At 41.5% G+C, this 243,793-nt stretch overlaps 1 protein-coding gene across 1 annotated transcript; it reads right to left on the reverse strand.

Annotated features, from left to right (window-relative positions):
• Positions 1 to 24,353: 24,353 nt before the first annotated feature.
• On the reverse strand, positions 24,354 to 230,745 carry ahdc1 (AT hook, DNA binding motif, containing 1). Its single transcript, XM_060847518.1, has 7 exons — positions 230,721 to 230,745; positions 230,009 to 230,100; positions 180,588 to 180,655; positions 70,017 to 70,054; positions 52,957 to 56,819; positions 32,645 to 32,996; positions 24,354 to 24,847 (listed from the first exon to the last, which is right to left on the reverse strand). Exons 1-5 carry the CDS (start codon positions 230,743 to 230,745, stop codon positions 52,993 to 52,995), a joined length of 4,050 nt encoding a protein of 1,349 aa, XP_060703501.1. The 3' UTR covers positions 24,354 to 24,847; positions 32,645 to 32,996; positions 52,957 to 52,992.
• Positions 230,746 to 243,793: the final 13,048 nt, after the last annotated feature.

The following is a 243,793-nucleotide window of genomic DNA, read 5'->3' on the forward strand; positions in this document are numbered from 1 at the left end:
TTATTGCTGTATAACTATGGAGATAATGTAATTTAAGCTTAGAACCCAAACCATTGTAAATGTGAAATTTTGTATGAGTATACATAAGACCAGAAATTGGGCCATTTGGCCCATTGAATCTGCTGTGCCATTTGATCATTGCTGATAGGTTTTTCAACCCCATTTGTGGTTAGTTATGAGTTAGCTTCCAGCTATCTGACTCAATATAAATGTAAGTCTCTGTATATTTACATGTAGAAAACCACATGACATCAGTTATCAGTCTTAACTGTTTGTGGATAGTTGATAATCTCATTAAGATATTTGAATGTAGTTGTATTTTATGCTCCAAATTCCAAAAAAGTAAGATGTTTATTGCCAGGATTACTTGGATAATAATACAATTCTGAATTTTGGCAAATGAGTAAAAATGTGTAACTATCCTTTTCTACAACGTCATCTTGAGTTATTGGAATCCTACATACAAAGACCACAAAGAATAACTGGGTTTGATGGTGGAACAGGGAACAAAGTTAACTAAAATATGATAGAACTGCAGAATTAGGTAGAAGTGTGTAAGGATGAATCTGTTTGTTTGGATTGAGAATAAATAGAATGCACTGCCTGAGAATGTTCATAAGTTCACAAGATATAGGAGCAGAATTAGGCCATTCGGCCCATCAAGTCTGCTCCACCATTCCATCATGGCCGATATGCTCCTCACCCCCATTTTCCTGCCTTCTCCCCATATCCCTTCAATCCATCACCAATTAAAAATGTCTAACTCCTCCTTAAATTTACTCACCGTCCCAGCATCCACTGCACTTTGGGAGTAGCAAATTCCACCAACTCACAACCCTTTGGGAGAAGTAGTTTCTCAACTCTGTTTTAAATTTGCTACCTCTTTTCCTCAGACTATGACCTCTCAAACGTGATGGAGGTAGGTTCAATTGAGACATTAAACAGTGAGTTAGACAGTTGCTTGAAAAGGAACAATGTGCAAAAATTGGCAAGAAGTGATTTGCTTTCCCAGTCAGGAACAATGGGCTGAATGGCCTCTTCTTGCACTGTAACAATTCTGTGATTAAAAAACCTGTAACTGAGAGCTTTAATGTTTACTACAATTGTGAACATAATTTGAAATTTATTTTGCAACATTAATTTGTCACTCTTAGATTGTGTGACTTTGCTGATCAATGCAGAGTGTGTGCCCAAAGGTTCAGAGAGTACTTTCACTGGGTTGAAGGGTGTTTGGAACATGTGCTGCAGGTGCAGCACACTCTGTTTTGATGAAAGCTAATGTTCCAGACTGACTTTTAATGACTTTCACAAAGATCATTTAGCTCTCACTTTAAGGATAAGTGTCAAACGCTGGTAAATGGGACAAGATGTATTTAGAATATCTGGTCGGTATGTAAGGCTCTATTTCCATGCTGTACATCTCTCTGACTCTTAAATGGCTGAGCTTCACTTTTTAGTACATGCTGGAACTGTGAGATGTTACAATGTCAAATGGAAATCGCTGGAGATTATTCAGTGCATAGAAATTGGATTTTGAAAAGATTTGGGCACAGGAAAAATTTACAAACGTCACTGGTGAGGCTAGCATTTACTATGCATTCCTAATTACAACCACATAGGGTCTGAAGCCACATACATGTAGGTCAGACTAGATTAGGGACATTAATGAATCAGGGGATATTTTTCACAATTGGCTGTGGTTCCTTTGGGCAAGCTTTTCATTCCAGACTTTTCTTGAGTTGAAATTTCACCACCTGCCCTGGTGGGATTTGAACTCTGTGCCCAGAGTGTTAATCTTGGCTTCTGGATTATTCAGTCAATGGTATTATACCCTTCTATGTGGAATTAATGACTGCTGGTCAGCCAATTTGATAACCCTTTATTATTGAAGTTTCCATTCGGTTTTCATGCTGATCATTTTCTCATTTTGGGCACTTTGACCTTAGAGAGCCATCACAATGACAAATTCCAGAATGGACTCAGTGCAATAGTCAGAATTTCACCAAACTCACTAAGGCCACTCACAAACTCTTGAGAAACAAATAAATGAATAAAAGTTTGGAGTCACATTTCTGGTCAATTCAGACTACAGCAAGAAAAAAGTATGTGGAGTGACTTAGTTGAGAAAAATGCCTCTTGTTTTTAAATCATACATAGACCATTCCTGATGAAGGGCTTCCCTCTGAAATGCCGATTCTCCTGCTCCTCAGAAACTGTCTGACCTGTGTTGCTTTTCCACCACGACACTCTCAACATAGACCATTGAAAGGTGGTACAGCACAGTACAGGCCCTTTGGCCCTCAATGTTGTGCCAGCCTTTCATCTTACTCTAAGATCAGACTAAACTACATACCCTTCATTTTATTATTATGCATGTGTCTATCCAAGAGTCGCTTAAATGTCCCTAATGTATCTGTCTCTACTACAACAGCTGACAGTGCATTCCACACACCCACTACTCTCTGCTTAAAGAACCTACCTTTGACATCTCCCCTAAACCTTCCTCCAATAACCTTAAAATTATGTCCCCTCGTGATAGACTGGATAGCAAGGAAATGGCTATCAAGTCATCTCTCATCTTTCTTCATTCCAATGAGAAAAGCCCTAGCTACCTCAACCTTTTTAAGACATGCCCTCCAGTCCAGGCAGCTTCCTGGTAAATCTCCTCTGCACCTTGTCTAAAGCTTCCACCTCCTTCCTATAATGAGGCGGCCAGAACTGAACACAATATTCCAATATTCTTAGTCTACCTAGGGCTGTACAGAGCTGCAGCATTAGCTTGTGGCTCTTAAACCCAATCCCTCTGCTAATGAAAGCCATTCACCATACACCTTCTTAACAACCCATCAATTTGGGTGGCAACTTTGAAGGATCTATAGATGTGGACCCCAAGATCCATGTGTTCCTCCACACTGGCAAGAATCCTGCCTTTAACCCTGTAATCTGCATTCAAATTCAACATTCCAAAATGAATCACTTCACACTTTTCCAGGTTGAACTCCACCTGCCATTTCTCAGCCCAGCTCTGCATCCTGTCAATGTCCCATTACAACTTACAACAGCCCTCCAGTGTATCCATAACTCCTCCAATCTTTGTGACATTTGCAAACTGACTAACCCACCCTTCCAGTTCGTCATGCAAGTCATTTATAAATTCACAAAGAGCAGAGGTCCCAGAACAGATCCCTGCAGAACATCACTGGTCATCCAACTCCAAGATGAATATTTTGCATCTACTACAACCCTCTGTTTTCTATAGGCCAGCCAATTCTGTATCCAGACAGCCAAGTTTCCCTGTATCCCATGCCTCCTTACTTTCTGAATCAGCCTACCATGGGGAACCTCATCAAATGCCTTGCTAAAATCCAAAACACCACATCCACTGCTCTATTTTCATCACTGTGTTTCGTCACATCCTTTAATAATTAAATAAGGTTTGTGAGGCATAACCTACTCCTGACAAAGCCATGTTGACGATCTCTAATCAAACTATGGTTATCCAAGTAATCATAAATACTGTCTCTCAGAGTCCTCTACAATAATTTGCCCATCACTGATCTAAGACTGACTGAACTGTAATTCTCAGGATTATCCCTATTCCCTTTCTTGAACAAGGGACTAACATCTGCCACCCTTCAATCATCTGGCACTACTCCAGTGGACAGTGAAGGCACAAAGATCATTGCCAAAGGTGCAGCAATCTCTTTCCTCACTTCCTGTACTAACCTTGGGTATATCCCATCTGGCCCTATATTATACTTTTCCCTATAATCAAATTTGGCAAAACGCTCTACAGTTAATGCAATACTTTTGAAATACAGTTACTGTTTAAAGAAATTATTTGACTACCACCTGATGAAGAGCGTCGCTCCAAAAGCTAATGTGCTTCCAATTAAACCTGTTGGACTATAACCTGGTGTTGTGTGATTTTTAACTGTGTTTCAAGAAAGGTGGTAGTTAATTTGCTAGCAAGCTTCTGCAATGCGATAATATCTGTATAATCCATTATTTCTGATGTTATTTGTGAGAGACAATTGTGGAGAACTCTCTGACTGGCTTCAAATAATGCCTGGAAACTTTCACATCCACCTGAGAGAGCAGAGGAGACTCAATTTAGTGTCTTATCTGAGAGACAGCACTTCTGGCAGTGCAGCATTCTCTCAGTACTACGCTGAATATCAGTCTTGATCGTCATGCTCAGGTCCTGAAGCAGGACTTGACGGTACCATGTCCAACATAGGGCAAGAGCTGGTACACCTGAAAGGTGCTGGGGAATTAAAGTCTTGGTCACAGTCCAGCCTTTGGCAGGTACTTGAAAGAGAGAAGGCAACAAGGCTGAGATGCTGCAGAAAAGGCATAATTGGTTGAAGCAGCAGCTGCCCATTGGAGAGATTTGGGAATATTCTGTAATCACATATCAGAGGATGGGGTGTAGGGCTGGTGCTGATCACTGCAAATGAATTGAGAAAAGCCATGGAAAGATTTGAAATTTTCTTCAAAGATCTCAAAGCTGTAGAGATGAAGGATAGATGTAACACAAATCAGATTCTACCATCATTAACCAATCGATATGTGATATAATGGCTGGGCTAATCAGACCATTATCCAGAAACTCTAGTCTCAACACTGCATCATCAGCATTACAGTAATAAACTATAAATACTGTGTAAAAGAAAGATCAATTAAAAATGCCCTCAAGATATTTCAACGCAAGAATAACATGCTATTAACTCCAAGTGCATATTCTATACAACAGAGAGATACAGAAATTACATGTTAAACTTTCATGTTGCTCCTCCTCCTCCTCTTTGCCACATTCCTCTACTGTCTCTCCCTCTCTCCCAGATTCCGTCTCTCTGCCCTCTCCCCATATTCCCTCTATCCCACATGAAATATTCCTTTATTTTCCAACTTGTGCAACACTGATGATCCATCCAACCATCTGTCTTTTCCAGGAAGTCAAGATCTTGTTAAAGTTTGTTTTGTATTAGTTTATTTCATAAAGGATTCGAAAAATAGAAACAGACAAAATTGATCTGCCCATTTAGATAAAAATCGCTTGTGTAAAGTATCGGTGTATTATGAAAAGAGTATTGTGCCTGAAGCAGCAGTCCATCCTTACAGCCGGCCTGCTCAGTAGGAGGCATTCTGCTCTGATTCCTGAAGAAGGGCTTATGCCCGAAACATCGATTCTCTTGTTCCTTTGATGCTGCCTGACCTGCTGCGCTTTTCCAGCAACACATTTTTAAGCTCTAATCTCCAGCATCTGCAGTCCTCACTTTCTCCTAGGCATTTTGCGCCGGACAGACACATTAGTTTGTACATGATGTCATCAATGAACCTCTGGAGACTGAAACAAAAATCCCAGTCAGCAAAAACGCAGCAATCCGGGCACACTGTGAACCTTCAGCATTATCGGTGCTAATTTTGACTCCCAGCCAGCATTCCTGTTTAAGTAGTGCAATCATTTTGTTTGCAGCAGTTGTGACCAAATTCACTTTGACAAGCTGCTGACGCTTTCTCTGATGCGGTTTCACCTATTACATAATTGTAAGAAAATGTGGACTACAATTTCTTGATTGTGTTATTTAATTTGCAGTAAAAAGTCCAATTGGCATGTATAATAACTCTGGAAGCCTGGCTGGGAAGGAATATGATTTAATATTGAACACTAAGTGGGGCACAGTGGCTCAGTGGTTAGCACTGCTGCCTCACAGTGCCAGGGACCTGGGTTCAGTTCCACCCTCAGGCAACTCTCTGTGTGGAGTTTGCACATTCTTCCCATGTCTGTGCGAGTCACCTCCAGGTGCTCTGGTTTCCTCCCGTGATCCGAAGATGTACAGGTTAGGTGAATTGGCCAAGTTAAATTGCCATAGTGTTCAGCGATATGTAGGTTAGGTGCATTAGTCAGGCATTAGTCAGGGGTAAGTTTAGGGGAATGAGTTTGGCGGGAGACTCTCCGGAGGGTTGGTGTGGACTTGTAGGGCTGAAGAGCTTGTTTCCACACTGCAAGGATTATGAAACCAAAATAGAGCCACCAGTCGGGGACAGCTGCTTAGACCCATCTGCAGGTCTGCTTTATAAATTGTAGCATTTTGCCTTATTTCATGAGGCTTTGGAAAAATAGAAACAGAAGTAGGGTCGCTTGACCTGAAAATGATAACTCTGCTTTCTCTCCACAGATGCTGCCAGACTGTTGAGTTTCTCCAACAATTTCTGTTTTTGTTTTACCTTTCACCTGGTTAGACTGCAGAGCACCTTCTCCATGGTTAATGATCTGCAGCTTGAATTACATGCAATTATCAGGGAGGAAGTTTGTGCCTGGATTGTGGCCCTTGGTGGGAGACACACCCAGAAAATCCTAACCCACAGGCTGCTCTTGAACAAGATGAAAGCCAAGGCTGGGAGTTTGTGAATCCCCCAGAACCGTCACAAGCTTTTAAACTCAGGTCCATTCTCAATGTCATGTCAGATTACAGCTGAACCACTTGATGCTGCTGCTTTGGGATGAGTGTGTGACTATATTTGGCTGAGAAGGGATATTCAGAAGGAGAGTGGGGCTGAGGATCAATGGGGGAACAATGAGAATCCCGATGTATTGGTGTATATCGGCCTGCACTCGAATCAGCTTCCACTGTCCTGACCAAAAACAAACAAACAGCCAAAGAATAATTCAATAATCTGGCACATTAATTCAGTGTCCAGTGGGTGAACCAATCACAGAGCAAATACATTTCTGTAACGTTGTATTGGACTTTGCTTCCAAAATGATGTTCTTCCCTTTTACTCAGAAGCAGTTTTATTAATGACTGTTGCAATTCAGAGGTTGAAAAGTGAATTTTAAATACGCAAACTGCAACAGTAAGCAGATGAATTAATAGAAACAATTATTTCAGAAAGAAAGAGTACATTCCTGATTTGGCAAAGAAAAATAAATTAATAATTAAGATATGTAGTTTAATAATTAATGCATTAAATAATGAAACAATTTATTGTTTTAAAGGCTTCAGAAGATTTCATTTTATGGATATTTGATTTTTTTTAACAGTTCATGCCTCTAAATATTCCATTTAGTTTCAAATGTAAGAAATGTAGCTTTTACAATTATAATTAGCAAGAAGATGATGATTTAAGATAACTTGTGTAATTATGTCTGGGGTAAAAGTTCTTTATCCAAGCCCTTCAATTCTGCAGGGCATTCAAATTTGTCAAGATAAAAAACATTAGATTCTAAAACTTTGTGCACCAATAAGAAAGATGGATATTCAGTTTATCCACAATCACTATGAAATTTATGAAGACACTTCATGACTGTATTTTTTTGAATGGAACATTTCAGGACGTTAGGTTTATACGTCACATGTCAAATTTATTCTGGTTTTTAAAAAGTTGTTTTTATACGTTACCATAACTTTGATTAGTTTTTTGTGATGAAGTTTAAAAACATGTCATTCTCCTTTTCATAGAAATTGACTTTTTTCTCACAAAGAATCTCTGATCAGTCAATGCTTTGACACGAACTGGACGATAAGTAACTTGGAACAATTGATATTAAACAGCCACTTCAGGACAGTCATCCAAATTCTTGAATGAATCTACATTCTACAAATGTACAAGCTGCCCAGAGTCAAATGAAAAAAGAAATCCATGATACTTACGTTTCTCCAATGACAGAGGTGCTGCCTGCGATCTTTCTTTCCTTGCAGTGTAATAGTTCAACTTCTCTGGCACAGAACAGCAGGAATCCTATTGGAAAAAGAAACCTCCAGAACACAGACACATTGTCATATAAACAAAACTAAATGTCATTTTCACTTTAAAAATGGAATTCCTATATTTTGAAAGGTGGCACATTTCCAAGATGAGGAACTCAAATCCTACAATCTCTGAAGCTAACAGGCTAAGAGCAATACATGTATTTGAAAAAAAAACACATATCTAAAGATGTGCAATTCATCATTTCTTTTGTATTCAATAAAACATGGGTAGCTGATATAAATGATTGTTTCTGGTGGAAAATCTGGACCAGTTTGACTTGACTTTGAATGATGAGGTAATGTTAGTACTGCAATGCCAAATTGTTGAACAATGAAGTTGTAACAACAATTCTGAATGAATGTGTGCAAATTGATGCATATTGTCAACACAGATACTCATTGCATCTTTGATGGTGCCCCAAAAGAATGATTTCTGACTTTATTGGGCAACATAATCCATTAACTCATGTGTCTAACTGCCTGTTTCAAAATGTGAGGGGCTGAGAGCTTGGGAGAAATCATACAATTATCCATCAGTTTAATAGTCAGTGACGTCCGAATCACCCACTCATTGTTGTTATGAAACTTATCAAAAGTGTCCTTAAAATCCACGTGTATAATATCGGTGCTATTATTGTCTTCTTTTCGTGATATTTTTGAAAAAATAATACCTCTGGGCAAGTTAGCCATTGCTGATTCCTTCCAGAACCAAAAACAGACTTTTTTTTAAAATAAAGAATTTGGAGAGGGTTTTGTCCACTAGAATGGCCAAAATCAGGTGATACAAAATAAAAGAAAGTACACAATTAGCGGCTAAGTGATATCTGTTTTAAGACAGTCATATTTCAACTTAAAGGGAATGGAAACGAGAAACCAGTAATTTATTGCAACAGGCTGCAGTGTGATTTTTTTCTGTTTATTCATCAAACTAATTAGACCTCTGTACGTCGTGAACTGCTGTCACAAAAGGGGAGGAAATCGAGAGAAAGGAGATAGGGAGAAAGAGGGATAACAAAATAAGGAGGAAGAGAACTGTCAGACATGATTTATTCCATGCAGACTTTGTGGATGATTTTCTTTTGCTTTTGTGAGTCAGGCAACATCACACAGGGGACTGCAGTGCTCATAGCAACAGCAGGAAGGCTGGTTTCCTTGGCAGGGCACAACACAATTCACTGCATTCTTACAAGTCAGACAGGGTTGGAGGTCATTTCACTGCCTGTACTATTTAATGCAGTCTCAAAAAGATGTAACGTTCAACCATTCTGCATTGCATCATAAGAATCTTTAATTAAAGTGCTGGTAAAAGACAGAAGAGTAACATGACCTGTGTGTTTGCACATTGCAAAGGAACCACAGCTTGAACAGCCATTATCAAACTGGATTGTACTGAATCACTAAAATTGAAGTTATAGATTTGTGCCAATGATATATTGTGGATCTAATATCAACAAACCCCTCAGCACTGGTTCTGTACATTTTTTGCAACAACACAACAGGTGCTGCTCATGCCATTGTATCTCCACCGATTCCAGAGCACTTGACCTCAATGCACCAGTTGCACCCTGTCCACAGTTAGGCCTGAACTTAGTGCAGAGAAACAAAGAACTGCAGATACTGGAATTCTGAAACAAAGACAGAAAATGCTGGAGAAACTCAGCAGGTCTGGCAGCATCTGTGGTGAAAGAAACAGTTAACATTTCTGGTCCAGTGACCCTTCTTTCACCAGACCTGAAACATTAACTCTGTTTCTCTCTCCACAGAGGCAGTCAGACCTGCTGAGTTTCTCCAGCACTTTCAGTCTTCGCTTTTGAATTTAATACAGCCTCATATGACAGGACGTATGGTGGCCAGGCCCATGTCATCATGGGAAGATTCCACATTGGTCAGCCAAGGGCACTGGAGCCCCCTCTGATTACTGTCAGGTGGAAGGGACTGGTGAGCGACTCCCAGTCTCTGCCTCAATGGAGACCTACCAGCCTTGAGCCCACTTCAAATTGGTGCTCAGGGATTAAATGGGGGGCTTCTCACACTCTCAGAAACCCACCCAGCAAACCAATCCCCAGCAGGGTGGAGGAATCTCTCATGGGCAGGAAATCTGAAACTGGACTGGGGGTCGGGGGCTGGTACATGAAGGCGGGCAACTGTCCTCTTGCCTCCACGCTCAGTACCCGACCCCTGCCTTCACATCTCTAGCCCGTTGTCCAAGATCCTGGGTCTCTAGTGGACACAGGCTAGCTCACACGGTCAGCTCTCAGCATCTCGACCTCTATTGGCTGGGGCACCAATCAGAGGGAAGGAGATGATTTTGTCAGGGTTTCCCCACAGGCTGGGGGTGAACTGACTGTGATTTTCCAAGTTGCTCCCTGATGGGTATGATTGCTATCATCCTAACAGACTCGAGCTTCAGTGTCTCCCTGTGATGTCCATTGGACTGGGGTTTTGGACGAGTTGCTAGGTGTAGATCGGAACAGAGAGAGACCGAGGCAGGTCACTAAATTCACAGGAATGAACTGTAAGGAAAAGTTTGAAAAACTTTGGGTTATCAACTTGATCTCATAAACCTTTTATGAGGTAATAAATGTTATGGAAAGGTAAATCTAGGGCAATAATCAAATGGCACTCGCTGCAGCATAACCTCACATTAACAACACAAATCTGGAAATGTGCAGCAGAGAGGCGGCCATTCAGCCCACCATGCCTGTGCCAACCTTCTGGCAGAGCTTTCCAATTCATGTCCTACACTTCACCACAGCCCTGGAGTAAGTTTCATTTTCAAATATTTACCCATTTTCTTTTGAAACTTTTAATTAAATCTACTCCCACTGCCTTTCCAAGCAACACACTTCTGACAGTAACGTCTCGCTGTGTAATCAAATGTTTCTGCAACCTCTGGGGTTGAGAAACATATCAGCCATGATTGATGGGCCAAATGGCCGAATTCTACTTCCAGATCTTATAGATAACCTTTGTTCCTTTTGCCAATTATCTTAAAGTTATTGCCTCTAATTACCAATCCTTCTGTCGGCTGAAACAGTTTTTCCTTGTTTACTCTTGAAATTCCACAAGATCTTTATCAGTTATCAAACCTCCCTTTCATCTTCTCCATTCAAAGGAGAACAAGCTAGTCATCATTCGTTCCGCCAAGTAACTTACCTGCTCGTCAAATTTCTCCCTTCCTTTCAATTCACTAAAATCTCCTCTTTCAAAACTCTGTATGTCCAAGGGGTGATGGGCATAAACATAACAAATTCAACCGGGCTAAACCAATGCTTCATGAAGATTTAGCTTAAATTTTCTGACTTTGTACGCTATTTAAAAAGTTAAAGGGCTTGCATGCTTTTTTAACAGGCAGGAGGCTGGAAGGACACAGCAAACCAGGCAGCACCAGGAGGTGCAGAAGTCAACGTTTCTGGTGTAGTCCTTCTTCAGGACCTGGAGTGGATGTAAGGGCAGCAGAAGATGAAGTGGAGATGTGGGGTTGGGTGATGAGGTGGGGCTAACCGCCTTCTCAACCAGTCCTGCACCTTCCCAAATTGTTTGATGTACAGCCCCAGGTTCCTGTTCTTACAACCTCCTTCAAAAATGCACTCATCAGATTATACTGCCACGCCCCAGCTTTTCCACTGAACTGAACGAGGTGGCACCTTACTTTCATCCTTAATTAATTTGCAGGATCTGACCCACAGAGTTAGTGGGTAAAGTGGGATGCAATCTTTCATTCAGGCTGTCCTTTTGGACTGGGGTGAGTAGCTCTGTACCTGAAACAGACATTGCTGGAAAAGCTCAACAGGTCTGGCAGCATCTTTAGATTAGATTAGATTACTTACAGTGTGGAAACAGGCCCATTGCGCAACAACTCCACACCGACCCGCCGAAGCACCGACCTGCACAACCCACCCATACCCCTACATTTGCCCCTTACCTAACACTACGGGCAATTTAGCATGGCCAATTCACCTGACCCGCACATCTTTGGACTGTGGGAGGAAACCAGAGCACCCGGAGCAGACACAGAGAGAACGTGCAAACTCCACACAGTCAGTCGCCTGAGTCGGGAATTGAACCCAGGTCTCAGGCGCTGTGAGGCAGCAGTGCTAACCACTGTGCCACCATGCTGCACATCTATAGAATCCCTACAGTGTGGAAATCCCTTCAGCCCAACAAGTCCACACTGACCCTCCAAACACTAACCCACCCATTCCCCTACCCTATTACTCTACATTTACTCTTGACTAATACACCTAACCTACACATCCCTGAACAGTATGGGCAAGTTAGCATGGCCAATTCACCTGACCTGCACATCTTTGTGATTGTGGGAGGAAACTGCAGCACCTGAAGGAAACCCCATGCAGACACTAGGAGAATGTGCAAACTCCACACAGACAATCACCCGAGGCTGGAATCGAACCTGGGACCCTGGCGCTGTGAGGCAGCAGTGCTAACCATTGAGCCACCATGCCCAGCTGTGGACAGAAATCAGAATGAATGTTTTGGGTTGAGTGACCCTTCCTCAGAACTGATGGTAGCTTGGAAAATGTCAATTTATATGCAGAAGATCAGGTGGGGCAGGGGGTTAAGGAGTAAACAATTGGTGGAGATAAAGCTCAAAGAGAGAGAAGAGCAGTTGGATTCTCTGCCTGACCTTGAAGGTTCCTCACAACTTCACTCACTGTAACAATAACTTGCCATTAATAAGACCGATCTGGAAATGTGCAGCAGAAAGGAGGCCCTTCAGCCCACCATGCCGGTGCCAGCTGTCTGGATCCAGAGGATAAAGGCAGTCACCTCCTGAAGTCGTTAACTAACGACAAATGTCACTAGATCTCACTTTATTCAAGATCAAAGGCAGTATTTCTCCACCAAATGCTTATCCCAACTGGATGGTTTTCTTTCACATTCTTATTTTGCTTGAAAAAAATTTCTGTTTTTATAAAAGCAAAATGCTGGCAATTTGAAATAAAAGCAGAAAGTATTGAAGACTCTCAACAGGTCCACAGTGTCTATGGGGAGAGGAACAGAGTTCTGAAGCAATAGTCATGTCAGGCTGTTTCTCTATCCAGAGGCTGCTAAACCTGAGCCGTTTCCCCAAGATGTTTGGATTTTATTTTAAACAGCTTTTCTTTTTGCAATTTCTCCTTTTTTTTCTGTGAGGCTCTAATTATAACTTATTTCTTGTTATATATCTTCATTTGGGACAACTGCAAGATGGTGAGATGGTGTGGTTGTGGTAATGTCGCTGGACCATTCATCCAGATCCTTAGAATCAGGCTCTGGGAAAATGGGCCTCAACCCATAGTCAATGGTAATATTTGAATTTCGTACAATCATTGTTGTAAAAACCAATCTGGTTCACTAATGTCTTTCAGAGAAGGAGACTGCCTTCTTCATGTGGGCTAACGTTTCCAGACGCAGTACAACATGGCCTTTACTTACTTGCTTGTCAATTTCTCTCTTCCTTTCAATTCACTGAAATCTCCTCTTTCAAAACTCTGCATGTCCAAGGTGTGATGGCCACAAACATACTAAGTTCAACTGGGCTTTTCATGAAGATTTAGCTTAAATTTACCCTTTACTGCCCCGTGAAATGATCTAGCAGGCCTCTCGAGGGCAATTAAGGATGGATAACAAATTCTGACCCTGGCACTGATATCCAGATTCCACGAAAGAATGTTAAAAAAAATCAGCCAGTTTGAGAAACATCAGTAATAGTGGAAGGTCTACATACTCCCCCAGGGCTTTGAAAACCAGACTGAAGGCTGGTAGGTTCCCAATGTAGACCCACACTGAGATTCACAGCTCCATTACCGTCTCTAAAGTCTCACCTCAGCTCCCTTGATCAACTGCAACCTCACCATCTTTGGGATTTATTCATGCCACGAATGGGTGGGTCAAAGGCAGGGACAGTCTGCACAACAGATTTCAAAGGATTTAACTCCTTGACTGATCCTAACCTCCCAACTTTATTTTAAAATCTTTCAAAATTCCTCTCAATTACTCTAAAAGTCTTCCCATCCACACTGCAAGCTTCCCCTCACAGTGATTGAGATGTAGAATGAACTTCAATGTCAGGGAAAGGAAGCAGAATTACTGGAATTATTTTTAAATACTAGTTAGAATTTGCAATGGGAAACTGAGAAAGATTTTCTTGCACTGAAATGGATGCAAAGAAGTTCCCTTTCTGTAAGTTGTGATTTGATTCATTGGGAAGATGGAGAAAAAACATCAAAGCTGCGTAATGAGGGAAAATTATATCTCAGGCATGAAGGCTTAGTCCATAGTTTTTAAAGTTTTGATAAGGCCATTCCTAGTTTTCCAATTCAGAAGACAATTGCAGATACAATAAATGTACATGAAAAAAAGGCTTTCAACACCCATAAAATAAAAGTGCATTCAGAAAAGGGGGCCTGTAAATTATACAACAAAATTATCTTAGGAATCAAAATCTCCAAATATCATCACCAATCCTACACCTTAAAAAAATTTGTGAATAAGGTAGGTGAATTTATTGACATAGATGTTGCAAGTCCATGTTAAATGGGCAATGGCCATTCCTGCTCTGTAGTACCTTTACCTACCAATAGATGTCACTAGGGCACATTTTAATCAAGATCAATAAACATCTCAATACAAATGCTGATCAGAAACAAATCCAAAGGGCTTCTTTCATATTGTAAATTTTAATTTTGCAAACAACCTCCCTTTACTCTTTTTACATTTCACATCCTCCTGTAATTGTCCCGGCCACACATTTTCAACAGGGCAGAGTACATGTTAACATCGTCCACTTGCAAAATGATCAACATTGGTTGGGAAAGGGAAGAAATTTTCGATTCCCCTAAGAGGAACCAAAGATATATAAAAACTTGCATTACCTCTGAATTTCAATCATGGCACCTCACCAAGAACTAATTAAACCCTGTGATTGAGTAGCAGGATCCCTATGGCAAACTGGTAACTGGGTAGCCCACATTCCAACACTTGAGCATTACTTCAGTTTAAACTTGATTTCTTAGATGACATTTTATATATTTGCTCATACAGCTGCTGTTTACATTATCCATAACTGTTCTGTGGAATGTATTGTTACACAGTTCAGCTGCTTGACCAGCCCTTTCAGATGACAAGTATTTTTGGCTTCCGTTTTTCCCGTTATACTTACAGGTAAACAATATTCCCAGAAAGGGTTCCATATTTTTACAACTAAGTAAATATTAAATCATTAACACTATTTACTCTCTCTCTCTCTGTCTTTCTCTCTCTCTATATGTATTAGGACAAGGAAAGTGAATGTACTATCACCAGGACTGCAGATAATCCAAAGGTAGATGGCAAGTGTTGAGTATGACACATCGAGTCTGCAGAGGGTAACAGACACCTTGAATGAGTAGGAAAAAATGGGGCAGATGAAATATAGTGAAAGAAAATCTGACAATGAGCACTTTGGCAGGGGTAGAAGAGCTGTATTTTAATTAAATTTAGAAATAAAGCAAAAAGCCACCGTACGTAGGTTTTGCAGCCCCTTGTGCATTAATTACTATTTGCTAGCATCCATGTTTTAGTGGTTGATAGGGAAGGCTAATGGAATACTGGTTTTTGTTTCAAAGGGAGTAGAGTGTAAAATCAATTGAAGATACTAGTTAGACCACAGCTGGAATACTGTGAACTGGAATACTGTCCCATTATGTAAGGAAAGATAACCTGGTATTGAAGGCAACTGAATTAAAGTTAATTAGATAGATCCTAGGTATGGAGGGATTGTCTTATGAGGAGAGGTTGAGGTGGCTGAGCCTGTACTTATTGAGTTGAGAAGAAGGAGAGGCGACCTTATTGGAATATATAGGATTTTCAGTGGACTTGACAAGGGAGATGTGGAAAGGTTCTGAAAGTGAGTCATTGGACCCAAAACGTTAACTCGGCTTTCTCTCCACAGATGCAGCCAGACCCACTGAGTTCTTCCAGCAATTTCTGTTTTGTTTGTGATTTCCAGCATCTGCAGGTCTTTGTTATATTTTGTTGTGGAAAGGTAGTTTCGTTTTGAAGGAGAGCTTAGGACCAGAATAAGGAGTTGCCCCATTAGGACAGAGATAAGGAGTTGCCCCATTAGGACAGAGATAAGGAGGAGTTTCTTCTCATGAGAGGATAGTGAATCTGTGGAATTCTTTACCGCAGAGAGCTGTCAGGACTGGGTCAGTAAGTATATGCAAAACTGAACTATCAGATTTTAATCAGTAAGGGAATCAGTGGTTATGGGGAGACTGCAGGTAAGTGGGATTGAGGATTCAGATCAGTCATGATCTCACTGAATAGCAGAAGACTCAATGGGCTTAATAACCTACTTTGAGTCATACATCGAGACCACAGAATCTGGACGAACCGATCTAGAGTCATACAGCATGGACACAGACCCTTTGTCCAACTTGTTTCTGCTGACCACATATCCTAAATTAATCTAGTCCCATTTGCCAGCATTTGGCCCATATCCTTCTAGACCCTTCCTATTCATATACCCATCAGGATGCCTTTTAAATGTCATAATTGTTCCCACCTCCACTACCTCCTCTATTCCATACATACACCAACCTCTGTGTAAAAACTGGCCCTCATTCCCTTTTTAAATCATTCCCTCCTCACCTTAAAACTTTGCACTTGAGGTTTGGACTCCCCTACCTTGGGAGAATGACCTTGGCTATTTGCCCTAGCCCCATGGCCCTCATGATTTTATAAACCTCTATAAGGTCACCGCTCAGCATTCAACGCTCCAGGGAAAACAGCTCCCTGCCTATTCAGCCTCTCCCTGTAGCTCAAACCCTCCGATCCTGGCAACATAGCATCATAGAAACAGATCCTTCGGTCCAACTTGTTCATGCCAACCAGATATCCCAAACTAATGTAGTTCCATTTGCCAGCACTGGCCCATATCCCTCTAAACCTTTCCTACTCATATACCCATCCAGATGCCTTTTAAATGTTGTAATTGTACCAATTGCCACCACTTCCTCTGGCAGCTCATTCCATGCGTGCATGAAAAAGTTGCCTCTTAGGTCCCTTTTAAATTTTTCCCGAAACCTGTGCCCTCTCGTTCTGGACTCCCCCACACCAGGGAAAATACCTTGTCTATTTATCCAATTAATGCCTCTATAAGGTCACCCCTCAGCTTCTGACACTCCAAGGAAAAAAAGCCCCAGTCTATTCACCCTCCCACTGTAGCTCAAATCTTCCAACCCTGGCAACATCATTGTAAAGCTTTTCTGAACCCTTTCAAGTTTCACAACATCCTTCCTTCGAGAGAGAGACCAGGATTGCACACAATATTCCAAACGTGGCCTAATCAATGTCCTGTACAGCCGCAACATGACCTCCCAACTCCTGTATTCAATACTCTGACCAATAAAGGAAAGCATACCAAACACCTTCTTCACTATCCTGTCTACCTGCGACTCCACTTTAAAGGAACTATGAACCTGCACTCCAAGGTCTCTTTGTTCAGCAACACTGGGTAAAAACAATGACTGCAGATGCTGGAAACTAGATTCTGGATTAGTGGTGCTAGAAGAGCACAGCAGTTCAGGCAGCATCCAAGGAACAGCGAAATCAACGTTTCGGACAAAAGCCCTTCATCAGGAATAAAGGCAGAGAGCCTGAAGCGTGGAGAGATAAGCTAGAGGAGGGTGGGGATGGGAGAAAGTAGCATAGAGTACAATAGGTGAGTGGGGGAGGGGATGAAGGTGATAGGTCAGGGAGGAGGGGGTGGAGTGGATAGGTAGAAAAGGAGCTAGGCAGGTAGGACAAGTCCGGACAAGTCATGGGGACAGTGCTGAGCTGGAAGTTTGGAACTAGGGTGAGGTGGGGGAAGGGGAAATGAGGAAACTGTTGAAGTCCACATTGATGCCCTGGGGTTGATGCGTTCGAGGTAGAAGATGAGGCGTTCTTCCTCCAGGCGTCTGGTGGTGAGGGAGCGGCAGTGAAGGAGGCCCAGGACCTCCATGTCCTCGGCAGAGTGGGAAGGGGAGTTGAAATGTTAGGCCACTGGGCGGTGTGGTTGATTGGTGCGGGTGTCTCGGAGATGTTCCCTAAAGCACTCTGCTAGGAGGCACCCAGTCTCCCCAATGTAGAGGAGACCGCATCGGGAGCAACGGATACAATAAATTATATTAGTGGATGTGCAGGTAAAACTTTGATGGATGTGGAAGGCTCCTTTAGGGCCTTGGATGGAGGTGAGGGAGGAGGTGTGGGCGCAGGTTTGACAGTTCCTGCGGTGGCAGGGGAAGGTGCCAGGATGGGAGGGTGGGTTGTAGGGGGGGGGCGTGGCCCTGACCAGGTAGTCACAGAGGGAACAGTTTTGCGGAAGGCAGAAAGGAGTGGGGAGGGAAATATATCCCTGGTGGTGGGGTCTTTTTGGAGGTGGCAGAAATGTCGGTGGATGATTTGGTTTATGCGAAGGTTGGTAGGGTGGAAGGTGAGCACCGGGGCGTTCTGTCCTTGTTACGGTTGGAGGGGTGGGGTCTGAGGGCAGAGGTGCGGGATGTGGACGAGATGCGTTGGAGGGCATCTTTAACCACGTGGGAAGGGAAATTGCGGTCTCTAAACAAGGAGGCCATCTGGTGTGTTCTGCGGTGGAACTAGTCCTCCTGGGAACAGATATGGCGGAGGTGGAGGATTTGGGAATGTGGGATGGCATTTTTGCAAGAGGTAGGGTGGGAAGAGGTGTAATCCAGGTAGCTGTGGGAGTTGGTGGGTTTGTAAAAAATGTCAGTGTCAAGTCGGTCGTCATTAATGGAGATGGAGAGGTCCAGGAAGGGGAGGGAGGTGTCAGAGATGGTCCAGGTAAATTTAAGATCAGGTTAGAATGTGTTGGTGAAGTTGATGAATTGCTCAACCTCCTCGCGGGAGCACGAGGTGGCGCCAATGCAGTCATCAACGTAGCGGAGGAAGAGGTGGGGAGTGGTGCCGGTGTAATTACGGAAGATCGACTGTTCTACGTAGCCAACAAAGAGACAGGCATAGCTGGGGCCCATACGTCTGCCCATGGCTACCCCTTTGGTCTGGAGGAAGTGGGAGGATTCGAAGGAGAAATTGTTAAGGGTGAGGACCAGTTTGGCCAAACGAATGAGAGTGTTGGTGGAAGGGTACTGTTGGGGACGTCTGGAGAGGAAAAACCAGAGGGCTTGGAGGCCCTGGTCATGGCGGATGGAGGTGTAGAGGGATTGTATATCCATGGTGAAAATGAGGCATTGGGGGCCAGGGAAACGGAAGTCTTGGAGGAGGTGGAGGGCATGGGTGATGTCTCGCACGTATGTGGGGAGTTCCTGGACTAGGGGGGATAGGACAGTGTCGAGGTAGGTAGAGATGAGTTCGGTGGGGTAAGAGCATGCTGAGACAATAGGTAGGCCAGGCTTGTGGATCTTGGGAAGGAGGTAGAACCGGGCAGTGCGGGGTTCCCGGACTATGAGGTTGGAAGCTGTGGGTGAGAGATTTCCTGAGGTGATGAGGTTCTGTATGGTCTGGGAGATGATGGTTTGGTGATGGGGAGTGGGACACTGCCCAGGACAGATCATTAAGTGTATAAGTCCTGCTCTGATTTGCCTTTCCAAAACACAGCACCTCACATTTATCTAAATTAAACTCCAACTCTCAGCCTTGGCCCATCTGATCAAGATCCTGTTGTGATCTGAGGTAACCTTCTATGCTGTCCACTACACCTCCATCTGCAAACTTACTAACCATATCTCTTATGTTCACATCAAAATTATTTATATAAATGATGAAAGGTAGTGGACCCAGCACCAATCCTTGTGGCACTCCACTGGTCACAGGCCTCCAGTCTGTAAAGCAATCTTCCACCACCACCCTTCTAGCCAGTTCTGTATCCAAACAGCTAGTTCTCTTTTTATTCCAGGAGATATAACCTTGCAAACCAGTCTCCCATGAGGAACTTTGTCAAACACCTTACTGAAGTCCATATAGACCACATCTACCACTCTGCCCTTATCTATCCTCTCTGTTACTTCATCAAAAAAATCAGTCAAGTTCCTGAGACATGATTTCCCACGCACAAAGCCATGTTGACTATCCCTAATCAGTCCTTGCCTTTCCAAATGCATGTACATCCTGTCCTTCAGGATTCCCTCCAGCAACTTGCCCACCACTGAGGTCAGTGTCATTGGTTATAGTTCCTTGGCTTTTCCTTACCACCTTTTTTAAACAGTGGCACCACGTTAGGGAACCTCCAGTCTTCCGCCACCTCACCTGTGACTATTGATGATACACATATCTTAGTAAGAGGCCCAGCAATCACTTCCCTAGCTACCCACAGAGTTCTAGGATACACCTGATCAGGTCCTGGGGACTTATCCACTTTTATGTGTTTCAAGACATCCAGTTCCTTCTCCTCTGTAATATTTTTCAAATGTCACCATCTATTACCCCACATTCTATATTTTCCATGTTCTTCTGCACAATATACACGAATGCAAAATACTTGTTTAGTATCTCCCCCATCTACTGTGGTTCCACACATAGGCTGCCTTGCTGATCTTTGAGGAGCCCTATTCTCTCCCTAGTTACCCTTTTGGATTCTTCTTAACCCTATTTGCTGATGTGTTGGCCATAGGAAATGCAATGTTCCAGGGAAAAGGGTAGGGGGATGGGTCTTGGTCAGATGCTGTTCAGTGTGGACTTATTGGGCTGAATGGCCTGTTTGCCCACTATAGGGATTTGATGGATCCCTCTGAGCTTCCTTGTGTCCTGTCAGTACTCTCTTGTCTCGTTACTTCTTCGAAAGTTGTCACCACATTCTTTTTAGGATTAACTTCTATGTGCCACTGATCTGTCCATCTGATTTGTGTCTTCCTGTAATTAAGAGCTTCTGTCTCACCCAGCAAATATTGCGTGGGTTTCCTCCGGGTGCTCCGGTTTCCTCCCACAGTCCAAAGATGTGCAGGTCAGGTGAATTGGCCATGCTAAATTGCCTGTACTGTTAGGTAAGGGGTAAATGTAGGGGTAGGGGTGGGTTGCGCTTCGGAGTGGACTTGTTGGGCCGAAGGGCCTGTTTCCACACTGTAAGTAATCTAAAAAAAAATTTGTGTCATCTGCAAAGTTACTCATCATCTCCCACATTCTCATCTATAAGGATAGGCACCAACACCTCCTCCACCATAATCCCCAACACCCGCCCCACTAGGCTGTGTACTCAGCACCCAACGGTACTCCTTATCCACCCGTGACTGAATTCCGATTTAACTCCAATCACGTTTGCTGACGACACCATTGTTGGAGGTCAGATTTCAAACAATGACGAAACAAAAAACAGGAAAGAGACTGAGTGCTTAACAGCCGGGTGTACAGACAACAATCTCTCCGTCAACGTTAGCAAAATGAAGGAGCTGGTCATTGACTTCAGGATGTGGAGTGGAGTGCACACCCCTGTTTGTATCAATGGAGCTGAGGGAGAGGTGGTTGAGAGTTTCAAGCTCTTGGGAGCTGGCAATCTGTCCTGGTTCACCCACATTGATGCTGTAGTCAAGGAAGCACAACAATGTCTCTCTTTCCTCAGGTAATTCAGCATGTCCACAAAGATACTTACCAATTTTTGTAGATGCATCACACAAAACATCCTACCTGGGTGCACCACAGCGTAGTTTGGCAACTGTTCCTCTCAAGCCTACAAGAAACTAAAGAGAGTTGTGAACACAGCCCAATCCATCACAGGAACCAGCCTTCCATCCATTGACTCTGTCTGTACTTGTTGCTGCCTCGGGAAAGCAGCCGACATCATCAAAGACCTCTCCCACCTCGGTTTGACTCTCTTCTACCCTCTTTCATCAGGCAGAAAATATACAAAGTTGAAAACAGGTAAAAATAATTTCAGGAGCAGCTTCGTCCCCATTAACAGACTTTTGACCAGATCTCTCAAATGTTAATTCTGATCTCTCTCTCTCTGCAGCTGTAATACTGTTTCCTGCACTCTGTTCTGTTATCCTGATGCACTTTGTATGGTATGATCTGCCTGTATAGCACACAAGACAACACCTTTCACTGTATGTTGATACATGTTACAACAATAAATCACTCATCATTTATATAGAATTATGAACCTTGTGGTATCCCACTGCACACAGGGTTTCAATCACAACTCCTTTGGTTACCTCCCTTTGTATCCTCCCACTAAAGTCAATTTTTGATCCAACTTGCGGAGTTATCTGGATCCCAGGTACTTTTACTTTTGTTGTCAGTCTCTTATGTGGGACCTTATCACATGATCTGCTGAAATCCATACTAACTACATGAACTACTTTATCCTTGACACACCCACTCAAATAATTATTTCAAATTTGTTAAACATGACCTCCTTCTGATAAAGACTTGCTGATCATTCCTGATCAAACCTTGCTCCTTCAAGTGGAGATTAATTCTCTCCTTCAGAATTTTCTTCAACAGTTTCCCTAGCACTGAAGTGAGACTCAGTAATCTGTAATTGTTTGGTCTATCTCTATCATCTTTCTTGAAAAGTGGAACCACGCTAGCTGGTTTCCAGTTCTCTGGCACCTCCCCTTTGGCCAGAGAGAAATTAAAACATTGCTTCTATGTCTTATGGTCTTTTGATGAAATCAATAGTTTGCCTCAGTAATGAACACACATCTTGATTCATATTATTTTAACCAATTGTTCCATCTGATGTGTTCAAGGTTCTGTTTATTCTTTTGTAGGTTGCAATATGACATTACACCAGATGTTGTATTAGGATTTAACAACCAAGCAAGTTCATTAAACAATTAAATAATAAGTAAATAGTAACAGTATTAAACCATGCACATTTACAGAAGCCTTTTTAAGCCTGTAATAGAAAATAATAGATTACAACCACACCATTAAACTGAAAGCAGTGTATTTCTTTGACATGGAATGTTTTCCTCTCTTGTAAGTACAGAATTTATCTAGCCTAAACAGGGTCTCTTCAGAGACTTCTGGTAGACTAGATGGTCTGAAAAAGACAGACTAATACATTAACTTAGGATAACAAATGGGACTGCCTGACGTTGAACAATATGGAAGGATCAGAAGCACATTTCAATTAATCACATCTAATGTTTATATTTGAATTACTTTACTTATCCATGGAAAACAGACTTCAGACCAACTGACAATACAAATGTATAAAGTTAAGCTCACTCAGAATTTGTGTTAAACTTGCTTTTAAATCCCCGATGCACCTTGTCAGAAGCCAATATTCCACTAAATTGTAAGATAAAAATCTTCATTTTGTCAGAGCAGATGCTTGCCAACTTGCTGATGAAATCACCTAACTGGTCCAAGGGACTATTTTAAGAGACATTACTAGCAGCGAAAATAATGTAACAAAAATTGCTGAAGGACTCAGAGGTGCTCAAAAATTCTAATGCAGTGAGATGTCACAATAACACAGTAACTAAAAAACAAGAATAGCCCAGATTCATTCAGCTCCTTTTGAACTATCAGACACTGACCCAAAACATGGAATCAATTCAAACATAGAGCTTTAAAGTGAAAAAAAAAGTCTGGTTTCTGCATTTTCATCTGATTCACCAGGCACAGAATAACTAGTTTATTAAGTAACTTATGCACATGCTGTAAAATAACCCCTTTTGATTCAGCACTCACAACAGTTAAATTATATCACATGCACGATAGTTCAGTTGTGTCCTTACTGCCAAGGATGCAAAGATTCTGACGGAAAATCGTGAACCAACTGCAGTGAACAATCAAACAATATCTTTCAGTCTGTTTTCAGATTTACCAGTCTTTCGTTATAACAAAAAAATGATGATTATGGAAGAGTTTATTGATTGTTGTGTGATGATAAAGCCTGTTGATGTAATCTTGCTGTAACAGGCAAGATAATTTAGTCATTTTCAGTTGGTTTAGCAATATGCAGAAGACAAAACATTCAGCAAACAGGTTTCTTTATTAGCATGGAGAACATAATAGACATAAGGTACATATATATGAAGGCTAAACTGAATGATTTTGACCAAGAACAACTTATTGCTGTTTTGAGTTTTTACTTGATTGTCAAAGCATGAAGACTTTTAGCCGAGAATTACTTTTTTCAACAGATCCTTATCCCATTTCTCTGATGGCTGGTAAAATGTGAGATTTGGATGGTGCTCATCTAAAACATCAATAATCCAAACTTCTTTGTCTCTAATAGCTAAGGGTTAAAAACAGCAGAGTAAAATGTTATCATTGACCTCTTGTGTCTCTTTCCTTGTTACTTTTTGTCTGATAAAAAGATATTCTGTTCTGTGCAAAATGGGATTCCAACCCCATAAATAAATAATATTTACAATTCCAAATCCCACAATGTTTGGCAACTTGCTGTAAGAACAATGATGCCATTTCAGAGATATTTTTAAATTTAGCTTAAAAAACGTTGTTAAATATGACTTGTTTCAATCATTTTACTCTGTATATGATTAACTGTTTAACTTCAAGTCCTGGATGGCTGTAGAATTTTTATTTATTTTATACAGTAAGAATGTAAACCATTTTGTTTTCAGAAAGAATACTTAGTAGCTTTACACTCAAAATTTCCCCACGTTTATTTTCATCGACACTAATCTTTTTATTATATGGGCTTCCCGTGAAATGTATTTTCCAATCCAAGGTATGATTTCTATTGCTGGAAAAGGCAATTCTTTTATCAAACAGAATTCAGCAAGTACAAACACAGAAAATCATTTAGCCATCTTTTCTTGGTGAGCCAGTGTTTTCACATAGAGATTTCTCTCATATCTGCCAATTAACGTACCTTTACTCCTTTTAAGAGGCTGTCCAAACATTCCATATTGATGTTCCTTGATGAAATGATGGTATATCTGGTTGAGATAGGGGTAAACTTTGCAGCAGTATCCACACAACATGTAACCAAGCCAATGGGTGACAGCATCTCCAAGAACTTTAAATCCAAAAAAAATTGTTATAACCCAGAGACCAACTTGTACTGTTGAATTTTCTATTCCTCTTGCCAGAAGCTGGAGTGGATTGAATGTTGGAACAGAACAGCAATTCCTCATTTAACTCTGCAGTTGCGTTCCTGGGAAATGCATCTTTAAGTGAAAAAATTTTAAGTGAATCAGATTTTCCCAGTAGAACCAGGGTAAAAGCTGTTAGATTAGTTCAGTAAGCTCTCTTGCTGGGAAAAAAATCAAAGCATCGTACCTTGCAGATCTAAGTTGAAATACTTCACATTCCTAAATACCTATGTGAGTAAACAAGATGACATTTAAAATAATTTTAAAAATATAAAACAAATATGCTAGTCCCTTCTACCTATACCTCACTCATGATGTCTGCTGGTCCCTGCCTCCGTCTCCTGAACTCTCGCTGGCTGAGGGCTCAGGGGGAGGAGCTGTGAGCATGTGGGTGGGGGAAGATGTGGTGTGGGACAGGAGACTGAGTTGGAAGATGGAACAGCAGTAGTGAACAGGTCATATGTCACTCTGTTGACACCAGACACAATCCACATTGAGGCAAAGGTACTGATGTTCAGTGCATGAACCAGCAAAGCTAGAGTGGAGGGCGGGTGAATGAGGTAACAACACACAACCGGGAGCAACTTTTGGAGCAGGTGTTGCAATGTAGTAATGTCGCTGTGCTAGTAATCCAGAGAGTCAAGTTAATGGGTCTGGTGACATTGGTTTACATTCAACCATGGCAGCAGGAATTTAAATTAAATCAATACAATTCCTTCCCTAAGGGCAGTGAGGGTTTACCTACAGCAGGTGGACTTCAGCGGTTCAAGAAAGCAGCTCACCCCCACCTTCCCAACAGGCAATAAATACTGGACCCAGCCAGCGACACCCCGATGCACGAGTGAATTCAAGAAAAAAATCTGGAATTAAGAGATTGTCTTGATTTTGTGAATATTGTCAATTGTTGTAAAAACCTAATTTGTTCACTGAAGCTCTTTAAAGAAGAAAATCTACCATCCTCACCCAGTCTGGCCTACATGTGACTCCAGACCCAAAGTACTGGCTTTGCAAACAGCTCAGTTCAAGTGATGGGTGACAATGCCAACAAGACCAGTGAAGCCTATAGGATATGAAAGAATACATGGAACCTACTGCATCTACATATAAAAGGAGCATTCTACTGCTGTCTAAGTAATCTTCAGAGAGAATACAAGAGAACTACAGATGGTAGTTAGTGTGTGACATACAGTTAATTGCACTGTATTATACCTTTGTTCAATGGATCATTTCACCGGCAGCAAAAATCAGGAACATGCTTCGTTGAAATAAACTAGTCTGGTGAGTAGACATTTCTCCCAAATGCTGTGATAGCAGCATGTGTGGGGGACAGTATTAGTATTCTGTAGTACATTATGTTTGAATTTTGTTAAACAATTTCAAGGGATTATAACTTGGATATGAATCAAAAGCTGGAACCCTAGAGCACTGGGTCTGGGAGATGCAGGCTCATAGCTCCTTGAAAGTGAAGTCGCAGGTAGATAGGATAGTGAAGAAGGCATTTGGTATGCTTTCCTTTATTGGTTAGAGTACTGAGTACAGGAGTTGGGAGGTCATGTTGCAGCTGTACAGGATATTTATTAGACCACTGTTGGAATATTGTGTGCAATTCTGGTCTCCTTCCTATCGGAAAGATGTTGTGAAACTTGAAAGGGTTCAGAAAAAATTTACAAGGATGTTGCCAGGGTTGGAGGATTTGAGCTATAGGGAGAGGGTGAATAGGCTGGGGCTGTTTTCCCTGGAGCAACAGGCCAAGGGGTGACCTTATAGAGGTTTATAAAATCATAAGGGTCATGGATGGGATAAATAGACAAAGTCTTTTCCCAGGGTTGGGGGAGTCCGGAACTAGAGGGTATAGGGTTAGGGTGAGAGGGGAAAAATATAAGAGAGATCTATGGGGCAACATTTTCACGCAGAGGGTGGTACGTGTGTGGAATGAGCTGCCAGAGGAAGTTGTGGAGGCTGGTACAATTACAACATTTAAAAGGCATCTGGATGGGTATATGAATAGGAAGGGTTTGGAGGGATATGGGCCGGATGCTGGCAGGTGGGATGAGATTGGCTTGGGATGTCATAAATAAGTTGGACCGAAGGATCTGTTTCGTGCTGTACACATCGATGACCCTAATGACGTGGGGAGAATGTGCAAGCTCCACACAGTCACTTTGGGTTACAATCGAACTCAGGTCCCTAGCGCTGAGAGGCAGGAGTGCTAACCACTGAGCTATCCTGCCTTACACAAGTTATAAAATCAGGAGGGGCACAGATACAGTGAGTAGCCAAGGTCTTTTTCCCAGGCTAAGGGAGTCCAAAGCTAACGGGCATAGCTTTAAGGCAAGAGGGGAAAGATTTAAAAAGGACCAGAGGGGCAACATTTTCTCACAGTGGGTGGTGTGTGTATGGAATGAGCTGCCAGAGGAAGTGGTGGAGGTGGGTATAATTACAACATTTAAAAGCATCTGAATGTTTACACGAACAAGAATGATGATAAATAGGACTAGGGCAGTTTAGGATATCTGGATGGCATGGAAGAGTTGGACCGAAGGTTCTGTTTGACTCTATATACACTCCACTCATGTGCAGGATTCATTCTCAATTAAATAAAAACGGGGGAGAATGATCAGTTCTTATCTTCACAGAATCACATTGTTATCAGCAAAGCGATTATGTACATTTTCCCTCGATCACATGTGAACCTTAAAATGATGGCTTTTAATTGCAAACAGGAGTAGAGGAAGTCACTTCATTGCATCCACAAAAAAAAAAGCAGTCTTCTCATTTAATAAGTTACTGACTGAATCATGATGTGAATTTTGATTGCTTCCCAACCGAAGGAAGATCTACGGGTAACAATCTGCATGTCTGAAACTTTACAATGAGTTTTAATAAGTTTCAGAAATGATTTTTAAAAAATTGTTAGCCAATTAATACCATGAATAAATTTATAATTGAAATTATTTTCCTCAATTGTGTAATTAAAGAAACTGATTGCGAAAGGGCCTTGGGGTGTTTTAGTACATTCAAGGAGCTGTGTAAGTGGCTTTTATTTTTCCTGTAAGTTGTTTTGCATCTGATGTAAAATTTTAAGAATAATTCTGTGCTCCTTTAATCATTAAAGGGAAAGCCATGTGCAGACAGATCCCATACAAATTAGCAATGAAACAAATCTCAACTTTAAAAGAATGTTTCGTAGGAATCATGCATCAAGATTGAAGGGAGGATCTTAGTGAATGAAAGGCTGACATTTCCCTAAGTGGGAAACTTAAAAAAAAATCAACGTTATATCCTACAGTAACCCCTGGTGAGCAATGGCCTAACTCGCTCACCAGTTGCCCACAATTCTCTTTGACCTGTGATGAGGGGACTTGAACACAGCTAAATCCATTCCCTTAACTACTTGGCCTTGACCAAATGCAAATACCTTTTGGGAAAGTAACTGGTTCCTATCCCTTTGAGGAAACCAACAAATTGGAGGTAAAAAGAAATCTGAAAGAAGTGGGATAATCACTGAAATTAATCAGTTCAGGAATTGTAACTTGTGCCAATTTGAAAGGGCAAGAAAGAACTTTGTTTGTGAAAGCTGAGAAAAAGACACATTGCAACTCCAAGTGATGTATATTTTACAATTCATCTGTTTATCATCATCACTTCTTCACTGCTGGCCCAAATGCAATTTGGATATAAGTTTTTGTGTCCTTAATGTCCAACATTCTTGGAAATCTGACAAGGTAACCAATGATTTTAATTTTCGGATCATGTATGCAGATAAGAAACAGAAGTCCAAACATTGATCCCTGTCAGATATCACTCAACAGTTATCATTTGTCAAAGAGTGTGGCGCTGGAGAAGCACAGCCAGTCAGCCAGCATCCAAAGCAGGAGAGCGGATGTTTGAACATAAGCTCTTCATCAGGAATGAGGCTTGTGGCCCAAGGGTGCTGAGTGATAAATGGGTGGGGTGAAGCTGGGGTGAAGGCAGCTGCAATGGGTAGATGAAGTTGGGGATGATGGTGATTGGTCGGACAGGAGGGAGGAGTGAATAGGTGGGAAGGAAGATGGACAGGTAGGGCAGGTCAAGAGGGCAGTGCCGAGTTGGAAGGTTGGATCTGGGATAAGGTGGGGGGAGGGGAAATGAGGAAACTGATGAAATCCAAATTAATCCATGTGGCTGAAGGGCCCCAAGGTGGAAGAAGAGGATTTCTTCCTCCAGGTGTCAGATGGTAGGGTTTGGTGGTGGAGAAGGCAGAGGAGTTGTATATCTCTGGGGAGTGGGAAGGGGGGATTAAAGTGTTCAGCCACAGGGTAGTGGGGTTGTTTCATGCACGTGTCCTGGAGATGTTCTCTGAAACGTTTCACAAATAAGCGTCCTGTCTCGGCAATGTAGAGGAGACCACATCGGGAGCAACAGACGCAGTAGATGACGAGTGTGGAAGATTCTGAAACATTCTGCAAATAGGTTCCACAAGTTATCATTTGTACCTAGTTTACAACTGTCTCAGACTTCTTTTCTGTACCAAGGATGTTATATAAATGAAAGTTGATAGTTTTGTTGCCATCACCAGTTCCCTGCTCCAGGCAAGTTAAAAGCCTTTCAAATGGAACTTTGTCAAATATCTTCTGAGTCTAAGTTTGCAGCTCCGAAGCATCATATCAGACAAGAATGTTAAGTTTCTCTCTCCACAGATGCTGCCAGACCTATTGAATTCCCATTTGTATTTCAGATTTCCAGCATCTGCGGTATTTTGCTTTTATAAAATTCCACCATCTGGAGTTCCAATAGCCACATTATTTGGAACATCTTCAAAAGATGTTGAATGAGTTTGCCTGGTGAGATGTATTTTTAAATCACATCAATTAGGTTTTCCTTCATAATTACTTCTCCAACTGAATCTTTGGAATGGTTTCCATTATTTTGTCTGGAAAGAACTGGCTTTTATATATTTCCATTCACAATCTCAGGATAAATGTTGGGACATTAAAGCAGCTAATTTGCCCCAATTATTACTTGGCTGAGGAATAAACATCAGTTTGGACAGAGAAATCTCTTTGTTTCAAATATTTTATATTCGTTGGAGATGGCAAATGGAACCTTGGTTTAATGTCTCATTCAAAGATGACATTTTTCACTGTGCAGCCTGCTCCTAGTAATAGACCATACAGTTAGCTTCAATTTTGTGTTCAAATCTCTGGCCTGGGTTTAAACCCAGTGCCTTCGGATTTGGAGGAAAAGGGACAACTATTAATCCAATGCTGACACATTAGTTATTGATTTAGGTCTAAAGCTCCTTCTTTAACAAATTTTTCACCTTTTTAAAAAATTGTCTGACAGGTTCAGAAGACAAGGTTCTTATGTTTTTAAAGCAGCTAATGTACCCTCTTTGAAAGTAGTTCAAATCAAAGAAAGTGATTTTGCTACAAGGGAGGTAAGGTACACTTCTCCCAACATTTGATTTTCTAAGAAACATCAGATCATTAGCAAGAGGTACACAGTGCATGGGGGAGAATGGCCAAGGTGTAACGTTTTGCAAACCAATGATTGACTGCCATGAAAAACACCTGCAGACTGCTCTATATCAGCACAAAATAACAAGACCACAGAACAGTTACCATCCTCTCAGTCTGTGAGATCTCATTCCCCATTAGACAGACAGAGTGGCATAGAGGTGCGATAATTTATAGTTCAGTAAAATGGAAGAAAACCAACCTCCAAAACATTCCAGCAGCTGAGTTTCTGCTGTCACAGGGCCAGGGTCTCCAGATTTTCACTTTAGAATCTCTCAATCTTGTAAAATTTAGAGTTCCATGGAGCAGAACCGACCAAGCCAATTGCAGAATTTCTGTCTGCAAACCACAAAAAGCCCTGAAAGTTTGACTCCTGTAGATGTCTGTGGAATACTGAGGAATATTTTGCACATCGAGTCAGTTTCAGCATATAACTAGAGCACAGCTGATCTTTAATCCTAACTTCATCTCTCCTGCACTACCTCTTATTTCTCGATACTTCCATTGCCTAGAAATTTACGGAAGATGGTACTGAATAACTGAGTCCTCTCAGACTCTGTGGGAGAGAACTCCAAAGACCCTCTAAACTCTGAGCGAAAACTTTCCTTTTCCTCTTGTTCCTAAATGGCCTGATCCACAGAGACTATATTCTCTGATTCTAACTAACCCAGCCGGGGGAAAACCCTCCATGTCTCCCCTGTTGAACCCAGAAAGAATTGTGTGGGCTTCAATGAAATCATCTCTCATTCCTATAAACTCTAGAGAGTATAGGCTTAGTCTTCATCCTCAGAGGACAGTGGTGCCATTCCAGGGATCAGTATAATTCTTGAGAATTTAGGCTTTTTTTCCCCCGGATTGCTGATATGTGGACACTGAATATAAGACTAATGATCAGACTTTATCTTAAGTAGGTCACAACAGCTGCAATGTTTTAATGATGAAGACTACTGCACAAGCTCAGTGACTGCAGCAAACACACAAGCCTCATATTCTACACCTGATGATCCTGACTTAGGTAAGTACATTATGTACTAATGTGAAAGCTGGAGAAAGGTGCGCTTCTCATCTTGGGTGCTGTTGGCAGTAGGCCACGAATGAAGGTTATTTATTGTGTGTGTAAGCAAAAACGTAAATCTGGAAAAGATGAGGGAAGAAGGGGGTGAAACAAGGAGAAAAGCTCATCTATGGTAATGCTGGTTCTGTATTTTATGTGGACTGAACTAAACACAATCAGGCAGTCACTGAGTACAACTTCAAGAACACGTAATGTGAAGACGATTTGTTTAAAAAATGGTTAAAAATGTTCATATTTTTCACACAAACCACTCAATAAACAGATCAAATCAGGCAAGTCAACAGAAATGACACCCTGAGCTTATTATCATCTGTACTCCAAAATTCATCGTATAATACTGCATCTTACAAATAAAAAGTCCATACGAAATTGTTTTACAAAGATATATCTTTGGGTGCACACTGCATGAAGGCAAAAAAATGTGCTAAAAACCAATCTTGCAACCTCACAACAATTACTACAGGTAGGTACAGAATACAATAAAAACACATCTTAAATAAAACATTATATACATTAAATACGTTATAACCTTTTCTGTCATTCCCCAGGCAAACATTTCAGTGCATATTTGAAGCACTAGCTATATCGATATAAAGAATTTACAGATACGTTTGTACAATAACATAAACTGCTGGTGCCCTGATGACACATCTACTCCATCCTTGGTTAAATACTGTTTATAAAAACTGTACATTTTAGTCTTTTTAAAAAAAACATATGTATTTATAATAACACAACATGTATTGTCACTGCATAATGAGGTGACAAAAAATGGATCAAGAGCTGTTGACAGCATTGCAATTTCAGCGATCTTAGCTGACTCCAAGCAATTATAGAGCTGCCAAAATACACACTGTATGGCATATCAGTACCATGTTTCTTGTGCGATTCTTGTACTCTGAAGAAAAAATGAGTGAAGAATTAGTGTGATTCTTTTCCCTAATTATCCCTAATTTTGCCACTGCTGTCATCGAAAATGTACAGTGCATTTTGTTTCCTCCATCCAATACCCCATGTTAAGTACAAACCTTTCAAGTGGCATTTAGAATTTCTAACTTAGAGACAGCAAGTTCACTGATGCTTCATGGTAAAAAGTTAGCTCTAGAGACAATGAACAATGGCATTTTAGCAAAAGAAAATTCAGTGACAATTTTACAGTATCTTAAATGGAATACATGTTAGAAAGCTTTATACAGTGCAGTTTTAAATTTCCAAAGAGGAACCATACTGTTTCGAAAGCAATAAAATGAAATCACAAAATCAGAAGTTATATTTACACTGTACAAACATTATACGTACCAGCTGAGTAAGTGCATCCTAGAACCTCATTTTTGTCGCTGTCTAAAAGATGGATTGTGTATGAGAGAAGAGTCAGCATTTTGCAGCCAGTTTTTCATATTTTTTTTCAAATGTGAATATAGCAACAGCTTCTTCACTGCAGTTTTCAAAGTGCAATTCCTCTGTCTGCATCCTTCTGCTCACCTTCCCACAACTCTTTGTGATTGTCTCTGCAGGAGTCCATCTTAATATTACTCTTTAAAGCCGAAATGCAGTTTTCCTGAATAAGTCAGTTCACAACAAAACTCTCCAATGAATTCATGCAGACTATGTGCGTTCCTAATTGCTCCACAAAACCCTTGATCCAATCATCCTGAAAAAATTAATGATTTTACTGTATAGCATGGTGTCCCATGACAGGAAAAGCAGCAAAGATTAATTTTCAACAATTGCATGCATCCAATGTTGCATGCTACTATCACAATAACAGGCAAAACAGAACAGTAAAGCCAGAATTGCATTTATGTCATTCATGACTACTGGTCTCAGAAGCAGTCTACTGAAGTGCTTCTGATATGCAGCACCCAAATTGAACACAGGGAGCTCCATAAACTACAACATTATATTAACCAGACAACCTGTTTTTATAATGTTAATAGAGAAATGAATATTGGCCAGGGTACAGGGAGAACTCGTCTATTCTTACATGAAGTAGTACCATGGAGTCTTTAAAGACCACTGGAGAATAAAGCCTGGGCCTTAGCTTAGCATCTCATCTGAAGGGCAACACCTCTGGCAGTGCAGCACTCACTCGGCAACGCAACAAAGAGTGAAACTTGGTTTTGATATTCAAATTCCTCAAATAGGACTTAAATCTGCACCTTTCTGACTGAGAAGTGAGAGTCTCATTAACTGAATCATAGCTGACACTTATTGCAACACACATATTGAACAGAAATACATTGACAGAAGTAACTTGAAATATTTAATGTTTCCTCTCTATATAGGATCCAACTAGACACCAACAGTTCAACCCAAATTGTCTGGAATCACTTCCGGGCTAAAGCTACAATTATTCAACATATATTTTTTTACATATTGAGTTAATTTGTGTCTCTCCTCCCATCAAGATTATAGAGATGTTAACTTAAAATCAGTTCAACCCAATAATTTTCCAATAACATTTCCTTGGTCCAAAAATATACTTTCAGCTCTATGGAGCTCAACCTCACGTCAACATCAAGTTAAATAGTTCCCCAAATGTCCAATTTTAACTGTCAGCAACAAAGCTGTACTTTATCATGGTTTAAACTAAAATTGCTACATTATTGATTTGAGAAGTTTGGAAATTTTGTTAAGATTGTTCTTGGCTCTACAGAGTGGAAAAAAGTTCATTCAAATAGTCCTAAAATGATGGCATAGCTAGTTACCATTTATTGAAAATATTCTTCTGCATTGGTTCTGAAATGAACTTGTCATTAAAAGAAAAATACATGGAAGCAGGAGGAAATAAGATGTCAGAATGGAAAAAATAGAAACACTAAATTTCCTTTTAGGATATAATTTTCTGCATAGTATCCTGATTTAGAATGTAGCCTCATTAATGTTGCTGCAATGGATGCAGAACTTATATTCTAATTATAGTTGCCAGAATTCACTTTGCTGCAATTAATAATGACCAATGTTGCCTTACTACAGGCAACTAAAATGCCTGTGGCATAATCTCTTGTCTTTAACAATACACAAATTATATCAGTCTCTTGTCTACAATAAATGCCCCTTCCTAAACACCCAGGAAAAGTTAGAGATTTACTGCATGGACAAATACAAGTTGTTATAGAAATGACTTGTCCCTTTTTGATTGTGAATTATGAACCAGTTTCAACTTTCCAGCCATGGAGGTATTACTTTAAGAACACATAATTTTCTACTAGGTGTTTCATATCACACAGAAACATGTTTCATTGCCACAGTAAAATTATATTGTCAGTCTTTCTTGAACAATTAAGCACTTTGATAACCGTACTACACCAAACAAAATCAAGTTTTTATTAGAAATCTTGCTGTGTTCAGACAGCATTATGGAAAATAGTATAATATTATATTTAAAAAGGAGTGTTTACTTGTTTATTGATTTAACTTTTGTGTTCAAGACAAATAGTCATATATCTTAATTTTAAAATGCTTAGTCTTTGAGAATTTGCTCAGAAAACTGTCAAGATAATTATTAGTGTAATAATAGACTAATTCTCTGTATCATGTACAATTTATGTTTTGTTGTCATTGCTAAAGTGAGTCTGTATTTTACCTTGAATCACGTATCAATCCAATTACAGCAGGGATTTAGTTATAAAGTTCTAAATAAATTAACTCTAACAGACAAGGGCTCTATAACATGTCAGCTTGAAAAAAAGAAAAATAGAAGATATTCAGGGACCATCTTTTGTAGTTACTTCGACACAACAAAACTGCAAGGTGTCACAGGGAAGGAGTTGGACAGATTGTATTTTCCACTGAATGAAGCTGAACAAGAAAATCTGGACAAGAGAAACAGAGCAGGTCTGATGCAGCAATGGGCCTTGCCTTGGTCTTGCTGCTAATTTTGGGTCTTGCTCCAATGCAAAAATGTATTTACAAAAATTACCTGAAATGAATGCCCACAGTTAAGAACGGAACCAAAGTTCTGTTCCAAAGTACAGCCACCTATAAGAAAATTCAGCAAGGACTAGCAGCAAGTTTACTACAGTACTCTCTACCACAAAGTGAACACTGCCACTATGTTTATGAATGTGAAAAAAGGTAAAGTCACCACAGACTTACCAGACCACAGGGCTGTCCTCTTATTAGAGGCAACTGGTGGTAGTTTAACCTGAAGGTCACCATGCCTCAGGCACAGAGAGAGATTGAGAAGGAGAGTCTTTCATGGTCACCTCAGCTGGTACAGGAACGGAACCCACACTGTTGTGCAACATTGCATTGCAAACCAGCTGTCCAGTCAATTGAGCTAACTGACCCTATACCCCTATGAATGCAGTCACTTATACACCAAACAGTTGTGCTGAATGCTTTAGTTTTATATATTATTCTGATATGCAAATCTGTGACCATTATCAGAAAAGGAATGCACATCAAAACACATTTCAGGGGGGTATATCTTTGTCCAGGAGCAAGTAAACGTGACTAACCCATCTTGGATAATGGCCTTGTTCCCTGGAAAATACAAGTTAGACAGTGCACCCAGAGGTGATACTGCTGTCACACAAAGCCCACTCTGATGCAATGGATAAGTGATGCAATGAGCAATGCATCAGATATCAGGACTGTCTTTGAGGATGGGAAATCTACAATCTGTTCCAGTGAAGCTGTGAAAAACTACAAGAGCATGGGCATACTTTACAACACAGTAGATGGACAGAGACCTCATCACATATTTGAGTATGGAAACAGAACCTTGCCAGTGAATGCTGGGAGGATGAAAATGTGCAGGTACGAGCAGATCTGGATGGATTGAGGTAGACAGCTGCAGAAGGAAATGGATATCATTTTGAAGGAGGTTGTGGGTTCCGACAGCTGCCACCATACTGGATATGTTGATAAACAGGAATCTGCTGGTTCATTTCCCTGTTCAATTTTGAAGAACTATATAATTGCAGTTTGGTCTATGTTTGGGAACAAAAAATAATTTCCTGTACAAGAGTTAGAGATGAGATATAACTTTATTCAGTGAAAAAGTGCACAAGCTGTTAACCTCACACGTGTTTTCGGCAATGTTTGCATCTTCTTGGCTGATAATACTTCTCTACACCATTTTTCGACATATTCTGCTGCTAACAGTGTAATTGTGGGAGATAGTTGTTCAGTCATTTGGTAAGTTGCCCGAGATTCAGAAAAGCCAGTACTTCTATCTTGGAATATCTCTTGACGAATCCACAAGAGTGTCGGGAGTCTCGATGTGAGTTCTCTGCTCTCTGAGACAATGCCTGGAGCTTTTTCTACAGCTGGTGGCCCAGGTCATTGTCAGTCTCACCCTGTACTTTTGTTCTCCACATACATCACTGAAGTATCCCAATTATTAACCACGGGCTCATGAAATCCCTCTTATATGATAATCGTTTGTCAAGACATTTATGGATGTTATCTCCACCCCAACATCTACCTCTCTCACCATTTGAGCTGTAAGATGAATAAAAATCAGTGTTTTCCCTGCTTACTGTCAGTGGAAATTCTTACAAAGACTGGACACTACACGGGCCACAAACTGGACACACTTCACAACGGGGTTTAGGAACTGTGCTGAAGGAAGAATCATCAATGAATGTCGATAAAGAGGAAAATAAAAGATGTGGGAGTTTCATTTTGTGGTGTGGATAAAGAGGAGTTCAAACATGAAAGGGGATACAGTGAATGTTGTGGATACGGAATGGAGGAAGTGTAGGCTTGATTTAAAGAAAGAGTAAGTGCCATCGAGCACTGAGCTGTCGAAGGCTATCAATCTAAATGACAGAAGTAGTGCAGCTTCAACTGGGGGAAGGTGAGGAGAGCCAACTGAACTAACAAACAATGAGTTTGAACAACGTTTTGAGGGAAAGAAGAGTTCCAGCTTGAATTGTGAGGGAGAGAAATTCCAGTGAACATTGGAAGGATTGGAGTAAGAGTGTTTCCTGTGGAAGGGGCAGGGTGTTACACTGGGTACTTGCTATCAGACTGCAGGAGGGTTGATTTTAATTCTAACATAAAGCAAAAAACTAGAAATCTGAAACAAAAACAGAAACTGCTGCAGGAACTCAGCAAGTCTGGCACCAACTGTGCAAAGAAAGCAGAGTAAACGTTTTGAGTCTGGTGACTTTGGACTGTGCTGAACTGTCACCAGATTCAAAATGTTAACTCTTGTTTCTCCTACAGATGCTGCCAAATCTGATGAGTTTCACCAGAAATTTCTGATTTTGTTTGATTTGAATCTGGCATATCCAAGGGAAAGTGGGCACTTGGGCAGGTTAAAAGAAAGAGCAGGTAGCTTGCCCATTCCGACCTGAAGTGTATGTGAAACACATTGGGTACAATAACAACTGATGTGATACCGAGGTAACTGTAACGGGGCAATCACTGCGACACTTTGATCTGTAACTTGGGGCAACTCATAACCAACTTTTTCCCCAGACTCCAGCCCTGTATGAGCTGACTCCTGAATGATTGATAACTCTCCCCTGCCTACAATGCCAGTGCCTATTGCATCACTCTATACAGCACCCTCATTGCTAAATAATGTCTTAAGATGCTGCTTGGTCCAAGCAGGGATAATGATGCTCAGTTCTGAAGCTGCAGAATTAGATTCTTCATGCTCTGCAAAGACAGCAGATGGGATATTATTAGTAGTCCATTTAATTAGGCATTTTCAATATGGAACACTTGTGCATAGTTTGTATGAACACACCTATGCAACAGCAGATGACAAGAGTAAGACACACATACCTTGGAACTAATGATCATCCAATTTCTTGCAAATCATCAGCTTCTGCAGCCTCCCTCCCTGATACTGCCATTTATGTGCAATTAAAGGCTGCGGATGCTGGAATTAGGATCGCCCCTTTGCTGCCCTTCTGTTGTGTAGAAATATTACCTTTAAACATAAGAGCAGTTTAATTCAGAAGTGTTGGGAACCACAGGTCATTTTTCCAGCAGTAAGTTCTCTGCCATTCCGATCGTGAAATGCAATTCACAAAATTCCATTTTTAATTGTACAAAACTCTCAACACGGTGAGATTACAGATCCTCCACCCCGCCAAAAAAAGTTAAACTGACGTATGTGCCACGAACCAAATTATGAGGTGTTTAATGTCAAGGTCATTGATTCTGAAGTTGCTAACAAATCATCAAAATTATAATTGAACAGCTTATTTAATAGTAAGTGACATCTTCGCTCAGGAACCAGTTTAGCTCTTGTAAAAGGATGTGTTGGCTTGTACTACCGCACGATACCAAAAATGGCAATCAGTGAAAAATAAACACATTGCCACGTAGGAAGGTGAGATATAGGTAGCTCTTCTATAACACAATGGTTGTGTTCATGGGCAATCCCACGTTATAGAAAAATCATGCTTTAGGAACAGCACTTAAAGTGTTGGTGATGTAATTGCGTTACATCCAACATGCGTTTTGAAAGGTCAAGCTTTCGAAATGGTGTCCCCAATTTGTCAATTGCGTTACAGCGAATTCTCGGCAACGAAATGTGCATTATAGCAGAACGACCTATAATGTAGTTTTTGTACTGTTTTTAGAATCGAGAAGAGTAAAAGTGAAAGGACAGGTTTTATTTACTTGTTCATGGGATGTGGGCATTGATGCTTAAACCAGCATTTATTTCCCATTCCTGCTTACCGGGGAGAAGGTGATAGTGTGCCCCTTTTTGAACTCTGGTAGCCCTTGGGGTGTAGGAATACCTGGAGTATTGACAGGGAGGAAATTCTCAGATTTTGACTCAGCAACACTGAAGGAACAATGATATATTTCCATGTCAAGATAGCGTGAGCCTTGGAAGTGAACCTTTAGGAGATGGGGTTCCCATGTATGTGCTGCTCTTGTCCTTTGAAATGCTAGAGGTCATGGAAGGGCCACTGGTGGGTTGCTACAGTGCATATGGCAGATGGCACACACAGGTAGTGATGGTGTAGTGGCATAATCTCCAGAATATTAATTCGGAGACCCAGGTTCAAATCCTGCCTTGACAGATGGTGCAATTTGAATTTAATAACTATCCGAAATTAAGAGTTTAATGATGACCATGAAATCATTATCATCTGTCAGGAAAAACCCATCTGGTTCACTAAAGTCTGTTAGGGAATGAAATCTGCCGTCCTTACCTGGTCTGGTCTACATGTGACTCCAGACCCACTGCAATTTGGTTGACATTTAACAGCCCTCTGGGCAATTACAGATGGGCAATAAATGCTGACCTAGCCAGTGATGCCCACATCTCGTGAGTGAATAAAATCAAAACAGAACTGTCAGCGATGAAGAAAGTGTATGTTGAAGGTGGCAGATGGGGCGCTCGTCAAGTGGGATGCCGTGTCCTGGTTGGCCATGAGCTTCTTCAGTGTTGCTGGGGATGGGAGACCCTCCTCCAAACACCTGACTTTGGTGTTTTGAGAAGACTTGTAGCTCAGGTTGAGGTTCTGGATATATGTTTGTTCCCTGAGCTGGAAGGTTCATTTCCAGATGTTTCATCAACCTACTAGGTAACATCTTCAGTGGGCCTCAGGTGAAGCACTGTACATGATTCCTGCTTTCTATTTAGATGTCTGGGTTTCTTTAGGTTGGTGTTGTCATTTCCTGTGGTGATGTCACTTCCTGTTCTTTTTCTCTGTGGGTGGTAGATGGGGTCTAACTCAATGTGTTTGTTGATAGAGTTCCGGTTGGAATGCCATGCTTCTAGGAATTCTCATGCATGTCTCTGTTTGGCTTGTCCTAAGATGGGTGTGTTGTCCCAGACAAAGTGGTGTCCTTCTTTATCTGTATGTCAGGATACTAGTGAGAGAGGGCCATATAGTTTTGTGGCTAGTTGGTGTTCATGTATCCTGGTGGCTAGTTTTCTTCCTGTTTATCCAATGTAGTGTTTGTTACAGTCCTTGCATGGTATTTTGTAAATGACATTAGTTTTGTTTGGTGTCTGTATAGGGTCTTTCAAGTTCATTAGCTGCTGTTTTAGTGTGTTGGTGGGTTTGTGGATTACTATGATGCCAAAGGGTCTGAGTAGTCTGGCAGTTATTTCCAAGATGTCTTTGATATATGGGATAGTGGCTAGGGTTTCTGGACGTGTTTTGTCTGCTTGTTGGGGTTTGTTGCTGAGAAATTGGTATTGTGTTCATTGGGTACCCATTCTTTTTGAATACATGATATAGGTGATTTTTCTCTGCTCTGCGTAGTTCCTCTGTGCTGCAGTGTGTGTTGGCTCACTGAAATAATGATCTGATGCAACTTCGTTTGTGGGTTTGGAATGATTGCTTCTGTAGCTCAATATTTGGTCTGTATGTGTTGTTTTCCTGTAGACACTGGTTTGAAGTTCCCCATTGGCTGTTTGCTCTACTGTGACATCTAGGAATGGCAGTTTGCTGTTGTTTTCCTACTCTTTAGTGAATTTTATGCCAGTAAGTGTATTATTAATGGTCTTGAAGGTTTCCTCTAATATGTTTCGCTTAGTGATGACAAAGGTGTCATCCACGTAGCGGACCCAAATCTTGGGTTGGATGGCTGGCAGGTTGGCAGAGCTGTTTGTTCAAGTCTCTGCATTAGTGCCTCTGCTAAGAACCCTGATAGCGGAGATCCCATGGGTGTTCCGTTGGTTTGTGTGAAGGTTTTGTTGTTAAAGATGAAGTGGGTGGTAAGGCATAGGTCCAGTAGCTTGATGATACTGTCCTTGCTGATGAAGTTAGTGGTGTTTGGTGTGTGTGCCGTTGGGTCTTCTAATAAATAGTCGGTGTTTCCTTGGCCAGGTTAATGTTGATTGATGTGAACAGGGCTGTTACGTCAAAGGAGACCATTATTTCATCCTCTTCTTAGCGTCTTTGATGGTCCTCAGGAATTCTTGGGTGGAGTGGATGGAGTGGTGTGAGTCTTCTACAGAGTGTTTTAGTCTTTGTTGTAGCTCCTTGGCTAATCTGTAAGTTGGTGTTCCAGGTAGCGAGACTATGATCTGAGGGGAATTCCTGGTTTGTGAATTTTGGGTAATCCGTAGAAGCGTGGTGTGTTGGATCTGTCTGGTTTCATTTTTTGGAAGCCTGTCTTATTTATTCCTCCAGGTTTCTGAAGTTTTTTGAGTAAGGCTCTGATTCGGTTCTCTAGTTGTAGGGTCAGGTCTACTGCCACTTGTTGGTAAGTGTTGATATCTGTACGTAGTGCGTTCACTTTATCAATGCAGTCTCTTCGATTTTAAATGACTGTCAAGCGTCCTCATTCTGCGGGTAGGATAACAATTTTTTTTAGTCTTTCCAGTGCTTTCCTTTCTTGTGTATTGAATGTGTTTCCTTCCTTTTTTTCTGCTTAATGTTGGTGTGACTACTTGTCTGATGGCTTGCTAGGTTTCTCCTGTGAGTTGGCTGTCTTTTAGTGTTGTTTCTAATGCTGCTAAGAGATCTTTCTTGTCCGCATCCTGGCAGTTGTAATTTAATCCTTTTCCTAAGACGGCTTTTTCAGTGTCTGCTAAGGGTAGGTCAGAAAAGTTTTTTATCCATGCTTCTGTGTTGCCAGTGTTGTTATTTTGTGTAAGTTTGTCTAATTTCTTCTGCAGGTCTAATTTTTTCATTTTCTGTGTTTGTCGCTCAAATATCTATGGCTCGTTGTACTGTGTCTGTACAACAGGAAATGACAACACCAACCCAAAGAAACCCAAACATCTAAATAGAAAGCAGGAATCATGTACAGTGCTTCGCCTGAGGCCCACTGAAGATGTTACCTAGTAGGGTGACAAAACATCTGGAAATGAACCTTCCAGCTCAGTGAGCAAACCTACATCCAGAGCCTGACTTTGATCTTGGAGATGATGGACAGCCTTTGGGGAGTCAGACATGATGAGCTTCTTTCTGTAGAATTTCCAGCCTCTGACCTGTTCTTGAAGCGATAATTTTTATATGGCTAGTCCAGTTCTGCCTCTGGTCAGTGGTAATCCCAGGATATTGACAGTAGGTATTTAGTGGTGGTTTTGCCATTGAATGTCAAGGAGACATGGTTAGATTGCCTCTTACAACATAGAGCAGTACTGCAGAAAAGCAGGACCATGTCTGTGCTGATCATGATGTCATTCTAAACCAATCCCAACTGCCTGCACATGGTCCCTATCCGTCTGTTCCCTGGCTGTTCATGTCCGTCTAAACGCCTCTTAAATGTTGCAATTGTGTTTGTTTTTACTACCTTCCCTGGCAGCGCATTCCAAGCACTTTCTGTATATATAAAAAAGTTTCCTCACACATCTCCTTTACGACATCCCCCTCTCAGCTCTTAGTATTTGACATTTCCACCCTCGGGAAAAGACTCTAACCACCCACCCTATCCATGCCTCGCATAATTTTATATACTGCTTCTGTCAGGTTGTCCCTGATTGTCTCCACCACAGAAGATGCTGCAGATTGGAGGCTATCATTACCTGGTACATGTGTAACGTGAACATTACTGTCACTTTGTGCCAGGTATAATTCCAACTGGGACAGAGTTTTCCTGATGATTCCCATTGACTCGAGGTTTGCAAGGGCTCAATGATACCACACTGGATTAAAAACTGCTTTGAAGGGTGGTCATTATCACATCACCTCTGCAATCCAGTTCCTTCAACCAGATTTGTACCAAGGCTGTAATGGCTATAAACAGTGTTGGGCAATTAAACACCGGGAGGAGAAGGTGCTGCAAATATCCCCTTTCTTAACTGTGTGGGCTCAGCATATTGTGCAAAAAACATGCCTGAAATTCCTGCAACAATCTTCAGCCAGAAATGCCGTGCGGATGGTCCAAGTTAGCCTCCTCCAAGATGCCAGTCTTCAACCACTTTACTTTGTTCCATGATATCAAGAAATGGCTTAAGGTACTGGATACTGAAAAAGGCTGTAAGTCCTGACAATATTCTGGCAAGAGTAGTAAAGATTTTTCTCAAGAGCTAGGTGTACCTCTCCCCAAGCTGTTCTAGTACAATATCAGCAACAGAGTCGACGTTTCGGGCATAAGCCCTTCTTCAGGAAGGAAGGGCTCATGCCCGAAACGTCGAATTTCTTGTTCCTCGGATGCTGCCTGACCTGCTGCACTTTTCCAGCAACACATTTTCAGCCCTGATCTCCAGCATCTGCAGTCCTCACTTTCTACTACAATATCAGCAACAGCCTGATAATGTGGAAATGGCCTGTCCATAAAAAGCACAAATCCAAATAGGCCAATTAATGTCTTACCAGTTTGCATTTGATCATCAGCAAAGTGTTGGCAGGAGTCATTGACAATGCTGTCAATCATGATTGGCAAAGGTATAACCTGCTGACCAGAGCTCTGTTTGGGTAGGTCATAGCTGGTGAACTCCTGATGTTATTTTTAGTTTTATTTTTTCGTGGGATATAGGCATTGCTGGCTGTGCCAACATTGTTTTATATCCTTTATTACCCTGGAGGTGGCGGTAGTGAGCAGTCTCCTTCATAACTGGAAACCTTGGGGTGCAGTGCTCACGGAGAGGGAGTTCCACATTCTGACCCAGTGACAGGGAAGGGACGGTAATATATTCCCAAGTCAGGATGGCGAGTGGCGTGGAGTAGAATTTAACAGTGGTGGTATTCCCTCTTGGCCGATCCTGTCCTCGTTCTTCTAGGAACCAGAGGCTGGAAGTTTGAAAGTTGTTGTTGGAGCAGCCTTGGTGAACTTCAGCCATGTACCATTTAGATGGTAAGGTAGTCCACACTGGAGGGAGTGAATGGTCAAGTAGCTGCATGACATTCTAATCAATTGGCCTACTCCATCACTGATGGTGTTGAGCTTCTTGAATGTTGCTGGACCTGCAGTGGAGAGTATTGGGTAGTATTTTTGTTCAGTGGTTAGTGTTGCTGCCTTACAGTGTCATGGACCTGGGTTCGATTCCACCCTCAGACGCAGACATCCAAGCAAATGGAGAGTATTGAGTGTACCGCTGCATCAGGGGAGCGCGTAGGATTCACAGTGGAAGGTGAGTGTTTAAATCACTAGCCATCACCACTTCAGTAGGATCTTGGGAACCAAAAAATGTGAAAATTCAGAGTTTACACAGTATAGCAGGTCGGAGCTGATCGAAATTATGTGCATTTCTCTGGAGTCATGGTCTGCTTTTCATAGGATACATTTGAAAAAGCTCAGGTGCCCTTTAGGGAGCCCAGGTTCTCTCTCCAATGGTTGAAAGTAGGCATGGTGAGCATAAAAATGCACCAACTCAGTGCTGTCAACATGGGTATGAAGGTGATGGCACAGCTACAAAGATCCAAGGGCATGCATGCACAAGCATCCCTTAGTTTAACCATTCTCAATGGGGGCCAAACAGTCCCCTCATGGGCCCTGGCACATTTGAAGGGGGCCACAGGGTGTTCAATAATAAATTATTTTCTGTCCACCTGTTCATGTTGAAAGGGAGGCCCTGGAACCTGATAAGAGTTCCTACGGGGACCATGGCCAAAAAACAATTGGGAATCTTTCAAGGGTATGAGGTGACATGGTTGGTGGAGACCATAGCTGGGCTTGTGGGAGAATGAGAGGCCATTAGGAGGAGTGGTGGAGGGGCATAGATGGGACATGGCAACTGGTAAGGGGACAAGGACTGACAGCTGAAGGGATATTCCATGTTTCTTTTATTTCTAAATTTCAGGTAAGGCGCTAGACCTCAGGGCATAGCCTTGCTTCCAGCCCTTCTCCACAACCAATAGCCCAATTTGGATTTTTCAGGATCTCCCAATCACAAAACCTGAAGTCTAAACAGGTATGTTTAAAGGTCCTGTTCATACAGTCAGAAATCTCCTGTCTCAGCACAGCCAACAGGATTGAAAATCCAGGCCAAACAGCTCAGAAGCCCTGGGGCTAGGAGCATGAATAAATGTGCTGGAGGAAGTCAGCAGCTCTGGCAGCATTGGAGGAGAAAAAAAAACAGGGCTATCGTTCCAAAGAAAGGCTATGCTAGTCTTGAATCATTACTATGTTTCTCTCTCCACAGATGCTGCCAGACCTGTTGAGTTTCTCCAGCACATTCTTTGCTTCATATCTCCAGCAGCTGTTGCATTTTGCTTTTACCTTCTAATTTAGAAGGGGTTGGATGGCTCCAGTTCAATTGCAAGGAGCGTTAAGTGACCCAACACTAGGAAGACAGGAAAGAAAGCTTTTGACAAATCCGACTCCCTGTACAACTCAAACCAACACTCCTGATGCTCTAGTTATCTGGTCTCCCACTAAAGCTGAGCCAACTCCCATTCCTCACATGTAAATAACTCCACTTGAGGTTGCTTTGTTTGTAGTTTGGTGTCACATTTGACCTTGGGGTGAGCATCCAATGACCTATCTGTGCTATCATTAAAACTGACTCGACTTACCCTTGTTAACATTTCCCAGCTTCAATCCCATTTCAGCTCATTGTTTGAAGATTTTTCTTGTCTCTATGGCCTTGACTACTGCAATTCACCTCCTAGCAACTCTTCTGTATTTTACCCTCCACAGAATTTTGCACGACTCAAGTTTATGTCTTCATTGGCAGGTAGTCCTGCCTCCTACATCTCCCTCTGTGCTTATCCACCCACATGGCTCTCAGTCAGGTAACAGCTTGATTATAAAATTCTTATCCTTTATTTCAAATCCCTCCATGGCTTTGCCCTTGCATTTTTGTCATCGCCTCCAGTCCTACAAACCTCTAAACCTCCTCTAATTCCAGCTTCCTGTGCATTCTCAATCATACACGCTTCACCACTGGTGATCCTGTCCTCAGGTGCCCTGATCCTAAGCTCTGGAATTGCCTATCTGACTTTCCACATCACTCTCCTCCATTAATATACTCTTTAAAACCTATATCTTGGATGGGCCAATCCGCCCAATATCTCATGAGCTTCAGCAGGACTTTTTCTGTAAAATGTCTCAAGATGCTTCAAGAAGTTAAAGACAGTGTCCAAGTACAAGCTATCTGTTTGGCAGGATGCTCAGGAGTTGCAGCAAATGGTGGTTCTTTAATCCAAGAAGTGGCGCAGTCTGAGGTTCTGAGGAGAGACTGGGAAATATGGAGTTCTGTGTCTCAGGGAGTATGGTAGCTCAGTTCGGAATTGCAATACGAGTTTCAAGATGCAAATACACACAGGAGGCCATTCTAAAGTTGGAACGTCTTTGTTAGAGGCTGTCATCGGCAAAATGGAAGGTGCTTTGGCCTAAAGTAGGACTGACTTGCAGTTAAAAACCAAAAGAACTGTAAATCAGAAACAAAAACAGAAATTGCTGGAAAAGCTCAGCAGGTCTGGCAGCATCTATGGAGAGGAAGCAGAGTTAATGTTTTGGGTCTGGTGACCCTTCCTCAGAACTCACCTGACCTGAAACGTTAACTTTGATTTCTCTTACCGGATGATGTCAGATCTGCTGAATTTTTCCAGTCAGTAAACTGACAAAGTATCCCTGAGATGGATGCATTGCAAGTCACAGCAACATAATGCATTTCACTCTCTCAGCTGCAGTCAGTGGAGATTGGGACTGTGGTAACATTGTCAGGGGCTCAAGATCTGCCAATATGGATGTTGTAGTGAGGGCTTGGGATTTGGGAACACAGTGGACATCTAGATAGAGCACACCCTCCCACTTTGTTCCTCATACCCTCCCTCCATCCTGGTTAACGCCTTCGACATGTACACATTCTCTTTCCAATCTCTGGCAGTGTCGTCCAGAGCAGAACGAGAGAATTGAGAATTTGTATTCACAGAGGAGACAGAAAAAGCTGGAGAGTGGATACCGAGTTTGGGAAGGCAACAGGGGAATATTCTAAAAGTGGTTGATTGTGGCAGGAGGTTTGGGGGGGCCACTGCAGTCTGATAGTCTCCTTCAACTTCCCTCTACTACACGGTTCAAACATGCTGAGCTGGGCAGCAAGGGTTTGGCTTTTCAGGGTGTACATTATATTGAGATTTTATACAGTTTTTAATGGGCCTTATTCTGAATCGTGTAGACAGAACTCAACAAATGGAAGCAATCTTTGTCCATTAAAAGAATCACAAAATGCGCTCCAGTGAACCAGATATTAGAATTAAGGAGTACATTTGAGCACTGGGCATGCTGACTGGAAAAGGGCAACTTCCAGATCATTACCAGCTGGGTCAACCCATGATGGCAGGTCAGATTACTGGTAATGAGTCCACACTGTGGAGGCTACCATTATATAATGTGCACCTGAACCCAAGGACTGAAGGGGAACATAACGTTGCAGATCAGAGAAACAGAGTTTATCTTTTTAGTGGCAGATGTGGATTGGGACTCACTCTGTGCCAGCCATACCAGAGCAATCAGAGAAGGTCACTGAGCGGGGGCTGAAAACAAAGGGAATTTTGCCTTTGAAAAAAGGTGCAAAGGCTGTACCTTGACAGATTTCTCTTCTACAGCAAACGTGAATTGAAAATGAGAAAGAATGGCAACTGGGAAGCACTTGTGACCTGAAGAGTCCACCTGTTGAAAATGTGTTGCTGGTTAAAGCACAGCAGGTTAGGCAGCATCCAAGGAATAGGAAATTCGACGTTTCGGGCAAAGCCCTTCATCAGGAAGGGCCTTGATGAAGTGTCCACCTACCTACCATTCTGTGTTCTGCAGCGTGTCTTATCCCATTTCTCAGGTGGGTGGAAAGTAGCCTGACGGGTAACAGCTAAGTGCATGAGATTTGTGAATAATATGCAGTTTAAAGATGGCATCTGTCCAGTCAGTCAACACATAGCAGAACTGCTTCTGTTGTCAAATTACCAACTTGAATGAAAAGTATTTGGAAGGGTCACATAAATTCCCTCCACAATCATATATCTTCAAATATAGATTTTACCCTAAATCAGGGCCCATTTTGCCCTTGGTTTGTTTTGCTGCCGGTCTTCTAGTCTTCATACTCAAATGTGTTTTCTGCCAAAATTTCCGTGCGGCAGAATTTGATTTGCCCCACTCAAAGTGGTGCTTTACCAAATTATCTGTGTCTCGCAAAACATTATGCGCGGCAAACCATCCACGTGTCAAATGGCTCCTGCTCTTTTTGAAGATGCTGTTATTCAGGTCTGTAAGAGTGCAGTGAAAGATGCAAATCCTCTGAAAAACAAGGTGCTGAACAAAACATGTCATCGACAATAATTCAGGAAGGAAACCTATGTAATACACAAGTGCAGCACCAATTTTCATTTATCAAAACTCGACAGACACAAATAACTCATTTTCGTAATGTTGGTAGGACATGACATGCTAAACTCTGCTGTGCTCTCCTACTTTGTAACCAATAGTGCCACAAATTCTAACACAATAGAGAGAATTGGTATGGACTTTGCTTTAACGTCTTGCCTGAAATGTATCAGCTCTAACCACACAGCACTCTCTCAACAACGCAGCTGTAGCAGTGGGCTAAATTACAAGCTCAGATTTCCAAATTGGGATTTTCAAACCCAGTTTGCTGACCTAGAGATGAACGTGCTACCACTAAGCAAATGTAAGCAGCTACACTGCTGGTGCAATTGAAAGCTAACATTATTTTTACACACCCATCCAGTGGGGAGGTTGCCTTTGTGACTGGAACAGTGTAAGAGTTAGTACAGGGCAGCATCATCCACAGCAAAATCATGTGCAAATGAAGATTTGATTTGATACACCGCAAGTTCAAACAGCTCACAAAAGAGGAAAATAAAGTCCCAAGTTTAATAAAGCCCCTCCCCATGTGGGATGAAAAGAAAGTACAAGTGTTGATTGCCAATTAATGGTCTTCCGTTGTCCGTTTTGACAAATGATATTCCTTATCTGTGTCTTTTAAAGTATTTGTTTCCACACAGCTTTAAAAAGGAAAGATTTCAATATTTGGCATAATGCTCTTCAGCCTAAATGGTTAAAATGAACAAACTAATACAGAGGAGGGCAGGGGGTTATATGAGGGTTGTTCCGGGGAAAGGAGAGAATTCCCAATGGCACACGACTTTAGAATTGTTTGTCCCAGTTAGAAGCAGACACTCCCCTCTTATTACTCTCATAGATTTTATTCCAGAGAACACACAATGAACATTATCTTGGGATCAACTTCTTCCCTTTATCCAGCAATAAAATGAAGAGTTGAAGAGAATTGCCATGACCAAGACATACTTGATCAATTTCAGCCAATTCGTTCACATAATTTACCAACTGATCATCTATCGATTATTTTGCAAACAAATCATCCTCCATTCGAAGGGTCCTGAAAATGTACCAAGAGCCTCAGAGAAACCTCCCCAAACCATCTGCCAGAGCTCCTTCACTTGTTCACGTAAATCTTCTGAGTTAATCTGTGCCACCTTCAATGGGAGTGCCACCAACACTCACTTCCCCGTGCCCCCCCCCCCAATGAATCCCACAGCTCCCCCAGCCCCACCTCCACAACCCTCCCACCCCCACCCCGCTACGCGTTGCTTTCTTCAAATAATTCTTCATCAGACAGGTGGCCTGGATCGGTCAGAACGTGATTTGACGAGATTATATCAAATACAACTATAATATTACATAGCACGTTTAATGTAACAACACGGCAAGGGAGTTTGCGGGGTTTGGTGTGAAGCGCATTACACAGGATGGTATCCGGGCAGATGACCAAAAGCTCAGTCAAAGCAAGGGTTATAAAGGAGTGTCTGGAAGGAAGAATGGCTGACAGGTGGAGGTGGCCAAGGACAGTATTCCAGAGCTTCTGGCCTCCCTCACTGACAGCCCATCACCAACTGGGCAGCAAGTAAAGTCAGGGACGCACACAGAGTTTCTCTACTGCAGAGGGCTGTCAAGGTTCAGTCAATACGTACACTCAAGGCCAAAATCCACTCTTCATCACGATGGAAATCAAGGGTTATGGGGTAAAGTTGGAAAATGGAGTTGAGGATGATCAGATCAGCCAATGATCTCATTGAATGACAGAAGAGACCTGATGGACTGAATGGCCTACACCTGTTCCTCTGTCTTATGTTGTAAAAGGCAAGGATTAGACAAGTACAGAGATCGCAGAAGTTGTGAAACTGATGAGGATTACAGAGGTGTGGAGGTCTAAGGCCATGAAATGGTCTGGAAACAAAACACTGGACGTTGGTGACCCAGCACAGGTTGACGAGGACAAGGGTGAAAGGGAAGGAAATCAAGATATGGGCACCCTACAGAGAGTAGAGTGAGATAGGCAGGGCAGGAGCACACTGCAATGGTCAGGCTTACAGGCAGCAGCATCTTGAGCTGAGACACTGATGAAGTTGGGTAACATTGAAGTATTCAGCTTTGGCCATGGCTTGAACATGCGTGTGGAATCGTGTCAAGGTCAACCTTGTGAAGAGTGTGAACAGACTGATGTCATCGCGGGTAGGTGAGCTACAGAGGTGGTCACTACAAAACAGAGTTCAACCTCAACTAGAGTATTCAGTCCAGTTGTTCAATTTATCATTTCAGCTGCATGACACAGAGATCTTTCTCTATAAATTTGGTGTCTTATGATCCTACTCCACAGCTACCTGAAGGAGTGGCACTCCAAAAGCTAGTGCTTCCAAATAACCTGTTGAGACTATAATCTGGTGGTGTGTGACTCCTAACAGTGCACACCCCTTCCAACACTGGCTCCTCCACATCAGTGTGTAAGGAAGTGGAGGGAGTGAGTGAGTGTTAAAGGGGACGGAGGGAGAGAGCATTTAAGGGAGCAGAGGGGGAGCGTTGAAGAGGGCGGAGGGAGTGAGTGCTAAAGGGGGCAGAGGGAGTGAGTGTTATAGGGGGCGGAAGGAGTGAGAGTTAAAGTGGGCGGAGGGAGTGAGTGAGTGTTAAAGGGACTGAGGGAGTGAGTGTTAAAGGGGCAGAGGGAGTGAGTGAGTGACCGTTAAAGGGGACGGAGGGAGTGAGTGATAAAGGGGACGGAGGGAGTGAGTGTTAAAGGGGACGGAGGGAGTGAGTGTTAAAGGGGACGGAGGGAGTGAGTGTTAAAGGGGACGGAGGGAGTGAGTGATAAAGGGGACGGAGGGAGTGAGTGTTAAAGGGGACGGAGGGAGTGAGTGATAAAGGGGACGGAGGGAGTGAGTGTTAAAGAGGACGGAGGGAGTGAGTATTAAAGGGGGTGGAGGGAGTGAGTGAGTGTTAAATGGGGATGGAGGGAGGGAACGTTAAAGGGGACGGAGGGAGGGAACGTTAAACGGGGCGGAGGGAGTGAGTGTTAAAGGGGACGGAGGGAGGGAGTGTTAAAGGGGGCGGAGGGAGAGAGTATAAAGGGGACGGAGGGAGAGAGTGTTAAGGGTGTGGAGGGAGTGAGTGTTAAAGGGGGCGGAGGGAGAGAGTATAAATGGGACGGAGGGAGAGAGTGTTAAAGGGGACGGAGGGAGAGAGTGTTAAAGGGTGTGGAGGGAGTGAGTGTCTACCATCCCCTCGGCCAATTCTTGATTCAATTCAACTTTACAACGACAACTGATGCCAAACATTGTGAAATGACAATTTAACGTCAAGGACAGTTTTTCAGATTGCACCGTTAAAATTCTGCTCTTTCTTTCCTCCCTCCACGTTTAACATATAAACATGATGTGGAGGTGCCGGTGTTGGACTGGGGTGGGCAAGGTCAGAATTCACACAATACCAGCCTGCAGTTCAACTGATTTATCTGAGAAGACAGACCTGACAAAGGGGCAGAGCTCCGACAGCTAGTGATTTCAAATAAACCTGGTGGACTATAACCTGGCGTCGTGTGACTTTGGACCCTAACTTATAACCAGTTATCTGTCAAATCAATGGAATCATTGGAGATGAAATTAATGGTAATTCAACTTATTTTCTTCTTTATTCTTCTTTTAGCATCTAAGATTTGTACCTAGATACTTTGTACTCCTCTACTTGAAATCGCACGAGAATAAACCTTATTCTATTCTAAGTTAAACATTGACATGTCAACAAAAGCTCAGCTTCCTCTCTTAACACAGAGGAAGAGGATTTTCATTGAAGTCCTTTTCTCTTGCACTTTCTTCTTCGGTGGGGAATGAGACAGCCTGTCTCTCCTTCCACGAAGATGGATGGGAGAATTAAAACAGGGATTCAATTTGGAATCTTCCTTGTAACTCAATTTCATGGTAAAAAAGACGACACTCACATGAACATTTGTTGTCAAGACTGAAAGTATCAGAGGTCTTCTTCCAGCTGACACTGAGTATTTAGCCAGAATACAGCTCAAGTTGCTGTTTTTGATGGAATATCAAGTTGGAGTCAGTATTTTCCCACTAACTTTCAGAGGCAAGAGGAACACGGCTGACAATGGAAGGCAAAATAATTAAAGTCGACAATTTTCTTTTGTTGACACTGAGTGAATGATTGGCGCTTTATCAGATTGAGATAATTTCATCCAGATTCCTAAAAGAATGCCATATATATAGGTGATGGGGAAGAGATAATGATTAGATTATAATTAAAACATACATACATATATTCACATTCTGTGCTTGGAAAACGAGAACTGAAATACAGAAGCATAATTCTTGAGGCATACAATAAATATAACCCCAATGCCAACCAGTAATACATTACATCATATATAAAATGTGCTGGCAGAACTGATAAACAAATAATACATGAGCATAATCAGAAATAATTATCATTATCATCACTGGCTGAAGCTAGAAGATCAATGTTCTTACCTAATTGCACTGAATGTTTTGCAATGTCATCAGAAGTCACTGTGAAGCATTTCCTGTGTACACCTCATCTTGATTTTGGTCCAGTAGTAAGCCCATTGGTGCCTGTCTACGGTTCCCTTGTTTGTCTGCGTAGGTATTGTCCACATGAATAGAAGAATCACTTGATGCAGGCGAAGCATTTGCTGTAGATAACATCGCATTAGCATATACCGAACTGCTGTAATCTATCGCCATCTTCTGTGTTTCTTTGTCCATTTGTGCTACCATATTTAGAGGGATCATTTGGGGCGCAGAACTGGGTGGATTATGTCTTCCCTGCATTACAAACAGGGACATGTCAGCTTCTTTCTTGTTCTCAACTAATGAACTGCAGCTGGTAGAATTCTGCAAATATCTGGTGCTCGTTTCCAGAGGTGGATTATCAGATTCAAACTGGAGCTGTGACACTGATAAATCTCTGTTGGCCGGTGTTGTCCTTGGAGCCACATTTGTTCCTGAGCTGCTTTCCAATGCATCGTAAAAAGCTGGATGTTTTTTCCCTTCACTTGACTCTAGATTGTCCACATACCCAGGGGTGCGCAAACTAAAAAAATCTTGGTTCTCAGACAGAAGCCCTTCATGATCAGGGTTGATTGAATGTTGCAGTGCTTGGGCAGATAGCTGCTGGTGAGGGCTTTGAAATGGTTCGGTTTCTAATGTAGACTGCTTTAGGTCTGAATACAGAGTCTCTTGAACATCATTACCGGAAAATATTGGGGAATAATTTTCATCAGGCATTGGTGTCGAACAGCCTGAAGAGTATAAGCTACAATATTCTTTCTGATCATTTTTTTGAACTTGAAAGTTTTGGGTGTTAGAAAGTGTTGGGGGCATACTGCTATCTGGACTGTAGCCATAATCTAAAGCACAGTCCACACTTTCAGAGAATATAGGATTGGTTCCTTGAGTTCTCTGTAACAGCTTTGATTTGCGAATAAATTGTTCTCTCTTATTTGAAGCACAAAGTCCCCGGGTGTTCCTCATCTGTCTTGGTAATGCACCTTTTCTAGAAGGAAATGAGGGTGAAGCTGGAAAAACCAACTGAGAAGGGTTGGACATATCAACTCGTTTCCGTCTTCCATACACAGCTCTTGAATCAGTGGGGAATGGGACATGATGGTTCCACTGACGTTTGGAACCAACTTTCGGTCCAGATCTTTCAACAGGTACTGTTTCGTCCCAGTCCATCATCAATTTTTCTAGACTTGACAGACTAGATTTCTCTTCACTTGCCATATTACCACAAATGTTCACACCTCCTTCAGAATTCTCAAAAGATGTGTTGAAGTGGGATGAGGATTCACTGTAAGTCTCTGGAAAGGACCTTAGCTTTACTTTCTGGGGTGTATAGTTTGAAATATCCAAGATGTCTTTTGACTCATTCAGGTTGTAATCCAATACTGGTGTGTAATGGTGATTAAAATACGCCATATTCCCATCGCAAAGATTAAAACTGGATTTGCAGCTCAGTTGAAGACCTCTGGAAAACGCCATCCTGGAGGTATCAGCTGATAACTGCAATGAATTTAAATATTTCTGAGATGCGTGGTCCATGGAACAGGCTGCATCAGATTGATTCTCAGGAGTTAAAGACGTTTGTAAAGTCAGAGGACTGTGATCTGGTTTAAAAGCGTTAAATGAAGACGTCTTATTAAAATGTAGATTTGATCCAATTACATGATGACTGTATGTCTCAGTTGAATTGGCTTGTGAAGAAGTAACATTATTGCTTGTATCATAGCCAAACGTGCAATCTCTGTTACCAAGAAAGTCAAGACCAGAATACTCTCGGGGTTGTGGCAGCACATCTGAATTACTGAAACTTTGAGCTTTCGGTCTGTAGTTACTATACTGAACAAAGCTATCTGCAGTCTGTTGGCAAGAGAGTCCAGTCGGTCTCGAAAGAGGTGGCTGAGCAGCAACTCTTTGGAAAGTTTCTGAATCAGAACGATGATACGAGGAGCCGAAATCAACACTATCTGAATTGTCTGCAATCATTTGTGGATAAGTCTGTCCTGTTTGATTTGTATGTTGCTGGCTGCCAATGCAACTAGGAGAATTAGTTTTATCAAATCCTTCCTGGTAATGAGTTAAGTGTCTTGATGGCTGTGCTGAATTGCTGACACCAAAGCTTCCACTCAGATTACACGATTCTTGCCCAGTCTGCGAAAATGATAAATCCATCAAGTCTGACGAATCATCTGAATCAAGTAAGGACCGGAAATAGCCAGCAATGCAGCCTGGACTTTGTTGAGCGACACTGCTTTGGTTGGAGGATAAACAACCCATCAAATAGCCATTCCTTGACATAGAACCGGACTCCCAAATAGTATTGGGAAATGATTGTGTAGACATACCAGGGTAAGATGGATACAAACCATTTCTGATTGGTTGCTTCGAAGGATAACCTTGGCTCACAGGCCAGAAGTTTTCATTTTGTCTTGCCCATTCTGAATTTTCAGCATTCATATTCCGAAAAATTCCATGTTCTGGAAATGGTAGTGCACGCTTATATGGTTTCCTCCTTTGAACAGGCTTCTCCTTCATTTCTGTGCCCCATTTGCATTTTCTGGCATACAGCTTGGTTTCACCCAAGAATATCCGCTTTCTCTTTCCAATGCCCTCAAAGAAATCACTGAAAGTAGAAGATGATTCTGCAAATTGCCCCAGTTGCCTTCCTCGTGAACACCCTGCTTTTCCACCTCTCCTTCGAGTACCTGCCAACGTACGGTAAAACTGAGACATGTCCTGATGCATAGAAGCTGATCTCTGAAATGATCCCGGATCACTAGGAGACCAACACCTGGGTGGTGAGCATCGACCCAGGATCAGACTCTGTTTAGTTAGAAAAGCCAGTTTGGACAAAACATCTGCATAGTCTGTTGTGTTGTCATTGGATCCAGCAATATAAGTAGGTTGCGGTGGAGAAAGTTTGTGATGCCTGGGCTTTCTCTTCACATGATTGGTAGCTTCACTGCTACCTTCAGGTAATACTTTCCTTGGCCTACCTCTTTTCCTTTTGATGACGACAGGAATGTCGCTTGTCGGTAACACCATCACCTTGCTTCTCCTCCCTTTCTTCACTGTTGGTAACGCAGCTGTGCTTTGCTCTGGCAGAGTAACGTGATGTGTTTTGACTCCTGCACTCACGTTATTGTGCAGTAAAAGCTTTTGGCACATTTTTGTTTTTCTTTCTGTGTACATCTGGTACTTCTGAGTATTGATTTTTGCTATTTTAACTAACATCTTCCGACTGCCTTTGCATTTAGTTTTTGGGTTCTTATTTAAAAGTGTCCTTTTAAGAGGCAAACGAGAGACTGCTCCATAATCTTGATACGCTTCTGCAGATGCTGAAGGAATGGAAAGGCTCTTGCAGTATTTTTCAAACTCGATTTGTTCCAAACTATTTTCTCGATTATACTGAATCATTGGTTTTTTCCTCAAAGCGTATTTTTTACATGTAGTTTCAGTTAAAAGCAGTCCAGCATTTATTTCCTCTTCATTCTGGCTGTTGTGTTTCAGAATCCCAGCTTTAGAACTTTCACACTTTACATGGTGTCTATGTTCCGGGACAGTGTACAATGATGACATATTTTCAAAAAAGCTATTGTTGTTCGGTGACACGGCAGATGAGATCAGAGCTTCGATTTTAGAATCTGGGTTGGCTGGATCAAATTTTTCAAATTCAACACGCCTGCATTCGCGATGGTCTGTATTTTCTTTCCTTTGCGTCCTATCCATTTCTTGCCTTCTGCTTGCCATCTGAGATTTAGATCCTATAGGCAGGCTTTCTTCTGGACTTCTAATACTGCTCGCAAGCACAACTGAAGAAAAGAAACTATACTGTAATCCTGTCTTTTCATTTTTTGCTATTTTGCTTCCATTACTTTGAAAGGTGCTGGAGTCAATTTTAAATGCACCACAACTGAGCTGGATGCCATTATTTTGCACGTCATTAGACAAGAGATTTAAGTCTTTCATGATATCTCTTAAAGTTACTACAGGGTATAAATTACTTTTGCCATTGCCACATTTGTTTTTCAGCAATGCCACAATGTTGTTAATATTTCTTTTCCCAGTTCCCATTGTAGCATTTGGAAAACTTCTATGGAGTGAATCAGAGGACATTTTTTCTTTTGTAACTTCATTGGTTTCAGCTTTACCAATGCTGGATTTGTCTGATCCTATGTCTGACTTAAGACTTTCCTCGTTATAACAGCTTTTTGTTTTCCTAGTCTGACAAATACCAACTGAATCCATTTGAATCAGAGTATCTGCTTCATTATAAGTGTATGCATTTGAATACTGACCATCTTTAACAGCTAGAGACCCATTGGCCAAAGGAACACCTTCGGTTTCTTCAGAGCCATTACAAAGTTCCTTAGAAGCTGACATTTTTATTATGGCTGGTGATTTGGTGATGTGTGTGTTCTCCTTTAGTACAGTTGAAATGGTTTACTCTCTGAATGTTAATGTTAGCAGCATTGGAATAGGTGTTGGGTTGTGAACTCCTACACTTTATAGAAGCACCTATAGTTAAAACAAATTTAAAAAGTAAAAACCATGGTGGTTTATTTTAAACTGCCTACATATGATCTTGCTATTTATATCTGTAAACAGGCTTACACATAATATATTGAAGATTATAGTGTCATATAAACATTTGAAATCGGAGAAATGAAAATATTTTGTCAGATTAGCCAAAATAAGAGCACATAGTTAAATTTAAAAAGAAAGCATACTGTTGTTCTACTGAATTTAAGACTTGACTTCTGAAATTAATTTATTTGTTAGGGTGAGGAAAATGTGTAGCATGTTTGATCAAATATGATATTTTAGTTAATATCAAAATAAACCTCTTGTGTTAATTTGATGTGATTAGAGCTTCCATCTGAAATGTTTAATTTAGTAGAACAATTTTAAATGAATATGATATGTCACAGGTTATCTACCCCAGGCACAGCAATGTTCATTCTCCAAATGATTGTCTCTTTTACATCATGGGTCTATTTTTGATTCTGCCAATAGGGAAGATATGTGTGCTTTACTTATCCATTTTAGTATGAATGGATTTTTTTTTGCAAGTTTGTAAAGCACCTAATTTAGTTGACATCATACTGTTTTATACAACTGCTTTACACTGATTTAAATTAGATCTAAAAGTCCTAAAATTTGGAAAATGGGGATTGAGAGACTATTATTCAAAGTAACATCACAATGCCTTAGGTAACCATTCTCGCTTTTTCCTTCACTTCAAGTTTCCTTCACAAAAGGTTGGTCGTCCTAGAGTTGTCCTAATAAGGAGGACTGGAGGATCATGGTTCAAGTCATGAATTTCATAAAAAAAAGCTTACAGTGGTCTAAGAGTGAAAGGAGAAACCAAAAATGTGTAAAGCAGGTTCTGACTTCATCTATCACCTTCCACTCAGAGATCTTGACCACTGACCCCAGAAATTGGGACATCAACATCATCCAACTCATGATGTCAAGATATGTAGCAAGATAATCCCACCTCCATGAGGTCACTTGTTTTTCAACCACACCACTGTGCACCAATCACTGCAAACCAACAGGTGCTTATTTAATTTAGGCTTCCTATTCTTTCAAAAGGACATTTCTCAAAACAGCAGTTGGAAGAGGAACTGGAAGAGGCATTTAAACAAAATATTGGTGTGCTTTTCTCTAAGTTCAGAAGAAAAATCCTTCACTCTTGGGTTTTGTAACTTTTGAAAATTTCTCTCTTGCCCAATTTCTGTATTTTCAATCTCTAACTAGCCATCGGATAAAAGCTGTAGATGTTCAGAATTTCAAGAGCAGTGTTTGAAGGGCAGAGAGACTTTGAAATCAGTCAGCGTCAAAATAAGGTCAATAGAAATGCAAAGAAACTGGGAAAGGGAAGAGACAGTCAAAATGATTCAAGATGGCACCCAGCAGGGAGCCTCAAAGGAACAGAAATTTGATGGGGAGTAGTGAGATTGCCAAAAAATTAAAAATCGACAGTGGGCATTCTGATCACAGAAATGTGTTGAAATTTATCACACATCTTTGCCTTCTGGGGAGAAATTATCCCTCACCAGATGTTAAAAATATTATAATTTTGCTTCCATTGGCACACAGGTCATATCGGAGTTCGGATCAATGTTTCCTACATCTGCATTTCCAGCTCAGCCAAACTTCTGCATTCAAGATGTTGTCTTTATTTACCTGTTCTTTTCTGGGTGACTTTCAACTCTGTTCAAAAAGGGAAGAGCATTCAAGAGGCATTTAATAAATGATCTAACTGGGTGATAAGGAATCTCTGTCCTGATTTGTCAGCACGTTAAAGTTCAAATAGACACACCATGCCAGATCAGAAATGCAGAATGGAACATAAATCTTTCAAAAGCTTACTGGGTTCCTAAGTATGCAAAATATAAAGAACAAACTCACTCTGCCTTTGTCAGGAGACCAGAAATGAAAGCTCTGCCTTGGCACATTGTTTGTTGTGAAAAATACAAGATCTTCCCATTACTCAGAAGAAGGTCACAGCACTGGCAGAAATTAGATAGCACAAAACAATAGTGACCCTCAAGTTACTTGGGAGTGCAATGTGGGGCATCCAAAATCAAATGACATTTTAACCATTGCTTCCCTCCATTTTTAATCGACTGTTTATCTCCTTCATGTTTGAAAACTAGCTGCTAATCTGTGGAGGGGGTGCTGTGAACAAACATTAGAAGAGGCATGACGTTAATTGATGTCATTTTCTCAGCAATCTTCTGTTCCAGGTGCAATTTCTCAGGTTTTGAATTTTAGACAATGCAGGAAGGGGATTAGAAGTGGGGAATTAAGGCATTTCCACTTTACAAATAATATCAATCTCTAAATAATCATAACCTCATGGCTGTGATGGTACGGTGGCCATGATTGAAGTGATGGTGGCTTGTTGAGTCTAGTCTGTCCCTTCTGGAGTAATGCCAGTGAAGCAATGGCTTTGGTAGTGACAATGCTGCCGGTACAGTCCGGAAATCCTTGCAATGTTAGCCCCAGGGGCAGCTTCAGCAACAGCATCCCATAACCACTCCATAAACCCAGCAGCCATGAAGGGAACAAAAGATGAACTTTGTCCTAACTTCATCTCAATAATTTATTTTAATAATTTCTCATTAAAACAATACCGAATTGTGGTGACCTATACTCTTCTTATCTTAAATACAAGGGACAATAAATTGCTATTCTATTCAATCAATTTTCGGGAAATGCTCAAGCCTCATCTGCAGATAAGTGCAGTAGTTCTGACTACTCAAAATTAGCTCAGAGCAGATACTAGACTGCAAGGATGTGCTACCAACTCAAAAATCAAGCAAGAGGTCCTGGGTTCAGATCCCGGACGAGCCCCCAAATTGTTACGACATGAGGTAAATCCTCCTGCTTAATTTAAACCAGCAACACAGAAAAGATTTACCCCATGCAAAAATCTGTGAAAATTCATAGGCCAAGAACTATTTAAAGTTAAAAATTAACAACTTTATTTCTTAAAGTATAAATAAAGTATAAGAATAATTAACAAACAACTATTTATGACTCCTTCTTCTAACCTACCTTTACTTTCCCTTCTATATACTAGTCTGATAAAATCCCTGATTAAGATTTACCTAAAAATTCAAATTTCAAAACCAGCCTGCAGTCGAATCTTCTCTTTGCAGGTCGGTGTTGATATTTTTCTCTGCGCAAACTCCTTCTCTAGATAGGTACCTCTCAGACAGTTCTGACTAGCAGTCTCCATCTTGTGGCAGTTCTCTTCCAACTGTTCAATTTTTCCCGTCTTATACCCCAAAGCATTAGACTTTTTCATTGGTTTTTAATATTGTCAATGTACTAAATTCAAACTTGATTGGAGGCTGGCATTTTTGGGGTATAATGTAAATTGATTGGCTAAATTGAAATCTGTTTTTGTCTCCAGGCAACCAGCTACACTAACTCCTGGATGACATATTACATTGTGTCTTGTTGAGAACATATGACACTGTCAGGCAAGTTCTGCTAGCTTTAAACTTTCTTAAAGGTCCCGTACACCCACACCTTCATAATACCAGCACATTCATTCTCTTATATGAGTCAAAACATCAAATATTATTTGCAACAATTTTCCCTGAATTATTTCAAGGAGTGACTAAACTCTCTATCTTAAAGAAGGATGGTCAGGTTAAAATAGACTACAAAATAATTGTGAGGCATTCTGATGCTGAATGATGATAATGGAGAGCAAAACTTTACAACTGGCTACGATTCACTTTTGTTGGAAAACCATACTGTGGACAAGATCAACAAACACATCGCCCTGGACCCAATATACCGACCACTGCAGCGGAAAGCTGGAACTGACAACCGGAAGCGGCAGATTCAAACCACTACGAATGCTGAAGGAAAGATCACAGAAGTGCTTCACAGGAGGCTCCCAAGCACTGAGGATGTCACCTAGACAGGGGACGAAACGTTTGCAACACAAATTCCCAGCTCGGCGAACAGAACCACAATGAGCACCCGAGCTACAAATCTTCTCCCAAACTTTGAGCAACATTCTGTTACAGGGTTAAGACAACTCCTGTACTTGCTAAAGAATCGGACTGATTTGCCAAGTCTTTTTAATATTTTTTGGTTTGATTTAGCTTTCCAGAATCACCTTTAACGTTTTTCTTCCTGCTTTCTCCTTAAAGAAATGCTGTCCCAGTACCAGGTAGAATTCCGAACAGTGGGAGGTGGTCTCCTGTTACATGCAGTATCCTGAAGGGACTTGATAATGTGGATCATGGGATGGTATCTCTTAAGGGGAGATTAGAATTAGGGACCACAGTTTGAGAAGTCATCTTTTTAAGATGAGGCTAAGAAAGTCTTCCTCTTGAAAGTTTTTTAGTCCTGAAGAACATAAGCCCATTTGACCCACTGTGTCTCCTATACCATCTATCCATGGGTGATATGTTTCTCCACCCTCCCATTCTCCTGCCTTCACCCTGTAACCCCTGATTCCCCTTATCCAACAAGAATCTCAGTCTTAAATATATGTATCCTCCATAACCCTCTGCATTAATGACTTCCACAGATTTACCACCCTCTGGCTGAAGAAATTTTGCCTTATCTCCATTCCAAAGAGTCGTCTGCTCATGCTAAGGCTGTATCTTCGGATCATCATCTCTCCTACCAGTGAAGGCATCTACACTGTACACAAGTACAGGTTCAGACTCCTCTTCTCATATGACAAGACCTTTATTCTCAAGATCTTTCTTGTAAACCTCCTCTGGACCCCTTCCATCGCCGGCACATCCTCCAATATGGGGTCCAAAACTGCTCACAATATTCAAAATGTGGTCTGACCAGAGCCTTATACAGCCACAGCAGTACACCCTAGCTCTCGTATTCTAGCCCTCTTGAAATGACATTGCATTTGCCTTCCTAACTGCCAAATGAACTGCATGTTAACCTGAAGAGAATCCTGAACCAGGACTCCCAAGTCTCTTTGTGCTTCAGATATCCAAAGTCTTTTACCATTTGTAAAGTAGTTTATACCTCTATTCTTCTGACCATAGTGCATAACCTCATACATTCCCACACTGTACTCCATTTGCCACTTCTTTGCTCACTGTCCTAGCTTGCCCAAGTCCTTCGGCTTTCTCAACACATCTGCAAACTTAGCAACAATGCTCTCGATTCTGTCGTCCAGATTGTTGATGTATAACGTGAATAGCTGTAGTCTCAATAGCTATCCAGATCCCTGCGGAGCTCCACTAGTCACCAGATGCCAGGGTGAAAAAGACCTCTTTATCCCTACTCTCTGCCTTCTGCCAGTCAGCCAATCCTCTTTCCGTGCCAGTACCTTGCCCCCTAACATCATGGGCTCTTTTCTTATTTAACAGCCTCCTGTGTGGCACCTTGTCAAAGTTCATCTGGAGATACAAATGGATCACGTCCATTGCTCTCCTTTGTCTAACTTGCTCATTACCTCCTCAAAGTATTCTAACAGACTTGATAGACATGACCTCCCTCTGATGAAGCTGCGCTGACTCAGCCCTATTTTACAATGCACTTCCAAGTACTCCGCAATTTTATCTTTAATAATGGACTCTAAAATCTTACTGATGACTAAGGTTGGATTAATTGACCTTGTCAACACATGGGCTGCTACCACCCCCATCCTATTGTCAATTACTAATAGCCCCATTAGCAGATAGTCATTCCCCAGACCAACCTGCAACCACTCCTTTATTTGTCCAACAGTTTTCCTTTCTCTTTGGGCTCTATCGCTATTTATTGTTGACTCTCCTATCTTCTGCATATATACCAAGTTTTCCCTACTACTATCGGTTCTGAGGAAGAGTCACTGGACCCAAAACTCTGACTCTTCTTCACAGATGCTGCTAGACCTGCCGAGCTTTTCTAGCAATTTCTGGTTTTGTTTTTGCTATAGTTTCCTGTCTTCTGCCTCCCTCCCTTTTTAAACAGGAGCATTACGTTAGTCATTTCCAATTCTCTGGGACTCTTCTCTGACTCTAGCAATTCCTGAAAAATCACAAATGCCTCTACAATCTTCTTAGCCACTTCCTTCACAATTCTGGGATGTAGTCCATCTGGTCTGGGTGATTTCCCGTTGCAGTTGACAATTCTAACCCCTCAGATTCTACACCTTCTAACCGTACATCACTTCTTGTTATATATAATGTAATTTAATTTCTTACATAACAAGGCAAACCCCACCTACTCCTCGATCTAACTGCCTGTTCTTCCGATAGGACATGTATCCTTGGATATTTTGTTCCCAGCCCTGATCCCCTATGCAGCCACGTCTCTGTAACACCGCCAACATTGTACCTGTCAATTTCAATCTGCACTACAAGCTCCTTTACCTTGTTTCATATACTGCATGCATTTAAGTACAACACCTTTAGTCTTGACTGCCTCCCTCTCATAGTTATCCCCTTATCTGCAGTGCCTGAAGTTAGATTCCTGACCTTTGCCACACTTTCTGCACCATTATTTGTTCTAGAAACCTTTATCACCTCTTCCCTGCTTGAAATTTCTCCATAATTTTCTAACCAACTGAATACCATCACCCAACTACCACCTCCCCTCAACCCTTGCCCCCAACCCACCCACCCAGAACTGGCGCCAATTGTCTCATGAATTCAAACCCATTTCTCCCACACCAATCTGTGAGCCACATGTCTACCTCTTTCACCTTGTTGACCATGTGCTGATTTGTTCATGGCTCACGCAGCAATCCAGAGACTATTCCCTTTTTTGGTTCTGTTGTTATTTAGCCTCTAAATACTCATCGTCCCTCAGCAGAACCTCCTTCTGCTTTCCACATTGTTGGTACCTGGTAAATGCACCAGTTCCTACACCATGCAGTTACAACAGGCCACTTATCTCAGCATACCCATCTTAATTACTTAGTTCATAATTTGAATTTTTTTAAATCAAACTGTACTAGTCTTTTAGTTTGCCTGTAAATATTTTCTCTATTAATCTTCAGTCTGAAAGTAACCTATAATAGTCATTTTGTAGTTATCATCATCCAATGAACTTAAGTTTACCTATGATGTTACACTATCGTGCTGGCCCCTGATCCTGGGTTTCAAATGATCCAGTTTCTTAAAAAAAACAAGCAAAAAGCACCTCTTCCCCTCTGCACAGAGTTCCCACACTGCCTCCAAATTCCCCAAACTTTATACTATCTACTCACTCAGGCTATGATTCACTCCTGAAGTGACCTTCCTGACCAAGTGAAGCTTATTTAGTCTGTGGTTTAAAGAGCCTACTCCTGTTCGTAAATCCTCTGTTCTCATGTTTTTGCCAAAACAATACAAAGGTAGTTCACCTATGGACATAAGACATTAGATATTTCAGTAAAGACACTGAAATCTATTTGTTAGGAAGAGCATTTCTGACTTTTTTTTTAAACTGAAGCACAGTATTCAAATTGATATTGCCCAATTTGCATATGGATTAGGATGACTGCAATCAACACAGGGTTAATGTTTGAATTCTGAAATATTTAGCATCCTGCAGAGCTTTACATTCATGACCCTTGTACAACTTCAAAGGTCAAAATGCTTCATATTTTACCATCAAATGTCCATCTCATGGCTAACCAACAGAAGTTGCTACAACTGCAACAGTTCAAGGCAAAAGCACTGTTTTGTTCATATTGTTTCTTAGTCTCAAGTCTGTCTTAGGGGAGGTGTTAGTCCACTGGTATTATTGTTAGTCTATTAATCCAGCGACCCAGTATTATTCTGGCGAAACAAATTCAAATCCCACCATAGTAAATGGTGGAATTTTAATTTTTTATTTAATTTGGAGTTAAGAGTCTGATGATGACCATGAAACCATTGTCAATTGTCAGAAAAACCCACCTGGTTCACTAATGTCCTGAATGAAGGAAATCTGCCATCCTTATCAAGTCTGATTTACATCCACCTCCACCGCAATGGGGTTGACTCTAACCGCTGTCTGGGCAATTAGGGATGGGCAATAAATGCTGGCCTAGCCAGCGGCACCCACATCCCATGAATGACTGACCAAATTAAAGCAACGCCTCTAATTAAAAGTTCTAATTACAGGTTAGTGATGAACAGCTGAAATTTTCTGAAAGTGAAAGATCAAAAGACCGTAGGCTGCTCTCTCACTGGAGACAGGTGATTAGTGGGAAGTTTAACCCAAAAGGTCAGTATGTCTCAGGTGGGCATTTCATGGTAACCTGTGGCATAGCAATTAACCCCTACTGTTGGTGTCACACGACATCACAAACCATTCTACTAGTCAATCCCCCTCCTGAAACTCACTTGAATTTAACAGACAAGCTAACGCATTCGACACACCACACAGTCAACTGGTGAGATAGTAAACAGATAAGACAACTTTAAGATCACTTCACATCTGCTGTCTTGGAAAGACATTTTTATATATATATAAAAAAACTCTGGGAGAAATCAAACAAAGACTGTTTAGAAAGACCCCAGCTCATACAAAATACTGAAAGGGGAGAGTTCTATGTCCTGTATAGAAGATTTCTGTGACTTAAAGTAAAAGTTCATAAGAAGGAGCTCAAATGATAGGATACCAATACATGGAGGAAACCTGAAGTGAAGGACAATAAATCTTCATTTTTATAATTACATTTATATCTTATAGTAAATAGGTATTTGTTGTTAATTTAGAATCATTAGATATTAAATAATAAACAGTTATTGGTCTAGTATAGTATATCTAATTCAAAATACTATTTAATTGTACTTTAGAAAGCTATGACTTGTAACAAAGGAAATCATATTTTAGTATAAAACAAATTAATTTAACCCCACACTACATTATAAAACTTGTGGCATTGTGGTAAGATATGTACTTATGCCCACATCCAGCCCAATCAGGTACCCATTCCTTGCTATGGTATTATTACCAAGTGCCTAGTCAAAACAAAGCACTTGCCCCTTCTCCAAAGTGGTGGTCTTTCAGTGGATTTGCTGTGTGGCTGCGGAACACTCTTCTGGTATAGGCCAAGCCTTCAACTCAAGTCCCACACAAGCCTCTGAAATGTCTGAGCAATTCAACGTTGCAAAAGTTACTTGAAGGAGACAGCAAACTTCCAGCTCCTCCAAGCAACTGGGGACATGCAATACAGGCATGTCCACTTTACTCTATAACTGTATTAGCTGGGAGTGTGCATTCTCCTAAAGACAGTAAGGAAGACATCCTCCATGCTCACGTTGCAATGATGATTACTGGCACAGGCAGATAGAGGCCTTCAGGTTCCTATATTCAAATGGACAATCAACACCCCTTACTCCGCTCTCCCATTGCTTTAGTTTACACCACTCTGACTGTTAATGGAAAGTTGAAAAATATTTGGATTATCATGGTGATAGAACAAGAATACACAGCTTGCCACTATGCAGTGTCACTTCAAAGAATAAAATATTAATTGGCCAAAATATTTAGTTATATATCATATCCTCCAAATTAGAATGACACAGGACACTTCCACTCATTTTAATCCACTAGGATTAGGGTTTCCAATTGCCTTCCAAGAAGAGGAAAAGATCATTTTTAGCATAAATATAAATGTTTATGAAACCATTATCTATCTCAGTTTACCTGTATTATCTGAAGGACACTGTAAACTATATGTTTGATCTTAAAGACAAAACTGAACTAATAATATGAGACAAGTATTGTTAAATTTGGTAAATACAGCAGAAATGAAAGTTGAAATGTTGAACATTTACTTTTTTTAGATCAAAACAGAGTAGTAAAAAACCATGGATGTTACTCGCGTGGCTTGGTTATTCTTACATCATCATCACACAACCCAAATATTACAATGTAGAGATGCCAGTGTTGGACTGGAGTGGAAAAGATCACAAACCATACAATACCAGGTCAACAGGTTTATTTGAAATCATAAACTTTTGGAGCACTGAGTCCACCTGATGAAGGAGCACCGCTCCAAAAGCTTGTGATTTTTAAAAAAAACCTTTTGGACTATAACCTGGTGTTGTGTGACCTTTGACCTTACATATGATAAAACCATAGGGATGTCAAAATGGGTTTGTAAATTAAACGCTTAATGATTTAAAGTGTTGATCCGCAATGCCAAAGTGTGAAATCATTGTGACTCTTACAGCTGCCACTTGAGTTTTAGTTGGAATTGGTTGAAGAAAGAACATACTTCAGAAGTGTAGAATTTGGCACATACAGATTGGACTAGTTCTGTTCGCAATGGTGTGAAGTCTCTGAATTATGATGTTCCTTTAAAATAAAACTTTTAATCCCTTTTCTGGTAAAATGCAAATTATGTCATGGTGACTACTTTCCCCAGCATGGCTGTCACTCATCAGGAAGATGGTGGGAGGGTAATGTTTGGGAGGAGACATTAGATAATCCCTCCCCATTGCAAAACTAGACTTTGAGCCCTCACTGTTGAAGACATCCTACCCTGGAGCTACTGGACAATCTGAAAGGCCAGCAGCACTAATTCTATAATGGGCTGCAGGGCAGGCCACTGATCTGAGATCAGCACGGTGGCTCAGTGGTTAGCACTGCTGCCCCACAGCACCAGGGACCCAGGTTCGATTCCTCCCTCTGGGTGACTGTGTGTGTAGAGTTTGCACATTCTCCCAGTGTTTGTGTGGTTTTCTCTGAGGATGTGCAAGTTAGGTGGATTGGCCATGCTAAATTGCCCACAGTGTCCAGGGATGTGTAGACTAGGTGGACTATGTTAAATGCAGGGACAGGATAGAAGGGTGGGTCTGGTTGGATGCTCTTCATAGAATCAGTGTGGACTCTATGAGCTGAGTGGCCTGCTTCCACACTGTATGGATTCTTTGATTCTGTTGAATGGCAGAACAGGTTTAAGGCATCTATCCCTTTTTTTTGGTCTTGTCCTGGATTGAGGGAAGTTGGGGCATTCGGAAAGGAGTGTTTGGTCAATTATTTTGTTTTTCGGGGGGAATGAGTTGGTCTTGGAAGGTTTTGGTGCTTGGGAAACAAAATGATTGTCTACCTCCCACCCAGATCAGCTGTTTCAGGGCACTGGGAAACGGGGACCCAGTAAACTGGGTCAACTGAGCTCTCAAGATACTCAACACAACCCAACAGGATGTATTTCTGCCTAGTATAAATCAAGGTCCCTCACATTCCCTTCTCCCTAACCCTGTCTGTATAACCACTTCCCATCAGCGGAACAGAAAGGAAAAGATCAGAATTACAATCCAGACTTGGGAGCATTTCAGCTGACAGGACAGTGAGGTCAGACTGAGGCTGGGAAACAAGCAGGGCAGCAGCACAAAGGCTAGTATCAGGAAGGAAGTTTGGCAAGTCAGTCAAAGCCAGACAGAGACCCTCAGTTGAGGGGGGATTGTGTAACTATCACACAGAGATGCTCACAGTGTCCTGATGCAGCTAACGGAGTCACGATTCCAGACCCAAGAGATGATTAGGATGTGCATGCCTGGTACAGCTCATGTTGGGGACCCCATATTAATTCTTTAATTACTTAATTTTGTTGTTCTCAACATGTGACTGAGTCTAAATGATGCATGCCAGGCTGAAAAGCTCCATTTTCTAGTCCTTCGCTCAAATTATCAACTTTCACTACAAAACCAGCATTTATTTTGCAGTTAGAAGGTTCTGCAACCGATTGAAGCCAATAACCACCTGCAATCCTAACCTGGTTACAATATTACTGTCAGAATAAAGAACCGATAATGAATAGATTTATTTCCTTGCATTGTTAACATTTCAGCCTTTTATTCACTTTCTTTTAACAGGAAGTCAATGGGGAACTCCAATAGTCTCCTTCCTTTTCCTTCTGGAAGTGTCAATACCTTTAATGTAAACACTCATAAACTGTAATTGTTTGAAAGCTTCTGGAATCAACTATTAATTGTAATGACATTTATGATTGAAAGAAAGTATCCCAATTTCACTCAATCTATATTTTGGTCTCTAACTTAATATCTTTCTAAATACAGTCAACTAAGTTAGGTTGTTGTATCTGTCAGAAACATTGCTTGTCTAAATTTACTATTAATATGTCACAAGCTTAGTACTTGACAAATGAAAGGAGTGTTAAGTATGTTCATTCGATCTGTCTAAGCACAATTTCAGTAATTGTTTCCATTCGAAAAAAAAATTTAAACAGCAAGCATGATTTGAGAATGTTCCTGGATTAAAATTCTTGGAAATGGCCTGTGAGTATTTATGTTTATTTTTTTCTTTGAAGTTATTTTACATATGTTGTCAGGTGTCAGGAGATTGCTGATGACAAACCTATAACCCAAATTGTTTTCCATATCATAATTTACCATATTTAATTCTGAACTGATTACATATCCAAATCACAATTTAAAATCAATTGGCATATGCAAATAAATGACTATTACAATCTATTTACCAAAATAAAGAAAACTCCAATGTGGCATTGGACAAATAAATTAAGAAAACTAGCAGTGTTTCAAGGCTTACATAAGTTGTAAAGAGACCCTTACCTTTAACTGTGACATTTCTGCTACTGGTCAGTAAGGTCCTATAAAACAGAAACAAAACAGAGTAGATAGTTTTAGTGCATTGAAGCTTAAAACGTCAAAAGACTATTCCATCAAAGGCTAAATTAACTTTTCCCAATTTACTTGGCCTCATCAGTGTTTTAGATCCGAATTAGATGCATTGTCTTTAGATTGGAAGATTGAAACTTTTCTGTCTCAGGGATGGACAAGTACAGAAATTCTCCAACTTAACTGCATACAATTTCAAATCTGGGCGATACATACACTTCAAAGATCCAAGTGACTAATCATGGCCCACAGTGAATGAAAGCAGAGAAGAGTAAGCAAGGAGGGAAGTAAAAAAGATTTCAGTTTAAAATAAATCTAGTATTTCATGAGGCACAGTGGCTCACACTGCTGCCTCACAGTGCCATGTACCTGGGTTCGATTCCAGCCTCAGGCAACTGTCTGTGTGAAATTTCTATGTTTTCCGTGTGTCTGCGTGGGTTTCCTCCGGGAGCTCTGGTTTCCTTCCATAGTCCAAAAATAAGCAGGTCTGGTGGATTGACCATTCTAAATTGCCCTGTACTGTCCAGAAATGTGTAGGCTAGATGGGTTAGCCATTTTTAATGTAGGGTTACAGGGATAGATCTGGGTGAGATATACTTCATAGTGTCAGTATGGACTCGACGGGCTGTATGGCCGGCTTCCGCACTTTGGGGATTCTATGATTCTAGGATTATCAATGTTATGATAAATAAATAAATTGAACAAAATAAAAGCTAGCCAGAACATCTAACCCCATCATCCTTTGTAACATGAATTTGCAATTTATGAGAATTTCTGTTTCTGACTACTCTTCTATTCAGCAAATGCCAGTAAAAGGAGACAACCTGACCTGCCATAAGTTCCTTTATTATTTATGGCATCAAGCAACACAGGAAATAAGGAACTGCAAACCCCCACAACCCTGCAAACTCCAGCTGTGAAATCACCTGGAAATGATTTCATTAATTTATAACACAGCAACTACATTATTAGATTCAACTGTCCATTTTCTGCCATATTGGAAAGAGTCTATTAGTAACTATTCCTATACATTTCCACATTGAATACACATTTCTGAGCTCAACAAGTTAACGTCAAAATTCATCAGCGTCAATTGTTTTACACACTCCACTCATATCATCTTTTTGTTAACAACCTTTCAACAAACATTCTACTAATGTGGTTGTCATTTTAATGTGCCATGTCTTCACAACAAGTATCGGTAATAACAATCACCTATTGGTGAGGTAAGACAAGTGTTCAATCAATGAGAAAAAGCCTTGATATTTGTTAGTCACACCCAGGTGTGGTTGCGACGTATACAAGAATTAGCCCATGTTCATTATGTTTTAAAGGAACCTCCTAACAAAAGTTTTCTTACATGCTACGACACAGAAACAACACATTACATCAGTGCACAGATAAACCTCTGAACTGCAAACAATTGAGACCCTAAATGACTGGCAGGTGATCTGCAAATCTGATAAAAACTGAATAGAATGGAGGAGGAGGAGAATGTGGTTGACAATTAGCAGTATTTGCTTACAAAACTTTTCAAATGAAACCTTCACTTAAATATCACATATAAAACAGTTTAATATCAGTGGGTATAAAGAAAGACCAACATTTATATAATACCTTTCAAACCACAGGTGGATCAAAGCACTTCACAGCCTATGAGGTGCTACATGAAGTGTATAGGTTATTCTGCTGTAACGTTCATTTCATCAATGCAAATTCGCGATTAACGAATTGGGGATGCTATTTTTAAAGTGCGAACTTTTAAAACATGCGTTGGATGTAACATGTTTACACAACAAACAGGAAGTGCTGTTTCTAAAGCATGATTTCTCCGTAATGCGGGGTTGACTAAGAATGCAACCATTGAGTTACAGAAGAACTGGCTGTACTCACTTTTATATTTGACGGAATGCAGCAGGCTGTAATCTCCAGCACACAGCAACGGGGTAACAACTTCATTAGCTAATTTGTACGATTGTTGAGGGATAAACATTGGCCCTGCGGATAATTCTTATCGTTTTTTTCTCAGGTCAATGCTGTGGGATATTTCACATACATGTGAGGGACTAGCTGGATCACTGGTTGAAAGATAGCGCCTCTGACAGTGCAGCACTCTGTCAGTACCACACAGGAGTGCCAGCCTTGGGCTTTGTGCTTGTATTGTGAAGGATGCCTTGCACCAAAACCTTGCAATTTTACTAGTGTTGACCCTCAAAATATTCAGTTTTGAGCTGCGCAGTTATTATGAATCAATAATAAACACTAATATTGGAAGTGAACAAAAAGTGATGGTTGCATGATTTCTTTTTTAAGGTGTGTCTACAATCTCTGAAAACTATTAGCAACAGAATCCTATCACAGAATTTAATCTCATGCTGTTCAGATTATGATGAAAATACTGCACTTTATGTTTGCTTCATATTCTTGGGGCAATAATATCCTGTCTTCCTCAAACTTCAGCCCATCAAAACATCTGCTAACCACATTCTAACATTAACCAATTCCCCTTCACACATTGTCCTCTGTGCTAAACTGCCTCCCTGTTTAAACAAAGCCTTCATGTTAAAAATTCAATACATTTTCAAATACCTCTATCTCCTCTGTGTTCCCACTTGAGTCTCAGCTATTTCTGGCAGTTTGAGGGCACTGATTTTAATTGCTCGATCATTGGCTGTTGTGCCTTTGGTGGCACAGGCCCTAACTTCTACTTCTTGCCTCAATCCTAGTTGACTCTCTACCTCTTTCTTCCTTTAGGGTACTCCATAGAATGCTGATAGGTGTGTTGAGAGATTGGCGCTGGAAAAGCACAGCAGGTCAGGTAGCATTCATGGATCAGGAGAGTCAACACTTTGGGCCTGATGAAGGGCTTATGCCCAAAATGTTGATTCTCCTGCTCCTTGAATGCTGCCTGACCTGCTGTGCTTTTCCAGCACCACTCTCTCGATCTGATCTCCAGCATCTGCAGTCCTCACTTTCTCCTAGCGTGGCACAGTGGTTACTACCGCTGCCTCATAGTACCAGGGACCTACATTCGATTCCAGTTTTGGGATCTTGTCTGCATGGAGTTTGCACATTCTCCCTGTGTCTGTGAAGGTTTCCTCCAAGTACTCTGGCTTCCTCCCACAGTCCAAAGATGTGCAGGTTAAGTGGATAGGCCAGCTAAATTGCCCACAGTGTGTAACGATGTACAAGCTAGGTGAATTAGCCATGAGAAATGCACAGGTACAGGGGTATGGTGCAGCAAGTGTGATGCTCTTTTGAGGGTCAGTATGGGCTGAATAGCCTGATTCCACACAGGAGGGATTCCATGAGTCAATAAAAACCCGCATCCTTGACCAAGGTTTTGCTGTAATGTTGCCTCAGACAGATTCAGAGAGTGTGTGCCTTGTATTTAAGAGAGCTCATCTTCAAAAGGACTCCATATGTTGTGTGCATACAACGCTGTGATTCTGCCTGCCAGTTAGACTGTAACGGGTCTGCAAGCTACAAACACACAAATCAGTGGGTTTGCTAAAACATCTGCTCCCAAACTTGCATTGTACTGTTTTAAATAAACTAACCCATGGAGTTAATCAGTCACTTATCATAGACTGAATATGAGAGCATTATCACGAGCAGAACATGGTGACCAGCTATGGAAAACAACATGCCGATGTGGCCAATCATAGAATCCCTACAAATCCACACCAACCCTCCGAAGAGTAACCCATCCCCCTACTACTTTACATTTACCCCGACTAATGTCCCTAACATACACAACCCTGAACACTGTGGATAATTTAGCATGGCCAATTCATCTCACCTGCACATTTTTGGACTGTAGGAGGAAACCAGAGCACGTGGAAGAAACCAACGCAGACGCGGGGAGAATATGCAAACCCCACACAGTCACCAGAGGCTGGCATTGAACCGGGTCCCTGGCGCTATGAGGCAGCAGTACTAACCACTGAGACACCATGGCTCATGTGCTTGAACAGTTAATTAACTGCGATCAAGTTAATCAATAGGTGAAGTATATGGATAACAATCTTAAATCATGCTAAAGTACATCAGGAAATCCTCAATATCTTTGTTCATTATGACATGAAGAGAGTGTTGAAGACACAGCTTTCTGCTAAGTCGACAGATCACTGAGCAGCCAGTTTAATGCACTTGGGCAAGTGATCCAGGCACAAGCCAGATAATAATATGCAACAGAAGGTCAAAAGCATGTTCTGAGAATATTCACAAAATTCCCTAGTTTAAATTGGTAAACAGAAAACCTCCTAACAAAATTTAAATTGTTTATGTAATATTCAGAGCAATACTTTGTCGATTTGGATATATATAACGCAGAAAAGCAAGGCATTCAGATTTGCTGAGCAATTGGGAATAAAGGTCTACACAAACCATAAAACCATAAGACACTGGAGCAGAATGAAGCCATTTAGCCCATCAGGTCTGGTCTAACGTTTAATCATACGTTTCTCAACCCCATTCTCCTGCCCTCCCTGTAATTTCCCCTTACCAATCAAGGACCTGTCAATCTCAGTCTTAACAATAATCAATCCCTTGGTCGCCACTGTGCTCTGAGACAATGGGTTAACCACAGATTAACCACTTTCTGGTTGAAGAAATTCCTCCTCACCTCAGTTCTAAATGGTCATGTCTTCACTCTGATGCTGGGTCCTTGGATCCAAACCTCTCCTGCTAGTGGAATCATCTTCTCCATGCCCATTCTATCCAGGCCTCTCAGTATTCTGCAAGATTCAATTAGATCCTTCCTCATGCTTCTAAACTCTGAGTACAGACACAGAGTCCTCAATTGCTCCTGACATGTGCGCATCACTGGCTTGACTAACATTTATTGCCCATCCTTAATTGCCCTTGAGATGGTGGTGAGCTGCCTTTTAAACCCCTTCAGTCCGTATGCTGTAAATAGACCCACAACGCCCACTTGGGGGGAATTACACGATTTTGACCCAGCAACAATGAAGGAACGGTGATATATTTCCAAGTCAGAATGGTGAGTGGCTTGGAGGGGAACCTGCAGGGGATGGCTTTCCCAAGTATCTGCTGCCCTTGTCCTTCTAGTTTGGTTTGGAAGTGGTTTGGAAGGTACTGTCTCAGGATATATAGTGAATTTCAGGATATATAGTGCACACTTCTGTCACTGAAGTAGAGGGTGTGGATGCTTGTGGATGTGTGCCAATCAAGCAGGTTAGTTTGTCCTGGATGGTGTCAAGTTTTTTCAGTGTTGTTGGTGCTACACCTCTCCAAGCAAGTGGGGCGTATTCCATCACACTCCTAAGTTGTACCATGTGGATGGCAGACAGTCTCTGGGGAGTGAGGAAATGAACTACTCACTGGAGAACTTCTAGTTTCTGATCTGCCCTTGTAACCAATGTGTACAACCAGTTGGGTTTCTGATCAGTGGTAACCCCAGGATGATGTTAGTGCAGGATTCAGTGATGGTAACGTCATTGAATGACAAGAGGTACTGGATAGATTATCTCCTATTGAAGATGGTCATAGCCTTGCATTTGTGTGGCACGAATGTTATTTGTCACTTGTCAGCCCAAACCTGGATATTGTCCAGATCTTGGTGCATTTGAGCATGGACCGATTCAGTATTTGAGAAGGTATGAATGGCGCTGATGTTGTGCAATCATCAGTAAACATCCCCACTACTGACCTTATCATGGAGGGAAGGTCATTGCTGAAACAGCTGAAGATGGTTGGGCCTAGGTCACTACCCTGAGCAACTCCTGCAGAGATATCCTGGAGCTGAGATGACTGACCTACAACAACCACAACCTCTCTGCCAGGTATGACTCCAACCCTATTCCCATGATTCCAATTTTTTCCAGGCTCCTTCATGCCACACTCCATCAATTGTGGCTTTGATGTCAATGGCTGTCACTCTCACTTTCCCTCTGGAATTCAGCTCTTCCACAATCAATGGGGAAAGCTTCCATGGGGAGGAGACAAAGAAATTGCCAGTCAAACTAAAGACTTAAAGCTGCAAAGGGGATTGAAGGAACAAACAGAAGTACATAGCAGGTAAGAACAATGACTGCAGATGCTGGAAAACGGATTCTGGATTAGTAGTGCTGGAAAAGCACAGCAGTTCAGGCAGCATCCGAGGAGCAGTAAAATCGACGTTTCGGGCTGATGAAGGGCTTTTGCCTGAAATGTCGATTTTATTGCTCCTCGGATGTTGCCTGAACTGCTGTGCTTTTCCAGCACCACTAATCCAGAAGTGCATAGCAGGTCAATAAAGCTTACAGCTCGCAGTACAAATAGAACATTTGACATAATCAATAGAACACTCAAACATGTGTGACCTTTTGCAAGCACTAAGGAAATGCCTAGACTTTGATCAATTTTGTGAGACACATGGCAGAAACAGCCATTGGCAAAGTCAGTGCATTGGAACAAAGGTGATTCTGTTACAACGAGCTATGCATTGACTTCGGGATACAACAAAGGCCATCTGCTATCCTGCCATGAAGTAATCAGAGTCGAATAGTGTGGCACGAGAAAAACATGGCTAGTCAGGAAGCATCCGAGCAGCAGGAGAATCAACGTTTCAGACATAAGCCCTTCATCATCAACAAACAGGAACTTGATGATGTACATGGATTAGACAGAGATTCACACTAACATCCTTCTGAAAAACATCACCATCATCAAACCATCCAAAATATTGATGAAACTGAAGTTATTTCTCCTCAGAAATTGGTGAAGTTATTAATTATTGACTAATATCAATTATTGACTAATATTAATTATTGACTAATATTGACACAAGGACATGGGCCAAAATACTACCCCTGCAAATTCTTAACAAAAATAGAAATGGGAAGTCACGATGAAACCATGAGTGTGATGTTTTCAAACGACAGTTTACCAATTCCACATGCAAGTCAATAGTATTGGAATGAAAGCACAGTCAATCCACTCCGACATTGCTGATGCTCTGCATCATAATCATTGCTGATCCAGCAATTCCAGGCATACAGCATGCTGTGAGCCAACACAAGTTCCAATCCATGGGATCAGTGAGGCATCAGCAAAACAACAGAAATTGCAGTAGACTGTTTAAGAATAATTCATTTCTGCAAGTCAGAGGTACTAATATCTCCACGTTCTGATGTGGAGGAAAAGAAATAAAAGTTGAAGCAGAGAAATTGAAAAACTAGCTCAGTATACATTCAGGTTTCAGAATACCATTGCTGAGATGAAGTCTTTCAGTGATACCTCTGTTCAGCTCACAAAAGAAATGAAGAGTTGAAAGATAAAGAAAGGAATTCAGATGAACTGTAACCTCTGTATCATCCATCTAATGAAAAGGCTGACTATTTACAGGAAGAGCTACAGATATTGCCTTTCTCCAAGCAATGCTGAAGAAAATGACAGTCCTGCAAAGGCAGCTAAAGATACACATCCAACATACCAAGGAGGTGCGAATTTTGAGAAGATTTATAGCTCAGGTTGAGGTTCTAGTTGTAGGTTTGCAGAAGAAAATTACCTACACAGCGTATTCAGGGTATTGGGTACCCAATAAACACAGTCCACCAATTTCTCAACAACAAACCCAAACAAGCAGACACAATACGCCCAGAAACTCTAGCCACATTACCATACATCAAAGAAATCTCGGAAATGACTTCCAGACTACTCAGACCCCTTGGCATCACGGTAGCCCACAAACCTACCACCAGTGGCTAATGAACTTAAAGGACCCTATACAAATGACCAGCGAAACAAATGTCATTTACAGAATACCATGCCAGGACTGTAACAAACACTATGTTGGACAAACAGGCAGAAACCGACCCGACAGGATACATGACCAAACGACATGACCCACTATCGCTAGTATCCTTACATGCAGACGAAAAAGGATACCACTCTGACTGGAACAACACATCAGTTGTAAAACAAGCTGAACAGAAACACACAAATGCATTCCAACCGGAACGCCATCAATAAACACATCGATTTGGACCCCATCGATCATCCTCTGAGAAAAAGAACAGGAAATGATATCACCCACCTGAAGAAACCAAGACACACAAATAAAAAAGTGGGACATAACATCAGCACTTCACTGGAGACTTACTACTGATGTTACCCAGTATGGTGATGCAATGTCTGAAATCAAACCTTCGAGCTCAGTGAGCAAACGTACAACCAGCTACCAAGGAGCTACAAATCATTCCCATAACTATTAGAAATAAACGCAAGCAATGATACCCCAATGGAAGAACTCAAACAAGGCACAGAGTAAACAAAACAACCGCTGAAACAGGAGGAGGGGTTCTGGCTTCAATTAAAATTTAAAAGCATTACATTGAAACACTGGAGCAGAACGTCAAGGAGAAGAATATACTTGACCAAAAGGCTAAAATGTTAATGGAAAATTTCATGGCGTAAACCCAGAAGCTTCAAAACGAGCGAAACACTCGACGTCAATGCTAAGAGATCTGAACCACTCAAAATAGTTTGAAGAATAAGGGAGTAAGTGGCTAAACTGGAACAAAAACCCTGGTTGCTGCACAAACAAGCAAAAACAAATGAAAACTGCAGTTGACAGCAGAAAATCTTGACAACGGCAACAGGAATGACAGACAATATCATTGATAACTGTGGGAAGTAACGGAACCTTCAAAGTCAAGCTCCTGAGATTTGGATGCATCTGCAAATTCCCTACAAATCAGATCACCTGCTTTTTTTAAAAAAAAAGTTAAATTATGTTTTGGAAAGGAAGAGGAATATTGTGTGTGCACGTTCCCTTTCAGAGAGAGTTCACCTATAAGACATAGGAGTGGAAGTAAGGCCATTCGGCCCATTGAGTCCACTCCACCATTCAATCATGACTGATGGGCATTTCAATTCCACTTACCCGCATTCTCCCCATAACCCTTAATTCCTTGTGACATCAAGAGTTTATCAATCTCTGCCTTGAAGACATTTAGCGTCCCGGCCTCCACTGCACTCTGCGGCAATGAATTCCACAGGCCCACCACTCTCTGGCTGAAGAAATGCCTCCGCATTTCTGTTCTGAATTGACCCCCTCTAATTCTAAGGCTGTCCCCACGGGTCCTAATCTCTTCACCTAACGGAAACAATTTCCTAGCGTCCACCCTTTCCAAGCCATGTATTATCTTGTAAGTTTCTATTAGATCTCCCCTTAATCTTCTAAACTCCAATGAATACAATCCCAGGATCCTCAGCTGTTCCTCGTATGTTAGGAAGGACGGGTTGCATCTGAACTGGAGAAGCTGGTGGGAGGTTTGCTCGAGCTCTTTGGGGGGGCAACCTGAGCTAATGATGATAGTAGGTAGGTAGTGAACAGCCAGACACAGCGTACAGAGAGTCTGTGAGGAAGGACAGACACTTGATAGGACAAAGGTGCAGTCAGTGTGATGGGTTGAAGTGTGACTATTTTCATGCAAGAAGTATTAGGAATAAGGGTGACAAACACGAAGTAAGGATCAGTACTTGGTCCTGTGGTGTTATGGCTATTTTGGAGACTTGGATATCACAGGGGCAGGGTGCCCCAGGGGTTGGATGTTCCACGGTTTAGATGTTTCAAAAGGAATGGAGGTGGTGGTGGGGGACTGGCATTGCTAATCAGGGATAGTATAACAGCTGCAGAAAGGGAGGTCGGCGAAGAGGGTCTGTCTACTGAGTCATTATGTGTGAAGTCAGGAACAGGAAATGAGCAGTCACACTTTATTGGGAGTTTTCTACAAGCCTCCCAACAGCACCAGAGACATGGAGGAGCAGACTGGGAGGCAGATTTTGGAAAGGTGCAGAAATAACAGGGTTGTTGTCATGGGTGACTTTAACTTCCCTAATATCGATTGGAACATTCTTAGTTCAAATAGTTTGGATGGAGCACTTTTTGTCAGGTATGTCCAGGGAGGGTTCCTGACAGAATATGTAGACAGGCCAACTAGAAAGGAGGCCATATTGGATTTGGTGCTTGGCAACAAACCATGCCAGGTGTCAGATGTCTCGGTGGGAGAGCATTTCAGTGACAGTAATCACAATTCCATGACCTTAACTATACTCATAGAGAGGGATAGGAGCAGACAGTATAGCAAAGTATTTAATTGAGGGAGGGGGAATTACAGTGTTATTAGGTAGGAACTGGGGAGCCTAGACTGGAAACAAATGTTCTCAGAGGAATGCACAACAGAAATATGAAGGTTTTTTTTAGGAAACATTTGCTGATAGTGCAAGACAGGTTTGTCCCACTGAGGTAAGAAAGGGATGTTGGGGGGAAGGAACCTTGGGTGACAAGGGATGTAGAACATCTAGTCAAGAGGAAGAAGGAAGTTTACTGAAGGTTGAGGAGACAATGATCAGACAGAGTTACAAGGTAGCCAGGAAGGAACTGAAGAATGGACTTAGGAGAGCTAGAAGGGGGCATGAAAAATCTTTAGCAGGTAGGATTAAGGAAATCCCTAAGGCATTCTACACTTATGTAAGGTACAAGAGGATGGTCCGAGTGAGGTTCGGGCTGATCAGGGATAGCGGAGGGAACTTGTGCCTGGAGTCAGAGGAAGTAGGGGAAGTCCTCAATGAATGCTTTGCTTCAGTATTCACTACTGCGAGGGACCTTGAAGCTTCTGGGGAAAGTGTGAAACAGGCTGATATGCTCGAACAGATTGATGTTAGGAAGGAGGATGTGCTGGAAATTTTCAAAAACATGAGGATAGGTAAGTCCCCCAGGCCAGACAGGATATACCCTCAGTTACTACAGGAAGTGAGGGAAGAGATTGCTGTGCCTTTGGCAATGATCTTTTCATCCTCACTGTCCACTGGAGTAGTGCCAGATGATTGGAGGGAGGCAAATATTATTCCCTTTTTCAAGAAAGGGAGTAGAGATAATCCTGGGAATTACAGACTCTTACGTCAGTCATAGGCAAAGTCGTGGAGAGGATTCTGAGAAAAAGGATTTATGATTACTCGGAAAACCATAGTTTGATTAAAGATAGTCAGTATGGCTTTGTGAGGGGCAAGTCATGCTCCACAAACCTTAATGAATTATTTGAGGGTGCGACAAAACACGTTGATGAAGCCATGATGTGGAGACGTCGGTGTTGGACTGGGGTAGGAATCACACAACACCAGGTTATAGTCCAACAGGTTTCTTTGGAAGCACTAGCTTTCAGAGCGCTGCTCCTTCATCAGGTGGCTCATCACAGTGCTCAAAAAGCTAGTGCTTCCAAATAAACCTGTTGGACTATAATCTGGTGTTGTGGGATTTTTCAGGTTGATGAAGATAGAACGGTGGATGTGGTGTACATGGATTTTAGCAAGGCATTTGATAAGGTTCCCCTTTAGAAAGTAAGGAGGCATGGGATACAGGGAAGCCTGGCTATCTGGGTACAGAATTGACTGACCCATCGAAGACAGAGGCTGATAGCAAATGGAAAGTATTCAGCCTGGAGCTTGGTGACCAGTGGTGTTCTGCAGGGATCAGTTCAGGGACCTTTGCTCTTTGTGACTTTTATAAATGACTCGGATGAGGAAGTGGAAGCGTGGGTTAGTAAGTTTGCCGATGACATGAAGGTTGGTGGAGTTGTGGGCAGTGTGGAGGGCTGTTGCAGGTTGCAATGGGACATGGACAGGTTGCAGAGCTGGACTGATAAGTGGCAGATGGAGTTTAACCTGGAAAAGTGTGAAGTGATTCACTTTGGATGGTCGAATTTGAATGCAGGCTTAAAGACAGGATTCTTGGCATGTGGAGGAAGAGAGAGATCTTGAGGTCCATCTCCACAGATCCTTTGAAGTTGCCATCTTGGTTAATAGAGTTGTTAAGAAGGCGGATGGGTGTTGGCTTTCACTGGCAGGGGGATTGAGTTTAAGAGCCGTGAAGTTATGCTGCAGCTCTACAGAGTCCTGGTGAGACCATACCTGGAATATTAGATGAGATTAGATTACTTACAGTGTGGAAACAGGCACTTTGGCCCAACAAGTCCACACCGACCCGCCGAAGCGCAACCCACCCATACCCCTACATCTACCCCTTACCTAACACTATGGGCAATTTAGCATGGCCAATTCACCTGACCCGCACATCTTTGGACTGTGGGAGGAAACCGGAGCACCCGGAGGAAACCCACGCAGACACGGGGAGAACATGCAAACTCCACACAGTCAGTCGCCTGAGTCGGGAATTGAACTCGGGTCTCAGGCACTGTGAGGCAGCAGTGCTAACCACTGTGCCACCGTGCCGCCCATTGTGTTCAGTTTTGGTCGCCTCATTATAGGAAGGACGTGGAAGTTTAGAGAGGAGATTTACTAGGATTAAGAAATGTTGAGGGAGCTATGGCTTTTCACATTGGAGCAAAGAAGGATGACAGGTGACTTGACAGAGGTGTACAAGATGCTGAGAGGTATAGACAGAGTGGATAGCCAAAGAGTTTTTCCCAGTGAGTAAATGGCTATCATGAGGGGGCATAATTTTAAGGTGATTGGAGGAAGGTTTAGGGGAGATGTCAGAGGTAGGTTCTTTACACAGAGAGTGGAATGCACTGCCAGCGGTGATAGTAGAGTCAGAGACATTAGTGATATATAAGCGACTCTTGGATAGGCACATGGAAGCGAGCACAATGAAGGATATGAAGCTGAGTCTGATTTTAGAGTAGGATAGAAGGCTAGCACAACACTGAGGACCAAAGGGCCTGTACTGTGCTGTACTGTTCTATGTTCCAATTCCATGTGTTTTGTCCATACAATGTTGTAACTCTCCCTCGCAGTAATTCTACTGAGAGTTTGTGAGCTACTCCGAGAAATCTGTTGGTTTGCAGCATTATGTGTTTCATACTTGAAATACATTTCACGGTTTTGAATAATCTTAACTCAAAGTTCATTAATTCCTGATGAATCATTAGATCAATAACGTAACATATTTGGTTTGGAATTCTGCTTTATGGTGCTCCCATGAAAACCTTGAGATGTTACAAAATTAGAAACTGCTGGAAAAACTCATCAGGTCAGGCAGCATCTGAGGAAAGAAGGCAGAGTAGTAAGATGTCATGTTGCATTAAAATGCTCTGAGTATGAATAGTTCTACAAATATGACAAATAATGTTTCCACAGTCAACTATGGACAGCAAGTCAAGCAGAAATGGCTACTTTTCCTTTTTCAGTTTTTAAAACATTAACTAAAAGTCTGAAATTGAGAGTGGTTTGAATCAAGGTGAAAGGGAGCTTTCTGAGTAAGTCTAAGATTTGCAAGGAGCCACATCAGGGACAGGTAATGTGGTCTTGAGAGTTACACTGAGTAACAAGTACTCCATAATTATATCACAGACATGAGAGGTTGCTACAGGAAACATGCAATAATAATGTTGAAAGATGTGTCATTTAACAGGCATTAATACACCCCAAAAGAGTGCCGGCAAGCTGCAAATTGATAACAGCAATGTTTGAAGGTATCAAATTCTCGATGCAGCATTTCCAACCAATACATTTCAATATTGTTCAAACTTCACAGTATAAACAGTGTAACAATAGGTATTGAAATGACAGTTGCCATGGTTATATGAACCTTTACAGACTACAATCCTGGGACAAAGCACTGCAATATTATTTATTTTAACAGTTGGATAATTTCAGTTACAAATATACGAAACAAAGCAATGAAAGCACTCAAGGTTAAATGAAGACTAGAGATGAATGAATTCCGTTTTGCTATTAAGCATTACTCAAAGAATGAATTCAACCAATTATGTGTAGTTTTGAGGGCGTATGGCCATAATCACCCGATAACATCGTCACTATTCCAAAATCTCTCAGAATTTCTTGTATTATTCGTTCAAGGGGTGTGGGTGCTGCTGGAAAGTCTAGCATTTGTCATCCATCCTTAAGTACCCTCTGAGATATCTTAGCAAGTCACTCGGCTGATTAAGAATCAACCACACTGTGGTGGTCCTTCAATCACATTTCAAACAGCCTGATAAAATGGCAGATTTGCTTCCTGAAAGGAATTGATTTTACAACAATCTGGTAGTTCTACGGCCAGCATTCTTAATATCAGCTTGTTATTTAAAGTTTTCCTATTTGCTATGGCGGGCTTAGATCTTATGACTTTAGACAATCTAGATTACAAGTCAAGTCACATAGCTACAACGCTACCATATCCATAATTCCGTCTCAAATCCCACCAAAAAAGAAGTGGTACTGTGAATAAAATCCCAAGGCACCCAAGTTATAGAACATGGAAACTGATGGTCATGTGATGAAACAGAGAAGAGGAGAAAGAGAGTTCAATGGAGGTCGGTTTATCTCAACAATGTTTAATGTTCTATGCTTCTGATATCTCTGTGTAAGCACTCTTTGAAACAGGTATCATTCTTCATGGCATTGTTGAAGTTCCATATACCATTAAATGCAAAACAAAAATCCCAGGAACATTTATGACCTTAATTTCAACTAATTTCAAATGATGCATGAACCTTTTGTTCAAAACTGTTTTGTTATCCACCTGCTCCAAACCAAACGTTTTTCCTGCAAGATCATTCTGTGAATTCTTACCATGGACTTTCATGTGTAATTAGATCGAAATATCTGTGAGAAGTGACCAAAATGCCTTCCTATTCCTAAAAGCATAAAATCTAAGCTTGTGAGCAATCTTGTACAAATTACAAAGAAGGGAGTCCCCTACACAGTAAACCAATCTCCCACTGAAGCACGCACAAAACATTAGGTTATTTTCAATGAATATTGCAAATATATATACTTCCCCCTTGTAATAATGATATACTAATGATGTACTGGAAGAACGGCCTGCTAACACAGGAATAAGCTGCATGTTTACACAGTTTTAAGGGAAATACATCAAAGGGTTAATGACCATACTTTCATAAACAGGTTAGTCAACATTTTCAAGTGTCTCGTGAAGGAAAGGATTCCAATTTCCAGCATGATGCTCTACACAGAATCAATTCTCAATAGAGATAAAAGATTAATTTGAAAAAAGGCAGCACTCTTTAAATAATATTTAGCTGTATGATTATATATACGTATACACACATGATATATCACATATAAAAACCTATAAAATAAGGCAAATCTCATTTTACTAACCTTCTCTTAGTTGATTACATTTAAAACCTACGAGGGAAAAAAAAATCTAAAAAGAAACCGTGGCATCATACAGCCCGGAGATGAAATTTTTCACTCTGTACTCGCAGTTACTTTAGCTTTTTGCCCATTTTATCCATTTATTAGAGGTTTTATGTAATTTCTCTTTGTCCTCTGGTGTACTGTAGGTGGTTCTTGTTATGTAAGTCTTGTCACTACACATTGCAGACATTTTCACAAAATGCAGACCCTATGGTCGAGCTTGCTTCAGTTGTTATTACCTTCTCCCGATCCATTTGTTATGCAAGTTAAAAATCCCAGCTCTGCAATATTTTGTGCCAGGGAACATCTTCTCCATCATCAGTACGATGCTGGCACACCACAGATCACAAACACTTTCCATCCCTCAGAGCCGATGAATGACACTTTCTTGACTGTTATTTCTTTAGGAACGGCACACCACAGAGCAGAGAAGCCTGGTAGGCTTTTTCCTTTGCAGGGAGTAATTTTCACTGAGCATAAAGATTAACAGGCAAACGTATTTGCGAAAATTTCCAGTGCCTACGCTCCTGGATGAGAAGGGTATAGAGGGACCCACTCGAGGGGACAAAAAAAAAACCAAATGAAAATTTGGGAGAAATAAAAGACCTCAGATTCTCACAGAGTTTGGTTTAACAAGGAAATTTGGGAGGAAAAGCATTAATTTCAAGCACATCAGTGTGACATCTGAGATCAATTTCCTGCATTGCCTCACTCACCAAATGTAGAGTAAAATCCATTATTTATCTGTAAGACTACAGTGGCCTGTTCTATTTATCCCCCCCTCCCCTTCTCACTTTTTGCCTCACAGCTTACACCATGTTTAAATGGCAAGATCCTCTTTACAGACACATCATGAGAATGTAATAATAATGAACTAGGCCCATTAACAAAGATATTGTAAAAATAAAGGTTTCATTACCTTCAGCCCCAGTACCATTTGTTCTCAAAACTGGCACAAAAAGATGCTCATTAAGCTTGAAGCCATCTGGCTGTAAGTGCTGTATTACGAAGGAGAATTCTGTAAAAAGAAGTATATATGATACAGATGGGAACGGCCACTTTTCTGTTTGTGGAGGACATTGTTAAAGCCCTTTCGGTGGAATAGAAAAACTTAAAACAGTGAATCGTTTGCATAAAAGACCAGTCTTTTGCAAATGTAAATTCTGAGTGTGGTGTAAACAAACGAAATCGCACTGCAGTCCTACATTTCAGCTGGAATATAACATTTATAGGTTCCCTTGCTTAGCATAAGCCGGGGGCGTGGAAGGGGGGTGCTCGTGGAGAGAGAGAGGGAGAGAGCAAGAGAGAGAGACGGAGAGAGAGATATGAACGTTTGTAATTTTTGTTGTGATCTATAGCCAGACACCAGGCAAAGACTGTACAATTAAGTTTGCCTCATCTTTCTCTCCTCCCCCCTCAGTCTCCCAGAGGTACCGCATGCTTTTAATTTAAGGCTCCGAGCTCTGCCAGCATTTTAAACACCACAATTTTCCTGTTATTGTCCTCAGACACAGGGCACTAAAATGCATACACGATTAAAACAGACCACACAAATACAGAAGCCTGTCTGTCAGTTTTCCTACATTGCAGTGGCACCTCAAGATTCCTCTTTCACTGTGGAGAGCTGGAATGGGGGAACTGGTTGGTGCTGATGGTGCTTTTTTTTGGGATCAAATGCCTTCTAAATAATAAAGCAACTATAACTTGTCATAAAATATTTATTAATAACAAAAGACTGACTGATGGAGTTATTTAAAAAATAGACACTTTGATTTACTTGCTGTTTTCAGTGATGAGGTGCTACAGTGTATATTCAGAGCAGCAAGACTGCAGGTCTCGACAAAAATAATTGGGTCAGGAGAGGTTGCACAATATGTCCCCCTAGCCAATTATTGGAAGAGCGTCACCACTTAAATTGAGCACAAGAAAAAAAATGGATGTAGTTAAGACAGACGCACTTAATTATTTGTTTTTCAATGACTGACTTAAACTACTGCAACTCCGAGCTCTTAAAGGAGTCTGCTCACCTCACATTGCAACGACACAGCATTCCAGCAGCCTACTCAAAGTAGAGAAGATTGCAACTGGTTGGGAAGCCTGTTGTAATTTTCAGAATGTTTGTGAATAATTTCAAGGTTATGGTTCACTTCCAAAACCTCAATGACAATTAGAGAAAATGTTAGCACCAGCACACCCGATGCCCCAAGAAATTTCTCTTGTGCAATGTTCCTTTTCTCTCAGGCAATTTAACTTTTAGGAAATCATACACAGTAGACAGGACAGCTGTCAGCACTGGCTCTGCTGCCAGCACTCTGACTTGAGCCAGAGGGATGAATCTCTTCAAAATCCCATCAACTCAAGTATTGAGGACAAACATCGAGGCTGACTAGTCTCCAGCAATGCAGTGTTGAGAGAGTGCTGCATTGTCAGAGCAGTACTCTTTCCAATGCAATGTTAAACTGAGATCCATCTCCACTCTCAGGGGGCTGTAGATGTTTTTGTGAGACTGGTTTGAAGAGCTGGAGAAGGGCTTCTCTCCCGATTCACGGCCAACATTTATCCTTCAGCCAATATCACTGAACAGATGGTCATTATTGCTTTGGTGTTGGTGGGAGATTGCTGTGCACAATTTAACCTATGCATTTCCAACATCCCAACAGTGACTGCACTCATTTCATCGATAACAACATACATCGGGATGTCTTGATGTCTTGAAAGGCATTGAATGAATTTGTGTTTTTTGTGCTTTCACGTAACTCATTAATTCCTGGTATTTAACAGCTAAGGTAATACAGAAATCTTTAGCTTCCAGTGTGCAAATGACATCTCTTCACTAATAAACCATTGGTCACAGGATGCTGAGATGAAACATCTTTCATTTATGTTAATAGAGGCTCAAAAGTTTTAGAAACAGAGAACAGGAGCAAGAATAGGCCATTCAGCACATTGTACCTGCTGCACCATTCGATATAATCATGACTGATTCTCCAACTCAATGTCATACACCCAGCGCTGTGCCTTTATTCTCTCGATACCTTTTGGTCAAATACAAATGAGTTGATCAAACAGGCTGAATTGCACAATACCATGACATCAACCAGCCAAACAAAGTTACAGAAAAATGTGACAAACTTAAGACCTGAATACAATCACTGAGGAACAAAACATCGAAAACTCCATGATCTTCAGCTGAAAGAAATGCTTTTCATCTCCTTTCAGGTATCTCTTTCTATTATGAATTATTCGTCCACTTTACTGAATAAGTTTCCCATGATCAATTCAATAATAGTTCAACAGAAAGAGTCAAAATGATGACAAGGCTTAATGGTGAAAGTTAAACTCAAACAGCAATTTATAAAGATTTATGATACTATGTACATAGTGAACAATCAATGCACCATCACAAACTTCTTTCATTAACAATCCTGTAATACAGAGGCAGGAGATGTTGACTACAGGTATCATAACAATACTGCTGAGATGCTCCCAAGTGCGGCAATCGCGCGATTCACACAACGCTTCTGCTTTTCACTGCGATAATTTAGATACCAAGTGCATCAATTTGTGGTCCCGATTTAGAATTCACTGCCTCGCAATCACATGTGAGGGCTCAAAGCAGTAATGATTGGTGGCCCCTCATCCTCCAAGCGATGGGAAAGACATGAAATGCCAGTAATGCGACACTACAGTCCAGCAGACAGCTCCAATCCCCACTACCTGGCTGAAAGCATGGCTGAATTGATGTCATTGAAAATGACACAGAGAGCACACTGAACACAAAAGCTCAGTTCTCTAGTTGGAAGTGGGAAACCACACATGTTTATGAGCAAACCAACATATTCATGCCTTAATATCTGTACACTATAAAAATAGCTGTGAATTAGGAACAGAAATAGCACATTTGACCCTTCCAACCTGCTTGAATTCCATATTCCTATCTCAAGTTAACTTTGGATTCTCTTACCTCTCAAGAATCTATTTACATCTGCCTTAAAAAAATATTCAATGACACTACATGAGGTGCAGAGTTCCAAAGTCCCTTAACCCCATGACAGAAAAATAATCTCCTTGTCCCTGTCCTGAAAGGTGCCTTCTAGACTCACCCATAAGAGGAATCATCATTTCCTAATCCATCTCGTCAAGATCATCCAGGGTCTTATACCCTTCAATCACTCATCCCTTCACCTTTTTCAAACTGCAGTGGATGCTTGCCCAGTCTGTCTAATCTTCCCTCATAAGTTACCTGAAATGAGTGGGTTATCAATCTGGTAAATCTCACCTGAACCACCATAAATACATTTATATCCTTTCTTCAATAAGGAGACCAGAACTGCAGAGTCTTAGAGATTTGGTTTCATCAAGCCCTCTACAACGAAAGCATAACATTCTTACTCTTCAGTTCAATTCCTCTCAATCATAAAGGATAGCATTTCAATGGCCGTCTTAGTCATGGGCTGTACCTACAAACTGAGTTTTTGTGACTCATACCAGATCATCTAGATCGCTCTGCACATCAGAATTCTGCAGTCATTCTCCGTTTAAGTCCTACTGTTCTTTATTTTCCTGCTAAAGTTAACTTCACATTTTCCCAAATTATACTCCATCTGCTAGATCTTTGCCCAATCATTCAACCTATTTAGATCAGTCTGCATGCTTGATATCTAATTCCAATCTGCTTTCCTATCTACCTTTGTGTCATCTGCTAATGTAGGTTCTAGCCTTTGCCCCACTCCAAGTAGTTGAAATAAATGGCAACTTGTTGATGGAGCAACATGAACCCCTATAGGATACCACACATCATATATTACCAATTTTAAAAAAGGCTCATTTGGACATATATTCTTTTTTCCACCAGCCAGCCATGCTCTTATGTTACCAGAAAAGCGCAGCAGGTCAGGCAGCATCCAAAGAACAGGAGATTCGACGTTTCGGGCATAAGCCCTTCTTCAGGAAGCCTTTCCTGAAGAAGGGCTTATGCCCGAAACGTCAAATCTCTTGTTCCTTGGATGCTGCCTGACCTGCTGCGCTTTTCCAGCAATACATTTTCAGCTCTGATCTCTAGCATCTGCAGACCTCACTTTCTCCTCTTATGTTACCAGACCAGATCATAAGTGGCTTTTTGGCACAATAACTTTAAGCACTGAACTTTGGCAAATACCTTCTGGAAATCCAAATTTAGTAGGTCAATGGGTCCCCTTTATCCTCAGAGCACATTACTCCTTCAGAGAGCACCAAAGACTGATTAAATCTAGTTTCCTTTCGGTAAATTTGCTATTCCATACACATTCCAGAATACAGTGCAGGGATTCTTTCTTCGCTGTTTCTTGAACAGGGAAAGGTGACTTTATTGCATACTTTTTTTGCAGTTTGTGGCAGAACAATTTGCTTTATTTGAAGGAAAACTTAAAAATTTAATCTAGGCCTTGAGGCTTCATTCATTGCTTTTGGGTTTGGAACGGGAAATTCAGCTTTTGACCCTCCTCTCATTCCCTCGACATGCCTCCCTGACTCTCACCCTTCCACCTCCAATAAACAGTTACAGTTTTGCCCTCCCCGCTTATTAAATCCTTAACAACCAAATTATGAGCCAAGATTTGGAGATGCTTCATTTCACATGCGCAGATTCAAGATAGCAGTGGAGTGGCAGGGCTGCATGTGGGCTCTTGCCTCCAGCTCATCCGTACCCCCTCTCCCCCCCACCATGCTTGCTTTCTTTTTAATCATGCTTTTTATTTCTGCCCTCTTTCTGTTGTTTTTCTTTCCTTTGGAGTCTTTTATGGTGGGTTGGTCAGCAAAGGCAGCATGGTGGCTGGAGCGGAATGGTGGCTCCTCCTGGTGGTCAGAGACAGAAGTGGACACAGCTTCTCATGGCCACTGGAGGTGTTGGCGATGAGGATGTCATCCCAGTGCTTGGGGAAGGTAACAACTGTGCCCAGGCCTCTCCACTGATCGGGCACTGGTGGCACTGGCAGAGTGGCTGGATCAGGATTCTTGGCAAGATGGCAGTTGTAGCCTGGACTGACAGCACAGCTAGTGACCCCCTGACTGCAATCGGTCCAGAGCCAGGACTCCAGGTATCATCAGAGCAGCAGTGGACTCTGGCTAAGGGGCAAGTGTGGCTTCTGCGTGGGACCCGGTGGCATTGTCGACGTGGGTTCAGCTGTGAAGTGATGGCGCTTGAACAGCTGTGACTCCCATGGTGTGGGCAATAACAAGGTGGTGGTGATGCAGGGTGAGCTAACTCAGCACTCTCTTTCAGTTTTATCTTTTATCCTTTTTATTCTTAAACTGTGCAAAATGGCGCCGGATTATGCTGACCGTTGAAGCTTTTTACTGTAATATTCACTGTAAAATGCAAGTGACAATAAATAAATAAATAATTTCAAAGTTGCTACCCAAGTAAAAACAACTGCGTATTACAGGCTCACTAGATGCAAGATTTTGTAATTGAAAAATACAAAACTGACAAATCAAGAAGATGCTAAAATTATGAACTCCTTACTAATAATGTTACATCCCCAGCTACCTTGCTGCTCCTTTCACAGGGCAATGTTTCACGTTCCTGTCCGTCACTGACACATAACGTTAAACAGAAAAGAGTCAGCTAAGAATTAAATGGAATTTTTTCAGAAACTTTCTCTGCTTCGTTTTATAAGAGACTTATGTTTCGCATGTTAATTAGTTATTGTGACATTAGTACATGCTTAATCCCCAAAGACCGGAAAGGTGCACAGACTGGTTACACCCAGACACAGCGAACCAATTATTTATTGGCACCGCATGGAGGTAGAGGCGCTTGGGCCTCACTGGAACCGTCCGGTGAGAGTCATCCTTGATGCAATGCAAAATTGGAGGGGAGGAATATGGAATCGCCATTTTCCTGGTCCTTTTATTCATGGTGCTGCACCCTCTCTTGGAAAATTAAATACAACATTTGTTGTATAACAAGGGTACAGAATATCTGGAGAAATAACTGCATACGCCAAGATGCTATTGGCTGAGTAACATTTTCAACTCAAGTACACACAGAGAACCCTCCAAGGCACTCACCATCCTGACCTGGATATATATGGGTGTTCCTTTACTGTGGAGAAAGTGAGGACTGCAGATGCTGGAGATCAGAGCTGAAAATGTGTTGCTGGAAAAGCGCAGCAGGTCAGGCAGCATCAAAGGAACAGGAGAATCGACGTTTCGGGCATAAGCCCCTCTTCCTGAAGAAGGACTTATGCCTGAAACGTCGATGCTCCTGCTCCTTGGATGCTGCCTGACCTGCTGCGCTTTTCCAGCAACACATTTTCAGCTCTGTCCCTTTACTGTTGCTAGGTCAAAACCCTGAATCTTCCTTCCAAACAGCACCATGGACGTGCCTAAACGAAACAAACTGCAACAGCTCTCCACCACCTTCTCAAAGTCAACTAGGGCTGGGCATCAAATATTGGTCCAGCTTGCAGTACCCACCTCCAGTGAATGAACAAAAACAATTGATCTATGTTAATTTTAGAATACCGCATATAATTGCGGTCACCCTTTTATAAGCAGAAGACATTTACAAGGACATTGCCAGGATCAGAGGGTTTGAGCTGCAGGGAGAGGCTCAACAGACTGGGGCTACTTTCCCTGGAGTTTCAGAGACTGAGGTGGGGGGACACCTTATGGACATTTATGAAATCATGAGAGGCATGGATAGGATGAACAGACAAGGTCTTTTTCCCAGGGTAGGGGAGTCCAAAACTAGACAGCATACATTTCAGGTAAGTGTGTGCATGGAATGAGCTACCAGAGGAAGTGGAGGAGGCTGGTACAATTACAACATTTAAAAGGCATCTGTACGGATATATGAATAGGAAGGGTTTAGAGGGATATGGGCAAAGTGGTGGCAAAGTGGTCGGGTTGGGATGCCTGGTCGGCATGGATAAGTCAGACCAAAGGCTCTGTTGCCCTGCTGTATGACTCTGTCTATACTTGCAAACACCGAATTGAGATAATAGTCTGTCTAAACCACAGAAAACACTAGTCTATCACAACTGCCAGTAACATTTCACAAAGGGTCCAGTGTAATTTTCCAAGTGATGGGAACAAAAACACAATACTTTCCATACTGACGAGGGTTCCTGGAATACCTGTACCCCATAAAGTGTAGGCCTACGTTTGAATAATTTGGATGTATAATTGACATTGAACAGTGATGGTCCACCCCTGAATGACAGGCTATGTTTGAAGCAGTGTATCCCCTACTCAGAATATTTTAGCAAAACATCCTTTCAGAGCTTTCAGGCCAAAAAGAATGGAGGATTTGCAGTTGCAGAAATTGGATTTAGTAAGAACTATGGTCAGGGATTGAGGAAACTGCAGTTCCCTTGCTGTCCATAACAGACAAAGCAACAAAACTAGTTTGATACATTGCCACCGGGTCAGGACAAAGCTGTAGGTCTCGCAACAAATGTGAGTCAACTGTGGCTAAAGCAAGGAAGTTAAAGATGGTACTAAATTTTTTTTTAGATTAGATTAGACTTACAGTGTGGAAACAGGCCCTTCGGCCCAACAAGTCCACACCGACCCGCCGAAGCGCAACCCACCCATACCCTTACATTTACCCCTTACCTAACACTACGGGCAATTTAGCATGGCCAATTCACCTGACCCACACATCTTTGTGACTGTGGGAGGAAACCAGAGCACCCGGAGGAAACCCACACAGACACGGGGAGAACGTGCAAACTCCACACAGTCAGTCGCCTGAGTCGGGAATTGAACCCAGGTCTCTGGTGCTGTGAGGCAGCAGTGCTAACCACTGTGCCACCGTGCCGCCCATAAATCTCAGGAGGAAGCTCAAAGTTACCACAAAAAAGTAAGCCCGAGGATTGAGTTCATTTTAAAATTCAGAGGAAGACTAAGAAACTGATGAAGATTGGAAGAGTTTCATATAAATGTGGAGCAAGATACATAAAAATGGGCTACAAAAGCTTTTACATGTATGCAAAAAGGAAAAGGTTAACAAAGCCAAACGTGCATCCATTACAGTTGAGACAGAAGAATTTATATATGGGAAATACAGAAAAAAAGTTAGATGATTATTTTCTGTGGTGAAGGTAGATACAATATAAAAAGTCCTTCAGAAATAATAGTCATCCAAGGAACTAGTGAGAAAGTGAAGCAGGAAGAAACATTAGCAGAACAGTAGTTTGGGAGAAATTAGTTGGACTGAAAGTTGACAAAGTCTCGGTCCAGATGACCTACATACCAGAATGCTGAAAGTGGTGTTTACATAGATGCATTGATGATTATCTTTCAAAATTCTATAGATTCTAAATTCTGTAGACTAAATTTTCGACTTGCATCATCTGATTACAATATTGGAGACATTCAGGAACTAAAATGGTTTGAAAGGGGAGAAAACATGGATCCAAAATGGTTGCAGTGCTCACCTGACCCAGACTGAGGCAAGTTCAATGAACTAATGTGGAATAATCAAAATAATCTGAACTGAAATGACCATTTATCTCAAGGCACTAAAACCATCAACGAATCAGGCATCAAAGAACTCTCATCTCCTGTTTGAATTTATACCTTGTGATAAGTTGCACATGCTGGACATAAAAGGTTACCTGCAACAATCTAGCTTGGAAAGACAATGAAGCCAGACTTGAGAATGCTTGGATCAACCATACTTCTGTAGCTGATTTGTTGAGAAGCGTGAGAAAAAAGGTGAATTGGTAAATAGCAAGGAATGGAACACACTCACACTCTCTTGCTCTCTGTGTTTTCCCTTTCAACATCTCAAGAATTTCACAAACATGTCAGAGAAATATCCAATTTTTGAGAACTCAAGGATTCTATAAATTTTGCTATTGCTGAGGAGACAAGACATCTTTACTTGGAATATTGTGTACAGTTCTAGTCCCCATATTACAGGAAGGATGTGGAAGCATTGAAAAAGGTGCAGAGGAGATTTACCAGGATGTTGCCTGGTCTGGAGAGAAGGTCTTATGAGGAAACGCTGAGAGACTTGGGTCTGTTCTCATTGGAAAGAAGAAGGCTAAGAGAGGATTTGATAGAGACATACAAGATGATCAGATGATCAGATAGGGTAGGCAGGTTCTTTATGCAGAGAATGGTAAGGGCATGGAATGCCCTACCTGCTAATGTAGTCAACTCAGCCACATTAGGGAGATTTAAACAATCCTTAGATAAGCACATGGATGATTTTGGGATAGTGGAGGGGGACAAGCTGAGAATAGTTCACAGGTCGGCGCAACATCGAGGGCCGAAGGATCTGTTCTGCGCTGTATTGTTCTATGTTCTGTGGTCTCTGGTTGAACTGCAATAGCTCAAGGACTCTGTAGCATTTTAAGCTGTACATTCTTCTGTACTTCTATTGTGCTGTACACTTTCCTTTTTTAAACTTTATTTTTATTTGTGCATTTGATGCCATGTTTTATTTGTGTTTTTTCTTGAGTTAAGTAACAGGATTCCTTTTTCTCTCACTCAATAAAACCTTGTGATTAGTTTTTTTAAGAAAATGACTAGTATGGTGTTTTGTTTGAAGTGGGATATAATTGGGTATTAGAAAGAAGTAAATTGCAGGTAACTGAGGTGGCTATAAAGAGGAGAGCCAATCTAATTCTTCTCATTTGATTATAATACAATGGTTTTAACAGGGGTTGTGGGAACCAAATGTAATATTCCCAAGTTTGTGCATGACACAAAACCAGGTGGCAATGTGTATTGTGAGGAGAAGATTTCAAGAGGGTTTGATCAGGATTACTGAGTGGGTAAGAACATCACAACTGGAGTAAATCAGAGGTTATTCACTTCAGTAGCAGGAACAGAGGTGCAGAGCATTTTTGAAAAGTAGAGTGGAATACTGAGGTCAAAAGGACCTTGGATGTCCTTGTACATAAACACTGAAAGGTAACATGAAGGTGCAGCTAGCAATTCGAAAAGTGAATAGTGTGTTGGCCTTAATCACACAAAATTCAATTCCAGAAATTAAGGCATCTTGCTTCAATCGTACAGAACTTCAGTGAAATAACATCTGGAATGCAGTTTTGGCCCTCTTAGCTAAGGGAGGATGTACATGCCATAGAGTGTGCGCAGTGGAACTTTCACCAGGATTCCTCCAATGACAGATTTATCCTACAAAGAGAGACTGAGGAAACTGAGCCTCAATTCTGCAAAGTTTAGAAGAACAAAATAGGATCTCATTGAAACTTACCAAATTTTTAAGAAGGCACAGTGTTGATGCAAAAAAAAAGGTCTCCCTAGCTGGGAGAGGATAGAGAACGAAGAAACCGAACCTCTGAATATGGGCAGGATGTTTGGGACAGAGATGAGGAGGAATTTCTTCACTCAGAAGACTGTGAATCTTTGGAATTCTCTACCCCAAAGGGATATGGAGGCTCAGCAATTTAGCATATTAAAGACAGAAATAGATAGGTTTCCAGATACTGATAACATTCAGAGAAATGGAAATTATACACAGAATGGCATGGAAGTAAATGACTAGTCACAATCTAGAATGTAGTCCAACAGGTATATGTGAAATCACAAGCTTTTGGAATGCTGTTCCTTTGTCACTTTACCTGAAGAACGAGCAGCACTTCAAAAGCTTGTGATTTCAAAAATACTTGTTGGACTATAATCTTGTGCCATGTGACTTCTGACTTTGTCCACCCGAGTCCAATACTGGCACCTCCACATCATGGTCTAGAATGGCATAGCATGCTCTGTGGGCTGAATGTTCTCCTCCTATTCCTAAGTCACTAAGAAGGCGACCTTGCTAAATCATATTTGAAATTCAAGACCAAACTGCAGTGGGAATCAAAAGTCTGAACAGTAAGTTATAAAAGAATATTCATATTTTCACCTGCTAAACAAAAATTCAATTCTTTCAGATTTTGAGTTCTTAAAAATATATTATCCAATTGCAAAGGCCATTGCAGGAGTTAGTATGAAGCAATGTGTAATAGTCATTGCAGGGGAATAGTGATGTGTTCTTTGTTGCAATAGCAACAGAAACCTTAGCAGATAGAGAGCAGCCTTTGGCAAGATGATTTTTTAAATCATACACCATTATCTAGAATGTCTGAAAAGCAAACAGGGAATAGCCCACATATTTCCAACGTTGCAGTGCACCCGAATGCAGTAGGCACACAGAATTAACAAGCTAATCAACATGCATAGCACTTTTAACTATAAACCATCTTCAAAGTCATTTTGTTAATATCCAAATATAGCTTTATGTCAGAATGGATTAAGCAGGTAATGTATAGAGCAGCTGTATGTATCCTGAAGGCATCACCTGTCATAATGCCAATGTTTTGAAGATTACAGAAAGAATAACAGATACCTAGAAGCAATTTAATGGTTGTAACCCAATCGAGACATTCAGATAATGTCATAAACTAGGACAGTGAAGGTCTAGCAGTTTATGAACAATATCTGAGGGGCAGAATATGGTCTGAGTATTTAGTTCATTGCTAGATTTTAAAATTAAAGAAATGACAAACGGAGGTGTGTCCATTGGCCTGAATGGAAGAAATGTCTGGTCCAGGACCAATAGGCACCTCCCATCAGGTGTTCAGCACATGATCCCCACCCCAAATGCCTACCAACCTTGCCTCTCCTCTCAAAGCATCCACATTTCTCATCATCAGAATCTTAAGCTGTCAGGAAAGTGGAGATTGTAGAGCTAGGTAGATATTTGAATTCAGTGTTAAGGGGCTGCAGGGTGCACAAGATGGATTGCCGCTCCTCACACCCAGTCAATCTAAGATTTGGCCTGATGAACAGTCACACCAGAAACCGAGAGTGATTTGATCTCTCTGTAAAGGCTGTCATGTGACTCCAGTACTCTTGGTGTTGCGTTTGATTTGCCAGATTTCATGATCTTGTCCTTCACCAACCCCCACCCCCACCAAGTCAACAGAACACTTTATTTTTAAGTCAAAAATCACACAGCACTGTTATAGTCCAGCAGGTTTATTTGAAACACAAGCTTTCGGAGCGCTGCTCCATCTTCAGGTGTTAAGGAGCGAGTTGGACTATAACCTGGTGTCGTATGATTTTTGACTTTGTCTACCCCAGTCCAACACCGACACCTTCATCACAAGACTTTTTTTTAGAAAAACACCGAGGATCATTCATTCTGTCACATTATGTTATGTTCTCGATCACATCTTCACAACTGTTTGACAATGTGAACAGCAGCAAGCCTTCTGCATGTCCGTGCAATCTACATCCGGGAAAGTGACAGAAAGAAAGCACGGTTGTCCTTGGCCAGCTTTCGGGAACACTCAGCTCAATGTTTCCCATTTCAGGATGCCCACTGGCACTGACGGTGGGATACACATCACAGGGCATAGGGAACAACACTGGCACTGATGGTGGGATACACAACACAGGGCGTAGGGAACAACAACACTGGCACTGACTGTGGGATACACATCACAGGGCATTGGGAACAACAACACTGGCACTGACTGTGGGATACACATCACAGGGCATAGGGAACAACAACACTGGCACTGATGGTGGGATACACATCACAGGGCGTAGGGAACAACACTGGCACTGACTGTGGGATACACAACACAGGGCGTAGGGAACAACAACACTGGCACTGACTGTGGGATACACATCACAGGGCGTAGGGAACAACAACACTGGCACTGACGGTGGGATACACAACACAGGGCGTAGGGAACAACAACACTGGCACTGACTGTGGGATACACATCACAGGGCATTGGGAACAACAACACTGGCACTGACTGTGGGATACACATCACAGGGCATAGGGAACAACAACACTGGCACTGATGGTGGGATACACATCACAGGGCGTAGGGAACAACACTGGCACTGACTGTGGGATACACATCACAGGGCATAGGGAACAACAACACTGGCACTGATGGTGGGATACACATCACAGGGCGTAGGGAACAACACTGGCACTGACTGTGGGATACACAACAAAGGGCGTAGGGAACAACAACACTGGCACTGATGGTGGGATACACATCACAGGGCGTAGGGAACAACAACACTGGCACTGACGGTGGGATACACATCACAGGGCATAGGGAACAACAACACTGGCACCGACTGTGGGATACACATCACAGGGCGTAGGGAACAATGGCTTTCCAACTGGGTTCATACCCAGTCTCCAGAAAAAGGTGTCATTAACACAACAAGTTCTCCTTCAGATATCTCTAATTAGATTCCAAAGTCACAAATATAAGACAACTGCATTTATGCAAATTCATAGTATGCAATGTATTTGGTACAAAGAATCACAGAATCCCTAAAATGTGGAAAGATCCATTTGGCCCATCGGGTGTACACTGATCCTCTGAAAAGCATCCCACCCAGACCTACCAACCCTGCAACCCTCCATCCACAACCCCACCCTAGCCCCTAACTCTGCATTTCCTATGGCTAATCAACCAAACATGCAACTCTCTGGACACTACGGGGCAATTTTGCACAGCCAATCCACCTAACCTGCACAGCTCTGGATTGTAGAAGGGTACCGAGCTCCTGCAGGAAACACATGCAGACATGGAGAGAATGTGCAAACTCCACACAGTCAACTAGAGGCTGGAATCGAACCCAGGTCCCTGGCGCTGTGAGGCTACAGAACATGAAGAAACAGCATAGAAGTACCATCCTCAGGAGTGAGCAGGAGCAGACAGATCTGTGTGCACACTATATAAGTCATTAAAGATGGCAGGACAAGTAAAAATAGTGCTTAACAATGCTTATTGTATTACACATTTTATTAATAGGGACACAGAGTACTATACCAGGCAAGTTATACAGGGCACTTGTCAGACACCAGCTGGAGTACCGTGTGGAGTTCTTGCCACCACACTTTAGGAAGGATGTGAACGCATTGGAGAAAGTGCATAAGAGATGTATGAGAATGCTTTCAAGTCAAAGTTATGATGACAGACTGAAGACGTTGGAACTGTTTCTCCTTGAGAAGAGAAGCCAAACAAAAGATCTGACAGATGCTTTCAAAATCATGAGGGGTATGGACAGATTGATTGGGAGAAACTGTTGCCATTCATAAATGGATGGAGAATCAGATGGACTGTTTGAAAGTGCTTTGCAAAAGAAGGGAATACAAGGTGAGAAACATTTTATTCACATAACGAGTAACTCAGGTCTGGAATGCACTGCAATTGTGCACTGAGGACACAACTGAGACATTCCAGAGAGCATTAGGTGGTGATATAAATGGAAACAATGTGCAAACGTTGAGGGCAAAGTCAGAAAATTGGCACTAAGTCATAATGTTCAGAGGGCCAGTGTGGCCATGATAGGCTGAATGTTCTCTTCTGCACCATAAGAATTTTTTGATTATTCCATTATTGCCATCTATTATCAAAATCTCATTATTAATGGGGAAAATCAAGGAATAACAAAGTATTTCTTTACTGACAAAGTAGTGTAAGTCTAACTCACTACCATGGTTTTGTAGGCCACCTTGCACATCATCACATCAGTGTTACACATTATTCCTGAGCTCACCTCCTGACCTTATTACCTGCCCTAACCAACCTGAGCTGGGCACTGGGATCCTCTTCTTACTATTGTATCATTTAACTGACAGCAGCTAGCTGCCCTGGAGCATCATGGGTCAAGTGTGATGAAACAAAAAGGACAACGGAAGAGAGTAACAAAGGTAAATCTCATGCTCGGAAACAACAATGACCAGAGAGAAACCAATGAAAACAGAAAGAAAGGCAAACCAAGAGTTGGTAGAAGGAAAAACAATATGTTTCAAATTAATAAAAGGGGTGCCTCACAAAACTGGAATTGGTCCAACCAACAACTTAGGTCAATTTTTGCATGGATTTAGGTGTAGACTATAACGTAGGAGACTCTTTCTTACAAAACCAGTGCATCACAATCACGCCTTTCATGTTAAACAGAGTAAGGTTAGGGCCAATCAAGGATAGTAGGCGGAGGTTGTGCATGGAATCACAGGAGATGGGGAAGTGCTAAATGAATATTTTTCCTCAGTATTCACACTAGAAAAGGACAATGTTGTCAGGGAGAAAATTGAGGTACAGGCAACTAGACTAGATGGGAGGTTGTGAGTTCACAAAGAGGAGATGTAAGCAATTCTGGAAAGTGTAGAAATTGATAAGTCCCCTGGGCCAGATGGGATTTATCCTAGGATTCTCTGCGAAGCCAGAAAGGAGATTGCCTAGTCTTTGGCTTTGATCTTTATGTCGACATTGTTTACAGGAATAGTTCCAAAGACTGGGGGATAGCAAATGTTGTTCCTTAGTTTAAGAAGGGAAGTAGAGACAACTCTGGTAATTATAGACCAGTGAGCCTTACTTCGGTTGTGGGTAAAGTGTTAGAAAAGCTTAGATAGTATTTGTAATTATCTAGAGAGGAATAAGTTGATTAGGGATAGTCAACATGGTTTTGTGAAGGGTAGGTCATGCCTCACAAACTGCATTGAGTTCTTTGAGAAGGTGATGAAACTGGTGGATAGGGGTAAAGCATTTGATGTGGCATGTATGGACTTCAGTAAGGTGTTTGGAAAGGTTCCCCATGATAGACTGTTGCACAAAATATGGAGGCAAGGGATTGAGGGTAATTTAGCAGTTTGAATCAGAAATTGGCTAGCTGAAAGACAACAGGGGGTGGTGGTTGATGGTAAATATTCATCCTGGAGTTCAGTTACCAGTGGTGTACCGCAAGTGTCTGTTTTGGGGCCACTGTTGTTTGTCATTTTTATAAACAACCTGGATGAGAGCGTAGAAGGATGGGTTAGTAATCTTGCGGATGATACTAAGGTCAGTAGTGTGGTCAACAATGTAGATGGATGCTCTAGGTTACAGAGAGACATAGATAAGCTGCAGAGCTGGGCTGAGAGGTGGCAAATGGAGTTTGATGTGGAAAAGTGTGAGGTGATTCACTTTGGAAGGAGTAACAGGAATGCAGAGTGCTGGGCTAAAGTTAAGATTCTTGGCAGTGTAGATGAACAGAAGGATCTCAATGTCCATGTACATAGATCCCTGAATGTTGCCACCCAGGTTTTTTAGATTAGATTAGATTACTTACAGTGTGGAAACAGGCCCTTCGGCCCAACAAGTCCACACCGACCCGCCGAAGCGCAACCCACCCATACCCCCCTACATTACCCCTTACCTAACACTACGGGTAATTTAGCATGGCCAATTCACCTGACCCGCACATCTTTGGACTGTGGGAGGAAACCGGAGCACCCGGAGGAAACCCACGCAGACACGGGGAGAACGTGCAAACTCCACACAGTCTGTCGCCTGAGTCGGGAGGTTGATAGGGTTGTTAAGAAGGCATACGGTGTGTTAGGTTTTATTGGTGGAGGGATTGAGTTTCAGAACCATGAGGTCATGCTGCAGTTGATATAGTTGCACTTGGAGTATTGCATACTGTTCTGGTCACCGCATTATAGGAAGGATGTGGAAGCATTGCAAAGGGTGCAGAGGAGATTTACTAAGATGATGTCTGGTATGGAGGGAAGGTTTTATAAAGGCTGAGGGACTTGAGGTTATTCTATTTGGAGAGAAGATGATTGAGAGGTGACTTAATTGAGACATACAAGGTGATCAGAGGATTAGATAGGGTGGACAGTGAGAGCCTTTTTCCTCAGATGGCGATGGCTAGCGCGAGGGGATAAAGCTTTAAATTGAGGGGTGATAGATAGATGTCAGAGAAACGACATTTCTTTACTCAGAGGGTAGGAGGGGTGTAGAACACACTTTAAGTGCATTTAAATGGTCATTGGATAGACATATGGATGAGAATGGAATAGTGTAGATTAGATGGGCTTCAGATTGGTTTCACAGGGCGGTGCCACATTGAGGGCCGAAGGACCTGTACTGCGCTGTAATGCTCTAGGTTCAATAACAATGGTCAGATGCTAAGAATCTGCTACCACGGGCTGGCCTTAATTTCGTCTTTAGGCCCCTCGGAAGCATGCCCGAAACCAGGAACTCCAATTCAGTCAGCATTCAATCCAAGAGCCCATTTAGATAAAAGCAACTGGAAAACTGAGAACCAAGGGATTGCCTGTTAAAAAGTAATTCATGGAGTATGTCCAGGACATACCCAGATCTGCTTACAGCATTATTTCAGTAGAATGAGATATAAAAATGAATTACTGACGAATTAATTGATAGAACTTGAAATAGACTTTCTCCTCAACATTTTCTGAAGGTGATTCCTAATGCTGTGGTACATGACATGTACAAATGCATTCGCTCAATCAAGCACCCATTCTTCTTATGTCAACCTTGCTGCAGCAAGCCAGAGGAATATTTGGCAGCAGGAGGTATCACAGCTGAGTATAATCCTGCCCATTTCACTCCACCAGAAACCTTGAAGGAGATCACCCATGTTTTTCTAATAAATCAGAGGATTCTGTTCATGGTGCTCTTAGTTATTCAGCAGAGACCAGTTACCACAGTCCAGTCTTACCTGTTCTGGCTGGTTAAGTACACACCAAAATGTGTTGCTACTCTCCTATCCTGCCATGCTTTTGTTTCCATTACGTCTTTGAACACACAATTTAGGATCACTAGCAATTTTATCAGGCAGCACCATTACAGCATGTCTGTAAATATTCACAGTTGCTATCAGTTGCAAATGTGTTCCTGTAAGGATTTGACTACCACCATTGCAATCTACAATCACTTCAGCACAGCATTCACCATAATTTTTTATCAATTCCAAAAGAGCATCTCGCAATAGAGACTGGGGAAAAATTCTCAAAACTGAAATATATTATTCTTCAAATTCAACTCATTTATTCTTACATTTTCAGGGAGTGGATAAATGAAAGTAGATCATTGTTAATATTTCATAAAACAATTAACCATCCTTAAACTAATCCGAAAGATGACTTTAGTAATCTAAGCAGCTTAGTCTTTTTACATATCATGATATTATTTTAATTCTAATCTTTCCATTATACTGGGGGCAAACTACATGCAGTAGAATGTTCAAGTGACATCTGTATCCTATTAAGACTTCAGCTTTAGCAGACTGAACCAGTTCCCTATTTTTTTCCCTCTATTCCACACTGCCTGCAATAAAATACAGTCAAACACGAATAAATAATTCAGCTTGCAGCTGATGCTTGCTCTGCCATATGTGCTGCCTGCCTACAGTCGTTTGCTGCAAAAATGTTGTAATGCATACCAAAAACTGCACACGCTCCCCTTTTTTTGCTCTGGGCACAGTACAGATTCACAGCTGCGTGATCAGTTTTTGCTGTCTTCACAATGTTTCTCCCTCCCACCTTCAAAAAAAAGGGTAATTTCAGCAAAGATGCACATTCGCCTCCTTCTCATCCTCTCCCCTTTTCCTTCATTCACTGACCTAACAGTAATGACACACACGGATGCATTCATGTGTGACAATGAGTTATGATGCATTAATGTGTATACACAGGCTCCTTTCTACACGAGCTGCTCTCTCTGGAATGCTGAGTCGAAGCTGAGCAGAATGACCCTTTCCTCATTACTTCAAAGAACTTACAATGTACATTTGGTTTAAATAAGGAAAGAAAGAAGTTTTTAAAAAAAAATTCCAAGACATGCGTTTCAACTGAGAGACAGATGTACTGGTAAGATGCATTATAACCGGTACAAACTCTTAAGGAGCGCAATTGGTTCAATGCACGACCAAACCTCAAATTCCTACAGCAGGTTTAGCTAGTTGACTGCATCAGTAAATAACTGTTGTGACAACTCATTAGTGAATAAGACTGCATAGGAAGAACATATTTCAAAAATAAGATGAAAATAAAACATATCCTTTCATGAGTTAACTTCAAAACCCTGTAAAACACCATTTCAAAAGGATTTTGAACCTCACGGTTGTGATGCATGGTGTGCGATTAATATATATTTAAGTTCACTTACTTTAAAGTTTGGGCTTTGAATTAGTGGTACATGCATTTTCATTTATGTGCATGAAGGTGCTTAATTGATTGAGGAGAAAGTGAGGTCTGCAGATGCTGGAGATCAGAGCTGAAAATGTGTTGCTGGAAAAGCGCACATAAGCCTGATGAAGGGCTTATGCCTGAAACGTCGAATTTCCTGTTCCTTGGATGCTGCCTGACCTGCTGCGCTTTTCCAGCAACACATTTTCAGTGCTTAATTGATTAACATGTCAGTACTTCTGAAGCCATGACTTTATTTTAAACCTGCATGAGGCGAACATATGGGTTGATAAATGGGAATTTGTTTGCATTGGGGTTTTATGAGTGGACAGAGTAAGCACTAAGGAGCATTATCTTGCCTTCTGTGTGGAAGGATGAGGAATCGTTTTCTTTTGCTTAATTGAAAAACCCAGAGCTTGAAAAGTTTTCGTTTTTCACTTTGCTGAAGTACTAGTTCAAGTTTGATGTAGGAAACAGCTTCTCTAAGAGAAATGTGTGTTTAGAACAGCTTATTAATAGATTACACCAGTGTAAGGATATTAGCTTAAAAGTTCCAGACCAGATGTGTTTAGTGAGAAACCAGAGGGGTTCATTTTAAGTTGAAAAAGGCCAAGCACAATTCTGTTTTTAATCAAGAATGAAACTACCAACTTCTCAAGACGTATGAGGAATGTTTGAGGACTCTTGGTCTGCACTCGATGGACATTAGAAGGATGAGGGCAGAATCTAATTGAAACACACAGAATACTGAATGACCTGAACACAGTTGATGTTAGGAAGATGTTTCCATTGCTAGGAGAGACTAGGACCTGAGGGCACAGCCTTAGTCTAAAGGGAAGAACTTTTAAAAAGATAAGGAGAAAGTCCTTCAGCCAGAGAGTGGGGAATCTATGGAATTAATTGTTACAGAAGTTGTGGTTCTGTTCGCCGAGCTGGGAATTTGTGTTGCAAACATTTCATCCCCTGTCTAGGTGACATCCCCAGTGCTTGGGAGCCTCCTGTGAAGCGCTTCTGTGATGTTTCCTCCGGCATTTATAGTGGTTTGTCTCTGTCGCTTCCGGTTGTCAGTTCCAGCTGTCCGCTGCAGTGGTCGGTATATTGGGTCCAGGTTGATGTGTTTGTTGATAGAATCTGTGGATGAGGGCAAGCCAAACAGAGAACAGCCAGGGAATTCCTAGAGGCATGGCACTCATCCACAGATTCAATCAATAAGCACATCGACCTGGACCCAATATACCGACCACTGCAGCGGACAGCTGGAACTGACATCCGGAAGCGGCAGAGACAAGCCACTATAAATGCCGGAAGAAACATTATAAAGCACTTCACAGGAGGCTCCCAAGCACTGAGGATGTCACCTAGACAGGGGACGAAACGTCTGCAACACAAATTCCCAGCTCGGCGAACAGAACCACAACAATGAGCACCCGAGCTACAAATCTTCTCCCAAACTTTGCTGCAGAAGGCTGTGGAGGCCAGGTCATTGAGTATATTTAAGACAGAGATAGATAGGTTCTTGAGTATCAAGAAGATCAAAGGTTACGGGGAGAAAGTGGGAGAATGGGGTTGAGAAACTCCTTAGGCATGGCTGAATGGTGGAACAGACTTGATGGGCTGAATGGCCGAATTTCTGCTCCTATGTCTTATGGTCTAAGACCAGAAATTGAAAGAAACAGCTAAGTTAAACATATAGATTGACAGATAAGCAAACACTCTCTAATGTTTGTGTACTGCAATGTGATGATGTTGAGAAGATGGGATTGCATTTTTGTTTTGTTTCAAAATCTTTCAAGTTGTGTTGTCTGCCAATAGCTGGGCGTACACTTTATGTAGGAGCAAATTCCTGCAGACGCTGGAACCTGTACTGAAAACAAAACTGCTGGAGATCCCAGCAGGTCAGGCAGCATCAGTGGACAGAAAGCAAGCTAACATTTTGAGTCAAGATAACTCTTCAGAGTGATGTGAAGCATGGAAGGGGCTTTATGTTTTATATTTTCTTTTGCATAAAAAACCTCTTTCATGCTTAAAGCAAAGCTGCAGAATTCTGCGTTTGTGTTTCAGGGAAAGACCACCTCTTTAAATCAAAGAAAGGTGACATATCAAGCCAAATTTCAGTCTTGAATCCAACCTGTCCAATCATAACATCAGCTGGGCTCATACTGCAGTGCAACATTCGGTAAACTTCAGTATGAAATCGAGCATGTGGTAGAATTGTATTCCTTTACTGAACTGGAGGAAGGTAGTAATGAATTAATGAGTATGGGAGTGCAAACATCCCTTGTTATTTGGTTGTCAAATAAAGGCCATCAGAATTGGTTAGGGTTAGGATATTGCTGCTAAGCACCTGCTAGGTATTGGTAAGTTATATTTTATTTTCCTACAGTCTGACTGTCAAATATAGTAGAGGTCAGATGCAATGCAAAACACACTGTTCTCTGCTCCAACAATGCATCTTTATCTCAATTCAGAACAGCAAGCTCCCCCAGTGCTCATTGTCACTGTTGCATTTCCCAACGAGCCATCACTCTGCAAAAGCTGTAAATTCGGGACCAAAGGCTGAGAAGTTTTGCACTTGAACTGATGTGCTCCCGAAAATACCTCTACTCAAAGCAATGAGAAGCACCTTGAAAGAACTTGGAGGAGGTCGAATCAAAGTCACACTGTAGAAAAACCAGCAGGTCAATCCTGTTGTCAGGCCAGGTCAGCTTTCACAGAATATGGTTATGATTTAAACTACACATCTACAAATGATAACGGTAAACTTTAAAACCTGTTCTCATGAGAAGTGGAAACTCTAGTCGATCAAAGTACGAGGAGTCCTGTCCCTACACTCAGGACTAGCTAATTGAAGCATTCATTATGATACAATATTAGTGCTTAGTACCGTACATGAGAATGAAGCAGGAAATATATAAATGTTAGTTGACAAGCTGAACCATTTGAGGAAAGCACGGTGGCTCAATGGTTAGCACCGCTGCCTCACAACTCCAGGGGCCCGGGTTTGATTCCCACCTCGGGTGACCGAGTGGAGTTTGCACATTCTCTGCGTGGGTTTCCTCCGGGTGCCAGTTTCCTCCCACAATCCAAAAGATGTGCAGTTAGGTGAATTGGTCATGCTAAATTGCCTGTAGTGATTGGTGCATTAGTCAGGGGTAAATACAGGGTAGGGGAATGGGTCTGGATCGGTTACTCTTTGGAGGGTCAGTGTGGACCGAACAGCCTGTTTCCATATTGTAGGTAATCTAATCTTCATTATACTTTTGATGCTTAAAAGTATTTCAAGAAATGTGAGCATTAAATATTTCTAGCCTATTACTTTAAAAAGGCCAGATTCTTCACTAAATAAAATAGCCCTTTAACACATGACCACATTCTAACAAAGCATAGCTGGCAATTAATTGTTTAAGTTCAAAACAATAACAAATTCTGTCAAAAGATGGTTTCTCAACTAATTATAGCAAAAATAAAGTGGTCTCCTTACCCTAAAAATCATGATGCTCTTTAACTGAAACCTTTAAAAGGTAAGGAAGGTTTACTGTCATCTCCACAAGCTAAGATCGTTGCACTAATTCTTGGTGAACTCATACTTTGAGATATTATCATTTTCTTCTCATGTCATGCCATACACACATATGCAGATATTATGAACCATGTTGCATATGCTACATGTTAAATGACCAAAACTCTCAAAGACTTCCAAGGATCGCCAGACATTTTGTGTGGTTTGAGGAAATACCTTATCAATAGAGAGAACAAAGAGGTTATTCTTCCAGAGGTATCTCATTGTGGAATAGGCCAAGTGGTAACTAAAACACATCACAACTTCATTGCCATAAACCTCAAAACTGCTGGGGAAATTCAGCAGGTTTTTGGAGAGAAAACAGGGTTAACTTCTCAGATTCAGTAAGTTACCTTCTTTACTGGACCCTGAACAGTTGACTCTGTTTTATCCCCTTAGAAATGTAGCAGCTCTGGCAGCATCTAAACAAGCAAAACAGAGTCAACATTTTAGGGTCCAGTAAAGAAGGTAGCTGACTGAACCTGAAAAGTTAGCTCTGCTTTCTCTCCCAAAGACCTGCTGAGATTCTCCAGCAATTTCTGATTTTGTTTCAGATTTCCAGCATCTGCAGCCTTTTTTTTGAGAGTGTAACAACTTGACTGTAACGGGTTAGTCTGTCTTTCAAAGAATGGACCAAAAGATGAGAAAAGCCCAAACCAGACAACTTAGTGGATTCTCCCAAGTCCTTATTTTGACAGAGACTCAATGCAAAGTCACATAGAACACAGAAATGTACAGCACACAACAGGCCCGGTGTTGTGCTGAGATTTAATCCTAATGTAAAATATATTAACAACCTACGCATCCCTCACTCATTGCTATCCATGTGCATGTCCAACAGTTGCTTAAATGTCCCCAATGACTCTGCTTCCACCACCACCGCTGGTAATGCATTCATAACTCTCTGTGTCAAAAAACCTACCTCTGACATCTCCTTTATACCTTCCTCCTAATATCTTCAAACTATGACTTCTCGTACTAGTCAATCCTGCCCTGGGGAAAAGACTCTATCTATTGACTCTATCTATTCTTCTCATTATTTTGTACACCTCGATTAGGTCTCCTCTCTTCCTCCTTAGATTAGATTAGACTAGATTAGACTTACAGTGTGGAAACAGGCCCTTCGGCCCAACAAGTCCACACCGACCCGCCGAAGCGCAACCCACCCATACCCCTACATTTACCCCTTACCTAACACTACGGGCAATTTAGCATGGCCAATTCACCTGACCCACACGTCTTTGGACTGTGGGAGGAAACCGGAGCACCCGGAGGAAACCCACGCAGACACAGGGAGAACGTGCAAACTCCACACAGTCAGTCGCCTGAGTCGGGAATTGAACCCAGGTCCCTGGCGCTGTGAGGCAGCAGTGCTAACCACTGTACCACCGTGCCGCCCCCAAAAGAGTTCCTTCTCTCCTGAAAGGTCCGAGTCTATTCAACCTTTCTTCATAAAGTAAACCCTCCAGTCCAGGCAGCATCCTGGTAAACCTTCTTTGCACCCTCTCCAAAGGCTCTGTATCTTTCCTATAGTAGGCGACCAAAACTGTACACAATATTCCAAGTGTGGCTTCACCAGGGACTTGTAGAGCTGCAGCAAAACCTCATGGCTCTTAAACTCTATCCTCCTGTTGATGTAAGCCAAAACACCATATGCTTCCTTAACAACCCTATCTACTTGGGTGGCAACTTTGAGGGATCTATATACTTTCACACCCAGATTCCTCTGTTCCTTCACACTGCCAAGAATCCTGTCTTTAAACCTATATTCAGCATTCGAGTTCGACCTTCCAAAATGAATCACTTCGCATTTATCCATCTTAAGATGGCCATCATTGCTGCCATCAAAAGAACTTAACAGCAGAATTAGCAGCTTTCAAGACAATTTCTATCAGTGAGTCCTCTGTTTTAACGCATCAGACAGCTGCATCACCTAAGCAGCCAAGGTATCTAACTGCGAAGTTTAAACAAGAACAGAGCCTCTCCCCTAATCTGTTCCACATTCAAATTCATGAGCAATTAATCTCATGGCAATCAATTACTCTGAATTTTCCTCCTTGAGACCTTCTCTCTAAACAAAGCATCAACTCAACTAAGAAGCATCTGGCCAGCACCAGGTAACATGCTTACAATTCTTGTCTTACCTTCACCTGTATCTAACTGTGCATGTGGACACTACCAGTCAAGAAATGAATTGTCAAATTTTTGTTAACCTCTGGGGAAAGTGTGTCAGAAATAAAATAATTTTCTTCATTTTTAAATTCACAAAAACTTGCTGCTGAGTTTTGTAAATTGATAGGTCAAATAGGTCAAAGGGTTTAAAAAAAAACACATCGAAGTAATAGAACTATATTGATTTTAGGCAAATGAAACTTCAGATGATGATAGGAGACTAGGGCAGACCATTGAAATTGAGATCAGTAGAAAGGATACCTATTTTGGAATAATACAGAATTACCTGCAAACCTCTTGAGTTATTATCATCATGTAACAAAGTTCCCCAACATGGCAAACTCCCAATATGCCACAGCACTCATTATTGATGCTTAAAACTGGATTAACAACAGAAGCTATTTTTTAAAAAAGTCACCTGACAAAGGTGCAGTACTCTGACAGCTGGTGATTTCAAATAAACCTGCTGGACTATAATCTGGTGAGGTGTGATTTTTGACTTTAAAAAAGTACAGCAATTAAACAGATTTCAAAATGATATTGACTCAGTTTTAGGAGAAATGGACAGAATATTTACGCAATAGTGTAAAGTGGCTTCATTACAATTCCAATGTTAAATCAGGTTGAAAATACCAGTGGTCTTAAACATTCTACAATCTGGCCAACGTTGACAGTCCTGCTACAATAAACATAGTAATGCTTTCTGTTTTGAATTAGGGAAATTAAGAATACAAAACATCAACATGTGCACAATTAAACATACACAGCATCAGTTTAAAACCGGAATTGGGTATGTCTCCCATTGAAAAACATTACAAATGCTTCTTCACATAACTGCTATTAATGTAACAACACAATTTCTATCACTTGAGCAAAATTCATTATCACAAATTTTTAAGAAGTGTTCAACTCCTAAGGTCAGGCATTTGCTTGATAGATTGGAATCTCCAGTCTGGAAACATTCTGAATCAGCGTACATGTTCAGGAAAACAGGCTTTGGCTGGCACAACTTTAAGCATGTGAGCATGTGCATATGTGCGTACAAGTGTCTGTGCATGCATACGCATACATGCGTGTATCTGTGTGTACATGTGCCCATGTCAGCATTCTGTGTCGGTGTGCGCACCCATGCATGTCAGTGTCTGTGTGTGCCGTTTGTGCATGTGAGCATGTATGTCCCTTTGGGTGGATAGTGGGGGGGATAGTCAGTGAAAATGGGGAGTGTGTGAGACAGAAAGAGAGAGAGAGAGAGAGAGAGAGAGAGAGAGACAAAAAAAAAGAAAAAATGTGACAGGATGGAGTCAGAACATTATGCCTTGGCACAGATTACAGGCAGCCACAGGGACTGAGTGTTTAAAAAGCAGAGCTTTTAAAAGCCTCAATTCTCAGTAACTTCATTCCAATTGTTTTGTTAAACATTAGGTCCTCTAGCCCTCACACCCAGTCACAATCCCACTCACTATCATGCCTATACCAGCTAATGCATGCCCCTAATCATCTTCCTGTCTGCTTATAGCATTATGTCAATCCATGCCCCTCCCACTACCTTTCAGTCTTTCCTAATCCATGTCAACTCACCTAGTATTAACCACACAAAGACTTCAAGAGCTATGAAAAATTGAAATATAAAATACAATTCTGTTCACAAAAGCCCATTCATATATTTTAAATCTCAAACATTTATAATCCCTTAAAAAATAAAACATCTGTGTTCATAGCCTACAAACACTGCTAATGCTTTAATAATCTCTTTACATTGTCAATCAAATTGTGAACTTATATTGCCCCCCCCCCCCACTATAATGATAGCTTGTGGAAACCAGCCAAACATTAATAATACTATCACTTAGGATTACATAAACAAACAGCTACTGAAATTAATAGAGATGTTTTTCAATTCTCAGAGTCGGATCATTACTTCTTAATTGGTTAAAGGGCTGACCATCTAAATAACTGGACACCTCGACAGCCATTATCTGCTCTTCAAGACATTTACAACCTTACTAAAGCTTCTCGACTCTCACCCTTGCAGAAGATGACCCTCGGTCCAGTGAGGAAAGGGTATGTGGAACTCAGCAGTGAACTCCAACAGCTTGCTGAACCTGGCTTCCCAATCAGCTATCAACACATCCACATTCTCAAAGTTCCACAACAAAAATAGCACGTGTTTTTTAAAGGATCCTTTTTAAAGGATTCCAGCATTTCCCCAGCTAGTCAAAAATCCAATTCCTATCATCTCACATTAAACAAAAGCTGCACAAGAGAAAGGACACAGGTGATTATATTCTCAATGTGAATTTCACACAAACATTTGCGAATATTTCTTTGAAACTCCACACATCAGAAATATCATTCACTTGTACTGGCTAAATGTATGATTAAAAGGACTCATCTACTTGCAAGTGGAATTAGCTCACTTGCAGAAAAATAGAAAACACTCACTGATAATCCAAGTAAACAAGAAGTCCCTGTAAACTATGGATTTTAAAACTGAGGACTCAATTATAGCGAGTGCATAGTGGGAGTGTTTACCCATCTTTAATTTCTCTATTTTCTTTCATCCACTGTCTTGGTACCATTTTATTTACATTGTTCCATGAGTAAAAAGGTTTTCTGCAATAATGGTACAATTTTTTCTGATGTATACATGCCTATTTTTGTCAAAAAACCAGGCAAGGTGGTCAAAGTGTAACGATGTTCACACAGAGTCCTCAAGCAGTAACTGCTGTGAAATCACAGCAACACAACGCTGTTGCAGATTTAAAAATTAATTTTAAAATATTTTGAAAATTTGGAATACCTGTTTTTGTTGTGAAATAAATGAAAACGAAACTACAACTGGTAAATCATCTGGCTTAGAAAAATACACTCGATGAAGTCTTTCAGACTGCAGTAGAAGTTTCTGTAGCATATGGCAGATTAAAACATGAATCAGCTTTCAAACAAAACAATTCTTACCATGTCTCTGTATCATTTAGGTGTTAGTACCATAAAGAGCAAAGAATTATGGTCACTTTACCTTCATTAAGCACACAATAGATTTGTTTGTTTTCTCAACATAATTTGTATAATATACCTGTCCAGCCCACAGACACAAGGCCCTTTTGAAAAACATACTTTGAACAGAATTTTCACTGATCACAGATTTAAGGATTCTTGTTTTTTTATAAATGGCGAGTTGTCAATACCAACTTTTAATCAGCATTTGTAATAGCACATATTTTACTGTCTCTTCAATAATCGCAATGTACTCCAAACCACAATGTAAATTTTTTGGTGATCGACATTAGCACAACAACCAGCTTATATTTAAATTGCTCCTGATTGGAAGAAACTTACTCAAAACAAACCCAGCCCCTGGTAGTGGGATCTTACCTAGTCAATATGTTTCTACATTACCAGCTGGTTTGAGGGAAATGACTTCTCACTGCACTATCGTTATCCAACAAAGCACCTCACAATATTTCACTACATTTGTAGATCCAGAGTACGTGTGCATGTGTTGCAACAGCCACAAGCATGCAATCCAAGCAGATCGGTAACTGCAGAGTTTAAACTGAAGAGAAGTCTCCGAAAAAGGCGCACATTATTACAAGTTGATGGTGCCATGGATTATAACGTCTGCAGCAGCGTGAACTTGCCCCAGCAGCCAAGAGGTTTGGGAGCACGCTGTTCCAGGAACACAGTCTACTCGAAAACTCCCTAATGTTGTGACCCATTATCATTGAAAACATGTGTTACATAAGGGCTCTTTTACCCATTTCAAGAGAAGGCAGATTAAATATGCACAAAGCATTTTGTAGCACATGGAGGTACATAACTGTAGCACGGTGAAAGATTTTAACAACGTTGTTTCAGTTTGCAGAGTATATTTTAATAGGCGCAACTGCTATATCAAAGCTACAATAAAAGAAATAGTTAGAAGCAATTCTTACAAATCAGTGGGTGCCGAAAGTACAAACCTGCAAATCCAACTGGAGTAACAAGTAAACCTTCAATAGCAACCGAAAATAATTCGTGTTTAGTGACTAAAGTCGAACTGAAAAACACCATCTCATACTGGACAGCAGTCACTGAGCATTCCAGACAGTAGGCACAATAAAAACCGAAAAAAACTGTGGATGCTATAACTGTGGACCCAAAACAGCCACTCTGATTTCTTTCCACAGATGCTGTCAGACCTGCTGCGCTTTTCCAGCAATAGCTGCTTTTGTATCAAATTACAATATTTGTATGGAAAAAGAACAGAAATAAACCATTTAATCCCACGATCTTACTCCATCACGGCACAGTGGCTCAGTGGTCAGCAATACTGCCTCAGAACACCAGGGACCCAGGTTCAATTCCACCCTTGGGTGTCTGTATTGAGTTTATACATTCTTCTCATGTGTGCGTGGGTTTCCCTCGGGTGCTCCGTTTCCTCTCACAGTCCAAACACATGCATGCTAGGTGGCCTGGCCATGCTAAATTGACCACAGAGTGTAGGAACGTGCAGGCTAGGTGGATTAACCATAAGAAATGTAAGGTTACAGGGATGGGGTGGGTCTGGTTGGGATGCTGTTTGCAGCATTGGTGTGAACTCAATAGCCCAAATGATCTGTTTCCACACTGTAGGGGTGCTATTCTATCAGTCAAAGGAAGAACCACTAAAACATGAAAATAGCAACTGCTAGTCCAACTTGTCTTGTGTACCTCAAAATGGAGCTCCAGTACCACCAGTATGTTCATTTCTGAGTATTATTAGCCTCTTCAATTGTCACTTTCTTAATTCCACTTTTCTACCTTTCCCTGTAGCCCGTGATTTCCTTCGAGTAAAAAATGAGGTCTGCAGATGCTGGAGATCACAGCTGCAAATGTGTTGCTGATGAAGGGCTTATGCTCGAAACGTCGAATTCTCTATTCCTGAGATGCTGCCTAACCTGCTGTGCTTTGACCAGCAACACATTTGCACCCGTGATTTCCTTGACAATCCTGGGTTACAGAATTCTTACAAAAATAACAACCCCCTCAGAGGAATTTCCACACATCTCTGCTGGAAATGGAAGCCTCCCCATCCCCATTCCATTCTGAAACTGCACTGACTTCTAGATTCCTCTTATGTTCAAATCAAGAAGACAGAAAGTTCCTTCTGAAAAAACGTCACTAATAATAAATATTGAATTGAAGAATATGTGAATCAGGCATATTTATTGCAAAATAATATTATTCTGATTACAGAGGCCTAAATGTATTTAATTATGAGATTGACCTTCATTGGAGGAATGTTGCAGAATCTACTTGGAACGTTACTCCATTTATTAGAAAAATGAGGTATAGGAATGCTGCATATAATTATGGCATTCATTTGTGAGATCACACTGAGGATAATGCAGTCTCTGCAACCGAAGAAATATTAAACTGTCTCATTGCAAAATGCTCTTGTTTATGGGGAAGGTGATGGGCTTCAATTCATACCACATCTCAGGTCATAAACATCTTTTCAATACAGAGAAAGTGTTTTACTGGTGGAGGTTAGGTCTGCCAAATGCAACATCACATTGAATTCCTTTGCATTGTGGTGCTACAAGTGAATGTTCATGTTCAGGATCACTATTCTCAGAGCAAGGACCTCTCCTGGTGGCTCAGCCAACCTTTCTTTCTCAAGGAATAGAATCAAACCAATTAACCAGCTAATCATTTCATTAAAGGTACTATTTTCAAGAGTGATGTAAACATTATTCTCATATCTATCTGCAAATTATGTTAGGTAAATGTAAAATTACTCATTATAGAAAAGCTTGTAATAATTTTGTGGGATAAGGAGTTATGCATTATCTGATATTTTACTGGAAAGGACATTGTTTGGTTAATGCTGAGACTGCAGAATAAATACTATTCTATTTGACACATGAAACATTTAATGTGTGGCATAATAATTAGATCAGAGAAAATGGAAGTTTATAAATTCTATTAAATTAATAAGCTTAGTAGAATAAAAGGAGTAGGTTTGCAAAATAACTAGCCATTAACAAAATGAAAGTGAGAAGGACATTCGACCTGCAAGCAGTTACTAACTTGTCTATAATCTTACTACAGAGAAATAAATACTGTAAGTGTTTATGGTGCTCTGTATTTAGTATAGGGAGTTTGAGTGGTTGACCTGGATAAAACTGGCCCCATTAAGTTCAGGAAAAACAATGGACAGAGCTCTCAGAAATGTCACTGATTGTAATTACTACTAGTTTTACAGTATACTGGATCTGCCAACTGCATCAACAGCTTAAATACAGAGTAATGATTGCTACTACACTCATGGCAGTTAATTTATTGAACTGCACATTTTTTAAAAATAGAAAACCCGGTCATTTACACATCTGGACCATCAAATTGCACAATTTGTTTTGCCAGGTTATATTGCTCTTTTTTTCTCATGGAATGATGCTGCAATTTGAAGTTTATTGCAAAGTTGTGCATACTTTTATTTACCAATTGCATCATTGTTGAAAGGGAAGATCCTGAACTACACCGGCACTTCACTCTCAGCCATTTTCACGTCTTGATTGTGACTGCTGATCGATCAGTGCAAAGAAGCCTCAGACACCTCCTGTAAGAAATATCTGAAGCTTTCATGAGCTTGCAGACACGGAGCTGTACAACGCACAGCAGGCAGTGAGGCCACCCTGCTGATATTCAGATGATCCTGCGTAATTGCTGAGTTCACAATGCAATTCAGGCCCTTATCCTGTGTTTGCAATTTCACACCAACAGGTTTTTGAACAAGCCAGCAACAATGATCATCCAAAAATAAGGGGCAGCTCATACAGACTTAATGAAAAGATCAGACTGTTTCAGTAAGATGCAAACAGATTGTGTTCAGTCGACTATCATGAAATATTACCAGGTGAGGTCAGTCGTTCCAACCCTTAGAAGAAAAGCTTGATAATTTGCAAACACTGTCGAAAAGTTTAGGAATTATTTTCTATCTCATTTCTCTTGGCTTTAAAGATTCCTTGAATGAACACATGTATTTAACACATATTTAAAAGAAATATACTTATTTTTTTCACATTTGACCAGCCCTGCCCTACAAACTAGAAATGATATGTTGCCTAAATGCTGACATTATTGTGGACACTTCATACAAACCTCAAATCACTGCACTGATACAGTCACTTGGTCATTGCTTTTTGTGTGGTGACATTTTTTTTCAGTGCATACATTATTATTTAATCATTTATTTTTGAAAACAAAAAAGAACAATCTTTCCAGTACTGTTCATTAATCTTAGGGAGGGACGGGTTAAAAAGAATCAGTGCATTAGATGTGGCAGAATCTTCCCTGATATCTCCCCACTCTAAAGTTTACTGCCACTTAAAATAAAATCTGAAACAATATTATTTCAAAAATAAGCCGATAAAGTACAATTTTCATAATGTGGTGTCACAACTTTGGAGGGAAGGTTACAAAGAGATACGTCTTCAAATAGTTGTCCACATTTTTACTATTTATTTCATAAAATATTTACATCAAATACTAAAACAGATCGCAAAAACATGCATCAGAAGCCTGTGGTGAAAATCTTAATATATTGATATGGATATAGTATTTTTTTTAAATTGTGTTGGAATATAACAGTAAAACTTCTTACAGTAAGAAATAGAACAAACTGTTTCTTTGTATTTCTTTCAGAATTCCAACAACATTCTTTGTTCATCAAAGCCCAATGACTATGTTACGTGTTTACAAGTACCTGTATTGTAAAACATTCTTTAATGTTTATGTGTAGGAGCCAAAATAATGACAATGTGTCAAACACAGACTGTGGACACAACTGACCTGAAAAAAAAAGCTATCTTTAGCATAACTTATAAAACAAACTGATGAACTTCACAAAGTTTCTAAGGGGAGTTCATGGATCCAGGAAGGGAAATGGGATTCTGGAAATATTTTTCATATTAGAGCCTCAAATTATTCACACACAGATGCATAAATACACAGGGGAAAATTGCATAGATTGCTGCTGAATCTGGCTTTATTTAGGCCACATCTGGGGCTGTGTGTGTGGGTCAAAGCACAGCTCACCTTGGAGAGCTCTGGAGTCCCAAAACAATGTAAGGTAAATGAATTGGGATAATTCAGGGGATAAGGTTAGCACGAGGCATTGGTAAAGTTCATTCTGCATTTGACAGAACAAAGGTGATTGGAGAAAGGCATATTAATAAAAAAAATTCAAAGATTTGAGAGAGTGAATTGTGAAAGATATTTCCCTTGTTTGGGGAGTTAGTAACAAATGGACAGTATTTATGATAGAAACATGAAAAGAAATGATTTTCACATAAACTGGTAAAAGATTTGTGGAACAATATATTTTAGAGTTGACTAGGAAGAAACCAGAAACAGTGACAAGTGCTGGACCAGAAATAATTAATTTTAATAATGCAATGGTAATGAACCACTTTACTCGGAGTGAATGTGGTTGAATTTAACGTTGGATTTGAGATGTACACAAGCAAATTTCAAACCAAGGTTCTAAATCTGTGCAAAGAAAATTGTGAAAGGATGAACTGTATTTCCAACACAGAAAAATGAGCTGAACTGCATGACTACTTCAATATATTGGGAAAAGCTTACAAAATAATATCTAGCTTGACAATCCATTCAATGGTCTCTGGAGATGCCTCTAACAGTGAACCTTGTGAGCAGGTTAACTCAATGGCCTTCATGATTTAGTACTCTTTGCCCAAAATGTCAACTCTCCTGCTCCTCGGATGCTGCCTGACCTGCTGTGCTTTTCCAGCATCACACTCTCGACTCTTGGCCACAAGAGTGGGTCATTCTCATCTTCCATTTACAGAGCATGTGGCTGCATTGTCCACATCAAGTCATTCAGCTGGACATGAATCACAATCCGATCACAATTCCGGGGTCAGGGATGTGGTGTTGGTTCTTTGTGCTGCATGTGTTCCATAATGCCATCCAACGGGACAGCGACTGCTTCCCAGGATTGCCGCCATTCCTTAAAGCTCTTGGTGGGGGTTTCACATTCCTGTGATAGGGAACGTTGAGGCTATTTATGATGTTTCCCATCTCACGGAGCAAGGAGGGGTTATTTTGGACAGCACCGGAATCACTTGGCTGGAGTGAGCCTCAAGCTATCCAGATACCAACCTCATGACAATGCACATCTATGCCGTGTGTGTGATAGTGTAAGACGGTGAGGCAGAGCCAGGCACAGCAATATCCCGCAGTACAGCAGACCAGGACCAATGCTATTGTACGAATTGGAGAGCTTGTGATAATCAAAACAAAGCTATTGAGAACTTGCTAGGTAATGTCATCAAGACAACGACCAACTGGCTTGCCTGTATGAAGAACCCGATATCACTAGCTAAGCTAATGTGTAGGCAAGTTACAACAAAATTAAATATACACATATTGGCAGAATGCAGTGCCCTGACTGACATGGTCAAGGTTAATAATAATACAGAAATAGGTCGTCATAACCCACAGAATCCAATAATAGTATGAATATTGGTAAACAGCTCACCACTACACTTCCCAGCGTAACAAATCTGGTCCACCCATCAATACCAACATCTCATGAAACTATCAGATTGTTGTAAAAACTCATCTGGTTCACTAATATTTTTTTTCGGCCACCATCCCTAATTTGCCAGTTGTATCTGGTCACACAGCAATGTAGCAGACTCTTGAAAGCAAGACACCTTTCACACACCACATCGTTTTCAAGGGTAATTTGAGGCATTGAAAGTTCACCATGCCAGCCCATAATTTGTGAATGAAAGGGTCAGCAGACAGACAGCTATGAATGCATATCAAGAGAGTGTGCGAGGAAAGAGTGTCCGCTCATTAAAGACAAATGCAGAGAAGACTATAAATGTCATTTTGTATCCATTTTCACAGTGGAAGAAAATTATAAACTATTGGTGGTGATACAAGGCAATTTGAAAATAAGCCAAAGTTATGCTCAATGTATTTAATGCAAATTAAAAATGGAAATGGAGAAAATAATATGACTTAACAACAGCAATATTCCATTACTCGATGGTTTCTATTTCAGAGTATTATGAGATATAGGTGAGGAAATTGCATATATTGTACTCAGATTTTGGAAAATTATGATCTTCAGCAAAATACAACATAACTTGGTACCTACTGGGAATGGAGGAGGCAACAATAAAGGCTTTGGACTAGGAGGTAAGCTTGCACAGCACAGGCTTCCAATAGAACCACAGCCTTTTACCTGTTATACATGTTCTAGACATAAACATATATATGGCTGGGGTGAAGGGTTAGAGAGAAGAATTTTCAAATCTGCAGGTTACACTTAATTTAGGAAGCAAAGCTGCATAAATGGTAGGAGGAAATCATAAAGGGAGATAGACACACCAAATAGGTGTGCTTAACAACAAACGAGTGGGTCAGTGAGAGACCATCCACTTCATGAGAAGATTTGATTCGAATGTGTCTTTTTCACAATTATAAGAAGCTTTAGGAGCTATGGAAGAATAAAGGATGTCCACGTACAAAATCAAAGTTAGTGCACACAATTATAAAGCATAATCAGAAATGATGATGGAATGTTGGCGTTTAACTCAAGGGACTCAAAATAGATGTGGCATTATTACAGTTCAGTTATACACAGCCTTAGCTTGGTCTCACCTACAGCACTGCAGGCAATTTTGAGCACCACACCTCAGGAAAGATTACAAAAATAATGCAGATGCCGGAAATATGAAATAAAAAATGCCAGAGATATTCAGCAGGATCTATTCAGCAGGCATTCTGGCAGCATCTTTGGAAAGAGAAGTAGTGCTAACATTTTAGGTCAATGACCCATTTGTTCGACGTTCTGAGAAATGGTCAGTGCCCTAAGATGTCTCTCCTCAGATCCTGCCTGATACAAGGACTATCTCCTTGGATTTTCTGCTTATATCTCAGGAAGGTTTTGTTGGTCACAGATGAAAATCACACAACACCAGGTTATAATCCAACAGGTTTATTTGGAAGCACTAGCTTTCAGAGCACTGCTCCTTCATTAGGTGGTTGAGCAGCACTCCGAAAGCTAGTGCTTCCAAATAAACCTGTTGGACTTTAATGTGGCGGTGTGATTTTTAACTTTGTCCAGCCCAGTCCCACACCAGCATCTCCAAAACATTGTTAGTCATAGGAGGAGTTCCAGCAGGGATTCACCAAAATGATGATTCAAAAAGGACCAATTAATGAGGACAGGTTCTGTAGACATGTAGAGAGTTTGGGAGGTTGAATGGGCCTTTAATAGAGACATTTAAATGATAAAGATTTGATATAGTAGATGTAAGGAAATGCGTCCCTCCTGTGTCTGAGTTCAGTACAATGAAATTATTACCTTAAAATTATGCTACTTAAAACTGAAATGAAAAGCAACTTTCCATACATAATGTCTGCAACTCTATTTCCCCCTAAATGATTATGAATGCTCAGTCAAATGAAATGTTCAAGACTGACATCCTTTCATTTTTGATATTTAATGGTGTGAAGTGAAAAGACACAGAGGAGGTAAATGGAATTCAGGTAGACTCTCACCTCCAAGCTGTAAATGGAACAAGTAATCCAGGCCGAAACTGCACTGAAGTGTAAGCGAATGATTAACAGTTAGATGTGCCATTATCACATTTGAGTATCGAGTCACGGCACTGTTCAGAATAATGTTAAAAAAAGATAGTACTAATTCAAGAAGCTCAAGCAGCTCCCAGCTATGTTTCTGATTCAGATTTCTCTTCCGATCAATACCTATGAAGATTGAATCCACAGGCCAGACATATCCTCTGCTCTTTGAGAGCTGGGGTTGTCCAGTTTGTCAAAACAACAACAGTATGGTGACTCTTTTGGTGCAGCTGTTGTGTCCTTACCATTACGGCAGAAGGTCTGGGTTCAAGTGCAAACTACCCCGAATGTTTTTCCCTTGAGCACAGGAGGTTGAGGAGTGACCTTAGAGGTTTACAAAATCAGGAGGGGTATAGATAATGTGAATAGCAAATGTCTTTTCCCGAGGGTAAGGGAGTTCAAAACTAGGGGGAGTATTTTTAATATAAGAGGAGAACGTTTTAAAGAGGACATGAGGGGTAACTTTTTCACACATAGAGTGGTTCGTATGTGGAAGCAACTTCCAGAGGAAGTGATGGATGCAGGTACAGTTACAATGTTATAAAGACATTTGGATAAGAACATGAGTGGGAGATGTTTGGAGGGAAATGGGCCAAGCGCAGGCAGGTGGGACTAGTTTAGTTTGGGATTATGGTCAGCATGGACCAAAGGGTCTGTTTCCGTGCTATATATCTCTCTGACTATGTCCAAACCGGTTGATTCAAAATAAGGAATACCAGCACTAAATCTCAAAACCAAACAATTGGTTGGGAAGATTTTTCAAATGCTTCAGTCTGAATGTACAGGAACAAAGAAAGACCATTTATCCTCTCAAACAGCTCCACCATTCAAAAGGATCACAACCGTCCCATTTGTGTTTTGAACTCCACATTCCTAACTACTCTCAACAATCTTTAACTCCCCTGCCTAACAAGAACCTCACTCTACAGAAAAACCAACACCACTGTGGATGCTGGAAATCAGAAAAAGAAAACAGACATTCTTGGGAAAACTCAGCAGGTTTAGAAGTTCCTGGGTTCTGAAGAAAGGTCACTAGACCTGAGATGTCATTTCTGTTTTCTCTCCACAGGTGTTGCCAGCCTTGATGAGTTTTCCCAAGAATCTCTCTCTGCTTCAACAACCTCACTTCTGCTTTCTGTAGCAGACAGTTCCAAAGTCACACAGCTCTCAGAAAATGCTCTCCTCACTTCTGTCCTGAAAACAGTGTGACCTCATCCTAGACAGACCCACAAGAGGAAACATCCTTTCTACTTCCACCCAGTGAAGATTGTTCAGAATCTAATCCACATTAATAAACTCAACATCACTCTTCGAACTCGAGTGGGAGCGAGCCCTGCCTGTCCGAGCTATCCTCATAATGCACCCTGTGCTATCTGGAGGATAAGAACAAACAACTTAAATAGGCAAACTCTTTCACTGCAATGAGTGAAGTTGAGTTAATTACAGCACTAAAGAGTATTGAATGGACTGTTCAGTGAACATATGGGCAGAGTGGAGAATTGGAATGATGGAGGTGGCTTGAATGTAGAGCTATCACCAGCAAACGGCTGCAGTGTTTCAATGTCAATATTTCCGTATTTGCTGTGCAACAGGATGGCACGGTGGCTCAGTGGTTAGCACTGCTGCCTCACAGCACCAGGGTCCCAGGTTCAATTCCAACCTCTCACAGACTGTCTGTGTGGAGTTTGCACATTCTCCCTGTGTCTGTGTGGGTTTCCTCCGGTTTCCTCCCATAGTCCAAGGATGTGCAGGTTAGATGAATTGGCCATGCTGATTTGCCCATCATGTCAAGTGCATCTTTCAGAGGGAAATGGGTCTGGGTGGGTTACTCTTCGGAGCGTCGGTGTGGACTTGTTGGGCCGAAGGGCCTGTTTCCACAGTGAAGGGAATCTAATCTAATCTAACTCTGTAACTACATTACAACACAATCTTTCCATCAGAAAGTTAGGGTGTATGGGAAAAAAGGAAATTTGGCTGTCTGGAAGAAGACGGTGGGTGGTACTGTATGAAAAGTATTCCGAATTTTGAGAAGATTTGTAGCTCAGGTTGCGGTTTTGGATGTAGGTTTGCTCGCTGATCTGGAAGATTTATTTACACACGTTTCATCACCATACCAGGTAACATTTTTGGTGGCGTCAGATGAAGCACTTCTGATAATTCCTGCTTTCTATTTATACGTTTGGGTTTCTTTGGGTTGGTGACGTCATTTCCTGTGGTGATCTCTATCAACAAACACATCAAGTTAGACCCCATCTATCACCCCTGAGAAAAGGAACAGGAAGTGACTTCACCGTAGGAAATGACATCACCACAGGAAATGATATTGCCAACCCAAAGAAACCCAAACATATAAATAGAAAGCAGGAATTATCAGCAGTGCTTCGCCTGAGGCCCACTGACGATGTTACCCAGTAGGGTGACGTAACGTCTGGAAATGGAAAGTATTCTGCCTGGAGGTTGATGACCAGTGATGTCCCACAGGAATCTGTTCTTGGGCTTCTGCTCTTTGTAGTTTTTATAAATGACTTGGATGAAGTAGAATGGTGGGTTAGTAAGTTTGCCGATGACAGAAAGGTTGGTGGTGTTATAGATAGTGTTGAGGGCTGTTATAGGCTAAAACAGGACATTGACAGGATGCAGAGCTGGGCTGAGAAGTGGCAGATGGAGTTCAACCTCGATAAGTGCGAAGTGATTCATTTTAGAAGGTCAAATTTGAATGCTGAATACAGGGTTAAAGAAAGGATACTTGGCAGTGAGGAGGAACCACAGGATCTTGAGGTCCATATACATAGATCCCTCAAAGCCGCCAACCAGGTTGATAGGGTTGTTAAGGCGACGTATGGTGTTTTTGCTTACTTTAACAGGGGGATTGAGTTTAAGAGCTGACAGGTTTTGCTGCAACTCTATAAAACCTTGGTTAGACCACACTTGGAAAATTATGTCCAGTTCTGGTTGCCTCATTATAAGAAGGATGTAGATGCTTTAGACAGGGTGCAAGGATTTACCAGTAAGCTGCCTGGATTGGAGGGCTTGTCTCATGAAGAGAGGTTGAGTGAGCTCGGACTTTTCACACTGGAGAGGAGGAGGAAGAGAGGTGACTTGATAGAGATGTACAAGTCAATGAGAGGCATAGATAGAGTAGGGAGCGGGAGATTTTTCACCAGGGCAGAAATGGCTGCCAGGAGGGGTCGTAATTTTAAGGTGATTGGAGGAAGGTTTAGGGGAGATGTCAGAGGTAGGTTCTTTACGCAGAGAGTAGTGGGTGTGTGGAGTGCACTGCCAGCAGTGGTAGTAGAGTCAGAGACATGAGGGACATTTAAGCGACTGCTGGACAAGCACATGGACAGCAGGTAAATTGAGGGGTGTGGAGGTTAAGTTGATCTTAGATTAAGATAAATACTCATCACAACATCGTAGGCTGATGGGTCTGTATTGTGCTGTACTGTTCTTTATTCCATGTTCTAATCTGCATTTCAAATGTATTTCCATGGCTATATAATGCTTTGAGTGTTCTGTTGAAGGCAAATCTTTCTTTTAATTCTGTTTAGCATTTGATACTCTGCTAAAAAAAATTCTACCTGAAAAATTAAAAAGCAAACATAACGGGCTTGTGAAATGGCAAGCAAGCGTCCTGTTACAGATTTCTGTAAGGATGTTTCAAACACATTGGAGGGCAACATTTAAGAACAGAAATCTGTGATGAAGAAGTTCACAGCATTTTGTTTGATCTCTACCTGTTACCTTTCCAATGCTTTCGGTAAAACGTGCAACCATTGCCTGAACCTACTCATATTTATGCACTGGCTGATATCCTGGATGAGTTCTCTAGAATTTGAATTGTCCAATACCCTGATATTTATGTCATGGATGTCATCAGCCCCCAATGCATGGCTGCAGTGACTGTTCCAGACTAAACACGATTGTGATCAGTTCACTGCATGCCCATTCTATTTAACACAGGTTGCTCAACCTGGACACTTGCTCAGATGTGCCACAGCCTCATGAAAGATCTGTATGTTGGCTGCACTGTTTCGCACAATTTGTTGTACTTTCAGTTTAATCACCTGTAAAATTGAGAAATATTTATTTTGATGACATGTATTTATTATAAATATTCTATTACTCTTTGTTTTACTTCCCTGCTTTTCTTCAACTCTCTCTGTCCCATGCACTGCTTCCGAAAAGTCTAACATTACCACTTCTGAGCTGGTTGCTAAATGCTGTGGAAACATACCCAAAGATGATCTCTTCCATTCTGTCATTAATGTCCTTCCTGCTGAACTATTGAAAACCAACAATTAAATGATCTACCTATTTTGCTAATTCTTAAACTCTGGAGTTTAAAAAGCTGTGCGTTACTGAGGTACGGGAGACTTTGGGAAACTGTTTGCTTTTGTGAAAGAGCCCATGGCAACAATTTTCGTTCATCCCAAATGTCTCATTTTAACAACAAAAATTGCAAACTTGATAAAAGCCATTGTGAGTGAGGTTGAATAAAGTAAACTTTGCTTTGTGAGGTTTTAGTTCCCTTATTGAACAATTATAAGTTGACAATTCCAGGGACAACCTGAGTGATTAAGTCAAAGAATGCTTGGCCTTCACAGGTCAATGCAACTACCATAGACACCAATATACAGGGCAACATGCAAAGCACTGAAAACCCCCTCTGAAAGCAGGGGTTAGTTTGTACGAGGCAACTGAATTGGCGATCTGGGTGGTCATTCACCATGTGGAATCTGCTGTGTACAGCAGGGTCTTCAATACTCACACAACTTCAGAACACAGCCTCATCATTTGCCTGATTACTAACACCTAGTCAGAGGGTAACTAAAATATCCACTTTTGGGATGAATAATTGAGGCTGACACCTTAGGAGAGTTTAGTATCCTTTGGCTAAAAAACTGGGCAGAACGAGCAGTGGACATTAAGGGGAGAGACAGAACGGAGACTCATACAGCAAACACATGCAAAACATGATTTCTTGACCTGAAAATATTGAGCTCTCTTCAATGGGGCGACTTATATGCCATGATCCACATTAAGTGCAAGACATCATCAAGGAACCATCATTGATCTTTTCAGCAAGCATTCCCAACTCAGGTAAAGAGGCTGTGCGGAGGAAGCTGTGCTGCAGGTGCTCCTCCACGCTGGGAGATGGGCATACCTGATGCACTCAGCTAATCTGTGTTCCTGTACATGCAATGGCCAGTTAAGGAAAACATTAACAGAAATTTTGAAAAACTACACCCTTGCTAATGGAAGAAACATAGTGAGTTTGTCCAATGACAATATATAAATGCATCAATGTTATCATCATTGATGGCTTTCTTAGTTTTGTCTTGGCCTAGTATATTGATCTTAATGTGGCTGTCAGAAAGTTTCAAATATAAACAAATATTACGCAACTTACATTGTTTTCTGTGTCCCAGGAGCTGAAAAAGTTAAAAGCCATTTTTTGCGGCAGTTGCAAAAAATATATTTTTGATTAGATCCCTACAATGTGGAAACAGGCCCTTCGGACCAACAAGTCTACACCGACCCTCGGAAAAACAACACCTCCAGACCCATTTCCCTATGTTTACCTCTGACTATTGCACCTAATACTACGGGCAATTTAACATGGCCAATTCACCTGACCTGCACATCTCTGGACTGTGGGAGGAAACTGGAGCACCCGGAGGAAACCCACACAAACACGGGGAGAATGAGCAAACGCCACACAGACAGTTGCACGAGACGGGAATTGAACCCGGGTTCTTGGCGCTGCGAGGCAGCAATGTTAACCACTGAGCCACCGTGCCTCCCCACATTGCACCAGGGTCTGGATTTTATTATCCCACTGTGCGTGAAAATTGTGTCGGGTGCAAGTTAAACTCTTGGAATTAGCAGCACAGATTTCCACCTTGCTTCCTGACCACGTGGTATTTTTATACAGTCTTGGGGCACAATCATGGCCGTTTCTGCGTTGGATTATCAGTTCTAATGCTAACTTGAATACGTCCCCCTCACTCACCTAAATTATTTTTATTCACTGGTGTTGGTGTGGTGAACCCTAAAAAGCAAGCCTGCCTTGAATGGTTTGTGGCCACTAGGTGGAACCTGCTAAGGAGTTTGTGATGTCTTTTTAAACACTTTTTACAACATTAAATGTGATAGTATCCTCCAGATTAGCTACTACATTATCGGCATTTATTTAGATGTCACTATTTCCATGTAGGTTTGTTTTAACTGCACTGACTCATTATAGATCTCTGTACAGAATGGGTAAATTAACTGAAACATGGATGGCTAATGGCTTTGGGATATATTAAGAGTATTTTTCCCATTGAAAATGGTGTTCTAATGCATTCCAAACTGTAGAAAAATATGCTGCAGGCAAGATATTTCCTCTGGTTTTTGAGTCTAAAAGGGGGAATGCCATCTAGATAAAAAAATGAGGAAAAATATTGTACTCGGAGGATTGTGAATTCTTTGGAATTGTCTATAACAGATAGCTTTGAGTATGTTTAAGGTAATAATTAATAGATTTCTGGTTACCAGTGGTGTATAGAGTAATGGGGATGGCATGAGTAAAAGGATTTAAAATATTCAATTCAACACGATCATGGGCCTTAAGAGTGTGGTGCTGGAAAAGCACAGTAGGTCAGGCAGCATCCGAGGAGCAGGAGAGTCGAAGTTTCAGGTAAAAGTCCTTCATTAGGAATGCTCATGGGCCTGACTAACTGAATCGCCCACCTTCTTCCTGATTCTTTTTTATACATGACATTCCGACATCTCTTTCAGGCTCCAATATTTCAAGCTTTACACTACAGTTAAAAAGAATAATACTGGTTATTTATTTTTAAAGTCCAAAGTGGATGACTTAAATCTGTCTAACCTGACAGTTCATTTTGCCAGTTTTGCCCATTCATTTTTTCCACTAATATTTCTTTGTAGTTTCACATTTTCTGACAATTTACAGTGCCAACGATTTATAAATGGGGAGTACTTGAGGCCACAGCATAAATCCATGTGAAACACAACCAGTCACATCTGCTGATTACAGGACCATTATCCTGATTCTGTGAATTTCCTACCCAGGTCAATAATTTGCCTTCAATCCCATGAGCTTGAACTTTAGTAAGTCTCTTATGAGGAACTTTATCAAATGCATTCTGCAAATCCATATCGGCAACATGTATAATTATTCCAATATCATATTCCATCAGGTTTGATAGGCATAACCTTTCCTTTACAAATCCATTATTGTTATTACACAGATTCTCAATCCTATCATACAGACACGTAACTACTTAAACTAATTTAAGTGAAAACCCTTTATCTCAGAAGGTCTGTTATGTCATCAGTCTGCGGTAATTTTTTTCTCTACTGATTATTCACTTTAAAATAAAAATATATCTTCTACATTGCCCGGTGGCTTCTTGAAGTATTGACAGTGTCGTATGAAACGTAGGAAAAGTGGTCAATGAAAATGTTAATAGTTTCAAAAGAGGTTATTCATATAGGAAAGTTTGAAAGCCACCGTAAAACTATGCACGTTATGAGTGGTCTATAAAAAGTTACATGGCTAAACTTCATAACCTACTAAAAAATAAACCATCAGTGAATTGGGCTTCATGCTACACACCCACATATCTCAATAGTTTATTTTTCAACAAACTACTGAGTCAAACATTGAATCCCCTAGATAAAATAAACAACATGGTTCTACATATTTTCAAGTGCCCTGTGTAACTGGTATGTTTACTTTAGCAATGGTGAGCTCATACAGTTCAAGCAATTTTGTATAATGGAAGTTCTGACATAACAAAGTACTGTTGTAATGCTAGAATCTTTATGTGATGGGATTATACCATACTCCATCAGTCATGTAACTACATCATACTTGTACTTGCTAACAAAAACAAACATAGAAGAGAATAAAACAGACTTTCAATTTCATTATTTTCAAGGAAAATAGACATTAACATTTCTCAAAAATACAACTCAAAAACGAGCAAACTTACATCCACAACACAAAAAAGGTGAGAACTGTATGTCGCATAACAAGCTACCAAATTCTACAGAATATTTCCAAACAAAATCTTTACAGGAAGATCAGATTTATTGGTACAGCAATGAACATGCTTACAGTCCATCCAAAACCCACTCAATTTGCCAATTCTTATGCCCATGACCCTTTAATATTCCCAGTTTCATGAAAATACTTTGTTCTTCTGAAAAATATTTTTTGCAATGGTTTGTAACAGAGTTCTGAGGTTTTGGGGGAAAAAAAGTAGCCTATTTCTTGCTGTGATTACCTTAAATTTATGACCCTTTGTTATTATTGAAAAGCTACGAAACAATAATTCATCATTCATTCAAGACATGATTTCACGGCAGATCAACTTCAATAACTAGGAACTGTCTACACATGACCAAATCACTTGGCAATGAAACCTCCAAACTGGAACATACAGACCAGAAGAATGACATCTTCAGATTCCCACAGAAAAGCCTCATCATCGAAGGAAAGAAAATGGAGCAGCAGCCCCTGTGTCAGGGAATGTTAACCAACATGCCTTACAGAAGTTAAACTCTCACTCAAAGACTCCAACAGCTGAGCAGTAAACATAGAAACTAGCAGGAGTAGGCCATTCAGTCCTTTCTGTCTGCTTCACCATTCAATATGATCTTGACTGATTTTCCAAGTCAATACCCCGTTCCTGCTTTCTCCCCACACTCTCTGATCACTTTAGCTCTCAGAACTATATCTAACTCCTTCTTGAAAACTTTCAATGTTATGGCCTCAAGCACTTTATGTGGCAGAGAGTTTCCTGGGTAGGTGAGGACCATCAGTAATTGTACTTTATCATTGACCATTATTACGGGTCTTGTGATGCCAGTGGTAGTGTCCATACATCTGAGCCAAGAGAATGGGGTTTAAATCCCACTTGTCCTGGGTGTGTGTCTTAACATGTGACTAAAAATAACTTATACTGACCTTAGGACCCTCAAAACTTTTTAGATCTCCAATAACACACTCCACATTAACAAACTAATTTCAATATTCTCCCTTCACGCTTCAAATCCTTGGTAACATCCTAGTGCATTTTGTTGCAAATGCTCTCACCCTGTACTTCACCGGTCTGCTGAATGTGTGCATATCCTGTAATGCTGGGATTCAAAAAGTGAGGGTACAGACCCCAGCAGGATCAATTAACTGGAAAGCTGAAGCCCTGAGCTCTAGGCCAGCAATGGTCAACGCTGACTTATAAAAGCTACGCTGCTGCTCTCAGTTCTCCCTGAGGAGTCCTGATAACTTTCGAGATACGGAGTTGCTGTGGGAATAGGTTTTGGAAGCGATGATGTAAAGGGCAACTAATCTTCTCAATTAACAGTCCTATCAGAATTCTCCCACCAAACAAGTCTGTCTTTTCTTTCGCATGTTAATTTAAGTTGACTTGCATTTGCAGCATCTGATATTTTTTTCAAATTTATCATCTTGACCGATTTTGCAGTTTGAGCTGAAGCACTGACTGTAGGCGAAAGCATCACATTCGAGTGCAATCTGGCCTGCCCCATGCTTACAGCACAGCATAACATAGCAGCAGGGACACCAGACAAGAAGCAGGGTAGTGGCCAACTTGTCCCCTCCCGCCACAAGCCAGAACAAGACTTAGTGATTTCTTTAGGAAAAGAAAATTCTAAAACTGAGTATTTTCCAACAACACTGGACAGGAAAGAGAACTCAATTTGATGTCAAATCCCCAAGAAGCTGTTGAAGGTCAGGATGGCGGGAAGACTGAGAGATGATCACACGTTTTTCCAGTGGGAGTAAATTACAGTCACTAATGAGGCTGCACAGGGCTAGAGGGGCCGAAGGGCTTACACCTGTGGGATGAAGTTGAGACAGCAGAGATGTCAGGCAGTGATATGCCATCAGCAAGAAAAAAAGAAAGCCTTGTATTTATATGATGTCTTTCACACCCTCCAGAATTTCTCTAAAATGTTATGATAATTACACACTTTCTGAATTTCTCCCATTGCTGTATTGTAGGAAACGCAACAGCAAGTTTAAAAAAAAATGGCAGCAGGATAATGACCGGTTCAGGGGGTGTTGGGAAAGGAAGGAGAAATATTGGTCAAGCCACAGGGAAGCACTCCCTGGCTCTTTCCAGCACTGCCCTACAACCTTTGACATCTTCCTGAAAATGCACTCGGAGCCTCGATATTGTCTCTTCCACAAGATGGCACCTTTGACAGCAGAACGCTTGCTCATGTTTGCAATAGAATGCCAGCCTTAATGTCCATGCTCACGTTCTGGAGTGCTACCAGTTAAGCCGTGCACAGCTAATGCTCCAAAAGGACACAGACAGGTAACCCGTACAAGTGCAGATCACTAACACACGACGGGAATGAGGTTATGGCTGAGTGTGAAAGCAACGACGAAGGACAGCCTGAATTTAATTCACTGGGAGACAGAAAGCCAGAAGCTTTGGGAGGGTGAGATGATAGTTACACAGGATTTTACCACATGGACAGCTTTGGCGGAGACAGATAAAACTGGATTTCTGCTGTTATCATACAGAGGCTGATCATTCACCTAAATGGAAATGCTTTAAAAATTAGCGATCAGTTCCAGCATTCCACAAAATACCTGAAAATCAAAAGTGGCAATAACCTCCATCATTTCTTTTTCCGAGTTCACGTTTTTTAAAATTTAAACAATCTATGGCAACTCAAATTTTACAAAGTGACGACAAACTTAATTTAAACTGTTTGATAACATCTGAATGATAAAATGACATTCCAAAGTCATTCACTTAGCCCAAGGGACAATATTTTCCGAATTACAGTCTTTGAACTAATCAATATTGACTTTCCTACATTTTGGAGCTAAAGTTATTTTACACTAGAAAGATTTCACAGCTAAAGTCAATATTTTACAATATACACAGTGGTTTTCTGCTTAATGTCACTGTCAATGGAATATCACAAACTGAGGAAATTACTAAATCAGGAAATGAAGCAAACTCTATCAAGGAATGGCCTTTTCAACAATCAAGTCAACTGCCCTCTTTTGCCTACCTTTCTTGATGGCAACAACTTCTCAGAAACAGGCCATTTAGCCCTTCAAACAATGTGATGGTGGTCAAGCTGTGGTGTTACTTTTGCCCCATATCTCTTCATCCATTTGGGAAACACAACTCTATCAACCTTTGAATTAAAATTAACTATTGAGCCTGTATCAATTGTGGAAGTGTGTTCCAAATTTCCACCACCTTTTAATGTCAAGAAACGTTTCCTAATTTAACTCTTGAAAGGTTTGGCTTTAAGGTAGAGTCGTGCTAATGTCATCTAGTTAGTAATCTAGAAGTTGAGGTTAATGCTTGGAGCATTCCAAAGAAGCCATTTAGATTTGAAACATTAACTCAGTTTTTCTTTCCACAGATACAGCCAGACATGCTGAGTTTCTCCAGCAATTTCTGTTCTATCTCAGATCTCCAGCATCCCATTATTTTATTTTTATGACTGTACTCAGGACAGGAATTCAAATCTCACCACATTAGCTGGTGGAATTTAAATTCTATTTGTAAATATTGGACAGGTGGCTCCTCTGAATAACAGTAACCATGATACCAACAAGTGTAGTAAAAACCCATTTAATGATCAAAAATATCTCTTAGGGAAGGGAAATCTGCCATCCTTAATGATGTGGTCAACATGTGGCTCGAGACCCTCAGAGATTTTGGGGTGGCTCAGTGGTTTGCATTGCTGCTTCACAGCCCCAGGGACCCTTGTTTGATTCCAGCCTTGAGGACGGTCTGTGTGGAGTTTGCACATTCTCCCAGTGTCTGCGTGGGTTTCCTCCGGGTGCTCCGATTTACTCCCACCATCCAACAATGTGCAGGTTAGGGTGGATTCAGGGATGTGTCGTTTAGGTGCAGTAATCAGAGGTAAATGTAGAGTAATAAGGGAATGAGTCTGGGTGGGATACTCTTCACAGGATTGGTATGGACTTGTTGGGCCGAAGGACCTGTTTCCACACTGTGGGGAATCTATAATTCTATTGAATATCCTTGACACTTAACCCCCCCAACCCGTCTGAAATGGCCAAGCAAACCACTTATTTCAATGACCATTAGGGATAGGCAGCAAATGCTAGCCTTGCCAGTGGTGCTGTCATGGCACAACAGAATAAAGGCTATAAAATCTGTAGATTATGCCCACTAGTCGTACAAGCTGCAACGTGCAAAGTTAGTTTCTTCCCATCACCTGATTTGTTCTCCTTGTTTGCATCATGCTCCATTTGCCCTTTAATATTTCACCCAGGCTGCCACAAATCCCATGCTATTTTGAGATCTGTATACATTTTAGAATCATAGAGTCACAGAAGAGAACCTCTGGCCCATCGGGGCTGCACCGACCGATCTACATTAGTCCCACTCTCCAGCAATTGGTCCATAGCTTTGAAGTTCTCATGTACTTTTTGGAGGTTGTAAGGTTTCCTGCATCTACTACTTACTCATGCAGTGCATTTCCACCATTCTCGAGTGGAAACAGTTTTCCTCAGATCGCATCGAAACCCCCTGCGATTCATCTTAAAATCACGTCCCCTTAGTATTAACCCTTCAACTAAGGGGAACAACTGCTTCCTATCCACCCTGTCATACCCCTCAATCAGGTCCTACCCCACCCCCTTTTAGCCTACTCTGCTCTATACTCAAATGTATCCAGGTAACATCCAGGTGAATCTCCTCTGCACCTCCTTCAGTGCAACCACATCCTTCTAGTAGTGTGGTGACAGAACTGCACACAGTATTCCAGCTGTGGGCTAACCTAAGTCATGTAAAACCCCAAATTTAGCACCTTGTTGTTTTAACGTATGCCATAATTAATTAAGGCAGGTGTCCCATATGCCTTCTTCACCACCCGATTAACCTGTCCTTCATCCCCAGGGACCTGCAGACAAGTACCCCTGATCTCTCTTCTCCTCTGAGCTTCCTGATGTATTGTCTTTCTTTAAGCACATTCTTTCTGCAGGTGTCACTGAATAAATGTCAAGATTTAGAAAAGTTGCACAGTTCCACCCCACCAACTATCCCCCTCCCCACCTTTACTCAATTAACATTTAATTAAGCACATCGCCCCACCATTTGAGATTGACCAGCAACACAGATGACAGATGTGTACACCTCGGCTGTTATTAAACTTGCTGAATATGCAAGGAAGGTACTGGATTCTTAACACGCTCATTCATTCTGAGCTATTACACCTTCCACACATTTGGACAGCATGCCTGACCCTGACTTATTTTGTACCAGTGATTTGGCACAAGAAGTTCCAACAAAATGAAAAAGGAGACTTGAAAGAAGTCAACAGGTGTTAAAATGTAATTTCAACAGCAAACCATTTATTGAGATCAGCAATGTGATAAAACTGAGAACAAAATGAGGCCACCATTAGATCAACAAGTTGGAGAAATGTCAGACAGACTGACGAGATCACATCCATGAACCCGATTAACAATCATAATCATCTTTCTGTTCCACTGACACACACAGATACACCCCCATACACACACACACACACACACTGCTCAATGTACTCTTAAATGGAAAGTAAATTTCCCTCTACTGTTTTATAACTGAAAGTAAAGTTTTCTCTGCAGTGTCCTCATCAAACACTCCCAGGACAGGGACTGCACAGAGTTAGATACAATTCATACTTGTCTAATGCTCTGCCTAACTGTAAACACAGCTGCCAATTCTTGCTTCACTGTCCCTGTAAGCTCAATCATAATCTGCACTACTGACCATCTAATAAACCACTCGATCCACTACAAATCACTCTGGCCTGATTAAAGACTATTTTATAGAGATGAGATGATATATGAACATATACTCCACCCAATAGTGTTAGATCAATTACTAGTTGTTGTCACATCAGGAAAGGAGCCTGGGTGACTGATTTCCCATCAAGGAATTCTGATCAAGCATTAAGACATGGTTATTCCGAGGCAAGTTACTGATCAGGTATAAAACATACAAATGGACAGCTACGCAAATATTAGGCAGAATTTTCATCCCTGACTATCAACCAATGATTCATGCAGAAACGGACATGGACACTGGTTCTGAATAAGCCGAATGCCCACATGGCAAACAGGATCATGAAAACATGTGCACTGACATGTGCACTGACACGCCACCAAACATCTCCACAACCAAATGGCAAGGCTAAATCAATGTCTTCAGCAGAGGAGGAAAATAAAGTGGAGGACAAGAAATAAAACTAATTCCTGCAAAACATTTTACACTTGTAAAATAATGAACAAGTACCAACCTGCCGATCCGACTGCACTAGACAGGAAAGAATGAACTGAAGCACCCACTGTGCTTTGGAGACAATTAAACAAGCAAGGTGCACACAAACAACGGGAACAACTGCCTTTAACAACTGGTGCAGTAATAACAAGTTAACTCAACCTGCTATTGAGGTGTTAAGACTTCCTATGCCATTAACCCTTTGAACTCTGTAATCTCTTCAACTTTCAATATACATTCCTCTCTCCGCGTGACCTGCCTGCGCCTCTCAAAAAAATTTTTGCTAAATTTCTAATACTGAGATTTAAGATCAGATAAAAATTGAACAAGAATTTAGCTGTGAAAGAAAATGCTGCATTCCTCAAAGGGTTAATTGAAAATGGCCATATACCCATGATGATTTAACAAGGAAGAAGCATTAGACAGAGAAGGGAAAATCTACATTGATGCTGAACGTGATGCATTCTGTTCCTGCAAGCAAAGGCACTGCACTTTAAATCTTGCCTCCACAGGGCATTGCAACTGCCAGTAAAAAAAGGAGACATATGCCATTTTGTGGTTGGTGGAAAAACAGCACAGGGTTTGTTTGTTTATGTGAGATGAATTTAGAAGTTGCAATCGATTAAAACTGCCCTTTCTTCCCGTTGCCTTATCATTTTACTTCAGGAAAACTAGCAATTTAACCCAAATGTTCACCTCACCAACGAACTAATCAAATCCAGCAAAGATCAAAAGGTGATCCTCCAATCTGAGTTTCACCCAAGGGGAGTGAAAACATATGAGCTATGGTTAGCACGTAAACTAGAAAATTTATGGACCCACTCCCCCGAAAGCAAAAAGTAACTCTCCAAAAAAAAGTGAAAAAATATGATGCAAAAATAATGTACAGCTGTGTCACTGTATAGAATGGTGCAATAAACTCTATTTCCCAAGTCTAGACATTCTGGTTATTATTTTTAAAACAGTATTGTATGCAGGCTTTCAATCAATGTTCTGTAAATGCAGCTTTTTTTTTCCTCTGACATCACAGCTCTGCTTTGGATCCTTTTCTCCATGGCAACACAGGTCAGAGTGCTCAAAGGGAAATCAGCTACTCCAGTCAGAATTCAAATATTAAGCTGAAATATAAACAAACACGCAGTCAAATGATGTTCACTCCAGCCGAGGGACTGAGCTTTTGTTAGATGCCAAGTCATGTGGACTAGGGGTTTACAGCCCTGAAGACTAAAACCTGTCTGTGATTCTCTTTAGTGTTTAATACTTCAAGTGCATGATTTCAGAAACTGCTCATTGGCTTTCGGTCTCTTCCTCCCCACCTTACATCCTTCTTAAAGATCACGCCAAACAGTTCCTCTGCTCACAATCCAAGTATGCAGGTCAATTAACCAAGCACAAGTCCATGAGAGGTTTGAGAGCACAAAGAAAACCAACTACAACCACATGCTTGACGTGAACTGGTACACAAGGCAAATTGTTGCCAGATGACAGCCTCAGCCCCAGGAAAAACCACCACGTACAAGCAGAAAGTCAAAAGAGAAAATCCTAGCAGTATATTTCTGGCACCCTGCATCTCCTGCAGCCCGCCTAAAAAAAATGGAGAGAACGCTCAGGAAATGGTGGCACTTCTTTAACACGTATGCTAATAGCAACAAGGCAGCCTTTTCTCAAAAAAAGGATTTTACATATTTCTACCGAATAAGTATAACCTTGATACAACTACTGTGCAATACTCTCACACGAACAGCATCAAGTCTGTTTTTTTTCTATAGGGACTGTTCTAGTTGCTAAGATACTACTGGCATTGCAAATGGAAATGGGTCAGTAAACCTGTAGAGATACTGTGCTACTCCAACCATGCAGCTGTTATGACACAGATCTAAATCCCCTTTAATATTTATTGCCTGTAGTGTAAGCTTCACTCTGAGTACTAAGTGTTTACTGAACTTTGCACCATGCACCCTCTCCCCCTGGCCCACTCCCACAAGGTGTTACAACTGGAGCTGTCCTCATGCGATTTTCTATCATTTTCTTCTGCGATTAATCCAAATTAAACTGGAGACTTCCAGGGTACACTTGCTCCTCGGGATTTTAACTGAAAACTGCACACCACTGCAAGGGGAAAACTGCAAACAAGTACACAGATATTTACAGAGGTGCAAACAGCCAACGACAATTTACTAAAGTGCCATTTTGCTTTATCCTTCAGAAAATAAATGAGTCTTGTGAGACCATTATTCAGTACCTGATCAACATGCTGTCAATATGTAAAGGTTCTCTGCAGCAACATTGACTAAAGGTCATTCATCGTTAAATCAATCTGCTGCCCCATTCAGCCACCTTACATTTTGATTACTTTTGACAGTTAGGCCTTCACCTTATTAAGAACTGAGTGCCACAATCTGGACTGCTCATTCCTAGATTTGTGAGGTATGTAGTAATTAGCGCTGCAATACAAAACCTCGAGTCTGGAGAGGCCACATTTCATTTCACTACAGTGCACACTAGTTTGGAATGTCTTTAATGGACGAGAGTTGGATCAATTTCGGACTTGTTCAAATTAGTAACACATCTACTTCAGTGGAATCTGAACAAACACATCAAATCATTAGCAATAAAACACGTATACACACTGCCTTCCCAGTCACAAAACAGAGGAGGGACAGAAAGTGGGTAAAGCTACCAAATCAGTCTGAAAAATCAATTAATAACCAAAAAAATGGATAACACAGAAAAGCAGCACTAAGTTGAACAGGGCAGACTGTGAATGCAATGGATCTGTACCAAACAATTAGAATTGATCTATACTTTAATAAATGCTCAAAAATGAACCAACTAATTTAGGTTCAACCTAATAAAAGCATAATAAGGTGCTCCTTAAGCTTGATTCAAAGGGATCAGCAAGCCAGTTTCCAATCTAACAGAATACGACTCATGGAACATGAGGGCCTTGTGGTAAACTCCAGGTTCTAGACCACCCCAGAGTGGACAGTTAAGGATGGCAATCATTAAACAGGCTGACCATCAACCTGCAAACCCTTCCAATACACACCAATGGCAGGTACAGGATCATTCCTGGTCAGTTGAATGATGTAAGAGAAGTTGGAGCCCCTAGCATCACTGTCCGCAAGTTTGAGGTCTCAGTGTTAGGGTCAAAGTGCACACTGACACAGCAGCTGCTTGGTCTTCCTTCAGATTGATAACTCTCCACCACTACAGTTGGTCAGGAAAGTCAGGAATTACCAAGTGCAATCTCAGAACTCCTAGGACTATCTGCTATTTTTTTAACCACACAGCAGATGAAAACTAACAAAGAGGTAGCAATGTACCTAGTCCTTTTGAGCCATTTACATATTGCTGTATATTTCCATAACTTTGTTTTTAAATTATTAACATACTGCCCTCATGGGTGAAATAGAGTTGAAACAGACAAATATTCTGCTCATTTCTATGAGGAATAAATATAAACAGATGAATGAGAAGCCGGTGTAGGCCATTCAGCCCCTCTATCCCACTCCACCATTTAATAAGGTCTTGGATGATCTGACTTCACTCTCCTGTCTATCATCAATAAACTTTGATTCTTGCCCAGCAAGGCTGTCAATCAAGAATTAAAATTATTCAACGGCTCTATATATTCTACACTCTGGGCAAGAGTTACAAACATTCTCGATTCTCAGAGAAAAACTGTCTCATCTCTGCCTTAAATGGGAGACCCCTCATTTCTGTATGTCCTAGTCTCTCTAAAAATGAGAAACACCCTTTCATCATCTATTCCATCAGGTCCTGTCACAACCTTACCTTTCAATTTGATCATGTCTCAGTCTTTGAAACTCCAATGAATCCAAGTCGTCAAACCTTCCCTCACAAGATAACCTACTCACTCTAGTCAGCCAAGCGAACCTTCTCTGAACTGCTTCAAACAGATTTACATCCGTTCTTAAATAAAGAAGACCAAAACGCTGCACAGTACTCCATATGTAGCTTCACCAAACTTCTCTACAAATGTAGCAACACATCCTTACTTTTATATTTCATTTCCTTGGCAATAAATATGTTCTGAAAGCCTTCCTTGCTGTACATGCAGGCTAATCTTTTTTTTCTTTAATCTTTTTTAATTCATGTACCAGGAATGCCAGATCCCTTTGTAATAGAATTCTGCAATTCCTTGACATTTAAACAATACACATTTTTTTTCTATTCTTCCTGAAAAAGGGGACAAATTCATAATTTCTCACATTATACGCCATCCTTCAAATGTTTGAACCACTTATTTACCTATCTTTATCACTCAGTAGACACTATGCCCTCGACACAACTTACTTTCTCTATTTACCTTTCTATCATTAATAAACTTATTTATCAATTTATTTGGACTGTTCAACAAAGTAATTTATAGATTGAGATCTCAAAATTCATTTCTGTTTTGAAATCACACATCACACTCATCACACCTTGGAAAAATGACCAATTTATACCCACCCTCTGTTCCTATTAGCCAAACAATCCTCCACTTCATGTGAATGTTACCCAATACCAGCAGCTTGGGTGGAAATTGTTAAATTTGAGAAGGTGCAGAAAAGATTTACAAGAATGTTGCCAGGGATGGAGGGTTTGAGCTCCAGGGAGAGGCTGAATAGTCTGGGGCTGTTTTCACTGGAGGCGGAGGCTGAGGGATGACCTTATAGAGGCTTATAAAATCATGAGGAGCATCGATAGACATGGATAGAGTGAATAGCCAAGATCATTTTCCGAGGGTGGGGAAGTCCAAAAGGTGAGAGGGAAATGATTTTAAAAAGACGTAAGGGGCATTTTTGTTTTACACAGATGGTGGTATATATATGAAATGAACTGCCAAAGGAAGTGGTGGAGGCTTTAAAAGATATCTGGATGAGCATAGGAGGGGTTTCGAGGCCCAGTGCTGGCAAATGGGATGTCTGGTTGGTGCAGACTGAAGACTTGGTTTCCATGCTGTACATGATAATACAATCGAATTGCATGGTTAGTGAACAAAATGCTGAAAGTTGAAACAAGATCCACAACCCTCAGAGATGCCTATGCTTTCTCCAATTTTGACTGCATGTGTGTTTCCGATTTTAATTGCTCCATCAATGGTGCTGAGATCTCAAGCTCGGGAATATCCTCCCTTGACTTGTTCCCTGTGCATGCTCCCTTCGCAATGCCTCAGAGACAACATGCAAACCAATCAGCAACACATGGTGCAAATTGTTGTTCCCTTTGAAATTTAGAATCCTTGTATCTGCCCTGTTGAGTGTAAAATGGAAAGTTTCTCTTGCATGTCTCTTCCTTAAGTACTACCCAAGTTTGACATATTAACCATTTGTTTTAGAATGCTCCTCGATTTGCTTTGACACACTAAAGGGGCTTTATAATTTATTGTTATTATTACAGTACAGACACCTGTTATCTGACTGAGTCTTTATTTTGGAGTTACTCTGGATTCCAATGACACAAAAATCTCTGATGTTAAACTGATGAACGGGGACAAGCCTGACAATTTAAAATGAAGAAGTTAACTCCAAATCTGCAAGTTATGAGAAAATGTATTGATACCTGAAACATGACGTTATATTTTGCCAAGAAGGGTGGAGAAGTAGGTACTCCAAGAAGTAGGTACTGCAGGAAGTAGGTACTGCAGGAAGTGGGTACTGCAGGAAGGTGCATATTAACCTGTTGCTTCTACCTCAGACTGATATTCTTCTTCGGTTCCATGCATACATCCCCAAGAGTAACATTTCAGCTGTTAAAATTTATTGAGATTCTGGATACAATTAAGACAAAACAACCAAGGGAACTAAAAAATTTGAACATGGACTAGCTGTTCCCACAAAACCTGCACTGAAATGTATTTTGGAACTTGCTGTTTGGTTGGTTGACATAGTAGGTTAAGAATCAATGGACATAGCTGCTTTATAATATTAAAAACAATAATAAGTTGGTCAACAAGTTGCACTTTTATAACATTTACATATTTGAAACATGCAATAAATTGCATTCTTAGCATCTAGAATGTTCAACTGCCAAAATATACCATCACAGCTAAACTGATTTACTAGACTTCAAATTCCACCTGAAAAATGGAGCATAAATTTCCAAAGTAGTGTCGAAGATGTACTGCTGAGGATTTGTCCAAGGTTTTTGTCTGAATTTCAGTGGTGAAATTCCAGGAAGGTAGCCCAGATGTCCCAAAGATGGCAGGTTATATCTACCAACTTATCCCTTATCGATTTGCAACAAGGAAGGTGCTGTCTATACCCAAACAACCAACACTCAAAACAGTGTTCAACATTAGAAAGAGTTCTGTAATCAGACAGCATTTGTTAAATAATCCTAATTATTCCCATGATATTGAACAAAAACGCTAAATATAAGGACCCTCTATCTAAATCATAATCTTAACTGAAGTTAGGTAAAGCACCAATTATAAAGAAAAGTACACAATTGCATTAGGTGAGCTGTCGGTCACACAACTGGCTGAAATGTTAGGAATGGCTGAGAATGACTGAGGGGTTAATAAAGAAGGAACTAATTAGAATACAAAGAGAAGCTAGCTTGGAATGCAAAGCAGACAGCGACAGGTATTTAAAAAGGAAATGACTAAATAAACTGAGTGAAGGTTGGTTCTCTAGAGAATGAGAATAGAGAGTCAGAAGGTAATAACAGGAAATGGTGGATAAAATGAACAAATATTCAGTTTCCGCCTTCACTACAGAGAATATAAAAAAACATTTCAGCATTATCTGCAAACCAGGCGATTGGGGGGTTAGGTCTTGACCAAATTACAATCATGAGGGAATTGGTACTAAGAAAACAGCCTCCAGATCCAGGTGGACTTCAGACTTGGGTTTGAAAAGAGGTGCTAATGCAGTAGAACACATTCAGTGTTAATTTTCCACAATTCCCTAGACTCAGGAAAAGGCTCCAATAGATTCAAAAGTAGTAAACAGAATCCCTCTATTCAAAGAGAGGGAAGCAGAAGACAAGAAACTGTAGATCAGTTGGCCTGACACCTGTCATAAGGCCGGTGTTAGAATCGATCATTAAAGAGATTACATGTGCATCCTTTGAAGAACTCAAGACAATTAGGAGGAGTCAGCATGGTTTTGACATTTGATAAGGTGCCACATCAAAGTTATTACAGAAAACTAAAGCTCATGGTTTGTGGCTAACATTGGCACAGAGAGAAGACTGGCTGGCTGGCAGAAAACAGTGAATGCATAAATCGCTCTTTGATTGGCACGATGTGGTGAGTGGAGTCCTGCAGAGATCTGTGCTTATACCTCTCCCTTTTCCAACTGACATCAAGAACTTAGTTGGCAGGAGCGAAGGCATGGAGGCTAAATTCACAGAGAATGCCAAGTTAAGTTGGGAAGTATGTTGTGAAGATGTAATGAAATTGCAGACAAACATAAACAGGTTAAGTAAGTGGGCAAAAATCTGTTAAGAGTATAATGTGAGAGAACACAACGTTGTTCACTTTGACAGGAAAAAAAAAGCAAGGTAATAGTGAAACGGAGAACAACTGCAGAATTCCGAGGTGCAGGATTGTGTGTCCTGGTGCATGAGTCACAAAACATAAGTGTGCAGTTACAGCAAGTAAATCAAGGCAGCTAATGAAATGTTATCCTTTATTACAAGAGGAATTGAGCATACATGCAAGGATATTATGCTTTAGTTTGGTGAGCATTGGCAAGGCCATATCTTGAATACATGTACAATCTCAATCCCCTTACTTAAGGAAGCACACAAGTTTACTTGATAGATGCCTGGAATGGCAAAATGCATCTTATGAGTTTAGTTTAGGTAGGATGGGCTCGTTTGACCTGGAGTTCAGATCAGTGGCGGGCTGACTTGGTTGAACGGTCTGAACAAGGTAGATGTGGAAAGGGTATTTCCTCTTATGGGACAGTCTAAAACTGGGAGGTGATGGGGTGCGCTGTTCTCAAACAGTGGGCAGTGATTCAGGACAGAGGTGAGGAGAAATCTTTGCTCTCAGAGGGTTGAGAGACTTTGGAACTTTCTGCCTCAGAGGCAATGAAGGTGATGTCATTGCGTTTTTAAGACAGAGGTAGATAGATTCTTGTTTAGAAGGGGAATCAAGGGTTATCAGAAGCAGATGGGAATGCAGACTTCAAAACAAAGATCAGCCATGATCTAACTGAATAACATTACAAAATAAGAACTAGAAGCAGGAGTAGGCCATCTGGCGCTTCGATCCTGCCCCGCCATCCAATAAGATCATGGCTGATCTTTCCATGGCCTCAGCTCCACTTACCCACCCTCTCACCGTATCCCTTAATTCCTTTAATGTTAAAAGAAACTTAGCCTAGCATTAAAAACATTTACTGAAGTAGCGTCAACTACTTCCCTGGACAAAGAATTCCATAAATTTACAACCCTCTGGGTGAAGAAGTTCCTTCTCAATTCAGTCCTAAATCTATTCCCTCGAATCTTGAGGCTATGCCCTCTTGTCCTAGTTTCACCTGCCAGTGGAAACATCCTCTCTACTTCTGTCTTATCTATTCTCTTCATAATTTGATGTTTTTCCACAAGATTCCCCTCATTCTTCTGAGCAGGTTTGGCAGGCTAAATGGTCTCTTTTGCTCCCAACTTCTTATATAATCATAAATGCGCTAAGAATCAGGCAATAAACTACTTTAGAATTGTCAGGGTCTGTGTGGTACGCATGTGTACATCAGATGCTACATAATGTAAAGCACAAACTCTTAGCACACAAACACCATGTACACAAACTGTGCCTGTTCCAACTCAGCAAACCAGGTGACAGCCTTTTTCTGGTTCATGTATCAATCACAGTCAAACGGCCCAGTTTAAAATCTAAAGAAAGCTTGGCTGTTTACTGTCATTCATCGAACTGGTGCATCCTCGATACCAATGCCTCCACCAATCAGAATCCATTTGCCAACATGTATTCTGTATTCGAGCACACGGATACTGCAAGAAAAAAGCTTCAACAAAATATATCTTTATTAGCAGTAGCCAAGTTCTGTACTACAGTGTCAAATGATTATTGAGGGAGTGCTGCACTGTTAGAAACAACAACTGAAATTGCTGGAAAAGCTCAGCAGGTCTGACAGCAACTGTGGAGAGAGAAACAGAGTTAACGTTTTGGGTCCAGTGACTCTTCCTCAGAACTAGTGGGTCTGAGCTGGAGGCAGTCACTGAGGAACGTGTTGTGGCTGTGGAAATGAGTTTTAGCAAATGCCTTTTCAAATAGGGCGGCATGGTGGCTCAGTGGTTAGCTCTGCTGCCTCACAGCACCAGGGTCCCAGGTTCGATTCCAACCTTGGGTGACTGACTGTGTGGAGTTTGCACATTTCTCCCCGGGTGCTCCAGTTTCCTCCCACAGTCACAAAGATGTGCAGGTCAGGTGAATTGGCCATGTTAAATTGCTGACAGTGTTAGCTGCATTAGTCAGAGGTCTGGGTGAGTTAGTCTTCAGAAGGTCGGTGTGGATTTGTTGGGCCGAAGGGCCTGTTTCCATGAATCTAATCTAATCTAATCAAATACCAGGGATGACAAAATTAATGATGGTGAGCAAGAAAAAAAGATTGGAACAGAAATCCTGTTGGAGAGAGGAGCAGAATGTCTTCAAGGTGAGTGTGCCTGAAAGGGATGTGGCAGTGAGCTGAAAGAACTGCAGATACTGAATTTCAGAAATAAAACCAGTAATTATCGGAAAAGCTCAGCAGGTCTGGCGGCATCTGTGGAGAGAAATCAGAGTTAACATTGTGGGTTCGGTAAGCCTTCTTCAGAACGCTCACTGTACTGTTAGAGTTGCAGACTTTTGGATAATACATTAAACCAAGGGCTGGCCTATCCTCTCTTGTAGATATAAAAAAAACCCAATGAGATTATTTTGAAAAAAAAGCAGGGGATTTCTCACTGATGTCCTGGCAAGTATGTAATTCTCAATCAATAGTCACACATAATAAAAAAATGTTGTTCATTATCACATCGCTATGTGTGGGAGTTTGATGTATGCAAATTGTCTGCCACAGTGACTGTATTTCAAAAGTACTTCATTGAATGTAAAGAGCTTTGGGACATCCTGAAGTCATGAACGATGCTACATAAATGCGAGTCTTGCTTTTATATCAGTCAACTGATCTTGTCTTCAAAACGTCAGGCTTCCTTAATACCAAGGGGCTCAGATCTGAATATTTTCTTAAGGTTTATCAACATTACTGTCGTACAAAATGTGCAAAAACCAATTCTTGTTAGAATTACAGATAGTCAAAAACGCAACACTCTAGTACCAAAAAAAAACAGTCAAAAAACTGCAGATGGGAGAATTCCCAATCAGCTCGCAGAATACCCAACTGATAGAAACATCTAACGAAGCAAGCATAATTTGTAGGCAGTATTTATTTGTCGAATTTAAAGCTAAAGAATATGTACAATTATCCTGATCACAATTAGTAATATGAATTTGTCACTGTTGGGGAAATGGAACACATCTTATTTGACACTCAACAACCGCTCTCAGTCGAGTTACAGTGGGTATTCGAGGAACAGAAAGCTCATCGTTCATCTACCCCAGTAACGTGTTTTAACACCAAAGCCCTCAGCACTTCACCCCAGCCACCATCCCCAACCTTTAACCCAATATGACAGCACTCTCTCAAAATATTCATCCATAAGGTCTCTGACTGATTTTGTATAATTTTGGCTGCAAAATGTCCTTGCTTAATGTTGTTAAATGGTTCTTGGAAAATGCAACATTATAAAAATAGCGCATCGAGAGCTCATAACCTTCGCCCAGAATTGCCTGCTCCACACCTTATCCAAGACATAGCTCTCACAAAATCAGCACCGTTCTCCTGCAGGAGTGTACAGGTGTACAGGAACAGGAGCACAAAACAGCAATAATACATTCTGCAAGTACAGGGTTCAACTGGACAGATAACACGAAGCAACGACATGTGTGACCATGATTTGTAAAGTGTTTCTGTACTTTTACAGAATAATATAACAGCGAGGGAGGCCACTCTACCCATTACACCTGTGCCAGCTCTTTGAAAGAGCTTATTCTTTATCACATATTCTGATCCTTTTGCTCCAAAAGCAGTGTGAACCGTTTCTCTTCAAACATTTATCCAAATGTCTTCTTGAAAGTTAGTGTTGAATCATCTTCCACCACCCTTTCAGACAGTGCATTACAGATTGCAACAACTCACCACATAAACAAGTTGTCTTTGTCTTCCTTGCTAGCTTTTTATTCTAGAACTGGAGTCATTAAGTTACTTAATAAATCAATTCCTCTTCGACCTTCACAATATCCTGAAGTGGACCATCCAATAAGAATTTGGATAGGCTCATCTAAACTCTTTTCATTTGTGTTCTTACTGCCTATTTCATAGAATCACAGAATCCACAGGTCATTCAGCCCATCAAGTTCACACTGTCTTTTCAAAGAGCATCATACCCAGATCATGTCTTTACCCCATTCCTGTTACACTGCATGGCTAATGTATCTAACCTACACATCCCTGAACACTATGGACAACTGCAGCATGGCCAATTCACCTAACCTGCACACTTTTGTACAACGGGAGGAATCTAGAGCACCCAGCAAAACTCACGCAGACACAGGAAGAACGTGCAAACTCCACACGGATTGAGGCAGGAATCACAACTGAGTCCCTGGCGACAGTGTTAACCATTGAGCCACCATGCCACCAATTTACTTCCCATTTGTACCCAGATCCCAGGAAGGAAAGGACACCACGTGAATCCAGTCGCCAGAGAACATATGAAAACAAAACATTTAGTGTAATGCATGGAAGCACACAATTGCAAAGATGACACAAGAATTTAGGATATACAAACATTTCAGCTCCCTGAATATCAATACTGAAATCGCTCACGTTTTCACCCTTGCCTACGTCACGAAACAACAGGGAAGAGGTCCCAGTCTTGGCTTATAACTCAAACCTTCTAGTCTCTGTAACATCCTCATAAACCTTTTTTGCATACTCTCCAATTAAATAATATCCTTTCTATAGCAGGCAAGCAGAATTGTACACAATACTCCACATGGCCTTACCAATGTCTTGTACAGCTGTAACATAACATCCTAACTCCTCTACTCAATGTTCTGACCGATGAAGACAAGCATGCCAAACACAGTCTTCACCACCCGGTCTACCTGCGACTCCACTTTCAGGGAAGATTTAAAAGGGGCTAAGTTTTCACGCATAGGGTGGTGCATACATAGAATGAGCTGCCAGAGGAAGTGGTCGAGGCAAGTACAATTGCAACATTTAAGAGACATTTTGTCAAATACACAGTTAGGAAAGGTTTAGAGGTTATGGGCCAAACACCAGGCAAATGGGACATTTAAGAAACCTAGTCAGCAGTGACAAGTTAGGTCAAAGGCAACGATTCCTTGCTGTATGGCTCCATAATCCACCTGCCTCCACTTCAAAAATATTCACTGACCAGCATTTACCACCTTCAAAGGCAGAGAGTTGGAAAGCTGCACAATCCTAAAAGACCATGTTTCCCCTCAGCTCCGTCCTGAAGAGCCAGCCCCCTAACTCTCAGTTCTCCCATTAGAGTGAGTATCCATTACACATTAGCCATATTTCTTCATGGCTTGACAGAGTATTTTGGCATTTTTCTCAAAACAAGGCTTGGCTAACTGAACTAATCACCATTGTTAGCATCAACGTCTGCTTGTTCTTTCAAGCAGCAGCCAAATGAGAATTAAACTCAAGGTGATTTGTCTGAGGCTCCAGTGTGCAATGTCATGGCACACTGTCCTAAGAACAGAACTTGTAGGAAAATACAACAAGATTCTTGGGTGAAATATCACAGTTTATAAAATTTTGTTCCACATTGTGAATAAAAGTATCAGTTTAAAATTTTTAGTTTACATTTGGAAATCCAACTTCTAACTAGTCACAGTGGCTCAGTGGTTAGCACTGCTGTCTCACAGTGCCAGAGACCTGGGTTCAATTCCCACCTTGGGCAACTGTCTGTGTGGAATTTGCACATTCTCCGCGTGTCTGCGTGGGTTTCCTCCGAGTGCTCCGGTTTCCTCCCACAATCCAAAAATGTGCAAGTTAGGTGAATTGGCCAGGCTAAATTGCCCGTAGTGTTAGGTGAAGGGGTAAATGTAGAGAAATGGGTCTGGGTGCGTCGCTCTTCAGAAGATCGGTGTGGACTTGTTGGGCCGAAGGGCCTGTTTCCACACTGTAAATAATCTAATCTAGTCATCACTCAGGTCTGTTAATTTCTTAAATGTTCATCAAACTTGCTTCGGCGCCGAACATGTAAAAGTGCTCTAAAAATAAAATTCCTCTTGTTGCAATCACTAATTCTTTATTAAACTCATCACTGGTTGTTGTCAACTTAGTGTAATGTAAAGTGGACACCTGGCCCTTCATTTATTTTTCTCACAATGGAACAGAGACATGGTTGAGTAACTTAAATAGGGTAAAGCTCCCTTTCAAACACAGAATCAAGCTCTACTTTCAACATTCTCTCTTTTGGTGAAAAGATGATGAACCATGAACAGATGGTAAGAACAGTTTTCAATCCAGTACTTTTACTTGACACCCAAGCATCACAACTGGAGCCATTTTTACTGAGAAACCTGCCCACAGTGAAGTCAGCTGGCCAAGTAAGATGACAACGCAATGTTGCATACGGACAGAGCCAACAAACCACACATGAAACCAACTTATTGGGCAACTCATCAACGTTTATATAAAAGTCTCAAAATGTCCTAAAGTACTTCAGGGGAGGCTTATCAAATAAAATAAATACCAATCCAAAACAGACAATATTAAGGCCAAGAAGGTCTTTGAAGAGGTAGAATTTAAGGAGTATTACAATGAAAAATAGCAAGGTAGTGAGGCAGGGATCTCACAGCTTAGGGTCTTGTGTCAGAAAGCACAGGCATCAATGGAGGAATGATAAAAACCAAACTGAGTACCACTCACACCATTTGTACTATCTTTTGGCACTCTTAATAACCTGAAATTGCCTTGCCATTATCTCTCCACCTATCAATTCTGTGCCTGTGCACTTCCTTCCACTTTATGTGACAAAGGAGCAGTGCTCTAAAAGCTTGTGATTTCAAGTAAACCTGTTGGACTATAACCTGGTGTCATTTGACTTCTGACTTTGTCCACCCCAATCCAACATTGGCACCTCCACATCACTGAATAAGAGGCTGAAGGTGGAGGAACCCAGAAATCTTAACTGATAGGGCTGGGGGACAGTACAGAGATAGCAAGGGCTCTGTCCTTGCGACAATATAAAGGCAAGGATGGAGATTTTAAAATTGAGCCACTGCCTATCAAAATGGATCAATTTGTAAAATGTGTCCAATTCCTGCTTAAACTTGGTCAAAATCTGAAATTTAACTGCAATCTATGTTGTGTATACTACCTTTCAAATTCTTCACCATAGCGGCGAATTGTTCAATTAGTTTTTTTTATATACACACACATATATTCACATCATGTTTTATCCACAAATGTGCTTATTCCCTCTTTTGCAAAATTGCTCCCTTTTGAAGTTGAGAGGCCTGGACTGGACAAGTCTAGAACTGACAATGGCACGGATGTGGGTCTCAACAGCAAGTGAGGTGAAGCATCGACAGAGATTGGTGGTGTCCCAGGAGTCACTTTATTCAAAAATACAATGTCACCTTGATGTTCTTTTGGAAGATGAACTCGTCAATCTGTTCCCCACTTCGGGTCCCAGAACAATCCTTTACCGAACTTATCTTTGACACAAATTGTGAAATCTGGGCTCAGTTCAAATCTGATGAACTGATGAACACGCTTACTGTTCTCTGAGTGACTCAACAATGCATTGATTCAATGAGTCAGTTGTATTTTCTGAGGGGAAAGCCTGGAGAATTAGTTTTCACTGCATTACTTAACATTTTTATAAATCAATAGTTGAGAAACAGCAAAGAGTAAATGAACACGATAATTTTGCTGAAACATTGTGTCTGAATGAAGTACAGGCTGATTAGAGTTCTTTTCTCTGCTAACTTGGTAAACATGATAGAATTGTGCAGTCCGAGCCCCATTTCTCATAGATATCAACTGACAGCAGGAATCGGCTCAGGAGTTGCTCCGCTATTCCTACCTTATTTTGAAAGTAAAACCATATCTATCCTTCAACAGCATCTCCCAAACCTGTAACCTCTACCATCTACCATTTGGGGCAGCACAGTGGCTCGGTGGTTAGTACTGCTACCTCACTGCACCAGGGACTCGCGTTCAATTCCAGCCTCTGGCAACTGTCTGCGTGGAGTTTGCACGTTCTCCCCGTGTCTGTGTGGGTTTCCTTTGGGTGCTCCGGTTTCCTCCCACAGTCTAAAGATGTGAAGGTTAAGTGGATTGGCCATGCTAAATTGCCCAGTGTCCAGGAGGGATGTGTCAGCTAGATGGATAAGCAATGGGAAGTGCAGGGTTAGAGAGATAGGGTAGGGGAGTGGGTCTGGGTGGAATGTTCTTCTGAGGGTCGGTGCAGACTCAACAGCGGAACAGCCTGTTCTGCACTGTTGGAATTCTGTGCTCTAGAACGACAAAGAATGAGAACACCACCCACTGCAAGTTCCCTTCCTAACTACAAACCACCCTGAGAGAGAACTATACTGTCATTTTGTTATGGTCACTAGGTCAAAATTTCTGAACACTCTCCCCAGTAGCAGTGTGAACATGTCTACCATCCAGGACTGCAGCTTGTTCTTATAGTAGTAAAATTAGATTGTAGACTTTCAACTTCCATCATCTGGTTTTAAAACTTGGGACAGGTCAAAAACTAAAACATTGACTTAATAACGTCACAGTGATCACCTGACCACAGATCAAGCCTATTCACGAAATTATCAATAAACACAGACATGTCACAATGTTGGACAATGCAGATGGAATTCCATCTGCTTACACTGAAATGAACATGTCGTAAAATGACTGAAACTAGTCAGTCAATGAGATCAGAATCTTCTGTTTGATTTTTGCATTTCTGAAGTTTCACACATTGGGATGAAAGCTGTGTTCAGACTATCCAGCCCGGGGAAAACAATTAAGCCAGACATGGGAATACAAAGAGGAAATATACTTCAGACATCAGCTTTCGACTCTTCCCAGAAGCTATCATTCATCCCCCACTTACAACAGAACTGGGAGCTTTCTTTTTTTCTCTCTCTGCTTCTCAAAAAACAATGCCTAGTAGAAAGCAAACCAAAGAAACATCTATTCACCAAAATACTGGATAATTAAAAAATCTGCTACTCCAGTGGATACAAGTCATCAGTTAAATAACCATGGTCTCAGGTTTAAATGTAATACCTCACTGACTCAATGACTCTTGACATTACATTCTAATCTTCCTTTTTGTACTAGATCCTTTCCCCTTTCCAAATTTTATACCCGAGTTTGCATGCGTGTTTGATGTTACGTTTTTCTCAGGGTTAGTAAATAATAAAATTCATCTATCACTCAAGAACATCTGTCTGGGTTCCTTAGCTGGGAACAATGTTTACAATTGAATTATGATATAAAAGGTAAAGTCACCCCAAAAGGTAAACTCCAGCACCAGATAATACGGCTGTGCTTTCATTAGAGAGAGGGAGGGAGGACTGGTGATGGACCTCAGACCTCAGGTGAAAGGAGAGCTATTCAAGGAAACCTCAGCTGGTGTGGGAATTGAACCCATGCTGTCAGTGTTACTCTGCATCACAAAACAGCCGTCCAGCCAATTGAACTAACATGCTTAAAAACAATTTGAAATCTTTGTTGCAGCCAACCAAAGGGATTTGAAAGAGGGAAGCCAATCAGAATTCCTGCTAAATATATGTTCTTCTGTGCAGACCTCCACAGTGAGTGCAGAACAGTGATTATGGAACCAAAAGGTGTCAGCACGCTGATCACTGTGCACGGATCTTCAGAGCAGCTGCATGCACTGTTTACTGAGAATGGTGGAGCCAATTTCCCCCTCTTCATCTGGTCATAACAAGCAGTTCCAGGCAGTTCATCACCGCCTTCTCCAGGGCAAGCAGGCTTGCTCAGACAAAAAGCTAGCTGAACCAGTAATAACTACATCCCATGTACAAATAAAAAAATTACTGATATGGGAAGTGAAGATTTACACTAACAGAATATGGAGTTTTCAGTTGATGAATTAAGAAAGAGATAGCACGGAACAAGACAGACCATTTGGTCTAATACGTCCTGCTTGCTTTCCTAGACTATGTGCAATCTATGGGATGTTGGAGGACATCCAAGCTATCTAACTCAGCTGGGAGAGATTTATCATGTTGTTGGACATTCGAGTGGGAATGTCATCTGCCGACTGAATTACAACACCTAGTGCAGTAGAGTTTAGTGACATTAGCAAAACAGTATTGATCTTTAACACAAGTAAATGTCTGATATATAACATAGAAAATTGGGTGCCATCAACATCTCTGGACTCTCAGTGTAGTCGTAAACTGACAGAATACTCTTCACTTAATATTATATGAACACTGACATTACCTGGAGATACTCCTACATTGTTACTGTGTGGGGAACTGTGTAACTACCCTCTGTTGACACCTCCTTAAAGCAACCTGCCACATGACCATGATGCCATGAGATATGAGCTTTGCAAAACTGCAACTCTGCACAACAGACCTCCTTATACATACGATATGGGAGATGGGAGATCATCTTATGGTGAGGGGTCTTATTTACAATGCTCATGTGACATAACTAACATGAGTGAAATAACACACAAAACGTCAAGATGTGGAGAGAAGCTTCTGTAACGAATGAAAAGGGGAGAGGTGCTGAACCAGTAATCCAGAACCTTAACTTTATGTTCTGGGGCATGGGTTCAAATTCCACTAAGGCAAATGATGAAATTTAAATTCAGTAAAATCTTTCACTAAAATTCGAATGATGGCCTTGTAACCATTGCCAATTGTCATGTTTAAAAAACAAAACTGCTTGGTTCAAAAAATAATTAGCCATTGTCATCTGGTTTGGTCTCCATGTGACTCCCAACCCTACCCTCTGAACTGTCCCAGCAAGACAATCAGAGTCTGACATTCAATCCCAACATCCCATGCAAGAAAAACATACTCAGAAGAAGGATATGTGGGTGTAGATGTCTGAATGGTGTTTTTTTTTATATTCTTACAACAGAAAGTAAACAGCAAAGATTAGATTAGATTAGACTTACAGTGTGGAAACAGGCCCTTCGGCCCAACAAGTCCACACCGACCCGCCGAAGCGAAACCCACCCATACCCCTACATATACCCCTTACCTAACACTACGGGCAATTTAGCATGGCCAATTCACCTGACCCGCACATTTTTGGAGTGTGGGAGGAAACCGGAGCACCCGGAGGAAACCCACGCAGACACGGGGAGAACGTGCAAACTCCACACAGACAGTCGCCTGAGTCGGGAATTGAACCCGGGTCTCAGGCGCTGTGAGGCAGCAGTGCTAACCACTGTGCCACCTTGCCACCCACAAAGAACCTGAAGGATTCACAGTAACATTCTTGAGTCTTGTTGAAGCAAAGGTTTACTGGCCAGGGGAAAGCAGGCCACAGAAGGTTCACTCAGTTGATTCCAGGTATAGCGGGACTGTCTTATATGGAAAGGTTGAGTAGGTTGGGCATGTACTCACTGGAGTTCAGAAGAATGCAAAGTAACCCTAATGATGACAAATGCAGAGAGGTTGTTTCTCCTGTGGGAGTGTCCAGGACAACAGGGCATACCCTCAGAATAAGGAGTCGCTCATCTCAAACAAAATAAGGAGGGCTTTTTTTTCTGAGGGTGGTGAATCTGTGGGATCCTTTATTGTAGAGGGCAGCCGAGGCTGGTTCATTCAGCAAATTCAAGGCTGAGCTAGACAAGATCGTCAGTGAGTGAACCAAGGGTTATAGCAAAAGAGCAGGAAAGTGAAGTTGAGGATGATCAGATCAGCCACGATCTCATTGAACGGCGGAGTGGATTTGATGGACCAAATGACCTACTTCTGCCACCACTTTCTACAATCTAGTCCACTGTTTAATGGCGAGATAAGTTGCCTATTAGCTCAACATCACCAGAAGCTGATGATATTAGGAGACTTTTCTCTTCAAAGAAAACTAACTTTTAACTTGAAATTTTTTAATGGATAATAGAAACTGCCAGTGGAGTTACTCTATTCCTTTCATCAACAAATGTAACATGATTGCTTCAACGACAGATGGCACAAGGCGTTTTCTGGCTGGTGGCTTTTTAAATGACTCAACTGTAGCCTTGGAGTCACAGAAAGCTGAGCATAGTCCGTGCATTTTACAGTTGGCTTTGAAGGTGCAAGTGAGTTCCTGCTAATACGAAATATAGCCATCTCAACTTAACAGAAGGAACACTCCAAACATCTTGGAGGCAAAAGGACCATTCAGGCCATCAAACCATTCCACCAGCACATTTCCCATTATAGCACACAGCAACATTTTGGATGTTACACATGTTTGTCCCAATGTACTGAACTGAAATGTATTTTGCTCTAACTTATGAATATTACAGAAAGAGAGTGAATGCACAACAGAACAACTCTGAGCATGCTACACACGCACACACACGAGTCACTCTGCAACACATGCCAATGTTCCATTGCTACTAATGTAACAGAAGTATACCATATGAAGTACGCCATTTAAATCGTTTCTTTCATTGCAACCTAGTTTCCGAATAGCTCCCAAAAAGTCACAATAAATGAAAAACAGCACAAAACATCAAACAATATTGTAACGCCGGGTTGCTGGAGGCCATCCTGAGTCTGCAACCTATGCCAAACTGAAAAGCGCATTGAAATTGGGCACTTTCGTGTATATTCTGTAAAATTGTACAACTCTAGGCCGTGGTGAAAAGAAGTTGAGTTTACAACACACCATACAAGAGAATTCCAACACCCTCAGTAAAGAATACAGTCCTGGACCCAAAGGAGGAATTCTACTTCACCCACTGTATCATGCCCCTGGATTACTTTCAAGAATCAGTAAAAGTCAGTCTTTAACATTCTGATGCCTGGCAGAAACAAAGCTGCACGATTACATATGTAGCATTTTTTGTGATCATTGTAAAGTTGTGAAGACATACTGTTCATTAAACATGTCCTTAAAGGAACCAAAAAACTCAGGAAAAGCACATAGAGAAATCTCCACGTCTTCAGATTTAGCCACTTACCCTTGTTTCTTTCTGCTTCATGAAATGTAACATGCACCAACACACTCAATATTAATCATGCCTCACATAGAGAGACTGAGGTTCACTGTACCCTGAACTTTAGCTCAACGCGCTGAATATTCAACAGGATGAACTGCATTTGAGCTCAAACACTAGTTTGCAAGATTTCCTCCCACCACCCGTTTTTCATGCCACTTCCCCTTCCTCATGGCAAAATAATGGGGCAACCCAGGAATTTGATTTAGTTTTATAATTTTTGACCACATGAAGATTTCAACATGAATTATAGATCGCTTAATGTCAGAACAAACTTGATATTGAGTGCACGAGAAACAACTTGTTAAATCTACAGCAAATTAATCTGGAAAATATTTAGCGGCCATTTTTAGGATAAATTTACTGTAAAACTCTCTCCACTGTATGGAAAGTGTGACACAGCCTGCTGTCGAATATTGTACATGATGGAGCAAACTTGCCCAGTCTGAGTCAACGTTTTTTTTGCAAGATGTCACTATAAATTAAAGAGAAACATGGGATGGAGAACCACTTTGTTAACACTCAAGTTTTAAATATAAACAGAGCGTGCATTTCAGAAACCTTCCCCACCTCAGGACCAGCTTTTTTGGCTTATGATCTGCAGGAAATTCCTAATGATCTTCATCATGTGCTCTGAAAAAAAAAGCCCTTCCTGCCTAGTCTACCCTAAAGGACATATGCTGAACATTCTGCACACATTGAGTCTCTCTGCCTCCCTTGAAAATCCTTCATAAATTCCCTCAAAACAGAGAGCCCACTGATGAGGGGCTGAACACGGTCATAAATGACTACCTCTGCAGGTATCAGTTTTGTTCAGGAAGCCTTTATATTTTTATTACACCAGGTTGTCGTTTAAAGATTTGAACATCGTCCATGTTTGCTGGTTTTTCCTTGGCGAAAAGCCAGGCTGCTAAGCTGTCAGCTTCCTGCTGTGTCTGAATCACGTGACGGGGAATGCAACCACAGTAACACCCAAAATACTTGCTGCTCAATGCTGTTCAGTCTCACAGTGCTTCTAACTGCTGAGCAGTGTATGATATTTGGTTTACATTCAGTTAAGTACAGACATGAAATGTTTCAACACAACAATTCCTTACGATTTTTGTGTATGTGCAGCCACATTTAGCAAATCAAGAACAAACTGCCATTAGTGTGGCCTCATCAAAGATACAAAATCTGATTGATCTTGGCCAGAAATAGATGTGTTCCACCCACATCAGCAACCCACGCCCTCCCTCGCAAATTGTGCACAGTTCATTCACAGTGAAATGTTTGATTCAATCTACTATAAAGTCCTGCAAAAAGCTACGATAAGACAAAAGATCCCAAGACTGGGAACACTGTCGATTGCAGGCAGCAGGTATCGCCCACACAGCTTCCAATCCTGCCCTTTGTTATTGTCACTGGTTAAAGACTAGCATGCCACAGGCAACAGTTATTGCCTAGTACCTGGTTAGATCATTTTCTGTATGCGAGACAAGACAGGAAGTATTGACATGGGGAGGAGGAGGGGGGAGCATCACAGCTAAATCTGATCTGTCAACCAACACGCATACATGTGCACACACGGGGGGGAGGAAGAGAGAGAGAGAGAGAGTCAGATGACGACTTGCTTCTACATACTCACACTGCAGAGGGAGGATGCTTGCTGACATTTCAGAACTGACACCTATTGCTGCAGGGAGGGTGTGTGTGTGAGCAGGTAGGAGGAGTGAGGGTGTGTGTGTGTATGTGTGTGTGAGTGTGTGTGTGAGAGAGAGAGGCAGAGAGAGAGAAAGACAGAGAGAGCAGGAGAAAGAGAGGAAGAGAGCGCCCCCAGCAAAGTTTATACCACAGCCATAATCTGCTGCAGATGGGCTAAATTATTTAACAGCACACTATCTACAAGATGCAATGCAGAATTTACCAAAGATCCTCAGACAGCACCTTCCAAACCCATGACCACTTCTATCTAGAAGGACAAGGGCAGTAGATACATGGGCACACCACTCACTGCAAGATCCCCTTCGAGCCACTCACCACCCCAACTTGGAAATATATCACCATTCCTTCAGTGTCACTGGACTGAAATCCTGGCATTCTCTCCCTAACAGCACTGTGGGTCAGCCTACTGCACATGGACTGCAGCTGTTCAAACAAAAAAGCTTCACCACCAACTTCTCAAGGGGCAACTAGAAACAGACAATAAATGCTGGCCCAGCCAGTGATGCCCAATCCCAGGAATAAAAGGAAAAATGGGAACTCCACCACCTTCTCTCCAGCCAGGGTCCTCTCTCAGGAGCTGCTGATCAACATGAAGATGGCTTGAACTATCCCAGGAGGGTGACAGCAGGGGGCGCTGCTGGCTGTGCAGGAAGAGACTCAAAGAGGACCATGACTGACCCCAAAAGCTGGGGTGTTAAATGAGGAAGGACTCTCGGTTTCAGGGAGGGGGGCTGTTATCTTTTGGGAGGGGGTGGTACACCTGATGACCTTAGGGTACAATCCCCATGAATCTGGTGACCCCTCCCTTCCATGTAGATGTTTAAAAACGTCTGTCCGCTCCTTTCCGATTGCTCATGTTGGCCATATTTTGGTGTCATTACTTTAGTCAGTCAAACTTTTAACAAATTCAAATGACCCTTACTTACTTACTCACATCTCTCTCTGGACAGAAGATGTGATTGATGTGATTTTCAAATTCATGAGCAGGCTTTTCAGTCGCTAGTTTGTAAAGGGAACACAAACATGAGGGCATGGATTTTAAAGTGATTTACAAACAAAGCAAGGACAACATGTGGAGAAATTTGTTGACACAGCAGGTAGATCGGGTTAATGGCTCAGTTAGCTGGATGGCTGGATGCCAACAGCATGTGGTCAAATCCCACACCAGCTGAGGTTACCAAAAAGAATTGTCCTTCTCAACCTCATTCCTCGCCTGAAGTGTGGTGACCCTTACCATCCCTTGTGTCTCTCTCTAATGATACTGGGACGATGGCAAAGAAACAAAACGTGGGTTATGGAATGCACAGACTAGGCCCATGGTAGAGGTAGGCCCGATTGAGCCAAGAACATGCTGAATGCTTATTTAGATAGAAATAGCTGCTGGGATGGGCAGGGCGGGGTAGGGGGAGGCTAGAGATTGGCTTAGAAAACAGGCATGATGGGCCAAATGGCATCTTTCTACACTGTAACAATTCGGTGATTATGGGCAGCTATTGATTTCCTACCTCCATGGGGGCATGGTGGGGAGTGAGTAGGTTACTATGTGGCATAGTAGCTCAGTGGTTAGCACTGCTGCATCTCAGCACCAAGGATCCAGGTTCGATTCCACCCTTGGTTAACTGGGTAGGGTCTATATACTCCTCCCAGCCTCTGCCCTAGTTTTCTCTCATGGTCCAAAGATCTGCAGATTGTGGACAGGGCTGGGGGTGGAATGCTCTTAGGAGGATCGTTGTGGACTGGATGGGCCAAATGGCCTGTTCCCATGCCAATGGAATTGCATTTGACATGTATAACACCAGCACCTGACCCTCCCAAACCACCACACACAAACAAACACACCCAGCAGAGGTATGTAATATCAAGCCCCTGGATTGGTGTTTCCTTTGGCAAGTCTGAATTTCCCACTCCAACTACCGCCCTGCCCAAGAACAGTGAATACAGCACTGCCCAAGAATTGAATTTAAAATCTTCTTGGTCTTTGCCAAGTCATATGCAGGAAGTCTGCTTTTAATTGTTCTGTATTATATACATATATATTACAAGAGGGCATAATTATTGTTCCAGAAAAATCGCAACCACAAAATGATATTTTTGACCATGTCAAACAGCGATGAGTTTTGCAAAATGTTGAATTTAATATTAATGTAAATTGAGGGGGTCTCACAAATTCGTAAGCTCAATGGATATTCAGGGGGCTGGGGGGAATGTAAAGGAGACACAGTCAAATGGATTCTGATAAGTTACACATTATTTCATAATTGCAACATCTGTTATAAAAGACACACGGAATGTTTTGGATTTTTTATTTATTATTCTAACATGGTTACTGTCCTGTATTCTTTCCCAGGGCATGGGCATCACTAGCTCAGCCAGTAGTTACTGCCCCTCCTTAATTGCCATCTGAACAATTGTAAGTAAACCAGATTACCGAGAATCTGGAATCACATGGAGGCCAGACCAGGTGAGGATGGCTGATTTCCTTCCCTGAAGGACATTAGTGACCCAGTGGTTATATGGTCACCATTAGGCTAATCTTTAACTCCTGATTTTTATTTACTTCAAAGTTCACCACCCACAATAACAGGATTCAAGCTCATGTTGTCAGAACATTAACATGGGGTTCCACATTGCTCATCCAGTGACTTCACCTTAAACACAGATCTGAGTGATGCTGAAAAAGCACAGCAGGTCAGGCAGCATCTGAGGAGCAGGAAAATAGATGTTTCAGGGAAAAGCCCTTCATCAGGAATAGAGGGTTAGAAGGTGGCATCCTAGAAGCGATCCTGTTTTTGTATTTATTGAGAATATTTCAAAAACATGGCTATCTGTGCAGCAGATTGTTACAATAACTGTGGTGTTATCCTTCCAAACCAGAGCATAAATACCATGACCAGAGATCACAATGGTCTCACAAGGTGTGCTCCACTCCGACAGCATCAGAACAGTATTAGCAACAGAGCGGACACTGACTGATGAGGATGAATGCAGTGTGCAAAGTCAAGATGCCTTATTTCTTCTGTTAACAACAAATCAAAATTACAGTTTTTAATAAGTTCCTAATTGAAGACACAACTACAAACTTAATAGTGATAACTAAGAACAGAAATTTTCTTTATCCTTTATTTTTCTCAAATTCTTTTCCAAAGTGTTTTTCATTCCATTCACCCCACCCAATCCTTTACCCCCTGTCCCAAGTCCACCCTCACACGGTACTCCTCCCCAGACTACCACGTTTTCATCTTCCATTAACAGTAGAAGCAGTTAGCTATCCATTACAGGGCTGGAATGTAGTAAACTTTACAATGCTTCAAGCACAAGGTTTCCATTACCACCAGCATGGTAAACAGAGCAGCCAAGGAAATAAAACCACCTGGTTCTGTTCAGGGAATGCTTAGTATCCTGAGTGTGTGTGCCAAGACAGCCTTCAGAAAGCACAGAGTGATAAAGCCAAAACCCAACATTTTACTGTTTCCAACCAATGGTATTTCATTTACTCTGCAGTTCCCTTTGACGGGATAGAGTATCTGTCTTGTTAATAGGCAGTTTTTTTTAAAAAAAAAGAAGCAAATGGACTGTAGATGAATTAAGAACGTGAATTAACAAATATACTTTTACTCTGTCATCTTGTTCCACATTTCAATTACTTTGCTCTAAGAAACTAAAGCTCAGTGCCCCATTAAAGCAACAAAACATGCTGCATTAAACATTTCTGCTCAGCAGGATTAACATGACCTCAACCAGATCCATCCATAGATGTGAATTAGATTGAAGTGCATTAGAATTTTTGAAGGAACCAATGTTCCAGGCTGCGCTGCCTACACTTATTACAAGACAAATAGATGATTTCTTCCAATGGAGATGTTGTCACTAAACTAGTGATTATGAAGTTTCCTCTCAGTCCACACTGGTGAGATGATAGTGAAGTTCCTTCAAAGTCAATTTGAAGAATGCCCAGTTTGCATATTCATGTCACTGACCATTAATCTGTCAATGATGGAGAACCCCAAGGCAAGGATCACTGGTTAGTCTGCAATGCAGCTGTAGGTTACTGTTGCATGTGAGCAGACAGAAATGGATCTAAAAAGCCAAAAACGAAAATACAATCCACAGTTGGTGTTTTCTACGTGGCATTTCAAATACCAGATAAGGAACAACAGCCTTCGTACCTATCACCAATTGGCAGGCCTTTGCTAGACAACATTACCGGTCACTTTGAAAACATGATAAGATGCTGCCCCAAATGAAGACGATAACATGGACTATGCTGAACTGCACTGTAACTCAGGAAGCTTCTCACTTCACCCAGAGTGGGCAAATATGCCGCACATATTGACCAGTAACAAAACTAGCTTTCTAATGAGGTTGAAAACAAATTCAGTGAATAAGCAAAGTTATGGATGCTAGAAATCTGAAATAAGAACAAATGGTACTGCAGATCGAGAACCATGAATGCCTATAAAAGGGAAAAACGTATTAACAAGACCATGCCTCTGGTCTGAACAACAGAAGTTCCCTAGATTTTTGTGTTTTAAAATCAATCCAATCAGAGATGTGCGACTCACCTCTACAGCAGGGCGAGACTTGAAGCTGTGCCTCCTGGTCCAAAGGTATGGACACTATCACTGTATCCCAAGCACCCTCAAGTTGTCTGGATAATGTGACAACTGAGTTGTTTAAATGAAGCAAGTCAGCAGACTCAGGTTAACTGAGTACAGAAGGAGACCAAGCAGCACTGGCAACGTCTGTTCTGCCATTCAGTAAGATCATAGTTAATATTCATCCAACTCCTTAACTTCCCAACAAAACAAAACATTAACCTCTTTTTTTCAGTGCAAACTGAGGACTTGTAGGAGCAAGTTCATTTTCACGGAGATCAGCACACCTTCCATCAATGGTGTGATGGTGAAATTTCTGTCATTGTTTAAGAACCACCTGGATGATGCAACATGGGGAAGTTTCGATTTGACAAGTTATTGCTTACACAAGGTGTCAAACACTGGTCATTAAATGAAACTATTTTGTTCATGAGTCATTAAATCTTTAGGTTCTTCAGATTTTCATGTTTGCTAAATCTCAGAAGATTCCAGAATAAGTCAGTAGTCTGTGATTCACTGACAAAGCTAAGATTGAGCTTTGATTACCATCTAATATTTTTTTTAAGTCCTGGGGTCTGACTTTAATTCAGTTGACAAAAAAGCAACATTTTGTAAACTTGGTGAGTGAGCCAGGTCAGTATGTTATGGTCAAGCTCACAATACATTTTCAAAGATTTATTACAGATTGCTAAGAGTATTATGTGAAAACCCACTACATGGAGACTGCAAGCTAATTTCAGTGTAAAACACCATTCAGGAAGAGATACAAGATAGGCTAAAATGTCTTCAATTCTGCACCAATTAATGTGTTTTCCCCCAGCTTCAGAAGAGAATATCAACAACAACTGCATTTATATGGCATCTTCAATGTTGTAAAGATGGCAAGGTGCTCTGCAGCACTAATATAAATTAAAATATGACACCAAGTTGCATAAGACAACATTAGGCAAAAGACCATTAATGTGATCAAAAGGCTAGGTATTACAGAGTGTCTTAAAGATGGAAAGAAAGGTGGAGAGGTTCAACTGTGAAATTCCATCACTGAGACAGAGGCAGCTGAAGACAGAGCCACCATAATGATGGCACAAATTGGAAATGCACAGAATTAGGAACGCAGATTTGAGAGGGTTGTGGGACTGAAGATGAACATGGAGATAAAGAGAGAGAGACCAGGGAGGGCCTGAAGGCCAGGATCAGAATTTTAAAATTAGGGCACAGCTGAACTGGGAACCTACTCCACCTGCTAGTAGAACTGGCTTCAATTTTCCACATTAGTCATTCTTATGGTCTCAGAGTGATGGTTAACTTCATTCCAGTTGCGGTGGATTAGAAGAGTACAATCATAAAAAGCCAAGTTCAAACCAGACTGCTTTATTTTTACCTTACAGCCACATGGCCATAAGCTTTTGAAGGTCTGGGCAATTTTCAAAACCAGATCTGAAGGGTGAGCAGGCAACACCAATCCATAAAGGAGCTTATCCAACTGTCTGAACAATCTCATTACCACCATTTCCCAGCCCTGTAGTACTTGCACACTAAATTCATACTCCCCACTTTAATCCCAGCTAAGCATAACAAAGCATTGCACATTTTTGAAACACCACTCAATATGCCAAGGCCTGTCTTTTGTTGGTGATACTTCCACTAAACCAAATGGTTTAAAATTACCATCTAAAAACTGCTTCAGCTTTCACCTGGGGAACAGTGTGATGCAAAAGATAATACAGAAACACAGCGATGTCTTTGTTCTACATATGAAGGTCTGCCACAATTGAGGTGTCACGATGTGGGCAGAGGCTGAACAGTCACCAGCCCATCTCCACCGAGTGCATATTTATATCATGTTCCAGTGATTAATATCTCAGCAGAAATAGAAGTGTTCATGCTAAATTAATTACCACATCCATTGAGTAACTATCTGCATAGCACCAAACAGAACTTTATGCCACTGTCTTTTCTGTTAAGTGTTATTACATTCTCTACATTTTAGTTGTTCAATTTGTAAGAAAATCATCCAAGTAGTACCTCACAAATCCGTCAAATTTATCTCTGGGTCAGGAACAGGAGCTAATGGAACAATTCGTCTGACACCTCTGTCCCTGCGCCAGGCAATGCTTTGAAAACTAGCTCAGACAGTGGGTACTCAATGTACTTACCCCTCCTCCATTCTTACTGACAATGACTAGGGTACAATTACATGGTGGTTATATTATTGCTAAACTAGAAACTCTAAAGGCCAGGGCTAACAGTCTGGACACCAACCCCCACATTTTATTTAAATATTGAACAAATGTGAAAAAAAATCCACTAAAGGCCACCGGCTCGTCAAAAAAATCCATCACACCAATTCGTTCAGGGAAGAGAATCTCCTGTCCTTATCCTGTCTGGCTTGTTAGTGATTTCCGGCACAGCACTGTGGTCCTCTGAAAAACTGAGAAGTAAAAGGCAGCGAGTAGTTTGCAAACATGCTGCTGCCCTCCAGCTTCACAACAGTTGCTGGCTTTGCTTACAACACCCTCACCTCACAAATGAAGTAAAGAATGGGAACTTGACAGCAGCACAGTTACTTCACATTTCTTTATTTAATATATTTTTAAAAAACAGATTTAACAAATACATCTGTCTAAGCTAATTTTTTTTAAAATGGCATCGGTGTAAAACGTTGCTTGATCTTTACAGAGATTGAGGATTATGGGCCATAACTCTGCGACCAGAAGAACATGTTTGGATTGCTGAATTTCCAAACAAATACTGCTCTATAAAGTAATGTCGCTGAAATGGTTAATGTTGAAAACTGCATTAAGCTCCACACATGCTAAAGATATCATAAGGACTTGCGTGAGAACATCTTAGGATCTTAGAAGGTGAAGACCTATACATGCTATTTTCCCAAAAGTCTCAGTAAAGTTTATTCCCGAAATGCTGACTCTCCTGCTCCTTGAATGCTGCCTGACCTGCTGTGCAAAGGTTAAGGGGAAAAGGCAAGAGAGGGGAGTTGTGGATGATCACATCAGCCATGATCTCACCAGCCATGATCTCACTGAATGGCCGAGAAACCGGCTTCCTGTGCATTACAGGAATCAACAACTCACGCATGTGCTTCATGGGGAAATGGACTACTTCTGCTGCTGTCTTATGGTCTTACCAAGTAGACCCTCAACCCAATCAAGGAAAGAGGATGGTGGCAGCAAATATACCCCAGTGACTAGCTGGCAGTGTTTAGCATGGTAGCACACACACTACAAAACAGGACCAAACAGGGGAGAAGATACTTTGTTGTTCAAGCTGCATAGGGAGGAGTCCTACTCCACCCAACAGCCCCAGCACACCAAGCTGGGAGGAAATCTGTTGGCCGTACCTGGTCTGATCTACATGTGACTCCAGACTCTCAGCAACATAGTCAACTACTAAATGCCCTCAGAAATGGCCAAGTGAGCCACTCAACTGAAGGGCAATTAGGAATGGACCTCACCAGTAGTGTCTATATCTCGTGTAACAACAATAATACCATACCACATAAGTGCCAGACTTCTTAATGTTACTTTCGTATTGGATGTACTAGAGTTTGGTTGATGGGCAGGAGTGGTGGTAGTGAAATGGACAGGGCTACAAAGAGAGAGAGAGAGAGCACAAAAGCGAGGAGGAGAGAGAGAGGTGGAGAGACAGAGAGAGAGAAAAAGAGAACATACAGTAATAAAAATGAAGGGAGAGGAAGAGGGAGAGCGAGCGGGGGGGGTAAGAGGCAGAAGAAGAACAGAAAGAGAGAGAGGATAAAGGAGAAGAATGTATTTGACATCTGTTTATCTACAGGACGGTCGCAGAGCAGTGAACAAGTCACCAACAACAAACTGCTATTCAGATTCAGTCCCTAACATTCTGTACAAGTGAATTACTGCAGAAATGGGAACAGAGACTGGCCACTCAGTTCTTGGAATGTGCACCACCATTCATGTGAACTCAGTCTGACCGTCGCGTACTATTCCCCACACCGGCTAATGCCTCAGAAATCTATTGAAAATATATCCCTTGTAGAGAATTACTCTGTGACACAACAGTGATCTTGGCGTCGCTTGCATTTATTTTCTGTTAGCTTCAGCCACACAGTTTGCTGCAAGCTGAACTGTTCTTAGAATAACAATCATCGATTTTTCACAATCCTCCTACAATGGGACTCTGCCTGGATTCCCATTTGCCATAATGCTGCAACTGGCTTCCAGAGCACTACAGGAATCAACAATTCATGCAGGTGGTTCAAGGGGAAAGAAAAGGAATATTGAACTGGACCCAAAAACGCAGATATTCTGTGCAACAGTCAGTTTATTATAACCAGTGCATGTGCCGCAGTGCACAATACCAATACTGACTGCAAAACAGCTGTTTGGCTCATCATAACGTGGGAGCAAGCACAGAGACAAATACTCTTGTAACTACCCTTTAGGGTGTGGGAAAACCTTCATCACTGCCTATATCAAGAACATTAAAACCATGTTTTTTCTTTTTGTACAGATGCGCTGCATTCACATTTACGCTTGGTCTCATATTAGTTACAGGCTCAATATTAATTCCAACAGCAAATAATCAAACTTTGATGGTGGTGGTGGGGGGGGGGGGGGAGAGAAACAAACTACAGTTCATTATTAGAGGATCGAATCAAAACAAGACAGAAACAAAATAGATTTATATTGTGCCTCTTGACCTGAGTACATCCCGAAGCCAATGAAGTGCTGTTAAAGTTAACAGAACGGCAGACGCTGGAAATCTGAAACAAACAGAAACAGAAATTGTTGGAGGAAGTTAACTTTGAGGGTTAGACTGTTTCTCTCCACACGTGCTGCCAGACCTGCTGAGTTTCTCCAGTGATTTCTTTGTTTATTTAAGGAAGTTAGACAGGATGGATGAAGAACAGTTCCCATTAGAGTCTTAGAGTCATAGAGATGTACAGCATGGAAACAGACCCTTCGGTCCAACCTGTCCATGCGACCAGATTTCTGAACCCAATCTAGTCCCACCTGCCAGCATCCGGCCCATATCCCTCCAAACTCTTTCAATTCATATACCCATCCAAATGCCTCTTAAATGTTGCAATTGGACCAGCCTCCACCACATCCTCTGGCAGCTCATTCCATACATGTACCACCCTCTGCGTGAAAAAGTTGCCCCTGAGGTCTCTTTTATATCTTTCCCCTCTCACCCTAAACCTATGCCCTCTAGTTCTGGACTCCCCCACCCCAGGGAAAAGACTATGCCTATTTATCCTATCCATGCCCCTCATAATTTTGTTAACCTCTATAAGGCCACCCCTCAGCTGAAAATGTGTTGCTGGTTAAAGCACAGCAGGTTAGGCAGCATCCAAGAAATAGGAAATTCGGCGTTTCGGGCATAAGCCCTTCATCAGGAATGATGAAGGGCTTATGCCCGAAACGTCGAATTTCCTATTCCTTGGATGCTGCCTAACCTGCTGTGCTTTAACCAGCAACACATTTTCAGCTGTGATCTCCAGCATCTGCAGACCTCATTTTTTACCCGAAGGTCACCCCTCAGCCTCCGACGCTCCAGGGAAAACAACTCAGCCTGTTCAGCTTCTCCCTGTAGCTCAGATCCTCCAACCCTGGCAACATCCTCGTAAATCTTTTCTGAACCCTTTCAAGTTTCACAACATCTTTCCGATAGGAAGGAGACCAGAACTGCACGCAATATTCCAACAGTGGCCTAACCAATGTCCTGTACACTGCAACATGACCTCCCAACTCCTGTACTCAATACTCTGACCAATAAAGGAAAGCATACCAAACACCTTCTTCACTATCCTATCTTTCTGTGACTCCACTTTCAAGGAGCTATGAATCTGCACTCCAAGGTCTCTTTGTTCAGCAACACTCCCGAGGACCTTACCATTAAGTGTATAAGTCCTGCTAAGCTCCAGGAGACACAGGTCAAAAGGTTTTCTGCCGGACATGTCATGATTGCTGCTCTCTAGAAGGACAGGGCCAGCAGGGTCATGGGACCTAAAAGCTCCTAAAACCATTTATCATCCGACTTGGAAATATATCAGTATTCCTTCATTCCTTCAGTATCACTGGGTCCAAATCCAGAACAGGAGTTGTGGGCGGCACGGTGGCACAGTGGTTAGCACTGCTGCCTCACAGCGCCTGAGACCTGGGTTCAATTCCCGACTCAGGCGACTGTCTGTGTGGAGTTTGCACGTTCTCCCCGTGTCTGCGTGGGTTTCCTCCGGGTGCTCCGGTTTCCTCCCACAGTCCAAAGATGTGCAGGTCAGGTGAATTGGCCATGCTAAATTGCCCGTAGTGTTAGGTAAGGGGTAAATGTAGGGGTATGGGTGGGTTGCGCTTCGGCGGGTCGGTGTGGACTTGTTGGGCCGAAGGGCCTGTTTCCACACTGTAAGTAATCTAATCTAATCTAATCTAATCTCCCTCCTAATGGTATTGAGGGTCTACCTACAGCACATGGACTGCAGCTGTTCAAGAAGGTAGCTCACCCCCATCTTCTCAAGGGGCAACTAGGGATGGGGAATAAATGCTGACCCAGTCAGAAATGTCCACATCCAATAAATTAATGGAAAAAAATCACTGGAGTTGTTGAGATAATTCCTTTTTAATGCAGCAAATGGTAATGACCCAGAATTTGCTGTGGATGACGGGTGTAACTGAATAACTGAGAAGTTAGTAAACTCATTTCTACTGGAATCCGGAGGCAGGGGGAGACACAGACCAAGAGAGAGAGTGAACGAGAGAGCGAGCGAGCGAGAGAGAGAGAGAAGGCGGGAGGGGGGGAATGAAGATTAAATGGCCTAAATGTTGGCCTCATGTTTTGAAAGTAACACAATGGCTTTAAGTATAGTTTACTTTTTTTATTTCATTATCTCAAGAGATATACTTTACCTGGGTTTACAAAAGGCACTCAATAAAGTGCCTCACAAAAGGTTGATACACAAGATAAGGGCACACAGATTTGGGAGAGAGATAATTTCATGGATAACGGAATACTTCATGGTCAGAAAGGGGGATTAGGATAAATGGGGCATTTTAAAGTTGTAGGCCGTAACTAGTGCAGTATCAGTCCTAGGGCCACAGCTGAAACAGAGACAGACGGGCAGAGAGAGAGGGGCAAGGGGGAGAGAGAGGGAGAGAGAGAGAGAGACACACACACACACACACAGAGGGAGAGAAATGGAGAGCGCGCGACAGAGACACAGTTATTTACTTTGTATTGAAATAGAAAAGCAAAACACTTTTTCAAAGTATATATAAATGTCGAAGTTCAGTGAGATATGGATGCACTCATAAAAGGAACATTGAGCCTGCATGCCTCAGTGCTGATGTCACTCCTCGCTATGGGATCATAGCTAGGTAAGCATTTCCAGTCCATCACTAATTACCCTTGAAAGGTTGGTTGCCACCTGGTTTCTTGAACTGCTGCAGTCTTTGGGGTGTAGGGATACCTGCAGTGCTGTTATGGAGGAGGGTCCTCCAATTTGACCCAGTGACAGTGAAGGGACAGTGATACATTTCCAAGTCAGGACGGTGAGGTGTTAAGGGCTGCAGGTTTGGGAAATGATGTCAAATGACCTTGGTGAATGCCTGCAGTGCATCTTATAGATGGTACACATTGCTGCGACTGGTGAAGGGAGTGAATGTTTAATTGTTGGGATGGAGTGCCATTCACTTGACTGCTCTCTCCCAGATAGTGTCAGGCCTCAGGAGTGATGCTGGAGCTGTACTCACCCAAACAACTGGGATCATTCCATCGTAAAAATCAAAAGCAAAATACTAAGGATGCTGGAAATCTGAAATAAAAGCAAAGTGCTGGAGAAACTCAGGAAGTCTGGCAGCATGGGGTGGGGTGGGGGGGCACAAACCAATTGTCTCCTTTCCATGCTTTTCTTTACATCCAACCTTCCCTTCTCCACCTTTTCCAACCACTTGGTCTTGGATTGTGAGTAGGCTTCTCCTCCTTCCCATCCACAGTCTTCAGCATAAAGAAACAATCCCTTTCCGTTCTGAAAAAGGTTACATCAAGCTCAAAGCATCAATTCTGTTTCTCTCCCCACAGACACTGAGATACGCCCGCATTTTCTGTTACTTCATCACACTCCTGACACGTGCCTTGGAGAGAGAGGCACTGAGCAGACAGCAGGTAGGTTACTCGCTGGAGAATCCCTAGTACCCATAGGATTTATATAGTAAGGAGAAAGTGAGGACTGCAGATGCTGGAGATCAGAGCTGAAAATGTGTTGCTGGAAAAGCACAACAGGTCAGGCAGCATCCAAGGAACAGGAGATTCGACGTTTTGGGCATAAGCCCTTCTTCAGGAATTCCTGAAGAAGGGCTTATGCCCGAAATGTCAAATCTCCTGTTGCTTGGATGCTGCGTGACCTTCTGCGCTTTTCCACCAACACATTTTCAGATTCATATAGTAAGGCCAGGTCAGTTTCTGGTCAATGATAACCCTACAAAATAATGGGGGATTTGCTGGTGAAAATGTGTTGGAGATGGTCATTGCCTGGCATTTTTGTGGCATAGGTATTATTTGCCGTTTACCAGCCCAAACCAGACGTCAACCAGGTTTGACTGTATATGGCCAGTGACTACTTCAGTAATGGAGGAGGCACGAATGGTGCTAAATGTTGTGCAATTATCACTGAACATCCACACTTGATTTATTATTGTCACACGTACCTGAGTACAGTGAAATATGTTGACTTCTATGCAGTACAGGCAGATTACAACATATAAAGATCATGGGGTGATAGAACAGAGCGAGGAACACAAAGTTACAGTTGCAGAGAAGGCACACAAAATGCTGGATCAACATGAGATCTGAAATTTGAGCAGTCCATTCAAAAATTTAACAACAGCGGGGAGGAAGCTGTTCTTGAACCTGTTGGTACATGTGCGTAGGTACTGTATCTTCTGCCTGACAGAAGAGATTATAACTGGAGTGGGAAGGGTCTTTGATGACGTTGGCAGCCTTTCCGAAGCAATGAGAAGTATAGATGGAGTCAATGGATGAGAGGTCAGCTTCCGTAATGTTCATAACTCTCTGTAGTTTCTTACGGTCTTGGAGAGTTGCCATACCAAGCCATGAAGCATCCAGATAAAATGCTTTCTATGGTGCATGTGTAAAGGTTGGGGAGGGTCCTTATCAGCATGCTGAATTTCCTCAGCCTTGTAGGAAAAAATGTTGTTGTGCCTTTATGACTATTGTATAAACATGGGAGGTCCAGGTCAGATTCTTGGTCATCGCCACTCCTAGGAACTCGATGCTCTTGACCATCTCCAGCTCAGTTCCATTGATGTAGATAGTGACATGCCCTCTTCCTTGCTTCCTGAAGTTGACCAGCTCCTTAGTTTTGCTGATGTTGGGGAAGAGAATGCTATCTCTGCACCATGTCTTGAACTATTCTCTTTGCTGTATTCTATCTTGCCATTGTTTGATAAGTAAACTTGTAGATGGCGCTCGTATGAAAATTGGCTGCACAGCCATGAGTGTACAGAGAGTACAGCAGGAGGCTAGTGGATTGGTGTGGAGGTGCTGTTGCCCACCTTCACTGATTGTGGTCTGTGGGTCACAAGAAGATAAAGTAATTGACGAAGCTGATGAAGATGGTTGGGTCCAGGACACGGTACTGAAGGGTCCTTGGGGCACAGTGATATTGCCCCTACCTCTGGTCCAGGAGACACAGGTTAAAGTGCCACCTGCTCCAGAGGTGTGTAATCACATCTTGGAACAGGCTAATTCTAAATGTAACCTGAGGAACTTTTGCAGAGATGTCCTAAGTCTGGGATGATTGTCCTCCAATACCCATGAGCATTTCCTTTTGTGTTCCTCCATCAGGGGTGTTTTCCTCCAGGTTTGCAAGGTCTATAAGACCATAAGAAATAGAGTGGAAGTAAGGCCATTCGGCCCATCGAGTTCAGTCTGCCAATCATGGCTGATGGGCATTTCAACGTTACTTACCCACACTCTCCCCGTAGCTCATAATTCCTTGCGAGTTTAAGAATTTATCAATCTCTGCCTTGAAGACATTTAACGTCTCTGCCTCCACTGCGTTCCGTGGCAATGAATTCCGAAGGCCCATTACTCTCTAGCTAACAAAATGTCTTGACTCCCCTCTAATTCTAAGACTGTGCCCATGGGTCCTAGTAGCTTGAAGGAAACAATTTCCCAGCATCTACCCTTTCTAAGCCATGCATTATCTTATAAGTTTCTATTAGATCTTCCCTCAACCTACTAAACTCTAATGAATACAATCCCAGGATCCTCAGCTGTTCATCATATGTTAGGCCTACTATTCCAGGGGTCATAAGTGCGAATCTCCGCTGGACATGCTCCAGTGCCAGTATGTCCTTCCTGAGGTGTGGGGGCCAAAACTGGACACAGTGTTCTAAATGGGGCCTAACCAGAGCTTTATATAGTCTCAGTAGCACATCACTGCTTTATACCATCTACTTGATGCCATACATATAACTGCTGCTTTAACATTAAGGGAAATCATTCACATCTCATTTAAATTCAGCTTTTTTTGTCAAACCAAGGATGTAATAAGGTTGTGAGGCAAGTGGCCCTGACAGAAGCCAGCGTGTGAGTGAGCTGGTCATTTGTTTGCAAATACTGCTTGAAAGCACTGCCACTGACCCCTTCCATCATGTTACTGATGCTTGAATGTATGTAGACTGTTGATGCAGTAAACTATTAGGATCTGTCCTGCTTTTTAAACGCAGGACAACTTTTCACATTGTCACATAGGTGCCAGTGTTGAAGCTGTACTGAACAGCTTTGATAGGGGCACGGCTGGTTCTGGAATACAATTAGCGCTATTACTGGAATATTGTCAGGTCCCACAACCTGTGCAGTATTAGAAATACGAACAGAATAAGGCATATTGGGTTGTTATTCAAGTCAACAAGGTTGCAGAAGTTCAATGGTTCAATGGAGAGTGTAGGACAACATGCCAGGAGCATCACCAGGCACATCTGAAAATGAGGGGGGGCAACCTGATGAAGCTACAACACAGGATTGCTCACAATCCAAACAGCATACACAGCAAATGATACTAATAACTAAGCAGTTACATAACCAATGGATCAGATCCAAGCCCTGCACTCCTTCAACATCCAGACGTGAAAGTTAATTGACAACTAAACTCCTCACTGGGGCAGGAGACGGCTCCACAAATATTCCTGCCTTCAATGATGGAAGAGCCCGGCGCCATCAGCGCAAACGATAAAGCTGAAGCATTTGCAACAATCTTCAGCCAGAAGTGCTGAGTGGATGATCCATCTCGCATCCTCCAGAAGTGTCCAGCATCACAGATACCAGTCTTCTATCAATTCAATTCACTCTACATGTTAACAATAAACAACTGGCAGTACTGGACACTGCAAAGGCTACGGGCCCTGACAATATTCCAGCAACAGTACTGAAGACCCAAGCTTCAGAACTTGCCGCAAACCCCCTAGCCAAGCTGTTTCAATACAACTACACCACTGACATCTACCCAAAACATTGCACTTTGTCCAGTACACAAAAAGCAGGACAAATCCAACCAGCTAATTACCATCAGTAATCTACTCTGCAAAGTAACGGAAGATATCACAAACAGTGCTATTAATCAGTACCTGCTCAGCAATAACCTGCTCAGTGATGCCCAGTTTGGGTTCCACCAGGGCCACTCAGCTCCTGACCTCATTACAACTTGGTTCAAACATATACAGAAGAGCTGAATTCCAAAAGGGCGGGGAGAGTGACAGCCCTTGACATCAAGGCCACATTCAACTGAATAGGACATCAAGGAGTCTTAGCAAAGCTGGAATCAGTGGGATTCTCCACTGGTTGGAGTCAAACCTGGCACAATGGAAGATATCTGTGGTTGTTAGAGGTCAGTTACCTCAGTCCCAGGACATCTCTGCAGGAGTTCCTCAGGGTAGTGTTCTAAGCCCAGCCATCTTCAGCTGCTTCATTAATGACCTCCTCTCCATCAAAAGGGCAGAAGTGAGGATGTTCACCAGTGATTGCACAATGTTCAGCACCATTTGCAACTCCACAGATACTGAAGCTGTCCATGTTGAAATGCAGCAAAAGCTATATTCGGTCTTGCATTGAAATGTGGCTAGTAACATTTGTATCATTAAATGCCAGTATGGACTATCTCCAAGAGAGAATCTAGCCATCATCACTTGACACTTAGTATTGTTGCCATCACTGAATTACCTATTCTCAACATCCCTGGGCTTAATACTACCCAGTAACTGAGCTGGACTAGCCATACAACTGCACTGCAGTGGCTACAAAAGCAGGTCAGCAGCTGAGAATATTGGAGTGAGTTCTCTCCTGGGTTCCCAAAGCATATTCACCATCTACAAGGCACCAGTTAGCAATGTGATAGAATATTCCCCAAGTGCAGCTCCAACGCTCAAGAAGCTTGACGCAATCCAAGACAAAACAGCTATTTGACTGGCACTGCATACACAAACATCCACTCCCTCCACCACTGACACTCAGTAGCAGCAGTGTGTACTATTTACAAAATGTACTGCAAACATTTACCAAAGATCTTCAGACAGCACCTTCCAAACCCATGACCACTTCTGTTTCAAAGTGCATGTGCAGCAGATAGACAGGAACACCACCCGCTCTAAGTTCCCCTCCAAGCCACTCACCATCCTGAGTTGGAAATAAATCTCTGTTCCTTTACTGTCTCTGGGTCAAAATTCTGGAATTCTTTGTCTAAGGGCATTGTGGTCTGCTTCCAACACATGGACTGCAGCAGTTGAAACAGGCAGCTCAAAGGCAATAGGGACAGGCAATAAATGCTGACCCAGCCACAGATGCAGTCATTCCATGAATGAATACATTTCTTAAAAAGTTGTGGTCTGACCATAAATGTATACACTTCCAGAATATACTCTTCTTGTATTCTATGCCATGGGTGATAAAGGTAAGAATCAACCTGTCTTCTTAACCATTTTTTCTGCTGCCTTCTAGAATCTGTGGACATGCCCGTCAAGGTTGTTCTATACTTTCCAGGGTCCAATTATTCATAATAGAATCCCTTTCCCTGTTAGCCATCCTCAAATGCAAGACCTCACACATTTCCAGGTTGAATTCCATTTGTGAATTCCCTATTCCTGAGATGCTGCCTAACCTGCTGTGCTTTAACCAGCAACACATTTTCAGCTGCGCTGCCCAGCCGACCAGTCCACTGGTATCCTTCTGCAGTTCACAGCTATACACCTCACTATCCACCACTCCACCAGTTTTTGCATTATCCACAAACATTTTGATCAATCCTGCTCCATTTAAGTCTGATCCACAAACAGCAAGGGTTCCAGCTCTGAGTGCTGCAAAACCCTGGAAACAGACTTCCAATCACAGGAACATTCCTCTACCATCACCCCCTGCTTCCTGCCTCTCAGCCAATTTTGGATCCAAGTACTTGAACAATTTGGACTTACACAGACAAACCAATTCACTGCCCCAAATTTGACGTCTTCCCTGAAAAAAGTGCAAGTTTTATTTTAGCTAAATTTTGCAGATTCGCAGATGTGCACCACTAATACCAATGTAAGATTGATTATTCATGGCAAAACATTAAATCCTCAGCCAAAGACAGAAAGTCCTGTAGCTTGTAATGGAAGCAAAGATTAAAATAAAGAATTTCTCCAGATATTCTCACTGAAGTAATGCAGACAATGGTGTAAGAGCTTCACTCTCCTCACTGCACACTCCATTGACCAGGCAAGATATACCAGGAACGTCCTGTTGTTGGAAAATATTGCCAACTGTTTTTAAAGTAGTTCATGCAGCCTCAGCTCAAGAAACATGTAGTGAGCTGCCGACAAAATCTCATCACTCCACCCTGGAAACGCTTGGGGATATTTTTACTCTGGTACTCCCTGAAATTTTACTTTGATGAGGTACCTGACAGCTCTGACAGCTAGACATATGAATACAGTTCTTGTCCTGGTGTCAGATTCTCATGTGCAGGCATGACTACTAGAGGGTTTGACTATCACAATTCTTAATTTCAAATAAACTGTTCTGAGTTTATTAATAACTTCAGATTCTTCTATTTTTACCCAACATTGTAATTTCTGCAGCTACATTTTGTTTTGCAAATCACTGCAATTCATTTAAAGTGAGCACAGTGAAGCCTGGCTAAAGTGTGTTCACTCACACAAATTATTTCATTAATCGTGAATATAAGTGGATGTAACACTGTGAATAACCCAGTCATAATGAAGTTGACTCTTCGATTTTAGGGGAAACATGAGCTTTTTTTAAAAGTGTTGAGCCCTTAAGGAGCTTTCAAACACAACTCAAATATCAGCGTAAGCAGTTGCTTCCAGTAATAAAGGCTACTACAGCCAGAGAGAGATTATATTAGCAATGAGAATTCTCCAGCTCGCCTATCTTTTACACAACAAATATTAAAACCTTGTTTTTTCCTTAGGGGTGTGGGTGGAAGGGCGAGGGGATATTAGGGTCTTTGGCCAAACTAAAATTTAAATAGCTTCCATTTCAGCTGGCACACTCACCTCACTGCAGTGCTGTGTTTGTGTATTGGTTACTTTGCATTTAGCAGCAAGGACAGATTTTCTCCCTTTCCCTAATTTAACACTCATTTCCTTTCTCCGCTATTAATAACCCCTTCGTATTTTGCACTCGGCCCTCCCCACCACTTGGCCTCTTGCTCCTCCTCCACTTCTTGTCAAAAGTCAGAAATCACCACATTACAGTCCTGGTGTCATGTGACTTATTTGAAATCATAAGTTTTCAGAGCGTAGCTCCTTCAGCACTTGTGATTTCAAATAAACCTGTTGGACTATAACCTGGTGTCGTGTGATTTCTGACCTTGTCGATTCCAATCCAACACCACCGCCTCCACATCATGTCTGTCAGGAATACAAAGGACCTTACACCATTCTGATCTGAAGAAGCATTAGTGGACTCAAAATGTTAACTCTTACACAGATACTGCCAGACCTGCCGAATTTCTCCAGCAATTTCTGTGTTTGCATCGATTTCCAGCATTTATACTATTGAGCTTTTGTAAGGAGACTTCAGTATCACTAACAAGGTGGTGGTCCAAAAATACTTCAAACCTCACATCCCCATTTCCTGTCAGGTAATACAAATCATTCTCAGACCCATTCAACTTGAATGAAGCTCACAAACTGCCCAGCGATACTTTTCAGATTACATCCTCCCAATCAGACTCTAAATCAGTGTCAGGAGTTATAACAATCTTGGATTACATGATTAACTGAACTGCTATCTTTTATAAAAACTCAGTCATTTATGCTGAGTCATCCAGACCCTGTTGTGATAAAATTCCTAATCATGAAATTTGTTGTGACAAGGCACATGATAAAAATATCTTGTACATACGTGCAAAATACAACTCCATTTATTGATCATTTATAATTCACATACACTGGTGTTTGTTCCCCATCTGATTCTCAAAGGACATCATTTAAAAATATACACTAATACACCTTAAGCTTCTTTCTGTGGAGGGCATTTTTTCCACTGTCAATAATTTAGTAGAAATTTACATTTTTTTATATAGCAGATAATAAAATCTAAAACCTTTCTTCACAGGATTTGAAATATTTATAAGCAAATTTGTACAGTACTGTCTGCTCTAATGCAAGGTAGAGTTGGTGTTACCTTTTTAAGTCTAAATAGACTGTATTTTAAAACTACCAAACATCAAAAAATCAAATCAATTCAACAATAGCTGTCAACATCTTCCAGGCTTTTCCAACAGTTCTTAATAGCCCTTCAAAAAGACAGCTTACCTGTCTGAAAACAGATGGATGTTGTTTTAAAAATAAAATGAGCCAGAAACACTCACTAGATAGACCCACAATGGGAGTTTCTGAGAGAGAATGTTTCAGTTTTCTGCCAAAATTGAGGAGTTTGGTTGAGAACTGTAATATATAGCCTGTACTAAAACAATTTACCACCACCCACAATGGCACAACAATACAATTCATGACAATTCCAATTAAAGAGGACAGCTGACTGTAAGTCCCCAATGGGGCAAAACAATAACAAAAAAGAATCAGGGACCTAGATGAGGTCAGAATTGGGGGCAGGTAGCTCAGAGAGCTGTAGACTCAGAGGGAGGTTTCACAGCAGATTTAAATAGAAGGATGGGGATTTTTACAATTGGACGAGTCAATGCAGTTCAGTCAGCATAGGAATGACAGGTAAACAGGACTTGATACAAGATTACTTCATTAAGGGGCAGCACTGGCCTAGCAGTATTGTTGCTAGATAATAATTGAGAGATCCAGTAATGATCTAGGGTGCAGATGGTGGAACACAAATCCAAGTTCAGGTTGTACGTTTGCTCACTGAGCTGGAAGGTTTGTTTTCAGACGTTTCGACATCATGCTAGGTAATGTCAGTTGTGAGCCTCCGGTGAAGCGCTGGTGTTATGTCCCACCTTCTATTTGTGTCTTGATCTCTTAAGGTGAGTGATATCATTTTCAGTTCTTTTTCTCAGAGGCTGGTAAATGGGGTCCAAATCAATGTGTTTATTCATGTAGTTCTGGTTTGGATGTCAGGCCTCTAGGAATTGCCATGCGTGTCAGTGTTTAGCCTGTCCCAGGATAGGTGTCCCATCCTGTCCCAGTCGAAATGATGTCTTTCTTTATCTGTATTGAAGGATACTAGTGAGAGTATGTCATGTCTTTTGGTGGCTAATTGGTGTTCATGTACCCTGGTGGCTAGTTTTCTGTCAATCTGCCTGATGTAGTGTTTGTTACAGTCCTTGCATGACATTTTGTAAATTACATTCGTTTTACTGGTTGTTGGTATAGGGTTAAACTGAGAAAAAGAATCGGAAATGCTTTCACCCATTTTAAGAGACCAAGACACATAAATAGAAAGCAGGTCAGAACACCAGCACTTCACCAGAGCCTCACTGGTGATGTTACCTAGCATGGTGACAAAGTGTCTGAGAACTAATCCACCAGCTCAGCGAGCAACCTAAGCTACAAACTTTCTTAAAAATCGCAAACAAATCCAAATCTAACGATAACTGTGAAAGTGCTGGGGAGTATTGTAAAAACCCATCTGGTTCACTAATGTCCTTCAGGGAAGGAAATCTGCCATCCTTACCTGATCTGGCCTACATGTGACTCCAGGGATGGACAATAAATGCAGGTCTGGCCAGTGATGCCCACATCCTATGAATGAATTAGAAAAAGGTATAAGCTGCCAAGTTAGGAAACACAGGAGTAGGAATAGGCCATTCAGCCCCCTGCGCTGGCTCAGCCCTTTCAGGTGGTGGCTGATCATCTACCTCAATGAGATATTTCCACACTGTCCCTTAATATTGTTTGCATCTGGAAATCTAATGATCTCTATCCTGAGCTCAGATAATGAGTGAGTTTTCAGACGTGTTTGGGGTAGAGATCTCCAAAGATTCATCACCCACCATGTTCTTCTACATCTCAGTCATAAATGGCTTGCTTTTATTTACATCCTGTGCTGGTTCTACACTTCCCACTTGTACTCTCTCGCTCTCTTTTAGAACTTTAAGAGGATCAGTGAAGACTAAGTTCACAGAGGATGAAGGTCAGGTGAAGCAAATACTCTACCATCACTGAAATTCACTATTTTATGCCACTGTCTAAATGGAGAAGTTGATTGATTGATTTATTGTCACATGTACCAAAGTATAGTGACAAGTATACATGGCTCCACTGTCAAGCAGATTGGAGCAATGTTAAAGGTCCATCATGGACAATATGCTACTTCAGGGAAGAACAAATAGTTTAGAGACTGTCCCGCCTTCATCGATATGTCTTTGAAACAATCTATTCCCAAGAATGCTGTTAATTACATTCATGCCAGTTAATGCATTAATAAAATTAAGGGACATTACATTCTGTGCAACTACCAGCACCCTTCAAAGAGGCATATGAAGGATCAGCAGGCAAAATTCCATCTATAAGTGAATGAATGAATGCATGAATGGAAAAAAAAGCTTTTCTTTTACATCTTCAGTGGCTCGGTGGTTAGCACGGCTGCCTCACAGCACCAGGGACCTGGGTTCAATTCCACCCTGAGGCAACTGTCAGTGTGGAGTTTGCATATTCTCGCTGTGCCTGTGTGAGGTTCCTCCGGGTGCTCCAGTTTCCTCCCACAATCCAAAGATGTGCAAGCTGGGTGAATTGGCCATGCTAAATTACCCATAGTGCTCAGGGATGTACAGGTTAGCCATGGAAAATGTAGGGTTACAGGGAAAGGGTAGGTAGACAGGTCTGGGTGGGATGGTCCTCAGAGGGTCAGTGGACTGAATGGCCTGTTTCCACACTGTAGGGATACTGTGATATTCTGTGAATTAAAAAACACTGAATGACATATTCTTTTTTCCTCAGAATTTTATTTAAAGCATTATTCCAACCTTCTAGATGTGATGTGATAATTTCAAAGAAATTAGCTGGTAGCTGATTAAAAGCACCTTTCCAAAGTGGATGAGCACTTTTTCGAATATATGTAAAGACATCCTGCAGTTTATCATACCTTTTTTTGCATATATTAAGTGTGAAGGGTTTTTTTATTGAAAAACAAAAATTAGACAACTGTACAATGGTGTACAATGGAATCAAATGGTGATAGAATCTACAGAATAAAGCTTAATGAAATGCATAAATTCACAATTTTTATGATTCAAAGAAAATTACATAGGAAGCATTGAAATACATCATGTTACTATTAAGATTTTACTGAGATTCAATATTAAGAGTCAGGTCTGCCATTAGTTTGTTGCATAAACATGGACCCATCAAGTTAATAAGCACTGCAAAAACATTCATACTGCAATGTTGTTGAATATATTAATTCAAATCTAAATTTGCACTTCAATGTATCGCTAGCATGGAAGTTCACTACCAGATACAGGTAATTCTTCTATAACACAATGGCTGTGTTCTTGTACACTCCCGTATTACAGAAAAATCATGTTTTAGAAACAGCGCTAAGTATTGGTGATGTAACCGCATTACAGCCAACATGTTTTAAAAGTTCACATTTTAGCAACAGCATACCCAGTCAATCGCTTTACAGCGAATTCACGTTAACGAAATGCATGCTACAGCACAGTGACCCGTATGTGAATTATCTTGGGATTGGTTAACATCTCATCTATCAACAGGACTGGATCCTTTCCAATGGTGTCTATGTACCCAGACCCTCAGTTAAACAGGTGGGAGCCCTGGCTGATGACTGAAGCACAGGCTGTGCTCATACCCGCACTAATTTCCATGACTAGATCATGTGGTGCCTGCCCAGCTGTCTGCATTCGAGCACCGGAGACAATTGCTTCCCCTTAGACAGGATCTACTTAAACTCTGGGTTTGTCCCTCTCTGCAGGTAGCAAGTAAGAAAACTGATGAAACAAGTTGGCCCTCACAGAAACTCAACCCCTCTCCTTTATCACCACCTCCAAGTAAGTTTTGGGAAAGAAGGTCCGTGAATGACCTTGATGATGCATCATTAAGGTCCTTAAATGATGGATTAGCGATTGGTTAAGAATGTCAACTCACCACCTGCCTCCCCAGTGGTCGGGAAGGATGGTGAGTTTCCCAAGTGGGGGATGGCACCTCCAGTTATCCCCAGTTAATGGTTCCTAAAGGCAAGTGTCCTTGACACTGACTCCCACTGAAGGTCTCTTTGCATTTTCATCACGGAATCCAATCCAATCCAACCCAAGCACCCACCCACCCCCCGCCAAAAAAAAGTGTGCTTCAACCAGCAGAGTTGAAGACACTTGACTGGCCAATAGTTTCTGGGTGGGCCGGATGCCAATAATGAAGCCTGTGATTCACTGATGCACCTATACTCCACCCATCCAGCTCCAAATTCAGCAAGTTTCCATTTCAGTGGGGGTGGCATGTTTTCTGTGGTGACTAACATGTGCCTACACACTTCAACAAAACAAACTGGGAAATTCCACCCACCATGTCAAATAGAGAAACAATCTCTGCTTTGTAAACATTACAAAATGATACCACAAGTTCAATGTGATGGTTGGGAGGGGTTGGGGGTGGTGACCAGCAGACATGGCATGTTTACATGAATAGTACCACAGCAAGACAGGAGCTGTACAGAATGTACTGAACACTGACATGCACTGCATAAAGCCCAAGGTGATTTCCTCGTCCATGACAAGAAATTATTAAGGAAACCCTCAAAGTGCTGTTTTAAATACTCCTGAAGTACAGATTACTTAATCTATAGTGATGGCAAACACTTAAAGTTGAACAGTTCAGAGAAATCTTAAGGGTGAAGAATACTCTTAATTTCCATCATGAAAATCCAAAAATGAGTTAGCACCAAAATCTACTTTATCTTTAAATTTAAAATTAAATTTAATCCTGGTCTCCTGAGTACACCCAGTTTTAATTGCTCCACCACTGACAGCTGTGCATTTAACTGTTGAGACCTTAAGCCCAGAATCCCACCCCACAACTTCCTCCCTCCCTCCTTCCCTCACTCAGTTTCTTCATTTACAATGCAGCTTTAAACCACCCCTTTCACCAAACCTTTGGTGATCTGCCTGAATATCTCCTTATCTGGCTTGGTATTAAATTCTATTTGATCATCTTCCTTGGTAAAGCACCTTGGGTAGTTTTATCACATAATGGTGCTATGTAAACGCAAGGTGCTACTGATGGTGTTAAATTTCCTCTGAGTCAATATTAGGTGTGAGATTAAAAATCAAGTGCCTGAGAAATTTCAATTACCTACACTCCAAATACACAAACTCTCCAGTTCTCATGCAAAGTTTACAAAATCCTTTTGTTTTATGTAAAGTAAATCCCTGCTCATCAAAATCTCTTTTTTGACAAAAACAACCAGATATTTCAAGAAAGATTTCATTCAAACTATCTTACCGACGAAGTACTTCCCTTCATTACAGTCCCTTGGGTATTCTTTTGTTAAATTACCACGGCTAGATTTCAGGAATTTTCAATCAATTTCCATCACCAACTATTTAGGCCCCTGTGCTATTGTGGATATTTAAATGTCATAATTTATAAAGGTAGGAGAATAAACAACTGAACAGTCTTTAGTTTATATTTTGAGAAATATTAGCTTTAACAGATCATTTAAAGATGATGATTTGCATAACTACAGTCACATGAATTTGAATGGGGGTTGACACTGGTGCTAACATGAACTCATCCAGTATCATAACATACAGCAATATGAGCATTTTTTGAGAAGATTTGTAGCTCAGGTTGATGATAAATATGTAAGTTAGCTCGCTGAGCTGGAAGGTTTGTTTTCAGACGTTTCAACACCATACTGGGAATCGTCATCAGAGAGAGTCTCTGGTGAAGCGCTGGTGGTAAGTCCCGCCTCTCTATTTATCGGTCTTGGTTTCTTAAGGTGGGTGATGACATTTCCAGTTTTTCTTCAGCAAGCTAACTTACATACTTATACGTTCAATTGTTATCCCAGTTGGAACCAGCTTTAAGAGAGAATAGCCTTTGCTGAGCTACTGAATCAGTGAACTCAGACAGCTACAACACTGACATGGGTCACACCCGAAACATCAACACCTCCACCTCCTGATGCTGCCTGGCTTGCTGTGTTCTTCCAGCCTCATGCCTGTCTACTGCACTGGCACTACCCAACAAAGATTGTTCAGGTATATCCTGTACACAAAACTACCCGATCTGTCAGTCCACTCAATCGACAAAAACCCGTTAACCAGAGTATCAAATACCAGTTGCTCAGATATATTGCTAATTGACGTTCAGTTCGGGTTCTGCCAGAGCCACTCAGCTCCTGTCCTTACTACAGGCTTGGCCCAAAAGACCAGACAGAAGATCTGAACTCCAGAGGTGAGATCCAAGCCACTGTCCTTGAAATCTGATGGAGTGCGGAGGCAGTCAGAAAAATGAGGTCTGCAGATGCTGGAGATCAGAGAACAGAGCACTTTGCTGGATTCTCCTGCTCCTCAGATGCTGCCTGACCTGCTGTGCTTGTCCAGCAACACACACTCAAGTCAGAAAAATTGAGTCAATGGAAACCATGTGGAAAATAGTTGTGGTTATTGAAGCTAAGTATGTCAACTCCAGGACATCTCTGTAGGAGTTCCTCAAGGTAGTGGCCTTGGTCCAACCTTATGAGCTGCATCATAAAAATCTATACTGAGGAGTGCACAATGTTCAGCGCCATTTGCAACTCCTAACACATTAAAAAAACTCATAACACATTCATATGCAGCAAGACCTTGGTAATCTTCAAGTTTGGACTAACAAGTGGTAAATAACATCAATACCATAAATACCAGGCAATAACTATCTCAAGCAAGGGATAATCTAACCATTGCTCACTGAAACTCAATGACATTATCATTATCGAATCCGCACTCTCAACATCATGCGAGTTCCCACTGACCAGCCACAAATGCTGTGGTTCCAAGAGCAAGTCAAAGGTTAGGAATTCTGCAAATAACTCACCTCCTGATTTCTCAAAGGCTCTCCACTATCAACGAGGCAAAGGTCAAGAGTGTGACGGAATACTCCTCACTTGTCTGGATGGGTGCAGCTACAACACTCAAGAAGCTTGGTTAGTATCCTTTTTGACAGCTTCAACGTTGTCCCTCAACAGCAGCAGCAGTGTGGAACATCATAAAGGTGCAGGCTATACCTCAGCAAGGTTCCTCTGACAGCTCCTTCCAAACCATCATCTCTACCATCTGAAAGGACGAAGGCAGCAGGTATATGGGAACACCACCAGCTGGAAATTTCCATCTAAGTCACTCGCTACCCTCATGTGGAAATACATTACTGTTCCTTCAGTGTCACTTGGTCAAAATTCTGGAGAATCTTCATAACAACCTACACCCGAAATACTGCAGCGATTCAAGGCAGCTCACCACCACCTTCCCAATGGCAATGAAGGCTGAGCAATAATTGTTAGCCTAGCCAGCAACATAGACATACAAACAGTTGTGAATGAATTTTTAAAAATGTATTACCCCAAACTTGTCCTCTTCTACACTCCAAATTTTAATCATTTCCTCATTGCAGTTAGAAGCCTAGCTTTCAGTTGCCCTAACTTCTGGAATACCCTCCTTAAATCTCTCTTTTCTCCTTAAAACTCATCTTTGAACATTTGCCTAACATTGCCTTGTGCAGTTTACTGTTAAACTCTGTATGACAAAACAGCCTGCAATGCTTCATAGGAGTGCTATGATATTAAGGGAGCTGCATAAATACAAATTTTTCTTGTAAATCTACCCGGCTGGCTTGTGAACAATATTGAGCTTTATGGTTGGCTGGAATATTAAAATCGCACCTAGCAGCTGAAAAGCTGTCTAGACAAGACTGTCCTACAGGGAGCGGACTGACTGAGATAACAGGGAACACCAGATGCCAATGAGACTGAACTCTAAGCCACAGTAACCATCTTCAAGAGAGAGTAGGCTAGTTACAAGAGAGATGGGGAACATACAAACTCAATTGACTGTGCTTTCAAAGACTGAGATAAAAAATTACATGACTACAGACCCCACAATTACCAACATGTGAAGCCAGGCATGAGACCCTATAATAATTTATAAACTTTCTGGGGAACATAATGACATTTAAATAACACTAAATAACAGAATATCTGAACTCATTCACTCCTCTCCTACTGAAAGTGGAATAACTTGATGTTTTTTGCAATGCTACTTAGTTAGCAGCAAGGAAGTAGTAAAATATCTCCAGTATTCAAAGGGTCAGATAACAAACCAGAGATATTAGGCAAATAGATAGCAGAAAATATCAAACATAAATCCATACGGTATACAAATCTACTGTACCCTGGCTAATTATTTTTCAAGTCAATTTTTACTGTGGTACATCCATAAATAGTGAAACTGATGTATATTTAAAAGCTTTCTCAAGGGATGGCACAATTCTCTAGAACATGCATCTGTGAAACTTCTATGCACCCACTCTTAGCAATTTAAATGCACATTTCAGGCGTTAAAACGCTTACTCAATGAATTTAGCCTCACCTTTGTGCTCGTCACCGGCACTACAGATAATTAGTGCAATGCAGTGTATTCCTGCTACCTGTCGTATACCAACTGTCTTCTCTGTTGGTAATCACTGCATTGAAGAATCATCAGTCTCTACTTTTGAGAGCTTGCATAGTCATTTCTTTTTGTGAACAACATGCTAATAATACAGCACAGGCAGCCAGCACTAGGAAGATATTTTTTCCCTCGACAATCCAAGGTTTTGAAAATATTCCCCAAGATGACAATGCATTGCAACATCAACCCAGACCATGTCGTGAATCTTGTAAAATATGGAACTAGCCGTACAGGACTATGCAGCCGCTCAACGTGAAACACAGCCAAAAAGCAGAATCTAATCATCAGTTACACCGATCAGACAGCCGTGCACACACAGAAACAGGGCAGCAGCTCACTGCTCAGCAAAATGGCTGCTGCACTGATACCAAACAAATATTAAAGCCCATGGAATCAGAAAGCCATTCAGCCCATTGAGGCCACACCAGCTCCTCAGGGAGCAATCCAGTCCAGTCCTATTCCACAGCACTCCCTCCCACACAACAACGCCACAGCCTTGCAGGTTTTATTTTCAAGTCTCCAGCCAATTGCTCTTTGAAAGTGAAGACGTAAACAGAATTCAACCTGCATATATGGTCTCAGGTTATGATATCCTTGGAGGGAATGAAAACTAAGTCAGCCTAGCATACTGATCCTTGAAAACAGTTTCAGTACCTGACAAACAGTGCATTATACCCAAAATATCAGACTTCTCCACCTCCTGATGCTGCCTGGGTTACTGTGCTCTTCCAGCCTCCTGCTTGTTTACTTTGGATTCCAGTATCGGCAATTTTTTTTGTCTCCAACAGTAGAACTAACTTTTTGATGTAAATTACAAAGCAGCTCACACATTTAACAAAAATAAACAGCTTGAAATAAGTAGAAACACCTTTCTCCCACTGACAAGAAGATCAAGTTAAGACCTTCACCTGGGTTATGATTATTTACTGGGAGATTCTTTATCATTTTCACTAACAGCTCGAACAAAACACTTGGATCTTAGTTTGTACTTTGAGACTTAGCTGCTTCGAAGACATGTGGAGGTTTTGCTTCAAATGAATTTCACCCACTCCACCAATGTGCAAAAATCAGAGGCAAAGTTCAGTTGGAAGCAGTTTATGAGGTTCTGGTTATCTGTCCTACTGACACAAATCCATCATCTCTCCATCACAGTAGTAGTCTTCTGCCTCATTTACACTCTCCTCTCCTCTAAACAGGCAGGCTAGAAAAGACAAGGTGTCCACTCCATGCCCAACGTTTTAGCATCTTCACATCGTCCTGAAGTAGTCCATATCCAAATGCAGCAAGACCTTGGCAACATCCAGATTGACAAGTCACACATAACATACATGTCATACAAGTGCTAAGCAATGACCATCTCCAGCAAGACAGAATCTAACCATCTAACTAGCCGCTTGACATTCAATAGCGTTACCGTCATAGAATCCCCTGCTATCAACATCCCAGGGGTTATCATTGATTAGAAACTAAACTTGATCAGCCAAATAAATGTTATGGCTACAAGAACAGGCCATCAGTAAGTAATTTACTTCCTGACTCCCCAGAGCTTGGCCACCATCTACATGGTACTAGTCAGGGGTGTGATGGAGTGTTCCCCAATTACCTGGATGGGTGTACCTCCAACAACACTCAAGATGCTTGACACCATTCAGAACAAAGCAGCCCATTTGATTAGCACCATATCCACAAACATCCAGTCCCTTCACCTCTGACACTCAGTAGTAGTGTGTACTATCTACAAGACGCCAGATCCAGAAATTCACCTCAGCTCGAAAGAACCCAAAACCACTACCATCTCGAAGAATGAGGGCAGCAGATGCATAGGAACCCCCCCACCTTCCACACTCCCTCCCCCACCGCCCCAAAAAAGAACAAGTCAATAACTAGGGAAAAAGAGATGTATCCATTAAGGACTGCAGAGATAATGTGTGTGTGGATCTGAAGGCATGGACATAAACTTCCATAACTACTTTGCATCAGTCTTCACACCAGTAAAGGATGACCAGAACAGAAATCAGTGCGGGGGACCCTAAAATTTAGAAGAAATTAAAAGGAGAAAAGTACTCATAAACGTAGCAGCCCTAAAAGGGGATAAATCAATATGCCCAGAGATGTATCCCAGGCTGTTGATGGAGGTAAGGAGATAACATCAATCCAGGCAGTCAATTTCAAATTATCTCTGGCCAGTGGTGAAGTTCCAGAGAACTGCTAAACACATGCCACTAATTTAAAAAAAAGGAAGCAAAGGACAGACCAAAAAAATTACAAGTCATTCAACCAACCTTATTATTAGAATGAATTCTGACAGACAGAATAAGTCTACACTTGTGAAACACAGAATAATTGTATCTCTTTTTAAAATCAGACTCTGTTTTCACAGCATTGAAAATGGCCCTTCAGCCTATGGTGCCTGGACTGGTCATCAGGTATCTATCCATTCTAATCCAGTCTCCAGCACTCTGGCCCATAGCTTTGTATGCTATGCTGTTTCAAGTGCTCATGTAAATAGATCTTGAGGGCTCCCTGCCTCTACCACCCTCGGAGACAGAGTGTTCCAGATAATGGTTTTCCTTCAACCCCCGTTTCAGCTCCTTGCCTGAAACCTGTGCCCTCTGGTTCTTGTCACAATCTCCCTATTCTACCGGTCAGCCTTCCTAACTTTGTAAACCTCAATCAGGTCCCAAGCCCACCTCCCCCTACTACCTTCTTTGCTCTGAGAAAAGCATTCTCAGTCTACGTTGTCTTTCTTTTCTGTAATCAGTCCAGACCAGGCATCTTCCTGGTTAATCTCTTCTGTACCTTCTCGGATGCAACCCAGCCTTCCTGTAGTGTGGCAATCAGAACTGCACACAGTATTCCAGCTGAAGGAACATTCGACACAGCTCCACCACAGCCTCCTTAGTCTTATATCCAAGGACTTGGTTAAGGGCAAGTAAAACATGGTTTATTTCCCTGTCCTACTACCTTCAAGATTTAATGGAAACACACCCACCCACCCCTAAGATCGCACTGATCCTCCACACTTCCTAAGATCCTAACATTCAATTGTGAATTCTCATTGCCTTGCTTGCTTTTCCAAACTGCAATCACTTTTCAGGATTAAATTCCATTTGTCACCGTTCAACTCATCCGACCAGCCTGTCTATAGCGTCCCAGACTCTATTTACTGCAGCACCAACTTGCATTATCTGCAAACTAAATGATTATACTTCCAATATTCATGTCTAAATCATTAATGTACAATAAATAGAAAATAACCCACCAAACTCTGAGATATACCACTGGACACAGGCTTCCAATGATAAAAATATCCTCCGACCATCACCCTCTCCTTCCTGCCAATAAAACCAAATTGCAATCCAATGGACCAAATTGCTCAGGATCCCATGTGCTTTTAGCTTCTTAACCAGTCTACCATGTGAGACTGTGTAGGTATTGTGGAGGGATCTTACAGATGTGTACAAGATCATGAAAGGCATGGATAGGGTGAATGCACTCTGTCTTTTTCCCAGGGTTGGGGAATCGAGGACTTGGGGGCATTGGTTTAAGGTTAGAGGGGAAAGAATAAAAGGGAATCTGAGGGGCAATGTTTTTACACAGAGGGGGGTTTGCACAAGGAATGAGCTGCCAGTGGAAGTGGTTGAGGCGTGTGCATTAACAACATTTAAATGGCATTTGAACAAATACATGGCTAGGCAAGGATTAGAAGAATATGGACCAAGTGCAGGGAAACGCAGCTAGTGTGGATGGACATTTTGGTCAGCATGGAACAGTTTGGGCCAAAGGGCCTATTGCCGTACTGTCGGACTCTATGACTCTCTAAAAGCCTTACTGAGGTCCGTGTATATAAGAACAACTGCAAATTCTTCATCTACACACCTGGTCATCTCTTTGAAATATTCTTCAAATTTGTTAGACGTGATCTCCCTTTTACAAAGTCATGCTGTCTGAAGTCAATTAATCCTCGCCTCTCCAAGTGGAGATTAATTCCATCCCTCAGAATTTTTTCCAATATTTTTCCCTACCACAAATGTTAGACTCACTGTCCAGCTGTTTCCTGGTTAATTTCTACATTGTTTCTTGAATATCGACTGTCCTCCAGTCCTTCAGCACTCCCCGTGGCCAGAGAGGATTTGAAGATTAATGTTAGAGCTCTGACAATCTTCTTTGTCTTCTCCCACAGCAGCCCGAGATCCACCTCAAGTGGGCCTAACAATTTATTTAAAGCCTTCGAAAACAGCTCGAACCTCCTCCCTCTCCATGTTAACTTGCTCAAGCATATCAGAGACCGTCCTTGATTTCTACACCAATATTGACCTTCTCTATAGCGAATACAGATGCAAAGTACACATTTAAACCTCCAGTGTGTATTCCAGTTTCACACATAGATTGTCATTTTGGCCCCTAATGGGCGCTACCCTATCCCTCGTTATTCTCTTGCCGAGAGCTAAACTGCATTGATTTGTTAAGGGAATGCAATGTTTGATTTAATTTTTTTGAGGAGGTAACGAGGAGTATTGATGAGTATAATTCACATATTATGGTCTATGTACACTTGAGCATATCTTTTGAGAAGGTACTTATGGCAGATTGGTCAATACAGTGAGAACCATTGGGATCTAATGCAAAATGGCACGTGGGACCAAAAATTAAAGGAGAGGTAGGAAATATAAAACATTGATTAGGCTGCCATGGCAGTGCTGTGTGGCATTCTGCTGATATTACAGGAAGGATGCACTTGCAGTAGCCAGGATGCAGAAAAGATAACCAGGATATTGCCTGGTCTGGACAGTCAGTTATAAGGAAAGGTTGGATAGGCTGAGGTTGATTTCCTTAGAGTGGTGTAGTTTGAAGGGAATTCAGTTGGAGATGTATAAGACTGAGGGCCATAGATAGTGCATTCCTAACCATCTAGTTTCCATTAGCAGAAGGTTTAATAACCGGGCGATATAGATTTAAGGAAAGTGGAGGAAGGCTATAATGGAATTTGGGGAGAAATACTTTCACCCACAAGGTGGTTAGAGTCTATAACTCACTGCCTGAAAGGATAGCTGAGTCAGAAATTGCTGAACCATTTAAGCAATTTTTAGATATTAGCCTGATTTGCCATATCTCCCCACTAAAGCTCTATTGGCGAAGAGTTGGAAAATGGGATTAGTGTAGTCTGTTGACCGGCACAAGCATGATGGATCGAATGGCCTCCTTTGAGCTGTAAGCATCCACGAGTCTACTTTCAATCTCTGCTCCAAGCCACTCACCAGCTTGACTTGGAAATATATTGCCATTCCTTCACTGTCTTTGGATAAAATCCTGGAATTCCCTAACAACATTATGGATCTATCTTCAGTGCTTCAAGACAGTAGCTCACAACCACCTTCACCAGGCAAGAAAGAACACACAATAAATGGTGGCCAAGCCAGTGATGTTATAATGAGAAAAAATATAATTCTGGTCAGCTACCATATTCTGCTTTGACATCAGCGGAAGAGGCTTCAGATGTGGTCCCAATGCACATGTTTTTACAACCCAAAGTGCCTTTCAGTTCTCTGAAGTCATCTGAAATTCTACTTTGCCATAATTTACTCTGTCCTAAATTCTCTTAAACTTGCTTTTCACTCGTGCACAATGAAGATTGGCCTGCTATTATGTGAAAGTGTTTGTGTCTATGCACATTGTTTTATCTATGATGATTACTGTCTGTGACTGAAATACAGAAATAAGGCCAGGAGTACGCCATTTTGCTTATTCAGTGTGATTACGGCTGATCATTCAACTCAATACTCAATTCCCATAGCTTCATCATACCTTTTGACCCCTTTAGCCCTCAGAACTACTTCTGTCTCCTTGAAATCATTCCATCTTTTATTCGTGCCTAACGAATCTTATTGAGTTTTTTTGACAAAGTGACCAAACAGGAAGATGAGAGTAAATCAGTTGATGTGGTGTATATAGATTTCAGCAAGGCGTTCGTCATTTTTATAAACGACCTGGATGAGGGTGTAGAAGGGTGGTTTAGCAAATTTGCGGATGACAATAAGGTCGGTGGAATTGTGGATAGTGACGAAGGATGTAGTAGGTTGCAGAGAGACATAGATAGGATGCAGAGCTGGGCTGAGAAGTGGCAAATGGAGTTTAATGTGGACAAATGTGAGGTGATACACTTTGGATGGAGTAATCGGAATGCAGAGTACTGGGCTAATGGTAAGATTCTTGGGAGTGCAGATGAGCAGAGAGATCTCGGTGTCCATGTACACAAATCCCTGAAAGTTGCCACCTAGATTGACAGGGTTTGTAAGAAGGCAGACAGTGTCTTGGCCTTTATTAATAGAGGGATTGAGTTCCGGAACCAGGAGATTATGCTGCAGTTGTACAAAGCTCTGGTATGGCCACACTTGCGAGTATTGTGTACAGTTCTGGTCACTGCATTATAAGAAGGATGTGGAAGCTTTGGAAAGGGTGCAGAGGAGATTTACGAGGATGTTGCCTGGTATGGAAGGAATGTCTTATGAGGAAAGGCTGAGAGCCTTGAGGCTGTTCTCGTTAGAGAGAAGAAGGTTGAGAGGTGACTTAATTGAGACATGCAAGATAATCAGATGGTTAGATAGGGCGGACAGGGAGAGCCTTTTTCCAAGTATGGAGACAGCAAACATGAGGGGACACAACTTTAAAGTGAGGGGAGATAGGTATAAGACAGATGTCAGAGGTAGTTTCTTTACTCAGAGAGTAGTAAGGGTATAGAATGCTTTGCCTGCAACGGTAGTAGATTCGCCAAGTTTAAATGCATTTAAGTCGTCATTGGACAGGCATATGGACGTACATGGAATAGTGTAGGTGGGATGGGCTTCAGATTAGTATGACAGGGCGGCACAACATCGAGGGCCGAAGGGCCTGTACTGCGCTGTAATGTTCTATGTTTTATCCGTCACTGTTTTTTATGGTAGAAAATTCCACAGGTTCACCACTCCCCAGATGAAGAAATTTCTCATCTCAGTCTATAGACACAGGGTACATTATTTAAGACAGTGTCCCCTGAGTCTGGAATCCCCTGACATTGGAAACATCTTTCTGCACTAACCCAGTCCAGTCCCGTTAGAACTTTTTACATTTCTTTGAGATTGTCCCTCATTCTTCTAAACTCCAGTCCTAACTAATCCACTATCTCTTCATACAACAGTCTTGTCTTAAGACCATAAGACCATAAGACATAGGAGTGGAAGTAAGGCCATTCGGCCCATCGAGTCCACTCCGCCATTCAATCATGGCTGATGGGCATTTCAACTCCACTTACCCGCATTCTCTCCGTAGCCCTTAATTCCTTATGACATCAAGAATTTATCAATCTCTGCCTTGAAGACATTTAGCATCCCGCCCTCCACTGCAATGAATTCCACAGGCCCACCACTCTCTGGCTGAAGAAATGTCTCCACATTTCTGTTCTGAATTTACCCCCTCTAATTCTAAGGCTGTGTCCACGGGTCCTAGTCTCCTCGCCTAACGGAAACAATTTCCTAGCATCCACTCTTTCCAAGCCATGTATTATCTTGTAAGTTTCTATTAGATCTCCCCTTAATCTTCTAAACTCCAATGAATACAATCCCAGGATCCTCAGCCATTCCTCGTATGTTAGGCCTACCATTCCAGGGATCATCTGTGTGAATCTCCGCTGGATACGCTCCAGTGCCAGTATGTCCTTCCTGAGGTGTGGGGATCAAAACTGGACACAGTACTCCAAATGGGGCCTAACCAGAGCTTTATAAAGTCTCAGTAGCACAATGGTGCTTTTATATTCCAACCCTCTTGAGATAAATGACAGGAATCAGTCTGTTCTGCTGCCCTCTCTCCAGAACATCTTTCCTTAGATAAGGAGACCAAAACTGCATTTGAGATTCCAGATTTTGTCTTACCAAGGTCCTGTCCATCCGCCACACCTGCACAAACTTCAGAGTAAAAAGACGATTGCCAATTTGAGAACACCATTCAGATATATAGCCACAGAATGTCAAATATAACACCAGAGATCCCAGCATACATTTAGTATTTAAACAGGACATTGCAAAAAAGACCACTATGTTAGGAGATTTCAATTACCTCCAGACTTTCTTTGCATTAATGACAAAATGGCATGAAGTACTAAGAAATAATCTTTCTCCATTCTTTGGGAGCCATAAAAAACTCATGATAATGTGGAACAAATACTTCTCTCTTGGGACAAATGAGAACTTGTGATTACAAAACTCCAGATAATTCAAAAGTACAAAAACACATATCACAATTATTGCTCGAGTTCCACATACTGATGAATATTTATTTTGCATTGAAACACTTTGGCACCATTTTCACACCAAAGGAATGATTTTTGCCATTCCAGGAAAAGGGAAGTGTGCAGTAGTAAAAGAAAAGTGCACTTCCTCCTCTGGGCCTGACAGGTTCATGCTTACCTCCAAGAGACAACCTCAAGACTTCATGGGTATTAACATATTTAGGTCCATTAATGCATTTAGACCCTAATGTGATTTTAACAGCTGATTCCTGTACTCAATACTGGACCCAGCGGTAAAAGCTCATTGTAAGCTGGAACAGAACTTGTAAAGGTAAGTAACCTTTTTTTAAAAAACAAAAACTATTATTCTTTGCAAACTGGGGGTGCAGAAGTAGTGAGGATTATTCTCTGGGGTAATGAGGCAGTAACCTATGTCTGGATTCCCGCTTCCCTCTGCCAACCAGGTAGCAGTCACTGCTGAGCTCAGCTGCAAGTCTCGGTTGAGTTCATTTCTGTCTCTTGACCCTAGAAAGTCAAAGTTACACTCAACTTAAAGTCAGTCCTCCAAACCTTAACACATTACCAGGATGCTTTAAACTTCAAGACCTGTCACCTGTTTCTGAATAACTTAGACAATGAGTTTGTATTGGTAATGTTCAGTAAATCTGCCCAGTCTGATAAATTAGGTGACAGATGGGTCATTAGCAGATTCATTGCTTTGTGGTTCTGTTAGGTAAACTGAGCCAAATGAGTATATTTGTTACAAACAAATCTTAAAGAATAGCATTCAAAACAATTTTTAAACCATTATCCAGTCCAAGGTAGTGCAACAGTGTGGCAACAGTGACAATAGAATTTAAACCTCCCGGAAATTAAAACAGACCCTTCACCGATTAATATTTTGGCAAAAAAACCCAGTATACTGTAGTAGGACAGTATCCTCACCCTGTGTGCGACTGTACCTGCTCTTACATTAGAGTCAACAATTACTCGACAATACACATTGCTATTTGTGAAGTTCTTTCTTCCAGGGGAGGTTGTGGTTTCTGCTAAACTCAGAACTTACTATAGTTTCGACAAAAACATAATCATTTTCTTCTTATGCTAGGATCCTACATGAGCTGTGCACTATTAGATTACAAAAAATGCTGGAGATACCAAAATCAGACAGTAAAGATAAATGTTTATGTTTCAGCTCAGTAACCTTTCAATGGACCTGGAAGAAATTAGACGCAGCCGGTTCTGAGTAAGGAGTGGGTGAGTCAACAACATAAGGCAGGTCTATGGAAGGGTGGAGGGCAGAAGAGATCAAATAACAGAAGAGTTCAGCTTCTCTGAGCTTGCCACAAACAACACTACCTCCTCAGACATTAGCATCTCTGGTAAAATACTACACTGGAACAGCAGCAGACCATTCACTCCCTCCAATAAGATCATGACTACTCCATATTCCTGTCTAAGCCCAAATCCCTTAGTACCTTTGCTTAACAAAAATTTATCAATCTCAGATTAAACGTAACATCTGATCCTGCATCCACTACCATTTGTAAAAGAGTGCTCCAAATACTTGCCACCCTTTGTGTGCAGAAGTGCGTCTAATGGCCTGGTCCTCATTATCAGACTATGTTTCCTAGTTCTAGGATCCCAACCAGTGGAAATAATTTATCTTTATCTAACCCATGTTTTCCTGTTAATGTCATGAAGACTTCAATCAAATCATCCCTTAAGCTTCAAAATTCTAGAGAATACAGTATCAAATCGTATAGTCTCTCTCCTTGACTTAGCCCATGGGGTGCAGGCATTATTCTTGTAAACAGACATTGTACTCCCTCCAAGGCCAATATATCCATCCGTTTTTTTTTGGGGGGGGGGGGGGAGAGGGTGCTCACAGTACTCAGAACCTAACCAGGGTTTTGTATAACTGCAGCACAATTGTGCATCCTTGTACCCCACTCCTTTCGATATAAAGGTCAGCATTCCATTAACTTTCCTGATTATTTCCTGCACCCATTTGTACATTTTAAATATTTGTGCACCAGAACCCCGAAGTCTCTTTGGAGATCCACTGTATTTACCATCATACCATCGAGAAGGTATACTGACCCATCCCTTTCCAGTCCAAAGTGGATAACCTCACACTTGCTTACATTGAACTCCATCTGCCACAGTTTTGCCCATTCAGTCACTCGATCAATCATAGAGATGTACAGCATGGAAACAGACCCTTCTATCCAACTCGTCCATGATTAGACTAGATTAGATTTGATTCCCTACAGTGTGGGGGAAGGCCCTTTGGCCCAACCAGTCCACGCTGATCCTCCGAAGAGTAACCCACCCAGACCCACTTCCCTCTGACTAATCCACCTATCACTATCACTATTTAGCATGGCTAATTCACCTGACCTGCACATCTTTGGACTGTGGGAGGAAACTGGACTGCCTGGACGAACCACGCAGACACGGGGAGAATGTGCAACTCCACACAGACAGACGCCCAAGGCTGGAATTGAACCTGGGACCCTGATGTTGTGAGGCAGCAGTGTTAACCACTGAGCATTGTGCTGCTCTGATATCCTAAATTAATCTAGCGCCATTTACCAGTACTTGGCCCACATCCCTCTAACCCCTTACTTCTCATATATCCATCCAGATGCCTTTAAATGTTGTAATTGTATCAGCCTCCACCACTTCCTCTGGCAGCTCATTCCTCTTCCGCATGCGCACGCTCGCGCACACACACACACCACTATTTGCATGATAAAGTTGCCCCTTAGGTCCCTTTTAAATCTTTCCCCTCTCACTTTAAAACTATTCCCTCTAGTTTTGGACTCCCCTACCCTGGGGAAAAGACTTTGTTGATTCACCCCATCCATGCCCCTCATGGTTTTATGAGCTTCTATATGGTAACCCCCTAGCTTCCATGCTCAAGGGAAAATAGCTCTAGCCAATTCAGTCTCTCCCTATAGCTCAAACCCTCCAGTCCTGGCAACATCCTTGTCAATCTTTTCTGAACCCTTTCAATTTTAACAACATCCTTCCTAAAGCAGGGAGTACTTTTATAATTTTATTCTATCATCCACACTAACTACAATGCTGCCTAATTCTGTCATCAGCACATTTGGATATGAATTTCTAAGTCATTATCCACAAAATTAATAAATAATGTGAATAATTGAGACCCTAATACAGATCCTCATGGGACACCACAGGTCACATGTTGCCCATTTGATTACCTACCCACCATCCCTACCTTCTGCTGTCTGCCACTCAACCAGTTTCCCAGCTATATTAGTAATTTTCATTCAATTCCATGACCTTCTATCTTAGTTAACAGTCTGTTATGTGGGACTTTATCAAATGATCCGTTAAGTCCATATAAACAACATGCATAGACATTGCCCTCTCTTCTATCTGTCACCTCTTCAAATTATTCAATGATGTTTGTCAGGTATTACCTACATCTCACAAATCCACGTTAGCTCTCCATTATTAACTGAATATGTTCAAGGTGTTCTTGATTAGCGACTCACACAATTGCCCCATCACTGATGTTAAGCTAAATGGTCAGTCATTCCCTGGTTTTCCTCTTTCGTCCTTCTTAAGGGCGGCACAGTGGCACAGTGGTTAGCACTGCTGCCTCACAGCGCCTGAGACCCGGGTTCAATTCCCGACTCAGGCGACTGACTGTGTGGAGTTTGCACGTTCTCCCCGTGTCTGCGTGGGTTTCCTCCGGGTGCTCCGGTTTCCTCCCACAGTCCAAAGATGTGCGGGTCAGGTGAATTGGCCATGCTGAATTGCCCGTAGTGTTAGGTAAGGGGCAAATGTAGGGGTGGGTGGCGAGTCGGTGTGGACTTGTTGGGCTGAAGGGCCTGTTTCCACACTGTAAATAATCTAATCTAATCTAATTAAAAGGCAGAATGACACATTCGAAAATAAAGTTGTAATATTGAAGCTCACTTTCTAGCTTCCACTCCATGGACTTAAGACAATTTTTATTTATACAGCACTTTAAAGAAAATCACAAGGTAATTTACAGGGATGCTTAAAACAACATATAATATGACCCACTGGAGTCATACCGGAGGACTGGAGAGAGGCAAATGTAATTCCTCTCTTCAAGAAAGGAAATAGGGAAATCCCCGGCAATTACAGACCAGTAAGTCTCACGCCGGTCATCTGCAAGGTGTTAGAAAGGATTCTGAGGGATAGGATTCATGACCATCTGGAAGAGCATGGCTTGATTAAATGCAGTCAACACGGCTTTGTGAGGGGCAGGTCATGCCTCACAAACCTTATCGAGTTCTTTGAGGATGTGACTAGAAAAGTTGATGAGAGTCGAGCTGTGGATGTGGTGTATATGGACTTCAGCTAGGCATTTGATAAGGTTCCCCATGGTAGGCTCATTCAGAAGGTCAGGAGGAATGGGATACAGGGGAACTTAGCTGTCTGGATACAGAATTGGCTGGCCAACAGAAGACAGTGAGTGGTAGTAGAAGGAAAATATTCTGCCTGGAAGTCAGTGGTGAGTGGTGTTTCACAGGGCTCTGTCCTTGGGCCTCTACTGTTTGTAATTTTTATTAATGACTTGGATGAGGGGATTGAAGGATGGGTCAGCAAGTTTGCAGACGACACAAAGGTTGGAGGTGTCGTTGATAGTATAGAGGGCTGTTGTAGGCTGCAGCGGGAAATTGACAGGATGCAGAGATGGGCTGAGAGGTGGCAGATGGAGTTCAACCTGGATAAATGCAAGGTGATGCATTTTGGAAGGTCGAATTTGAAAGCTGAGTACAGAATTAAGGATAGGATTCTTGGCAGTGTGGAGGAACAGAGGGATCTTGGGGTGCAGGTACATAGATCCCTTAAAATGGCCACCCAAGTGGACAGGGTTGTTAAGAAAGCATATGGTGTTTTGGCTTTCATTAACAGGGGGATTGAGTTTAAGAGTCGTGAGATCTTGTTGCAGCTCTATAAAACTTTGGTTAGACTGCACTTGGAATACTGCGTCCAGTTCTGGTCACCCTATTATAGGAATGATGTGGATGCTTTGGAGAGGGTTCAGAGGAGGTTTACCAGGATGCTGCCTGGACTGGAGGGCTTATCTTATGAGGAGAGGTTGACTAAACTCAGACCTTTTTCATTGGAGAAAAGGAGGAGGAGAGGGGACCTAATTGAGGGATACAAGGCAGTGAGAGGCATAGATAGAGTCGATAGCCAGAGACTATTTCCCAGGGCAGAAATGGCTAACACGAGGGGTCATAGTTTTAAGCTGGTTGGAGGAAAGTATAGAGGGGATGTCAGAGGCGGGTTCTTTACACAGAGAGTTGGGAGAGCGTGGAATGTGTTGCCAGCAGCAGTTGGGGAAGCGAGGTCATTGGGGACATTTAAGAGACTGCTGGACATGCCTATGGTCACAGAAATGTGAGGGTGCATACATGAGGATCAGTGGTCGGCACAACATCGTGGGCTGAAGGGCCTGTTCTGTGCTGTACGGTTCTATGTTCTAAGGTGAAATTAGTGCAGATGGCCAAAGCATTGGTGAAAGAGAGTTGGAAAGAAAGGAAGGAAGAGGAACTTTGGGATGCAATTCCAAACCTTAGGGCCCCACAGCAATGCACAGCTATCAATGTGCAGTGGGAGTCACAACTGAGGGATGCTCAAGAAGCCAGATTAGATTTACTGAATAAACATACTTTGATTACTCTGCTACAACCAGTTTTACATCTGTCAGAAGTCATACAACACTAGGTATAGTCCAACAGGTTTACTTGTAATCACCAATTGTTCCTTTGTCAGGCAAAGTGTGACCATAGTGTCATGTGATTTCTGACTTTATCCACCTCAGTGCAATTCCGGCACCTCCACATCATTTTATATCGGTGATCCAACACAATTAACATACATTTGCTGTTTTCTGAAGCGTGTAATGGAAATGGGCCAATGTTCCAAAGTTGGGGATTGAATAGCAGGGACATGACATTGATAGACTGATTCACATCTATGTTACATCTGTGATAATCTCAGGAAATCTCAAAGTGCATTACAGCCAATGAAATAGCTTTAAGGTGTTGTCACTGTTGTAATGTCAGAATTGTATAAAATTGTTTGATATTTATGGCATTGATTAATTCAAAATTTGTGGTTACTTTTTTCTGATAGTGGCTAAGGACCGATTATATAATCCCCAAAGTTTACAGGTAGAATACAGAAATGGGTTATGAGCTGGTAATCAACAGGAAATGAAGGGAAGTTGAGGATGTTAATGTCTTTATAAACAGGATGATCTATCCATTCAACTTATCATTAGTGTTCCTGGGACAAACAAAATGAATTTTCAGTTTCAATTTGAACCACAGTAAGAGCACATTCACCAGGACTGTGGTGATGTAGTCGGCACATCTACTGCACCAGTGTTTAAAGATCCAAATCAACTGATCTCGAATGCCTTCTCTTGTTAATTCAGTGAATTTTTTTTTCAGTGTGTCTCAAATTATTCCCAATGGGCAACAAACACCTGATCTACCTCTAAAGCTAGTCAAATTGTTGCAACTGTTTCCTGAATACAAAGGGAAACTAGAACATGAACATGAATTCAAATGACTCCACTGAGTCATATAAATACAAGTACTTTGGTATACATCTGCTTAATACAGGTTTCTGCTGTTCATGAGGCTGAAGACTACAATACATCACCTTAGGCTTAAATATCAATCTTTTTCAGAAAATAAAAAGACCAGATTGTCACAGCACCAAAGTGTTGCTGACACTGCAGTCCACCGCACCTCATTTGATTTGAACTGTGTTAAAATACAGCAGTGCATAAAAAAAGCTTTAAAGCTGTGAAGCCATTAAGTTTTCCATTGCAGCGAAATAATAAATGCTCCGCACATAATTTAAGCTAAAAAAAAGCAAGCTTGTTTTGAAGACACACAATAAGAGGCATCTCTATCTTATTTGCCATTCGGAAAGAATGATTTGTATTTCTACAGCACCTGCAGGACTCAATGTTGCAATGATGGATTTTTGAGATAGATACTGTTCTGAAGGAGAAAATGTAGCAGTACCCAAAACCTTGCTTCAGTCTGAACCCCGATTGTCTTATTGAAGAGTGTTCGGAAATACCCTTGATGCTGATTCCTGTGCACATTGCGCTGGCAAAGGTCCTATGTCTGGTGGAACCCACCTGCACATGCCAGAATGCCAGGCCATTTTTGGTTTTTGAGATGGCTAAACATTTCTATTTCATTTTACGAATTGACTAGATTAGATTATATTAGATTAGATTACTTACAGCGTGGAAACAGGCCCTTCAGCCCAACAAGTCCAACAAGTCCACACTGACCCGCTGAAGCACAACCCACCCAGACCCATTCCCCTACATTTACCCCTTCACCTAACACTACGGGCAATTTAGCATGGCCAATTCACCAGACCTGCACATTTTTGGGCTGTGGGAGGAAACCGGAGCACCCGGAGGAAACCCATGCAGATACAGGGAGAACGTGCAAACTCCACACAGAGTGTCGCCTGAGGCAGGAATTGAATCCGCGTCTCTGGCACTGTGAGGCAAGTGCTAACTACTGTGCCGCCTTGCCGCCCACAAAAGTCTCGTAATAATACCACTAGGCCATCACCTTCTCTGATAACTACATTAACGAATTCAGCATCTCCACAGAGGAATTTATGTTATAATAATTTTGTCAAATTTATTGAAGTAACCTTGTTAATGGATATTGGCACTCGACCTCTGATATAAAGATAGATATGTTTGGCCATATCAGGAATTGGGTAAAACAATGAAATTTATATTGTGACCCATGTCACTGGGGCTAGAGAAAGGCAGTGCACTCCTCCCATGTTAGTCACAACAAAATATAAAATACCACATGCATTAAATCAAGAGCTATGTGGAAGATTACTAAAGACTTTCTTTTGCTGCAACCCTTTCCCCATTCACACACCAAGTCATAGATTTACTCAGGAAAATGAGGTACATGAATCTAAGTTTAAAAACTTTCCCTTAAAAGATAGAAATGCACAGAATGTTCACCTTTTGTCAGGTAGTGTGGTGCTGGAAGGTTATGGTCGGCCTTTCTGATGAAGGGCTTATACCTGAAACGTCAACTCTCCTGTTCCTCGGATGCTGCCTGACCTGTGTTTTTCCAGCACCACACTCTGATTTAGAACTCCAGCATCTGCAGTCCTCACTTTCTCCCACCTTTAGTTAAGTTGTCCATCAATGATTGTATACCCTTGTCATGCCCCCACCACAGCTGACAGCTCTGCCCATTATGTTTATGCTTTACTTGTTTGGTCTAAGTTTAAATAATTCATGTTTTAAAGGATCATAATCACACCCTCCAAATGCTCATGCATCCTATCTTGCTTTGGTTTAATTTTGCTTTAATTCAGGGTAGACTGATGATACAAAAACCTAACTAATCAGGAAGAGTATTGAAGTATGAGGTGCAAGTTGTTCAGACTGAGTTCTAGCAGCCTTCAAACTTAATGACAAAGGTCAACAACTGGGCCACGTACCTGGTACCTTGCAATGTTTCACTCTGTTCCGCACCGTTTAATATTGCAATGCTTTATATGCTGTCACTTTTTGCAGTCTGAGGGAACAGCCATAGTCATAGCCAACTGGTGTCCACCCTACTGTGTGCCAAGGTAGGCATAAAACAGCTCAATTTCTGTCAGGTATCAGCAAACCCCACAGCAGCAGGTTATACTGAATACAAAAAGCAAAATTATATTTTGAAAACAGAGCATAATTTGCAGTTTACTGATGCCAAAGGAAAAACAATCAAAACAGTCATTCTCTGGAAAATCCCACACTCCAATTCTGTCAAATCTGTGTGATCCAAACAACAGTTGCCGGAATTCTTTCTCCAAAATATGTGGAGATATGTTCAAAGATGTGGATCACTGGAATGCTTTCCAGGGAAGGTAGGATCTGTACAAGAAGGATGGGTTGCATCTAAACTGGAGTGGCACCAATATTCTGGCAGGGTGGTTTGCTATTCTCACTCAGGAGGGTTTAAACTACATGGCAGGAGGTCGGAGGTCAGTCAGTCGGGAGACCAGGAAAGAGCTTGAGACATAGGCAAATATAGTTAAGATTCTGGATTAGAGTAGCGCCAGAAAAGCACAGCAGTTCACACAGCATCCGAGGAGCAGGAAAATCGACGTTTCGGGCAGAAGCCCTTCCTCAGGAATAGAGCTAAGTGGAAGAGCAAACTGGGAGAAAGTGCTGAGCTCAGCAGTCCCGAAGGTTTCAATGCTAGTATAACAGGTAAGACGGATGAACTTAGAGCCTGGATTAATGCATGCATTTATGACGTTGCAGATATCACAGAGTCATTGTTGAAATAGGGCCAGGATTGGCAAATTAATGTTCCAGGTTATTGGTATCTTTTAGACAAGACAGAGGAAGCAAGAGTTAGGGGAGTTGCATTACTGGTTAAGGAGCATATCACAGCTGTGTTAAGGGAGGACATTGTGGAGGGATCTTGCAGCGAGGTATAATGGGCTGAGTTCACAATAGAAAGCTTGCAGTTACAATGCTGGGATTCTACTACAGACTTCCCCGCTGCCAATGGGAGAGAGAGGAAATGTGCGGTCAGATTCTGGAAAGTGTGAAAATAACAGGGCTGTTGTGGTGGGTGATTCTAACTTCCCATACTGAAAGGTACTCCCTTAGTGCAGTTTGGATGGGAAACAACTTGTTCTGTGTATCCAGAAGGGTTTATTTTTAAACAGTATGTGGATAGTCCAATAAGGAGGGGGCCAATACTGGACCTGGTATCAGGAAATGAGCCCAGTCAGGTGATCAAAGTTTTAGTGGGGGAGCATTTTTGGAATAGTGAACATAATTACATCAGTGTTCAGATAGTTATCTGTAACATATAAGACAAGAGTGGACCGCAGATGAAGATGTTAAGTTGGGGACAGGCCAACCATAACCAAATTAGGCCAGAATTGGAGAATGTGGATCGGGAATGGCTGTTTGAGGGCAAATCCACATCTGGCCTGTGGGAGTCTTTTAAAGACCGGTTGATTAGAGTGCAGGAAGGCACGTTCCTGTGAGAGTGAAGGACAGCAACAGCAGGATTCAGGAATCTTGAATGGCAGAGGAAGCTATCAACTTAGTCAAAAAATAAAAGAAAGCATACCGAAGGTTTAGGCAACTAAAAACAGACAAAGACCTTGAACAAAGAGAAAGTAGGAAGAAGCTCAAACAGGGAATTAGGAAGGCTAAAAGGAGTATGAAATGTCCTTGGTCAGCAGAGTTAAGGAGAATCCCAAGGCATTCTATACATACATTAGAAGCAAGAGGGTAGCTAGGGAAAGAGTAGACCCACTCAAAGATAAAGAAGGGAGGCTATGTGTCGATCCAGGGGAAATGGGTGAGATCCTTAATGAGTAGTTTATATTAGTATTCATCAAAGATAGGGACATGAAAGATATAAAGGTTGGGGGAAAATGTGTGAATATGCTCAGGCAGGACAATGCAATGAAGGAGGAAGTGTTGGATGCCTCAAAATACATTAAGGGAGACAAATCCCCAGGGCCAGATGGGATACTGTGGGAGGCAAGAGAGGAAACAGCTGGGGCCTTTACAGATACCTTCGCATCCTCTTTGGCCTCAGGTGAGGTTCCAGAGAAGTGGAACACGGCCAATGTTGTTCCTTTATTTAAAAAGGGAAACACAGATAATCCAGGCAACTACAGCCCAGTAAGCCTGATGTCAGTAGCATGGAAGCTGTTGGACAAGATTTTAAGAGACAGAATTTATTCACAGTTGGATGTGAATGGACTTGTTAGTGACAGGCAGCATGGGTTTGTGCAGGGAAGGCCATGTCTCATCAACTTGACTGAGCTTTTTGAGGGAGTGATTAGAGAAGGGCAGTGGATATTATCTACATGAACTTGAGTAATGCATTTGATAAGGTACCTCATGGCAGGCTGGTACAGAAGGTAGTGTCTCATGAAATCCAGGATGAGCTGGCTAGGTGGATAAAAAAAATGGATCGATCCTAGAAAAGACAGAGTAGCTGTGGAAAGGTGCTTTTTGGAATGGAGATCAGTAACTAGCGATGTTATGCAGGGAACTTTGTTATTTGTAATGTATATGAATGAGGAAATGTAGGTGATCTGATTAGTAATGACAGGTGACACCAAAATTATCAGAGTTGCATATAAATGGGGAGGTCTGTCAAAGGATACAATGGGACACAGACTGATGCAGTTTTGGACAGAGATGTGGTAGATGGAACTTAATCCAGACAAATGCGAGGTGATGCATTTTGGAAGGTCAAGTTCAGGTGTGACTTATACAAAAAAATGGCAGAACCATGCAGAACGTTGACACACCAAGGGATCTGGGCATACAGGTCCATGGATCCCTGAACATGGCACCACAGGTGGACAAGATAGTCAAGAAGCATACAGTACACTTACCTTCATCAGCCGGGGCATCGAACATTAAAGTTGGCAAGTTATGTTACAGCTGTACAAAACTTTAGTCAGGCCACGTTTGGAATGTACCATGCAGTCCTGGTTGCTTCACTACCAGAAGGACGTGGATGCTTTGGAGAGGGTGCAGAGAAGGTTTAACAGGATGTTGCCTGGTGTGGAGTGTTATGAGTAGAGGCTGGATAAATTGGATTGTTTTCACTGGAATGTCAGAGGCTGAGGGGTGACCTGACAGAGGTCCAAAAAATTATGAAAGGTATAGATAGGTTGGATAGTCAGAAGTTTTTCCCCAGGGTGGAAAGGTCAACAACAAGAGGACACAGGTTCACAGTGAGAGGGGAAAGGTCTAAGGGAGAAGTGCAGGGCAAATTATTTCACCCAGAGGGTGGTGGGTGCCTGGGACACACTGCCATGGAGATGGTAGAAACAGGTAAATCAGCAAAGTTTAAGGTGTATTTTAATAGACACATGAACGGGAGGTGAACAGAGGGATAGAAGCCATGTGTGGGCAGTAGGTAGAGGGTCCAAGTAAGGAGTAGAGTTGGCACAGGTTTGGTGGGCCAAAGGGCCTGATCTTGCATTGTACTGTATTGTATGAAATCGGTAAAATTCATTTTGTGCCACAGTGCAATATGAAACACCTTATTTACTGAACACTGGTTGTTCTGCTGTAACGCGTGTTTTATCAGCACGAATCGGCTATAACGCGATTGACAGATTGTGGCTGCTGTTTGGATAATGCGAATTTTCTACTGAATGGTTGAAACGATTTTATGTTAGCGATCTTCGACAGCGCAATTTTCTCGAGCATGAGGTTGCAGAGGAACACATCTGTCGTGTTATAGCGGATCAACCCCTGTATGAATGTCAATTACATTTTCAAACAATCCATTGTTGATGAAATGCTGTGGAACATGTTTGAGCAATGTGACATGCTAAGATAATGTGTGCTTGTGAGTACCTCCCTCGGGTGTCATCACCAAAGAAGACTCCAGTTCCAGTTATAACCAAGAATTTACAACCAAGCTTGAAATGATTTTCGTGAGATGGTATCTTTGTGCTACCACACTTAAAACCTCAAAATTGACTGTCGAGGAAAATTCAACCGAAATACAACTTAAGTATAACTGACTGACAAAAGTGGACTGGTTAATATTGCTGGCATTTCCCCACTTTTCAACAGACTGTCCACAAAAACTAAAAAGGTGTCCAAAGATTTCTTGACAAATAAACAAATGAAGCACATGGCTCAGTCTACCACAAAGGACAAAATGTAGTGAGATGAATAATTAATAGCAAAGGATAGAAAACTGGGCACAATATCTGAATGTGGAGGCGCTGACGTAAGTGTTAATGTTACTAATAGCAAAGGTTTCGAGGGAAATGGGCCAAATGTAGGCAAATGGGACTTGTTTAGTTTAGGAAACTTAGTCAGAATGGATAAGTTGGACCGAAAGGTCTGTTTCCATATGTATAAGTATGACTCTCTAACTGTAAATCAGAATGCAAAACTTACACTCATGGGTATGGATTTGAATATCACCATTCTAGATGATGTAATTTTATTTCGATCAGAATGTAGAATGAAATAGCTGGCATAAGGTTCATTGTGTAATCACGGTCAATTGTCAGAATAAAACTACTGGAATTACTAATGTCGTGCAGGGAAGGAAATCTACCATCCCAAAATCAAACAAAAAAAACTGCAGATGCTGGGGATCTGAAACAAAAACAGAAACTGCTGCAGCAATTCAGCAAATAAGTCTAATAGCCTTGTGCAGTGAGAACAAAGCTAACATTTAGAGTCCAGTGACCCTTCTCTTAAAAAGATGCAACTAGACCTGCTGAGTTTCTCTAGCAATTTGTTTTTTTGTTTGAAATCTGCCATTAATGCCGGGTCTGGTCTTTATACGGCTGCAGACGTACAGCAAGGTGGCTTGTTCTTAGAGGCCCTATGGGCATGAAAGGATAAGTAATAAACCCTGGGCAAGCCAGAGCTGCCTACATCCCCTGAACAAAAGGGAACAACTTTGCACAAACCATAACTGAGATTAAAACTCAAGGCAGATATTGTATCTTTTCTTAATCTCCATACAGGATAGGATTTTATACTTTTCTCAAATCTTCAATTGAGTTGGATGATCAGGATGGAGTGCGGTGCTGGAAAAGCACAGCAGGTCAGCGGCAACCGAGGAACAGGAGAATTGAGGTTTCAGGCAAAAGCCCTTCATCAGGAATGAGTATTCCTGATGAAGGGCTTTTGCCCTAAACGTTGCTTCTCCTGCTCCTCAGATGCTGCCTGATCTGCTGTGCTTTTCCAGCACCACACTCTTGCCTCGAAGAGAGGAAAGACCTACTCCTATTCCTATTTTCTATGTTAAATTGCACTTAGACAGCAAACTTCATAAAGTGTTCCAAGCTGCTTCACAAAAGTATTAATAACTGATACCAAACCGAGTTATCAACACCAATGACCAAACACTTGGTCACAGAAGTTAACTTTTAAGCAGCATTTTAAAAAGTAGGGGGAAGGGAATTCCAGAGCCTGGGACCAAGATGTTTAAAAACTAGAGGGCAAAGGAAGTGGCTAATAGAGAAGACACCAGGAGTTCAAAGGTAGAGAGGGCGGTGCTCACAAAATATTGAACAATGAAGGCCAGAAAGGTTCTAAAATGAAAATACCAGCTTTAAAATCTAGGCACAGGTACACTGGGAGCCAGCGCAGACCAGAGAAACAACAAGGGCAAGGAGGAAACAAGACTCTGTAGAACTGAACACAGCAGGCAGAGGGTTTGGAGGAACACATTTTTGGACAGGGAGGTTAACTAAGAGAAATACAACAGTCAAATACAGTTAATTAACTATAAAAGAACTAACTGCATGAAATCCTTATTCCCTTTAGTTGGTAAATAATTAATGAAAATGTTACAAGCTCTTTCAGTACTCTGTAATGATTCACTTTAACAGCCTATGCATGATTTTGATGGTACAGTGTAAAGTGTCTTCTGGAGTGAGCAGCAGGGAATGTACCACCAGATTTTCCAGGAGTTTAGTCACTACATATCCAAAATCTTTCGTTTCCCTCAGTGGCATTAATAATCTACACATAACCGAATGTTTCATGGGGAGTTTCCTCAAGTGGCAATGGCTGGGCACGTTAAAAATTAGAGGTGAACATTGAGAATTAATGGACAAATTTCACCTGAACAAGTACTTAATAAGGAGAAGCCTAACTTTTATTTAAGAAAATGTGATAAAATTCCTTACATGCTCATGACAAAGCTAACAGGGATAACACAAGACACAAAATAAATGTTTTTGGAAGTTTCTCTCTGGCATTTCTTTTCAACCAGCAATGGTCAAAATAGGAACAGGGTGATCACCAACTCCAACGCTAGACCCATAGTAATGTGGACAACTCTTCACTGTCCCCTGGGCAAATGAGGAATCAGCAACACATGCTGGCTCAGTCAGCTACATCCACATTCTGTGAATGAATGTAAAAAAACACTCCCTCAGCAACATTTTACCTGGAGACCCTGATATTAATGGGGCTCGAGTTCACTGGAGCTTGATTGAAAATGTAATTCTGTTTTAATTAAGGGGACTGGTTAATTCCTGTGAGAGGTTCAAACACACCTGGTTCCCACTTAAGGCAAATTATATTTTGGCGTTCAATCAGACACCTGAATATTTGCCCCGAGAGGAAATGAAGGAGTTGGGAATTATTAAAATTACAAAACTATACCGTTTCTGAACAAAAAATCTCAGACAAATCTTTACAACCATTTCTTAAATATCATGTTTGGTCTTAACTGACTGAGATTGGTCAGGAGGAGGAGAGGACTGCAGATGCTGGAGATCAGAATGGAGAGTGTGATGCTGGAAAAGCACAGCAGGTCAGGCAGCAAACGAGGAACAGGAAATTGAGCCCTTGAGACTGGTCATCATTAGAAATGTGGAGTAACATGCTGTCATCGCAAAAGTGAGGAAGGACATCAGCAAACAAAGTACAATTTTAAAAGGAATGGGGAGAGAGGGAGTGTGACCTAGGCATATAAATGCACGAATTGCTGAATGTGGTGAGACAGGATAAGAAAGCAATCAAACAGAAGGACAGGATCTTGGGCTTTACAAATAGAGCCACAGAGTACAAAAGCAAGGATTTTGTGATGAACCTTTTCAAAAACAATGCTTCGAGATGCAGTGGGGCATCATATCCAATTCTGGGCAACATATCCTCGGAACGACATGAAAAGATATCACGTGAAAGATTTACAATTACTGTTCTGGACATGAGACACAAACTTTACATGTACAGATCAGAGCAACTTGAGTCTTCTTGGAAATTGGCAGGCTGTAAGGTGATTTGTTTGAAATGTTCAAAATTTGAACACTAATAGCTGATGGAGAGAAACTGTTCCCATTGGTGTCAAGGCTCACAATCAGAGGGTGCAGACTTTGGTTGGCTGAAGGATCAAAAGGAACAGGAGGAAAAATGCAGGAGGTGTTACATTTGGAACACCAGCCAGGAAGGTGACGGGTGATTCAATTCAGAAAGAGAATCAAATAAACACCTGAAGGGAAACATTTAGAAGGCTACAGAGGAAGGATTTAGCAAGTGGAACAAGTTAAATTGTTCTTACACAGAGCCAACATGGGATTGATGGGTTAAATGGAATCCTGAGCCACACTGTTCAATGCTTCTGTGGCCATTTACTTGGAGTGAAGTATCATCTGCAGGCATCCCACATCCACGATCCAGATGGTGATCCAGACTGGGAACTCAATATTAAGAGTATTTGACATTCTGGAAAAACAGGCAAAAAAGGAAAGGAGTGGGATAACTTTGTTAATAAAGAAGTGGGTCAGTATAGCGATCCATAGCAATATCAGTGCAACAGATCATGCTGTGGGATTAACTTGGTGGAAGTAAAGAATGGTAAGGGAAACAAGTCATGTGTGGGAGTCTTCTATAGGCCCCCAAAGAGGTGCCTCACTGTCAGAAAGAATATAAATCAGAAAACAATGGAGGCATTTAAGAATGACATTAAAATTGTTAGGAGTGATTTTTATCTACATATTGACTGAGCATATTAGATGGCATGGGTACAGTACAGATGAACCATGCATTGCACATTCCTAACTTGGAGCAGGTTGTTTTAGGTCTGGTTAATGTGTAATGAGGTAGAATTAATAGGAGATTGTGCAGTTATGAATGCAAGTGGTAGCAATCACAACACGGTAGAATTCCAAATTCAGTTTGAAGGAGAGTCACTCCAGGTCACAAACCAATGTCCTCAACTTAAATAGGGACATTACAGAGGGATGAAAGAGGAGTTATCTACAGCATGTTGGGAATATTATCTAAGGAGGAAGTTAGCAGATGAGGAGCGGTAGTCAATATTTTACAATACTCATCAAAATATGTATTCTGCTCAAAAAAGGAGAACTCAATAAGAATGAACCACCTGTGGCATACAAAAGTAGCCAAGGGGAGTATCCAGTCAAAAGCTAAGGCATACAAAGCAACAGAAACTACTGCAGGATAAACATTGTTTTTAAAAGAAGTAACAGTGGATGACCGAAATGCTAATAAATGCAAAAAAAATTAAGAAAGTAAATTGTCAAGAAACAAAAACAAACAGCAAAAGCTTCGACAAGTATATAAAACAACATGGAATCCTTGGAGGATACAATGTGGAATTAATAACAGGGAAGTGAAATGGTAGATAATTTAAACCAATATGTTGCATCAGTCTTCATGAAGGCTACTATAAATATTTCCAAGATAACAGATAGGCAAGTTACTCATGGGAGGAAAGATCATAGAACAGTCTCTATCATAAAGAACGAGGCATTTGTCAAACTAATGGGACTAAAGGCAGACAAATTGCCAGGATCCAACTGCCTACATCCAAGGTTTTAAAAGGAATTGTCTGCTGAGATAGTGGAGGCATTGGTTAAAATATTTTAGAATTCCGGGAGTGTTCTGGGATTGGAAAACTGCTACTGTGACACCCCTGTTGAAACAGGCAGAGAACCAGAATGTAGGAAACCAGTGACTCTTTAGCCCATTATCTATCATTGGGAAAATACTAGAATCCACTAATTAAGGAAGAAATAGCAGGATATTTAGAAAAGTTTAATGCAACCAAACATAGTTTTGTGAAAGGGAAATCAAAATTTGACTAGTTTACTAGAGGTCTTTGCGGTTATAACAAGCAGAGTTGATAAATAAAAATGTGTTGAATTTCTAGAAGGTATTTGATAAGGTGTCACAAAATGTTATTACACAAGGAGGCCATACCATTGAGGTAATATTACCATGGCTTGAGGATTGGTTAAAACAGAAGTCAGAGTCAGGATGATTGGGTCGATTTCAGGTTAGAAAGATTTAACTGGTAGAGTACCAGTCCTAATATCTCAATTATTTACTATCAATATCAAGACATGGCATTAGAAGCAGACTGTAATGTCCCCAAATTTGCAGATAATATAAAAATACATGTGAGAGCATGTTATAATAAGGACATAGGAATCTGCAAAGGGACAGAGATAGGTTGTGAGTGCACAACAACTTGACATATAGAATTTAATGAGGAAAGTGCAATGTCATACACATTGGTAGACTAACACTGAAATGGAGAAAAGCCTGAAAGAGTTGCAACATAAATGGATCTGGGTGTTCTTGTGCATGAAACACAAAATGCTAGCATGCAAGCGTAGCAAGACATTGAGAAAGAAAATGGAATATTGGTCTTAATTACCAGGGGGTTTGAGTTTAAAAATAAGTAAGTCTTGTTCCAACTATACTGGGTGAGGCTACACCTGGAGGATGGTGTCTAGATTTGGTTCCTGTATTTGAGAAAGAATGTAGTAACATTGTGAGCAGTTCAAAAGAGGTTCCGTTTGCAGCTTCCTAGGATAAAGCGAGTATCGGATCAAGAACGGCAAAACAGGCTTTTATTTATTTGAGCTTTGAAGATTGAGGACTGATCTTATTGAAAAATACAAGATTCTGAGGGGCTCTTAAGGGTAGACGTGGAGGTGGTGTTTGGGACAATCTTGAATGAGGAGACATGGTTACAGAGTAAAAGGTACATTCATTTAAAACTGAGATGTGAAGGAATTTCTTCTCTTAGAGGGTAACAAATGTCTGGATTCTCTATCCCAAAGAGCTGTGGAGGCTGGATTATTAAGTGTTTAAAGAGGTTGACAGACATTTGAAATATTGGGGAATTAAAAACTTGAAGAATTAATGAAATTTGAATCAACATAAATGAGGAGTTGAAGACTAGGGCAGATCAGCCATGATCCTATTGAATGGTGGGGCAAGTTAGAGGGGCTGAATGGCCCACACTCACTCCTATTTCTCATGTCCTTGCAACTGCAGATTTTGCATTGCTGTGAAACTGTACAGCAGGAGATATGTATTAGAATTGAGAACAAACTTGCCTCACTTTGGAGCTGGGTGTCCGGTTTCAGACCACACACAGCCTCGCTGGGTATCCTCCATACTAACTGCATTACAGTTGCAACTGATGCAGAGCCCACATTTTAATCTTTCAAATTGAAGTTTTTTTTTCAAAGAAAAGTTCCCATGTGATCCATTGGGCTGCTGTTCAATTTTTAATGCTTAAAAAGAGCCTACTGCCCTGTCAGTCTTTTGCTAAGATCAAAACTCTCACCAGCTTTCAGGCTGCAGTTAGCATTACTAGAAGCTTGTGTTTAAGTATGCAGACAGAGTCTTCAACTGTCTCAGTCCTGTTCTCTGGCTCTTCATCCCTAAACTACTCAACTTTCCTCTTTGCACTTTGTAATTTTAAAAGCCCTATCAAAGATCTATAACTCCTGTCATCTGTTAACTCTTCTTGCACAGCTCCAAGTCTATTGTTCCTGTGGAATGCTGGTTTGCTAGTCCAAGCTAATGCTGTGTTTTTCTGTCCGATGTGGAAAGGAATTACAGAGGCAGCAGTATTCATGAGTGCTGTAAACAGGCCATCGTGTCAAATCTATACCCAGGATATAAAAACAGCTTTAGGAGTTTATTAGCAAATCCCAATGACTAGATATATTGCAAGCATTGATCTTTCAGTGGATCAAATCCCAATAATCCACACCCAAATATTTGACCCATACATGGCAGCAAATCAAAAGTGTGAGGTTCAATGCCATAACAAAAAAAATCAAGATTTTCACATCAAAATAGGTTAATGTAGCATAATAACGATGAAGTTTTTTTACATACCCACTAATTATAACTCCATGAAGTGAATCTCTGATCTCAGCCATGCATTGTTTTGTTAGTCTGTTTGTCACTGAAACTCTCTGTGGCAGTTAAAGGCATGCAAATTTGAGGTATCAATTTTGCCGTTAAGTTTTTAAAAAGTCCATATTAGCAATGGATATCCTCAGCACTGACCGTTTGGATTTCCCCATGGCCAAGCAGTTATGCATGGGCACCCTTTGAACTCTGTAGGAATTTCCTGTCAAGTTTCAGATTCTCTGGGTAATTCCTGTATGCCTGAAATCTCCCAAAGTATCTGTTTGTACCATAGAGTCACAGAGATGTGCAGCACAGAAAGAGACCCTTTGGTCCAACTCGTCCATACTGACCAGATATCATAAACTAATCTAGTCCCATTTGCCAGCACTTGACCCATATCCCTCTAAGCCCTTCTTGTTCATATACCCATCCAGATGCCTCTTAAATATTGCAATTATATCAGCCTCCACCACTTCCTCTGGCAGCTCATTCCATACACGCACCACCCTCTGCATGAAAAAGCTACCCTTAAGTCCCTTTTAAACCTTTCCCCTCTCACCCTAAACCAATGTTCTCTGGTTCTGGTCTTGGATTGGAGGGTTCCGTTTAAGTTAAGCAAATAGTCACTTAGTAGAAGTTAAATTATCAAATAGTCTGAGTATCTATTCAACTGACTCTATACCTCCCTCACATCCCTGATTACAATGTCCAATGGGAGGTGAAGCACATTCTCAGACTTGAGCCCCATTCCCTTCTACCCATCCCCACAACCCGATAACCCTATGCTCAGCCAGTCATATCTAACACAACCCCTTTACCCTGAACACTTATCTGGCCACCTTGCACTCACCCACATGAGCCCATACTCCCTTCTTAGCATCCTGCACTGTTCCCATTCTGCCCCTGACAGCTGACACCATAGTCTGCTGGTACCCTAGCCCTCCCCCATTTGGCACAGACCCTCGAATCACCCTAACTTTATTTTTGCCTCATGGAATTACAGTCTGACAGCAGCTGTCAAAGTGGGTGTCAGGACCCTTAAATTTCAGAATACAGCAACTCACTGCTATGAAAAAGGGACACGTTTACCTTCCCCTGACAGTCCTGCGTTACAAGAGAGCTGTCAGAATGAAAGTGTGACTCCCCTTTTCAGGGTGCCCTGACTGGAATCCCCTTTCAGAATTATGGAGCTTGTCTTTCATTAAGAAACGGCCTGATTGGGAATCTGAGAGATTTCCACTCCTCAGAAAATCCAGCCCCATGTCTCCTGGGAAACCGGGCAAGTTCCTCTGCTCATGACAATATTTGCTGCTTTTACTGCTGAAAGATCTCAGCAACAGCTGAGTGTCAGAGCCCAGTGACTGGTTGCAGCATTTTGCTGGCCATAAACACAGGCATGTTTAAAAATAGTAACATATTTGAACCTGATGAAGCATTGAGTAATTTATGGTGTACATAACCCTACCCCTTCCAACACCTGAACCACTTTTCAAGAGAACATAAAGCAGCAGAACAGCTCAATTAAGTTTGCTTCACTACTAGGAAACATCTAGAAAATATAATTTGGGACACATTTACCAGATCTCATGGACCAAGTTATAATGTAACTAAAGATGTCCACATAGATTTCTTCAGGAAAAAGCATGTTTAATTAACTTGCATGAGTTTTTAGAAAGTGGGACCAGAGAGGATTGTAGAGATTAATGTAACCAATGTGGTGTATGTAGGCTTCCAGAAGGTACTGGGCACAACAGTCTTGAGTAAGGTTTAAACTCAGGGAATTAAAGGGATAGTAAAAGCATGGGTATGGAATTGGCAAAGTGACAGCAAACAGTGTGCAGCTTTATGGATATTATTCAGGATGGGGAAAGGTTTGTATGGAGTTTGTCAGCAGGGGTCACTATTGGGACTCATACTTTTCCTGATATATATTAACAGCACAGACCTTGATCTACAGGACACAATTTCAATGACTGCAGATAATATGAAACTTGAACTGAGGGGAAGATAATGAAAGGACATAGACAAATTGGTAGAATGGGTGAGAATCAGTAGATGAATTTCAATGGAGTAATGTGTAAAGTGATTCACTTTATTAGGTAGAACACAGAGACAGTATAAATCAGAGCACAATTCTAAAAGAGGATGCTGGAACAGAGGCATCTGGAATTATATACAGTATGTGTGAATAATTGAAAGTAATTGGACAGGCCTCACATTCCTGATGAAGGGCTTAGGTCTGAAACGTCGATTCCCCTGTTCCTCGGATATTGTCTGACCGGCTGTGTTTTTCCAGCACCACACTCTCGACTCTGATCTCAGCATCTGCAGTCTTTGCTTTCTCCCAGGTTTGGAGAACAATTAAAGCACACAGTACCCTAGGCTTTATTAATAGGGCCATATAGTACAATAGCATGGAGACGGCGATGGTGAACTTGATTCGGACTACAATTCAAGTCTGTTTGGATATCATGCCGAGTTCTGGGCCCCAGTTAGGAAGGATAGAGGGGTGGGGGGGAATACAGAGTGTGCAGAATATTTTCACAAGAATGTCACTAGAGATAAGGAACTTTGGTAATGAATATGGATTGGTTAAGTTTTTTGCCTATCTTCCTTGGAAAGGAAATGGTGGAGAGAATATTTGACATAGAAATTCAAAATAATGTGGAATCCAAAGAGATTGGTAAGGAAAAACTGTTTCCACTCATGAAAGGATTGAGAATCAGAGGGCTTAGAATTAATGGTATTGGTAAAAGCAGCAAAAACGTGATAGAAGAAAACAAACACCTCTTCACGCAACAAGTGGTTAAGGTCTGGAATGCATTGCCGAGACTGAGTAGGAGATTCAATTAAAACCTAAAAAGGAAAACTGTGCAGAGTTTTGGGGGAAAGGGAGAAGAATGGCTCAAAGTAATTGAGTTGGTGCAGATATGATGGGCTGAATGATCTCATTCTTCATTGTAACAATTCTGAGATTCTTTCAGCAGGGCAAATAAAACTATCAGGAAAAGTATGACTCCCAATAGTAAAAAGGAACAGAGTCATAAAAGGGGACAAACAACAACCCCAAACAGCCAGCATGTTACTGATCCATGCACTCAGATTCCCCTACTGAACCCCACAGTAACAAAAGCAAACAGCTTAATAACTTAAATACTCACTGCTTCCAGCACAGTGCAATCTGCCAAGAAACTCAGTACATCAATTTACTCCTCCTGTAAGCACCATATAATTAAACCACACAATGACTTCATCAAACATTTCTGTGAATGTTGACTCTTGGAAAGGTACAATAAAAATAAATTTAAAAATGCATTTTATTGTGGCAACACCTTTTAATTAATACTGTTTTGCAAAGATTTTACACAATAGAATTTCTGTAACATGCTGTAAATTCAATAAAAGCCTGGGTTAAGAAATTCACAATATATCAGATTTAAATGCCTGAGGGTAAACCCAGGAATTCTTGCTTATCAGTAACCACCCAGGTACTGCAAAGAACTTACTTCCTCAGATTATGTTTTGCAATCATGTTTCATGCGGAACTTTTTTTTAAATAAGTAATTAAACTACCTTAAACGTAGCAGAACATTGACAAAAAAAAGTTACAACATGCAGAAAGTTGCTATTTTCTTCCGTAATCAATGTTCCTGTGGCACGTCAAGGATGAACCGTAACTGGGAGGTCCCAACAGGGTTCAAATAGGCAAATCTTTAATATAATATTTTCAGTTTTGGACGTAGTGAGAAATGTAATGATATAAAGATTGCGTTTAATTCCAGAGATTGCACAATTTGTATCATAAAGCCCAGAAGTGCTAATGAAATCCAGTCAGGGAGCTGCCACACTGTGGTTCTAAGTACCTGTTATACCTGTCGAATTTTCCCCATTCAATACAATAGGTTCACTTTCTGGTTGCTTATTGCAGTGCGGCACAGAATGGCGGGGGGAGCAACCCAAGGGAAAAAAAATGTCCAGGAGATTGTAATAACATCAAAACATTTCAAATGCAAAGTGAGCATTAAGGAAAATCAACAACATTACAATTTATCCTTAGCACGATCAGCCAACCTCTAATTCTGATCATTCGAATGTTTTGCCAAGCCCCCTTACAGTGCTGGTGGTTTTACTAACTCGAAGGGTTGAATACATGGAGCTGTTACTATCACAATTGTTCCTGATCTCCTACGACACGGTCAGCTTCTCATCCAGCCTTGCTATCATGCCACCTCCTGCTGCTCAAAACTGACCTATTTTTCTTAAATGTACATACCCCCTTTTCAAGATTCAAAAGGCTGAAGCTATCAGGGCAGAGAATTTAGATGTTCAATTCACCTTAGTGTTTACCCTGGTCAAGTGTCATATTTCTGTACTATTACAGGTTTGAAACAAACTCATGGGGAGTGCTGATGAACAAACAGACGTGGAGCGCAGGTTCATAGCTCCTTGAAAGTAGAGTTACAGGTAGATAGGATAGTGAAGAAGGCAATTTGACATAATACTCTGACCAATAAAGGAAAGTGAGTGTAGGAGTTGGTAGGTCATGTTGGAGCGATACAGGACATTGATCAGGCCACTTTTGGAATATTGAGTGAAATTCTAGTCTACTACCTATTGGAAGGATATTGTGAAACTTGAAAGGTTTCAGAAAAGATTTACAAGGACGTTGCCAGGGTTGGAGGATTTGAGCTATGGGGAGAGGCTGAGTAGGCTGGGGCTGTTTTCCCTGGAGCGTCGGAGGCTGAGGGGTGACCTTATAGAGGTTTATAAAATCATGAGGAGCATGGATAGGGTAAATAGATAAAGTCTGGGGTGGGGGAGTCCAGAACTAGAGGGCATAGGTTTAGGGTGAGAGGGGAAAGAGAAAAGGGACCTACGGGGCAACATTTTTCCCACAGAGGTTCGTACATGTATGGAATGAACTGCCAGAGGAAGTAGTGGAGGCTGGTACAATTACAGCATTTAAAGGGCATCTGGATGGGTATATGAATAGGAGGGGTTTAGAGGAATATGGACCAGGTACTGGCAAATGGGGCTAGATTAGGTTGGGATATCTGGTCGGCATGGACGAGTTGGACCGAAGGGTCTGTTTTCGTGCTGTACATTTCTATGACTCTATCTGAAACCTTTTGCCAACCCAAAGCCAATTCCAAAAAGGCAATTTATTATCAAATCCTCAGTGGATTTAACACCTCAATTTTAACAGAGAACTGGGATGACAGATAACGTTTTTACAAATGGCATATATTATTATGTTAAACAATAAACAGCGAGTTCTGGGAATTGGATAGCTCAACGTGTTAATAATATATTTTTTAAATCCTGTAACTGAGTATCAATCCCACTCTGGCTAGTATGATTTGATGGTGCTGGTGCTGGACTGGGATGCACAAAGTTAAAAATCACACAACACCAGGTTATAGTCCAACAGGTTTATTGGGAAGCACTAGCTTTCGGAGCGACGCTCCTTCATCAGGTGGTTCATCACAACCACCTGATGAAGGAAAAACGCTCCAAACACTAGTGCTGCCAAATGACTATAACCTGGTGTTGTGTGATTTTTTAACTCTGGCTAACAGAATTTACATTGTTCTATTTCTCCAAGCTTCTAAAGTAAAAGAGATATTGATAAGTCTTAATCTGATCCTGACTGACACGGGGGCACGATATGAAAGTGCTGACCATAGGAAGCCAAAACAAAACTCAACACTTTCAAAAGGATGTCTTGGTTGAGAGCCACACATTGTAGCAGTGTAGAGAAAGAACCAATCATCATCTTAGATCAGATACTACAAAGATTTACTGAGCCCACAACATAGACTGGCCCGTCAGACCAACTGGTATGTGTTTCACACAAGCCTCCTCTCACTCCTCAGTTAATGCAATCTCCTGAAGCACGAGGCCGTCTGCAGTGTGGCTCTACTCTGTTAAAGGGAATCACAAACACAAACCTCACTCAATTCAAATGTTAAAACCACAATATTGCCATACTAAACTGAGAATCATGTTTCAAACAACTGATAAAATGACAAAATAAAAATATTGCCTGGGTATAGAAATAAATGAATGAAATTAAATCTTGGTCAAAAGTGACTATGATACCATAATATGACACTGGGTCTATTGGGCAAAAGTAATGAAGGGCTTTTGCCCGAAATGTCGATTTTCCTGCTCCTCAGATGCTGCCTGACCTGCTGTACTTTACCAGTACCACTCTAACCTTGACACTGGGCCTATTGGGTGATAGTTAAACTTTCAAGACAGACAAGACAGTAGCTTAAAAATGTGTTGCTGGAAAAGCGCAGCAGGTCAGGCAGCATCAAAGGGACAGGAAATTTGACGTTTTGGACATAAGCCCGGCAAAAGTAATGAAGGGCTTATGCCCAAAACATCGATTCTCCTGTTCCTTTGATGCTGCCTGACCTGCTGCGCTTTTCCAGCAACACTTTTTGAAGCTCTGATCTCCAGCATCTGCAGTCCTCACTTTCTCCTAGACAAGACAGTAGGTAGTGATAAAGATTGCACGTTGATACAGGTAGCAATGCTCCTCCTCCTCAGTTTAAAAACCACTTTGATTCAAGGGCTATTCGTGCAACTCAGGAATTTTCTACCTTTTTGAAAGAGTTTGGAGGCACCACATAAATATACTTCTGTTTGCTATCAGGTGAGCAAATACAGGTATTTAACAAGATTCTAGTTTTGTTACATTATTGACTACACTGAGTCACTGTTATGAAAGAGTGACAATTTGTACTCAAATAGCATAACAAAATCCTGGCTTGAAATAAATATTTAAATCAGCCAACTATTTCTATGCCTCAAAATAAAAAGAAACAGACTAGAAAGCACAGATGTTTTGTACCTGGCTCGCAAAGCCTCAAAGAATACTGAAATCTCCCATGGCAACAGCATTACTAAAACTGGATCACCAGAATGTGTGTCTGAAGTGCCACCATGAAAGGAAGCCACCACATAGATCTGACATGATTCATATTTAAGCAGAAATATTACAAAGAAACACCCAGACACAAAAGAAAATTCACTGTCCTTCAATCTTGGGTTGAAGTTTTCTCTTTTCAACTTTAAAATCCAAAATATAAATCCAGCCTAAACCGAATGAATAGATGTGTCAGCAATGGCAACCAGTTTCGAAGTAACAATGTCTGTAATCATTAAACTCACACAAGCAGGTCACAAAGAGAACTGGTGTGAAAAACAGAAAATATTAACAATATAGCCTGATGCACCCAGGTCAAAGTCAACCTACAACGTCAAGGCAAAAACAGAATCAATTCCATATGCAGCTATGATTATTGGGGAAAACTACAACTCTGCCGTTTCTTATCATCCCCCAGACTAAATACATCCTTAACAATCAAATTAGTTTTGGTTTTAAATGTTACCAGTCTTCCTTTCAGAAAAAGTAAAGCCAGCAGTGGGAAGGACAGAGACTAGCAAGCTTCTTTCTACATGCATCATGAGAGTCATTGATGGTCAGCCACCAGGCACAGCTAGCATAATAAAAGTCAATCTGTCTTTCCATTAGCAAGGCATCTAATTAACACTGTGCCCAGTGAAACTGAGAGAAGTCAGTCTGCTTCCTACAATTCAGACCCAGCCCTCTTGGTCGATGAGATATTATACAAATATGCTGCATCACTATGCATGAAATAAATGTGATGTATTTATTTATACTCCATTAAGGTACAAGCTGATTAAAGGTATCAAAGCATCAGAAACACTGGAGAATATGTGTCAGCTGAACAGCCAAAGTAAATCAGTATTTGTGCTACTTCAAAACTGTAATCATTTAATTATCCAAACGTATACTACACAATGAGAATGGTGCCTGTATGACTTTACACACAAACACAGGCAAAAAGCAATTCAATGCAAGTCTGCAAGGTATCACACCCTGATCCTAATCATATGGCCATACACACATGCTGTGGATGACAGAGGTGACAATTTACTGCAGTATGCAGGTTTCTCCAGTTACTGCTCCAGGACAGGCCCTCATACAAAAATGTACAAGTTAGGTGTCTTTACAGGCAACACTTAGTCCCTGTGAATTACTTGGACTGGTTCATTTCACTCAATTTGAGACAGCATTTCTCACAAAGATTATTTCTTCCCTTATTAACCCCATTTTCAAAGTTGAGATGACAGATCTGTCGAGGAGACCGGTGTGAAGTGCTGGTAAAGCTGTGGGTGGGAAGAGAACATAGAACATTACAGCGCAGTACAGGCCCTTCGGCCCTCGATGTTGTGCCGCCCTGTCATACCAATCTGAAGCCCATCTAACCTACACTATTCCATGTACGTCCATATGCCTGTCCAATGACGACTTAAATGTACTTAAACTTGGCGAATTTACTACCACTGCAGGCAAAGCATTCCATACCCTTACTATTCTCTGAGTAAAGAAACTACCTCTGACATCTGTCCTATATCTATCATTCCTCAATTTAAAGCTATGTCCCCTCGTGCTCGTTATCACCATATTTGGAAAAAGGCTCTCCCTGTCCACCCTATCTAACCCTCTGATTATCTTGTATGTCTCTATTAAGTCACCTATCAACCTTCTTCTCTCCAATGGAAACAGCCTCAAATCCCTCAGCCTTTCCTCGTAAGACCTTTCCTCCTTACCAGGCAACATCCTAGTAAATCTCCTCTGCACCCTTTCCAAAGCTTCCACATCCTTCTTACAATGCGGTGACCAGAACTGTACACAATACTCCAAGTGCAGCTGCACCAGAGTTTTGTACAGCTGTAGCATAACCTCATGGTTCCGGAACTCGATCCCTGTATTAATAAAAGCTAAAACACTGTATGCCTTCTTAACAACTCTGTCAACTTGGGTGGCAACTTTCAAGGATCAGTGTACCTGGACACCAAGATCTCTCTGCTCATCTACCAAGAATCTTAGCATTAGCCCAGTACTTTGCATTCCGGTTACTCTGACCAAAGTGAATCACCTCACACTTGTCCGCATTAAACTCCATTTGCCACCTCTCAGCCCAGCTCTGCAGCTTATCTATGTTCAGACGAGGAGGTTAGGAAACAGAACAAGTGTTTGGATATGATGTTTCTGCTGCTAGGTGGGAAGGTAGCCCAACAGACCACATTAGATATTCCCTAACCTTCAATTTCTGCTCATTCATTGGGGAAATCCACAGGGTGGGAAAGACAAAACATGCCATTGGACAAGCAGTTAAATACATCTGGATGCACAGTGAACAGGAGGATCCATTAAAACTCAAATCTTAACATGCTCTGTCCCTCTTTTCCAATTCCCTTGTACAATTCCAAAGTAAAAAGAAGGAAGGAAAAAGGGGGTTATAACCACAACGTTAAGACAACTAGAAATAAATGTGAAATGAAACTGGCTCAACAAGATTCAATTAACAATTAGTATCTCATCTCAAAACCTAACGCATGTGAATGGATTTCCTTCAAAAATGCACAAAATTCAAAACATGACATTAGTAAAGAAACAAAATGATTCCTTTCACCTGCACCTTGCTTTCTGCAGGGCTGATGTAATGTCAGACAAACACACTGCATGAGATTCATGTGGGGGAGATGCAGCAGTTTGGTCCCTGGCTGCTGCTGACATGCCTAATCAGTGGGAGCATTAAAAGGAACAGTTTGTTCCCACATATTTTCTCAACTCACAGGAGAACATTTTTACTTGAATACGACTGCAATGCAAAACCACAAAGTAACACGCAAATTCATTGGGATGGGACTACTTCTGAAAAATTAAAAACACATACAGAAATCCAAGCAGGTAAACAGTCCCCATAACATGGGCTCCTGCATATATTTCTGTAGACATAAGAATACTTCTCCAAATTCCTCATTCCATGGGAACACCATCATTTGCTGCTCATACTAAGAAAGGATAATAAAACAACTCTTTAAAAGAAAGGCTTTTACAATTTTCCTCCCACCTTTTGATCGATCCCATCTATCATATCCTACATGAGATGATACATGACCTATATGACACAGCCCTCCCTGTCAAAACCATCGTTTAAGTTTCCAATATTAAGACTGATTAAAACATTTCAACTTCAGTCTAGGGTCTGTGTATTACTGCACAGAACAGAAATACAAAATGGAGAAATCCCAGATATGAACTATGACTCAATATTTGTAAAAGGACAGACTAAAAACACCAGCCAGAAGACAATATCTTGCCATAAGCTAGTTTAAATAATATATTACACATGAGATATATGTACATATATATCATGCATACATCATTTTCAGAAGGATTTTGAGATTTGGAACAACAACACCTGCAAGTTCCCCTCTAAGGCTCTCACTATCCTGACATGGAAATATATCACCATTCCTTCAGTATCACTTGGGTGAAAATTCTGCAACTCCCTCCCCAGGGGCTTGCTGGGTCAACCTACATCACTGCAGCAGTTCAAGGCAGCAACTCACCACCTTCTCAAGGGCAACTAGGACAGGCAGTAAATGTCCACATACCAGGAGTGAATAAAAAGAATCCGCTGAAATGCAAACACATGAGTTAGAAGCAGGTGATGACCATTCGGTGCCTCCAGGTTATAACTACCATTTAATAACTGTCATACAGCACAGACCTTTCATCCAACTCATCCTTGCCAAGCAAGTTTCCCAAACTAAACCAGTTCCATTTGCCTGCATTTGGCCCATCTCTCTCTAAATTTGCCTATTCATTGATTTATTCAAATATCTTTTGAACATTGTAACTTTACCTGTATCTACCACGTCCCCTGGCAGTTCATACCACACAGGAACCACTGTGTTTAAAAAGTTGTCCCTTAGGTCCCATTTAAATCGTTCTCCTCTTCCCTTAAAAATATGCCCTCTAGATTTGAAGTCACCCACCCTAGGGAAAAGACCCTTGCTATGCATCTTATCTATGCCCCATCATGATTTTATAAACCTCTGTAAGGTCCCCCCTCAGCCTCCTCCACTCCAGGGAAAATAGCCTCTCCTAATAACCCAAACCCTCCAGACCCAGCAATATTCTGGTAAACCTTTTCTGAACCCTCACCTATTTAATAATATCTTTCCATAACACAGTGACCAGACTGTAAACAGTACTCCAAAGTGGCCTCAATGTCCTGGACAACCTCAACATGAAGTTCCTATACTCAATGGAGTGAGCGATGGAAGCAAGCGTGCTAAATGCCTTCTTCACCACCCTGTCTATTTGTGATGCAACTTCCAAAGAATTATGTACCTGAACCCCCAATATCTCTCTGTTCAACAACACTACGCAGAGCCTTACAATTAACTGTACAAATCCTATGCTTGTTTAACCAAAATGCAATACCTCACATTTATCCAAATTTAACTCCACCTGCCACTCCTCAGCTCACTTGCCCAATTGACCAAGATCCCTTTGTAATGTTAAATAACCATCTTCACTATTGACCAAACCACCAAAAGAACATACCTACCTCTACCTTGAAGTAATTCAACAAACCATCTCCACCTGGGTGAAAGGGTTCCACAGACTCAAGAGCCTTAAAGAAAAACATTCTCCACACTTCACCTTAAATGGGAGATACCTGTTTCAAAACGGTACCCCTCAAGTCTCTCCCACAAGGGAAATGAGCTCTCAGCATCAGTGAAGTTCCCACTGGATTCAATAAGATCACCTCTCATTCGTATGAAATATAATGGATACAGGTCCAATCTACCCAACCTTTCTTCCTAAGAAAACCCCTTTCAGTACAGAGCATAGTAATCTATAAAGAGAGAGAGAGACACAGAGCAGCGGGGCAGGGGAGAGAGGGGGGGGAGAGAGAGAGAGAGAGAGAAAGAAAGAGAGAGAGAGAGAAAGAGAGAAAGAAAGAGAAAACTGGTGCTTATTTAACCTAAGAGTTATCAAGTCTCAAGCAAGGGAGGAGGTTGAGAAGGAGAATCCTTCATAGTAACTTCAGCCAGTGTCACAAACCAGCTGCCCAGCCAACTGAGCTAGATGGCTCCCAGGAATCTACATTTAGTAATAAAAGAATGTTTATATTATCAAATATATATGTGCATGTTAGTTTCACTCTGCAGTATATGGAAAAAAGTAAATGAGATATAATTGGTCAGATGCATATTTAAAGCCTTGCCTTTTAGCTGTTGCATGTGGATATAGGATTTTCTTTTCAACTAAATTATTTAAATGTCCCCTAGGTCCATCATGTTTTCTCCAGCTATTCAACACTGAAGTCTCAAGGCAGTGCCAGGTACCTCATCACTGCCAATGTCAAATGCTGTGACTAGGTGAACTTGTGCAGACAGTCTCCTCTCAGAATTATGATCAGAATATATGACATTTTTAAGAAATGATTGACATGCTGTATGCAAAAAAAAACCTGCTACACTACATTCATCATGATAGATAAAGGAGTGCTGATTGAAGAGTGGAAATGGGTGTGCTAAAAGCTGATGCTTCAATGCAAACACTTGCTCTTCTTGCTCAGCCCTCTTCCCTGAACACATGATAATAAAGTCAAGCTTTCCAAAATCTTTCTAGAATGGACACCAATTCGTTTTTAAAGTTGCATTTCTTAGTAAGCCCTAAAGAATCAAAACTAATTGTGATTTTATGCAGATGCTAATTATACTTAAAATTTATTAAAAAGTATAACCATTAACTGAAGCCAGCAGAAATACATATATTGGAGTGACATACACTAAAAACTGCTCGGAAACTACACAGTTAACTAAATTGGTTCCTCTACAGTTTACAATTCCAACAATTATGGTACGCCAGTCTGCAGGAAAGATTATACAGGACTAAATCAGCACCAAATGCAGACAAAGATCTTTGTGCAGACAGATCATGTGGAACTCAGAGACTTAATATAGGCTAATGGCAGAATATTTCAACCCACATAAGCACTGTCATCATTTTTGCATGAATGCTGTAGACCGTTTCAGATCCTGTGGTGGTCACCCTGAATAATGCAACCTTCAGTAACCTACCTGGAAGCGAGATATGTACACTGCCATTGCAGCCTTACTGGTGTCATGTAAAGTAATGTCAGGACAACATTGTGTTCCTGCTGGTGCTGACATATTAAAATGAGTACAGATGGAAACAGGACAGAAAATACAAATATTCTGTTTAAAAAAAATTATCAATGTAGCTTTATGTATCATGAACACTGTATACACTAATTGACTGTGTACCGAAGTCACAGCATAATCAAAGATTCTAATGAGGCACAGGACTAGAGCAAAATTAGTTGAAGGGCATCATTGCAATCTATTCTCACAGTTGCTCCATAATTTTTCCAAGTGATTCGCACTGTGCAGGTTCAAATTTTAAACTAGATTTTCTTCAGACAGCTGTACATCTCTCACAGCAGCATTCCCAGGCTGTGATCACCACCTAAGGTTTCTACCTTCCACTGCCATCGCTGCGTTTCTGCCAATCTGATGAGACAAATGCTTGGATCTAGGTAAGATTGGAATAGCGATGTGACCAAAGCAGAGGCTGTACCGTCTGCCTGCCTGCCTGCTGTCCGGATACGGAGACAGACACAAGGTTACTGTTTGCAGCATTTCACCAGCTCCATTGGTGATGACAACAACAGCCAAGAGTAACATCTTAATCCTGCAGGCTGGCCGAGATTAAAAACAACCCGACAATTGACTCCAATCCGCTTTGCAAAACAAAATAAAATGCACTTAATTTGGAAAAGCCGATAGAGTCAGATTCCCGTCAGCCGTTTTATTGGGGTTTTTTTTGGGTTAAAAATCGTGAAGCAAAAGTTGTTTTCGTTTTAAATTTAAGCTCAACACATATCGCAATTGAAGAGCTTCTGCGAGATGGAATTTGCAATGTTTTTGCTTCATTGTATCCGCCTCCGAGTAGGAAAATCAATCCCCAAAAAACTGTGGCCAGAGCCACGGAGAGGGCCAGCGAGCGCACTGACAGCGCACCGCCTGGGAAACACCATCGGAAGTTCGGCGCTATTCGAGCAGCGAATCGGATCCCAATGCATTAGACAGCTCTGCGTTATTTTTTCCCCCACCCCTTGTTTTTTTTTAAATTTTTTTTATATATATAAATGAAAAGGTCCGGCCTGCATCATGCATTTTTTTTCGGAAAGCAGAATGCTGCATTCCAGCAAAATAAAGAAAATACGAAAGGCATGACGTTTGTAAAATTTAAAAAAAACCCAAAAAAGAGAGAATCCAGCATCGCATTTCATTGAGAAGTCAGCCCCCACCTTGCAAAAAAAACCAATCTAAAATCCTCAGCAAATATCTCTAGATGAGACACACACATGCTGCCTGAGGTTTGCAACATTCCCCCCCCCCCGTTGCAATGGATATTTTGAAGCAGAGGAGTTGCAGGGGTTTGCTCTAGGAATGAATGAATGAATGAATGAACGAGGAGAAAGGTGAGCCGCCTTTACCTGCAGCCTCCGCCCGGCTCGCGTACCTCCGACTAGTGCTCCTGGCTGCCGGCACCGCGCATGCGCCAGGCCCGGGGCGGCCGCCGGCACCGCTCATGCGCCCCCCCCCCCCCACCCCCGTCTTCGCGGGCTGCATTCCCTCCCGAGCATGCGCAGCAGCCAGCACATGCCTGGAGGTGAGAGTAGGGTTTGTTGTCACATGTTGGGCACAAGGGAAAAGTTTACAAGTTGACCCCAGTGGCACCATCTCAGGCTCCTAAGTACAAGTTCCTAGGAAATAAAATTAGAAAAACAAAGAATTAAGAAGTCCAGCTTGACAGACCCTCGGTACAAATGTACAAAATCATAGGAATAAATTAGAAAAGCAAAGAAATAAATCTTACAGAATAACAGCCCTTCCAACCCTGTCCACACTGGCCCTCACCTCCAGACTACACCCAGGCTTAAACTCAAGGCTCTCAAGGCCAGGGCTGAAAATGTGTTGCTGGTTAAAGCACAGCAGGTTAGGCAGCATCCAAGGAATAGGAAATTCGACGTTTCGGGCATAAGCCCTTCATCCTGAAGGAGGGATGTGAGAACAGAGACATTGGGAGTGCGAGGTATTCCAGAATACATTCTTTTTTTAAAAAATCATTCATTGGATAATGAATGGTAGATGAGTGGTATCATCACCAGGTTAATACTCCATACAGATTCCAACTCCCGGACATACCAGCAAGTTTGGAGATGCAGCTCATGGCCTACTCATTAGCGAGTAATTGTCCACAATGAATCCAGAACCCAGGGAATATCGTGAGGACCCAGGTGCAAATCCCGCTGTGTCAGATGTTGAAATTTGATTTCAATAAAAATCTGAAATTAGGTGACTAATATCCATGAAACCATTGTCACTTATCGGGAAAAACCTATCTGCTTCAATAATGTCCTTTTCCTTACCTGATCTGATCTTGATGTGACTCCATACCCACAGTTATGTGGTTGAACTCTAAACTGCCCTCTAGGCAATTAGGGATGGGCAATAAGTATTGGCAGTGACATCCACATCCCATGAATGATTTTTTAAAAAATTATGTACTGTGTTGTGGGGATAGGGTGGGTTAAAGGCATTAAACCTTTCAATGAGCCATGATTATATTGAATGGTGGGGCCAGTTTAATGGGGTGAATGGCTTCCTGTTGCTGTGTGAATATCACTGGCTGAGCCCGCAGTTACTGTCCATCCTTAACTGCCTTGAACTGAGTGGCTTGCTGCAGGCCAGACCGGACAAGAATGGCAGATTTTTGTATCAAAAACAAAACACTGTGGATGCTGAAGATCTGAAATAAAAACAGAAATTATTGGAGAAACTCAGCAGGTCTGGCTGCCTCTGTGGAGACAGAAACAAAGTTAATGTTTGAGTCCAATCCGCTTAGGAATTCTGCTTTCTCCCCACAGTTCCCGCCAGAATTGTAGCGTTTCACCAGCAATTTGTGTTTTTGTGGCAGATTTTATTATTCATGTTCAGGTTGGGAGATTGAGATATTACTGTTCGTGACATCAGTGAACCAAGTGGGATTTTATGACAATTGACAGTGGTTATGTGGTTGCTGTTAGACTGGCAGTTTGCAATTGAATTCAAATATCACTGTCTGTCATGATAGGATTTAAACCGAAAAGATTAGTCTGGGATTCTGGATTACTAGTGCAGTGATATTACCACAATACCACTGCCTCCCTAAACCAAAATCACATTGAATCACAATGTTATGTTGCAAAATGAGGCTATTTGGCCCATCACAGCTGCATCGTTTCACTGAGCATTTTGATTGGATGGGTACACAAATGGGAAGGATTTAGAGGGATATGGGCCAAGGGTTGGCAAATGGACTAAATAAATTTGGGATATCTGATCGGCATAGATGAGTTGGATCAAAGGGTCTGTTTTTGTGTCGTACATCTCTATGACTATAAGACTTAGTGCCAGTTTCCTGTCTTCACCCATTAACCTGCACATTATTTCTATTTAAATAACTATCTAATTCCCCCTTGAACTTGCCTTTACCACATTTCCAGGCATGCATTCCAGACACTAACCACTCAACGTGATTTTTCACACCTCAGGTTTTCTTCTTTTGCAAAGCATTTTAAACCTGTCCTCAGGTTCTTGATCCTTCTTTGATGTTTAAAATTTCAATCAAATCTACTCTTAGCTTTTATCTCTCCAAGGAAACCTCCCAACTTTTCCAATCTGTCTTCATAAGTGAGGTACCTCATCACAGGAATAGAGGGTGTGGGTGAGGTGAGGCACATACAAGAGGTGAAGGAAGAATAAAGAACAGTAAAGAGAAGTGGATTGAAGGGGAAAGTGTGATAGGTCTAGGGGCCTGTGATAAAATTAAGGGATTTGAGACAGATATTGGAGCATTTAGTTCTCACAAAGAGTCATGAGTCTTTTCAACTCTTCCTCAAAATGTAGTGGAAGCAGAGATCCTGAATATTTTTAAGGCAGAGGTAGGTAGGTTCTTGATATGTGAGAGGGTAAAGGGTTATCAGAGATGAATGTGGAGTAATTAGTATCACAAAATCCCTACAGTGCAGAAAAAGGTCATTTAGTCCACCAAGCCTGCAGCAACCCTCTGAAGAGCAGCCCACCTAGACGCACCATACACCCCACCACATAGCCCTGCATTTTCCCCTGGCCAATCCATCAAGCCTGCACATCTTTGGACAGTGGGAGGAAATCAGACTACACCCACACAGACAGAGGGAAAATGTATAAATCCCACACAGATAATCGCCTGAGGCTGGAGTCAAACCCGAGTCTCTGAAGCTGTGAGGCAGCAGTGTTAACCACTGAGCCACTGTGCTATCCCGATTAGATTAGCCAATTAATTTGTTTGTTAAATGACAGGTTGTACCTGTAAAACCCCAGAGCCTTTGTCAGAGCAGGGCAACATATGAGATCATAGAACATAGATCAATACAGCGCAGAACATGCCCTTCGGCCCTCGATGTTGCGCCAACCTGTGAACTATTCTCAGCTCATCCCCCTACACTATCCCAAAATCATCCATGTGCTTATCTAAGGATTGTTTAAAATCTCCCTAATGTGGCTGAGTTGACTACATTAGCAGGTAGGGCATTCCACACCCTTACCACTCTCTGTGTAAAGAACCTGCCTCTGATATCTGTCTTAAATTTATCACCCCTCAATTTGTAGTTATACCCCCTCCTACAAGCTGACATCATCATCCTAGGAAAAAGACTTTCACTGTCTACACTATCTAATCCTCTGATCATCTTGTATGTCTCATGTGCTCCGAGTCCTGGCCTGTAACATCCCTCACAGTGAGAGCAAAGTCCAGCTTTTGGCCTGTCCGCCTGCTGTATCTGGTCATGAGGAGAATGAGGTGTTGGTGCTAAAGAAAGACAACTCCCGGAGATTCTTTGGAATACCAGCCCCTCCTGGTGGAGTTCTGTGAGCCACAGGGAGGAGGAGATCTAATCAGGATACTAACTAGTAAACCTGGTCTACAAATCCCAATGATTAATAGGTGCTGACTTTTTAAGAGGAACCTCAAAATTGCACAGTGGGGAATGTGATGGGAGGTAAAAACAGTGACTGCAGATGCTGGAAACCAGATTCTGGATTAGTGGTGCTGGAAAAGCACAGCAGTTCAGGCAGCATCCGAGGAGCAGGAAAATCGATGTTTCGGGCAAAAGCCCTTCATCAGGAATACAGGTAGAAGTGCCTGAAGAGTGGAGAGATAAATGAGAGGAGGGTGGGGGTGGGGAGAAAGTAGCATAGAGTACAATAGGTGAATGGGGGTGGAATGAAGGTGATAGGTCAGAGAGGAGGGTGGAGTGGATAGGTGGAAAGGAAGGTGGGAAGGTAGGACAAGTCATGGGGACAGTGCTGAGCTTGAAGTTTGGAACTGGGTGAGGTGGGGGAAGGGGAAATGAGGAAACTGGTGAAGTCCACATTGATGCCCTGGGGTTGCAGTGTTCCGAGGCAGAAGTTGGGGCGTTCTTCCTCCAGGCATCGGGTGGTGAGGGAGCGGCAGTGAAGGAGGCCCAGGACCTCTTCAGGCACTCTGCCTCTATTCCTAATGAAGGGCTTTTGCCCGAAACATCAATTTTCCTGCTTCTAGGATGCCTGAACTGCTGTGCTTTTCCAGCACCACTCTAATCCAGAATGTGACGGGAGGGGAAGCACTGTACTTGCCAGAATAGATAGCGCCAAGTAAGGGAGGTATCAGCTTTTTGTGTGTGATCATATTCATTCAGTCTGAGCTTGCTGAGTTTAGGAATGCACTGATCTGCATGCTAGCTGTAATCCCAAAATTCCTTTATTCACACTCTATTGAGACCGGGCAAGATCTGTTTTCAATGAATGAGTGTCGATGTACCCAGGGGTACTGAGCAGGGAGGGGGCTGGGGAAGGAGGGGACATAGCGAAGGAAAAGGGAAGGAACATTGTGAAGGAAAGCAGTGGGGAGATGAAGGGGTTCGAGGGGTTCTGAGAGAACAGCCCACACTGAGCAGTCGAATGATCACTATCTAAAAGATGAATGGAGAATAGGATCACAGACAGTCTCAGAAGCAATGATGAAAGTTTCTTTTCACTAGATTAAAGATAATTGAAGACCAAACGGACCTCCAGGGTGAGTTTGAGTGGGCATTCTAAAAATGGCTGTGGTTTGAAATTATTAGCTTCCATCAGTCTTTATTTATGAAGATTATGCTGGGCCACTGGTAATATTGCTTTCTTAAGGTAATAATTGAAATTAAAACAGATGAGGATCCCAACCCAGAGAGATTAAGAACCATTAATGTTGAGTAGGATGCTGTTTAAATGATAGTTCCCAGTGGTCCTTGGAAAAATAAGTCATATGCATTCAAAGCACCTTTCACAGCATGTCTAGGGACCTAGAATTGCACCCAAATGGAGACTAGTGTCCGCTACGCAGTGAAGTCTTAACCAATGCTGTGGAGTTCTTTGGAAACCAATTTCCAATGTTGTTGCATTGGTGTTAGCATTAGGACCATTGATACTTAAATTTTATTTATGGTCTAACTCCAGAGTGTTGGGAGAAATAGCTTGCAAATCCATGGATGAAAAAGGAGCAAAGAAGTTTTGCTTCAATTGTATCGAGGACTGGGAAGACTGCACCTAGATTATCAGGTGCAGTTCTAGTCTCCTTGCCATGGAGGGAGTGCAGCAGAAGTTCATGAGACTGATTCCTGGCATGGTGGGGCTATTCTGTGAGGAGTGATTGGGAAGTTTGGACCCATATTCTCCAGCGTTTAGAAGATCTCATAAAAACTTACAAAATTGATAAAGGCATAGACACAGTAGAAGCAGGATGAATGTTTTCCTGGCTGTGGTTTCTAGAACTAGGACAACAGTGTCAGGATAAAAAGACTGAAATGAGGAGGAATTCTTCACTCAGAGAATGGAGAACATTTGGAATTCTCTACCCCAGAGAGTGACGGAGGATAAATCATTTGAGATTGTTCAAGATGGAGGTTAACAGGTATCTACTTACTAATGCCACCAGGTGATTGGGAATAGTGTGTGAGTATGGTTTTGCAGTAGATGATCTGTCAAGATCTAGAATGACAGAGCAGGCTTTAAGGGCTGAATGGCCTACATCTGCTCCTATGTTGTTCAATAAAAGAATTTTCAGACTGTATAAGAAAATAAACGACTTCAAGCAAATCTCAAACTGTCAGGGAAACAGACTTGTCTTTGACAAATGGCATTTAACTTTTGACAAGTGCAGGGTTATGCACATGAATTAGAATCTTAGGATTCACTTTATTGTCACATTTACTCAAATGAGGACAGTGAAAAGTTTAAAAATTGCCACTTACGGTGCCATCTTAAGTACAAAGGTGCCTAGGTACAGACTTATAAATGCAAACTCTTAGGGGGATAAAAAGGAAAATAAATAAATAAAAGGTACAGCATTGCGGATCATAGGAATAAATTTGAAAAATAACGAAAGAAACAGTTCAAAATAACAGTCCTTCCAACCCAGTCCATGCTGGCACCTAGCCTCTCCTCCAGAATAACTGAATGCTGCAAAGGAAGAAAAAGACCTTCATAATTCTAGACGTTCATCTGCAAAATGCTGTAACTAAACCAAACAGGAAACTGGCCTGCATTCACTGATTGTTTTAATTTATATTGAAGGACATAATTTTGTCCTTGTCCAAGACCTTGGTTCAGTCTCATTTAAAATACACTATTCATCTTTTTTTAATTCTCCCACATGACGGGTGATTCTGAAACTTTGGTAACAGCTTACAGATGGTCAACAATAGATTCTAATGTCAAGGTACCTTTTGTATCCAAATAGGGCATCAGTGAGGTTTAGCAGAAAAGAAACTGTCCAATATGGCTGAAGTCTGTAAAATATTGAAAAACACCTGGTTAATGTTGGCAATGGCAAATTGTGTCCACTAGAAATAAAGCTGTCATGATTATTATGCACTCCTGAACTGGTTTTGATCCTGTTTCTAGATGTTAATGGGAAATTTTCTTCTTGCCTCTTCCAGATTATTTGGCACTTGGTGAGTAGGATTCATAAGGCACCTTAACGATATAGTCCAGCTAAATGACCAGAATTCTATTGACGTACTCAGTATTACCCAAGGCATATAACTCAATTGTGCTTTCAGACATTTCTATGATGACCTCTATTTCAGGATGGAAGTGAAAGACAGATGTGAGAGAGGGCTGTGGGTATGGGCTGGGATTAGACTAAAGCATTTGATGTAGTTGATCAGTCATAGTCTAGAATGGTAGAGCAGGCTGTAATCAGACACCAAATACATGTGATAACCCACGCATCCAAAGATGTGCAGGTTAGGTGGATTGGCCATACTAAATTGCCCATAGTATCCAAGGATGTGCACACTAGGTGGGTTAGCCATGGGAAATAGAACTATAGAACATAGAATAGTACAGCACAGAACAGGCCCTTCAGCTCACGATGTTGTACTGAAATGAAGGGGTATAGGGATAGGGTGGGTCTGGGTGGGAAGCTCTTTGAAGGGTCAGTGTGTACTTGATGGGTTGAATGACCTGCTTCCTCTCTGTCAGGATTCTATGATTCTATGAATTTGTGCTCTCATTGTTGTTGAGAGATATTCATAAATTTCAGCAAGGATTAGACAGAGACATTTGCTGATGACACTAAATTAGCAGGGACAGTAAGCAGTGCAAGTGGGAATAGGAAGCTGTAAAGGGATGCAGACAAATTCACTGAGTGTGTGGAAGCGTAACAGGTCAAGTTCAGTGTGAGCAATGAGAGGTCATTCACCTTAGACCTAAGACAAATAAATCAGAGTACTTTATAAGTGAGAGAAACTGGAGACTGTAGAGGAGCACGAAGATTTAAGTTAAAAAACAGAGAATACTGGAAACGCTCAGTAGATCTGGCAGCATTAATGGAGAAACAAGCAGAGTTAGTTGATAACATTTTTTTCTGAAACTTGGAAGTCCAGTTCACCAATCACTACAAGCCAGAACAAAGGTACAAAAGACAGTCAGAAAGTCGGCTTTTTATCTCAAAAGAACTGGATTACAGGTGGGAGCCAGGTGTGCTTTGGTTGTGTTGAAATTTGGTCAGATAGCATCTGATGAACTGCATTCAGTTTTAGCAAGAAATTATATAGGGGCTGTGGCAGAGGTTAATCAGAATGGTAGGAGAGTATAGGGGTTAAAATGTGACACCTGTTTGAAACGGAGTAGCTTATATTCCCTAGAGAGCAGAAGATCGAAGGTGATCCATCTAAGATGCTTAGAATGTTAAAAAGGAAATAGCAGGGTTAAAACAGAGAGATTATTTTCACTGATGTAGTAATTTTGAAGGAAATGGACAGTTATTGGACTGGGCTGAAAATGTGTTGCTGGTTAAAGCACAGCAGGTCAGGCAGCATCCAAGGAACAGGAAATTCGACATTTTGGGCCAGAGCCCTTCATCAGGAATGAGGAGAGGGTGCCAGGCAGGCTAAGATAAAAGGTAGGGAGGAGGGACTTGGGGGAGGGGCGATGGAGATGTGATAGGTGGAAGGAGGTCAAGGTGACGGTGATAGGCCAGAGTGGGGTGGGGGCGGAGAGGTCAGGAAGAGGATTGCAGGTTAGGAGGGCGGTGCTGAGTTCAAGGGAATCGACTGAGACAAGGTGGGGGGAAGGGAAATGAGGAAACTGGAGAAATCTGAGTTCATCCCTTGTGGTTGGAGGGTTCCCAGGCGGAAGATGAGGCGCTCTTCCTCCAACCGTCGTGTTGTTATGTTATGGCGATGGAGGAGTCCAAGGACCTGCATGTCTTCGGTGGAGTGAGAGGGAGAGTTAAAGTGTTGAGCCACGGGGTGGTTGGGTTGGTTGGTCCGTGCATCCCAGAGGTGTTCCCTGAAGCGTTCTGCAAGTAGGCGGCCTGTCTCCCCAATATAGAGGCCACATCGGGTGCAGCGGATGGGTCTGGCATGGGCAGTCAGTGGCTTACAAGACTGATCAGCTGATGTATGGAAGCCTATATGCTACACTACTGCAATGTAATGTTTATCTGTAATTTGTTTGTAATGTATAACCTTTTAATAATGTCTTATTTCAAACTTATACTATGAATCATTGTAAGGAAAGCAACTCCTTTTCATGTTATTCCTCTTTTTTATTTTCTAAGATTTGTAATCAGGTACTTTGTTCCAAAGATGGTGCCAAGAGAGGTGACATTGTAAACTTTTCACTGTATCCCTGTACTGCTGAACTTGAGTACACATGACAATAAAGGGTATTCGATATTCTATTCTGCATTCTATAACCTTTAAAATTAGGAAGGGATTTCAGGAGCTGTACACTTTATTGGACAGAGGGTGGAAGGATTCTGAAAAAGCTCTGGATGCTGGGAAAATAGGCAGTTTTGAGATGGAGATGGAGATAGAGATGGAGAGACATGTTTAAGTTAAAGTACCAAGGGATATGCAGCAATGCAGATAGAAGGAGTAGAGGTTCAGGTTGCCCAGGATTTAATTGAATGGCCAAACAGGTCTAAACTTTTGAATCAGCCATTACTGTACCTATATTCCAAGATGTAATTGGGAGCTAGGACCAAAGATAAAAATATTGATGATACATAGTTAGTACTAGCTGTGACTCAGTTGGTTGCACTTTTCTCTCTCAATCACAACGTAATGGGTTGAAATCCCACTTCCAGAGACTTACGCACAAAACCGTTGATTGGCACTCCATTGCTGTACTTCATTGTTAAAGGTGCTGCCTTTGGGCAAAGCATTAAAACAAGAGGCATGTTAGCGCTATCTAAGGGACACAAAATATCTGATGGCATCTTTGGGATAGAGGGAGAGTGGTTGGGAAGGAGGGGGTGGGGGTGGGAGATTTGGCAGCAGGTGTGGAAATGTATACCTGGTGTCCTCAATGAGGATCACCGTAAGAAGTTATCTGGTCATTCAGCAGGTCTGACAGCATTTGTGGTAAGAAAGCAGAGTTAACATTTCAAATCCACTGTCCACAGATGGTGCCAGGTCCACTGAATTTCTCCAGCAATTTTTGTTTTTGTTTCAGACTTCCAGTATCTACAGTTCTTAGTTTTATTATCTGGTAACAACTGTGTTACTGTTTATGGAGTTTTCTGTGCACAAATTGGTTACTACATTTTCCACTTTACAACAGTGTATATACTCCATTTGCTTTGGAACATTCTGAATTTATGAACAGTGGCATACAACTATATGGCTTTATTTTAGTATTAAAAGAGAATTTTGTCATACATTAAAACCAGAGTAGTGGCAGAAGCTCAGATGGTAGTTGAGTGGTAACATCACTAGATGAGAATACCAAGGCTTAGGCTAATTGGGTAGTGGTATTATCACTGGACTGTTAATCACGACATCCAGGTAATAAGCAAGTTCAATTCCCTCCATGGCAAATGGTGCAATTTGAATTCAACTTTTAAAAACTCTGGGATAAAGAGTCTAATGGTGACCATGAACCTATTGTCTATTGTCAGAAAAAACCCATCTATTCACTAATGTCCTTTAGTGAGGGAAACTGCCTCCTTACCTGATGTGGGTGACACGTGACTCCAGACCCCACAACAATGTGGTTTATTCTTACCCCCTGGATGACTGGGAAGGGCAATAAGTACTGACCTAGCCAGTGATGTCCCGTGAATGAATTTAAAAAAAAATGTTCTGGGAGCAAGAATTCATAATTCAGCTGCTTTTGATTTTAAATCTGTCATAGAAAATTAGTCTCAGAGATGGCAATCATAACAAAATGATTGTTTGTAAGAAGCCAGCTGGTTCCCCAGTACCTTTCATAGAAGGAATTCTGCAGCTTAACCTGATGACAGTGAGAACTACAAAAGTCAGGGTCCATAGATGTGAAGCTGGAAAAGCACAGCAGGTCAGGCAGTATCTGAGGAGCAGGAACATCAATGTTTTGGGTCGCAACATTGACTTACCTGCTTTCTGGATGCTGTCTGACCTGCTGTGCTTTTCCAGCTTCACGTCTACTGCCTGGTTAACCTGGCCTAGCCGACACGTGACTCCAGACCCACAGCAATATGGCTGACTCTTAACCGTAGTCAGGAATGGCCCAGCAAGACACTCAGGTCGAAAACAATTAGAGCTGGCCAGCCAACACTAAGCAAGGGTTCTCATGGACATCTGAGGTTCATGGCTGACAGGGGCTTCTGGAAGTCAATGCAGCAATCTGCATCAGCATTCCAATCGCAGTGTTTCAAATGTCGGGGCAGACACAGGTTAAAGGGAAAACTGGGTGATGTGAGAAAACTTCTTTAGCCAACAAATAATAAATGTGGTGGATTCCGGTTCGATTGAAGCATTCACCAGGGCACTGGATGGGTTATTGGATAGAAATGGGGTGCAAGGCTACAGGGAGAAAGCAGGAGAGTGGCACAAGGTGATCCTCGCCTGACAAACCACGATGGGCTGAATGGCCTCCTGCACTGTAACAATTCTATGATTCTGAAAAGGAATTGAACAAAGAAAGGGTTTGAAAGGTCACATCTAAACATATTGATAACTGACTGTGACAGGCCTTTGTAAAACAAAAGATGGCTGTTGTGAATCGAAACACTCTAACCCAGACACAGCCTGCCGTTGTGCAGAGACAGAAATTCCTTCACTCCAAAAAATGCATTTCTGAAGGGAACGTTTACAGAAATTCAGATAGGGCCTGTAAAAAAGACTTAATTCACTGAGAATTATGGTGGGTGGTTTACACAAAACAGACACTAAAATCATTAACTCCCAAGTACATTAATCTCAAATGTGCCAAACAAAACAACAGGAGTTCCTGGCACTTCCAGCAAGGACAACGTGGAATAAGATGAACTACAAAACAACATAGAACAACATGGAGGAATCAAAGCAGGAACACCAAGGTACTGCTGTTTTATTTTTAACTGCAGGCACATTTTTGGGATAGAAAAGTGTCTCCATAAAATCTCCATCCAGATTTTTAAAACTTGAAAGGGAAATGGGAAACAAAGCGACAAGCTCCAAAGAATGTGCAGTTAGGAATGTGCACAGTCGTCTGAAACATGTCTGGGTTAAATTTTCACTGCTTGACATCAGGCTTCAATTCTTGAAGCTGATCCCATGATATCACCTTGTGTAGTTGAGTGAAGTTTCACCATATTTTCCGATCTTAAGCGGTTCAGTGCAACAATTCTTTAAAATGGTTGCTTTAACCTGATTGAAAATAAATTTAACTTTTCTTTTTCAGGCCTTGTGACATCTCCATTCAAGAACGCAGACAGGCCCCTTAAATGGCCCCAGCCCAGGAATTACCTAAGAGCAATGACAAAGGAAGAATTTCGGCCAAATGGTCAGAGGAGAGGGGTGAAGGTGGAAGGGTCAGAGTAGTTGGATAACAACAGAACCTGGGGAGCCGGGGTGCGGGGGGTGCGGGGGGTGCGGGGGGTGGGGGGGGTAGATAGAGTGGAGGTTCAGGCTCAAGCAAATGAGTCTGAGTCTGCAGGGGATGTGGAGGGGACAGTGAATGGGCAAGGAGGAGTTTTTACTTTATTCATTCATGAGGATTGGGCCTCACTGGCTGGGCCAGTATTTGCCCTTGAGAATGTGGTAGTGAACTTTCCCTTGAAACAGCTGAAGTCCATGTGTTGTAGGTAACCCACAATGCCCTTAGGGCGGGAATTCCATATTTTGACCAAGTGACACTGAAGGAATGGTGATATATTTCCAAGTCGGGATGGCAAGTGGCTTGGAGGGGAACTTGCAGATGGTGGTGTTCCCGTGTACCTGCTGCCCTTGTCCTTCTAGATGGAAGTGGTCGTAGGTTTGGAAGGTGCTGTCTCAAGATGTTTGGTGAGTTGCTGCAATACACCTTTAAGATGGTGCACATTGCTGTTTGCCATTTCCCCTGTTTGCTCCATGACATTGTGGCAGTGGTGTTATATCACCTTGCCAAGTTACCCTGCTGAAAGCACCATGATAGACCTAATGTCAAGAGATGATGTAGATCCTGCTGTGAGCCTAAAGCAACACTTGAATTTTGAAATGCAATGGGCTATCAATCTCAGAAGGATGGATTTCTGCTGCTAAAGGGTGCCACCTCACTGGAGGGCAAAGAGTTAAAACAAGCTCCTTTGGATTTTGTGTGTAAGCTATTGCTTCCTCCCTTTCCCAGACTCAAGATTTGTCCTCCAACCATAAATCTCATCGTGCCAGATCTGAAACAGTTATTTTTGGATAATATTATTCAACAAAAGTAACATCTTCAGAATGTTATACACTGAGAAAATCATCTTTAACGTTTATCTCAAAATTTTAGAAATTGAGGGGTGTGTGTGTGTCTGTGTGTGTGTGTGTGTGTGTGTGTGTGTGTTGGGGGAAGGGAATGGGTACAATATAATTGCAGCAGTTTTACTTTATGTGAAGTCGAATTGCAAGCAACACTAGCCACAAACTAAAATTAGCTTGAGGAATAATGAATGAGTAGACTGCCATCTAGTGCAGTAAGTAATTGGCTTGGAGTAAGCATTTAAAAATGGATTAGGTCAATTTCTGATTTATCAAGCAATGAAAGGTTTAACAATCAGATGTCTGCCTTATCCTGACTCATGACCTGACTGAGTACCTGATATGAACGAAACAACCTTTTGCTTCTGCATTTTCACATGGGGACTGTCTGGGAAATGGTTGAAACAAAGAAATAACATTTTTTGGGTTGTGCTGATTTTTAACAGAATTATAAGCCTAATATAGTGCAGTACAAATTGCCGATATTAGTTTCTGGAATTCCTGTTCATCAAATGATGTCCTTGATTATATCAAGGCAGCATTTGATTGAATGGGACATCAAGAAGCTCTTGCAACATTAGGCTCCATGTGAATTGAAAAGAATTTGTCCCAGTAATGCCTAGCACAAAGAAAGGTAAGTGATATTGGAGGCCAATCGTCTTAGTCCCAGAACATCAGTGAAGAAATTATAGAATCATTGAGTCATACAGCATGGAAACAGACTCTTTCATCCAACTAGTCACACTAACCATATTCTTAAACTAAACTAGTCCCACCTGCCTGTGCTAGGCCCATATCCCTCCAAACATTCCCTCTTCATGAACTTACCTGAATGTCTTTTAGTCACTGTAACTGTACCTGCATCCAACCACTTCCTCTGGCAGTTCATTCCCAATTCCTTCGTCTCCACCGCATCTGCTCCCAGGAGGACCATTTCCAATACCGTACAGCCCAGATGGCCTCCTTCTTCAAGGACCGCAGATTCCC

The sequence above is a fragment of the Hemiscyllium ocellatum genome, chromosome 30 (assembly GCF_020745735.1).
Source record: "Hemiscyllium ocellatum isolate sHemOce1 chromosome 30, sHemOce1.pat.X.cur, whole genome shotgun sequence".
Taxonomy (NCBI): Eukaryota; Metazoa; Chordata; class Chondrichthyes; order Orectolobiformes; family Hemiscylliidae; genus Hemiscyllium; species Hemiscyllium ocellatum.

What these genes read in the sequence shown, in the direction of transcription:
- ahdc1 (XM_060847518.1), bottom strand. Translation starts at nt 230,745, where the DNA reads ATGAGCTGCATCTCCAAACTTGCTG. An exon ending in GAGCCGGGCGGAGGCTGCAG is followed by an intron (nt 180,656 to 230,008) that starts GTAAAGGCGGCT and finishes ATTCATTCATAG; the next exon opens with GATGTGGGCATCACTGGCCA. An exon ending in TCACATGTAGGCCAGATCAG is followed by an intron (nt 70,055 to 180,587) that starts GTAAGGATGGCA and finishes TCTGTTTTATAG; the next exon opens with GACCTTACTGACCAGTAGCA.